Source organism: Delphinus delphis, chromosome 2 (assembly GCF_949987515.2).
Source record: "Delphinus delphis chromosome 2, mDelDel1.2, whole genome shotgun sequence".
Taxonomy (NCBI): domain Eukaryota; kingdom Metazoa; phylum Chordata; class Mammalia; order Artiodactyla; family Delphinidae; genus Delphinus; species Delphinus delphis.
In genome coordinates this window covers 119,059,679-119,286,992 of record NC_082684.1, presented here as the reverse complement: position 1 = coordinate 119,286,992, position 227,314 = coordinate 119,059,679, and the positions used below count along the sequence as shown (strand labels likewise).

Here is a 227,314-nt window from a genome sequence, read left to right as displayed (position 1 = left end):
TTGTGTTCCATTCTTTTCATTCTTTTTTCTTTATTCTGCTCCTCGGTAGTTATTTCTACCATTTTGTCTTCCAGCTCACTTATTCATTCTTCTACCTCAGTTATTCTGTTATTGATATTTTCTAGTGTGTTTTTCATTTCAGTTAGTTGTTCATCTCTGTTTGTTCTTTACTTTTTCTAAATCTTTGTTAAACATTTGTTGTATTTTCTCAGTCTGTGCCTCCATTCTGTTTCCAAGATTATGGATCATCTTTACTATCATTACTCTGAATTCTTTTCAGTTAGGTCGCTTATTTCCTCTTCATTTATTTGGTCGTGTAGGTTTTTACCTTACTCCTTCATCTGTGACATATTTTTTTGCCATCTTATTTTTTTTTGTTTGTTTTTTTTAATGAGTGGAATTGTGTTCATGTCTTTCTGGTTGTTTGGCCTGAGGCTTCCAACACTGTAGTTTGTTGGCTATTGGGTAGAGGTGGGTCTTAGTTCTGAGATGAGGAAGTCCTAGAGACCACACTCCAATGAATATTCCCTGGGGTCTGAGGTTCTGTTAGTCCAGTAGTTTGGACTCGGAACTCCCACTGCAGGAGCTTTGGCCTGACCCTGAGCTCATGAACCAAGATCCTGCAATCCGCATGAGGTGGCAAAAACAAACAAACAAACAAACAAAAAAGCAAAAAACAAAATTAGACTAGGAAACTAACTGATATGTTAGGAAGAATATAAAAATAAAAATATCAACCGGAAGGTACATCAGTACCACAATAGTAAAAAAGAGGGGGAGGTAGGAAAAAAAGGGGGGGGATGGCCTTGGTTGGTGGAGGGCGGGGCCTAAGCAAGGATGAGGTTTGGGCAGTGGGCAGGACCAATGCTCAGGACCCACAGGGCTGGAAAAGGCGCTAGGGGCTGTAGGGGGTGGGGCTTAGGCTCAAGGAACAGAAGGGACCCAGGCGTGTCCCGCACCCCTGGTCTCAGGGGCAGGAGACCTCACTTGGGAGTCCAGCAGGCTTTCTGGGCTCGAGTGGGCAGGGCAAATTCCCTCCTTTCCCCTGCTCCTCCTCTGGTCTGGGAGGGGCCCTCTTGCCTGCCTCTCCTGATCTCCCTGGCCTCCCTCCTATGCCCCCAAGGATCTATGCGGCCTGGAGGGGGCTTTGGAGGGCAGGGGACTGCCCTGGGGGCTCAGCAGGCTCCCCGTGCCTGAGTGGGTGGAGCAATCACCCTCCATCCTCTCCCACTCCTCCTGGAAGGCCCCTCCCACTTGCCTCTCCTGATCTCCCCAGCCTCCCTCCTATGCCCCCAGGACCCACACAGCCTGGATGCGGTTTTGGAGGGGGGGTACTGGCTTGGGAGCTCAGCAGCCTTCCTGGCCCAAGTGGGCCAGGTGATCGCCCTCTGCTCCTCTCCCACTCTTCCTGGAGAGTCACTCCTGCCTGCCTCTATTGATCTCCCTAGTCACAGGGGTGCCGATCCTGTCCGGCCTCCACTTCTTCCCCCTCAGTCCCCCTACGTCCTACTAGTTCACTTTGGGATTCCTTCCATCTCCTTGGGCCTCAGAGTCCCCACCAGTGGCCAGTAAGCACCCTAGTTTTGTGGCGATGCTAACTCCACATCTTCCCACACTGCCATCTTGACTCAGGTCCACCATACTGTTTTGATGACTCTAGCTTTGTCGTATAGTCTGAAGTCAGGAAACCTGATTTCTCCAGCTCCATTTTTCTTTCTCAACATTGCTTCGACTATTTGGGGTCTTTTGTGTTCCATACAAATTAAAAAATTTTTTGTTCTATGTGAAAAATGTCATTGGTGATTTGATTGCATTGCATTTGATTGCATTGAATCTGTAGATTGCCTTGGGTAGTATAGTCATTTTGACAATATTGATGCTTCCAACCCAAGAACGTGGTATATCTTTTTTTTTCTTGCGGTACGCAGACCTCTCACTGTTGTGGCCTCTCCCATTGTGGAGCACAGGCTCTGGATGCGCAGCCTCAGTGGCCATGGCTCATGGGCCTAGCCACTCTGCGGCATGTGGGATCTTCCTGAACCGGGGCACGAACCTGTGTCCCCTGCATCAGCAGGCGGACTCTCAACCACTGTGCCACCAGGGAAGCTCAAGAACGTGGTATATCTTTCCATCTGTTTGTATCCTCTTTAATTTCTTTCATTAGTGTCTTATAATTTTCAGAGTACAGGTCTTTTGCCTCCTTAGGTAGGTTTATTCCTAGGTATTTTATTCTTTTTGATGCTTTGTTAAATGGGGTGGTTTCTTTAATTTCTTTTTCTGATTTTTCATTGTTAGTGTAGAGGAATGCAAGAGATTTCTGTGTATTAATTTTGTATCCTGCAACTTTACCAAATTCATTGATGAGCTCTAGTAGTTTTCTGGTAGCATCTTTAGAATTTTCTACATATAGTATCATGTCATCTGCAAACAGTGACAGTTTCACTTCTTCTTTTCCAATTTGGATTCCTTCTATTTCCTTTTCTTCTCTGATTGCCATGGCTAGGACTTCCAAAACTATGTTGAATAAGATTCACAGAGTGGACATCCTCGTCTTGTTCCTGATCTTAGTGGAAATGCTTTCAGTTTTTCACCATTGAGTATGATGGTTGCTGTGGGTTTGTCATATATGGCTTTATTATGTTGAGGTATTTACCCTCTATGCCCATTTTCTGGAGAATTTTTAGCATAAATGGGTGTTTAATTTTGTCAAAAGCTCTTTATGCATTTATTGAGATGATCATCTGGTTTTTATTCCTTAATTTGTTAATGTGGTGTATCACATTGATTGATTTGCGTATATTGAAGAATCCTTGCATCCCTGGGATAAATCCCACTTGATCATGGTGTATGATCCTTTTAATATGCTGTTGGATTCTGTTTGCTAGTATTTTGTGGAGGATTTTTGCATCTGTGTTCATCAGTGATATTGGTCTATAATTTTCTTTGTTTATGATATCTTTTTCTGGTTTTGGTATCAGGGTGATGGTAGCTTTGTAGAGTGAATTTGAGAGTGTTTCTATCTCTGCAGTTTATTGGAAGAGTTTGAGAAGGATCGGTGTTAGCTCTTCTCTAAATGTTTGATAGAATTTGCCTGTGAAGCCACCTGATCCTGGACTTTGGTTTGTTGGAAGATTTTAAATTACGGTTTCAATTTCATTACTTGTGATAGGTCTGTTTATATTTTCTAATACTTCCTGGCTCAGTCTTGGAAAATTGTACCTTTCCAAGAATTTGTCCATTTCTTCGTGGTTGTCCATTTTATTGGCATATAGCTGTTGGTAGTAGTCTCTTATAATCCTTTGTGTTTCTGCAGTGTCAGTTTTGATTTCTCCTTTTTCATTTCTAATTTTATTGATTTTCTTCCTCTCCCTTTTTTTCTTGATGAGTCTGGCTAAGGGTTTATCAATTTTGTTTATCTTCTCAAAGAACCAGCTTTTAGTTTTATTGACCTTCGCTATTGTTTTCTTTGTTTCTATTTCATTTATTTCTGCTCTGATCTTTATGATTGCTTTCTTTCTACTGACTTTGGGTTTTCTTTGTTCTCCTTTGTCTAGTTGTTTTAAGTGTAGGGTTAGATTGTTTATTTGAGATTTTTCTTGTTTCTTGAGGTGAGATTGTATTGCTATAAACTTCCATCTTAGAACTGCTTTTGCTGCATCCCATAGGTTTTGGATCATCGTGTTTTCATCGTCAATTGTTTCTAAGTATTTTTTGATTTCTTCAGTGATCCATTGGTTGTTTAGTAACATATTGTTTAGCCTCAACGTGTTTGTGTTTTTTACTGTTTTTTTTCTTGTAGTTGATTTCTATTCACATAGTGTTAGGGTCAGAAAAGATCCTTGATATGATTCCAGTTTTCTTAAATTTACTGAGGCTTGCTTTGTGGCCCAGCATGTGATCAGTCCTGGAGAACATTCCATGTGCACTTGAGAAGAATGTGTATTCTGCTGCTTTTGGATGGAATGCTCTATAAATATCAGTTAAGTCCATCTGGTCTACTGTGTCATTTAAGGCCTGTGTTTCCTTAATGATCTTCTGTCTGGATTAATCTGTCTGTTGATGGAAGTGGGGTGTTAAATTTCCCCTCTATTATTGTGTTACTGTTGATTTCTCCTTTTATGGCTGTTAACATTTGCTTTATGTATTGAGGTGCTCCTATGTTGGGTGCATAGATATTTACAATTGTTATATCTTCTTCTTGGATTGATCCCTTGATCATTATGTAGTGTCCTTCTTTGTCTCTTGTAATAGTTTTTATTTTAAAGTCTATTTTGTCTGATATGAGTATTGCTACTCCAGCTTTCTTTTGATTTCCATTTGCATGGAATACTGTTTTCCATCCCCTCACTTTTCAGTCTTTATGTGTTCCTAGATCTGAAGTGGGTCTCTTGTAGACAGCATGTATATGGGTCTTGTTTTTGTATCCATTCAGCCAGTCTGTGTCTTTTGGTTGGAGCATTTAATCCATTTACATTTAAGGTAATTATTGATATGTGTTCATATTGCCATTTTGTTGATTGTTTTGGATTTGTTTTTGTAGGTCTTTTTCTTCCCTTCCTCTTTTGTTCTCTTGTAATTTGATGACTAATTTTAGTGTTTTGTTTGGATTGCTTTTTCTTTTTTCTGTGTGTATCTGTTGTAGGTTTTTGGTTTGTGGTAAACATGGGTTTTTTTTGGGGGTGTGTGGTGGGTCTTTGTTGCTGCAAGTGAGCTTTCTCGAGTAACGGTGAGCGGGGTCTACTCTTCGTTGTGGTGCACGGGCTTCTCATTGTGGTGGTTTCTTTTGTTACAGAATACAGGCTCTAGGCACACAGGCTTCAGTAGTTGCAGCATGAAAGCTCAGTAGTTGTGGCACGTGGGCCCAGAGCACTCAGACTTCAGTAGTTGTGGCATGTGGGCTCAGTAGTTACGGTGTGTGGGCTCTAGGGCACGCAGGCTTTCAGTTGTTGTGGCACACAGGCTCAGTAGTTGTGGCTCACAGGCTCTAGAGCACAGGCTCAGTAGTTGTGGTGCATGGGCTTAGTTGCTCTGCAGCATGTGGGATCTTCCTGGACCAGGGATTGAACTTGTGTCCCTTGCATTGGCAGGCGGATTGTTAACCACTGTGCCACAAGGGATGTCCCCCATGGGCTTTTGATATAGCACTCTATATATAAACAAGATTGTTTTAAGTTGTTGGTTTTTTAATTTCAAATGCATTTCCAATATCCTTCAATTGTACTGTCCTCACAGTTGCTGGTTTTGATATCATATTTGTGTGTGGATGATTTCCTACCTTTACTGTACGTTTGCCTTTACCAGTAAGCTTTTCCATCCATAATTTTCTTATTTCTAGTTGTGGCCTTTTCTTTTCCACCTAGAGAAGTTCACTTAGCACTTGTTGCAAAGCTGGTCTAGTAGTGCCAAATTCTCTTAGCTTTTGCTTGTCGGTAAAGCTTTTGATTTCTCCATTGAATCTGAATGAGAGCCTTGCTGTGTAGCATATTCTTGGTTGTAGATTCTTCCCTTTGATCACTTTAAATATATTCTGCCACCCCCTTCTTGCCTGTTGAGTTTCTGCTGAGAAATCAGCTGATAACCTTATGGGATTCCCTCATGTGTTATTTGTTGCTTTTCTCTTGTTCCTTTTAATATTTTTTCTTTGTCTTTAATTTTTGTCAAGTTGATTGCTATGTGCCTTGGCGTGTTCCTCCTTGGGTTTACTCTGCCTGGGATTCTCTGCACTTCCTGGACTCGGGTGACTTTCCTTTCCCATGTTAGGGAAGTTTTCAACTATTATCTCTTCAAGTATTTTCTCAGGTCCTTTCTCTTTTATATTTTGGGACTCCTATAATTCAAATGTTGGTGCATTTAATGTCCCAGAGGTCTCTGAGACTGTCCTCATTTCTATTCATTCTTTTTTATTTATCTGTTCTGTGGTAGTGATTTCCACCATTCTGTCTTCCAGCTTACTTATCCATTCTTCTGCCTCCAGTTACTCTGCTATTGACTCTTTGTAGTGTATTTTTAATTCCAGTTATTGTATCGTTCATCCTTGTTTGTTTGTTCTTTAGCTCTTGTAGGTCTTTGTTAATCATTTTTTGTATCTTGTCGATCTGTGCCTCCATTCTTTTTCAGAGATCTTGGATCATCTTTACTATCATAAATCTGAATTCTTCTTCAGGTAGGTTGCCTATCTCCACTTCACTTAATTTTTCTTCTGAGGTTTTATCTTGTTCCTTCATCTGGGATATATTCCTCTGCTGTCTCATTTTGTCTGACTTTCTGTGATTGTAGTTTCCATTCCACAGGCTACAGCATTGTAGTTCTTGCTTCTGTTGTCTCCCCCACTGGTATATGAGGCTGTCTAAGAAGTTTGTGCAGGCTTCCTGGTGGTTGGAACTGGTTTTTGCCCACTGGTGGGTGGAGCTGGCTCTTGTCACTCTGGTGGGCAGAGCCATGTCAAGGGTTGTGTTTACCAGGCAGCTGTGCACTTAGGAAGACTTTAAGCAGCCTGACTGCTAATGGGTGGGGCTCTGTTCCCACTCTGTTGGTTGTTTGGCCTGAGGCATCCCAGTACTGGAGCCTACAGGCTGTTGGGTGGGGCCAGGTCTTGGTGAGAAAATGGCAGCCTCCAGGAGGGCTCATGCCAATGAGTGCTCCCCAGAACTACAACTGCCAGTGTCTTTTTCCCCACAGTGAGCTACAGCTGTCCCCTGCATCCACAGGAGACCCTCCAATACTGCAGGTAGGTCTGGCCTCGGCTCTTATGAGGTCACTGCTTTTTTCCCTGGGTCTTGGTGTACATGAGACCTTGTGTGCGCCTTACAAGTGTGGAGTTTCTGTGATCAAACCCCACTGGGCTTCAAAGCCAGATTCTCTGGGGGCTCCTCCTCCCATTGCTAGACCCCCAGGCTGGGGAGCCTGCCATGTGGCTCAGAACTTTCACCCTTGTGGGAGAACTTCTGTGACATTATTTTCCAGTTTGTGGGTCACCCACCCAGCAGGTATGGGATTTGATTTTATCATGATTGTGCCCCTTCTCCTTTCTCGTTGTGGCTTCTTCTTCATCTTTGGATGTAGAATATCTTTTTTGGTAGGTTCCAGCATTTTTGTTTTGTTTTGTTTGTTTGTTTTGTCAATGGTTGTTCAGCAGTTGTGATTTTGGTGTTTCCATAAGATGCGTGGAGCTCATGTCCTTCTACTCCATGATTTTGTCTCCATCTCCCCTGAAATATTAAGATACTATTCATCATGATTACTGAGATTTTCGGCACCTCTTAGATTTTGCACACACGGCAAGTTCCTCATTCATCCCTCTAGTCTCAACCCTGCTGTTTAGACTTGGATTAGCATTTTTATAATATTACAGACTTTAGGCACTAGGCTAGGGGTTGATGCTGTCAGTGGAGGCACAGGGTATCCACTGAATCTTCTTTATCCATTGATCCATTGACAGACATTTAGATTGTTACTATATTTTGGCTGTTGTCAATAATGCTGCAAGAAACATGGGAGTACAGATTCCTTTTTGATATCTTTTTTTCATTTATTTTGTATATGTACCAGAAGTGAGATTCCTGGATCATATGGTAGTTTTAAAAAAAATTGGGGGAACCTCCATACAGTTTTCCATAGTGATTAAAGTAATTTACATTCTCACCAATGGTGCATAGGGGTTCCCTTTTCTCCACATCTTCATTAAGCTTGTTATCTCATCTTTTAGACGATATCCAGTCTAATAGGTATGAGGTGATATCTCATTGTGGTTTTGATTTACATTTCCCTGATGATTAGTGATGCTGAGAATCTTTTCATGCTACCTGTTGGCCACCTGTGTGTTTTCTTTGGAAAAAAATGTCTATTCAGATCCTCTGCCCGTTTTTAAATTGGATTGTTTATTTGTTTTTTGCTATTGAGTTGTATTAGTTCTTTAATATACATGTTTTTTTTTTTTTTATTTTTTGCGGTACACAGGCCTCTCACTGTTGTGGCCTCCCATTGCGGAGCACAGGCTCCGGATGCGCAGGCTCAGCAGCCATGGCTCACGGGCCCAGCCGCTCCGTGGCATGTGGGATCCTCCCGGACCAGGGCACGAACCCGTGTCCCCTGCATCGGCAGGCGGACTCTCAACCACTGCGCCACCAGGGAAGCCCCTTTAATATACTTCTGTTATTAAAACCTTATGAGATATATGGTTTGCAAATATTTTCTCCCATTCTGTAAGTTGTCTTTTCATGTTTTTATTGCTTCTTTTTCTGTGGAGAAACTCTTTAGTTTGATATAGTCCAAATTGTTGATTTTTGCTTTTCTTGCTTGTGCTTTTGGTGTCATATCCAAAAAATTGTTGCCAGGACCAATGTCAAAGAGCTTTTCCCCTGTGTTTTCTTCTGGGAGTTTTATAGTTTCAGGTCTTATGTTTAAGTCCTTAATCCATTTTGAGTTAATGTTTTGATTGGTGTAAGATAGGGGTCTGCTTTCATTCTTTTATGTATGAATACCCAATTTTCTTAGCATCATTGGTTGGAAAGAGACTATCAAATTTTCTCGGCACCATTTAGAGGAAAGAGACTATCTTTTCCCCACTGAGTATTCTTGACTCTGGGCTCTTGATTCTGTTCCACTGATCTGTGTGTCTAATTTTTTTTTTTTTTTTGCCAGACCAGGTGTCTTGTGGGATCTTAGTTCCCCAACCAGGGATTGAACCTGGGCCACCACAGTGAAAGCACCAAGTCCTAACCACTGGACCGCCAGGGAATTCCCTGTGTGTCTGTTTTTATACTCGTACAACACTGTTTTGATTACTATAACTTTGTAGTATAGTTTGAAATCAGTAAGTATGATGTCTTTATTCTTCTTTCTCAGGATTGCTTTGGCTATTTAGGGTCTTTTGTGGCTCAATACACATTTTAAGATTGTTTTTTCTATCTCTCGGAAAAATGCCTTTGGAATTTTGATATGGGTAGCAGTGAATCCATAGATGGCTTTGGATAGTATGGACATTTTAATAATATTAATTATTTCAATCCATGAATACTGGTTATCTTTATATTTGTGTTGTCTTCAATTTCTTACATCAAATTTGTACTTTTCAGGCAAAAGAACTTTTACCTCCTCAGTTAGATTTATTTCTAAGTATTTTATTGTTTTAGATGCTATTTTGAATGGGATTGTTCTATTTCTTTTTCAGATGTTTCGTTGTTAGTGTATAGAAACACAACTATTTTCTGTGTGTTGGTTTTATATCCTGCAACTTTACTGAATTTGTTGAATAGTTCTAGCAGTTTTAGGGTCATGTCTTTAGGATTCCCTATATATAAGATCATATCATCTGCAAGCAAATACAGTCTTACTTTTTACCTTCCTATTTGGATGTCTTTTTTTTTTCTTTTTCTTGCCTAATTGCTCTGGCTGGGATTTCCAATACTATGTTGAATTGGAGTGGTGAGAGTGTGTACTTTTGTCATGTTCCTGGTCTTAGGGAAGAAGCTCTCTGCCTTTCACCAGTTGAGCATGATGTTGACTATGGGGTTGTCATGTATGGCCTTTACTGTATTGAGGTATGTTCCTTCTATACCCACTTTGTTGAGCATTTTTATCATGAGAGGATGTTGTTTTGTCAAATGCTTTTTCTACATCTGTTGAAATGATCGTATGATTTTTATCTTTCATTCTATTAATGTGGTGTAGCACATTGATTGATTTGCGTATGTTGAACCACCTTATGTCCAGAGATGAATCTCACTTGATCATGGTAAATGATCCTTTTAATGTGCTGATGAATTTAGTTTCCTAGTATTTTATTGAAATTCTTTGCATCTCTATTCATCAGGGATACTGGCCTGTAGTTCTCTTTTCTTGTAGTATCCTTTTCTGACTTTGGTATCAGGGTAATGGTAGCCTTGTAAATGAGTTTGGGTATGTTCCCTCTTCTTCAGTTTTTTTTGGGGAATGGTTTGAGAAGGATTACCATTAATTCTTCTTTAAATGTTTGGTGGAATTCATCAGTGAAGCCATCTGGTCCTGGGTTTTTCTGTGTTGGGAGGTTTGTGATTACTGATTCAATCTGCTTACTCAATATTGGTCTGCTCAGATTTTCTGTATCTTCAGTCTTGGTAGGTTCTGTGTTTCTAGGAATTTCCATTTCTTCTAGGTTATCCATTTTGTTGGTGTATAATTACTCATAGTAGTTGCTCATGATCCTTTGTATTTCTGTGCTATCATTTGTAATATCTTTTATTTCATTTTCTGATTCAGTCTAGCAAAAGCTTTGTCAATCCTGTTTACTTAAAAAAAAAAAACCCAAAACCCAGCCCTTGGTTTCATTGATCTTTTCTAGTAATTTTCTGGTTTCTATTTATTTCTGCTCTGATCTTTTTATTTCCTTCTTTTTACTAAATTTAGGCTTTGTTTGTTCTTTTTCTATTCCCTTAATGTGTAATGTGAGGTTGTTTACTTGAGCTCTTTCTTGTTTCTTAATGTAGGCAGACATTTATCACTATAAACTTCCCTCTTAGGACTGCTTTTGCAACATCTCATAGGTTTTGATATGTTGTGCTTCCATGTTCATTTGTTTCAAGATATTTCTTAATTCCCTTTTCTATTTCTTCTTTAACCCATTGTTTATTCAGGAACATGTTGCTTAGTCTTATATATGTGGGATTTTTCCAGCTTTCCTCCTGTTATTGATTTCTGGTTTCATACCATTGCAGTTAGAAAAGATACTTAGTATGATTTCATTCTTCTTAAATATGGTAAGACTTTTTTGTGACCTGTCATGTGATCTATCCTGGGTAATGTTGCATGTGCACTTGAGAAGAATGTATATTCTGGAATGTTTGTATATTTCTGTTAGGTCCATTTGGTCTAAAGTATAGTTCAAGTCCAATGTTTCCTCATTGATTTTCTGTCTGGATGATGTATATATTGCTGAAAGTGGGGTATTGAAATCCTCTTCTATTATTGTATTGTTGCCTATTTCTCCCTTTGATCTGTTAGTATTAATATATTTAGGTGCTCTGATGTTGGGTGCATATACATTTATGATTGTTATATCTTCTTGATGAGTTGAACCCTTTATCATTACGTAATGACCATCTTTGTTTCTTGTTACTATTTTTGGCTTAAGGTCAATTTTGTTTGATATAGTATAGCTACCCATGCTCTTTTGGCTTCCACTTACATGGAATATTTTTTGCCATCCCTTCACTTTGAACCTATGCATGTCCTTAGAGCTGAGATCTCTTGTAGCGTACAGTTGGGTCTTTTTTTTTTTTTTTTAATCTATCCATCCAGTCTGTGTCTTTTGATTGGAGAATTTAATCCATTAACATTTACAGTAGTTATTGATAGGTAAGGACTTACTAATGCCATCTTATTGTTTTCTGACAGTTATTATATTTCCATTTTTTTCTTGTCTTCCTTTCTTGTTGCTTTCCTTTGTAAATTGATGATATTCCACAGTGTTATGTTTTAATTCCCTCTTCTCTATCTTTTATGTATATGTTGTAGAATTTTGCTTTGGGGTTCCCATGAAGTTTAAATAAAACATCTTATAAATATAACAGTGTATTTTATGCTAATAGCAATTTAGTTTGATTGCATATAAAAGCTGTATCCATTTATTCCCCCTTCCCCTCCCCTTTTAGGTTTTTGATGATACCATTTACATTTTTTATTGTGTATCCATTAACAAATTGTTGAAGCTAATGCTATGTTTAATACTTTTGCCTTTTAGCCTTTATCTAGAGTTAAGTAGTTAGCATATTATATTACAGTATTAAGGTATTCAAAATCTTACTCTATCCTTTACCAGTGTGTTGTATATTTTCATGTTTTCAAGCTACTAATTAGTGGCCTTTTTTCATCTTGAAGAACTCCTTTCAGCATTTTTTGTACTATACATTCAGTGATGATGAGTCCCCTCAGCTTTTGTTTATTAGGGAAAGATTTTATTTCACCTTTATTTCTATAGGACCGCTTTGCTTGGTAAAGTATTCTTAGTTGGCAGTTTCTTTCTCTTAGCACTTTGAATATATTATCTCATTTTCTCCTGGCCTAGTGTCTAGTGAGAAATCTGCTAATAGTCTTATGGGGGCTCCCTTGTATGAGAGAATTTTTTTCTCTTGATGCTTTTAGAATTCTCTCTTTATCTTTTAAAATTTTAAAATTCTCTGCTTTTAAAATTGGTTTTAGAAAATTTTATCACTATGTGTTTTGGAGAAGAATGTTTTGGATTGGTGACCTGTTAGTTTCATGAACTTGAATGTCCAATTTTCTTCTCATGTGTGTTCTACTCCTTTTCCTTCTCTCCTCCTTCTGGGACTCCAGTAATGTGTACATTATTTCTTTTGATTATGTCCCATAACTTCTGTAGGCTTTCTTTGTTCCTCTACAGTATTTTTTCTTTTTGCTTTTCTAATTGTACAATTTCAGTTGACTTGTCTTCTTGTCCACTGATTCTCCCCTCTATTTGTTCAAATATGCTGTTGAAGCTCTTTGTTGAAGGCTTCAGTTCAGTCATTGTATTTTTTAACTTCAAAATTTCTGTTTGGTTCTGTTTTATGTTTTCTGTCTCTTTATTGAGCTTCTCATTTTGTTCTTGTTTTATTTTTCTCATATTATCAAATTGTTTATCTGTGTTCTCTTCTAGCTCTCTGAGCATCTGTAAGCAATTATTTTTTTTGCAATTATTTTTAAGTATTTGTTGGGCAATTCATGAATCTCCATTTCTTTGGTCTGGATAGTGGAGGTTTACTGTATTCCTTTGGTAGCGACAAGTTTTCCTGATTCTTTGTGATCCCTGTAGGCTTGTGTAGGTGTCCGAGCATTTGAAGAGGTAGTCACCTCTTCCAGACTTTATGGACTGATTTTGGTAAGAGAAGCCTGTTACCTGTGGATAAGGGAACACCAGATTGTGTGGTGACCCCAGATCTAGCTGTACAGGGCACATGGCAGCACTGGATCCAATGCGGGTGTGATGTCTCTTTGTCTCAAGCCACTAGGATCTACAGTATTGACAACTATGTATTCCTGGGTGAGCACTGCAGGGAATCTGAAATGGCTGCAAGGGATGTTGGGCTTCTAAGCCATGCCTCCCCTGCTAGGGAGCAGGGCAGGCAGCAGTGGTGGCTGGAGCCAATGGTGTGCACATACTCTGCTTCAGGGGCTGCTGCAGATGCCTTTGTAGTGGGAGAGGTTATTTGCAGGCACACTTGAAGTGATGGGGGTCAGGGCAGGTAACAAGGGCCAGGGCCAGCTATGGGCTCACTGTCATCTGTGGAGGACCTGGGTGTCAGCATGTTCTCCTATGGCTTCACACTCTACCCCCGGGTATGTTTATTACAGTGGAGGACAGTGACTGACAGGGGTCAGGCTGTGGGGCATGCAGGTCCTCAGCTGGATGAACTAGCTACATGTGGGCATGGTGGTGCTGGCCAGCAACAGAAGACAGGGCCTCATCTGGACTCAGAAACAGCTGCTAGGGGCCCTGGTCCTTGGTGTTCTCTCCTGTGGCTGTATTCTTTCCCCCGGGCATGCACACTGCAGTGAAGGCCAGGGGTGGGGGTCAGGCTGGGGGCATGCATGTATACTGCTGGAGGGGCTAGTTACAGGTAGGTGTGGTGGTGCTGGCCAGAGACAGAAGGCAGGGCCTGATCCAGGCCTGCAGGCAGCTGCAGGGTCCCTGGATGTCAGTGTGCTACAGTCTCCCCATGGGTTGTGCACACTGTAGTGAGGGCTGGTGATGGGGGTTGGGCATTGGCATGCTGGAGCAAAGCTGGAGGGGCTGTCTATAGGTAGGCATCTTGTTGCTTCCCTGTGAGGGAAGGCAGGGCCTGATCCTTGCCCAAAAGCAGCATCAGGGGGCCTGGCTGTCAGTGTGTTTACCTGTGGCTGTACCGTTTCCTCTCCCTGCATATGTGCTACAGTGGAGGCCGGTGACCAGCATCAGGCTGGTGGCATACCGGTGGGCAGCTGGAGGGTCTAGTCCCTAGCACAGAGCCAGTGGTGGGCGTCAGCTGACGGCATTTGTGTCTTGCATTCATGTAGCTGTTGAAGCCAGTTTACTCTAAGTGTAGCTCCCAGGCTCTGGTGGGGGTGGGGAGGGACTCAGGTATCTGACTTCTTATCCATGTGCAGCCACAGAGACCTTGGATGGCTACTGGTGCAGGTCCAGGCTCTTGCAGGAGGCAGCGGGTTGGGGGGAGGGGGTTAGGAAGCAGGGAGGGATTGGACTGAAGCTCGACTGGCTGGCATTAGGGAATGTAAATACCTGTGGTGTGGCTGGCAAATCTGAGCAGCTGGCTGGTGACTTCATCAGTGGTGGAAGCTGCTGAGCTTGTCTGCAGGGCAGGTCTCCCACTCAGAGGCACTCTTAGTAGCTGGCCTTCTTGGTGCTGAATACTGTCTTGGAGGATGGGATGATACACGCAAAATGTAGTTGTCTTCCTTCTCTTTTTGTGCAGTTATTCTCAGGTTTTTTTTGTTTTTTTTTCCCCCACGATGTTGCTAAAATTTCATAAGTGGATTCTAGAGATTTCCTGGAGCTGTTTTTGTTTGTGGATAGCTGCCTAATCATTGATCTTTGCTCAGGGACAGGGAAGCCGGGATCTTTTACATAGGCATTTTTTCCAGAATCTTCTTCTATTTTATTATCTTGTTTGATTGCTCTGGCTAGGATTGCCAGTATGTTGACCAAGAGTGGTGAGAGTGGCACCCTTGTCTTGTTCCTAATGTTAGAGGAAGAGCTTTCAACCTTTCACTGTTGCATATGATTGTGGGTTGGTTGGGTGTGGGTTTGTCATATAAAGCCTTAATTATATTGAGGTTTGCTCCTTCTATACCCACTTTACTGAGCATTTTTATCATGAAAGGATGTTTTGTCAAATGCTTTTCCTGCATCTATTGAAATGATCATATGAATTTTACCTTTCATTCTATTAATGTGATACATCACATTAATTGATCTGCATGTTGAACCACCCTTGTATCCCGGGGATAAATCTAACTTGATCATGGTGTATTATCCTTTTAATGTGCCATTGAATTTGTTCTGCTAATATTTTGTTGAGAATTTTTGCATCTCTGTTCATTGGGGATACTGGTCTGTAATTTTTCTTGTATTGTCCTTATCTGGCTTTGGTTATCAGGGTAGTCCTGGCCTCATAAAAAGAGTTTGGGAGTGTTACCTCCAATTCAGTTTTTTGGAATAGTTTGAGGATTTTTTAACTGGTAGAATTCACCAGCAAAACCATCTGGTCCTGGGCTTTTTGTGTTGGGAGGTTTTTGATTACTGATTGAATCTTCTTGTTATAGGTCTAGTCAGATTTTCTGTTTCTTCCTGATTCAGTCTTGGTTGGTTGTATGTTTCTAGGAATTTATCCATTTCTTCTCTGTTGTTCAATTTGTTGGTATACAAGTGTTCCTTATAATGTCTTATGATGCTGTGTATTTCTGTTATCAGTTGTGATACTGCCTCTTTCATTTCTGATTGTATTCTCTTATTCTTAATTAGTCTAGCTAAAGTTTTGTCAATTTTGTTTTTAAAGAAAACAGCTCTTGGTTTTGAATCTTTTATATTTTTGCTCTGATCTCTATTTCCTTTATTTCCCCTCTGATCTGTTATTTCCTTCCTTCTGCTTACCTTGGCTTAGGTTGTTCTTCTTTTTCTAGTGCCTTGAGGTGTAAAGTTAGGTTGTTTATTTGGGATCTTTCTTTGTTTATAAATGCACTTATCACTATAAACTTCCCTTAATGAACTGCTTTTGCAACATCCCATTGGTTTTGGTATGTTTTGTTTCCACTTGCATTTGTTTCAAGATATTTCTTGATTTCCCTTTTGACTGATTTCGTTTTTGACCCATTAGTTGTTCAGGAGTGTGTAGTTTATATCTTGTTTATATCAGACATACCATTAAGTGAAGAAAGCAAAAGAAACAAAAACAAAGAAACCCACCAAAATGCTAATTTATGCAAAAGAAATAATACAGGGAGGATTAAACCAGAAGCTAGAGACTGGTTATCCATAGAGGGCTGGTGGGAAAACTCAGGGAGGGGGATGGGGTAGCAGGGGTGAGAAAAGAGTGACATTACTGTATCTTTTGTATAGCTCTCTTAGAACATAATAATGTTTCAGTTACCATTCACTTATCAAATAAATTAAAACCAACAAGTATGAGGGGGAGTACCTGAAATGAAATAAAAGCCAACAAGAGATCCTAACTATATTATATTGAATAACGTTAACACTGAAGGTGGTTGGGAACATAAAGTAACCATGGAAAACACTGTCCTCACTGGATAATGTAAAGCCAGAGGGAAAAAGAACTACACAAATGCTCTAATCTGGTCAATAAATGTGTTTCTCACGCAGGTGTGGACTGGCAATTTTTTTTTTTTTCCCATGCCATACGTCATGAAAGATCCTAGTTCCCTGACCACGATCAAACCCGTGTCCCCTGCAGTGGAAGCGCAGAGTTTTAACCACTAGACCACCAGGGAAGTCCTTGGACTGGCAATTCTGAAACTACCTTATATGTACGCTAGAATTGAACAAGTAAGTGAAAAGATTGCAGATAACGAGAGCCAGGTTCTTACCTTAGGAGAAAGAATTTACAAATAAGGAAAGGTTAAAATGAACCCTGTGATGTTGAATTGAAATTGGAAGTGTTACTGTAAGCTCATGTTTTTTCACATACACGTTTCAATAACTAGCTGCAGAATATGGATGTGTGTCTGTGAGTGAGCATACCTACATTATTTCCTAGCTTTGTTGGCAGAGAGGGCCAAAAAGCAGTGACTCTAGTAGCAGTGAGCACATGTAGTGCCAAAATCTTGGCTTCTCAATGCCATTCTCCGATAAATGGAACTAGGAATCCTTGGAGAGGTGGCTGTTCCAGTACCTGGACAGGGAATGAATATGAGAGTGTTTAACATCTTGCCAGAAAGTAAGGTAGGTAAGGAAATGCTTAAAAAGTGGGGAGGAGCTTTTCCAAAGAATACAGGTGTCTACCTAAAGGAGCTTTTAATGGCCAAAACTGGAATAATTTAAGGAATAAAATAATGATAGTACTAGATTATAACCCATAGAATAAAATAAATATCCATGATTCCATAATTAATATGATCAAATAAATTAGTGGGGAGAAGAGACAGCTCTTCCTTCATAAGTCCAATTAATAAATGTAGAAGAAAACAGGCAAATACTACAGAAATAGTTGTTCTAAACAAGATGCTAAAATTAGTAGGTGAAAGTTTGAAAAACCTATGTATAGTTTCAAAGTATCTCCCCAAGATACTTATCAACTACAAAGGGAAAGATAGTAACTTTACAGTGGAGAAACCCAATAGAAACCACTTAACCAAGTGGTCAAAGTCAACATCACCTGTACAAAATATGACATGAACTGCATGATGCCTTAAGGATACATTATTTCTGTGGCATTCTTGCCAAAATGCACACTCATTCCAATCATGAGAAAACACAAATCCACACATCAAGGGATACTATTCGGAGTAACTGATCAGTATTCTTCAAAAGTGTCTTGTCTTTTTGAAGACAAGAAAAGACTGAGGAACTATTACAGAGACATAACTAAATGCAATGTGGGATCCTGGACTGGATCCTAGAACAGAGATAGTGGATAAAGTGGTGAAATTCAAATAAGGTATTTAGTTAATAGCACTGTATCAATGTTAATTTCTTGGTTCTGATAGTGGTACTATGGTTATGTAAATGTTAACATTAGGGAAAGCTAAGTGAGGGACATATGGCACCTACTATTTTTCCAACTTTTCTGTAAGTTAAAAACTTAGTTCAAAATAAAGTTTAAAAAAAGGGTGGTGGAGGATAATATGGTGAAACCAGTTAGTATAACTAACTGATTTTTTTCTTCCGCAGCTGCGTTCAGCCGCTTTGGTATACATACACAGAGCAGGCAGACTGTGTAAGACAGTGACTGGAGTCTAGGGCATGTTCTCAAAGCGGGGTAAGCCGCCCTGTTAGTTTGGGTCCTCTAGGAAGCAGACACTGCAGTGGAGGTGGGAATTGACCCCAGCTATGTGCAGTCACGGGCTGGGGCCCACCTCTCACTCGCTGGGCTAAGTACGCTCTGCCTGGTGGCACGTGTCCACTCAGCACCCACGAACCCCTCCCCGTAGTGTTCCTGGTGCCTGTTTGGAACCTCCCAACTCTTGTGTCAGCTGAAAGGAAGACCGCTGCCTCCTCAGTTCTACAGCCAAGTGGTACTTTGACCCCCTTGTGAGAGACTGGACAGGCAGATGGGAGCAGGCAGGAGGAGCCATCCCACTGGCAGAAGACATCACTGAAAAGTCATTTTCTTGGCTGGTGTCATTCACAGAATCAACTGAAAAACAACAGAGCCTAGAGGGAGGCAGCACCCATGGGAGCCAACTAGGAAATCGCAATGAATTGATTTTAAGTAGCTGCCGGTGTGATTATTTTTAGCCACAGGCCTCAACCAGCTTTCAAAACCTGCTAGTAAGAGTCTCACAGTAGCCAGCAAGTAAAGCCAGCACAGAAATTTAGCTTTTGACAGCAAGAATCTGTTTAGCTGGGAGATGGCTTAGAAAGCGAATCAGAGGAAAAGAACTCTTTCTGCTGCAAGTTTAATTTTTCACATCTATCACTTTTGAAAATAAAAATTTTTTTAGTAAATCTGCCTTCTGCCACCCCAGCTCAGTATTATGTATGCATGTTGAGTAAAACAAATTATTTCACCACCTAAACTTGAGGGAGAAATAGACTTGGACAATAGTAAGTGCCGGCAATGCCCCACCCCCACACTTTGGTAGCATATCCTGCAGGAAGCCGCGATCAGAGACTGAATGGGTTTAATGTATCCACACCAGCATGCACAGAACGGCCAGGCTGGCTGATGCTGGGACTGGATCCCTGGCTGCTTCCTAAAGCGTCCAGGGCCGCCCCAGGAGGAGAGGCCTCGGGAGCCAATACAGGGGAGGCTGGCGGGGTGCCGCCAACAGTTTCCCTGACCACATCTCAAAGCAAGTGAAAGGGACCTGCAAGCAGAAAAGGGGAGGGGAGGGGAAGGAGGAGGGAAAGGGAGGGGAGGGAGCGAGGAAGGGGAAGGGAAAAAGAGGACGACTGGTGGCAAACATGACAGAGTCTGGAGTACACAGGAAAAGCCAGTCCATCTTTACTGTAGTGAGTGCAGGATACAAAGAGTTTACAACAACCTCTAACATTTTCTTAACCATTTGATAAAAAGTTCACTATAATATTTATTGTATAATGAAGAAAAAAAACACATTCAGGGAAAAATTGAGATTAACTTATTTTTCTTAAAAGGTTCATCTCAAGGATGGCAACAAAGTCCAGCTTGTGCCGCCAAACGGTTTTACATGATCAAACCGTGTACAGCTTCTTGTGTGAACTGTTGACTACAAACATTTACCAAATACATAAATCTCTTTTAAAAAAGCCATTTTAAATATAGCAAAGCAGTGTCTTCTTGCACAGCAAAGTGAAGTTTCTACAGAGAAATAAAAGTTTTACATTTGTAAAATCTTTTTCACATTCTAATCATCTAGCTTCTTATGATCCAATGCCAGGAGTTTTCTGGTTCCTTATTTACTATGTATTTCTTGTGCGCATGATGGTTAATACAGAAAATATGTTAATGCTTTATTAGTTGTCCTTACAGTAAAAGGAAATGATAAAACATATATTGTTCTTCTAGAACAAACCCCTGATTTAGTCTCTAACACAATGGACGTAATTAGGGCTCAAAAGGTTGATTTTTGATTGGGACCATCTGTAGATGTACAGTGGTGACTTTCACTCTCAATGTAGTACCAGGTAGACTGCTGAAGGAAGTACAGCTGCTGGAAACTGTACTTTAACCAGTGCAATTTAAGCTTTTTTTGTTTTTGTCTTTTAGTAATAAAATACTTCATCTGCAGGGATAAAATTTCTTATGATGGTGTCATACAAAACACATGAGTCTAAAAGGGTAGAAAAGTAGGTTCTAAAGTGACACAGTTAGTGTCTTCCCCACTCTGAGCTGGTTTCCAACAGGAGACATGTATGTTTATGTGTTCGTACATGGGGTCTGGGTGAGGGCGTCTCTGTCAAGTCCATATGCTCTAAGTCACACTGGGTATATGGGAAAAGGGTTAACAGTCAAATACTCAGTTCCTGAAAACAGAATACATTGTTACTTGGTCAGTGTAATTGAAATACAAACTCCGAGCCTTGCGTAATATTATTTTAGAAAACAGTAGTTGTACTGATTATAAACCTGCATAGAAAGAAAGACTATTGAGATACAGTCAGAAAAGCCATCTCATAAGGCACACAAGAAAATAGACAGTAAATGTGAATGTGTTAACTCCTATCCCATGTACAGCAGAAGTTCATGAACATGCATAAATAACAACCAAAGAAGCACTGAACACTTCCAAAGCTATAAATGGTTTACAAAGTGGTAAGGATTATCCTGGAAATTCAGTGTTGGGAAACTGTCTTCTTTCAATTAGGTGTGACCTCATGAAGAAATGTGCCTGTAAGTAGTTCAGTAAAATAAGTATATTTTAAAGAAAAACCAGTCCTTTCTGAATAAGAGCCAAATGTCTAAACTGACGAGAGGACAAAGCATATTGCCCTCCCTTTTTTGGCCTCTATCAAAATTTACTACTGAAAATGTCATTAAAAGCAGAATTCCATTTTGCAGCTGGGAATGCCACAAGTTTATCCTGTACCTACTACCTATGTGTCAGCCAGGAAGTCTGGCTGATGATTTGTCACAAAGAGCACAGGAGGAAAAAAACATCACAAGGAACGCAATTTAGGGGGAAAAACCAAAACATAAGTAAAAATTGTAGGTAGCTGCTTAATATTAAGTTTAAAATAGAAAATAGCAGTAATTTTAAACCCTTATTTTGAGTTTCTCAGGAAAGGGAGTATTTAAAAATCGATGATGAAAGACATACAGGACTTTGAATTTTGTTCATGGCACAAGCCCAGGGACCTGCCAAGCTTGCTGTTACCACTTAGCTGTCTTCCTGTGAGAGTAAGGCCTTGGTCAGCATCTCAGTTGAGGGCATCAGGATGGCAAGAATTGTGCCAAGAATCGGCACCATGAGAGGACTGCTCCCCACACTGCAGTGTCATTCGATGCACAGAGTGTCTGGCATGGTAGTATTCTGTAACCAGCTGCATCATGCTATTTTAGAGGGTCAAGGAAAAAAGACCCCTTTCCCCACGAATATTTTTTCCTAATCATTTACCACTTATAAAACCTTTGTGCTCATCAACTATTTTGCCATCTTCTCTAATATTAATTAAATTAGGTCAGCTTTTCTACTATATTTTTTTCCTCACAAAAGGCAAGTTTTAAATAATGCCTTATAAAATCTGTCACAACACATTTTACATTTATGCAGGATGAACTTAACACCAATTTTTTTTGCCACTTTGCTATTTATATACACATATAAAATATATAATGATGCTCAACCCATACAGCACAAAGATTACAATGTAACATCACACATTCACCACCAGTGAGGGGAGAAACCCCTTTATACAATCCTCTGAAAAGACTGGGCCAATAATTAAAATCCAAAGTACAGTATATTTAACAAAATAGTAAATATTAAACAGTGAATACTCTACTTAATAAGGATCTCGCCTTTTCCCCCTAAATTGGCGGCAATCCACAAAAATATACTTTTTAATCTGGTGACCATACAATACATAGGTACTTACATCAAAGGTGATAATATATTTAAGATTCTATATACACAAAGAGTTTGGCTCAACTTTTAATTTACATATAGAGTAATAAGTGTTCATGGCTTTTTTTTTCCAAGGTTCTGCTTGCAAGATATTTTTGTTTGTTTTTTTTTCCCCTCTTAAAATAAAACTAGAAAGTTAAAACAAGATAAAGCTATTCTCTAAAAAAAAAGTTACAACATACAGCTTTGGCTTATATAAATAATTCATAGCAGAATGTGTTCAAAAGTAGTGAATATAATTTTATATATAGTCATCAATTCATAAGGGTGTTTTCTTTCATATAAAATATACATGAGCTAAAATCAGTTTAATTTTTATGATATGAATGTAAAAAGAAACTTCTGACATATTCCAATTATAACTTAATATATTAATTTACTGTTAATGCTCTATATTTCTAGGCTAATATTTTCTGAATATTTCATGCGTGTTTTCTATTCTCTCTCTTTTTTATTAGCTAAAGATCACTTCTTTGACCCAATACATTTTTGCACGTGCAAAACAGTTATGTGTGGGGCTTTTTTGTTTTGTTTTTTGTTTTTAATATCAACAGCCCTTTCCCATGCACCTCTTTGCAACAGAGACCCATGCCAGGTGGGTAATTAATATAAATGTCATTTTATGTACAGTATTGCTTTCTTGGTTCCTGCTTTTCTACTGCTCTGTTCTACAAAGCATTTTTCTTAAGTAACTACAGTCACCGCACAGTTAAATAAAACAAGTAGGGGCCCTCTAGGTTTCTGCAAGCTAGTGTGGGAGAATTATATATATGGGTACACGTTTCTCTGCAAAAACTGGTTATCTTATGAAACAAGTAGTCCAAGGAAGTGCCAGACTAGACTCTGCCTACAGGGTGCTCTGTTTGCCATGGGACGCACACCTGCAGATCTACAAGAGTTTGCAGGTAAGTGCCTGATTCCGTGTATGCAACACACACCCACACATAAACACACTCACACCCACATACATATATATGTAAAGGAATATATATGTATGTATGTACATATAAATATATTTAACTCATGTCCTTATTTACCAACTTAGATATGTAGAGCAGTTCACTGCAGTAACAGAAAGTACAAACACCAGCCTGGAAGCCTTAGGTCACCCACGCGTCCATCCTCATTCGCTTTACGGAAGGGCTCTCTCTGTCCTCAGTGTTTGGGGGTCGGCCAAGCACAATCGGAGAATGGAAGTCGCTCCGCGGGTCCTCCCGGTCACTGCCATCATAGGAGCTGCTTGAGCTGCTCAGACTGTCTACAGGGGAGCGGCCCATTTCCTGCCGCGGCTGTGGCTGCGGCTGCGGCTGAGGGGGTTGTGACTGCGGCGGTGGCTGCGGCTGCTGCTGGAAGCCTGATGGGGTCATTCGATCCCGGGGAGGTGAAATTGGTTCTGACTTAATGTTGATGTTTTGGTTGGTATTAATGGATAAATTCGAACCCTGAGATAACTGCCCTCCAGCACTGAAGGAAAAAAAAAAAAAAGATATGGTAGATGGTTTGTGAGTACATCTGCATAAATGGAATATTACAGACACCACCCGACTGAAAAAAGTCCAGGGTCTGAAATACTGTCAGAATTCCCCAAGACCAGTTTTGGTGTTTCCTGCAGTGCTTGGCACAGAAAAAAATTATATATCCCTGGTAGACAAAAAACAAGTACAGTTGAGATATTTAGTGACTGGTTCTGTTACCCACAGTCTTAGTACTTCTGTAGCTGAAGGATCCAAAACAGTGTCAGTGACTAATGCTGTACATGGACCAAAATGGCAGAGGAACAATATGGCAACTTGAATTCTGCTTCCTCTCTTCCTTTCTGCTGCTTCTGTGACAGGCACAACATGTCACCTATTCTCACAGCAGCTCTCAGAAGTCAGTCATGTCACCCTATTTTCCAGATGAGGAAAGTGTCTCAGAAAGGCTAAGTGACTTGCTCAGAGTAGGACACAGTAGAGTGTATACAGGCTTTCCCCCCAGTCTGAGCACCAAGCCTTTTCCACTTGCCTTTGCATGGCTATTTTTAGTGTGTTCATTTAGGATGCTCTGCAAAGGCCCGAGGGCCAAACACCTGTGTAGGCAAAGAAATTTCCCTCAGATACTCTGTGCCTTTCTCCATGACATAATTCCCAAGACGACTGATAACAGTATGCATTGTGGAGCTATTTCAGGATGCAGGGAAGCTCTCTGGGGATTTTCAGGGCAGGAGGCTAAGAGGCTGGGTGTCCTGAGTGTCCTGAGCAGGGGCAAGGCAGCCAACCCTCGTGGAGGCCTCGTGGGCCTGCTATGCTGTCCCCTCATCTCCTCTAGCTGCTCTGTGGGCTGACTATTCTGGTTCTACTGAAGCACCATTCCTTCTGCTGGTGATGCCTGGTCCTACCTGGGCACCACTGTAAACCCTTTTCACTTATATCCCCACACACTGTCCATAAGGAACATTCTCTTTTGTGAACCCTTCTTGGTGAGGTATACAGTGTATGCAGTGGGCTGGGATCAACCACATGAATCCCATGTAGCTTGATTCATACATAAGATACCCAAGCCCTACCACTCCACCCCTACGATCCGGGGAGAAAGCAAAGGGGCGTAAGTAGCCCATTTTCTTATTCTCTTTGTCTGTTGATGTTAACCAAGGCAAAAAAGAGAAGGGTGGCAGGTAGGCCGGAATACCTTCAGGCTGCCTTTCTTCAAAGGCAGTGGAATGAGACAGGGGTTGGGAAATAGGGGTACAGATTTGGGGAAAATTTCTAGTTACTCACACGAGAGAGCTGAGGGCTGCTTGTCCTAAATGGTGCTGCTGCCAGGCTGACACCTGTCCCAGAGACAGCATTCCTGGGGAGTTGAAGCCCTGCAGGGCCGACAGGTCTGCACTAGTCAGTGAGTAATCTAAAAAAGAAGGAAATGTTGCTTGTGTGTGTAATAAAAGGACCATGCAAAATCTGTTTTTCAATTAGTTGCTTCAAAAGTTTTATGTTGAGAGAAGCCAGGTACTTCATAACATCAAACAACGCACTTATGGGTCTAAAACCCACAAAAACTTTTTCTTTGGGGAGGTTTATAGGACCTAGCTGTATTCAGTTGTCTGGGATTATTTCAATAAAAAACGTTTCAATTTTGTACTGAATAATTTATAGTTTATTATTTTACAAGAAGTTGAGATACTTCTTCCGGACTTGTAAATAGAAATAATAAAAATACCATCACTAAAGGATGTTCCTATACAATTGTTATTTTAAATAAATATGCCCACTGCTACCCTCCTGAACAAAGAGAAACACTCCAGCTCACCCTGACTCCATCTAAATCAGCACATCTCATATTCTTGAAGTAAAGGGGGAGCAGGAAAGACTCAGGACCCCTTCTCATGGGGTGCCAAGCTTAGTGACATAGACAGTATTTACATTATCACACAATTAAATGACTGCGTTTGTTCGAAGTACAGGAACTGTCAAAGATCCCTGACTGCATGCAAAATGAAAGTTCATCAAAAAACTGTTACAAGACATAATATACATGAATACTTCAGTCATCATCGTTGTGACCAAGACGTGGGATGTTAGTTATCATTCACACGTAGAGTTATTTCAGTTCATCATTAACACTTGTCTTTTCCAGTTAGTTCTAAAGAGAGGAGGCACAAACTCTTCTAACTTCTTTTTCATGTCTCAAGAGAGGTGTTTAAAGAAATTGGTCTTCCTGGTGAATTAGTATTTTAAAAAAAGAAACTGAGTTGAAACAGCATAGCTCTGCTTAGGATATTTTCTCATTTAGTGTTCTCTAAGATTGCCTCGTCCCTCCCCACAGAAGCTGGGGTGGGGGGTCCATCACACTGTGCCTTCCACAGTGCCTCCAAGTCCTTCCAACTACTTACTTGACATGTCTACTTGGATGTCTCTCCAGACACACCTCAAATCTGACATGACCCCAACTGGACTCATCATTTCCTCCAAACCTGCTTCTCTTTAGTAAATGGAACCAACTTTCACATGACTGTTCGTGCCAGAAACCTGTGGGTGTTATCCTTGGTACTTACTTCCACCACCAACCATCATGTCTGATTGACTCTAGCTACTGTCTCTCAAGCCTGCCCAAGTTTCACCATCTCTACTGCCACCACCCTAGTTCACGCCATCAGTATCCATTACTTGGATCACAGTTAGCCTCTTGTGTGGTGTCCTTGAATTCACTTTTGCCCCATGCACACTGTAGCCAGGTGATCTCAAAAAAAAAATATGGTCATGATACCTCTCTGCTTAAAACCTTTCTATGGCTTCCCAATGCTCTCAATGCTTCTCATGTCCAAAGTCCTCAACAAGGCCTATGCATCCCTACTTACCTCTGTAGTTTCAACTCTATAGCCGTCCCATCCCTCCAGCCACATTCCTGCTGCCTCCTAGCCTTTGTACACAGTACTCCCTCTTCCCGGAACACTCTCCCTACTCTGCCTGGCTGAGTCACACGTGCTCCTTCAGGTTGAAGCTTCAGTGAAGCCCTTAACACGACAGTAATAAATTATTCCTAGAGCTGTTTGTCCTGTGACTTTTCCTCTGATAGACCCTACATTCCACTGTTAACCACACACTCTTGTATTTCCAGTGCCTGCCATGGTGCTTGTTACACAGTATGTGTTCAATAAATATGTGCTGAATGGATTCATGAATAAGTGGAGAAGCTGGGAGTGTTATGGATGGGCATGAGGAAGCGTCTATATGATTCCTTCACACAGAACTATTGTACTCTTTGAAATGTTGCTCATTCATCCCTGTACTGACTGGCATGTGTTTGACACATGCCACACATACAACGTAGCTGATATACTAACAAAAGACAAAACATGGACGCATGTTTTAAAAAGGCAAATAGATAAATACGTTAAAGATAATGTGGTAACATTAAACAGAATAGGTGCTCTGAGAGAGAGCAAAGACTATGTAGTTAAAGGAGGAGTGAGATTGATGCTAAGTGATGGACAGTTTCGACAGAACCTGACTCCATTTTTATGTTTTGGTAATTCCTTCTGGACTTAAAAAAAAAAGATTCTTTAAATCCCATGGCATTTCTAAAAACAAATACAGGGGGGGTATCTAAGTTGAATATTGGAAAAACCTGTCATGAAATGCTCAGTAAACTGTAATCTAATGTTGACACCCTGCTCAAGCCCCATCTCCTCAGCCAACACTCCTCTGAACATTCTAGCTCACAGATTTCCTTCTTTCCTCACCTTCTCGAGATCAGAGCATGAACTGGTAACCTCAACAACTCAGGACTTCCCCGCCATAGTTACCAACTTAGGTATGTCCTGTCTCCTTTTCCAGAATAAACTTGGGAGAAAATGTATGTCCCTAGAATAGTGTTGCTCATATAGCTGGTGATCAGGACAATGAAACAGAATTTATATGAATGCATAATCCCTGGCTTTACTCTAGATTTAGCTGATGGATTTGGACTTTTTTTTCATATTGATCGTTGGAAAAGGTAGTAGACATTTTCTAAGAGGCTTTCTTTTTCAACAAAACCTTTTAAAGTTATTTCTGTTTTAAAAGAACTACTTGGAATTAAAGCAGCAATCAAATGTATTGATGGCTCTGCACCCCTCTGGGAGCTCCAGAGAGCAGGGTGAAAGCACCGTGCTACAGCATTTATCCTGAAGTCTAAAATTAGATGATTTTTATTAGTCTCCTTATTAGAATCACAAAAGAATAAATTCTCTGCACTGTAGTCTCTGAAAAACTGGCAAGGTATTTTTAACTATTTCCCTCTTTCCTTCTTTTGAAGCATCAGGTGTTTGGCTCAGCTGGCGAGAAAGTGAAGCCCCATGTGTCCTCTGCCGCTCCCTATGATGGCACATCTAGAGAAACCTGTGCACGTCGGGTTCTCCACACAGCCTGCGTGGCTGAAAGCACCCCTTCAGTCACTGCAGCATTCTTAAATTTACCTGATATACCCTCCAAATAGGGTATTTGGGAGTGAAATGTCTAAATAAGCATGAATGAGTGAAAAGCTCCCCTCAGAGGTGACGAGTGACAGACTCTGAGGAGAAACAAGAAAGCTCCTGGTCTTGCCCCTCAGGCACAAACAGCAGAAACCAAAAGGGGTGTCACACGGAGGAAAACATGACCTGCTGGCACAGCCACCCAACTCCACCTCCCCGAGCCCTGAGGTCCAAAGGGACTCAGTCTTTCCCAAGCTAGGTTGACACAGCATACAGAAAAACACCTCATTTTAAAAGCCTGGAATAGTGAGATGCTGTTTAACAAGAACTATATAGAAAATGCCGAGCCTTTTGCTCCGCTTGCTGCATACCATAATTTTGATAACAGCTAGTTGTTTCTTCGTCAGGGGTAAGTAAAAGTTCATGCTGGGAAATCTTTCTACGATCAATGTGTATTTTCTAATTTTTTTTCAAGACTAGCATGTGTTTCTTTAACATATCCAAATATGAATCTAAGAAACTGGAAATAACTTATTTCAATAAATATACTATTTAAAAATCATAAAAGCACATGTTGAGCACAAAACAAAGAAATAAAACCCACAAAAGGCAACAGAGTAGGCTTACCAGTGTTGTAGGCGGTCGGCATTGCTGAGTACACCAGGCCCTGTGGAGGCAGGCTAGGGGTTGTCACAGACACCACGGGGGTAGCTAGGGGCTGAGTGGCTTGAGAACTGCTTATCCTCTGGGTATTCTGTGAGAGAGAAGAAAAAAGTAAAAGTGTTATTCTGTGAGTATTTATATTCAAATTTAATATTTTAAAAATAACATTCAATTTAAAAGTGACTTTTCACAGTTTTATGATGTGAATGTCATTATTCCCTGAAGCAGTGATCATGTGAAAACCTTAAAAATACTAATAAGAATAACTAAATATTTAATTTTGAAGGATGTATTTTACATTAATTATTCAGTTTCCCCTAGAGTCTTTTTCATAGAGTTTATTGATGTCAGAGATATACCCTTAAAATAGAAAACTGCATTAGGACTGATAACACTTATGTGTTAGCATAAATGACGACTTGATGCCACTATAAAGATAGCCAAACTACCCTAAATAAAATATGTGTAGATTTTAAATACCAGAGGATAGCAAGGTCATTTGTATATATAGAGATTATAAGTCCATGAGCATATAGGGATCAAAACTACTTTTTGCAGCATTTACTAATTTAACAAGGTTTTAAGTCATGGCTTACTAAAGTGCAGCTTGTATTCATATTTCCTTCCCTCTGATCCTGCAGTTGACACACACACACACACACACACACACACACACACACACACACACACACATATATGTACATGTATATGTATGTATATATTTAGATATAGATTTTTTAAGACTTTTAAAAGAGCAGTTTTAGGTTCACGGCAAAATTGAAGGAAAGGTACAGAGATTTACCATATACTCCCTGCCCCCATACATGCAGAGCCTCTCCCATCATCCACATCATCCAACACTGACTGTTTTTTAACGGCAGATTCACACACAGTCTCCTGACTCTTATGAGAGGAGAAGCTTTGGGTAGAGAGCTCTTGAATAAAGTACTTTTTTATTTTTATTTTTTTGAATAAAGTACTTTTGACAGGGCTGCATGAAAAATGGTAAATGCTTGCCAACTGACAGCATCTACATAGTATCCTATCTACAATGGGAATGAAAAAAGAAAACAACTATTGAATAATCAAGTCAGTTTAAGATAGTCACCATTCTCTATGTGTAGAGGTATGACAGGGCAGTTTCTCATGACACTGCCTTAAGTGAACACTTTCTAAAACTGAGGATCAGAGGAACAGGACAGACTCCAAGTTCCATGTGGTTAGAACACAAGAAGGCTAAAGCATAACTCCAGGGTTATTTTTTTCTAACTGAAGAAATTACAGCCTGATAACTGACATTTGGGGTACTAAGCCATATGAATAAAAGTATAATTCAGTGCCCTTGAGGTTACAGAGAGTCAGGATGTGATTCAGTTTTCTCTATCACCATTTCAAAGGGTAATCAGATAAAGGCCTTTGGTTAGATCTAGATTTTTGAACTTTTGATCATTTGATAAGGATCCAGATCTCATTTTATTTCTTTTTAGTTTGTATTTTCTATCCAATCTTAAATTAGAGGATGTTGGAAAGACCATTCAGGTATACTGCCCTGGATCTTGTCCCAGATTCACTAATTCCTAAGCACTGGGAAAATCATTTAACCTCTCCAAACCTCTTCAGTTGTAAAGTGGGGAAGATAGCGATCATTGTGCTGCCTGCCTTGTAGTACTACTGTGAGAATATAGTAAGGTAATAGATGGGAAATGCTTTGAGACAACTGAAGTACTACAGGAAGGTAAGATAGTACCCTTAAATTATTGCTCTAAGAAACCCTCTGGCCCAAGATTTCTACATAACTCGTATAAAAAAAAAGGTAAATATATTTATTCCTTCTGATCCATAGCTATTCCCCTGGAGCTGTCATGAAGTAGAGTTGTTCTAGAATTGCAAGGCTTCTAAAGGAATCTCTGTAGCCTGGTTCTAAAGGAGTCTTTAGTGTAGGCTCCGGGCACTTGTCTTTATTTCACTTGGGGTCAGAGCCATTCATGATTATATTTTAGAGCTCAAGCCAATTTATACAACTTTCCGAATTCTAATAGATTGTGTTTCTGATTATATTTTAGTCTGACACATAAAGCTCTGCATTTTAAATTGATTAAGTTTTAGAGTCTGAATTAGCTTAAGTTTTAGAAATGCGAATGACTATACAATTTTTGGTTATATATTTGTTTCTTAATTACAAGTATTTATTTTTATGATTGCTAGATTTTATAGTCTTCAAATACTTAGAAATTTACCTTTGAGATTCTGTAATTGAGGGTATACTTTAAGGAATGTGGAAAGGAATACATTTTTGTCTCAGCATCAAGTTAAAAATTTTAATGAATTTTTGAGACAGATCTACTTTGGATTTAATTTGTTCTCACAGATTTGGTCACTGAAACTTCAAGAGTCAAATACTAGGTGAAAAATAAAGTACAACATGGTTTGGTCTAGCTTTATTCATGCCATAGCTTCACCTCCACGGAAATCTACTGATGTGACCTCAAGATGGGGGGGTGGGTGGGATGGGGTGTGTGTGTGTTTGTAAAACAGTAACACTCCAATATATCGGTTCTACCCATTAAAGCTCAATGGCACTGATTTCCACAACCACTAGAGGGCAACATATTGCTAGATAATTCATAAGTTCACAAGGAAGCACTTATGATAACTTCTTAAGGGTATAAATAGTGAGGTTTAATCTAAGATGAATTATTTTATCTTGAACTATAAACATCCATTTGCTAATCATTACTGTATCATTAAGTACAGTATTTCCCCAAAAGATAGTTAAAATCTGCACATGATATAATCCAACGCCACAACGAAAGCTGGCTAGTATATTTTAGTTAACCAATATGAAACCACATCCAAAACTGTGAGAGTGAACACAAAGTTAAAGAACAATCTCTCGTTTTAAGGACAGAGCACAGACAACCTTATTTGAAAAGAAAGCAACTGTGCAAAACATACCAACATGCATATATATATATATATAAAATAATGTAAACAAAATGAACAGATGCCTTTCCCCCATGCTTTCATGCAATCTAAACCTCTGTCCATGCTAAAAACTAAACATTTTCAAGTTTTTATTCCCCTTAAGGTCACCTAATTAGCAGCTGACTGTGAAATCAGAAGATCAGTTCTGTGAGGTTTGAGTTTTAGTTCCCAAAGAAATATATTAACTGAAAGTTACTTTTAGTCAAATTTAATTTCTAGAAAAAAAGCCAATAAAAATCATTTGTTTTGGAAAAAAGGTAATAGCTACTTTTAAGAACAGAATATCTTCTGATAGAAAAAAAAATAAGTTTGTGTATGTTAAATTAAAGACATTCATTTTAATAAACAGGGAACCCCCTTGTGGTTCAGATCGTCTCATGCAGGATGAAATAATTCTAACTCTGAAAAAAGGTGACCTCACCAAAAATGATGTAATCTTTTTGAAAGAAAGAGAAACACAAGACAGTGTGTTACAATCTGAGGAATTGTGAGGGTGAAGTCATTTTCTAAAAATATATTAATAATTTGGGGAACTATAAAAGGTATTCTGTATCTTTCCTTAAAAAAAATCTTTAATGTGTCTTCTCATCATGGACAGCTATTGTTTATAAAGGCTCTATCCCAAAGTTCCCTAAAAAGTGGTAACAAATAAAATGGGTCAAGATATACAATTATAAGTAGGAAAACCAGACTCTGCAGTACCCGTAGGTTGGTTTAGTTATTCAAAATGTTTGGACAGTATTTAATAGCAAGAAAAAAAATCTGTGTAACAAAGGGAATATTAGATAAAAACACTGAAGAGAATTAGTACTTTCTACATCTTTTTCAACTCCCTTCAATCGGAAACCCACACTCACCAACTCCAATTCCTCTTCCTCCGACTGCACTCAGCACATAAGAGGGATAAGAGAGTTACTAAGACTGTTGGTACTCGAATATTAAATATTTCTTTAGAAAAACATGGTATCTGAACACTAGCAGTTGTTTGGAAGTCTAAAGAGATGATTATATATGCAGTAAGTACAAACATAAATTATTTATTGTTTCTGTACCTGTAGTTGACTTCAAAAGACTGGAAAGATTCTTTTAAATCCTCTAGGGCCAGGATTTAGACATTCCTACCCCAACTTGGTCTGCTCTTATGCTGGCCTCGCCTACACATGGCCATGCTACTGTGACAATATATAAAAGTATTTCCTAATCATGAAACTAGTTTCTATTTGGAATCTGGAGAATATTAACTCTATACTTACATCTAAATCCTCCCATCCCTACCCTACCTGGTCACACATGTCCATTTATCTTATACTAGATTCTGTGCTCCTTGGTGGGCAGAAATTATCTTGTTTTCTTATTTCCCACAGTAACTAAGCACACTGTTATGAAACAACAAGAAATCAAACATTTAGTAAGTATAGTTTTAAATAATACAAATTTATATGTTTATCATTTGCAAATACAGTTTTCAAATGAATATAATAATTTCAATGGAGAAAAACCACATATATGAAGAAAATGAGACTGGAGGAGAAATGAACTGATAAATCACATACAGAAAAGATGAATGAAACATACTGCTCCTTTTTCCCCTACACATCTAGAAAGTCTTAATATGCTAGAAATAATCTACTATCTAGGGTTTTTATTATTTTACTTGAGTAAGTCAAGCTTCTTTGTCAATCTGCGAAAGGTGTCTTTATAAGCATCACTGATACATGAAGCCCCAATCTGAAAGCAGACAATGGTGTAAAATAGGAAGAAGCCTCATTATTTACTGTGAAAAACAACTACCTGGCCTATAAACTTCTATTTCAAATGTGCACAAAATGCTCTTCAACTGTTTTGTTACAGATGTCTTCACACATCTCCAACTGTAAGACACATCAAAATAATATGGGTGTGTGTACAGTTTTCACTATAACTTACAGGGATAAGGGTGTAAATAGTTTCTGTGGCAAATTTTAAGAATTCCACGGAGATGCTTCATGATCTCTTAAAAAAAGATTAAGATAACTGACAAGGTACTAAATGTCAAACTTGTAGTTTGTCCTTAAATCCTGCAGTTTATTAGTAATTCTTATAAATGTATTTCTACACCTTAAATGAAACTTCCTATAGTTTTTATTTCTGAAGGATAGTGGCAGGTATTCCACATCCAGTTCATGAAAGGTGAGCCAAATGACTATCCTAAATGTCATTTTTTCTCAACTCCTTTTCTTGGGGACATACTTCTCTGTTATATATAGGTATGTATTTTTTAAACATCTTTATTGGAGTATAATTGCTTTACAATGTTGTGTTAGTTTCTGCTGTATAACAAAGTAAGTCAGCTATATGTATATATATATCACCCCCATATCCCCTCCCTCTTGCATTTCCCTCCCACCTTCCCCATCCCACCCCTCTAGGTGGTCACAAAGCACTGAGCTGATCTCTCTGTGCGTGCGATGAAGCTGCTTCCCACTAACTATTTTACAGCTGGTAGTGTATATATGTCAGTGCTAATTTCTAACTTCGTCCCAGCTTACCCTTACCCCTCCCGGTGTCCTCAAGTCCATTCTCTACATCTGTGTATTTATTCCTGTCCTGCCCCTAGGTTTGTCAGAACCAAGTTTTTTTCTTTTTAGATTCCATGTGTGTTAGCATACGGTATTTGTTTTTCTCTTTCTGACTTACTTCAATCTGTATGACAGACTCTAGGTCCATCCACCTCAAGACAAATAACTCAATTTCGTTTCTTTTTATGGCTGAGTAATATTCGATTGTATATATGTGCCACATCTTCTATATCCATTCATCTGTCAATGGACACTTAGGTTGCTTCCATGTCCTGGCTATTGTAAATAGTGCTGCAATGAACATTGGGGTGCATGTGTCTTTTTGAATTATGCTCTTCTCAGGGTATATGCCCAGTAGTGGGATTGCTGGGTCATATGGTAGTTCTATTTTTCTTTTTTTAAGGAACCTCCATACTGTTCTCCACAGTGGCTGTATCAATTACAATTCCCACCAACAGCGCAAGAGGGTTCCCTTTTCTCCACACCCTCTCCAGCATTTGTTGTTTGTAGATTTTTCGATGATGGCCATTCTGACTGGTGTGAGGTGATACCTCATTGTGGTTTTGAATTGCATTTCTCTGATGATGAGTGATGCTGAGCATCCTTTCATGTGTTTGTTGACAATCTGTATATCTTCTTTGGATAAATGTCTATTTTAGGTCTTCTGCCCATTTTGGGATTGGGTTGTTTTTTTGATATTGAGCTGCATGAGTTGCTTGTACATTTTGGAGATTAATCCTTTGTTGCTTCATATGCAAATATTGCTCCCATTCTGAGCAATGGTCTTTTCATCTTGTTTATGGTTTCCTTTGCTGTGCAAAAGCTTTTAAGTTTCATTAGGTCCCATTTGTTTGTTTTTATTTCCATTTCTCTAGGAGGTGGGTCAAAAAGGATCTTGCTGTGATTTATGTCACAGAGTTTTCTGCCTATGTTTTCCTCTAAGAGTTTTATAGTGTCTGGCCTTACATTTAGGTCTTTAATCTATTTTGAATTTATTTTTGTATACAGTGTTAGGGAGTGTTCTAATTTTACTCTTTTACATGTAGCTGTCCAGTTTTCCCAGCACCACTTACTGAAGAGGCTGTCTTTTCTCCATTGTATATTCTTGCCTCCTTTATTAAAATAAGGTGACCATATGTGTGTGGGTTTAATCTCTGGGCTTTCTATGCTGTTCCATTGATCTGTATTTCTATTTTTGTGCCAGTACCATCTGTCTTGATTACTGTAGCTTTGTAGTATAGTCTGTAGTCCAGGAGCCTGATTCCTCCAGCTCCGTTTTTCTTTCTCAAGATTGCTTTGGCTATTCAGGGTCTTTTGTGTTTCCATACAAATTGTGAAATTTTTTGTTCTAGTTCTGTGAAAAATGCCATTGGTAGTTTAACAGGGATTGCACTGAATGTGTAGATTGCTTTGGGTACTATAGTCATTTTCACAACGTTGATTCTTCCAATCCAAGAACATGGTATATCTCTCCATCTGTTTGTACCGTCTTTAATTTTTCATCAGTGTCTTATAGTTTTCCGCATACAAGTCTTTTGTCTCCTTAGGTAGGTTTATTCCTAGGTGATTTATTCTTTTTGTTGAAGTGGTAAATGGGAGTGTTTCCTTAATTTCTCTTTCAGATTTTTCATCATGAGTGTATAGGAATGCAAGAGATTTCTGTGCATTAATTTTGTATCCTGCTACTTTACCAAATTCATTGATTAGCTCTAGTAGTTTTCTGGTAACATGTTAGGATTCTCTATGTATAGTATCACGTCATCTGCAAACACTGACAGTTTTACTTCTTCTTTTCTGATTTGGATTCCTTTTATTTCTTTTTCTCCTCAGACTACTGTGGCTAAAACTTCCAAAACTATGTTGAATAACAGTGGTGAGAGGGCTCAACCTTGCCTTGTTCCTGGTCTTAGAGGAAATGGTTTCAGTTTTTCACCATTGAGAATGATGTTGGCTGTGGGTTTGTCATATACGGCCTTTATTATATTTTCTAGAGAGTTTTTATCATAAATGGGTGTTGAATTTTGTCGAAAGCTTTTTCTGCATCTACTGAAATGATCATATGGTTTTTAGCCTTCAATTTGTTAACAGGGTGTATCACATTGATTGATTTACATATATTGAAGAATCCCTGCATTCCTGAGATAGACCCAACTTGATTATGGTGTATGATCCTTTTAATGTGCTGTTGGATTCTGTTTGCTAGTGTTTTGTTGAGGATTTTTGCATCTATGTTCATCAGTGATATTGGCCTGTAGTTTTCTTTTTTTGTGATATCTTTGTCTGCTTTTAGTATCAGGGTGATAGTGGCCTCATAGAATGAGTTTGGGAGTGTTCCTCCCTCTGCTATATTTTCCAAGAGTTTGAGAAGGATAGGTGTTTGCTCTTCTCTGAATGTTTGATAGATTCACCTGTGAACCCATCTGGTCCTGTGCTTTGGTTTGTTGGCAGACTTTTAATCACAGTTTCAATTTCAGTGCTTGTGATTGGTCTGTTTATATTTTCTATTTCTTCCTGGTTCAGCCTCGGAAGGTTGTGCTTTTGTAAGAATTTGTGCATTTCTTCAGGTTGTCCATTTTATTGGCATATAGTTGCTTGTAGTAATCTCTCATGATCCTTTGTATTTCTACAGTGTCAGTTGTTACTTCTTTTTCATTTCTAATTCTGTTGATTTAAGTCTTCTCCCTTTTTTTCTTGATAGGTCTGGCTAATGGTTTATTAATATTGTTTATCTTCTCAAATAACCAGCTTTTAGTTTTGCTGATCTTCGGTATTGTTTCCTTCATTTCTTTTTCATTTATTTCTGATCTGATCTTTATGATTTCTTTCCTTCCGCTAACTTTAGGGTTTTTTGTTCTTCTTTCTCTAATTGCTTTAGGTGTAAGGTTAGGTTGTTTGAGATTTTTCTTGTTTCTTGAGGTAGGATTGTATTGGTATAAACTTCCCTCTTAGAACTGCTTTTGCTTTTGCTGCATCCCATAGGTTTTGGGTTGTGTTTTCATCATCATTTGTTTCTAGGTACTTTTTGATTTCTCTTTGTTTTCTTCAGTGATCTCTTGGTTATTTAGTAGAGTACTGTTTAGCCTCCATGTGTTTGTATTTTTTAGTTTTTTTCCCGTAATTGATATCTAGTCTCATAGCATTGTGGTCAGTAAAGATACTTGTTATGATTTCAATTTTCTTAAATTTACCAAGGCTTGATTTGTGTCCCAAGATATGATCTAGCCTGGAGAATGTTCCATGAGCACTTGAGAAGACAGTGTATTCTGTTGTTTTTGGATGGAATGTCCTATAAATATCACTTAAGGCTATCTTGTCTAATGTGTCATTTAAAGCTTGTGTTTCCTTATTTATTTTCTGTTTGGATCATCTGTTCATTGGTGAAAGTGGGTGTAAAGTCCCCTACTATGATTGTGTTACTGTTGATTTCCCCTTTTATGGCTGTTAGCATTTGCCTTCTGTATTGAGGTGCTCCTATGTTGGATGCATAAATATTTACAATTGTTGTATCTTCTTCTTGGATTGATCCCTTGATCATTATGTAGTGTCCTTCTCTGTCTCTTGTAATAGTCTTTATTTTAAAGTCTATTTTGTCTGATATGAGAATTGCTACTCCAGCTTTCTTTTGATTTCCATTTGCATGGAATTTCATTTTCCATCCCCTCACTTTCAGTCTGTATGTGTCCCTTGGTCTGAAGTGGGTCTCTTGTGGACAGCATATATATGGGTCTTGTTTTTGTATCCATTCAGCCAGTCTGTGTCTTTTGGTGGGAGCATTTAATCCATTTACATTTAAGGTAATTATCGATATATATGTTCCTATTACCATTTTCTTAATGGCTTTGGGTTTGTTTTTGGAGGTTTTTTCCTTCATTCGTGTTTCCTGCCTTGAGAAGTTCCTTTGGCATTTGTTGTAAAGCTGGTTTGGTGGTGCTGAATTCTCTTAACTTTTACTTGTCTGTAAAGGTTTTAATTTCTCTGTCAAATCTGAATGAGATCTTTGCTGGGTAGAGTAATCTTGGTTGTAGATTTTTTCCTTTCATCACTTTAATTATATGCTGCCGCTCCTTTCTGGCTTGCAGAGTTTCTGTTGAAAGATCAGCTGTTTACCTTATGGGGATTCCTTTGTATGTTATTTGTTGCTTTTCCCTTGCTGCTTTTAATATTCTTCTTTGTATTTAAATTTTGATACTTTGATTAATATGTGTCTTGGCATCTTCTCCTTGGATTTATCCTGTATGGGACTCTCTGCGCTTCCTGGACTTGATTGACTATTGCCTTTCCCTTGTTAGGGAAGTTTTCAACTATAATCTCTTCAAATATTTTCTTAGACCCTTTCTTTTTCTCTTCTACTTCTGAGACCCCTATAATTCGAATGTTGGTGCATTTAGTATGGTCCCAGAGGTCTCTGAGACTGTCCTCAATTCTTTTCATTCTTTATTCTGCTCTGCGGTAGTTATTTCCACTATTTTATCTTTCAGGTCACTTATACGTTCTTCTGCCTCAGTTATTCTGCTATTGATTCCTTCTAGAGAATTTTTAATTTCATTTATTGTGTTGTTCATCGTTGTTTGTGGGCTCTTTAGTTCCTCTAGGTCCTTGTTAAACGTTTCTTGTATTTTCTTCATTCTATTGGAGACTGGCTCATCTTTACTATCATCATTCTGAATTCTTTTTCCAGTATACTGCCTATTTCCTCTTCATTTGCTTGGTCTGGTGGGTTTTTATCTTGTTCCTTCATATGCTGCATATTTCTCTGTCTTCTCTTTTTGTTTAACTTACTGTGTTTGGGGTCTCCTTTTTGCAGGCTGCAGGTTTGTACTTCCCGTTGTTTTTGGTGTCTGTCCTCAGTGGGTGAGGTTGCTTCAGTGGCTTGTGTAGGCTTCCTGGTGGAGGGGACTAGTGCCTGTGTTCTGGTGGGTAGGGCTGGATCTTGTCTTTCTGGTGGGCAGGGCTGCGTCCAGTGGTGTGTTTTGGGGTGTCTGTGAACTTAGTATGATTTTAGGCAGCCTCTCTGCTAATGGGTGGGGTTGTGTTTCTGTCTTGCTTGTTGTCTGGCATGAGGCATCCAGCACTGGAGCTTGTTGGCTGTTGGGTGGAGCTGGGTCTTAGTGTTGAGATGGAAATCTCTGGGAGAGCTCTCACTGATTGATATTACGTGGGGCCAGGAGGTCTCTGATGGTCCAATGTCCTGAACTCGGCTCTCCCACCTCAGAAGCTCAGGCCTGACACCAGGCCATTGCACCAAGACCCCATCAGCCACACGGCTGTTGACGAATATGACAAATATGAGCTCCCTGAACTGTTGAACCAGATTTAGGTGCTGTCCCTGAAGTGTTATTCTTGTGAGAATCTTCCATAATCAACTGCGCCTCTATGTATGTATTTTTAAGTTTGTATTCTGAAACAGTTTTAGGCTTAGAGAGCAGCTGCAAAGAGAGCACACCACCACACACCTCATCCAGTTTCCCCCAAAGTTAACACCCTGAAGAAACAGGATGCAGTTGTCAAAATTGCATGTAGTAGTAACCAAAGCTATAGACTTTCCTTGGCTTTCAGTCTTTTCATGAATGTCTTTTTTCTGGTCCTGGATCAGATCCTGCATCTCACATGTCTTTAGCTGTCATGTATCCTTAGTCTCCACTGGTCTCCACAGTTCCCTCAGTCTTTCCTTGTTTTTCATGACTGACCTTGACAACTTTGGAAGAGTAAAGGTCAGGTATCTTGGAGATCATCCTTCAGTTTGGGTCTGTCTGATATTTTCTCATAGTTAGACAGATAGCATGGACTTTTGGAAGAAGACCACAGGGATGAGGTGATCCTCTTAGCACATGTCATCCCATTACCAGTGATGTTAACCTTGATCTTCTGGTTAAGGTAGTGTCTTCCAGGATTCTCCACTATAAAATCACTATTTTTCTTTTTGTAATCAATGATTATTCGGGGAGAGACATTCTGAGATTTATTAAATACCCCATTTCTCCTTTAATTTTTGCTAATTTTAGCATTCATCCATTGACTTTGCCTTCAAGGTCTGCACTGTGGTGTTACAATGGTGATTTGCCATTTCTCTCATTCTTTCTACCTGTATTTAATTAGAATTCTTCTCTAAGGAAGAGTTGTCCCTTCTCCCTTTATTTATTCAATCAATTACTTAGTAACAGTCTCAGTATTTTTAATTCTTTTATTCCTCTTGTGTTATAACCCAATAATATTGTTATTTATTTTGTTGCTTAAATTGTTCTAGATCTGGCCACTGGGAGCTCCTCTGAAAGGTTGGGCTCCTCTGACTTTTGACATACATTTCCTTATACTCTGGCACCTCTGGTTCATTGTGTATTTTCCTGACCCTAGCTCTACAATCAATCACTTCTCCAAGGAGTCTTGATTCTTTTTATTGGAGAACAGTGTTTAGAACTAAGATCTGAGTGCGAGGTGTGCTCAGTTACCAGGTGTCATTGTTTTAAGACCCTCTCAGCAGTTACAACTAGGAAATATATGATGTATACGAATTCATGTGTACACAACATCTATTTCTGTATCTATCTGTATATAGGTTAAAAAAAAAAAAAGTTCATACTGAAACCTCCAAATACAACCCTGAAAAACAGGGTTCTTTACAGCCTTCCCCACCCACATTGCTTTATTGTAAGTTTTTTCTCGAGAAACCTGGCTTTCTTTATCTACAATGTATAGTAGTTGCTTGCTTAAGGGTGTGTATGTGTGTAACAAATTTACCATCTTGAGCACTGTGATTTCATGCAATTTTTTTTGGTCTCCATACTTATGGTATCCAGTCAGAACAGTTTCCAAAGTTATTTAGAGCAGCTCTTCAGTATCCCCTTCAGTATCATCATATCACTCATTTGTAATAACGTTATATTCATGTATCATGGTCTGTATTTCATCTTGGGTTCCCCTGGAATCCTGGTTGACTTTTTTTAATGGCATATAGTAAAAAAAATCACTCTTTGTATTGTACAGTTTTGTAGGTTTTAACAAAAGCATAGATTCATGTATTGAACAATACAGTATCACAGATAGTTCCATCCCCTCAAAAATTCCCTTATACTACCCCTTTTGTATTTGACTCCTCTCCCCACCCCTGGCAACCACTTATCTGTTTTGCATTTTCCATTATGAAATATAAATGTAATCATATATATACTATGTAGTCTTTGGGATCTGGCGTCTTTCAATTAGCAAAATTCATTTACAATTCATTTATATTGTTGTGAATAAATACTTCATCCCTTTTGTATTACTGAGCAATATTCTTTTGTATGGATGTACCAGAGTGTGTATACCCATTTATCTGCTGGAAGGACATCTGGGTTGTTCTCACTTTTGGGAGATTATGAAAAATATAAGTTTTTTATATAAGCATGGTTTTCAATTCACTTGAGTAAATACTCTAAGAGCAGGATCGTTGGGTTGTATGACAAGTATATATTTAACTTTATAAGAAGTTGTCAAACTGTTTTCCAAAGTAGCTGTACCATTTTGAATTCCAAGCAGGAATACATGAGAATTCTTGTTGCTCTGCATCCTCACCAGAACTTGGCATTTTTAGTTTTTTGGTTTTGTTTTTGTAATTTTAGTCATTCTAACAGGTGTGTAGTTGTATCATTCTGGATAAAAATCTTTTACTAGATAGGTGATTTTGCAAATATTCTCTCCTTATCTGTAGATTGTCTTTTTATTCTCTGAACAGGGCCTTTTCATGGAGTGAAACTTAAATTTTGTTAAATACCAATATATCAATTTTTTCTTTATGGATCATGCTTTTGATGTTGTAATTCTCCAATGTTTTCTTCTAGAAGTTTCAGCGTTTTGTGTTTTACATTTGGATCTATAATACATTTTAAGTTAATTTTTGTATAAGCTATGAATTATACATCGAGGTTCTGTTTTTGCATATGGATGCTAAATTGCTGCAGCCCCATTAGTTGTACTGACTATCCTTACTCCACTGAATTGCCCTACTACCTTTGTAAAAAACCAACTGAATATATTTCTGTGGCTCTATTTTCTGGGCTCTCTGTTTTGTTCTTTGACCTAATGTGCTCATCTTTTTGCCAGTATCACACATTATTATTGTAGCTTTATTGTAGGTCTTGAAACCAGTTAGTCTTAGTCTTCCTATTTTGTTCTCTTTCAAAATTGTTTTGGCCAATGTAGTTCCTTTGCCTTTCCATACATATTTTAGAATTGGCTTGTTGATATCTACAAAAAACCTTGCTGTGATTTAAACTGGGGTTGTGTTTTAATCTGTTGACCAATTTAGGAAGAAGTGACATCTTGACAATATTGAGTCTTCAAACCCATTAATATGATATCTGTCTCATCTGGCTCTTTGATTTCTTTCAACAATGTTTTGTAGTTTTAGCATGAAAATCATGCAAATATTTAGTGAAATTTGTAGGCATTTTTTTGAGTAATATTTAAATGGTATTTTAAAATTTCATATTCCAATTGTTCACTGGAAGTTTTTTTGTAGGTTCTTTTATGCTTTTCTACATAACTATTATCTTCTGTGAACAGAGTTTAACTTCTTTCTTCCCAGTGTGTATACATTTTATTTATTTTTATTGCCTTACTGTTTCATCTAGGACTTCCAGTACAGTGTTGGATATGAGTGGGAGAATAAACAACACTGTCTAGTTCCTAATATTATTTTACCAAAAGACTGTTTCCCCCTTATTAGGTATATTAGTTGTAGAATTTCTGAAAATACTCTTTATTAGGTTAAAAAACTTCCTTTCTTCTCCTAGTTTGATGAAAGTTATTTTTATTATGAATAAAAGTTGAATTCTGTTAACATGGTAAATTATACTGATGAATTTTCAAATTTATAATCAGCCTTGTATTCCTGAAATGAAACCCACTTGGTCTTAATATATTATCCTTTTTAGGATACTGATGAATTTATTTACTAATAAACTAATATTTGTTGAGGATTTTATGTCTAGAGTTCATGAGGGATACTGGCTTATACTTTTTTTGTAATGTCTTATTCTGATTTGTATTAGAGTAATGCTGGTCTAATAAAATGAATTGAAAGGTGTTCCCTCCTGGGACTTCCCTCATGGCACAGTGGATAAGAATCTGCCTGCCAATTCAGGGGACATGGGTTCGATCCCTGGTCTGGGAAGATCCCACATGCCATGAAGCAACTAAGCCTGTGCGCCACAACTACTGAGCCTGCGCTCTAGAGCCCGCGAGCCACAACTACTGAGCCTGCGGGCCTAGAGACCATGCTCCGCAACAAGAGAAGCCACTGCAAGTAGAAGCCCGTGCACCGCAACGAAGAGTAGCCCCCCCTTGCCAAAACTAGAGAAAGCCTATGTGCAGCAACCCAACGCAGCCAAAAAAATAAATAAAATTAAATCTTAAAAAAAAGAAAAGGTGTTCCCTCCTTTCCTCTATTCTGAAATAAATTATGTAGAATTGATATCATTTCTTCTTAAATATTTGGTAAAATTTGGCAGTAAAACTCTCTGCATCTGGAGTTTTTTTGGGGAAGGTTTTAAAACTAGGAATTCAATTTCTTTAATAGATATTTACTATTTAGGTTAACTATTTCTTCTTCAGTGAGTCTAATAATTCTTTGGTAATCTGTATTTTTAAAATAATTTACCCATATCATCTAAACTATCAAATCTATTAGAATAGAGTTGTTTGTAGTATTCCCCTTGCCCCCTTTTTAAGTTGTAGTGTTGTTTTGTTTTTAGATTAACTGTTATACAATAATTGTTTGTAGTATTATTCTGTAGCTTATCTTCTGTACAATAATTGTTTGCAGTATCTTTCAGTATCTTTGGGTTATGTAACCTCTTTCATTCTTAATATTGATAACTTGTGTTCTTCTCTTTTTCTTCGGTAACTTTGACTAGATATTTAGCAGTTTTATTCATCTTTTAAAAAAAAACAGCCTTTGGTTTGATTCCTTTTCTCTACTGTCTTTCTGTTTTAAGTTTCGTTAATTTCTGCTCCTCATTTTTTTCTTTTCTTCTGGTTCCTTTTGGGTTAAGTTTGCTCTTCTTTCCCTAGTTTCTTAAAGTAAAAGCTTACTGATTTGGGAACTTCGTCTTTTCTTATATAAACGTTTAGTGCTATGAATTTCCCCTCTCAATGCTACCCTAGGTGGTCCCTAAAATTCTGATATGCTATAGGTATTTCAAATTTTCCCTTGAGACTTCCTCTTACACCCATGAGTTATTTAAAACTATGTTATTTAATTTCTATATGTGGAGACTTTCCGGTTGTCTTCCTGTTATTAATTTTATTATGCTCAGAGGCTGTAATTTGTATGATTGAAATTTGCTATGGTTTGTTTTATGGCACAGGATATGGTCTAAATTGCTGAATGTACCAAGTGCCCTTAAGAAGAATATGTGTTCTGCTATGTGAAGTGAAGTGTTCTATAACTGTCTCTTACATCAGGTTGGTTAATATTGCTCAGGTCACCTAAACCCCTAACTGATATTTCTGCCTACTTGTTCTATCAATTACTGAGAGAAGAGTGTTGAAGGTTCCAACTACAATTGTGGATTTTTCTCTTCCACCTTTTAGTTGTATCAGTTTTTGCTTTATGTATTTTGAAGGTGTGCTGTTAGGTGCATACACATTAAAGATACTTATTTCTTGGAATATGGACTATGTAATATCCTTCTTTATCCTTGATAATATTCCTTATTGTGAAGTCTACATTGCCTGAAATTAATATGACTACACTAGCTTTCTTTTGGTTAATGTTTGCATGGTATATTTTTTTCCATCCTTTTACCTATGTCTTTATATTTAAAGTGGATTCTTATAGACAGTGTACTGTATGATCTTCCTTTTTTAACCAATCTGACATTTTGTCTTTTAACTGATGTTTATGACCATGTTTACTTGTATAGTTAGATTAAAATCTACAATCTTGCTAGCTATATTTCATTTGTTCCATCTGTTCTTTATTATTCTCTTTTTCTCCCATTTCTTGGGCTACTGGAGCATATTTTATGTTTCTATTTTATCTCCTCTATTGACTTATTTATACCTCTTTTTATTTCCTATAGCTGTACTAGGGTTTACAATATACATCTTCAGTTAATTGGAGTTCACCTTCAAATATACACCTCATCATGTGTAAAGACCTACAACAGTATATTTCTAATCCCTCTGCTGTCATTTTATTTTTACATATGCTATAAACACAAAAGTCATTGCCACTATTTTTGCTTTAGAAAGCCAATTATCTTTTGGGGCAAGTAAGAAGAGGAAAAACACCCAGATCTTGGTTTCTAATATCATTCTCCAATAAAAGGAACCAAGGTTTCTCAGAGAAATGCCTGATTCCAGGACTGGGGCAGGAAATACACAAGATGAGCCTGGAGCATTCTGTAGTAACCAGAAAATAAAATAGTAACCCCCACTTTCCTCCCTGCCAAAAAAACCCCACAAAGATGAGGTACCTAAAAGAGGCACAGGAACCATTTGAACAGTCCTCAACAGCTAAAGCTGGAACAGTTTGAGCAACAGAATAAACTAATATTGGTATTGATAGAATCATATATTAACAGAATTTAGTATTATAACCCAAAGTATAAAATAAATGTCCATGAGTCCATATTAATATTCACTATAAATAAATGATTAAATAAATGAGAGAGAACAGATAAGTCACCTGTGCAGAAGAACTACAAATAATGTATGTAGATAGTCTGCCCTCAAGGAGGTAGGAGAATAACCCCCACTGCTCCTTAGGTGTGGGCCTTGTACAGTAACTTCCTTCTACAGAGGACAGTATGGGAAGGGGGAAAAGAGTAGCCAGTGAAATACTACACCAGCAAGATGACCAAAGTGATCAACAGTCATGTTGATAGTATGTACCCTTAATATAATGTGATAAAAATGGCACTTTAGTTCCACAGCCTTCCTCCCCCAAACACATATAACACCAGTCTAATCATGAGAAATACATCAGAAAAACCACAATTCAGGAACATTCTACAACATATCTGACCAATACTCAGAACTGTCAAGGTCATTAAAATCTTAGAAAAACTATCACAGCCAAGAAGAGCCTAAAGAGACATGACTACTAAATGCAATGTTGTATTCCTGGATTGGATTCCAGAACAGAAAAAGACATGGGGTTAACAACTAAGGGTATCCTAATAAAGTGTAGACTTTAGTTAATAATAATGTATCAATATGGATTCATTAGTTGTAACAAATGTAGCATACTAATGTAAGATGTTAAGTCACAGGAAAAATTGGGTGTGCAGCATATGGGAACTTTCTGTACCACCTTTGCAATCTTTGTATAAATTTAAAACTGTTCTAAAATTAAAGTTTATCAAATGAAGGACAAAATGAATTTTATTTTATCTTCATTTATTCCATTTCCATTGTTCTTTATTTCTCTGTATAGACCCAAGAGTTTGCTGGTAGCATATTCCTTCTTCCAAAGGAAATCCTTTAACATTTCTTGTAGAGTATGTCTGCTGGCAATAAATTCCCACAATTTTTTTTTGAGAATGTTTTTATTTCTCTTTCATTTCTTGAAAGGTATTTTTGCTGGGTACAGAATTCTAGGTTGAAAGTTTTTTGGTTTTTGTTTTAATTTCAGCACTTTAGATTACTCCACTGTTTTGTAGCTTGCATAGTTTCTGAAAAGAAGTACGGTATAAATTCTTATCTTCATTCCTCTGTATATTTATGCGTCTCTTTTCCCTGGTTGCCTTTAAGATTTTCCTCTTTGTCTTCTGTTTTAGCAGTCTGAGTGTGTGTGTGTTTGGTGTTGGTTATTATTTCTTCAAACACATTTCTTCTGCTCTGTTCTCTCTCTCTTCTCTTTTTGGAATTCTAATTATAAACATGTTAAATCATCTGAAAAAGCCCCACAAATATTAGAGGCTTTGTTCTGTTTTTTTTTGTTTGTTTTGATTCTTCTCTTTATATTTCAGTTTGGGTAATTCCTACTGACCTGAAGACCTGTAACAGGTCTTTCCTCCTGCTAGGCCTTTAGTACAGAGTTTGAGTTAATTTAATTAAGAACTGGGCTGGGTTTGAGCTTCACTGTTGCTATGGTTACCCTCAGTGTATCCACCACAGGCCTCAAATCCGTCTGGTGGGAATGGAAGATTGGTTGGCTAGAGGTTTTTTGTTTATTTGTTTTTTCCCCAAAGACCGCTCATTCTCAGTTTTAAGCTTTCCCCTTTGTGCTGTGCATCAGGCTGCAGCCTTCTCAGAAATTCTGCCATGTTCATGACATTGTTCCTGCTCCTCCACCATGGGCTGAGAGAGTTTTCCTTTTCCATTTCCCCAGATACAATGGGAATTCACCAATGCCTAAGGATGACCATTTATGTCATTCATCTCCTCACAGATTAAGACTTCTGTTCCATAGGAGTGAAAGGGGAGAAGGATCCAGGCAAAACTTTTTGCCCCTAGTGCAGTGGCTGCTCTTCCCCTCTCTTCCCGTTGTACACCACAGAGGAGACTTTTTCAGGATATTCCCAATTTTTTCTGTGAGCACCCAGTGGGGTTCATGGAGAAAAAGCCTGCAAGAGGGCTTAAGACTCCCTACATAGCAGTCCCAGGGGTTTTACAGAGTCCTGCCAGTGAATACTTGGCCTCCAGCAATTCACCAATCACCCTAGCTTAACTCTTATTATCTGTGTCTTGCCCAGATAAAGTCAGTGCTCCAATGTCCTCTCCCTGCAGTATCTGTCTCTCCCTAGAGTCTAGGCCAGTTGTTTGCTCTGAAATCTCAGCACTACAATGTGTTCAAGGAAAACTATGAAATTGTTTGTCCAACATTTTTTCAGTGTAAGACTGGGAGCAAGTTTCCAATTTTCTGTATCTCCGAATGAAAAAGCACTTTGTTTTTTGACTTAAAGGGTTTTGGTTCTGGCTCTCTTTTGTGCTACCCTGGACCAGTACTAACCTTCCCTTGGTTTCCTTATCTTACCTGCCAAGATCACTGTTTGAGAATCAAATGATACAATGCATATAAAGATGTTTGGGAATCTATAAATCATTATACAATGTAGAATTATTATCTAAAGCCTGATAGCATTACTTTCACTTAGCAAACAATCAAATGGCCAGTTTAGCAGCTGCATAGTAGGAAGACCACCTGACACATCACATTGATTGTTAGTAGTCAAACAGTTGCTAAAATCAGAATGGTTTTAAAACTTGCATATATATTCTAACTTTTTTCTATAGAAAGCTAAGGGGGGTAGACATATTTTCCTCTTCTTATAAACAGAGGATTCAAAAGCAAATGAGGCTGGAACATTGTTAAGGGCTGGGGTGGGCAGACCTGTATTCTTATAAGAGTTAAATGGGAAGGTTATTTGAGAAGGAATAAACAAAAATTATGAGAACAACTCATCCAAGTTTTTATGCATTCTTTCCTATTCTACAATAGTTCTCTTTGGTATGTAGAATTTTCTAACAAATAATTTAGTATTTCTCTTATAGAAAAGTATGTGAAAAAATTACTCAAAGTATGCAGGGCACAGAGAAGAAGTACTTAAGTCAGGTTTAATTTATCAAATTGAGGATGAGATCTCTATGCAAAGATTCCAGTTTGGTAAATTAAAATTAACATAATAACTTCTCCATATTTAGCTTTAATTTTAAATAACCATTAGGTAGATTTATTTCCTGTTTTTTCATAATCTGATTCCTGTGTATTTAAAATAAACTTGTCTCTTCAAATGCTAATTTCAAATAGAAATACTTATTAGGAAAAGGTCTAGAGTCTATGGAAGTACAGTAAATTGCAAAGGAGAATATACACTATGTATAAAATACATGTTTTAAAGAATGAAACTGAAGAAAGGTTTAACATACCAGTGGAGGCATCATGCCCTTGCTTGAAGGGGGGATGACAACTCGAAGATCTGGTTTTCGACTGTTCATTCCAAGACTGCCACCACCTGGAGGAGGGGGAGACTTTGTAGGCATAACTTTGCCTAAACTATTTGCACCAGTAGTTCCAATCAAATTTGGAGAAGCTCTTGAGTTTACAAATCCATTCCCTGGAAAAAAGAAATACTGTTCATTAACATGAAACGAGTCATTAAAATACTGTGGTACAAATATGATGCAAGTTTTCCCCAGTCCCAGTTTCAAGTGAATTTTATAATAAAACTCATGAATATCTAACCATGTCATCTTTGAATATTTTAAAAATAAGCAGAGAGTGAAGCAAGTCTGAAATACATATGAAGTTTAAGACTAATGCCACTTGTTTCCAGTCTTACTGCTTGGACCTGCTGACAGAAACTTAAAACACAAAATATGTTTCTAATGGGGCATCTCCTATTGGGGACCAAGATAATGGGGATATATAAGATGCCTGAGACCAGCCTATTCATTCATTCTCACGACAACAAAGGCACTCCTACTAAGTTCTGGGCACAGAACTAGGTATCAGGGTATCTCCTTAACTGAAGCTTATTTAGCACTCAGCTCTACTGCCTTATTTTCACCAAGTACTTCTTCCTTATAGCTCTACCTGTACCTGTTCTGTTCTTTAACTACCATTAAGGTCTTCTTTAAGTATTTGTTATTTATCTGACTTCAATCAACTAATTCCTACTTTTTAACTTTCCCTAAAGAATTGTCTATCTTTCTTAGATAGGAAATAAGGAAAAGATACAGTGTGGTATAGGTTCTATTGTATATACACAGTACTTTTGGGCACCAGTTGAGATAGAAAATTAATGTAAGGGATCATCCCTATTTTCATGGATATTGCAGTCATTCTAGTCCTCCTCATGTGTAGCCATGTGGTTTGGGTAGGGCTGACTCCACTTCAATCCCCCTTGCCACAGATATTACAGTATATAGATGTTAATTTAAGGGCACCGAATAAAAGAAAACTTTGTTGGCTTAAGAATTCCACTCCTGGGAAGACATATGGGAACATATGTTTATGTATGACTGATTCACTTTGTTATAAAGCAGAAACTAACACACCATTGTAAAGCAATTATACCCCAATAAAGATGTTAAAAAAAAAAAAAAAAAGAATTCCACTCCTAGTGTTTATTACAAGCTGACCAAAAACAAAATATTCAGAATAGTGAACTAGAAGTTCCTGGAGGGCTGAAGAGGCCTCTTGAATTCTCTGGGTGGGACTCAGCATTCACACATCAATAGTAGTAACCATCTAAAATCAGACAACACAGAACTACCCTTACAATTTAGAAATAAACTTTTAAATGTCTATTAGGTGTAGAGCACTATGCAGTGACGAAGTTATAGGAAGGGATTAAAAAAAAACCCTACATGGTCTTCAAGCAGCTTTTCACCTAGTTAGCAATAACAGGCATACACCACAGAGACACGAAGATGTCAAAATTATACTTGAGATATGGGCAACACAATGAAATGTAACCACACAAAATTTACAAGGAAATAGAAAGCAAAGCACTGATACAGGCATGTGGGCTTTTAATTAGGGAAGGCTTTGTGGGATCAACTATTTAAGCAGTCTGAAAGGGCAAAAGATGACAGAAGGCAGGCATTATGAATAAATGTGAGAAAGATACACTAAAGCATGAATGAACAAAGTGTGACTAAGGAATGGTGGGGCAGATAAGCACAGAGTCCATGGCTTCAGCGACTGTTACAAGGAAAGGGCAGTTGTATTTATTCTGTTCTTTTCCTTCCAGTATAAAGCAAAAAAGACAACTTTAGAATCCTCCAAAAAGGACTTCCCTGGTGGCGAAGCGGTTAGGAATCTGCCTGCCAATGCAGGGGACATGGGTTCGAGCCCTGGTCCAGGAAGATCCTACATGCTGCGGAGCAACTAAGCCCATGCACCACAACTACTGAAGCCCGTGTGCCTAGAGCCCGTGCTCTGCAACAAGAGAAGCCACTGCAAGAAGCCCATGCACTGCAATGAAGAGTAGACCCCGCTCACCGCAACTAGAGAGAGCCCACGTGCAGCAACGAAGACCCAATGCAGCCAAAAATAAATAAATTTTTAAAAAAAGGAATCCTCCAAAAATAAACAGACACCAGATATTACAAATATATATATATACATGTCTGTGTTAAATACATGCAGGGACTAACCAAAACTAAGTTATCTGCTGTGTGCTTAACACCGGCCTAAAACCTCCCTAAAATCTCACCCTGAGAAGACTATTCTAAGAAGTGAAATGTAGTACAATGAGTACTGCAATGAGTTAATGACAAAAACCAATTATGTACTGCACGTATTTTTCAGTTTAAGAGCTTTTGTATTGGGTTATCAGATCATTTTAATTCTATGAAAGTTTCTTGAATGGAAGAGAAATATTTAAACCCACTAAAATCCACATAGTGTTTGGCAGTTTATAAAACATTCTCAGGAACAGAATATATAACGAATAGGGTCAATTGATGAATAGATATGTAAATTCTAAAATTAAAAAATATTAACTAGAAAGAGATTAAGTTCTTGAAGTTCTGCTGAAGGAAATGAATGCTTCAGTATATTTGCTTATATAAGAGTTTGAAAAGATATGTTATTTAGGTGAATTATTTATAGGAGAAACTAAAAATTAATGTTTTGCTAATGTGATATAATCAACTTTGTTGGATCCTAACCAGAACATTTTCAAGGGACAAAGAAAACAGAGAAGTGAGGTGCAGCATTTAGGAACTGGCCTGTATCTCTTCAGCACTTGTCATTTAAAATGTTGGGATTCCAGATGATCAGTGCTTCTTTCCCCCTCCAACTTACTCTCACCCAATTCCTCTTGCTTTCTCCAAAACTTTTACCAAGTGACCTACCATTTTTAATTCATTATGTGATTTAATTTTGTTGTGGGGACTGATACTTCAGTTAACCTTATGAGGTTATTTCCTGCATTCTGCTTCCATTATCTTGAAGGGGTATGTATTAAATCTGGGCTGAATCTCCTTTCCACACCCCAGAAAGCAATTTCCTGCACTCTGTTAAGCTTCAGAAAGCAGTGCTGTTAAAAAAACAAGCTCTGCACTAGGCCATCCCCTGTGGAGCAGAGCTCATCCATGAATTGGGCAGAGGTTAACTGCTAAGCAAGTCATCTGGATATAAAATACTCATCAAATAATTTTATACAAAAACCTGAAGGTTTAACAGAAACCAGTAGAAAGTAAGTACAAATTAAAAATGCTTCTCTTAAATAATGGCATGAATGTGTGTTCTTAATTTCTCTGATAATATATAGAAGATTCTTATTTACTTGATTTGCACTCAAATCTGAAGGATAAAGCAGTATTTCCTCTCAAATACATTATAAGATGATGCAAAGGTGTAATTTAGAAAAACGCATTATTAAGAAGCATTAATGTGCTTTTCCCATGTGGAATCTATGATGCTTTTCAGCTAGACGTGGTACCATAGTAACCCATGAGAATCAAATTACAAGAGTGAAACGGGACCTAAAAGCACGATATTTCTGAGTATAAAGTCAGAGTCTGCAGCAGACGATTACAGGATGATGTAAGAGTTTGGTAACTTGCCAGATTGAAACAAGATAATCTTATATGCACCATTTGTTATTTTGTGGAGTGTAGTGATATACTTCCTAATGTGTGCCTTCTTACCTCCTGTTCATTTTTTATGACAAAAATGAAGATATTGTTGGGATAGACTTTTGAGGTATATACTTTAAGGATATAACTCATCTTGTCATAGCCTACAAATTTAGGAATAAAGTACTGATTCTAAATGAATAAACCCAATTTAATGTGACTTTTGTTAAAATGTGTTTTCAAGCTTTATGATAACTTATGCCCTGACACAAATGTGACAAAAATGCTTTTGAGCAAACTGCATACTAATGTTTCCAGAAACTTGACAAAGCTGATCTTAATTATGGTCCTACAGCTCTAAGGCAAGTCATTCAATTATATCAATCTGGCTTCTATTTCAGAATATTGTGTCATCTGAAATACTGCACTGAAGTGGCTGGAAAGCACTCCCATGTTCTTAATACTACTCTTTTAGGGCTATTACTATGAATCTATTTGAGAAGTTGAACTGACATGCAAAGGATTTTGAAAATCTCAAAAGATTCTGAAAAATTCATCCAAAGCAAGGTTCAAGAATTAATTTTATCATATTTGACAAATTTTTCATAAAATCTGATGAACTTTCAGCTGATTATTCAATAAATAGGTAAATAAATAACAATATACTTTAAAAGTCTATAAAATTATGTCATTTGTACAAAGAAGTGAATGAGTTTTCTAAAATTTAAAAAGACCATGGGTTTTAAAATCACTGATGACATATTTACTTGACTCAGTGGAAATTCCTATATGATGAACAACATGGATTCTGTCCATTAGAAACTTATGATCTAAAACAATCATGAGATTCTGGTTCTTCTGTATTCCCTCTCAATCTTTCCTATGTACACAGCCCCAAAGAGGCTACATGTCTCCTTCTCTTTCAGAGACTTCATGTATCCCCATGGCTTCAACCACTGCCTCAATATGACTCTTAAATCTGTAGTTCTGCTTTGTGTCTCCTAATTTCCAATCCACATGCAACTACCTGGTGGGCACTGTTCCCCAAATATGCTGCTGTCATTTCAAACTCAACCTGTTTTAAACACCTGTACTACTGTCATCCTCCATCACTTCCATCCCCACTTTCACAGAGCTATGAAGCTTTGCTATTCTTTCTTTATAATGCCTTTCTCCTTACCCATCTCTTCTTTTTAACTGCCACTGCCTCTGCTATAATGCAAATCCTTATTACCTTCACTCAACCCATATCAACTCCAAGAGCTTGCTGAGCTCTTTCTAGTCCAGTGTATTTTTTTCTCTTTCTCAACATGTTTTTAAAAAAGTGAAACTGCTGGATTTGGGCAATTTTACTTTATGCTTGTTCTTTGAAAAGAGGCCCAAAGTTAAAAAGAGTTCCCGAAGTCATCTGAATTACAGTATTATCTGAGTATTAAATGTAAATTCTCAGTAGAGAAATTTACCTAGTAAACCATAAGCAATAAGCAGATTGCCTCCATGAAAGATATATACAATCTACAATACATACAAAACTAGCAGGTTTTATTTGGACGATAACATAGATAAAATATAAAAAATCACTTTACAAGGAATAAAACAAAAGAATGCTCAATTTACTATAATAATTTTATGACTATAGATGTACCATATCAATATAGCATCACAGAAAGTTCAGAAACTAGAAAACAGGAGGGAAAACACATACTTCCACTATTCTAACAAAACTATTACAATGATTTTGGATTTCTTCTTTTATCTTCCATGTGTATATTTTTTGCATAGTTTTAAATCACAACTAAAAATTGGAATTCAGTTGAAATTTTTAATTTACTTAATTTTTTTACTGTTGAATATGTTGATATTTTCCTATTATTCCCTACTATAAATAAAGTTGCAATGAACCTTTGCATAGTCTGATTGATTTCTTTAGGAGAGATTCCTAGAAATGGGATTACTAGGCTTAGAGGAAAACAGGTTTTTATGACTACTGAAACATCTTGTCAAAAACTTTCCAGAACGACTGTTACTAATTTCCAATGCCACAAACACATAACCAGATCATCAGTTTCACCCACCTTCATCAGCTTTCCATGTCACAATAAAAGTGGTAATAGTTGGCAATTACTAGGTGAGGTTGTTGTGTTTTTTTTGCATTTTTATTTGAATCTCATGATTACTATCAACGATGAACATGCTTTTCAATTTTTAAAATACTAGTTGGGTTTCTTTTTTGAATTGTACATTTAAGTACATTAAATGCCTATTCATTTATCAAATATTCCCCTAGATGTGGCCTGTATTTTATCTCACTTTTTCTCTTAAGAATGAGGAAAATCTATTATCTCACATAAGACTTGGGGAAAAGTGGTTGCAGGCTCAGTGCCTTCAACAGCTCAACACAGAGGACCCAGTCTTTCCAGCTTTCCACTTTGCCATCCTCAGCTTGTTGGCCTGTCCTTTTATACTGACTCGCTTCATGATCTCAAGATGAAGCTGCATATCTAGCTGCCAATGCAGACAATAATGTTCAAAGATTCAAAACGCTGCCAAATCTTTGTGAGTGTGAATGTATGGGTGTGTGAACTTTCTTCTCTCTAGATTTCAGAATTAAGAGTATAACTACAATGTACATTACATTCTCATAGCTTTAAAAGTGCCTCCACATTTGTGATTATAATTATTTTATATCAAAGTATTATATTTATTTTAAAAACTTTTAATATAATACATATACAGAAAGATGTACAAAACAAAAACTTAAAAGATTAAGGATTTATCATATGAACCATGTAACCATAGAACCCCAAAGAATATTGCTAGTTTCTATAATTGGGCCCCCAAAATACTCCTATTGTTCCACCTACAAAGTGGCATATATCATGACTTTTACAGTAACTTCGTGTTTTTTATAGTTTTACCATCTACCTACACAGACATCCTTAAAACTATAGCTTTGCTCATCTGCTTTTCAAACTTTATGTAGATAGAATCATTTAGTATTTGCATCTATCTTCTTTCATTTGTATTAGTTTGGTGAAATTCATCCACGTTGTTGATTACTGCCATAGTTCCTTCATTTTCATTGCAGTACAGTATTACTTCATGTAAAGGTACTATCACATATTCATCCACTCTACTACTGACAGAAATCTGAATTATTTCTAGATGCTGGCTGTAACAAATAATGCCATGCACATTCTTTTACATATCTCTTGGTGCTCATGGTGCATATATGCATTTCTCTAGTATATAACTGTGAGAGAAAATGCTGGGTCATGGAATACACATATTTACAACTTTAGTAGATAATGTCAAAATGACTGCACCAATTTGTACTGCCATCATCAGTGTATGAGAGTTTGGGCTTTTCCATACCCTTGTTAACACCTGGTATTATCTATTTTGCTTTAGCCGTTCTGGTGGGTACTTAATGCTGTCTGTGGTTTTAATTTTGCATTTCCTTGATTACTGAATCAAGCATCTTTTCACACATTTATTAGACACCTGGATAGCTTCTTTTGTGAAATGTCTGTGTTCTCATACACATAAAGACTTAAATTTCTCTTAAAGCACAGCTTTAACTGTATCCCACATGGGTTCTAAAGGGCTTCTTGAATCTATGGCTTGATGTGTTTTGTTAGGTTTGGAAAATTCTGTGATTATCTCTTCAAATACCACTTCTGGCCAATTTTCTCTCTTTTTGCCTCTGGGACTCCAATTTTAAGTATGTTAGACCTTCTCACTGTATCCTCTAGGTCTTACTCTTCTTTTGAATTATCCATCCTTTTATGTCTCAAAAATTCTGAATATTGTTCCTGTCTTTTAGTTCACCAATTCTCACTTTTGCTTTGTCTAATTTGTTATTAAACCCATCCTGTCAGTTCTTAATACTCTTACTTTTTTTAGTTCTAAAATGTCCATTTTTAAAGTTTCCAGTTCTCCGCCAAAATTCTTAATCTATTTTTTATCTTCCTGATACAGTAAATATTGTTATGTTAAAGTTAAAGTCTGTGCCTAATAACTCCAAGTTCTGGAGTTCCCAGGAGGCAGGTTCTACTGTCCATTTTTTTCCACAGGCTTTCATTTATGTTGTACTGCTCCTGACTGTGCCTAGTTAGTAATCTGCTTGTATGTCAAGTACAAATAATAAGGCCTGGGATGGTGTTTTACCCTTATATTATTTTTCTAAAGAGTATTTGCCTTCCCAGGCATCCTGGGGACCCTAACAATATATCACCATAATCTAACTTCAAGAAGTGGGATGATGCAAATAGGAGATGTAACTACTATGAGGGACTGATAACCTCTGATTCATGCTACTTCTAGGGTCCAGCCTTTTAGGGACTCAATCCAAAGTGAGAAGAATATACTAGGCCCTCCCAATTCTTTGTGGGCCCTGGGCTCACCTCTTTGAGTCTCTGTCTTTGTCATTCCCTGGATCTTGAGCCAATAATTCTTCATTACCTTATTAGCTCTGAAATGCTTTCAAGCAGATTTAAAAAAATACTCTGCCTAGCATTTCTAGTTGTCCTCAGAAAAAGAGTTGGTCCAAATGACCAAGTCTGCTCAAATGACCTGTCTTTCCCAAAATATGTTTTATATAACACTAATTCTGAAAGATGCTTTTTCATGAGGAAAATAAAAAGGAAGGGTTCTACTGTGAAATCGCTTTGAGTAACCATGTTTAAAGATTCACAAAACAGGTTAGCATTTTAAAGGCTCTGGTAAGTCCTACAGTAAAGAAACTGGTTTAGTTTTATTTAGCACAAGGCTTGCCAAACACATAGGTAAGTCCTTCTTTTCATATGGTTCCAGGAAACATACTTTGAAAAATGTAGATAAGAAATCATATCCACAGTTCTTAATATATTTTCTTCTAAATTTCTCTGGGAATTTAAAAATGTTTAATCTTTTCATTCATAAAGACTTTAGGCATAAAATTGAGTTTAAACTATTTTTCCAAACTACTAAACCAAAATGGCACCATTGTTGAAAATGGGCTAAAATACATTATTTGACTCTTCTTCACAAAAAAATAACGCTGGTCCGGGAGGATCCCATATGCCACGGAGCAACTAGGGCGTGTGCCACAACTACTGAGGCCGGCACGCCTGGAGCCCGTGCTCTGCAACAGGAGAGGCCACTGCCATGAGAGGCCTGCGCACCGCATCGAAGAGTGGCCCCCACTCGCCGCAACAGGAGAAAGCCCACGCACCGCAATGAAGCCCCAACGCAGCCAAAAATAAAAATAAATTAATTAATTTAAAAAAAAAACAAAAAACACTTCTAAAATACCTATGACAGGCCATTTATTTTGGGGCGGGGAGGGAAATTTACAGCAAGAAACACTTTAAACCCATGTATGCTATAAGTACTGCACAAAAATAATTACTTCCATTTGGTACCTGAATTAAGTGATACACGATGTCTAGTTAGTTGAATCTGAATTCTGAGGTGGCACATGTTAAAAAGCAGTTATAACAAAAATGTCACCTAGGATATAATCCAACCAAGCAGAATTACATCTAGCACAGGTTAAACAGGTATATAAGAGTATGAATCAGTGAAGAATCAAGACATTCGATCTTGATATAAGTCTGAGGTTATACTGTGTTATAAGATTGTTATAAGAAATAGATTTATCATAGAACTACCATACGACCCAGCAATCCCACTACTGGGCATATACCCTGAGAAAACCATAATTCAAAGAGTCATGTACCAAAATGTTCATTGCAGCTCTATTTACAATAGCCAGGACATGGAAGCAATCTAAGTGTCCATCAACAGATGAATGGATAAAGAAGATGTGGCACATATATACAATGGAATATTACTCAGCCATAAAAAGAAACGAAATTGAGTTATTTGTAGTGAGGTGGATGGACCTAGAGTCTGTCATACAGAGTGAAGTAAGTCAGAAAGAGAAAAACAAATACCGTATGCTAACACATATATATGGAATCTAAGGAAAAAAAAAAAAGGTCATGAAGAACCTAGGGGTAAGACGGGAATAAAGGCACAGACCTACCAGAGAATGGACTTGAGGATATGGGGAGGGGGAAGGGTAAGCTGTGACAAAGTGAGAGAGTGGCATGGACATATATACACTACCAAACGTAAAATAGATAGCTAGTGGAAAGCAGCCGCATAGCACAGGGAGATCAGCTAGATGGTTTGTGACCACCTAGAGGGGTGGGATAGGGAGGGAGACGCAAGAGGGAAGAGATATAGGAACATATGTATATGTGTAACTGATTCACTTTGTTATAAAGCAGAAACTAACACACCATTGTAAAGCAATTATACTCCAATAAAGATGTTAAAAAAAAAGAAATAGATTTATCTCTGTGTGGATGTAGTAATAGAAATAGACTTTTAAGTAACTCACTAAGCACTTAAATATTTTAATACTTACTTGAATCTTAAATTTTTATAAAAATTCATGTTCACTAATCATCATCATTAATGTGATTATTAACACTATTAGCACTAAACATATTAAAATAGTTGCCTATGACTGGGGAATGGAGGGTGTGGGGAGAGGAAGAGAATGGGAGTGGAATAGAGGTATAAAGGGAAAAGTGAATAACATTCTGAGAAATGCTTTGTGCAAACCATTGAATATGTGCCATGATCTGAGGAGTGTGACTAATGTGACCCTCCAAACCTGATGGCCTAGAAAGGGGGGAAGGAAGCTTACAAAAGAAGAAAGATAAATTTAAAAAAAAGAAATAAAAGCAACAGGATTAGATTATATGTAGAAGGTCAAATTAGGATGACAAAGTCTGAGTCTGAAATTACCAAAGGGAACACAGAAAATTGAACAAAGACAAAGTCTAGATTTATAGTTGCACGGCAGATAAGAAAGAATAGTATAAAAGCTTTAGGGAAGTGTGGAGAGTACAAAACCCAAAAAAGAACAAAAAGAGAACTGAAACACTTGTTTGATAGGAGGAAGAGCCATGTTTATCAAGCCAGAGGTATGAGAAAAAAAATAAAGGCAAAGGGAAAACACATTAGAAATCTTCAAATAGTTAAACCCCATTAAATAAAAATAACTTTGGAAATAACACCAAGAGCTAGTCAAAATTAACATTAAATAAAACAGAAATTATTGATTCCAGCCATAACCAGGTTGCAAAGTAGAAGGGAGAGCAAGATGCATAGTGCTGGAAGAATAAAAGCATATGGGAAGGGACTTTCCTGGTGGCGCAGTGGTTAAGAATCTGCCTGCCAATGCAGGGGACACAGGTTCGATCCTTGGTCCGGGAAGATCCCACAGGCTGCAGAGCAACTAAGCCCGCGCACCACAACTACTGAGCCTGCGCTCTAGAGCCCACGCGCCACAGCTACTGAAGCCCACGTGCCCTAGAGCCACACGCCACAACAACTGAGCCAACACGCCACAACTACTGAAGCCCATGCACTCTAGGGCCCGCGTGCTGCAACTACTGAGCCCGTGTGCTGCAACTACTGAAGCCCGCACCCCTAGAGCCCATGCTCCACAACAAGAGAAGCCACCGCAATAAGAAGCCTGCGCACCACAACGAAGAGTAGCCCCCACTCGCTGCAACTAGAGAAAGCCCACATGCAGCAACAAAGACCCAATGCAGCCAAAAAAAAAATATTTAAAAAAAAGCATATGGGAAAATGCAATACAAAAAGAGTATACGGGCACGTAAACAACTAAAATAGAGCTGAAAAGAAATAAACTATAAATATTAGGAAATACACATACAAGGATAGCAGTCCTAATGTATAACTGGTAAGACCTTAATGAATTTTTCCACATTTAATTATCTGTTAATAAAATATCCCACAACAGGTCTTATCTGTTTAATTCCATTAAAACAGCAATTAATACAATGCCAGATACAATTAGGTATTTATTCCTACTTTAGGTCACTACATGTTTTGTAACTTGTCTCACTCAATAATGTCCATTTATTTCTTTCTCATCATTTTAAATTATTCAATCATCTCCAAAATTTTCTTAAGGCAGAAGCTCCTCACATTTTTGGAATAAATGGGTTGAATATATGTAATAGGGAATTTTTCCTATAAGTGATCTGTTTTCAGATGTGTCTTTGAACACACAATATCTAGAAGCAGGGAGGGAATTACTGCCCTTGTTTTCAGATAAAAATGATGATAACTGTGATTATCACAGATAAAGAGACCAAGACGACTAAATGTGATGATAATCCAAAGGGACACAGTTATTCTTGTGACTCTTTGACATACATGCCATGTTTTTGTAATGTTAAGATCACAATCTATCTTTACCAGCACTTCAGGGCTAGGCAGACAGACACATTTATGACATGTTTAAACTGCTAGTCATCTTGGCAGGGGTCCCAAAGCAAAAGAGCCAATCTGGCAGCAACCACAACAAAATGTGAATGTTCTACATGTGACTACCAAAACAGATCCTTCAGAGACAAACTTCTCAATTCTCTTTGTGTCTCTAGAAGTAGGCCCACCATTTCTTCCTATTGCAATTTCTCTGAAAACATTTCACACAATTGTAAGATACAGCAGTCTGCTAACAGTCTAACTCTGGTAAGGATAGATGACACAGAAAGCTTCTCCATAAGAAACTGTCTTGATGTAAAAATTGTATTAAGGCAATTTAGTCTTTAGAAAAGAACAATGTCTGCTATGAAGGAGGCACTCAATAAATATTTGAATGAATGAGTAACTGAACGTAAGGCCAAGGTACGAGGAATAACACAGGGATATGAAAAAATGTTAAGTATTAGTGAAAGCACTAATTAAACAAAGCGCAAAGGGACATGTCTACTCTAGTCATATATCCCCATATTTTCCTCTTCATTTGGCAGAAGGTCTTGTTTGAGGTAAAATATTCCTTTTATCTCAGATAGGACAGATGCTTACAAAGTAAAACAGTAGGAATTCACTCACCCACTGGGCTGCTTCCAGCTCCATTTGGCACTGTGAGGTCTGAAGTGCTCAACATCCCACCTAACAACATTAGAGAGAGGAGAGAGGGAATGTGAATTGGCTCTCCTTATCTGAGTAAAGAGGAATTGAACAGAGGTAACTCTCACTCCATTCCTAAAAAACACAAAAATAAAAACTAGCCCAGTTTGAATTTGGCGTTAACGTGTAATATGACGTAGTCAAATATACAGTCACTCGCCTATCAAGCTCTGGACATGTCTGCCTTCTTGTGTATCAATACCAAATGGTGCATATTGATAAGAATGGGGGGAGTGCTAATGGAATGCTATAAAATCTAGGAATAATGGGAGAGGAGACACTGCATTACACACAGTGATGCAGTAAATGCACTGAAAATTTCTGCTGAATTAATGAACAAATCAGACAGGGGGAGATGGAGAAAATGCTCTAACTCCAATCAGGTGAGTCATCTCTCCACATTTTTAACACGAATGGCTCACCCTCAATTTTAAATCTTTGCCCATGATATCCTAAATAAATTTTCTGCCTGTCTAGTATGGCTTTCCCATGATAAGGAAAGCTTTCCCAGGATAAGGAAAGCTTTATTTGTTCCACAAAGCCTAGTACAAGGCTAGAGCCACAGATTTTCAAAATAATACTTTAAAACGGAGGCAATTATGTAGTAGTGACTCTTTGCTCATCAAAGCAATAAAATTAAGAGTAGCAGAATAAGAAACTGTTTATGTTAGCAATTAGATTTTTCTTTCTTTTGAAGAATCGGAAGAATAAATATCAGGACATACCTGCACTGCCAGTACTTGGTGGTCTCTGAGGGGCTCCAGGGGATACATTTCTATGTAATGTGGCTTGAGGTGGAGAGAGCATGTTTGAATCTGTTAATGTTGAGCTGGCTGCCAAAGATGGGGACACAAGTGAACTCGCTGGGTTAGTGTAGGACAAAGCACTAGGGCTGGTCACAGGGACTGTGACAGACATTGAGAAGTTTTGAGGTGGCAAACCGGGCTGTAAATAAAGAAAAAGGAAGAGAAAACTGTTAGTTTCATTTTCATCTATATTAAATTTGATAACTTACGAACTTTAATTTGATAAGGTAACACTAGTTACTAAAAGCAGAGGATGGGGATAGGTTCTTACTAAATCAATTTGCAGGTTTAAGCTATTTTCTTTACAATTATATTTGGACATGAGAATGTTTAACATGAACATTTTCAATTTCCATTTTTTATATATTAATACATATATACTAGTATAATGTATATATTATGTATTTCAAATATTCAGAGATGAAAATGAAAGGTCAGAACCTGATATTAGAGTTGTGTTGTCATTTACACATTATAAAATACATCATTGTTACCAAGAAAGCATAAATTAGCACTTAAATGCAAATCAGTTTAGTAACATTACATTTCTATTGGGAGATTCCAAATATAACAAAAGGGGAAAAGTATGTACATATATTATAAACTTCATACATCAAGTTTGCCCTGGTCTGATTTAATTCACTAACATTCTTAATGGACAAAACTAAAAAAAAAAAAAAATCACGTTTTATATATATAACACAATGCAATGAGTATAATAAAAATGTAAAAAAAAAACTAAACAAAATTAACTACTGGCAAGTTATCTTTAAACTGTATAAAGATTAAATTACAAATATTGTTATCTTATTTCCCTCCAAAATATTCCATAGTTCCTTAAAAATAATATTTTCTATTTTCCTCTTGCATTTCCTCCATAGACCACTTATACTTGTCAACCATGATAAATAACAATCCTCTTTATAATTTAAAGTGAGAGAAAATAGAAAACTTTCCTCTCCCTACATTTTAAAACAGTGATTTGCAAAGTAAGGTAACACTGCTAATTCAAAGTTGAAAGAATGTAAATAATTATGTACTTTATTCAATAGTTTATTTCAGGTAGAAAATAACTCATTAAAAAGTATAAAACAATGGATACATGATAAAATGTTTTCAAAGGTAAAGCAATTTTACTTAAACAATGCTTTTGCAGCTTAACATTAACTGCAAGGTCACCAACATCCATATGAGTTCAAAAGGGATTTTTTTTTCAGTTGTTTTGTTTCTTAAGAATGGTATTAGCACAAAAAATACCTCCTTAAATCTGTTTTCCATGGGCTTCTTCTTATAGCATAGGACTACTTTGAAGAAATAATCCATGATGCATACTTTAGGGCACAGTTTTAAAAGAATTAACTCTGGTAATGAAAGAAATATCAGCATTGGAACCAATTTGTTCCACAAAGCCTACAACACATATGTAGTATTCTGGATATGTATCCAGAATAACTGTCTTAAGCAGCTCTTGCCAGTGGTGCTTCAATGAGAACTCTCTGAAGAACTATCAAAAGAGTATGAACTCAAAGAAGTACTGTTTCACTACGGTTAAATGTGTGAGCATGGAAAAACTTTAAACCAACTATTTGTTTTGTAACCAGTTTAAGAACACTGCTTCCTTAAATTAAAATCGAGCCAAGGCTGTCTTCCTCAATACCTAGTGTTAAGAAAAGAATAGGAATTTGGAGGTACTGTCACCAAATAGTTTGGGGACATTAACAAAGAGCCAAATAGTAAGCTACTATTACAGCAACTGTATAAAATAATTAAAGATAATTTTGAAACGCCACATTTTATAATAAATCCAGCCATTTTACATTTTATAGTCTCAAGATCTACTTAAGTACATGTAATATTTTAAAAGTTATCAGAGGGAGAGGGAAGTCTCATATGCACCCTGTATTTAAAATGATGGAAATTTAAACCTGGAAGGGACCTTAAAAAACTATGTGAGCCAACTCACTCACTTTACAGATGATGAAATTGGAATCCAGGATGCCCTATCCAAAGACATGGGGACAGTAAGTAGCAGAGCTTGTATTAGGATGTTTTCTCTTCACTTCTATGTTTAAGACACTCAAGATCGAAGATGTACCATTGTAAGATTTATGCAATTTTATTTTGAAGTTCTATAAAACCAAAAGAAATTAATAAAATACTTTTCCCCCTTCTACTTACTGCTGTCATCACCCACTACGAAAATAAACAAGATGTGTTGTCTATCTCTTCATGCACAAGATAAGATCACAAACCATACTTTAGTACTCACTGCGATTTTATGATTCCGCATCATATTATCAAATTCCTCATTAATTTTTTTATATTTTTCTTCTGTATGTGGAGTTAGCACATAGGAAGTATCAGGGTCTGGGCTGTCGCACCCTCTGTGTTCCTTCTTGTTCAGAGCCTAAATAATGAAGTTAACAAAAAGGATCAACAAATAAAAAGTAGAGGTAAAATAAAAGTACTTACAGGGCCTCGTTTGAAAATAAAATCACTATCTTCATTTAGTTTGCTGAATCTGTCCTCCGAGAGTGGACTGTGCTCAAAGTAATCGTCAGCATCAGGGCTCTCACAACCATTAAGGCCTTTCTTTCTTAAAGTCTGAAATACAATTGGAAAATTCACACACAAATGATACTAACTTGCCATGAGTTTTTTCTGTAAAATCTATTATGAGAGCACAGACTGAATGAACTGGGTAATACAAGAGCCACTGAAATGGTTTTAAATGATCACAATGCACTCTAAGTCTTCAAATAAAGTAAACCTTAGATATAAGCAAAATTATGTTCCCATTATACATTAAGAGAAAAGAAATATTTATATATTTGGATTCTTCCTTTCCTAACTTCCTAGAGAATACTAAATTACTCACTGCTCTGACAGTTACAATCCAAATCTGATTACAGCCTGATCAACATATCTGATAGGATCAATGAGTGTGAGACCCCGAAATACAAATATATCAAGATGATATATATATATAAAGTTACCTTTATAAAATGAACATTTCAGCAACTTCATCTACTGACATTCCTTTCTGCCTGAGAGTTTATCCCATTCAACAGAAAGAATAGGCTCAATATCCCAATAATTTCATTCCTAATTTGTTCTTAAATACTGTGATTTTACTACATAACTCTGAAGTATAAAAACTCGAATACTTATTTACATATGACAGTAATGACCCTTTCCTACGTAGAATGTACGTATCGTTAGTGACTTCACATATCTTTAAATTTTGTAAAAAAAACTAATTCAGCATGATCTTTTCCACACTTTGCTAGCTCTTTCTACAGAGTGCCTTCGTGGATTGATTTAGTCCACTGAATTGACTTTCTGGAGAATTTTCTTGAGTGTTATCAAAGTATCCCCTGGACCATATTGACTCTTTTCCTTTCTTCTTACTTTGGGGTACAAATTGGTTGGTTTTCTGAGTTTTAATTTTTTTAATTAAAATCATCACAAAATGACTTGTTTAGTATTTATAAGAATACACTTAAAACCAAGGGCTTGATAATCTATAGAATATTAATTCACTTACAGACTAAGTTTTTAAAAATCCTGATGGGTCTTATTTTAAAGTAGAATTTTGGGGTTCAACAACTTAGATAGCTTTGAGACTTGCTGATTTTCCAGCCAACCACAGAGTTTTAGGAAGTTAAAATTCTCCAAGTAAGCCTACCTATTTAGGTTAAGAAATATTTGAACAATAGATTAGTACTAGATGAGTGCATTTGTTAATGATTATTTATATTAGATTTAAGGTATATTTTAAATTAATTCATAATAATAGATCTTGGTATCCTTTAAAACATGATTTACAATAATTATGAACGCTATTTTACTCTTTTTTTTCTTGAAAGAACATAAACACACAATACATTAAGATTTGAGAATTTTTTCTTAATTTCTCTTAAGTCTATTTTAAAATTTCACTTCACTCGATTTTTTTTTTTTGCATGCTTAAAGGATCATAAGAAATCAGTGGTATAGCTGTGTTAGCTTCTCAAATTGCTTGGCATGCACTAGGAATCCCATACACAATGCCTGAAACTCCCACCACAACACAATCACTAAACATGAGCATACAGCAAAAAATACACCTATTTCCCCAATATCAGCCCCATGGCTCTAAGTTCTATGGGTCTAAGTAATCACATGAACTTTTATGTGTACTTAGCCATAAAAGGTCCTGTTGTTTAGAACTAAAAGGTGGACACGTATCCTCCCCCATTCGTAGTAGCAAGTTCTGCTTGCCAAAGCTCTGCAACTTGCTATCAGCAATGAAGATGTTAACACTCAGAATACTGGAACACAGTGAACTCTTATAACCAACACAGCTCTAGAAACAGAACAAATATAGTAGTCGCCTACACACAGATTTTATCATGAAGCTGATTTATTCTAGCCTGAAATCTCTGGATATTTTCCCCTCATATTCATATATCTTAAGACTAAGTAATTCACAGCCTTGCTCTTCCACTAATAGCAATCACCAAGTATGGTCTCTGAACATTTTTAAATTACAGAAGAAAAAGAATATGGCCTTTGTTTAGTAATTACACAAAAGTTTTATCCTACAACAGTAGGGTTAACTCTACTTGTACCCAAGAGGAAGAATAGTGCTCTGGTATCTCCAGCTCTGCAAGTCTTCACTTTAGAGGGGGTTCCTGTCATTGTGAGAGAATTTAAGAGGCTGTATCAGCTCTGCAGATAACAAGCTAATGTACCTCTGTTGGATATCCAACTTGTGTCTTCTTATCACAAGAATATGAAGAGTTGTTTTGAGGACCCAACTACCATAAAAAGACTTTTTCTGTCTTCTTTATCTTACCACATAGCATAATAGTAAACGTTTCTCCTGTGTCACTGGTACTAACAAGTGGAATGCTGTATCTATTAACAAGGCCAGGCGAGGCATATAAGAAACAGGCTAGCTTCAGTTTTCTTACGTGCTTCAAGTTAGCCACAATAAAAACATTTGCTCAATGAAGAAAACAGTCTGAAAGGTCACCACTAAGGAGGAATCTGCTTTTAAGTGGGAAAATATTCAAGAGTATTAGCACTGTGCACTCCCTATAGCTATTACTGATGATTATAATGTTCCACTCTTAAGTAAACAGGACTTTAAAAGTACTTTATTCTTGTACATGTGATTGACAGTTTTTCAGTGCCATTATGGCAAACTTAAGGGGGAAACTCCATAGTGCCAAAATAATTTCATATTTCAGGGGCGTATACCATTTAAGTTGATGTATCCCAGTTGCTTTTCTTAAATAACTGTATTCTGAAACACAGATTATGAATTGCTAAAGGGACCAGTGGTGATGAACAATTAAATTATTAATCAGTTTAAGCTGACTTGATACAACCTGTTCTGTGTCCTTCAAATCAGTGTTCCAAACATGTTTAAAGATTCTAACTAGCAAGCTTACATGAAATCATAAAATTAGTATACCTACAATTTTCATTAGTCCATTTCTATAGAAAACAGAAATTTTATTTTTGGAGGGTCAGTTAAACATGTTTAAAAAGACAATCATTTCTACTTGTCACAACAAAGTTAAACTCTGTTAGGATTTTAATAGCCTTTCTTTTTGTGATTTTGGGAAATTTTACGTAGGTTTTAAATAATGAATGCCCTTAGCTAACATTTACCTTCAACATTAGTTACATAGAGACAAATTGTGAAAAAATTTTAAATGGATCAAAAAATAATTGCTAAGTGTCTTTAATCTAAAACAATGCATCTGTTAGGACACATCCTCCCAGGTTATCTGATTCTTTGTGGTTTGTGCCTGTCTTCAAGCTATTTTACAACTCTGTAGATAGAAGTTTATTTGTAGAAAGCTGATAGTAATGCAAATAATTAGGGTCTATAGACACGCAAATAGATTCTGTCTGAAGGAGGTTTCAACTGACCTCTTTCCTCACTGTGGAAGATGTCAATTTTGCACCTATGAAGAAAATTCATTTTGTCTTCTTGATGGGCTTATGCATTTCTCTAATCTTTGGATTTACCTTTAACCAGTTGCAACATTTTATTCTTGTTCCCTGAGTAATTAATGAGTTAAAAGTATTGACTCATGTTCATTTTATAGCTGCCTAAGAATCATGATTTTACCTTTTCTGAAAAAAAATTGTTTAACAGTTGTAAGAGTGAAACCACCCTTGACTCGTGATTCATAGCAGATCCAAACTCAGGGGGAAAGTCTGCTCTTGTTAGAACTTAGTATTGGATTGTATATCGGTTTTTAAAGAAAAAAGCAATGTGCTGTTTGTTATTTAAAATTTTTGAAAATATTTAATTGTCTGATTAATAATCTGTACTAATTTATTATGGTATCAAAAATTAAGGAAATATGATCAGAGAAGGATTATGACCTTTCAATTCTCTTCAAGAAGGACAATAATCCTTAATTTTTGTGACAATTCATAAATGAAATATTATTCATATCACAGTATTAAGAGTGTAACCATCTAAAACTGCAAACCCCACAATCTCTTGAAACAGGGTTCCTCTCCATCTGAAGCTAACGAGTTCCAAAGTAAAATTCAAGCTGTTGGGGAAGAGTAGGTAATGTTTTGCCTGTAAGCATTTCCAGGGAGAAGGGATCCCTACATGACATCTAAACTTTCTGAGCTGGATACGCCCAAATTAAACTTACAAGTAAGAGGATGTTTTCTTTTTGGTTTTGGTATTAATTAAATCAGTTTTACCCAAATGAAGAGTAACTTAAAGACTTCTACCTACTGATTAAAGACCCCATAGGTAGAAAGGCTCTTAAATTTAAGATTTCTATACCAACTTAAGGAAAAACATTAAAAAACTGAAATTTAGTGGGTATCCTGGCTAGAACTTCCATTTAGGTTACATCCATCTTTATTCTTTGACTAGGTTATTTTACAATTCTGTAGAGATGGATATCAGTTTAAAAGTATCAGAAAACTCACAGTAACTGCAAATAATTCCTGTTCACAGAAATTGTTTTCTGTGGAATGTCACTGATTATCACATTGTGGATACTGACCAATTTTTGCTTCCCCCTGTATTGGGTTGGCCAAAAAGTTTGTTCGGCTTTTTCCATAACATCTTACAGAAAAACCGGAAAGAACTTTTTGGCCAACCCAAAAAAATTCATTTCAGCATTCTTTACTGATGTGTGGTATTCTGAGTTCTTTGAACTGGCTGTGACATCTTACTGGTTCACTCATTAATTAATTAAAATATTTGACACATGTTCACTTTATAGTTGAATGAGAGTAATGATTTTATACCTTCTTCCAAATCTAATCTGAAACTTTGAAGACCTACAGTCCCAACTGACTACTGTACATTTTCATTTGGAAATTTGGCTAATATCTCTATTTCAGTTTAACCAAGATGGAACTCATTATCTTTTATTAAATAGATCCCCTTTTTGGACTTAGCTATTCTAGTCAACACAGCAAGCAATCTTGCTGTTCACTCTTTGTTCTCTCCCCACATTAACATGGAATTCCAGATTTTGTAGATTATTATTTCCATTTCCACTGACTATATATCCTCCTTCTCTTTTCTCTCTCTTCTCATTTGTCCCTTAAATTGTTACAGATTCAGTTCTCCTCAATCCTTTGTACTTGTCACCTTTGTTTTAGATCTTTGATGGCTCTCTGTGATCTAAAAGCAGTAGCCTCTAAACTTTCTAGATTATCCACCCCATCTGTAAAAATATTTCACGCACAGCCCCCAATATATGCATACAATGAAAAAATTATATGCATGAATGTCAATCTTTTCAAATATTAACATGCCATATCTTAGGATGAAATATAATTTCCATTATTTTCTCCCTGAACCCTAGTAGTTTTATACATCTTACATCCCTCCTGAAATAACAGATGTAGAGTACAAAATCAAAGTTCCTTAGCCTAACTGCAAGTCACCTAACAGTCTCTTACTTTTTTTTTTCCTTCCCCATTTTTATGCTTCCTGAAACCTGACCCAGACAAAGTGGTCAAAATTATTGTCCTAACAGGCACAAAAATCCCTTCACTGATGTCACCCCACTTGTTTGAAACCCTGTCTTCTCTCTTATTTGTATGACTATTTTATAGCTCACTATGGCCTAGTTTGAACTCCATCTTTCCATGAAATTTTCTTCCCCTGCTGCTTCCTAGGCTGAAATTTTAAGAGCACTTACTCTATAGAGCATTCGTGTAATACAGGCAACATTGTATTTACTTATCTTTCATATATTTTCTGTATTCTTGAACTAATTTATGAACTTTCAAATCAAAGACCAAAGTCTAGATTGCTTTACATTTTCCGAGTCTAGACAAACAAGGTGCTACACACACATGAAATAAGTATTTATTAATACTTGCACAATAAAAAAAAACATAGCAAAGGAGAGATCAGGATGGTCTCTGATGTTATTTCAGGTGTCTTCTAAAACATAAAATTATGGATTTGTTATAATATACTTAAATAATAAGGCAATCCAGAAACATTAGTTTGAACTAGGTTGATCCACAGAAATCCTTGATAGTTGACTGCTTCTGAACTACAAAAATACCATTTCATATGTATAATTTCATATATAAGTTTAACTTACAATAGCCTATACTCTGAAAGCTGCTGGGATATTCTCCAGTGGGTTTTTGGATAGGAAAGATTAGAATTGGTAGTGCAAGAAGACTTCTTATTTTGAATGTACAGTTAGCTATAATCAACTAAGAGCCAAAGATTCTGATTCTGGATCTTATTTTGAACACAGAAGGCTGAAGTATAAAGCTGGAAATCTAAAAACCAAAAGCTTGACTTTTCTTAATTAAGGGAAACTCCATGACATCTATCGAGGATCAACCCAGTTTAAAAAAAAAAAAAAATTATGTTAGCACTGAGATAAGTGTCCACAGCTCACCAAATCTCCTCTCCTACTGAAAGTATCAGTAAGACAGTATCATAATTGAAGCTTTTTTAAATTTGGGAATTATGTTCTGGTTACAAAAATGGGTAATTAGGTAAGAACCCAGAACATCAATTTTTACATGAAGACCATCAGTTGTGCCTTCAGGAGAGTCTCTTGCAAACTAGCCATGGTGGCAGAGATGAGGGACCATGTAGATCTTGAGATGGAGTTCCTGATTTCCAGCCTTGAGGAGGCAGGTATTGCTTCCTGCCTTGGGTGCAATCTGCCTATATTCTTTCAATAAGTCCCCCTTTGGTTTGAGCTACTTTAACTGAATTTCTATTCCTTATAATCAAAGAACCTTGATTAAAAAAAAAAAACTGTCACAATTCTTTGAGTCATGAGTTAAGTCTCCTTATCTGTCTAAATCATCTAAGTCCCCAAACAAGTCTGGCTAATGCCTCCACAACCTAGCATCCAGAAAAGATCCCTAACCTGGAGAAAACTGACTCAAACAACGATCTTTAAAGTCATGTGTTCTACTGTTCTACTTATAAAGTTTTAGCAACCTTATCTTTCAAGTTCAAGGAAACACTTTTAGAATTCTGGAATTCTGGGTATATTTAAAAACACTGCTTGGCAGGCCCTGAACATTTGCCTCTCATTTTCTAGTCTACATTACTAAATCTGTTGGTGAAACTGGAGATAGAAAGAGTAAGGGAAAAGTAGAAAGGAGATAGGGAAAAGAAACTTGAGAAGGCAAGAACAATGCTGTTTAGACTTTTTTTCTAAGTATAGCCAGGTTTTTTTTTTACACAATAAACTTAAAAAACAAACATATTTCAATATGGATTATAAATTAGGCAGAGGCAGCTAATTTTAAATAGATTTCTTTCAGCTTATATTCTGTCATCAGCAAAAAATAACATTTAAAATTTCAGACACATTTATTCTCCATGGAAATTATATATACACACACACGTGTGTGTGTATATATATATATATATCAATAAATATATATGCACTAATACATATACATACACTATACTCTGGTGTTTGTTTACAGAGTGAAGAAATCTAGTATTCAGGATATTTTTCATTGTAAATATGTTTAAATAAATATTTACATCACATGGAATCTGAAATAAAAACTGATAAAAATCCCAGAGGACTGGCATTTTCTGGAATCTTGAGATATGATACTGAATTTTGGATTCAGGAGTCTATACTGCCTGAGTGTTTACCAGGGCCCCTGTCAGACTGCATTTTTAACATCAATCAAGAACTGAAATATACTTTAACATATGCTCAATTTTATAATGACAATTGTCAAATTCCATTCCATACCAATAATAATCATAGCACTTAGAAGTGAAACTAGGGAATTAAAAGTACTCAAAAGGTATATACGCATAGTTTTAAAATGCACGATGACCTCATCAACTGAACCAATCTACAATATCACCACCCACCTATCTCATTTCTGTGAAGCAGCTAAGCAGCTCCATAAACACCGGCTGAATGGATAATCTGTCAGCTCTAGCTTATAAGGAATAAATGAGTGCTTGTAAAATAAAGGAATAATATGTCTTGAGTTCCAAGGAACTTAAACTGGACTTTAGAACTTTTTTTAATGAAAAGTTCTCCTTTTCCCCATTTTTAATAAATTTTCAATTTTGAAAGATACTTCTTATTCTTCCTAGACACTTTAAAAACACACAAAAACATTTAATTTTTAAAACTGGACATACATAAAGAAAGGTGCATCAAAATTTATATAAAATTCAACAATTATAAAGTGAACAATAGTAATTCTAATCAGATCAAAAAATAAACCAGACCCTATATATCTCCCTCAATCACATAACCCTCCCCTCTCTCCTCTATAGGTAATACCATCTTAAATCTGTGATGTTAACTATCTGTACTTTCTCTATAGGTTTACCATATACATATCCCTAAAACTATAATTTAGCTTTGCTTTTTAAATATCATGTGAATGTAATATATGCAATGTATTATTTTGTCTGGCCTCCTTCATTATACTTTATGTTTATTACATCCATAGGGTGGCATATAGTTACAGTTTATACATTTTTATTAAATGTTGTATTATATGGGAAAAAAACTTTATCCATTCTATTACAGATAGACATTGGAGTTGCTTCAATATTTTGGCTATCATGAAAATGTCAAAATGCACATTTCTGCATAGTCTACTGCGTATCTGCACACATTTCTCTAGGGTACATTCTTAGGAGCAGAATCGTAAGTTTGTAACTAGAAAATGCAAAACTCTTTTTTAAAGTAGTTGTATCAATGTATATTTCTACCTGCAATGAGGATTTAACTTGCATTCCCTTGATTACCAAGCAAATGAAGCACATTTCGTAACTACTGGCCATTCAGATTTTCTCTTTTGTGAAGTGCCAAGTGTTCTAGTACTTTGCCAATTTTTCTATTGAGTTGTCTTTTTCTTATTACTTTAGAGTCATTCTTTTATTTGTAATCAACATAAATTCTTTGTTAATTTTATGTATTGTAAAAATCCTTCCCTATTGTGTGGCATGTTTAACACTTGTCTTTGGATGAAAACAGGTTCTTAACCTTAATAAAACCAAATTTATACTTTTGTCCCTTTACAGTTATCCTTTACGGTAGTAATGTTTATGTCTCGTATAAGAAATCCTTCCCTACCTCAAAATCATGAAGATATTCTCCTATATATTCTAAAAGTGTTATAATTTTGCCTTTCACATTTAGGTGTATAATCTTCCTGGCGGTAGATTTTGTGTAAGATATGATGTAGGTTCACTTTCACAGTTTTCCCATGTATCTGTAACCAACTGTCCCAGCAACACTGCTTCAAGAGTTTGTGTTTTCCCCGTTTGATTTGTGATACCACAATTATCTATATATGTGCATGGTTTCTGAGCTATTACTTCATTGATATGTTTGGCATTCATGCCAATGCCACAGTATCTTCATTACTGTAGCTATAAAATTAGTCGCAATATATTGTAATGCAAAGCTTCTCATCTTACTGTTCTTCAGAGTGTCTTTTCCCCTTGAATTTCCCTATATATTTCAGAATTAGTTTTTGAATTATTAAAAAAATTAATTCCTTGGAATTTTCACAGGCATTACTTGACTCTATATGGATTATTCATGTAGCACTGACATATACAATATTGAGACTTCCAGTCCATGATATTAGGATACTCTGTTAAGTCAACCCTGCATTTCTGGGATAAATCCAACTTAGTCATAATGTGTATGACTTTTATATATTGCTGGATTTAATTTCTGTATTAGTTAGCATAAGTGATGTTAGATGCTTTAACAAACACATGTCTCTGTGGCCTAACACAATGAAAGTTTCTTATTCACACAAAGGCTAATGAGGATGTTTCTTATCTCAGAGAGCCTTAGGTGAAACTATTCAGAGCCCAGTCATTTTTCTTTTGGTTCCACATGAGATCTCAAGAGTTCCCATCTGGATTCTCTGCAGCTGGCTGACAAACAGAGAAGAGAGAGTATGATGATCACGTGGAAGGTATTTTACAGATCAGGCCTGGAAGTAGCATGAAACACTTCTATTAACATTCCATTGGCCAACTCAGTCACAAGACCACTCCAATGCAAGGCAGGCTGATAGTCTAGATGTGTGCCCAAGCAACGGAGAAAATGACTTAATGTGAAAATAAAAATGTCTCTGATAAAAAAAATTTGTGAACTCAAAAAAAAGTCAACTAATATTATGTTTAGGAGTTTTGCACTTACATTCAGTGAGACTGACTTCTGATTCTTCTTTTTAGAACTCTCCTTGTTGTTTTGCTATCAAGATTAGACTAGCTTCATATAAAGAGAGCTCCCTCTTTTTCTATTCTCCGGAAGAGTTTGTGAAATATTGGCGTTATTTCTTCTTTAAAATTCTGCTAGTACTTCTTAACAAAGTCATCTGGATTTGGAGTTTCTCTCTGGTAAACTTGACAATAAGACTACTCAGATTTTCTATATCTTTCCTGATTCCATTTTGTTAAACTATATTTTTCTCGAAATTTGTCCACTGAGTCTAAATTTTGAGGCACAATGGAATCTTGAGATTATATGTGCTCAAAAAATTATATTAAAATAGCTGTTGAATAGAAAACTAAATGTTACCTTTGTGATCATCTAGTTCACCTCCTACCTTTATAGAGGAGAAGATTAAATTTAGGAGAGATCCAAGTTCTCACCCCCCAACCCCACCACATCACACAGCTATTAAGTGGCAGTACTGGGACTAGAATAAAAGTCTTCTGATGTCCAGTCTAGTGGTCTTTCCACTACACTGTGTTAGTTCAGACTGCATTAATCAGTCAACAAACAAAAGGGAGACTGGATAGAGGACTGCGATCAGGAACCACTTAAACTACTGGAAAGAGAGCACACTTCTTGTGCATGTGGTTGTAGGCACTGCTTTCAGACTCCTTCCCCAGTTCTTCTATGACCTTATCCATATCTATCTCAGTTAGAAATGTGTGATGTTCAAGCTATGGTTTCTTTGAATTTTAAGGTCTTACCCAGTATATACCCAAGTTTGATGGCAAAGGTGTCAGCAAATGGTAATGATACTTCTCCCCAACACCACCCAAAACAAACAGTTTTGGGGCCCTTGTCTTCCGGGAGCTAGATACTAGGCAGCCCAACAGTCTCATTTTACCCACAGGGATAATGTAATTCTGTTGCAGAACTCCACATATAAATGAACACTTTGACAAAGTTGGCTCTTGGAGTACTGTGAAATCAGGAAAGTATATCTTCAAAGCCCTGGCTCTTGGTTCTTCACTATCTCTCTCTCTCTCTCTCTGTGTGTGTGTGTGTGTGTGTGTGTGTGTGTGTACTTAAACTGTAAAAATGATTTCATTTACCTTTATCCTTTTTTTCCCCTTTAATCCAACAAATATTACTGACAGCACTCTACTAGGTTCTGATATTCACTGATAAAACAGTCATGAGAATCAACAGACACGGGACCTTCAGGATGGGAGAGCAGTAAGATGTGGAGATACCTTCCTCCCCACAAATATATTAAAAATACATCTACATGTGGAACAACTCCTACAGAACACCTACTGCCAGAATGCTGGCAGAAGACCTCAGACTTCCCAAAGGGCAAAAAATTCCCCACGTACCTGGGAAGGGCAAAAGAAAAAAGAAAAAGCAGAGACAAAAGAATAGGGACAAGACCTGCACCTCTGGGAGGGAGCTGTGAAGGAGGAAATGTTTCCACACACTAGGAAGCCCCTTCACTGGTGAAGACAGGGGGTGGGCAGGGGGGAAGCTTAGGAGCCACAGAGGAGAGCACAGCAACAGGGGTACAGAGGGCAAAGTGGAGAGATTCCCGCACAAAGGATCTGTGCCGACCAGCACTCACCAGCCTGAGATGCGTGTCTGCTCACCTGCTGGGGCGGGTGGGGGCTGGGAGCTGAGGCTCGGGCTTCAGAGGTCAGACCCCAGGGAGTAGACTGGGGTTGGCTGTGTGAAGACTGCCTGAAGGGGGCTACTGAGCCACAACTAGCCAGGAGGGAGTCAGGGAAAATGTCTGGACCTGCTGAAGAGGCAAGAGACCATTGTTTCAGGATGTGTGAGGAGAGAAGATTCCTTCCCCATGTGCCCAGAAAAGGCAGAGCACCACGTAAGTGAGCTCCAGAGACTGACGCGAGCTGCGGCGATCAGCTTGGACCACAGAGACGGGCATGGAACGCTAACGCTGCTGCCACTGCCACCCCCACCCCCTGAGAGCCTGCACAGCCCGCCACTGCCAGGGTCCCGAGATCCAGGGACAACTTCCCTCGGAGAATACATGGCACGCCTCAGGCTGTTGCAATGGCACATCGGCTTCTACTGCTGTAGGATTGCCCCGCATTCCAATTACAACTACTGTACCCCTCCCTCTCCCCTGCCTGAAAGAGCAAGAGAAGCCTAATCAGCCGCTGTTTGAACCCCTCCTGTCTGGGCGGGGAACAGATGCCTGAGGGCAACCTACATGCAGACACAGGGCCAAAACCAAAGCTGAACCCCAGTAGCTGTGCAAACAAAGAAGAGAAAGGGAAATTTCTCCGAGCAGCCTCAGGAGCAGCGAATTAAATCCCCACAATCAACTTGATTAAGCCTACATCTGTGGAATACCTGAATAAACAACGAATGTTCCCAAATTTGAGGCGGTGGACTTGGGAGCAACTGTAGACTTGAGGTTTGCAGTCTGCGGCTGATTTGTTTCTGATTTTTATGTTTATCGTAGTTTAGTTTTTAGCGCTTGTTATCATTGGTGGATTTGTTTATTGGTTTAGTTGCTCTCTTTTTTTAATGTTTTAAAATTTATTTTTCAAAATTTTATTATTTTTTCTATATTTTTAAAAAATTTTACTTTCTTCTTCCTTTTTCTTCTTCCTTTTCTTCTGAGCCATGTAGCTAACAGGGTCCTAGTGCTCTGGCTGAGTGTCAGCCCTGAACCTCTAAGGTGGGAGAGCCAAATCCAGGACACTGGACCACCAGACACCTCCCAGCCCCACATAATATCAATCGCTGAGAGCTCTCCCAGAGATCTCCGTCTCAACACTAAGACCCAACTCCACCCAATGGCAAGCAAGATCCAGTACTGGGCGCCCCATGCCAAACAACTAGCAAAACAAGAACACAACCCTACCCATTAGCAGAGAAGCTGCCTAAAATCATACTGAGTTCACAGACACCCTGAAACACACCACCGGATGCAGCCCTGCCCACCAGAAAGACAAGGTCCAGCCCCACCCACCAGAACACAGACACCAGTCCCCTCCACCAGGAAGCCTTCACAAGCCACTGAACCAACCTCACCACTAGAGGCAGACACCAAAAACAATGGGAACTACGAACCTGCAGCCTGTGAAAAGGAGACCCCAAACACAGTAAGTTAAACAAAGAGAGAAGACAGAGAAATATGCTGCACATGAAGGAGCAAGGAAAAACCCACCAGACCAAACAAATGAAGAGCAAACAGGGAGTCTACGTGAAAAAGAATTCAGAATGATGACAGTAAAGATGATCCAATATCTTGGCAAAAGAATGAAGGAAATACAAGAAACATTTAACAAGGACCTAGAAGAACTAAAGAGCACACAAACAACGATGAACACCACAAAAAATGAAATTAAAAAATTCTCTAGAAGGAATCAACAGCAGAATATCTGAGGCAGAAGAACGGATAAGTGACCTGGAAGATAAAATAATGGAAGTAACTGCTGCACAGCAGAATAAAGAAAAAAGAATGAAAAGAATTGAGGACAGTCTGAGACCTCTGGGACCACATTAAATGCACCAACATTCGAATTATAGGAATCCCAGAAGAACAAGAGAAAAAGAAAGGGTCTGAGAAAATACTTGAAGAGATTATAGTTGAACACTTCCCTAACATGGGAAAGGAAATAGTAAATCAAGTCCAGGAAGGGCAGAGAATCCCATCAGAATAAATCTAAGGACAAACATGCCAAGACGTATATTAATCAAACTATCAAAAATTAAATACAAAGAAAATATATTAAAACCAGCAAGGGAAAAGCAACAAATAACATACAAGGGAATTTCCATAAGGTAAACAGCTGATCTTTAGCAGAAACTCTGCAGCCAGAAGGCAGTGGCATGATATACTTAAAGTGATGAAAGGGAAAAACCTAAAACCAAGATTACTCTACCTAGCAAGCATCTCTTTCAGATTCGAAGGAGAAATTAAAACCTTTACAGACAAGCAAAAAGTTAAGAGAATTCAGCACCACCAAACCACCTTTACAACAAATGTTAAAGGAATTTCTCCAGGCAGGAAATGCAATAGAAGGAAAAGCCCTACAATAACAAACCCAAAACAATTAAGAAAATGGTAATAGGAACATATATATCGATAATTACCTTAAATGTAAATGGACTAAATGCTCCAACCAAAAGACACAGACTGGCTGAATGGATACAAAAACAAGACCATATAAATGCTGTCTACAAGAGACCCACTTCAGACCTAGGGACACACAGAGACTGAAAGTGAGGGGATGGAAAAAGAAATTCCATGCAAATGGAAATCAAAAGAAAGCTGGAGTAGCAATTCTCATATCAGACAAAACAGACTTTAAAATAAAGACTATTACAAGAGACAAAGGACACTACATAATGATCAAGGGATCAATCCAAGAAGAAGATATAACAATTGTAAATATTTATGCACCCAACATAGGAGCACCTCAATACAGAAGGCAAGTGCTAACAGCCATAAAAGGGAAAATCGACACTAAAACAATAATACTAGGGGACTTTAACACCCGACTTTCACCAATGGACAGATCAACCAAACAGAGAATAAATAAGGAAACACAAGCTTTAAATAACACATTAGACAGGATGGACTTAACTGATATTTACAGGACATTCCATCCAAAAACAACAGAATACAATTTCTTCACAAGTGCTCATGGAACATTCTCCAGCATAGATCATATCGTGGGTCACAAATCAAGCCTCGGTAAATTTAAGAAAATAGAAATCGTATCATCTTTTCCGACCACAACGCTATGAGACTAGATATCAATTACAGGAAAAAAATGTAAAAAATAAAAACACATGGAGGCTAAACAATATGCTACTAAATAACGAAGAGATCACTTAAGAAATCAAAGAGGAAATCAAAAAATACCTACAAACAAATGACGATGAAAACAAGATGAACCTATGGGATGCAGCGAAAGCGGTTCTAAGAGGGAAGCTTACAGCAATACAATGCTACCTCAAGAAACAAGAAAAATCTCAAATAAACAACCTAACCTTACACCTAAAGCAATTAGAGAAAGAAGAACAAAAAACCCCCCAAAGTTAGAGAAGGAAAGAAATCCTAAAGATCAGTTCAGAAATAAATGAAAAAGAAATGAAGGAAACGATAGCAAAGATCAATAAAACTAAAAGCTGGTTATTTGGGAAGATAAACAAAATTGATAAACCATTAGCCAGACTCATCAAGAAAAAAAGGGAGAAGACTCAAATAAATAGAAATAGAAATGAAAATGGAGAACTAACAACTGACACTGTAGAAATACAAAGGATCATGAGAGATTACTACAAGCAACTATACACCAATAAAATGGAGAACCTGGAAGAAATGGACAAATTCTTAGAAAAGCACAACCTTCCAAGACTGAAACAGGAAGAAATAGAAAATATGAACAGACCGATCACAAGCACTAAAATTGAAACAGTGATTAAAAATCTTCCAACAAAGAAAAGGCCAGGACCAGATGGCTTCACACGTGAATTCTATCAAACATTTAGAGAAGAGCTAACACCTATCCTTCTCAAACTCTTCCAATATAGGACAGAGGGAGGAATGCTCCCGAACTCATTCTACGAGGCACCATCACCCTGATACCAAAAACAAAGATGTCACAAAATAAGAAAACTACAGGCCAATATCACTGATGAACATAGATGCAATAATCTGCAACAAAATACTAGCAAACAGAATCCAACAGCACATTAAAAGGACCATACACCAGGATCAAGTTGGGTTTATCCCAGGAATGCAAGAATTCTTCGATATACGCAAATCAGTGTGATACACCACATTAACAAACTGAAGGAAAAAACCACATGATAATCTCAACAGATGCAGGAAAAGCTTTCCACAAAATTCAACATCCATTTATGAAAAAAACTCTCCAGAAAGTAGGCAAAGAAGGAACCTACCTCAACATAATAAAGGCCATATATGACAAACCCACAGAAAACATTGTTCTCAATGGTGAAAAACTGAAACCATTTCTTCTAAGATCAGGAAGAAGACAAGGTTGCCCACTCTCACCGCTATTATTCAACATAGTTTTGGAAGTTTTTGCCACAGCAATCAGAGAAGAAAAAGAAATAAAAGGAATCCAACTCAGAAAAGAAGTAGAACTGTCACTGTTTGCAGATGACACGATACTATACATAGAGAATCCTAAAGACGCTACCAGAAAACTACTAGAGCTAATCAGTGAATTTGGTAAAGTAGCAGGATACAAAATTAATGCACAGAAATCTCTTGCATTCCTATACATGAATGATGAAAAATCTGAAAGAGAAACTAAGGAAACACTCCCATTTACCACTGCAACAAAAAAGAATAAAATACCTCGGAATAAACCTACCTAAGGAGACAAAAGTCCTGTATGCAGAAAACTATAAGACACCGATGAAAGATATTAATGATGATACAAACAGATGGAGAGAGATACCATGACTTGGATTGGAAGAATCAACAGTGTGAAAATGACTATACTACTCAAAGCAATCTAGAGATCAGTGCAATCCCTATCAAACCACCAATGGCATTTTTCACAGAACTAGAACAAAAAATTTCACAATATGTATGGAAACACAAAAGACCCTGAATAGCCAAAGCAATCTTCAGAAAGAAAAATGGAGCTGGAGGAATCAGGCTCCCACTTCAGACTATACTACAAAGCTACAGCAATCAAGACAATATGGTACTGGCACAAAAACAGAAATATAGATCAATGGAACAGGATAGAAAGCCCAGAGATAAACCCATGCACATATGGTCATCTTATCTTTGATAAAGGAGGCAAGAATATGCAATGGAGAAAAGACAGCCTCTTCAATAAGTGGTGCTGGGAAAACTGGACAGCTACATGTAAAAGAATGAAATTAGAACACTTCCTAATACCATAAACAAAAACAAACTCAAAATGGATTAAAGACCTAATGTAAGGCCAGACACTATAAAACTCTTAGAGGAAAACATAGGCAGAACACTCTATGACATAAATCACAGCAAGGTCCTTTTTGACCCACCTCCTAGAGAAATGGAAATAAAAACAAACAAATGGGACCTAATGAAACTTAAAAGCTTTTGTACAGCAAAGGAAACCATAAAGAAGAAATGACAACCTCAGAATGGGAGCAAATATTGCAAATGAAGCAACTGACAAAGGATTAATCTCCAAAATATACAAGCAGCTCATGCAGCTCAATATCAAAAAAACCCCAACCCAATCCAAAAATGGGCAGAAGACCTAAATAGACATTTCTCCAAAGAAGATATACAGATTGCCAAACACATGAAAAGGATGGTCAACATCACTAATCATTAGAGAAATGAAAATCAGAAACCACAGTGAGGTGTCACCTCACACCAGTCAGAATGGCCATCATCAAAAAATCTATGAACAATAAAGCCTGGAGAGGGTGTGGAGAAAAGGGAACCCTCTCCCACTGATGGTGTGAATGTAAGTTGATACAGCCACTATGGACAACAATATGGAGGTTCCTTAGAAAACTAAAAATAGAACTACTATATGAACCAGCAATACCACTACTGAGCATATACCCTGAGAAAACCATAATTCAAAAAGAGACATGTACCACAATGTTCACTGTAGCACTATTTACAACAGCCAGGACATGGAACCAAGCTAAGTGTCCAATGACAAATGAATGCATAAAGAAGATGTGGCACATCTATACAATGGAATATTACTCAGCCATAAAATGAAACGAAATTGAGTTATTTGTAGTGAAATGAATGGACCCAGCGTCTCTTATACAGAGTGAAGTCAGAAAGAGAAAAACAAATACCATATGCTAACACATAAATATGGAATCTAAAAAAAAATTGTTCTGATGAATCTAGGGGCAGGGGAGGAATAAAGATGCAGACGTAGTGAATGGACCTGAGGACACGTGGAGGGGTAAGGGTAAGCTGGGATGAAGTGAGAGAGTAGCACTGACATATATACACTACCAAATGTAAAACAGATAGCTATGGGAAGCAGCTGCATGGCACAGGGATGTCAGCTCCGTGCTTTGTGACCACCTAGAGGGGTGGGATAGGGAGATTAGGCGGGAGGCACAAGAGGGAGGGGATATGGGGATATATGCATACATATAGCTGATTCATTTTGTTATAGAGCAAAAACTAACACAGCATTGTAAAACAATTATATTCCAATAAAGAGGTTAAAAAAGAACAAAAACAAACATGGGTCACTGTCCACGTGAAGCTTGTAGAGGTCATATGATCTTCGCATGAAGACTGCTTTCTTACCACCGCAGTCTGGCTTGACTTGGTTTTGACCCTTTCTTCAAAACTCTGAGGTGGTTTAGTTGCAAAGCTGATACACTGGTGTTTTGCCCTCATTTTTGAAGATATTTTTTATGGATATAGAATTCTAACTTGGATTCCAACTCCTTTTTCCCCAGCACATTTAGGATATCATTTCACTGACTACAGGTTTCATTTGCTGTTGTTTAGAATCAGTCAGCACTCCTTTGAAGATAATGTGTTTAAATTTTTCTCTATCATTTGTTTTTTGCAGTTTCATTGTAATATGTCTATGTAGAGATTAAAAGGGTTTTTAACTCTGCCTGGGATTTGTTGGGCTTCTTAAATCTGAGAACTATAGACTCTCATTAATCCTGGAAAATTCTGTCATTATCTTTTCAAATATTGCCTCTGCCCCATTCTCTTTCCTCCAGGAATGCCAGTTAAATTTAGGCTAGAATTTCTAAACAATCCTCCTTTTCTCTCAACCTCTTGGTATTTTCCACCTTTTCATCTCTTTGTGTTGCATTATAGATAATTTCTTCTTTCAGTTCACAAATTTCCTGTTCAGCTATGTCAAATATACTTGCAATGTCTACTAAGATTCTAATTTTGGCCATTATATTTTTTTCATTTCCAGAAGTATTTCATTCTTTTCAAGTCTGCTATATCACTTGTTTTATAATTTCTTGTTTCATACAGACATTTGCAAGCTTTTAAAAAATTAAAACATAGTAAGTGAAATTGCTTATAATCTATGTATAATAATAGCAGTATCTGAAATACTTAGGTATCAGTTTCTGCTATTTCTTGCTGCATCTTGCTTATTGTGCCTTGTTTTCTTTTATGTTTGGTCATCTCTGTATGACAGATGCTCAATGGCCTTGAAAGGTTACTTGAAGATTTTTGATACCTACAATAAGGTGCGTTTATTCAAAAAGGATATATATTTGCTTCATCGAGGTAACTGGGGTACTACTTTTCTCAGACTTCTTGTGTTATATTCCTTTGGTTTGTGATTCTGCACAATGCTGGTAACTTATTTTACAACCTCTCAGAGATAGGTTCTCCTTCTTTCTTTTCTTTTTCTCCTCTTTGCCCTATCTGGTCAGCACAAAAGAATTCTCCTGGCAGTCCTTTGCAAGTAGGGAAAAGGCAGTGAGCTTCCCTCTTCCTGAGGTCCCAGCTTGATGTCCAAGCAATCAATTAGAAGCAATCAATTAGACTCAGAAACCTAGAAGTAATAAGTGTCCTCTTGCCTCTGAATCCACCGAAACCTGAAGCTTAGTTTTTTAACTGTTTTATCCAAATGGGCAAATGATTCAGGGTAGCCAGAGCTTTAAACACTTCTTTACCTTTTAGGTTCTAACATTTTCTTAGAGTTTGGCCTGGCATATTCCTTAACAGTTCTTTGATGCTAAAACAAAGTTTTTGTACAACTCATCAAGCATTTTTAGTTGTCTTCAGTTGAAGAATTGGTCCAGATAACCTGGCCCAACGTTACTGAAATTTAAAAAGTCAACATTTTTAGGAAAAGATGAGCCAAGTATTTTTTAATGACACCCGTAAAGTTGTTTTTTGATTTTTTTTTGTTTTTTTAAAGTTAAATGTTGAAAAGAATTCTACATTTTCCAGAGTTCCACCGTCAACTTCCCCCAAAAGAAACAAAGAGCTACCAGCAAATTCCACTCATGGTGAGATACCCAAGAGAAATGAAAATATGTCCATACAAAAACTTGTACACAAGTTTCACAGTAACATTTTCACAACACTCAAGAAGTGAAACAACCCAATGTTCCTAACTGATGAATGGATAAGCAAAATGTGGTATATCTATACAATGAAATATTATTTAACCATGGAATGAAGTACTAATGCATGCCACAATATGAATGAACCTTGAAAACATTATGCTAAATCAAAGAAACCAGTTACAAAAGACCACATATTAAATAATTCCATTTATATGAAATATCCAGAACAGGCAAATCCATAGATACAAGAAGTAGATTACTGGCTGCCACCATGGGGGAGGAGGGGGAAGGGGAACTGGGAAATGAATGGATACCAAGTTTCTTTTTGGATTGATGAAAATATTCTGGAATTAGCATTCATGGTTGTACAAACTTGTGAATGTTCTAAAAATCACTAACTGTATAATTTAAAATGGTGAATTTTATGGTCTGTGAATATCTCAATAAAAAGAAGAAAAAATGTTAATGTTAATCTCAAGTATGTCTATAATACCCACTGTGGTAGCAACACAAAGTTGCCTCATTGAGCATTCAATTTCACATAATGAAAGATACCTGAGGCAATGATTTATAAAAATACCAAGTAGTGTGAAAGTACTTCATGCAGCTTACTAAAAACTTTGGAAATGTTTATTACTATCATTATGAATAATCATCACATTGGAATTTGTACTTATTGAGTCCTACATCCAGGTATATTAAGATTATCAACTGGGCATATACTCTGAGAAAACTGTAATTCAAAAAGAGTCATGTACCACAATGTTCACTGCAGCACTATTTACAACAGCCAGGACATGGAAGCAACCTAACTGTCCACCGACAGATGAATGGATAAAGAAGATGTGGCACATCTATACAATGGAATATAAGCCATAAAAAGAAATGAAATTGAGTTATTTGTAGTGAGGTGGATGGACCTAGAGTCTGTCATACAGAGTTAAGTCAGAAAGAGAAAAACAGATACTGTATGCTAACACAGATATATGGAATGTAAAAAAAAAACGGTTCTGATGAATCTAGGGGCAGGAGAGGAATAAAGACACAGACATAGAGAATGGACTTGAGGACACGGAGAGGGGGAAGGGTAAGCTGGGACAAAGTGAGAGAGTAACATTGATATATATACACTACCAAATGTAAAATAGATAGCTAGCGGGAAGCAGCTGCATAGCACAGGGAGATCAGCTCGGTGCTTTGGGACCACTTAGAGGGGTGGGATAAGGAGGGTGGAAGGGAGACGCAAGAGGGACGGGATATACGTATGCATACAGCTGATTCACCTTGTTATACAGCAGAAACTAACATAACATTGTAAAGCAATTATACTCCAATAAAGATGTTAAAAAAAAATGAACCGAACTATATGAAACAAAAGCCGATAAAATCTATGAAAACCTTTATATTGCAAAGGAAACTAGAAAGATAATACAACTTCCCATCTCTGAATAATTTTCTTTTACATAGCAGCTGTTTATTCAGATGAACATAAGCTGATGAACACTATCTCGGAAGGGAGGGAGGGAGGGAGGGAGAAGGAAGGGAGGGAGGGAGGGAGGGAGGAAGGAAGGAAGGAAGGAAGGAAGGGAGGGAGGGAGGGAGGGAAGAAAAAACCCTTCTATGATTAAACAGTAATCTGCTCTACTATAAAACATGTTTTGGAATGCAAATTAGCTCATATGAAACTGATAAACAGAGAATGATGTCAGTATAATAAAGAAGTCACTTTGGTTCATTGGTGATTTTTCCTAGGAAAGGGGAGCCAGGAGAGAGGGAACAGCATCACAACCTTCAGGAGGAAAGGAGAATGTCCTCCTGACAGCAGGAACATTTATCTGTATTATAAGAAAATTTTAAACGAGGGCTTCAGAGGAGTACTCCCAGCCTTGTTGCAGGTTCCCATGCCCACTTTAATGTTAACCCCCCCTTCCCCCCATGGCTCATTGCTACATTGCCATCTGTACTGTCCTAAAACTCACTATCTCCATCCTAATTAAAGTGCTGCCAGCATTTCCATTCAAGTAATTAATTTGGTGAATTTATCATACCAACTCTTGTCATCACTAGCTTCACTAAGGTGCCTCACTGAGCAGTTCAAACTATCTTCTCAATTACTAATTAGTTTTAGTTTATGTTGGTGCTCAGAACACAAAGTTGCATAGGTTTTGCAGTCTGTAAAAATTTTCAGGAATGCATAAACTGCACTACACCGGAAGCACTTGTACTTTTTTCTTTTAAAGTCTGTTTACCTGTCTGAAAGCTGGAAGTTATATATACTGGGAGGAGATGTGGAAGATGGAGAGATACTGAAACAAAGGCATCGTTTCCAGTGTTACAGAGCAAAGGAAATCACATCCTGTTCATTCTTGAGCTTTATTTCCACTTAAAGATACTTTATGTTTTTGTCCTTATTAGCTTTGGGTAACGTTTGATGGATTTTTAAGAGTATCATAAATGAATTAACACTGAAGTGAGCAACACTGCTTTTAGTTCAGTTTTATAGGTCACTATTAAGCCATGTGTTGGATCTGTGGGAATCCACCAGGAAGAATACTAATGCTGTTTCTCAAAGTCTTTGCGTTAAAGGATCTACAGTCTTTCAAAGAGATCCAGCGTTCCCCAACCCAGTCCACAGCCTGTTAGGAACCAGGCTGCACAGCAGGAGGTAAGCAGCAGACTAGGGAGTGAAGCTTCATCTGCTGCTCCTTATTGCTTGCATTACCGCCTGAACCATCCCCCACGCCCGCCCCCGTGGAAAAACTGTCTTCCACAGAACTGGTCCCTGGTGCCAAAAAGGTTGGGGACCACTGAGATAGACCCAAGACTTTCAAGAGAACATTATTTAAGTCTTGGTTTTGTCATTATGTACTGGTATGATCTTGGACAAGTTCTTTACTTTGTTTGGACCCCAGCTTCCTTATCAATTAAATAAAGTACAGAACTGGGCTTCCCTGGTGGCGCAGTGGTTGAGAGTCCGCCTGCCAATGCAGGGGACACGGGTTCGTGCCCCGGTCTGGGGAGATCCCACATGCCGCGGAGCGGCTAGGCCCGTGAGCCATGGCCGCTGAGCCTGCGCATCCAGAGCCTGTGCCCCGCAACGGGAGAGGCCACAACAGTGAGAGGCCCGCGTACCGCAAAAAAATAAATAAAGTACAGAACTAGATCAAGGTTTCCAAACCTCTTCATAACACAAACTCCTTTTCACAATAATTTTGGTCATTCTGTCATTTTTGCATAATAATAATGAAGTGATTTTAAGTACAAATACTTTAAATTGCTGTATTAAAGGAGATCACATTGTACAGATTATTTATAAAATAATATTTGACCATATTCACATTATGGTCAAATTCTAAACATTTCCTTTTCTACAAACGGTGTACTCAAAATTTTTATAGCTCAATTAAGAAAAAGTGTCATGTGTGAATACATTACACACTTTAGAACACAGCCTAAATCCCCAGTTTAATCCCTCTTCCCCATTCAAACCAACTGGAATAGCATTCATCATCATACAAATCTCAACATTACTAAAAAGATACCATAATTAAGAGGTGAGGTAACAGTCTATTTTTAAAACTATAAACTTCTTTTAAAATGTTAATCATCTGTTGCCAGATGAGTATTCTTACAACAACTATTTGACTGCCTAAACTTTTAAACACTTCTAACAGCTGCCCAATGCCCATAGGACAAATATCAAATGTTACAGCCTGGTATTCAAGGCATTCCATCAACTATACCCAATCTGTTTCTTCCTTACCTTTATTATTCCCCTATGCAAACTCTCTATTCCACAGAAATTTTGTGTATGATATGAATATTGGTTTATATTTTTCTATATGCATACTGCACATATATGCATACTGCATGTATACTGCATGTCTGCCTTAGCTACTTTTATATAAGAGAACTGAAATACAACTTAGACTATAGATATATCTCACTTTTCAGGCATACCCATAACATTGTTAAATACAGTGAGTACTCTACAGCTTTTGCTCTAAATGAGCTTCCAGCTCTAATACTAATATAATATTTATATGCTGAATGGTTAATATTTGGTGGTAAACATCAAAATCTTCAGATTCTAAGTGCCTTGAATCCATACTGAAGTGTATCCAACAAAGGGACTTCTGAAGTAAGATAATAAAATAGCCACACATAATCCTGTTAGAAAAACAGAAGAAATATGGCCAGTTACCACCATATTCCCAGTGTCCAGTACAATGTATGATAAATATCAGTTCAATAAATTAAAAAATGAAGAAATAATGCATTACATTCAATACTTTTACCCTTTTCTCTTCACTTCTCTTCAGCCCCTGTCAAAAAAATTACAATGCAATTCTAACAGAATTTACAGCTTGGGAAGTGCAAGAGAGTCAGTAAAACCGCAGGCAGGTATTCTATTAGGCTCTTTCAGTAGGCACCCAAACCTTCAGGAGAAAGTCAAAGGTATTATACGTCTCTTCGGAATCTGGTTTACTTCTCAGGTTTTAGCTATTTCCACTCTTCACACTACACTACAGCTATTCATAGCTGATTTTAATTCCATAAAATAAGTATGCTATACCTCATTTCCTACTTTCCACATAAGCTTGTCCCCCCTGACCTATAACACCTTTCTTCTAACCCCTTTTCTCTCTCCAACCCTATCCTTTAAAGGACTCAGGTGATGGTGTCACCTCTAGAGGAAGTTTTCTCTGACCATTCTCCCAATCCTCTGTACCCTCCTTTTCTCACTGGTCAAAAATTTGGTCAATGTATCAAAGAACTTCCTGAGAAAAAAAGAACAATTTATCTCATCCTAAGTACTAAAACATTCAATCCATGACACATAGGGACATAAAAAGGATACAAAAGTATTCATCAATAATCACAAGAAATGCATTACAGAAATGTGAGCCATATTATGAAGTGATATATATATATATATATATATCACCCTTTTCACCCATGAACTCCTGTTTATATATCAGCAACATCAATCTCTGATGGAGAAAAACCTGACCTCAAGAAAATAAAAATCACACGTAGAGATGCATAGTTCCTTATAAAAAGCACATAAATGAAAACCAATAATTGTATGATAAATAATAATATTCAAATACATAGCAAAATGAAAAGAGTAAAACTGAAATTGTAAGAGCTACGGTGATTGCTGTGTGAGGTGATGGTGCAGGACATGTGGGAAGAGGAGGAGGGCCATGAGGATTTCGTGCCTCACCCTGTGAATCACCATCCTGCTGCTTCAGGCTCTGTTAGGAATAAAAGAGCAGGGCAGGGGGCTGGAGGTGGAGGAAAGCTTTGTCTTGTCTTCAGATGTTTCATTATTTTTTCCCTTTCCCTGCCGCTCCACTGCAGCCCTGTAAAACATTAGGCAAGCCTCTTAAACACTCCCTGTCTGTTCCATTCCTCATCTGTAACATGGGGAGAAAAAAACTGGTTGGCTCAAGAAGGCTCTGTGAGGACATAATAATCCTGTCAGAAAACCTAAACATAATCATGCCTCCAAATTCTGTAACTAGATGATCTCAGGAGACAAAAGTCATTTCTTTCTTTTTTGCTCAGCTGAGGAACTGGAGTCCATCTCCCCACCCATCCCCACCAGACCCCCTAAATACACTCAAAGAAGCACGTATAACCCATGAAGAATTGAATCAAAAGGTCACCCATTAAAAATGTGTTCCCTAGTTTGCAATTCACACCAAATCAGCATACTACTTTGAATTGCTCTTTAGAAGGTCTTATAAGTTGCAATTTGTGCTTGCTCACTGCTTGAAATTATTTCAGAGGATAGTCTTAGGGATAAAAATATTTTAAAAGCTGGATAACCACTGCCAAGACATTGCATGCTAACTTGAAGCTTTTAGTCTCACTGCACTTGGGACAAGTTACTTCAAGTTAATACAAGATTGCTTAGGCCTCATCTCAAAAGTTTCTGATTCAGTAGGTCTGAGGTGGGGCCCAAGAACTTAGATTTCTAACAAGTGCTCTGGTGATCCTGATGCTGCTGCTCAAGGCACCACACTTTGAGAACTATTGATTTTAAATAATGTACTCCTGGCATGATCACTTTTACTACCAGCTGCTTTTATTTAGTAATTGATAGATGCATCTTATATTGATTCCCTATCTTCCTTTGAGATATTATTTCCAAATTCCTTTGTAATCTGAAAGCAGGGAAGAACTATTAAGACTCAAAAAAGCAGATTTTCTCTTCCTTTAGAACACAAATTATCATCATCTTACTTCATTTATCACTGTGCCTCAATTTCCTCAACTACAAAATGGGGATAATTAGAGGGATTCAATAATATAATAAGATAATAAGATAATATAAATAAAAGCCCTGGGAAGAGTACCAGGTCATAATAAGTACTTGATAAATGTTGTATATTATTCTTGTTGCAATTACTTCACTAATTTTCTGTTCATTATTGAGGAAAACTTATTCATGTTTACTGTATGTTATACATTACTGGTATATGTATAAAATCTTATCTATTTATGGTGAAATGTCCCAGAGCTCCAATGGATTTGGTAAACTGGGGAACAAAGGGAGGGGGTAATGTTAAAGACCTAGGTTCTAATCCCAGTTTTCCCACTAAATTGCTACATGACTCTGGGCAAGTCAAACCCTAGTCTCAATTTCTGCTTCTGAAAAAGCTTACCTTGGATATGAAGATCAAATGAGATAATGCAAGTGAAAAAATAATAATAATTTAAGTACTGTAGTACTCCTGTGGTGAAGAAAATACCTCTATTTGGGAACAGTTCACAAGATATTAATAAGAGATATAACTGGCCATGGCCCCTGTATTTACATCCTTAAATGACAGCACAATGATCTGAATCACCACACAAGCTATTTACTGAATGTCCAATACCACCAAGTCACTATTTTAAATATATAATGCTATTTTAAATATATTATGAGCAGATATATTTAATATTTCAAATATTATTGCAAAGTGAAAGAAAAGTAGATACAAAAGTAATCTCAGGCATTTATTGTGTAGCGGCTGCTAACGTCCTCACTTCATGCCTTTAGCATAATTTTTATTTTGATGCAGAACGCTTGTATTGGTTCTAGGCTTCTATTCAGTATAAATTCAAAGTGAATGAATAATGGCAACTAATTAGATTGGTGATTTTCATTTCTAGTTTCTAATACTCTAGGACATATCTAATGTTCTTATAAAATTGCATAATACAGTTCACAAGTTTTTAAATCAATTTACTGAAAAGAAGATTTGGGGGTTATAACATTTTCTTTGTACATTTCAATTAAATTACTACCTTTTGTAGGAGCAAACAAAAATCAGCCACCTTTCTTTGTGTCAATGCTTACCAACATAAAAAGATACAATGTATATCTTTGATGTTTCCTAATGAACTATAGGGAATAAAGTAGTAAACCTCATTTTTTGAAAGGAATATATTCCTGAAAAGCAGTACACAAACATTTTCAAATAAAATGTCATTTTAACTGCAGCAGTGATACTCCCCTTTCAAAGAAATCCAGTTATGAAGTCTCTTACAAAGTTTACCCCAATGACAATCTCCTAATTTACCAATGTGTAAATTTCCATTTTCATGTATTTAGCTTTCTCAACACAGGAGATATATACATCCAAGACATTGCAGACCTTGATTTAAAATACCTAAATGCAATTTAAAATATGTAAATGCTGTTGATTAAAAACAACAAAGCTACACAGAAAAAATTCTTATCAACTACAATTAAAATGTTAAAACTGATTAAAATTTTAAGAGACTAGTTTTAAAATATAAATAATATGAAACAAGGAAAAGCAAAGATAGAAAACACCACTCTGTAGACGTGTTTCTAATACCTGTGGTTAAAAATACCTGTAGATCAATGTGAGCATCATGTATTCCTCTGTTTATCGTCACAATATTCAAATACCAACTACTTTTACTTTTACTATATTATATTTATTCTATAGTGCTCCCAGAAAACATATTAGATCTAATTCCACAGGCAAAAACATGTGCATCCTTATGCCATGGACTATGCAGATGTGGTTAACAATACAGGGCACCCATCCCTCTTCTCTCCACAGTACATCCCAAAAGGGCCTGTGTGTAGGATCCAGCAGAATAGAAATATTGGTACATCTACAGAAGACTCCATTTTAATATATGTAAGATTATGTCAAAGAATATTTTAGTTCTGGGGGAAAGCAAAATCCTGCCAATTTTAAAGACTAACATATATGCAACAGGAAATGGGTGAATTCAGGTTAGAGGCCTTATGAAAGTTGTTCACAAAATTTTCAGTTAGTTTCACTGTTGGTCATATTGCATAAGGAAACACTCTAAAGTAGATCACTTATAGTTGTTCATGCCTCCATTTATTGTTGATGTACTCAGCGAATGAGTACATCATGAGATGGCTCAAGAGTCCGGAACCAATTTGTTAGAGGTTTAATATAAAATCTTCCATTGGTAAAAGTGTATCTCAATGTTTTACAAAACTGTAGGTAGGAGAAAAAAAGAAGTCTCGTGGCTTGAATTAGAAATCTCTAAATAATATCACTTTGCAGAGTCCCTGGCATGCAGAAGTTCCTCAAATATTTTTGTCAAATGAACAAATGCACGTCAACAAGTTTGCTTCCAATTACTACAACAGTTTGAAAGGAAACTATATGTAAAAGGAAAAAATACTTAAAATGATATTCTAAAAATATCCTTAAATAAGATATTTGTAAAGCACTTAGAAAGTGGCCCATAGGAAGCTTTATACAAGCATTTGTCATTACTCTTATCCTGTTAATTTAGTTTGGTTCACAACAATCTTGGTAGCTGCATTAGCATAAAGTCATCACCACAGCTGATAAAAAGAACTCAGGTATGTATGCACTACTAGTGAGGATGTAGTTGCATCACCTTTACATGTGGAATAAAGACCATCTTACAAGGGTAACCACTACTGTCTTATAATGAAGATTAACTCAGTAAGACATTAACATACAAGAAAGGTGAATTAAGCCTTATAATTTTATCCTACCACAACAAATTAAATCCCTTATAATCCAATATTTTCTGTCTTGTATTTACATAATGTGTCTTATATTTATATAATTCAGAACTTCAAAAAGAGCTACTGGTAAGGTTCATGTTCATTTATATCTAAGAAATTCAATTAAAAAAATAAAACATCAAAATGGCAATTGATGGCAATTTGCTTCATACTAAAGCAAACTATAATATAGGAGAGTGCTAAAAAATGTTTGGGATTTACTCTCTTACACTTTGACTGCTGACCACAACAGAGATGAAGACTGAGGTAGTCTGAAAATTCTGTGAGGATTAAATCACACTATATTCTTCATATTCTCTAAGGAAGTAAACTTTAGGCTGTGCGAAGTACCCTCAACTTCCGGGGGCCAAGAACAACAACTGCTGCAATGAAAGAGCAGAGTAGTTAGGGTTAAGGAGGTGATTGCCTTCTATAATGAAACTAGCTTCAATATCTATTTGTTGACACTATTAAAGTCAACTCTATTTTTTTGTTTGACTTAAGGCAGTGGAGCTTTTGATAAGACACAGAGGTTTTTAAAATGTCATTTTAAACTAAACACCAGGGATACCTTCTATTTCAAGGAAAGCCCGTTACAAAGTCTCTTTATGAAGCTCACCCAAACCAAGATCCCCTAATTTACAAAATTACGATTCAAAATGCATTATGATACATAACCGGGAGTCTACTAAGCAGTTTATATGGCACATAAGTGATAAGATATACCATAAAAGCTAAATGATATAAAATAACTTACAATTGATTAAAACACAACTGTGCTAAGGAGTTTGGCTAAAGATGTAACCATGTAATTTAACTGAAGTGATCAACAAAAGCAAGGTCAAAAGCTTCATAAACACTGGAGTGAGCCACTCAAATAAAATGGTGGGAAAATCAAGCAACAGAGGAATTGTAGCTCTAATTATACTACACTTTTACTTTTCATTTCAAACAATTAATTGCTAAAAATTAAGTATTTTTCTAATAAAAGTAGCAGAATTTTTTTTTGCAGTAACAATCAATCAATTACTGTCCAAAAAGGAATGGTTAAGGTAGAAAAATATAGGGGAAATTTAAAATGCATTTTCAGAACTATAACATAATCTGTGGAGGCAAATAAATCAGATTCCTATACAATAAAGTATATTTCTCTATCTTAATTTCAATTTCTCAAATAAAATCTAAATTTGGACTTCTTCTTTTATGGCTAGTTCTGAATCATTTCCCATGATTTCAGTACTTTAAGCAAGGAAATCTCTAATTTATTGAAACAGTTTTCTAATATTACAAAACTAAGTAAACATTATGTCTTTTCAAGCAGCGAAAAAAAAAATCCATTTCGAACAAAAATAAAACCTCGAAATATAAACAAAAAAGATAAAAGTAAATAAGAATGCTAATTTAAAATATTAGAAATATACATAGAAAGTTATCTTTTATAAGATTTTTGCAACAGAAAATAGTTGAAGGGGAAAGTATATTGGTTCTCCTTTTTGAAGGTTTTGTCTTAAAACACTTTCTGAATAGACTGAAATCATTCTATAAAACTCCTTTTCTTATTTTCACTTAATTAGGTTGGTAGAACTATGAGAGATACCAAAGGGCAACAGATTAAAAAAAATAATGAGGCAATCCTCCCCCCACAACCAAAGTACTATTAACAAAATAGAAATAATATTTACATCATTCCCTTCCATTTTATTAGTGTTTAAAGTTGTGGGTAGTCACTGAGGTAACGAAATAATTAAGACATGTTAAAACTATAACTTCATACTGTCTAAAGTGATAGTTTCTTATAATATTAATTTAAAAAGTCATACAAAATAAATAATCATAGATGAAATGTTAGATTATACTGATGTATATAGTACAACAGCCTAGTTTATTTTTTCTCAATGATTAGGATATGCTTATAACATAAATGGGTCATCATATAGCAATAATTAGACCCTTCTAAGAAACAATTCAGAGAAAAGCTATATCTGTAACCGATTTATATTTTGAATATAAAAAGCAACCTGACAGTTAAAGTTATTAAATCAAGATTTAATTATTATCTACAATTCAGGCATTACTAGATATATGTTACCTCAACAATATCCGAGTTGGTTCTGCTTTCATGAGGTTCATTATATTCTGTATACTTGAGAAGAACTTTGTCCATATCAGTGCTGGCATACTGAAACAGTTTGTTAGAGCTGTTGAAAATGATGAGTGCTATTTCACAGTCACAGAGCACACTAAGTTCATAGGCTTTCTTCATTAATCCAAACTTTCTCTTTGTAAAAGTGACCTAGACAATCCAAAAAAAAAAAGTATATTTTTATTACAAGTTATTAGTAGTACTTGAATACAGGCTACCTGAAGATGAGGTCTCTTTTAACACTGAGTCTGATTTCAAAGCTGAAAAAGGTTCCTAGCTTCATACTCCACGTAAGTCTTCTTCCCCAATTTGCCAAAGGCCTACAATCCTACATATATCCTGTACCTCCAAGGGCTCTAATAGAGCAGTCTCCTGAGGAGGCTTCCTTTATCCTTGGTTGCCACTCTGCTGCAGTGGGCAAAGAACCAGAGAAGGAAACAGTTGATCAGTGGCCCCTTATCATCCAGGTTAAAATGGCATTAGAAAACCAAGTCCCACCTCAAGTAATCCATTCATTACTCAGACTTTAATCCCTAAACAACAAAGTACATCCACTAATCTAATTTATACTTCTCCTCCTTCCCAAGCTCTTCTACTGCACCCACTGAAATTCAGTCTAGATCAGCAAATTCCCCAATGTCCTCAAATTCTTCTTTGAATATTTCTTTCTCTAACTGAAACATGTCACCTGAAGCCCTCTCAAATAGAGACTAATTAGTTTGTTTTTAAATACTACATCTCCTGTACTCAAGGGTCTGGAAGATATGTCCTTTTTGCTCCCCATTCTCTCCTCAATTTTCCTTCTTCTCTAAAAACCCCAGATATCCTGAAGCTCAAGCCATGAAATTTATACCACCCCAAAACTCTTTGTGGTGACCCCTGGTCACTCTCCCTCTCCCTCATGCACTGATAAGTATCACATAACTACTTCTCATTCTAATCCTGCTCTTATCTCTGGTGACTTCAGCATCTGTGTAAAAAATTAGTGCAAATACCTTAGCCTCTCAGTTCCTTTATCTCCCAACCTCCAAAATGATCAACCACCACCACATGTCAAGCACTTCTACTGCCATACCTTAACTCTGCCATAAACAATAATCACATCACCTCCAAAATCTCAATTTCACGCATTCCACTTTGCCTTCTATGCAACTCTCCTATTTTGTATTATCTCTTCAGAAATTCTTTAACCTTCATCAAGTCCTCCAATCCATTTACCTCACCACTTTGTTACTATCTACATATTCTCATGCCCTTTCTTCTCTCTTTAGATTCCATGGGCCATCACTATTTTTCACTTCTACTCTTCTCTCATTAACATACTTGCTTAGCACAGCCCCAACCAAGTATTGACCCCCCATACATTTACCCAATTATCCTTTTATCTTTATGCAAGTAGCTGACAATTACTGGGAATATTAAGTGTGCGTGCACACTCACACCCACATCCCCCTTGTGTTTCTGAACTGATGACCATAAATCTCAACTAACACTTAACATTGCTTGACATTGTAACTTGGCTTATTTGTCCCATTATCCCATTCTCCAGGTCAGATACTTCCTACCTTCTCTCCCTCAAATCAACTCTCCACTGATAACCTTGCCTCAAACCATTGAGAAAACAGAAATCAGCAGCAACTATCTCACTTCCCATCACCAAATCTATCAATTCAATTGTTTCATCTGTACTTTTCCACACTCTCCCTTCTCTGCTGTCATTATTGACATCTTTGTTCCTATTCCTTTCCATATGCTACACTCTCTTCCCTCATCATGGTTTCCCTCCTATCAAAGACCACAAGCTTAGAAACATGCTCTAGCATCTCCTTTGACTCCACGCTGCCCCTTCAGTTACCACCCCTTCTCTTCACCCCTCTTTCTGCTCTACTTCAGAGTAAAAATGTTTGAAAGAAACGTCTATAGTTGGTGGCTCTAACTTCTCATCACCTATTCTCTCCTCAACCTTACTGCAATCAGACATCCAGTCCCCAGATTCCACTAAGACTTGTCAATATCATTACAGTGACCTTCAATTTATGTGATTGAAGTCAATAGTCATTTTTTTTCTTACCTTACTATACATCTCGTTTGACAAAGCTGACCATATTCTCACTCTTCAAACATTTTCTTTTCCAGTTGTTTACGGCACAACACTGCCCTGGTGTTCCTCCTACTTCAGTGACTGCTTCCTCTCAGCTTTTAGAGTTATATCCTCTTCCTCTGCTCAGCCTCTACCCACTGAAGTGCCTGTGAGCTTTAGACTTGGGCTCCCTTCTCCTCTTTACCCCCACAGTCCTTGCTAGGTAATTGCAGCCAGCCTCATGATTTTAAAAGCAACAAATATGCTCTTTCCACAGTCTTCTTCATTTCAGCAAATGGAATCGTCATCCATTCAAACAAAACCAAATAATATCTAAGAGTTATCCTTGATCCCTCTTATCACAATAATCTACCCTACCAATCCTTCAGCAAATTGTTTTAGCTCCACCTCTAAAACATATCCCAAATCTATCCACTTCTATCTACACCACTATATCGCCCTAGGTTAAGTTACATAATCTCTCATGTGTATTATTTATATAATCACCTTATTATTTTTTTTACATCTTTATTGGATTATAATTGCTTTACAATGATGTGTTAGTTTCTGCTTTATAACAAAATGAATCAGTTATACATATACATATGTTCCCATATCTCCTCCCTCTTGCGTCTCCCTCCCTCCCACCCTCCCTATCCCACCTACCCAGGTGGTCACAAAGCACCGAGCTGATCTCCCTGTACTATGCTGCTGCTTCTTATTAGATTTCCTGCTTTACCTATTGTACCCCACAGTATATTTGCCACACACCTGACAGAGTGATATATTTGAAACATAAATCAAAATGTGTAAGTAGGAGTTTAGAGTTTTTCACTGCACTGAAAGTAATAACCAAACTCATTAAGGAAACAGAATAAATGATCTGGCCTCAAACTATGTGACCTTATTTCTCATCACTCTCTCTTACACCCATCATGCTGCACTGGCGTGTGCGTGTGTATACATGTGCATGTGTTTTCCTTAACCAGAAGCTACTTTCCACCTTAGGAACTTTGCTATCTTCCCTCTCTGTGGAACACTTTCACACCATATCTTTCTAATGGTTCCTTCCCTCTCCTTTTAAAACTAAATCTCTCATCTTTATTTAATCTTTTAAACAAGTCCTTATAATATAAATACACAAATATATGACTTTATATGAATGCATCTATGGAATATAATGTGTTTTGCTTGCCTCCCTATTTTCCCTTGCACCAACATAAACCTCTTAACACACATTTTCAACTTAGTATAGATCTTGTCAGCATTTTACAAAACTGGAACTCTTGTCACTTTTATTTTGTTTTACTCATTTAACTACACCTTGTGGATATGTCTCTAAGTCAAATGGTATAGTTCTAAGGTACTCTTTTGAATAATTTCATAATTTTTTCATATAAATGTTACTACTCTTTTGCTAGGTGCAAAATAAAAATCTCGTTTCTGTAATATGAATTTTCCTAACTAGCAGTGATTAAACATCTCTTTTTTATATTTGTTGCCATTTGAGATTTGCTTCTTCTAAGCTGCCCATATTTTGATCATTTTCTTATTTTATAAATTGTTTATTACTTGTCTGAGAGCTCCTTGTACAGGTATATTAACCATGTTTTATACTTTTCCAAATTTCTCAATTATATATTACCTTTGTTTACATATCTGTCATTTAAAAGTTTTAAATTTTTATAAACTGATTGTATTACTGTTCTTCAAAATCTTGGCAGTTATTATACCACTGTAAGAATATAGTGAATATGAGAATACCACTATTAAAACACACTATTTTAAAACAATGAAATCAAAATCATTTATATTTTGAGATGCACCCAGATGTACTTGCTGCATTAAAAATTTGAATTCAGCAAAGGTGCAGTTAGAAAACGTTTTACCTTACTCCTAGTAACTGGAGAAAATGACAATCAGCAAAGGAAAGCATTTATTGCAAGAATAATTCCTACTCTAGTCAAAGACTTTCAAAATAAGTGAGATATGAACAAGACATGAGACAGGTAATACTGCTTCAGAATATCTAATAAGCATGCCTGAAGAAAATTCTCTAAAACAAAAACTTAAGTTCACTAACAGTAAAATTAGGACAAACCCTGTTGTCCTTTCCAAAAATACTTATACAAAATATTTCTCTGAAGTTATCTATTAGAAGGAGTTGAAGGATGGAGTTAGTGGAGGAGACCTAGCTTATAACAACCTCCTCTCCTCCATTCCTCCAGCTTACTCCAACTAGAGTAAGATCAAAAAGAGTTTTTTCAGTAACTAGAAAGATTTGCACAAAATACACTTACGTTTCAACAGTGAAGCCAAAGACATAACAGTGAAAACCACAATCTTAGTATTTTACTTTCAAGCTTCATAAATTAAATCTTTTTATTTTATCTATAAGTGCTTAAGTCTATTTTTACTCTGGTTTATTGCTAACAATTTATAACAATAGTAATATAAAATTAACTTTGTATTCTTATAAATTTGTCATCCTTTTATATTTTGAAATAATTTCAAACATACAGAGAAGTTTCAAAAAGTAGTACAAGGGAGGAGATATGGGGATACATGTATATGTAGAGCTGATTCACTTTGTTATAAAGCAGTAACTAACACCATTGTAAAGCAAACTCTAATAAAGGTGTTTAAAAAAAAAGTAGTACAAAACTTTCAAATATCCTTCTACCAAATTACCTGTTAACATTTTACCACATTTTCATTCTCTAAACACACATAAGTTTTTCTCTGAACCCTCTGGACTAAGCTGGTTATAAGGTCCCTTTGCCCCTAAATACTGTCTTAAAAACAAGGACAAATATAATTATCAAAATAAAAAACCAACATGGAGATACAGCACTATTATCTAATATATAAACCTTATTCAAATTTCTCCATTTTCCCACTAATTTCCTTCATAGGGGAAAAAAAAATGGTTTGCTTTTTTTTCTCCTTCTAGCACAGAATCCAATCCAGGATCATATAGTGCATTTAACTGCATCCTGTTTAATTTGAAACACTTTCTCAGTCTTTGTTTTTCAGGACCTTGGCACTTTTGCAGAATACAGGTCATTTACATTGTGGTATGTATCTCAATTTGGCTTTGTCTTGTTTCTTTCTGATTATATTCAGATTGTACATTTTGGACAGGAATAGTTTAGAAGCAATGTGTCCTCAATACATCCCATGAAAATCCACATATCTATTTACCCCCTAAATAGTATTGTTAGCTTGATTAAGGTAGTGTCTGCCAGTTTTTCCCCCCCAGCAAAGCTACTATTTTCCCCCTATAATTAGTAAGTATATTGTGAAGATCTCTATGAAAATATTGTTTTCTCATCAAACTTTAACAAACTGATTTTTGCATCCACTGATGAATACTGCCTGAAAAATTATTACCATGATGGTTGTCAAATGGGAATTTTCTAATTCCATTACATTTTCTATCTACATTTACTAACTGGCATTTTACTGTGAGAGTTTTCCTTTCCCTTCATTCATTCATTCATTTATGTCAGCAACAACTCATGGATTCTTATTTTATTCTATGGGTTATAATTCATTCGTATCTTTACTCATTCTGATGTTCAAATTGTCTTTTATTTCAGCAGTGAGAGATCCTCTATGTCGGCTTCCTGTGTCCATTTGACATGCTCCCAGTATTCTTTGAACTTCCTGGCACAGTCAAATGTTCCAGGCTCTTCCTGTTCTTTCCCTGCCCCAGTCCTAGAATCAGCCATTTCACCAGGAAGCTCTGATTCCTTTGGTAGAGAACTGTATTTAGAAACTAAGATATGGAGGCTAAGTTACTCGGGTGTCACTGTTTCTGGGCCCTCTCAACAGACAGAACTAGTAGATATGTATACGTACACACATACACAAACACACTTCAATATCTGTTTCTATTTTTATCAAAATATATTAAAATCCATGGTACTTCCAATTCCAATTCTACGTCATAGGGTTTACCACAGGCTTCTCCCTTTCCATAGCTCTAACTCCCTTCTCTGACAGTAAGAAACCCAGCTCCCATTATCCACAATACACTTACTTATTTGCTCATTCTTAGATTACACTTTAAGTAGTTTTCAAATTGCTAAGCCACACTATGAAAAACAAACCTACCATCTAGAAACAAAAGACAGTTCTCTTATCGATACTCTGAAGGACTGGGTCAAGAGATAAATGCATACATAATTTTGGTAAGATATCGTCAAATACCGTCCCCTCAAATTGCTATACCAATCTGTATTCCCATCTGCAATGCACAGGACTGCCTACTTCTTCACAGCCTTACTATACGTTCATTAATAACAGTATTTAGGGCTATGAATTTTCTTCTGATTCCTACATTAAATATATTTCATAAATATGGATGTGCACTATTTTCTTATTTTTAGAAATTATGTCATTTTAGTTATATATTTCCCTTTTTACCCAGAAGTTGTTAAACTGGCATCAAACTTTTCAAAAAAGAAATTCTTATGTAGAATTAGCTTTCAAAAAAACCATTAAACAAAATTAATTTCTGGTTTTACTACATGGTAATCGGCGTATGTTTGTAATATTCTCCTTTATTGAATTTACTGGTGTTTCTTTGGTTAGGTAATATATGATCAATTTTGGTGAATGCTCTTTGTACCCTTATATACTCTATTTTCTAAGTGTAGTGTTCAACATATCACTTAAAGTCAATTTTATTGATTATGCTGTTTAGATCTGGTTTAGATCATCAGTTATTTTTTGTCCATTTGATCTATTTCATACTAAGACTACTATGTTTAAGTATCTTATTACTAGTTTGCTTCCATTTATGTTTCTTTGTATCTCTTTCAGTTTCTGCTTGATAAAGGTAGTATTTAGTATACCATTATTCCTAATTCTTACATCTTCAAGGTGAATTACAGCTTTCAGCACTAAAAAGTATCTTTCTTTGCCCCATTTAATGCTTTTCTGTCTACAATCCTACATCATCTAATATCAGGATTATAACCTGTTTTCTCATTGTTTTCATTTGTCTGGTATACCTTTACTTTTAGTCTTTCTGATTATTCCATTTTAGGTGTGTCTCTTTTTGCCTATATTTGGAGCTTGTGAACTAAACTGGAAATGTTTTTTCTTTTAATAAACAGTCCCATTCACATTTATTGATATGACTGATAATGCTTAGAGATTTCACTGTCATTTTAATACTTTAATAAATATTTAATGCTTATACATATTATGTATATTTCCTTTTTTTTCCCTCTCTCTAAATGAGGTATTTTCTTTGCTCCTTTATTTTAAAAAAATTTAACAAAGATTAGCATTTTTGTTCTAGTGGTTACCTTTGTAGTTACAGCTTTTAAAAATGCCCTTGGTCTCCTGTTTTCATGTTTAATCTTTCACTGTTTGATGTGTCAAATCTTAATGATATTCTTTAACTCCCACCTATTGCCTAAACAATAACCAGTGTGCTTATTCTACTTTCCTCTTTCCCTCTCCTTTCTTACCATGTCTCAGTTGCCTTATTTCTATTTTATCACAATAAAGTAACATATAATAAATAATATATAACACATTATTCTTCCACCCCTGCCCCCACTGTTGCTTTAGGCTAAAATCTATAGTTAAGTATATTAAATGTTGATCATGTATTTTTTTGTTTATTTCCTCAGACATCTCTCAGTTGTATGAAGCTTATCCTCTACTAGATTGTACACTAACAGCTCATAAGTACAGAATTCCCTGAGCTCTAGTATGTTTAAAACTTGCTTTTATAATCTTTGTATTTGAATACAGCTTGACTGCAAATGAAATCTTTGCTTCAGACTTTTTTCCCTGCATTTTTTGAAAATGCTGCTCTCCTGTTGCCTTGTGCTTTATTATCTCGATTTTGCAAAATTCGATGCCAGTCTAATTCTCTGCACTTATAAATTTGTTTTTGTTTTATACCTAGAAGCCCTAATTTTTTTTTATCTTAAAATCCAATAGTTTCAGTAGGATATGTATCAGAGTTGATCTCTGCAGGTCCACCTAATCCTTGGCATCTTACTTTCTCTCTTATTTATGAAAACTTTAATTATAGTTTAAATATTAGTTCTATGGTTTTGTTTTTCTTCTTCAGGGACTGCAATTATACATAAGTTCGAGCTTCTTTATCTATCTACCTTTTCAACCACTTCTCTCAAACCCTTTGAAATTACTTATCTCATTTTCATTCATTTAGTTGTTTCCCTGCCTTCCTTCAACCACTATTAAGGTTTCATTTGAATCTATTATTCCTTGGTCACTTTGTAATTTAGTCTTTGTTTTGATATGACTTTATCTTTTTTTTTCTGGAGTTCAATCACTTTCTGTTTCATCCATGCTTTAAAAAAAAAATCCACTTCCATTCTTAGTATTTCAAAATTCTGAATCATGATTTTTTTGTCTGTAACATTCCTAAATACTTGTTTAAGGAAATTTATTGCAGGTTGGAAAGTCATATAGCAATTTTTTCCCATTTTTTCATTGTTGGGGGAACAATCTTATCACCCAAATAGTAGTAAATATCATTTTGTTTTCTTCTTTATAATAGTATATATAGGAGAATACTGCTTGCATCACTGTATTTCTATGGAAAGAACAAACAGTGGGGAGTGGTTTAAAATATTCTTAGTTCAAGATCACCTCTCCTTCTAAAGGAGTTAAGTATGGTCCCTTTAATGGAAGGCTTTGCGGGGGGGTACTGGCAGTGGGGAGAAGACCTTTGTGCCCTTTGATAAATAAATATATATATATATATATATTTATATATATTTGCATATTCTTTTGTCTTGAAGGATATATACATATACCCATTTGTATATATCCACATATTCATTTCCATTCAACTAGCATTCTCCAAAGAGTACCTCTGCCTTCCTTTTTACCCTCTTCTCCCTCAAATAGTTACCTTTTCAAGACTATATATAATACTTCCTTGAACACTACATACATTTAAGTTCTTTCTTTACCTGTGGTCTCTTCTGACCTACAAATAGTATTTTTCAGAATTTTTGGACTTAGGGTAGAATTCCTCTTTTTGGTAGTGATTTCAAATCAATCTTAAGATAGCTACAAGGTTTCCTCTTCTCCTTTCCCACATACTTTTTCCTGATGTATGCTTGCTCACCTCAAAGACTTACAGTAGAAGTTCAAGAAACAGCACACTGTGACTTGGTAATAATTTTCTACTTGGAGGTAATGTAAAATTTAGATATGCTTTGCCTTCTAGTTGTGCCAAGATTGTAGGTTTTATTTGTTCTTGTTTTTCTGTATCTATTTTTGAAGAAATTATGTTGGAAGAGTCAGGATTAATGCAGCCACCATTCCTTTAATTACTAAGAATTCCTCCTATAAATTTGAATCTTTGTTTTGCAACAGGCTTAAAAATTTTTTTACTTTAAACATATTAAACATTTAATTTCATTTTATTTTAAATATTATGAAATTTTAAAAATATCAGTATTAATAAAGCTATTTCAGTATCAGGCAAAATAAACATAAATTTTATCTTTATTAAAAAAATTTTTTTAATGTTTATTTATTTGGCTGCATCGGGTCTTAGTTGTGGCACGCCGGCTCTCTAGTTGTAGCATGCACGCTCTAGAGCGTGCAGGCTTAGTTGCCCTGCAGCAGGTGGGATCTTAGTTCCCCGACCAGGGATCAAACCCGCGTGCCCTGCATTAGAAGACGGATTCTTAACCACTGGACCACCAGGGAAGTCCCATAAATTTTATTCTTAAATTGTTGTTTTACTCCAGTACTGTAATAACTATAAAGAAAAAGAATAGGACTAAAGGGCTAGACTACAAAATTCAGTGCCTCTATAAACTGAGACACATTTGGTTTTAACCTAACCAGCTTTCCTGATTTGGGGTAAAATCTGGGACTAATATAATTCTCTGAATTCAAGAAGGTTGAACTGTACCATCTCTAAAAGACCTTCTATGTTTTAAATCCCAAGTACCTGTAAAGATTTTCACATCATATATATTTAGACATACTTTATTTCATTGTTGAATTTAAAAGTCCAGGAGAGACTTTGAGTTTCTGCTCCAGCACTTAACACTCATGGAAGTCACCACTCTGTCCTAACAACAAGTAAAAAGCTGAACAAACTGAAAAATCAACAACTCTTCTTAGATCCCTCAGAGAGTTGAGGTCCCAGGGCAACTTCTACCTCCCAAACTGGAGACAGACAGGCAGATACTACAAATCATAAATTACCAGAGCCATGAGCAGAAACCTCCAGAGGAATCAGTACAGGGGTAGGAAAATCTTAACTGTAATTGATGAGTTGCTGGAGGATCACTGTGGACAAGTATAAAACTTAAGAACTCTAGGGGGACCCAGTCTTGGGAGAGCATACCTACACTTTTGTGAGTTTTACCTCCAGGACCTCTATTTATCAGGTTCTCACAGTAAATTGAAATAATCAACTAAGATGGTATAAACCAGTCCAAATATATATACAAAGGATGACAAAGAATAAGATCCACGTAAAATGGAGAGTCAATATATATTATCAGACTAGATAAAAAACAAAATCCAGCCATATACTATTTACAAAAGATATACCTAAAGCATAAAGACATAGGTTGAATGTAAATGTAGAGAACTAGACCTATCAAGAAAATACTAGCCAAAAGAAAGATGTAGCTATATTAATGTGAGACAGTAGATTTAAGTAGATTTAAGACAGACATGCCTTCCTGAGGACAGAAAAAGTCAATATGTATTAAAAAATTCACCAAGAAGATATAACAATTCTAAATATGTATGAGCCTAATGAAATATTCCCCAAATATATAAAACAATATGTATTAAGCTAATAAAATACAGAGAGAAATTGACAAATCCATCATTGTGGTAAGTGCAATTACTGTGGTAAGAGCCAAAACCAAATACATAAAAAAAACCACAAAGAATACAGATAATGTGAACACAAAATAAGACTGAATAGACATATGTAGAATCCTGCATCCAACAATTAAAAGAATACACATTTATCTCAAGTCCACTTGGAACATTTACCAAAACTTGATCATGATTTAGGAAATTAAGCAAGTCTTAACACATTTTAAAGTGTTCACAATCTATTGGTAAAGGCAATATAAACTACTATAAAACACTGTAATAAGTTCTATAATTAAAGTGTTTATAAAGTGTTTTGGTAAAGACTGAAAGATAGTATCTGAAACAGATTAAGTACATACATAATTAATATCTAAAATATATAAATAACTTTTAAGAAAAAAATCAACAATCTAGCAAAAAATGGGCAAATCACAAAAACAGTAACATTTCACCTTCATTGGACCAAAAAATATATTTAAAAAAATGAAAAAATAAAGTGAGAGAGAAAGGAAGGAGAAAGGCAAAGTGTATAGGAAAAAGAATTTTTCATAAATTACTGTAGTGTATCTGGTACAACCACTTTGGAGAGCAACTTGAAAACCACACAGTAAAGCTATGACAGACATACTCAACCCAGCAACTCCTCTAGATATTTATCACAGAGACATGTCCACAGATGTAGCTTTAGCATCATTTCTAACATAACATACGCAGCAAAATTTCTAAAAAACTGGAAACAACCTAAATGTTCTTTGATAGAAGTACTGATAAATGAATTGAGGCATATTCTTTCCTACGAACTAGTTGTACTAAATGAATTACACAGACAACTCTCCAAAACACTACATTTAGTGAAAAAGCATGTGCAGATAATAATGCTATTATGTAAAATTTTTAAACCATGTTGAAACAATATTCAGTAATATGTGCTTAAGTAATAAAGAAAATACAAATTAAATCCATGATGGGGGTTACTTTGGGGAAGCAAAGAGGAATGAGACTAGGAAAAATTATAGAGGACAGTAAATTTTAAATTTTTTTCTTTTACAAGGAAAGATATCTGCAGCAAATATGTCGGAATTGACATACACTACTTCTGGATAATGAAAGTAACAGTGTTTGAGGTACTGTTTGTTCTCTGTATTCTGCCTTAAAATAATTTAAGTCTATTTCATTTTTTATTTAAAGTATAAGAGGATGTCTGCCTCTAAGTAAAATGGAGTGACTGATGGAAGACCAAAGAACCCACTGAGATCAACTACAAAAAGAGTGAAATACACCAAATACCTGTTCTAAGACATGAGAAAGCTGCTGAAGCAAAAAGGACTGAAGATGCCAAAACTTTAGAGGGATGAAAGACTTCACTTCCACTTAGAAGCTTCTGATGAAACTGTGTGTTTTTCCTTCTTGGTCTAGTTCTTTTTAAAATGTAAACTTTGTACTAAAGCATAACATAAAGGAAAGCTCACAAATCCTGAGTGTGTGGCTCAGTGAATTTTCAAAGAAAAGAATATGGCCTTAAATCTAGTATACACCGGTGCACCACCCAGAAACACTCTTTTGTCCTGTCTCCAAGTCATTATCACCTTGTCCCAAGGAAGATCATTAACCTAACATCTAGCATCATAGATTAATTATGCCTGTTGTTGAGTTTTTTATGAAGAGCATGTGTTCTTTTCTGCTTTCTTGGTATGGTTTTTGCAATAAATTGCACTGGGTCAACTGAAAATCCATCTGAAAAATATCAAATTTTGACCCCTACACCTCAAACCACACACAAAAACAAATTCCAAATGAATAGCAGATCTAAAATCCAAAAGCCTATTTACAAGAGAATAAATATATACACTGTGTTCTAGTCACACAATGGAATATTATACATCAATGAATATGTATAAAATACATCTCCATGCAACAACAATGATGAATTTCACAAACATAATGTTGCACAAAAGAACACGTGATGTTCCAATGACTTTAAGTGTGTTATTTAACTTACTAGCTCAAAAACTCTAGTAATTCAAAACTCTATTTGGTATTACCTCCTTCAGTAACTGCTCCCTGAACTACCCCACCATCAGAGGTTGGTGGTTTCTTCCATAAACACTCCTATTACCTAAGCTTACTTCTATTTGCAATACACTTAAATGTATTTAATGAGTTCCCAGTGCCTAGCAGTATCTCAGATAAAGTAGGTATTCAAATGTGGATGAAATAAATGACATCTCTTCTGCATGGGAACGATTTTTTCTCTTTAATGCAAGAATAATGAAACTTTTAACTCAGAATCCACAAATTCCAAAATCAGTAAAATTAAGATACCCTTTTAGTTTATGACAAATTGTTCCTAATCTAAACTTAAAAATAAACTACCCAACTACCTCTTTTTTATCTTTTCTGCACTTTTTTTTGCCAAAATCATCTGAGGAGAAATTCAGATACCCTTGTCCCATTTGGCAGCTTGGCAAGCTGACTTAGCAGGTAAATTCAACACAGGAATAGGCTATTTCTAGTTGCTGAGATATAGTGGCAGGCCCATTTTTTTAACCAGGTCATTTCCTTAACTTAAAAAGTTCCCATTACACAGTCACTTACATATTCCTAGTTGTCCTTTCCCTCTAAACATGTGGAGTCCTTTCCACTAGTAGTTCTAGTCTATCTATGCTCAATTTAAACATGACTCTGTATGGGATACCGAGAGCTGAAGGGATCTTAGGTGCTCCTCTGCTTGTACGTTATTCCCCAATAAATCCTATTTTACATTTATGCTGCACATGGTCATGAAACAGGTCCCCATGCCCCCTCTACATGTCACACTCCTCAGACTTGTGAAGGGAAATTTACTTGCAATCTTGCTAGAATCATCCCTTTGGAATGATGGTATGATTATTTTATCAGTCTTCACTATTTTATCAACCTTCGTAACGAATCATACTGTGTGAGCCTTAACACTTTAGCTAAGGAATCTTCATGAGCTGAAACAAGGGGACCTCTTCAGTTTGGTCTATCAGCAACCCTAATCACTTCCACTAACTTCTTTACCAGCTGCTCAGTTGAGTTTTGTCTCCAATTATATCTGTATTACTGGATGAACTACTACTACTCAGACTTTACAGTACACATCTTCAGTACTGTTCTATTCCTGGTAAGCTTCCAAAAACCAGCTGTTCTTGAAACTTCTGATATGCAACCTTTCTGGAGATAGTATCCCTCCCTTCTGCATATGCTTTCAGTAGTAGTTCCTTTACAATAGTCTATGATATTATTTTTCCTTCCTTCCTTTAAATGAAGGGATTGGCAAACTTTTTCTTAAAGGGCCAGGGAGTAAAGATTTTAGGTCTATGGGCCATACAGTCTCTGGGGCAACTACTCAACTCTGTGGTTTTAGTGTGAAAGCAGCCAAATACAATATGTAAACAAATGTGCGTGGCAATGTCCTAATAATGCTTTATTTATATATAAAAATAAAAAATAGGCAGCCAGCCCATGGAACATAGTTTGCCACCCCCTGCTTTAAACTCTTACAACTTCTGGACTTCATATACCAGTATCATTATAACTATCCTGAATTTATAAGGGTTTACTGACATTGTAGTGAAAATTAAGTTCAATAATATTTTATCAATTAAAGCTGAGATATATACATAAATGACTTAGAAATATTTATAATAATAAGAGTTGTAAAAAAATTCTCATTATTTGTTGGTGAATCAGAAAATCTAACTGACCAGAACACATTCACTGATAACCACAGTTAACTTAGGTAGTACCTAATTATGACAACAGAGGTGGTAATTTAAAATAATCATCAATATATGGAAAACTAACAAACATAATCAAGTGTACAGCAGACTAAATATATTATGATAAACCTACACAATGGATGGTAGTAGTGGAATTGCAGTGATTTTACTTTTCCTATTCTGCTTATTTATGTTTTCTATAGTTAACAAAACTGATTTCTATAATAAGAAAAAAAGTTTCTTTAAAGCACATGATGAAAAGTCAAAAGCTTTTGATTGCTAAATGTTTTAATGTAGTCTGAAAATAAAAATATTTAGACTTCAAATCAATTTTTTAAGAAAAATCAACCATTCTATCCTACACTCCTTTTTAAAAAAATTTACACCAACTAAATAGATAATTAAAATTTTCATTTACCTGTCGGTTCCTTTCATCCATTATGCGTGTGATTTGTATTTTCTTCCGCCCCATTTTCAGTCACCTTTCCTTCCTTATATTCCAAATATTTAATTCAAAAATTAATTTTCTTCAATACCCTAATGCATGGTACACAGCTTCTATTATTTCAGCTTCTAGTTCAAGGGCTACGGCTACAGCTGAAATTTTCTATAAGATATAAAAGAAAACACAAATTAGAAAATTTAAGTTCTATAAGTTTGCAACTCATGAAAATGTTATTATACAAATTTCAAACCTGCCTTTATAGTGCACACAGACTGCATTATTAACTGAAATTTTTCATTACATAAAATTAGTAAACAAGTTGAAGTCTTGTTAATTTTACCCTTAAAATATCTCCTGAAACTTTTCATGCCTCTAGTTCTGGCTAAAAGAGTGCAATTATATATAACCTTTGAGTTTTTCCTCAATGAATATAATAACAGCAAAACAAGAGCAACACTTACTGAGATCTTTCTATGTGCCAGGCACTTTTCTAAGTACCTAATATGCCTTAACTCATTCAATCGTAACTTCAATCTTCTGAGTTATAATTATCATCTCCATTTCATAAATAAGGATATTAAGGCAGAGAGCTGTTAAGTAATGTGTCCAAGGTCACACAGCTAGGAAGAGGCAGAGCTTGTAATATGAACTCAGGGAGTCTCTAGAATTTCTACTCTAAAACATTATGGAATATCCTTAAAAGCTTTTGATAGCCTCCATGTCAAAGGATGAACTAATAATCTGGGTAGCCCCAATCTGCCTTTACAAATTCTTCTTGCAAACTGTCCTAGCCACTAGCAAAATTACTATTTGTCAATCCACAAAGACATTATATACTTTCATAATAATATGCACCTAAATGAAACACTATTCCTTTGGCCATTTAATTATCTCCTCCTTATCAGCCAAGATTCACTTTGAATGTCACCACCCTGATGAAGCCAAGACCAATTCCCCTTGGTAGAATAAATCATAGCACCTTATTTTGTGGGTACATCTGTATAAATTCCAAGATTATTTCCCTTTGAGACTGTGAATCTTTCAAAAACAATGATTTTTTATTCCATTTATCTCTACAGTAGAATGACTGCAATGATATAACTTGTCATGCTCTGAATGACAGTTGTGTCAAAAACCCAGTGCTTTCAAAATTTACATAATAAAATATTTACAGAGGGATGGGGGATGGGAGACAAATGTTATAACACAATAACAATTTCTCAAGGGAATTTTTTGAAGTATTTTTAATATTGTACATGTAACTCTATAAAACTTCAACTGTACTATGCAAATCCAGTGTTTAAATAAATCTGGCTTTTGCTCAAAAGCAGTGAGTTTCCAATTCTTATCACAACCATCATTATCATCAGCACAGCATTTCTTACATATCTTCCCTTATCATTCTGTTATTTCTTTATTTATACAAATATTAATTGCTCAACTATTAACAACTGATAACCTATTCAGTGATCACCTACTTGCAAAACAGGTACTTCCAAACACTGAACTAGGTACATATGATAAAATGGTCAAGGAAAAAAGGCATAATTTCTGATCTCACAGTCCAGAGTCTAGTAGGGGAAAACAGACATTAGTCAAACCATCATATAAATGAGTTTGTACAAAAGTTCTTTTATCTGACCTAAATTCATGGTCAGGGCAGGCTTCACTGAGAACTGCTTCATACTCAAACCTGAGTATGCACATATACTTACTAGGCAGACAGAATAGCATGTGCAAAAACCCTATGACAAGAATGAGCAGGAAGCATGAGAGGAACTGAAAGATGGCTAGTCACTGGTAGGAATCAATTAAACAAGCAGCTGTGCTGTGGAGTGTTTCTGTTTTCTCAACAGACTGCAATATAAACAATAGAAGTTGGCTTACTCCAAATCATGTTCTATAATAGATCACAGCACATCCAATTCCCATTATGAAAACTTGCACAGTAGCAGGCAACGTAAATATTCACACATTTCACCACAGAGATAATATGTTAACTCCTATAAGGTATATGCACTTGTATAATCTGAAAAATTCTGAACATATCTGAGCATTTTGCTTTAGACAATGGTGGAGTAGGTTGCTTCAAACCTGTCTTTCCCTGAGAACCACTAGAAAAGCAAAGCAAAAAGTAATCTGTTTGGGCTTCCCTGGTGGCGCAGTGGTTAAGAGTCCACCTGCCGATGCAAGGGACGCAGGTTCGTGCCCCGGTCCAGGAAGATCCCACATGCCGCGGAGCAGCTGGGCCCGTGAGCCATGACCGCTGAGCCTGCGCGTCTGGAGCCTGTGCTCCACAACGGGAGAGGCCACAGCAGTGAGAGGCCCACGTACCGCCAAAAAAAAAAAAAAAGTAATCTGTTTAAAACAACTGAAGAACTTTCAAGACAGTGAGAATTTGCAGGGCTGGGACCTAGAAGTAACAGGTGGGGCCAGACTTTAGACTCGTTTTCCCCTAGAATCATTCATAGATTCTTAAAACACTAGTTGAGAGGCTGAGAAGCTAAGCAGAGCTTTCCACACTTCTTTGGGTGGGGACACGAAAATTCAATTCAGAGCCTGGCTAGGAGGAATAGCTCCAGCAAACACACTGGGAAGCTGGAGGGAATCTAAAGGACTATACCCTAGGTAAAAGGTAAACCAGAAATAGACCAGGCCACAAAAGGAAAGAAGTACAGCTTCAAATCTTCTCAATCTGACTATACTGAGGGAATCTGGGCTACCTAGTATCATTAGCCTAGCTGCATGCCAGTAAAATCTTCCCAAAAGGTTTTAGTAAAAGTAAATCTTATCAGCAAGAAGACTCCAAAATTCAAATTATCCTATCATTTTTCATATGAAATGTCTAAAATAAAACAACCCATCAAGATCTGACTGAAAACTAAGACTTTAAAATGGCACCAGAAATAGACCCATAATAGATTCAGATAATGGTGTTAGCAGAAAAGTTTTTTATTTTTTTTAATGATCCATACTTTTGACCAGATTTAATAACTTTAGTTATTTATTGGCTGTGCTGGGTCTTTGTTGCTGCACGTGGGCTTTCTCTAGTTGTGGCAAGCGGGGCCTACTCTTTGTGGTGCGCAAGCTTCTCATTGTGGTGGCTTCTCTTGTTGTAGAGCACAGGCTCTAGGCACGCGGGCTCAGTAGTTGTGGCTCACAGGCTCTAGAGCTCAGGCTCCGTAGTTGTGGTGCACGGAACTTAGCTGCTCCGCAGCACATGGGATCTTTCCAGACCAGGGCTCGAACCTGTGTCCCCTGCATTGGCAGGCAGATTCTTAACCACTGCGAAACCAGGAAATCCCAGAAAACAGTTTTAAAATAATTTACTGCGTTAAAAGGATTTTTTAAAATGAAGAATTTTAGCAAACAACACTAAAAACATGGAAAACAGAGAATTGAAAAATACAATTTTAAAAACAGAAATTAAGAAATTGATGGATGAGTTTAACAATAGGTTAGATACAGCTGACGAAAGAACCAATGACCCAGAAGATAGGAAAGAAGAAAATACACTGAAGCCCAAAAAGACACAAGAATGGGAAATACAGAAAAGAGTGTGAAAATATTATGAAACATGAAGAAAAGATCCAAAATTCATGTAACTGGAGTCCCAGAAAGGAAGGCGAGAACATATGAGAAAGAAAAGATATTTAAAGACCTAATAGTTTAAAACTTTAAAAAACTGATCAATGACATCAAGCCACAGATCCAAGAATATCTACAAACTCCCAAGCAAAACAAATACAAAGAAAACCACACTTAGGCAAATCAAAATAAAGGAGGAGGTTGGAGGGACAGAAAGAAAGAGACAGAAACAGCCACAAACAGACCTTAAAAGTAGCCAGAAAAATTAAAAAATATATTAACTTTAAGAGTAACAGTAAGATATAGCTGGCTTCTTTGAATAAATAATGGAAGCCAAAAGACAACAAAATGATATCCTCAGAGTGCTCGGAACAGGGTAAATGCCAAGATAGAACTCTGTATCTGGCAAAAAAAAAAAAAATAACAACCTTCAGAAATGAAGGCAAAATAGAGACATTTTTAGCCAAACAGAATCAGAAAATTTGTCACCAGGGAACATTGAAGAGACTTCCTCAAGTAGAAGGAAAAGAGGGATTGCAGATACAGCTTGGATATGCACCAAAAAATTGAAATATAATGAACGGGCTAAATATGTAACTCTAAATGAATACTGACTAAATAAAATAATGACAGTATTTTGTGGAATTTAAAATATTACAATGCACAACAATACATAATTGGGAAGGGTAGTAAATGAAGTTAAAGTGTTCTAAAACACTTTCATTGATTAGGAAATGGAAAAAGTTCTCATTTACTTTAGACTTCAAAACATGAAAGATGCATGTGGTAATCTCTGAGATAACCACTAGAAAGACAGTTAGAGTATATATAGTCGTTCCTTGGTATCTGTAGAGGATTGGTTCCAGGACTCTGAGAGGATACCAAAATCTGAGGATGCGCAAGTTCCTTATATAAAATGGCATAGCATTTGCATATAACCCACACAAATCCTCTCATATACTTGTAATCATCCTTAGATTACTTATAATACATAATAAAATATAAATGCTATATAAATAGTTGTTGGCATGTAGTAAATTCAAGCTTTGCTTTTGGGAATTTTCTGTAATTTTTTTTCCTGGATATTTTCAATCTACAGTTGGATGAATCCATGGGTACAAAACCCGCAGACATGAAGAGCCACCTGTACAGCTAACAAGCTAACAGAGGGGGAAAATGGACTAATAAATAATCCAAATAAGATTTTAAAAAAATAAAACCTAATTATAAGATGATTATAGAGGATATATCTGACATGGGGATACAGAAAGAATAAGCATGGAGAAATAAAAAGCATGGAGAAAGATATCTTTTATAAAACACAAACCAAAAGAAAGCTTGTGTGGCTATACTTTACCACAGAAAACGTTGATGCATGAGATAGATAGATATATAGATATGGATAAGAATATAGTGGGATATTTCATTACAATAAAGTTCAATTCACCAGGAAGGCACAGCAATTCTAAATTTGAATGCACCTGGTAACACCTAAGTCAGGTATCTTTTCCTGAAAAGCAGATATTCTGTGCAAAACCCTAACTAGGAACTTGTTTTCCAATATTTTAAATAGGAAAAATTACGTTACATATCAACTGATAACCCCCAATCACTTCTCTTTTAAAATTTAACTAAACATAGAAAATGTCCATTTATCATAGTAAATTATCATGGTTAGGATGTAAAATGCACACTATATGACTTCATATGCAATAATTTTCTCCCTGGCTTTGTTTTCCTTCTCCACAATTTAACATTTTCTCATCATGTTTGGGGCATTCTACAAATTTAAGCAAAATCAAGGACCAAATATGAAAGGCAATTAGAAATTTATTCAAAACAAACACTCATGGCAGATAATAGCTCAAAAGCTTACAATATTGTAATATCTTTCTTATTGCCAGAAACATCAGAGATGCATATTCCCTTTGTTGACACTAAGCAGATGTTTCAAAATGTCTACACGTGCTTCTAATATTCAACAAATTACATTTGGAAGGTAATTTGTGACTTTCCCCCATAGACCAGTTTGCTAAAATATTGTACTGAATTTTACAGATTAAAAAATACTTTTTCTAAATAAACTTAAACTAAGAAACTACAGTATGGTATATAAAGCCAACATGAAAAGAACTATGTGAAGTCCACAATTCTAGCAAGTTGATTTTTTTTTTTTTTTTGCGGTACGTGGGCCTCTCACTGTTGTGGCCTCTCCTGTTGTGGAGCACAGGCTCCGGACGCGCAGGCTCAGCGGCCATGGCTCACGGGCCCAGCCGCTCCGCAGCATGTGGGATCCTCCCGGACCGGGGCACGAACCCGTGTCCCCTGCATCGGCAGGCGGACTCTCAACCACTGCGCCACCAGGGAAGCCCCTAGCAAGTTGATTTTAACACAGCTTTCTCAGTAAAGGAGAAAGGAACAAGCACACCAAAACAAGGAACAAGCAGACTAGAAGAAACAGGAACAGATTTGAACTTTACAATTAACAACCTAACTGACATACAGAACATTATACCTAACAAATGCAGAAAATACATTCTTTGTAAGTACGTAAAAAACATTTACCAAAAACGACCATACACTGGACCAAAACTAAGGGTTAACAAATTTCAAAGAACAGACATGTTTCTCTGAGCTCAAATTGAGCTATGAATTAATAACAACAATATAACTAGAAAATCCTTATATATGTGAAAATTAAGCAATAAACTTCTAAATAGCCCATGGGTCAAAGAAGAAATCACAGTGAAAATTAGAAAAAAAATTTTAATGGAATGCTATTAAAACACTTCCTATTAAAATACATAGGATGCAGCTGAAACTATTCTTAAGAGGAAAAATTTTAGCTTTAAAATACATATACACTTGAAAGGCCAAAAACCAATATTCTAAGCAACCATCTGAAAGAGTAACAAAAAGAACAAACTAAACCCCAAAACAGTACAAATGATGAAATAAAGGTAAGAGCAAAAAGTAATGAAATAGAAAACAAACATACAACAGAGATTAACAAAGCCAAAAGTTAGTTTTTTGAAAAATAAAAATTGATAACTCCTGAAAAGAGTAATGGAGGAAAAAAGGAAGCAATCCAAAACATATCTGGCCCCAAAGGTCTTAGATAAAGGAATCTGGACTGTCCTATACATATATTTATCAAACAAAGATTAATATCAATACAATAACCAACAAAAACCTGACAGTACCGTAAATTATTACTGGCATGAAATTAAAATGGCATGTAGGACTCTAACCACCACCTCCTGTATTTCCAGCTTACAGTCTCTAATAACCTAATTCCAACAATCTTTTGATCCCACTACGTTCCACAATTTATTAAGCCTACCATGTTTTCACTGTCCCTCACCCACTCTATGTTTCTTACATGCCTCCTTATCCAGCTTAATTTTCATATATCCTTAGTCCCTTGGCTCCCACTCTCCCTCCTTCTGCCACATTTCCTGGGAGAAACCTCACCCCTGAGGAGGGTCTGCTCCTATGTAGCTGAATATGGCTGAAAAATAAACAACCATGCTAACTAGGCTAATTAATCTGACAAAATTCATGAAGGTCATGAACCTCAAATCTTAAATATTCCCTTCATACTGCCCAGTAATCTTCCATTTCCCAATTTCCTAGTTGATTATTTAATGCCATATTCTATCTCCTCACATCTGCAATACCCATCCTTAATCCTCACTTTCAGCTGATAACTTTGCTACCTATTCTACTGACAGGAAAAAAAAAGCAATCAGAAGAGAAGCTCCTCAAATTCCTGCCATCACAACTATCAACCCACCAGCATCTGTCTCATATACTCTGCCTTCCTTCCTTTTAAGATCTTGACTCCAACAATTCTTCTTTTCCTTCCTTCAATGTCAATTTTTTCTTCCATACTGAAGAGTTCCCAGTGGCACCAAAAAAAAAAAAAAAAGATGCTATTATTTCACTTACCTAAAACAAAACACAGAAAACAAACAAAAAATCTTGATCCTGAGAGAAATTTAAAATATACTAAATAACAAATTCACATTTGCAGATTCTCAGAGTTTCAATTTTGTAAAGATGTCAATTCTCCCCAAATTAATCTAGAGATTCAATACAATCCTAATCAAAATACCAGCAGGTTTTCTTTTACTATATGCAGAAACTGACAGTATTACTCTAAAATCCATTTGGAAATACAAAGGTATAAGAATATTGAAGGCTACCTTGAAGGGTAAAGCTTAAAGATTCACATACCATCATTTACCAGACTTATTATAAAGCCATAGTAATTAAGATGGGGTGCCCCAAGAGAAAACTCAAAGCTAACAGAAGGAAAGAAATAATAAACAGCAGAACAGAGAGAGAAAATAGAAAAACAGAGTAAAAAAATCAATAAAACCAGAGTTGGTTTTGAAAAAGGTTAAAAAAATTGACAAACCTTTAGCTAGATGGATTAAGAAAGAGAGAAGACTGAAATAACTTACATCAGAATTGAAAGTGGGGACATTACTTACCAGAAATAAACATGATAGTAGCAGAGTACTGTAACAATAGTATGCCAACAAATGTAATAACCTAGATAAAATGGACAAATTCCTAGAAACACAAAACCTACCAATACTGGGAGGGAGGGAGGGAGGAGAAGCTGAATAGATCTACAATTAGTAAGAAGATTGAATAAGTAATCAAAAATCTCCTGAAAAAGAAAAATACTCAACCTGATGGCTTCATTGGTGGGTTCTACCAAAGATTTAAAGAAGAACTAACACCAATCCTTCTCAAACTCTTCCCAAAACCTGAAGAGGAAGAAACGCTTCCTAAGGTCAGCTTTGTCCAGATAACAAACCAAAGACAGTACAAGAAAAGTACAGATCAATATCCCTATGAACAATGATGCAAAAATCCTGAACAAAATACCAGCAAACTAAATTCAGCGGCATAGCAAAAGGACTGTACACCATGACCAAGTGGGATTTATTGCTGGAGTGCAAGAACAGTTCAACATACTAAAATTAATCAATGTGATATCCCACCTTAAGAGAATGAAGGAGAAAAACCACATAACCATCTCAATTGATGCAGAAAAAGGATTTGACAAAACATACTACCCTTTTATGATAAAAACATCCAACTAGGAAAAGAAACTACCTCAACTTAATAAAAATATATAATAGAAAAACCCCAAAGCTTACACCATACTCACTTCTAAAACAAACAAAACATCCAAACTGGAAAGGAAGAAGTATAATTATCTGTCTGAAGATGACATGATCATATATGTAGAATCCCCTAAAGATTCCACAAAAAAACATTGTTAGAATAAATAAATTCATCAAAATACTAGGATACAAATCAACACACAAAAATCAGCTGCATTTCTATTCACTAATACTCTGAAATGGTAAAATAATTCCATTTACAATAGCATCAAAAAGAATAAAATACTCAGGAGTAAACTTTAGTCAAGGAAGTGAAAGACTTGCACATTGAAAACTAAAAAAGATGGATAAAGAAATTAAAGCAGACACAATAAATAGACATCTCACTTTATAGACTGAAAGACAATTTTGTTAACCTGACAATACAAATTCAATGCAATCCCTATCAAAATTCCAATTATTTTTTTTTTTGCAGAAATAGGAAAAGCCATCCAAAAATTCATATGGATTATATCAAGAAACAACAGCCAAAACAATACTGAAAAGGAAGAAATTGGAAAACTCACACTCCCTAATCTCAAATTTTTTTACAAAGCTACAGTAATCAAAACAGTACAGTACTGGCATAAAGACAGACATAACAGACCAATGGAACAGAACAGAGAGCCCAGAAATAAATCCATGTATACATGGTCAAATGTCAAAAAGTGTCAATGGACACTATCAACAGAGTAAAACAGCAACCCACAGAGGGTGAAAATAATTATAAATTACATATCTGATAAGAGATTAATAGCCAGAATATATAAAGCGCCCTTAAAACTCCACAACAAAAAATAAACAAGCCAATTTTAAAAACAGGCAAAGGACTTGAATAGACACTTCTCTAAAGATATACAAATGGCCAATAAGCACATGAAAAGATGCTCAACATGACTGATCATTTGGCAAATGCATATCAAAACCACGAGATACCACTTCACACCCATTTGGATAGCTATTTTATGAAACAAATAAAAAAGAAAAATAAGAAACAGAAAATTAGTGTTAAGGTACATGTGGAAAAACTGGAACCCCTATGCATTGGTTTTGGGGAATATAAAATGGTACACCTGCTGTGGAAAAAAGTATGGTGGTTACTTAAAAAATTAAATATAGAATTACTCCGTGAACCAGCAATTCTACTTCTAAGTATACACACAAAAGAACTGAAAGCAAGGACTCGAACAACATATTTGTACACCAATGTTCATAGAAGCATTATTCACAATAGTCAAAAGATAGAAACAACCCAAACATCCACTGGCAAATGAACAAAGAAGCAAAATGTGGTATATATATATATATATATATATATATATATATATATATATATATATATATATATACAATGGAATATTTTTCAGCCTTAAAAAAGGAAATCCTATCACAAACCACAACAAGAATGAACTTTGAAAATATCATGCTAAGTGAAATAAGCCAGTTGCAGAAACACAAATATTATGTAATTCCACTTATATGAGATTCCTAGAGTAGTCAAATTCAGAGACAGAAAGTAAAATGCGAATTGCCAGAGATGGGGAGGGATAGGGAGTAGAAGAACGAATGGGGAGTTAGTGTTTAATGGGTACAGAGTTTCAGTATGGAATGATGAAAAAGTTCTGGAGATGGCCTGTGGTAATCACTGCTCAGCAATGTGAATTTATTTTAATGCCACTGGACTGAATACTTAAAAATGGTTAAAATGGTAAGTACTATGCTATGTATATTTTACCACAATTTAAAAGAATACAAATACTCCCCTGAAAAGTATGTACACACCTTTAAAATGATTACAGTATTCAGATTTTATTAATTCAACATAACCACTAACTCTTTAGGTCAAATGAGTACTGATTTTTCTGTACAGTGAGTTTTGCCAGAAATGGCAACATTTAAAACCCACCTTTAGAACTAAAACCTATCTTTAGCAAACACAGATGGGTATTTTTCCCACAGAGAAAGTAATATATATCCTAGAGGGGGAAAAAGGAATCTCTAATTAAATGTATTCAAGTAATGTTATTACAGTAAAAAAAATTAATTTAAACTGAACTTTCAGTTAACTGAAAAAAAAATTTTAGTATGTCATTTTATTAAAAGCAGGAACTAGATTTTCAAAAAGATTTCCTATAATAACTATAAATGGAATATAACCTTTAAAAACTGTGAATCACTATGTTGCACACCTAAAAATTATATAATATTGTAAAACAACTATACCTCAATAACAAATTTTTTAAAGAAATTCTGAAAAATTCCCAGTTTGGGATCTACTGTCTTAATTTAAAAGATATCACAGAATCTGGCACTCAGACTCAGACCACACTAACACTGATTGCAGATGTTCAGTCTTTTAAAATCAGTTATATTTACTGTTTTAAAGAACACTGTTGCTTAAGTAAATAAATATTTTAAGAGCATGGACTTTAAACAGAAGGTGAATCTTTACTTTTTAAACTTGGCCTTTATTAACACCAATCTTTGAGTTTATCAGAACACCCCATTTTGGTGATGCTGGTAAATCAATTATTTATTAATTTTTTTCAAAAGTTACTAAAATAAACTTTGTAATAAAAGTAACTATGTATAATCAACAACTGAACCTTTTTAATAGATAAACAGGTTTCTATCAAGAGAAAATCTTTAATGATTCATTACCTCTTTAAAAGACGGGAGGGGGTGGGGGGGGACACGACTTCCCCGGTGGTCCAGTGGTAAAGAATCCACCTTCCATTGCAGGGGACTCAGGTTCAATCCCCGGTTGGGGAACTAAGATCCCACACACCACAGGGCAACTAAGCCCACGCACCACAACTACTGAGCCCACACACCACAACTACTGAGCCCGTGTGCCGCAACTACAGAGCCCATATGCTCTGGAGCCCACATGCCACAACTAGAGAGAGAAAACCCGCATACCACAACTAGACAGAGAAAACCCGGACACCACAAGTAAAGAGAAGTCCATGTACCACAACTAGAGAGAGGCCCACGTGCCACAACAAAGATCCCACGTGCCGCAACTAAGACCCAACACGGCCAAAAATTAAATAAATAAGTAAATAATAAAATACTTAAAAATAAATAAATAAAAGAGGAGAACTTAAGAATTCAATTTTGGATATAATAAACTTGAGATAGTCAGGGATCATATGCTGGAAATGTCAAAAAGGAAGCTAGATATAACACTCAGACCTTAGAGCAAAAAAATACACTTTGGGGAATCTTGTGAAAAACAATGTGCTCACCTATGGATAAAATGTAAAATGAAGAGGCAGAGTCAAAGCCCCAAGGAACATTTATTATTATTGTTGCAAATGAATAGCCCCAAATTATCCTTAAGACATAAGGCTTTAAACAACTTGGCCAACATTAAAAAATTTTTTCAAACAGAAATCTTTCAGCCTCCCTTGAAAAAACCATTCTACTTTCAAGAATTTATTCTAAGGAAGTAATAAGACAATGACAAAGATATATATACATTTATGGATGTTCATCCCAATGCACCCAAAACAGTGAAAACGAACAGGGAAAAGACTATAAGCATATAGGCATGACCTGTCTATATAATGAAATACCATAGCCATTAAAAACGAACATTTTATAACAATGTTCACAATATAATGTTGTGGGCAGAAAATATATAATTCTAGTATTATTTTTAAAATTTTGTAGGTATGGTGTGCACAGATACAAGATGGCACTGTATATTCACGCTACCGAAATTAATAAACTGTGGCCAGTTTTTAAAAATTAGTTTATTTTTTCCAAAATAAACATCATTGTGATAAGGAAAAAAGTTATTACACACAACAAAAAACTAATGGCCACTTTTAAAATTAGTCAGAAAATTAAAATCCTGAAAGATAGAAAGCATGAACTTTAAACCTTACTGAAACGTTCCTTCTACTTTAGCATTTTGTGCAATTTCCAATTACTTTTTCTTCATAACTTGCTTCTAATTTCAAAGCACTATATGACTGAGAAGGTCTATAACAAGTGAAGTGAGAAAATATGGGTCCTAGCTCCAGACAATGTCACTAAAGTAGCGGCACAACCTTTGGTACACGACAGTTTCTAAGGAAAAGTGACTTTTTATAACGGGAAAATTGAAATTATTCATGCTGTAAGTACTACACAAGGCTAGAATAAAATACTGTATATATACAAATATTTGAGGAAAAGTGATTATTACTACTAACAAATGTATTTTTAAGCATGATATAATGTATTACATTAATATTTATGATTAGAAAATGAGTACTTTATTTACTGTGTCCACTATTTCACATATTTATTCCCTTAAAATGTATTTATACCTTTTTTGCATATACAATAGAAATCAAGAGAAGAAAATTAAATGAAAAACATTATCTTGTAGCTAATTTTCAATAACTGAATATCAAATTGGTATCTAAGATTATACCTTATAAAAAAGCAAATTAAGGGACTTCTCTGGTGCTCTGCTGGACCAGATTAACCAGATTAACACTCCGTGCTCCTGAGATTGGTTCAAGATGGCGGAGTAGAAGGACGTACTTTCACTCCCTCTTGCGAGAGCACCGGAATCACAACTAACTGCTGAACAATCATCAACAGGAAGACACTGGAACTCACCAAAAAAGACCCCGCATTCAAAGACAAAGGAGAAGCCATAGTGAGACGGTAGGAGGGGAGCAATCACAATACAATCAAATCCCGTAACTGCTGGGTGGGTGACTCACAAACTGGAGAACACTTATACCACAGGAGTCCACCCACTGGAGTGAGGGTTCTAAGCCCCACGTCAGGCTTCCCAATCTGGGGGCCTGGCAATAGGAGGAGGAATTCCTAGAGAATCAGATTTTGAAGGCTAGCAGGATTTGATTGCAGGACTTCGAAAGGACTGGGGGAAACAGAGACTCCACTATCGGAGGGCACACACAAAGTAGCGTGTGCACTGGGACCCAGAGAAAGAAGCAGTGACCCCACAGGAGACGGAACCAGACCTACCTGCTAGTGTTGGAGGGTCTCCTGCAGAGGCAGGGTGTGGCTGTTTCTCACCGTGAGGACAAGGGCACTGGCAGCAGAAGTTCTGGGAAATACTCCTTGGCGTGAGCCCTCCCAGAGTTCGCCATTAGCCCCACCAAAGAGCCCAGGTAGGCTCCAGTGTTGGGTCGCCTCAGGCCAAACAACCAACAGGAAGGGAACCCAGCCACACCCATCAGCAGACAAGTGGATTAAAGTTTTACTGAGCTCTGCCCACAAGAACAACAGCCAGCTCTACCCACCACAAGTCCATCAGGAAACTTGCACAAGCCTCTCAGCCTCATCCACCAGAGAGGGCAGACAGCAAAAACAAGAAGAACTACAATCCTGCAGCCTGTGGAACAAAAACCACACTCACAGAAAGATAGACAAGATGAAAAGGCAGAGAGCTAGGTACCAGATGAAGGAACAAGAAAAAGCCACAGAAAAACAACTAAATTAAGTGGAGACTGGCAACCTTCCAGAAAAAGAATGTAGAATAATGACAGTGAAGATGATCCAGGGCCTCGGAAAAAGAACGGAGGCAAAGATCGAAACAACGCAAGAAATGTTTAACAAAGACGTAGAAGAATTAAAGAACAAACAGAGATGAACAATACAGTAACAGAAATGAAAACTATACTAGAAGGACTCAACAGCTGAATAACTGAGGCAAAAGAATGGATAAGTGACCTGGAAGGCACAATGGTGGAGTTCACTGCTGTGGAACAGAATAAAGAAAAACGAATGAAAAGAAATGAAGACAGCCTAAGAGAACTCTGGGACAACATTAAATACAACAACATTCTCATTATAGGAGTCCCAGAAGGACAAGAGAGAGAGAAAGGACCAGAGATAATATTTGAAGAGATAATAGTGGAAAACTTCCCTAAAATGGGAAAGGAAATAGCCACCCAAGTCCAGGAAGCGCAGAGAATCCCATACAGGATAAACCAAAGAAGAAACAAGCTGAGACACACAGTAATCAAATTGGCAGATATTAAGTACAAAGAAAACTTACTGAAAGCAGCAAGAGAAAAAAGACAAATAACATACAAGGGAACTCCCACAAGGTTAACAGCTGATTTCTCAGCAGAAACTCTACAAGCCAGAAGGGAGTGGCATGACATATTTAAAGTGATGAAAGGGAAGAAACTACAACCAAGATTACCCAGCAAGGATCTCATTTACATTCGATGGAGAAATTAAAAGCTTTACAGACAAGCAAAAGTTAAGAGAATTCAGCACCACCAAACCACCTCTACAACACATGCTAAATTAGGAACTTCTCTAAGTGGGAAACACAAAAGAAGAAAGGAACCTACAAAAACAAACCCAAAACAATTAAGAAAAAGGTCATAGAACATACATATCAATAATTACCTTAAACGTGAATGGATTAAATGCTCCAACCAAAAGACACAGGCTTGCTGAATGGATACAAAAACAAGACTCATATATATGCTGTCTACAACAGACCCACTTCAGACCTAGGGACACATACAGACTGAAAGCCAGGAGATGGAAAAAGATATTCTATGCAAATGGAAATCAAAAGAAAGCTGGAGTAGCAATACTAATATCAGATAAAATAGACTTTAAAATAAAGAAAATTACAAGAGACGAGGAAGAACACTACATAATGATCAAGGGATCAATCCAAGAATAAGATACAACAATTATAAACATATATGCACCCAACACAAGAGCACCTCAATACATAGGACAACTGCTAACAGCTATAAAAGAGGCAATCGACAGTAACACAATAATAGTGTGGGACTTTAACACCTCACTTACACAAATGAACAGATCATCAAAAATAAAAATAAATAAGGAAAAAGAAGCTTTAAATGACAAAATAGACCAGACAAATTTAATTGATATTTATAGGACATTCCATCCCAAAACAGCAGATTAAACTTTCCTCGCAAATGCACACGGAACATTCTCCAGGATAGATCACATCTTGGGTCACAAATGAAGCCTCTGTAAACTTAAGGTAACTGAAATCATATCAAGCATCTTTTCTCACCACAATGCTATGAGATTAGAAATCAATTACAGGAAAAAAAAACATAAAAAACACAAACACATGGAGGCTAAACAATACGTTACTAAATAACCAAGAGATCACTGAAGAAATCAAAGAGGAAATAAAAAAATACACAGAGACAAATGACAATGAAAATATGATGATCCAAAACGTATGGGATGCAGCAAAAGCAGTTCTAAGAGGGAAGTTTATAGCAATAGAAGCGTATCTCAAAAAATAAGAAAAATCTCAAATAAACAATCTAACCTTACACCTAAAGGGACTAGAGAAAGAAGAACCAATAAAACCCAAAGTTAGGAGAAGGAAAGAAATCATAAAGATCAGAGCACAAACAAATGAAATAGAAACAAAGAAAGCAACAGCAAAGATGAATAAAACTAAAAGCTGGTTCTTTGAGAAGATAAACAAAACTGATAAACATTAGCCAGACTCATCAAGAAAAAGAGGGAGAGGACCCAAATCAATAACATTAGAAATGAAAAAGAAGAAGTTACAACACACACCGCAGAAATACAAAGCATCCTAAGACACTACGACAAGCAACTCTACGCCAATACAATGGAAAACCTGGAAGAAATGGACAAATTCTTAGAAAGGTATGTATAACCTTCCAAGACTGAACCAGGAAGCAACAGAAAATATGAACACACCAATCACAAGTAATGAAATTGAACCTGTGATTTAAAATCTTCCAACAAACAAAAGTCCAGGACCAGATGGCTTCACAGGTGAATTCTATCAAACATTTAGAGAAAAGCTGAAACCCATCCTTCTCAGTATTCCAAAAATTGCAGAGGAAGGAACACTCCCAAACTCATTCTATGAGGTCACCATCACCCTGATACCAAAACCAGACAAAGATACTACAAAAAAGGAAAATTACAAACCAATATCACTGATAAACATAGACGCAAAAATCCTCAACAAAATACTAGCAAACAGAATCCAACAACATATTAAAAGGATCATACACCCTGATCAAGTGGGATTTATCCCAGGGATGCAAAGATTCTTCAATATACGCAAATGAATCAATGTGATACACAATATGAACAAATTGAACAATAAAAACCATATGATCATCTCAATAGATGCAAAACAAGCTACGGACAAAATTCAACACCCATTTATGATAAAAACTCTCCAGAAATGGGCACAGAGGGAACCTACTTCAACATAATAAAGGCCATATACGACAAACCCACAGCAAACATCATTCTAAATGGTGAAAAACTGAAAGCATTTCCTCTAAGATCAGGAACAAGACAAGGATGTCCACTCTCACCACTTTTATTCAACATACTTTTGGAAGTCCTAGGCATAGCAAACAGAGAAGAAAAAGAAATAAAAGGAATACAAATTGTAAAAGAAGAAGTAAAACTGTCACTGTTTCCAGATAACCTGATACTATACAGAGAGAATCCTAAAGATGTCACCAAAAAGCTACTAGAGCTAATCAATGAATTTGGTAAAGTTGCAAGATACCAAATTAATGCATAGAAATCTCTGGCATTCCTATGCACTGATGATGAAAACCTGAAAGAGAAATTAAGGAAAAACTCCCACTTACCACTGCAACAAAAAGAATAAAATACCTAGGAATTAACCTACCTAGGGAGACAAAAGACCTGTATGCAGAAAACTATAAGACATTGATGAAAGAAATTAAAGATGATACTAACAGATGGAGAGATATACAATGTTCTTAGACTGGAACAATCAGTATTGTGAAAATGACTATACTACCCAAAGCAATCTATAGATTCAATGTAACCCCTATCAAATTACCAATAGCATTGTTTACAGAACTAGAAGAAAACCTCTTAAAATTTGTATGGAGACACAAAAGATCCCAAATAGCCGAAGCAGTCTTGATGGAAAAAAATGGAGCTGGAGGAATCAGACTCCCTGACTTCAGACTATACAAAAAAGCTACAGTAATCAAGAAAATATGGTACTGGCACAAAAACAGAAATACGGATCTATGGAACAGAAAGCCCAGAAATAAACCCATGCACGTATGGTCAACTGATCTATGACAAACGAGGCAAAGATATACAATGGAGAAATGACAGTCTCTTCAATAAGGGAAAACTGGACAGCTACATGTAAAAATGAAATTAGAACACTCCCTAACACCATACACTAAAATAAACTAAAAATGGATTAGAGACCTATGTAAAACCAGACACTATAAAACTCTTAGAGGACATAAATCACAGCATGATCTTTTTTGATCCACCTCCTAGAGTAATGGTAATAAAAATAAACAAATGGGACCTAATGAAACTTCAAAGCTTTTGCACAGCAAAGGAAACCATAAACAAGACGAAAAGACAACCATCAGAATGGGAGAAAATATTTGCAGATGAATCATCGGACAAAGGATTAATCTCCAAAATATATAAACAGCTCATGCAGCTCAATATTAAAAAAACAAACAACCCAATCCAAAAATGGGGGAAAGACCTAAATAGATATTTCTCCAAAGAAGACATACAGATGGCCAAGAGGCACATGAAAAGCTGCACAGCATCACTAACTATTAGAGAAATGCCAAATCAAAACTACAATGAGGTATCACCTCACACCGGTTAGAATGGGCATCATCAGAAAATCTACAAACAACAAATGCTGGAGAGGGTGTGGAGAAAAGGGAACCCTCTTGCACTGCTGGTGGGAATGTAAATTGATGCAGCCACTATGGAGAACAGTATGGAGGTTACTTAAAGAACTAAAAATAGAATTACGATATGACCCAGCAATCCCACTACTGGGCATATACCCAGAGAAAATGATAATTCAAAAGGACACATGCATCAGCTCAGTGCTTTGTGACCACCTAGAGGGGTGGGATAGGGACAGTTGGAGGGAGGGAGATGCAAGAGGGAAGAGATATGGGGATATATGTATATGTATGACTGATTCATTTTGTTATAAAGCGGAAACTAACAAACCATTGCAAAGCAAATATACTCCAATAAAGATGTTAAAAAAAAAAAAAGACACATGCACCCCAATGTTCATTGCAACACTATTTACAATAGCCAGGTCATGGAAGCAACCTAAATGCCCATCGACACACAAATGGATAAAGAAGATGTGGGAACGCTGGCAGAAGACCTCAGACCTCCCAAAAGGCAAAAAACTCCCCACGTACCCGGGTAGGGCAAAAGAAAAAACTGAGACGAAAATATAGGGATGGGACCTGCACCTATGGGAGGGAGCTGAGAAGGAGGAAAGATTTCCACACAATAGGAAGCCCTTTGGCAGGCAGAGACTGCAGGTGGCAGAGCGGGGGAAGCTTCAGAGCCACGGAGGAGAGCGCAGCAACAGGGGTGCGGAGGGCAAAGCGGAGAGATTCCCGCACAGAGGATCGGTGCCGACGGGCACTCACCAGACCGAGAGGCTTGTCTGCTCACCCGCCGGGGTGGGTGAGGGCTGAGGGCTGAGGCTCAGGCTTCAGTCGGAGCGCAGGGAGAGGACTGGCAGCGTGAACACACAGCCTTAAGTGGTTAGTGCACCACGGCTAGCCAGGAGGGAGTCCGGGAAAAAGTATGGACCTGCCGAAGAGGCAAGAGACTTTTTCTTCTCTGTTTCCTGGTGCGTAAGGAGAGGGGATTAAAAGCAATGCTTAAAGGAGCTCCAGTGACTGGCGCGTCCAGAGACGAGCACGAGCCATGGCTAACAGCGCGGACCCCAGAGACGGGCATAAGACGCTAAGGCAGCGGTTGCCGCCAACAACAAGCCTGTGTGCGAGCACAGGTCACTATCCACACCTCCCCTCCCGAGAGCCTGTGCAGCCCGCCGCTGCCAGAGTCCCGTGACCCATGGACAACTTCCCCAGCAGAACGCACGGTGCGCCTCAGGCTGGTGAAGCGTCACGCCGGCCTCTGACGCTGCAGGCTCGCCCCGCTTCCGCACCCCTCCCTCACTCCGGCCTGAGTGACCCAGAGTCCCAGAAGCAGCTGCTCATTTAACCCCGTCCTGTCTGAGCGAAGAACAGACGCCCAAAGGCGACCTACATGGAGGGGCGGGGCCAAATCCAAAGCTGAACCCAGGGAGCTGTGGGAACAAAGAAGAGAAAGGGAAATTTCTCCCAGCAGCCTCAGAGGCAGCGGATTAAATCTCCACAATCAACTCGATGGACCCTCCATCTGCGTAATACCTGAATAGACAACAAATTATCCCAAATTGAGGAGGTGGACTTCAAGAGTAAGATCTATGATTTTTTCCCCTTTTCCTCTTTTTGTGAGTGTGTATGTGTATGCTTCTGTGTGAGGTTTTGTCTGCATAGCTTTGCTTTCACCATTTGTCCTAGGGTTCTGTCCATCCTTTTTTAATTTTTTTTTTTTTTTTTTTGCGGTATGCGGGCCTCTCACTGTTATGGCATCTCCCGTTGCGGAGCACAGGCTCCGGACGCGCAGGCTCAACGGCAATGGCTCACGGGCCCAGCCGCTCCGCGGCACATGGGATCCTCCCAGACCGGGGCACGAACCCGTGTCCCCTGCATCGGCAGGCGGACTCTCAACCACTGCGCCATCAGGGAAGCCCAGTCCATCCTTTTTTATTTTAATTTTTTTTCTTATTAATTATTTTTCATTTTAATAACTATATTTTTTACATTATTTTATTCCCTTCCTTCTTTCCTTTTTTTCTTTCTACTTTTTCCTCCCTTTTGTTCTCAGCCATGTGGATGAAAGGCTCTTGGTGCTCCAGCCAGTAGTCAGTGCTGTGCCTCTGAGGTGAGAGAGCCAAATTCAGGACACTAGTCCACAAGAGACCTCCCAGCTCCATGTAATATCAAACGGTGAAAATCTACCAGGGATCTCCATCTCAACGCCAAGACCCAGCTTCACTCAATGACCAGCAAGATACAGGGCTGGACACCCTGTGCCAAATGACTAGCAAAACAGGTACACATCCCCATCCGTTAGCAGAGAGGCTGCCTATAATCATAATAAGGCCACAGACACCCCGAAACACACCACCAGATGTGAACCTGCCCACCAGAAAGACAAGATATAGCCTCATCCACCAGAACACAGGCACTAGTCCACCAGGAAGCCTACACAACCCACTGAAACAACCTTAGCCACTGGGGACAGACACCAGAAACAAGGGGAACTACGAACCTGCAGCATGAAAAAAGAGACTCCAAACACAGTAAGATACACAAAATGAGAAGACAGAAAAGCACACAGCAGATGAAGGAGCAAGGTAAAAACCCACAGGACCTAACAAATGAAGAGGAAATAGGCAGTCTACCTGAAAAAGAATTCAGAATAATGATAGGAAAGATGACCCAAAATCTTGGAAATAGAATTCAGAAAATGCAAGAAACATTTAACAAGGACCTAGAAGAACTAAAGATGAAACAAGCAACGATGAACAACACAATAAATAAAATTAAAAATACTCTAGATGGGATCAATAGCAGAATAACTGAGGCAGACGAACGGGTAGGTGACATGGAAGATAAAATAATGGAAATAACTACTGCAGAGCAGAATAAAGAAAAAAGAACGAAAAGAACTGAGGACAGTCTCAGAGACCTCTAGGACAACAATAAATGCACCAACATTTGAATTATAGGGGTCCCAGAAGAAGAAGAGAAAAAGAAAGGGACTGAGAAAATATTTGAAGAGATTATAGTTGAAAACTTCCCTAATATGGGAAAGGAAATAAGACTTAAGTCCAGGAAGCAGAGAGAGTCCCATACAGGATAAATCCAAGGAGAAACACGCCAAGACACATACTAATCAAACTGTCAAAAATTAAATACACGGAAAACACATTGAAAGCAGCAAGGGAAAAAACAACAAATAACAAACAAGGGAATCCCCATAGGTTAACAGCTGATCTTTCAGCAGAAACTCTGCAAGCCAGAAGGGAGTGGCAGGACATATTTAAAGTGATGAAGGAGAAAAACCTGCAACCAAGATTACTCTACCCAGCAAGGATCTCATTCAGATTTGATGGAGAAATTAAAACTTTTACAGACAAGAAAAGGCTGAGAGAGTTCAGCACCATCAAACCAGCTTTACAACAAATGCTAAAGGAACTTCTCTAGGCAAGAAACACAAGAGAAGGAAAAGACCTACACTAACAAACCCAAAACAATTAAGAAAATGGGAATAGGAACACACATATCGATAATTACCTTAAATTACCTTAAATGTAAATGGATTAAATGCTCCCACCAAAACACACAGATTGGCTGAATGGATACAAAAAAAGACCGATATATATGCTGTCTACAAGAGACCCACTTCAGACCTAGAGACACATACAGACTGAAAGTAAGGGGATGGAAAAAGATATTACATGCAAATGGAAACCAAACGAAAGCTGGAGTAGCAATTCTCATATCAGACAAAACAGACTTTAAAATAAAGACTATTAGAAGAGACAAGGAAGGACACTACATAATGATCAAGGGATCAATCAAAGAAGAAGATATAACAATTGCAAATACTTATGCACCCAACATAGGAGCACCTCAATGCATAAGGCAAATACTAACAGCCATAAATGGGGAAATTGACAGTAACACATTCATAGTAGGGGACTTTAACACCCCACTTTCACCAATGGACAGATCATCCAAAATGAAAATAAAGAAGGAAACACAAGCTTTAAATGATACATTAAACAACATGGACTTAATTGATATCTATAGGATATTCCATCCAAAAACAACAGAATACACATTTTTCTCAAGTGCTCATGGAACATTCTCCAGGATAGATCATATCTTGGGTCACAAACGAAGCCTCCATAAATTTAAGAAAACTGAAATTGTATCAAGTACCTTTTCCGACCACAACACTATGAGACTAGATATCAATTACAGGAAAAGATCTGTAAAAAATACAAACACATGGAGGCTAAACAATACACTACTTAATAACGAAGTGATCACTGAAGAAATCAAAGAGGAAATCAAAAAATACCTAGAAACAAATGACAATGGAGACACAACGACCCAAAATCTATGGGATGCAGCAAAAGCAGTTCTAAGAGGGAAGTTTATAGCAATACAATCCTACCTTAAGAAACAGGAAACATCTTGAATAAACAACCTAACCTTGCACCTTAAGCAATTAGAGAAAGAAGAACAAAAGAACCCCAAAGTTAGCAGAAGGAAAGAAATCATAAAAATCAAATCAGAAATAAAGAAATGAAGGAAACGATAGCAAAGATCAATAAAACTAAAAGCTGGTTCTTTGAAAAGATAAACAAAATTGATAAACCATTAGCCAGACTCATCAAGAAAAATAAGGGAGAAGACTCAATAGTATTACAAATGAAAAAGGGGAAGTAACAACTGACACTGCAGAAATACAAAAGATCATGAGAGATTACTACAAGCAACTACATGCCAATAATTGGACAACCTGGAAGAAATGGACAAATTCTTACAAAAGCACAACCTGCCAAGACTGAATCAGGAAGAAATAGAAAATATGAACAGACACATCACAAGCACTGAAATTGAAACTGTGATTAAAAATCTTCCAACACACAAAAGCCCAGGACCAGATGGCTTCACAGGTGAATTCTATCAAACATTTAGAGAAGAGCTAACACCTGTCCTTCTCAAACTCTTCCAAAATATAGCAGAGGGAGGAACACTCCCAAACTCATTCTACAAGGCCACCATCACCTTGATACCAAAACCAGACAAGGATGTCACAAAGAAAGAAAACCCCAGGCCAGTATCACTGATGAACATGGATGCAAAAATCCTCAACAAAATACTAGCAAACAGAATCCAACAGCACATTAAAAGGATCATACACCATGATCAAGTGCGGTTTATTCCAGGAATGCAAGGATTCTTCAATATACGCAAATCAATCAACGTGATACACCATATTAACAAATTGAAGAAGAAAAACCATATGATCATCTCAATAGATGCAGAGAAAGCTTTCGACAAAATTCAACACCCATTTATGATAAAAAAAAAAAACCGTGCAGAAAGTAGGCACAGAAGGAACTTTCCTCAACATAATAAAGGCCATATATGTAACAAACCCACAGCTAACATCGTCCTCAATGGTGAAAAACTGGAAGCATTTCCACTAAGATCAGGAACAATACAAGGTTGCCCACGCTCACCACTATTATTCAACATACTTTTGGAATTTTTAGCCACAGCAATCAGAGAAGAAAAAGAAATTAAAGGAATCCATATTGGAAAAGAAGTAAAGCTGTCACTGTTTGCAGATGACATGATACTATACACAGAGAATTCCAAAGATACTACCAGAAAACTACCAGAGCTAATCAATGAATTTGGTAAAGTAGCAGGATACAAAATTAATGCACAGAAATCTCTGGCATTCCTATACACTAATGATGAAAAATCTTAAAGTGAAATTAAGAAAACACTCCCATTTACCACTGCAACAAAGAGAATAAAATAATTAGGAATAAACCTACCTAAGGAGACAAAAGACCTGTATGCAGAAAATTATAAGACACTGATGAAAGAAATTAAAGATGATACAAATAGGTGGAGAGATATACCATGTTCTTGGATTGGAAGAATCAACATGAAAATGACTCTACTACCCAAAGCAATCTACAGATTCAATGCAATCCGTATGAAACTACCACTGGCATTTTTCACAGAACTAAAACAAAAAATTTCACAATTTGTATGGAAACACAAAAGACCCCAAATAGCCAAAGTAATCTTGAGAACGAAAAACGGAGCTGGAGGAATCAGGTTCCCTGACTTCAGACTATACTACAAAGCTACAGTATCAAGACAGTATGGTACTGGCACAAAAACAGAAACATAGATCAATGGAACAGGATAGAAGGCCCAGAGATAAACCCACGCACATATGGTCACCTTATCTTTGATAAAAGAGGCAGGAATATACAGTGGAGACAGGACAGCCTCTTCAAAGAGTGGTGCTGAGAAAACTGTACAGCTACATGTAAAAGTATGAGATTAGATCACTCCCTAATGCCATACAGAACAATAAACTCAAAATGGATTAAAGACCTAAATGTAAGGCCAGAAACTATCATACTCTTAGAGGAAAACATAGGCAGAACACTCTATGACATAAATCACAGCAAGATCATTTTTGACCCACCTCCCAGAGAAATGCAAATAAAACAAAAATTAACAAATGGGACCTAATGAAACTTCAAACAAACAGCAAAAGAAACCATAAACAAGACCAAAAGACAACCCTCAGAATGGGAGAAAATATTTGCAAATGAAGCAACTGACAAAGGATTAATCTCCAAAATTTACAAGCAGCTCATGCAGATCAATAATAAAACAACAAACAACCCAATCCAAAAATGGGCAGAAGAGCTAAATAGACATTTCTCCAAAGAAGATATACAGACTGCCAACAAACACATGAAAGAATGCTCAACATCATTTATCATTAGAGAAATGCAAATCAAAACTACAATGAGATATCATCTCACACCAGTCAGAATGGCCATCATCAAAAAATCTAGAAACAATAAATGCTGGAGAGGGTGTGGAGAAAAGGGAACACTCTTGCACTGCTGGTGGAAATGTGAATTGGCTTAGCCACTATGGAGAACAGTATGGAGATTCCTTAAAAAACTAAAAATAGAACTACCATATGACCCAGCAATCCCACTACTGGGCATATACCCTGAGAAAACCATAATTCAAAAAGAGTCATGTACCAAAATGTTCATTGCAGCTCTATTTACAATAGCCAGGACATGGAAGCAACCTAAGTGTCGATCATCGAATGAATGGATAAAGATGTGACACATATATACAATGGAATATTACCCAGCCATAAAAAGAAACGAAATTGCGTTATTTGTAGTGAGGTAGATGGACCCAGAGTCTGTCATACAGAGTGAAGTAAGGCAGAAAGAGAAAACAAATACCGTATGCTAACACATATATATGGAATCTAAGAAAAAAAAATGTCATGAAGAACCTAGGGGTAAGATGGAAATAAAGACACAGACCTACTAGAGAACGGACTTGAGGATATGGGGAGTGGGAAGGGTAAGCTGTGACAAAGTGAGAGAGTGGCATGGACTCTCTTTGGTAGTGGCATACACTACCAAACATAAAGTAGAGAGCTAGTGGGAAGCAGCCACAGAGCACTCAGCTCGGTGCTGTGTGACAACCTATAGGGGTGGGATAGAGAGGGTGGCAGGGAGGGATACGCAAGCGGGAAGAGATATGGGAACATATGTATAACTGATTCACTTTGTTATAAAGCAGAAAGTAACACACCATTGTAAAGCAATTATACTCCAATAAAGATGTTAAAAAAAAACAAAAAAGAGCTATAGGGGTTCATGGGTCGGTTGTGCATACACATACATCCACTCTTTTTGTATATTCTTTTCCCATATAGGCCATTACATATATAAAATATATATCTACTTTATATATAAAATAAATAATTAATAAGAACCTGTTGTATAGCACAGGGAACACTACCCAATACTCTGTGATGACCTATATGAGAAAAGAATCTAAAAAAAAAAAACGGAGTGGATGTGTGTATATGTGTAACTGATTCACTTTGCTGTACATCTGAAACTAACACAATATTGTATATCAAATATATGCCAATAAAATTTTTTTAAATGATCAAAAAAAAAAAAATATATATATATATATAGATCCCCTCTCCCCCCTACGCCCGCCTGACCCACTATAATGTGATCTTCAGGAGGGCAGAGGCCATGTCTGATTTTAGTCATCACTGTATTCCCAGAACAGAGTCTGACACACCCTAGGGACCTGGCACCTATTTATTAAATATTAATTAAATAAGCTACTTGATCAATCAGGTGTTGAGCTGAAAAACAAAAAAAGAAGAAATCAGCTGACACTGCAGAAATACAAAGGATCATGAGAGATTACTACAAGCAACTATATGCCAATAAAAAAGAATTCAGCTGACATTTTAATGTTTCCTTAAAGGCTAAGTGGGCTAGTATGACAGTTTAAAATCTCTGGAAACCCCAAACAAAGGGGTGTTAGTATTCTTTTCTATCTGCCCACAAGAAAGATTGGGGGACAGTACAAAACATGTGAGAGAGGCCCCCCTGGTGACACCCAAATACAAATTCCTGTCTACTTACCAGATATCATAGTTGTCTACTAGATACATGACTCTGGACTAAAGTCAAGTAAATTTCTCTTACCCTTCGTTTTCAAATTTGTAAAATGGGAATAATATATTTCACATAGGGTTTTGTGAGGATTCATCGAGATAAAGTACCTGTTTAGCACTTGGCAAATATCAGGTGCTTAAAAATTTTAGTCATTATTCAATATTCCAACTCCAAGTACCCATTTGTTGATCATAAAATTAATGAGGGCAGCTTAGGCTTGGCTGCCACCTAGGGAACATCTAAACAGCGAAGCCCCAAAACAGAAGTACATAAACAAACAAAAGATCAATTTTAAATTCTGCTAACTTACTATTTAGAGAAATACGTCAGATATTGTAAACCTATAAAAAAACTTACAATGAGAGGAAAAGGTAGTTATCTGGAAGAAAATGGTGATTCTCTTTTATGAAAGGAAGAATTATCTTTTAATTTACCTGGATTGAAAGTTCATGATTTACATACACTGTATTTTCATCATGAGCATTTACTCTCTTTAACACATTTTAATTTTATACCACAGACATCACAATGAGTGAACTGGATTTACTGACAGGATTCTTTATTGTCTGAGGGGCTTCTGACTACAGAGAAACACTTGTTACTCTCTATGTTTTTTTTAATGTTCATTTTCCTTAATTATATATGTAATTGAAAAATAAACATCATTAGGTATTTAGAAGAAAATTCATATTCTTTTAGTTTCAATGATGAAAATAAAAGATGAAAGCAAAAATAAACTAGGATATTTAGAAGCAATCCAGAGCATTTTTTTCTCCTCATGGGCATAAACACAGTCTAGGTCAACCACACACTGCCTAGGGACTATACTAGTAGGGAAGGACAACTAAATCAAGAAATTCAGAACGAAACAGTAGAACATGAAAACTGCACAGAAAAGACAGAAGAGGGATCTAGGTTAACCAATCCTGGAACCACCCTAACTCTGAACTTCTTGTTATATGAGATGATAAAATCCTTACTGTTTTGATTAGCCTCTCTGTTACTTGGAACAGAAAGCATCCTACCTGATGCATAAATGCTGACAGTTTAAGAGCTGATTATAATCTCTCCCAAAAAGACAAGTAAATTATAGATCACTTAAAAATATTTCAGGGCTTCCCTGGTGGCGCAGTGGTTGAGAGTCCACCTGCCGATGCAGGGGACACGGGTTCGTGCCCTGGTCCAGGAAGATCCCACATGCCGCAGAGCGGCTAGGCCCATAAGCCATGGCCGCTGAGCCAACATGTCCGGAGCCTGTGCTCCGCAACGAGAGAGGCCACGACAGTGAGAGGCCCACATAACGCAAAAAAAAAAAAAAAAAAAAAAAAAAAAAAAAAAAAAATTTCAGTTAGGTTATTTTCACATCAAATCATAAATATTCTTTCGATCCATCGCTTCATTTTGTAATTTTTATTCTAGACATAAAAAAGATGTGCAAATGCTCATAAGGCCAAAACCTTCTAAGTCAAAATACCAGATAATACAGAAAGCTAAAAATAGAAAACAAAAATACCTTGTAAGTAAATATAGACCATACAATAAAACACATATATAGCTTAAAAAAATGAAAGATTTTCCTATGCAGTCTAAAGAAAGCTCACTGTTTCTAGTATCTACAAGCACCCAGTATAGCAGTCTTTACAAGAAATGATGTGAGTTGAGCACACAATTAAAGACTGCTAAACAACAATAGTATTGGGTGACAGAAGGTAGCATTCAAAGATGAGCAATCAGGGACTTCCCTGGTGGCGCAGTGGTTAAGAATCCGCCTGACAATGCAGGGGACACAGGTTCGAGCCCTGGTCCGGGAGGATCCCACATGCCACGGAGCAACTAAGCCCGTGCACCACAACTACTGAACCTGCGCTCTAGAGCCCACGAGCCACAACTACTGAGGTCCAGGCACCTAGAGCCGTGCTCTGCAACAAGAGAAGCCACCACAATGAGAAGGCCGCACACTGCAAGGAAGAGTAGCTTCCACTGGCCGCAACTAGAGAAAGCCTGTGTGCAGCAATGAAGACCCAATGCAACCAAAAATAAATTAAAAAAATAAATTTATTAAAAAACAAGCTGAGCAACCAACTCTTATAATATACATAGATCATAATCATATGCAAATTTAAAGGCAGATTAATAAATGACTGTAACAAAGATAGAGATAGTGGAACAGTAAGCTTGTTGATTTAGCTACTCATTGCTTTCTAAAATTCCAAAGTACCTTAAAAGACTGCTTCAAAATTCTCTCACATCCAGCCAACCAATCAAAATCCAGTATCTGTTTCAGAACGGTTCTGCCAGCATAGTGAGATAGGTTTGTTCTTCACTGTAATAAGAAACCCCATGGCTACAGCTCTCATTAGAGTATCCATGAACCAAAAGAAACATGAATATAGCATTATTTTACTGGCATTCAGTACCCAAAAGACATTCTACATCATCAACTGACAGCATAAAAGGGAGGCAGCTGACAGGTGATTTTTTTTTTTTTTTTTTTAGAATGTGCCTCAGACTAAGCTTTTCTGAAAAGGGCTTACTGAAAAAGAATATTTATTCCAAACCGAGATCCTGAAGAAGCAGTGAAACAGTTAATACTTATTTTAATTGCCTTTCACTGATTTTTAGTAGGCAGTAACAAGTACTGGTAAAATAAAAGTCTTGAACTCTGGTGTTAAGAGAAGCCACTATTTAAGATGCATTTATACTGTGTCACCTCATTACCTCAATGTTCATTTGTCCTCTCAAAACTAAGGGAAAAACAAAAAGAATGAAATTAAATGACTGAATTAAGATCAAGATGTAGGCCTTTACAAGTGCTAACAATTATCTACTGACAATGAAAAGCTAGTCAAGATATCAGTATTGTAATTTTGTCTGATTTCTTCAGAGATATTATAAAATGGACATGAATTTGCTAGATAGTATTTTCCCATTCTATCTCTTCTAAAATAATTTTAATGAAGTAAAAGGCTTTACTTCACTTTCAAGTAAAAGTTATTATTTTTAAGTATTTTAATTATCTCAGCTGTTTATCCTCTAAGTTCAACACATAATTTTAAACATTGAAGATCTATAATTTATTTGTAAGAACAAGACTGTAGTTTGATACATAACCATTAAATTCAATCATGTTCCCCAAGGGAAAAATTCTCATTTTTAAGTCAACACAGTCCTTATTTTTAAATAGTAAAATAGCAAATATACTAGCCTTGGAGTCAAAAGAGCCAATTTTAAACCCTGGCCCTGCCATTAACTAATGATCTTGAGCAAGTCACTTAATCTCTCTGGGCCACAGTTTGTTCATTTTTAAAATGGAACAGATACCAAATACTTCACAGAGCATGTGAATGTTAACGTAAATGAGGAAGTACATTAAAGCATCTATAGCACAATCAATGTATAGTATACACAGGTCTTCCATAAAAGTTCAATAAATGCTTTCTCATTCAGTCATTCTCAGTTTTGTTTATTCGTTTGGTTCAAAAATCACAGAGTAGCTTATGGTAGTGGTTAAGAGGACAGGTTCTGCAGTGAGCCCGCCTGGATTCAAACCTCAGCTCCACCACTTACTACATGTGTAACCTCGAGGAAGTTATTCAACTTCTCTAAGCTTCAACAGCCACATCTTTAAAATATTATAATAATAATAATGTTCATACACGTGTAAGAATTAAGAGATAACATATATAAAGTACCTACCTTAGTATGCAGCACAAACAAGTTTACAAATGTTAAGAAAATCATAACAAATGCATTCAAACTGTTGTGAAATATGCATAAAAGACAAATACCAGGAACTAAGGTTATCAACCTACTACAAAGGCCTCAGCCACCACCTGAACACCAGAACCACATGGCTGTCCTAAGGGCCCTCTATTCCCAACCACATTCTCAACTACTCAACCTGGATGTCCTACAGGTATCTTGAAATCCAACGTTTTTTAAAACCAAACACATCAAGTCTATTTCTTTTCTGTATACACATCATTCCTGCTGTGCTCCAATCCAATGGTTACACTGCTACCTGTTATGTTTTTTAAACATCTTATCTAGCCAAATCATTCCCACTTATAAAATCTCCACTGACTCCACACTGCCTACAAGATTAAAGCCATCTGGTTCCAACTCATGTCTCCAGTCACAGCACAGTACTCCATTTCCAGGAACAGTGACTAACCACTCTAGCCTAGACCGTGCAATAGCTCACTACCTGGTCTCAGCAGGCATTCTTATTTCTCTCCAATCCAACTTCCCCATTTTCATTAGATCGATTTTAAAATGCAGTAATGTCACTTGCCACTGTTCTTAAAGTCTAAGCCTGTAACATGGCCTAGAAAGCCCTACCTAATCTTCGCCCTGTCTCTACCCACCACCCTCTTCCCCTCCCACTCTTTCTCTTGCCCAGTAAACTTCTGAGCACAGGCCTTTCCATGCTTAGAAAGCTAACTCCTTTCCGCTACAGGGCCTTTATACATACTACCAGCTTGCTATCTCTTGCTAGGTCTCATCCCAAACAACTCCTCTTACTAAGAGTCCTACACATCCTTTATGTCTCAGTATTACCATTATTTCCTCCAAGAAATGTTCCAAACGATGTTGGAACACACTTTCAAAGCACACTGTACTTCTCTTTTTTTTTTTATTAGTTCTAAAAGTACAACATGAAAACGAAACAGCTCTTTACTAAGCGCAAAAAGATGAAACGAACATGTAAATGACTTCCAACGCTAAGCAATTTTTGAAAATTAAATAGTAACAGGGACTGCTCAGTTATCCTATTCAAAGTCCCATTCCCACAGAATTCTGGGAACATAGAGCTTGAATCATTTATTTAAACAACATTCACTTGTATTTTTGGTTTTAAAAACAAAATTTTTTTAACATCTTTATTGGAGTATAATTGCTTTACAATGGTGTGTTACTTTCTGCTTTATAACAAAGTCAATCACTTATACATATACATATGATCCCATATCTCTTCCCTCTTGCGTCTCCTTCCCTCCCACCCTCCCCATCCCACCCCTCTAGGTGGTCACAAGGCACCTAGCTGATCTCCCTGTGCTATGCAGCTACTTCCCACTAGCTATCTATTTTACACTTGGTAGTGTATATATGTCCATGCCACTCTCTCACTTTGTCACATCTTACCCTTCCCACTCCCCATATCCTCAAGCCCATTCTCTAGTAGGACTGTGTCTTTATTGCCGTCTTACACCTAGGTTCTTCATGACTTTTTTTTTTTGTCTTAGATTCCATATATATGTGTTAGCATATGGTATTTGTTTTTCTCTTTCTGACTTACTTCACTCTGTATGACAGACTCTAGGTCCATCCACCTCACTACAAATAACGCAATTTCGTTTCTTTTTATGGCTGAGTAATATTCCATTGTATATATGTGACACATCTTCTTTATCCATTCATCTGTTGATGGACACTTAGGTTGCTTCCATGTCCCGGCTGTTGTAAATACAGCTGCAATGAACATTTTGGTACATGACTCTTTTTGAATTACGGGTTTCTCAAGGTATATGCCCAGTAGTGGGACTACTGGGTTGTATGGCACTTGTATTTGTAGATTTTTAAGGAACCTCCATACTGTTCTCTATACTGGCTGTATCAATTTACATTCCCACCAACAGTGCAAGACTGGTCCCTTTTCTCCACACCCTCTCCAGCATTTATTGTTTCTAGATTTTTTGATGATGGCCATTCTGACTGGTGTGAGATGATATCTGATTGTAGTTTTGATTTGCATTTCTCTAATGATTGTTGAGCATTCCTTCATGTGCTTGTTGGCAATCTGTATATGTTCTTCGGAGAAATGTCTATTTAGCTCTTCTGCCCATTTTTGGATTGGGTTTTTTTTTTTGTTATTGAGCTGCATGAGATGCTTGTAAATTCTGGAGATTAATCCTTTGTCAGTTGCTTCATTTGCAAATATTTTCTCCCATTCTGAGGGCTGTCTTTTGGTCTTGTTTATGGTTTCCTTTGCTATGCAAAAGCTTTGTAGTTTCACTAGGTCCCATTTGTTTATTTTTGTTTTTATTTTCATTTCTCTAGGAGGTGGGTCAAAAAGGATCTTGCTGTGATATATGTCATAGAGTGTTCTGCCTATGTTTTCCTCTAAGAGTTTGATAGTGTCTGGCCTTACATTTAGGTCTTTAATCCATTTTGAGCTTACTTTTGTGTATGCTGTTAGGGAGTGTTCTAATCTCATACTTTTACATGTACCTGTCCAGTTTTCCCAGCACCACTTATTGAAGAGGCTGTCTTTTCTCCACTGTATACTCTTGCCTCCTTTATCAAAGCTAAAGTGACCATATGTGCGTGGGTTTAACTCTGGGCTTTCTATCCTGTTCCATTGATCTATATTTCTGCTTTTGTACCAGTACCATACTGTCTTGATTACTGTAGCTTTGTAGTATAGTCTGAAGTCAGGGAACCTGAATCCTCCAGCTCCGTTTTTCGTTCTCAAGACTGCTTTGGCTATTTGGGGTCTTTTGTGTTTCCATACAAATTGTGAAACTTTCTGTTCTACTTCTGTGAAAAATGCCAGTGGTAGTTTGATAGGATTGGACTGAATCTGTAAATTACTCTGGGTAGTAATTTTCACAATGTTGATTCTTCCAATCCAAGAACATGGTATATCTCTCCACCTATTTGTATCATCTTTAATTTCTTTCATCAGTGTCTTATAATTTTCTGTATACAGGTCTTTTGTCTCCTTAGGTCAGTTTATTCCTAGATATTTTATTCTTTTTATTGAAATGGTAAATGGGAGTGTTTTCTTAGTTTCACTTTCAGCTTTTTCAACATTAGTATATAAGAATGGCAGAGATTTCTGTGCATTAATTTTGTATCCTGCTACTTTATCAAATTCATTGATTAGCTCTAGTAGTTTTCTGGTAGTATCTTTAGGATTCTCTATGTATAGTACCATGGCATCTGCAAACAGTGACAGCTTACTTCTTTCCGATTTGGATTCCTTTTATTTCTTTTTCTTCTCTGATTGCTGTGGCTAAAACTTCCAAAACTATGTTGAATAACAGTAGTGAGAGTGGGCAACCTTGTCTTGTTCCTGATCTTAGTGGAAATGCTTTCAGTTTTTCACCATTGAGGACGATATTGGCTGTGGGTTTGTCATATATGGCCTTTATTACGTTGAGGAAAGTTTCCTCTATGCCTACTTTCTGCAGGGTTTTTATCATAAATGCATGTTGAATTTGTCGAAAGCTTTCTCTGCATCTACTGAGATGATCATATGGTTTTCCTCCTTCAGTTTGTTAATATGGTGTATCACGTTGATTGATTTGCGTATATTGAAGAATCCTTGCATTCCTGGAATAAACCCCACTTGATCACACTGTATGATTCTTTTAATGTGCCATTGGATTCTGTTTGCTAGTATTTTGTTGAGGATTTTTGCACCTATGTTCATCAGTGATACTGGCCTGGGGTTTTCTTTCTTTTTGACATCTTTGTCTGGTTTTGGTATCAGAGTGATGGTGGCCTCGTAGAATAAGTTTGGGAGTGTTCCTCCCTCTGCTATATTTTTGAAGAGTTTGAGAAAGATAGGTGTTAGCTCTTCTCTAAATGTTTGATAGAATTCGTCTGTGAAGCCATCTGGTCCTCGGTTTTTGTGTGTTGGGAAGTTTTTTTTTTTTTTTTTTTGCGGTACCCAGTCCTCTCACTGTTGTGGCCTCACCCGTTGCGGAGCACAGACTCTAGACGCGCAGGCTCAGGGGCCATGGCTCATGGGCCCAGCCGCTCCGTGGCATGTGGGATCTTCCCAGACCGGGGCACGAACCCGTGTCCCCTGCATCGACAGGCGGACTCTCAACCACTGCGCCACCAGGGAAGCCCCTGTTGGAAGACTTTTAATCACAGTTTCAATTTCAGTGCTTGTGATTGGTCTGTTCATATTTTCTATTTCTTCCTGGTTAAGTCTCGGCACGTTGTGCGTTTCTAAGAATTTGTCCATTTCTTCCAGGTTGTCTATTTTACTGGCATGTAGTTGCTTGTAGTATTCTCTCATGATCCTTTTATTTCTGCAGTGTCAGTTGTTACTTCGACTTTTCCATTTCTAATTCTATTGATTTCAGTCTTCTCCCTTTTTTTCTTGATGAGTCTGCCTAATGGCTTATCAATTTTGTTTATCTTTTCAAAGAACCAGCTTTTAGTTTTATTGATCTTTGCTAACGTTTCCTTCATTTCTTTTTCATTTATTTCTGATATGATCTTTATGATTTCTTTCCTTCTGCTAACTTGGGGTTTTTTTGTTCCCTTTTCTCTAATTGCTTTAGGTGTAAGGTTTGGTGGTTTATTTGAGATATTTCCTGTTTCTTAAGGTAGGATTGTATTGCTATAGACTTCCCTCTTAGAACTGCCCTTGCTGCATCCCATGGGTTGTGGGTCGTCGTGTCTCCATTGTCATTTGTTTCTAGGTATTTTTTTATTTCCTCTTTGATTTCTTCAGTGATCACTTCGTTATCAAGTAGTGTATTGTTTAGCCTCCATGTGTTTGTATTTTTTACAGATCTTTTCCTGTAATTGATATCTAGTCTCATAGTGTTGTGGTCGGAAAAGATACTTGATACGATTTCAATTTTCTTAAATTTACCAAGGCTAGATTTGTGACCCAAGATATGATCTCTCCTGCAGAACGTTCTATGAGCACTTGAGAAAAATGTGTATTCTGTTTTTGGATAGAATGTCCTATAAATATCAATTAAGTCCATCTTGTTTAATGTATCATTTAAAGCTTGTGTTTCCTTATTTATTTTCATTTTGGATGATCTGTCCATTGGTGAAAGTGGGGTGTTAAAGTACCCTACTATGATTGTGTTACTGTTGATTTCCCCTTTTATGGCTGTTAGTATTTGCCTTATGCATTGAGGTGCTCCTATGTTGGGTGCATAAATATTTAAAACTGTTATATCTTCTTCTTGGATCAATCCCTTGATCATCATGTAGTGTCTTTCTTTGTCTCTTGTAACAGATTTTATTTTAAAGTCTATTATGTCTGATATGAGAATTGCTACTCTAGCTTTCGTTTGGTTTCCATTTGCATGGATTATCTTTTCCCATCCCCTCACTTTCAGTCTGTATGTGTCCCTAGGTCTGAAGTGGGTCTCTTGTGGACAGCATATATATGGGTCTTGTTTTTTTATCCATTCAGCCAGTCTGTGTCTTTTGGTGGGAACATTTAATCCATTTGCATTTAAGGTAATTATCGATATGTATGTTCCTATTACCATTTTCTTAATTGTTTTGGGTTTGTTAGTGTAGGTCTTTTCCTTCTCTTGTATTTCTTGCCTAGAGAAGTTCCTTTAGCATTTCTTGTAAAGCAGGCTTGGTTGTGCTGAACTCTCTCAGCTTTTGTTTGTCTGTAAAGGTTTTAATTTCTCCATCAAATCTGAATGAGATCCTTGCTGGGTAGAGTAATCTTGGTTGCAGGTTTTTCTCCTTCATCACTTTAAGTATGTCCTGCCACTCCCTTCTGGCTTGCAGAGTTTCTGCTGAAAGATCAGCTGTTAACCTTATGGGGATTCCCTTGTGTGTTATTTGTTGTATTTCCCTTGCTGCTTTTTTTCTTTTTTTTTGCGGTACGCGGGCTTCTCACTGTTGTGGCCTCTCCTGTCGCGGAGCACAGGCTCCAGATGCGCAGGCTCAGCGGCCACGGCTCACGGGCCCAGCCACTCCGCGGCATGTGGGATCTTCCCAGACCGGGGCACAAACCCGTATCCCCTGCATCGGCAGGCGGACTCTCAACCACTGCACCACCAGGGAATCCCTCCCTTGCTGCTTTTAGTATGTTTGCTTTGTATTTAATTTTTGATAGTTTGATTAATATGTGTCTAGGCGTGTTTCTCCTTGGATTTATCCTGTATGGGACTCTCTCTGCTTCCTGGACTTGATTAACTATTTCCTTTCCCATATAAGGGAAGTTTTCAACTATAATCTCTTCAAATATTTTCTCAGTCCCTTTCTTTTTCTCTTCTTCTTCTGGGACCCCTATAATTCGAATCTTGGTGCATTTAATGTTGTCCCAGAGGTCTCTGAGATTGTCCTCAGTTCTTTTCATTCTTTTTTCTTTATTCTGCTCTGCAGTAGTTATTTCCACTATTTTATCTTCCACGTCACTTACCTGTTCTTCTGCCTCAGTTATTCTACTTATCCCTTCTAGAGTATTTTTAATATTATTTATTGTGTTGTTCATCGTTGCTTGTTTCATATTTAGTTCTTCTAGGTCCTTGTGAAATGTTTCTTGCATTTTCTGAATTCTATTTCCAAGATTTTGGATCATCTTTCCTATCATTATTCTGAATTCTTTTTCAGGTAGACTGCCTATTTCCTCTTCATTTGTTAGGTCTGGTGGGTTTTTACCTTGCTCCTTCATCTGCTGTGTGTTTTTCTGTCTTCTCATTTTGTGTATCTTACTGTGTTTGGTGTCTCCGTTTTGCAGGCTGCATGTTCATAGTTCCAATTGTTTTTGGTGTCTATCCCCAGTGGCTAAGGTTGTTTCAGTGGGTTGTGTAGGCTTCCTGGTGGATGGGACTAGTGCCTGTGTTCTCGTGGATGAGGCTGATCTTGTCTTTCTGGTGGGCCGGTCTACGTCTGGTGGTGTGTTTTGGGGTGTCTGTGGCCTTATGATTTTAGGCAGCCTCTCTGCTAATGGATGGGGCTGTGTTCCTGTCTTGCTAGTTGCGTGGCACAGGGTGTCCAGCCCTGTATCTTGCTGGACGTTGAGTGAAGCTGGGTCTTGGCATTGAGATGGAGATCTCTGGGAGATTTTTGCCGTTTGATATTACGTGGAGCTGGGAGGTCTCTTGTGGACCAATGTCCTGAAGTTGGCTCTCCCACCTCAGTGGCACACCCATGATGCCTGGCTGGAACACCAAGAGCCTGTCCTCCACACGGCTCAGAATAAAAGGGAGAGAAAAGAAAGGAAGGAAGAAGAAAGAAAGAAAGAAAAGAAAGAAAGAAAGAGGATCAACTAAAATAAAGTATGATAAAATAAGTTATGAAAATAAAAAATAATTATTAAGAAAAGAATTTTTAAAGGTAAAAAAAAAAACAGACGGACTGAACCCTAGGACAAATGGTGAAAGCAAAGCTATACAGACAAAATCTCACACAGAAGCATACACATACACACTCACAAAAAGAGGAAAAAGGGGAAGAAATAATATATCTTGCTCCCAAAATCCACCTCCTCAATTTGGGATGATTCGTTGTCTATTCAGGTATTCCACAGATGCAGGGTACCTCAAGTTGATTGTGGAGCTTTAATCCACTGCTCTGAGGCTGCTGGGAGAAATTTCCCTTTGTCTTCTTTGTTCCCACAGCTCCTGTGGCTCAGCTTTGGATGTGGACCCGCCTCTGCGTGTAGGTCATCTGAGGGCGTCTGTTCTTCGCTCAGACAGGACAGGGTTAAAGAAGCAGCTGATTCTGGGGCTCAGGCTCACTCAGCCCGGCTGGAGGGAGGGTTATGGATGCAGGGCGAGCCAGCGGCTGCAGAGGCCAGCAGGACATTGCACCAGCCTGAGGCGCGCCATGCGTTCTCCTGGGGAAGTTGTCCCTGGATCACGGGACCCTGGCAGTGGTGGGCTGCACAGGCTCCTGGGAGGGGAGGTGTGGATAGGGAAGGGAAGTGTGGATAGTGACCTGTGCTCGTACACAGTCTTGTTGGTGGCGGCAGCAGCAGCCTTAGAAACTCGTGCCCCTCTCTGGGGTCCGCCATGATAGCTGCGGCTTCCGCCTGTCTCTGGAGCTGCTTTAAGCAGTGCTCTTCGAGCACCAGGAAACAAAGAGGCAAGGAAAAGTCTCTTATCTCTTCGGCAGGTCCATACTTTTTCCCGGACTCCCTCCTGGCTAGCCATGGTGCACTTCACGCTGTTTTCACACTGCCAACCCCAGTCCTCTCCCTGCATCTACCGAAGCCTGAGCCTCAGCTCCCAGCCCCCGCCTGTCCCGGCGGGCGAGCAGACAAGCCTCTTGGGCTGGTGAGTGCCGGTCGGCACCGATCCTCTGTGCGGGAATCTCTCTGCTTTTCCCTCTGCATCCCTGTTGCTGCGCTCTCCTCTGTGGCTCTCTGTACTTCTGTTTTATGGCATTTACCACAAATAAATTACTTGTACAAATGAATGTTTAATTTCTTTTTCCCCCTGCCAGACTGTAAGCTCAGGGAGGGAGAGGATTAAGTCTGCTGCATTTGCCCTTAAAACCTCGGAAGCTACCGAAGTGCCTAGCCCAAAAACAGATGGTTAACAAACAATTGCTAAGTTAACAAATGGAAGCAATAAATCAAAGTGTAAGAAAGATTTCAGGCCCCAGGCTGTGAAAACTCTCTAAAAGCCAACCTTTTGAAGGCAGTCAGCTGTTCTTCACTGAACTACTTACAGGTCACTAACATTTATCCAATGTCTACATGTACCAACAGCTGTGTCAGAAATTAATGTACAGTACCTCATTTAGTAGTCACAATCATCCTGTGAGGTAGTTAGCATTTGCTCCATTTCTAGGGTGAAGCAACTGAGGCCAAAACGGTTAGCTCTCATCCAAAGTCAGCACAAGGAGGCAGAGTTAAAATTTTGGCTCTAATGCCATGTGTAGTATAACAGTATAGCATCACCAGTAGGACAATTTAAGCAGTGGCTGAAGAAAGGCTATCAATTAAAAATGTCATGGGGACATTTTTGTACATATATGATCCATCACTAAATAAGCTAAACTGCAAAATCTTCAAGGAGCAACGCAACTCCAATTTCATGAGTCTAGCATTAAGATAATGTCTTCTAAACTATGTGTGGCTATACAAGAGAAACCACAACATTACACTATGTCCTCCCCCAATTCCACCATCAGAGGGCAATTTATCTGGTGCTAAAATGGGCTGTCAAAAAACAAAGGCTGTGGGCAGTTATCAGCTAAATGAAAGAGTTCTGACCTCCTACAAGGTCTCCATCTTCCAATCCCTCCTATTCCACACAGTGATGAAAATATCCTTCCCTGTCTGCCAAGGATATAAGTTTCAAGCATTTGCAAAGGAACTTGAGCCTCTACCTACTTCCCACTACTGCTCCTGCTTCAATGTAACCTAAATAAATAAATAAATAAGATTCCTCCCAATCTCTGTTCTTGGAGGAGTAGAGGAATCACAATTTCTGGATTACCAACAGGGCTAGCCCTGGGTGGGAAAAAGGTAGGTGGGTATTGTTTAGACTAAGGTTCTCTCAGGTCCTACAGCTGTTTACTATTTATCCACCAAACAGTAATAACTATATATTTCAATAAATGAATCAATAAAACTCTGATTTAATGCAGTGGCTCTCAAATTAAATGGATACTAAATTCAACTGAGCAGCTATAACATATATTTTGCATGCATGAACTTACCCTGGCCCCACAATAAAACTATCAAATCATAATTGAGACTGATGTCCAAGCAAGAGTAATTTTTCAAAGCTCCACATATTATTATGATGCACATCCCTAGCTCAGAGCAACTGTTTTATTATGTTACAGCACTAAACTTCTTATTCATTCAAACACTGGTTGGTTATGTGTGACAGTTAAGTGACAAAATCATATAAATGAATAAAGATCTAATTGTATTATAGCTACACATTGCACTTCATACACACATTTACATTCATTTCCATAGAGAAATACCTTCTCTATTTCCTTGAATAACATGGCTGTCTTAGTCTTTTTCTTTTTCCACATTCGATAATGAAGGACAAGAAAAATTTTATATCTCTGTCTTCTATGTGAGAAAGAAAATAGCTTAAACACACCAAGAAGCAGGGAGAACATACACTCTGGTGTACCTGGGACAGCCAGCTTTATGTTTATTGTATGGGTATAATTATTAAGCGAGACTCCTCACTCTCAAGGATATCCTGGTTTGATGATAACTTATATCAGAAGTAGGCCACTGTTTTCATTTCTAGGTGATTTTTAATTGTTATAATTGATGTGTGCCATTAAGATCACCTTTTTAGAAGTGTACAATTCAGAGTTCATTGTTGGGTTTTTTTTTGCAACCATCCCTAATATAATTCCAGAACATTTTTATCATCCTAAAAAGAAGCCCAATGCCCATTAGCTATCAATCCCCATTCCTTCCTCTCCCCAACTCCTGAAAATTACTTATCTACTTTCTGACTCTACAGATTTGCCTATTTGAGGCATCTCATAAAATGAAATCAGACAATATGCAGCCCTTTGTGTCTGGCTTCTTTCACTTAGCATAATGTTTTCAAGGCTCATCTATGTTAAGTATTATCAGTACCTCATTCCTTTTTTGGCTGAATAATGTTGTATTTTATGGATATACCACATTTTATTTATTCATTCAATAGTTGATGGATATTTGGTTGCTTCCATTAGTTAACTATTAACTGCTATGAACAGTGGTATGCAGATTTTTGTGTGGATATGTTTTCAATTCTCTTGGGTATATGCCTACGAGGAGAATTGCTGGGTCACGTGGTAACTTTATGTTTAACTTTTTGAGGAACCACCAGGCTGTGCTCCAAGGGGTCTGAACCATTTTGCCATCCTACCAGTAATGTACAACGGTTCCAATTTCAGACACCCTCATCAACACTTGTTATTGTCTTTTTTATTACAACTACCCTAGTAGATGTGAAGTGGTATCTCAATGTAGTTTTCATTTGCATTTCTCTAATGACTAATGATATAAAGCATCTTTTCATGAGCCTATTGGCCATTTGTATATCTTCTTTGGAGAAACGTATATTTCAAATCCTTTCGTAAATTGGGTTATTTGGCTTGTCATTGTTACCTTGTAAGAGTTCTTTATATACTCTGGATACTAGACCCTTATCAGAAATATGATTTGCAAATATATTCTCCCATTCAGCAGGCTGTTTTTTCACTATCTTGACAGTGTCCCCAGAAGGATAAAGTTTTTAATTTTGACGAAGTTCAGTATGTCTTATTTCTTCTTTGGTTGCTTGCGTTTTTGGTGTCATATCTAAGAAACCACTGCCTCATTCAAGGTCTTGAAAACTTAAGTTTACATGGTTTTAGCTCTTACATTTAAGTCTTTGATCCACTTTGAGCCAATTTTTGTATATGGTGTAAAGCTAGGAAACAACTTTGTTCATTTACATGTGTATATCTAGGTGTCCCACTAAAACTAAAATCTGTAACAAAAAAATCTCCAAATACTTGGGAAATAAACCATACAAGTCAGAATAATTCATGAATGAAGGGAAATTAGAAAACGTTTTTAACTGGTCAAAAATGAAGTAGAACATAGCAAAATATGTGGGATGCAGCTAAAGCAGTGCTTAGAAGGAAATGTACAACTTCACAGGCTTACATTAGAAAGTAAAAATGTCTCAAATTAACAATCATAGCTGCCAATCTAAGAAACTAGAAAAATAAGAGCAAAATAAACCCAAAGCAAAGAAAGAAAGAAGATATAAGAGTAGAAGTAAATGAAATTGAAAAGGGAAAAAAATAGAGAAAATCAATGAAATGAAAAACGGTTTCTCTGAAAAGACCAATAAATTGATAAATCTCTTATAAGACTGACAAACTAAGGGAGAAGATACAATATCAGAAATGAAGGAGAAAATATCACTACAGACCCCTAAGACATTAAAGGGAAAATAAGGGACTACTAGAAACAATGCTTCACACATAAATTCTACACCTTTGGAGCAAATTGATTCATTCTTCAAAAACAAAAACTCAAAACAGATCAAAGAGATTATTTGAGTAACTCTGTATCTATTAAAGAAATTGATTTTGTAACTAAAAAAACTTATGAAATAAAAATCTCCAGACCCCCCTCCAAAAAAACCAATTCACCATAAATTGTATGGGTTATTTCTAGACTCTCAATTCTACTCCATTAATCTGTATGTATATCCCTACACTAGTAGCAAAATGTCTTGATTACCATAGCTTTGTAGTTAAGTTCTGAGATCAGGAAATGGGAATCCTCCAACTTTATTATTTTTAAAGACTGGTTTTTGGCTATTCAAGGTATCTTGAATTTTCACGTGAACTTTAAGATCAGCTTGTCAATTTCTGCAAAAACATCCAGCTAACATTTTGATATGGATTGCCCTGAATTTGTTTGGGGAGTACTGAAATCTTAATAGTAGTAAGTCTTCTAATTCATAAACACTGTATGTCTTCCATTTACTTAGGTTGCCTTTAGATTCTTTCAACAATGTTTTCTAGTTTTCAGAGTACAGGTATTGCACTTCTTTTGTTAAATTTATTCCTAAGTACTTTATTCTTTTGATGCTATTATAAATAGAACTGCTTTCTTAATTTCACTTATGGATATCACTGCTTTCACTCTATGATTCTTGACTTCAAAAATGTAGAATGACATTTTAAAAAGAGTAATCAGAAGTTTATTATATTTATTTTTTAAGTTTTTTTATCGAAGTATAGTTGATTTACAATATTGTATTAGTTTCAGGTGTACAGAAAAGTGGTTCAGTTATATATCTACACATACATATATATATATACACACATGATTTTCATATTATTTTCCATTATAGGTTATTTTAAGACACTGAATATCGTTCCCTGTACTATAAAGTAAATCCTTACTGTTTACCTATTTTATATACAGTAGCGTGCATCTGTTAATCCCAGACTCCTAATTTATCCCTCCCCACCCCTTTCCCCTTTGGTAACCATAAGTTTGTTTTCTATGTCTGTGAGTCTGTTTCTGTTTTGTAAATAAATTCATTTGCACTATTTTTTAGATTCCATATATAAATATTTGTCTTTCTCTGTCTGACATACCTCACTTAGTATGATATTCTCTAGGTCCATCCATGTTGCTGCAAATGGCAATACTTCATTCTTTTTTATGGGTGAGAAATATTCCATTTTGTGTGTGTGTGTGTATACACACACACACAGACACACACACCCATCTTCTTTATCCATTTGACACTTAGGTTGCTTCCATGTCTTGGCTATTGTGAATAGTGCTACTATGAACACTGGGGTGCACGTATCTTTTCGAATTACGAGTTTTTATCTTTTCCAGATATACACCCAGGAATGGGATTGCTAGATCCTATGGTAGCTCTATTTTTGGTTTTTTAAGGAACACCCATACTGTTCTCCATAGTGGCTGTACCAATTTACATTCCCATCAACAGTGTAGCAAGGTTCCCTTTTCTCTATACCCTCTCCAGCATTTATTATTTGTAGACTTTTTGATGATAGCCATTATAACCAGTGTGAGGTGATACCTTACTGTGGTTTTGATTTGCATTTCTCTAATAATTAGCAAAGTTGAGCATCTTTTCATGTGCCTGTTGGACATCTGTATATCTCCTTTGGTGAAATGTCTACTTAGGTCTTCTGCCTATTTTTGATTTGAGTTGGTTTTCTTTTTGGATACTGTATTTTATAAGCTGTTTGCATATTTTGGAAATTAAGCCCGTCGGTCACATCACTTAAAAATATTTTCTCCCCTTCTGTAGGTTGTTTTTTTGTTTTGATGATGATTTCCTTTGCTGCACAAAAGCTTTTAAGTTTGATTAGGTCTCATTTGTTTATTTCTGTTATTATTTCTTTTACTTTGGGAGACTGATCTAAGAAAATATTGCTACGATTTATGTCAGAGAATGTTTTGCCTATGTTCTCTTCTAGGAGTCTTATGGTGACATGTCTTATATTTACGTCTCTAACCCATTTTGAGTTTATTTTTGTGCATGGTGTAAGGGTGTGTTCTAACTTCATTGACTTACATGCGGCTGTCCAGCTTTCCCAAAACCACTGATTGAAGAGACTGTTTTTTCTCCATTGTATATTCTTGCCTTCTCTGTCAAAGATTGACTATAGGTGTGTGGGTTTATTTCTAGGCTCTCTGTTCCATTGATCTATATGTCTATTTTTGTGCCAATACCATGCTATTTTGATTACCATAGCTACGTAGTACTTTCTGAAGTCTGTGAGGGTTATGTCTCCAGCTTTGTTCTTTTGCCTCAGGATTGCTTTGGCAATTCTTTGTCTTTTATAGTTCCATACAAATTTGGGGATTATTTGTTCTAGTTCTGTGAAAAAATGTCATGGGTATTTTTGATGGGGATTGTATTAAATCTGTAGATTACTTTGGGTAGTATGGCCATTTTAATAATATTCATTCTTCCAATCCAAGAACATGGGATATCTTTCCATCTCTGTGAATTGTCTTCAATTTTCTTTATCAATGTTTTACAGTTTTTAGCACATAGGTCTTTCACCTCCTTGGTTAGATATGTGCCTAGGTATTTTTGACGTGATTTTAAATGGGATTTTTTTTTAACTTTCTTTCTGATATTGCATTGTTAGTGTAAAGAAATGCAACAGATTTCTGTATATTAATCTTGTATCCTGTTACCTTGCTGATTTCATATATTAGTTTTTATGTGGAGTCTTTAGGGTTTGCTATGTAGAGTATCATGTTATCTGCATATAATGACAATTTTACCTCTTCCCTTCCAATTTGCATACCTTTTATTGCCTTTTCTTGTCTGATTGCTGTGGCTAGGACTTCCCATACTACGCTGAAAAGAAGTGGTGAGGGTGGGCATCCTTGTCTTGCTCCAGAATTTAGGAAGAAGGCTTTCAGCTTTTCACCATTGAGTATTATGTTGGCTGTGGGTTTGTCATAAACGGCTTTTATTATGTTGAGATATGTTCCCTCTATACTCACTTTGATGGGAGTTTTTATCGTGAATGGATGTTGAGTTTTATCAAATAATTTTTCTGCATCTATTGAGATAATCATGTGGTTTTTGTCTTTTGTTAATGTGGTGTATCACATTGATTGATTTGTGTATGCTGAACCATCCTTGTGACCCTGGGACGAATCCAACTTCATTGTGGTATATGATCTTTTTTATGTATTGTTGGATTCAAGTTGCTAATATCTTGTTGAGAATTTTTGCATCTACATTCACCAAAGACACTAGCCTGTAATTTTCTTTTTTGGTAGTTTCTTTGGTTTTGATATCAGGGTGATGGTGGCTTCATAGGATGACTCTGGGAGTGTTCTCTCATATTCAATCTTTTGGAAGAAAGATTGGTATAAGTCCTTCTTTGTATGTTTGGTAGAATTTCCCAATGAAGCCATCTGGTCCTGGACTTCTGCTTGCAGGGAGTTTTTTTAAATTACATATTATATTTCACTTCCAGTATTCACTCCATTCAAATGATCTATTTCTTCTTGATTCAGTTTTGGTAGGTTGTATGTTTCTAGAAAATTGTTCATTTCTTCCAGGTTGTCCAATTTGTTGGCATATAATTGTTCACAGTATTCTCTTACGGTTTTTTGTATTTCTGCAGTATTGGTTGTTATTTCTCTTCTTTCATTTCTTATTTTGTTTCTTTGGGTTCTCTCTCTTTTCTTGGTGACCCTAGCTAGATGCTTGTCAATTTTGTTTACCCTTTCAAAACACCAGCTCATGGTTTTATTGATCTTTTCTACTGCTTTTTGATCTCTATTTTATTTATTTCCCCTCTCATATTTCCTTCCTTCTACTGACTCTGGGTTTTGTTTCTTCTTTTTCTAATTCTTTTATGTGGTAGGTTGGGTTGTTTGAGATTTTTCTTGTTTCTTGGGGAAGGTCTATATTACTATGAACTTCCCTCCTTGAACTACTTTTGCTGCATCCCATGGATTTTGTAATGTTCTGTTTTCATTGTCATTTGTCTCAAGGTATTTTCTGATTTCCTCTTTGATTTCACTGTTGACCCATTGGTTTTTTAGTAGCATGTTGTTAATTTTTTTTAATTGCAGTTAAACACGAATTGCCTTGGGTCCTCTAATTTTTATCTACTACAAGGGGAAAAAAATTGATCTAAATAAGCAAGAAACCCTAATAGCCATCCACTTTGCTAAAAGATCTTAAAAAATCAGAATCAAGCAATGCCAAATAATTTTAATCCCAATTTCAGTACTGGGCAATGCAACTACCTTATGCACACACATGTGTGCACACACATACACACAGTCACAAATGATGTCTTGCATTCCCTTATTAACTATATAAACAAAATAACCGCTATTCTCTTAGTCGCATGAACTTGAGGGAGACTATCTTACTGTAATTTTCAATGTGATTAGAGATTCTTTGCTCTTACAGATTTATCTTTCAGTTACTTTTAATACAAGAACATTTTTCTTCACTGTAAAATAGGATATTTTTATTACTGTTTACAAACAATTAAATCCAGGCAGAAATTCAAATTCTAAATTAATTTAAGACTATCATTTAACTATTGTTTTATGGAAAATGACCAAAGCATTCCATTTCAGCCAGAATTACACATGCTATATCTAATTACACATTTTAAAAATACAATATGTTGTATGAACTTAATGATGGCTACTACTCAGTATTTAAAGATATGATTCAATAAGGAAAACAAACTTTACTTTGAACTTATAGCTATTACTTGAAAACAGTTTTTCTGTATTATATAACTTTCATAAAGGCAGAACATACCCTACAAACAATTACACTTAATTTTATAAAGCTCTGACTTATATTTGGTTATAAATTTTAGGTAAAATTCAAAAACATTAACATATGATCAATAAAAGTATGAAACATAGATATCACTGAGAAAATAATCCCATACTAACTACAAAAGGGACTGCCTAACAAATTCATGGGTATCATGATAGATATTCTGGCCTGAAAAACAATTTAAATGATATAAGTCTATCAAAAGAAAGGCAAGAAATCATTATGACTCAAGGCACTTTGAACAATGGTGGAGGTTGCACCTGCACATGGGCATAGGGCCAAGAGAAGGCAAGTGGGGACTGAATCCAGTTTGTTCTCCACTCTCTAAACCCTGAACCCTAACAGAGGGCAGCATCCACCTAAAATTGGGAGAAGAGCCTTTTTCTAAGTTTGCAAGGGCTAGCTGTGACTTGGCTGTAACACATCCAAACAACTAGTTCTTAGAAAAATTAGGACAACTGAAATACTAAATATTGGTACCCTTCCTAAAATCATTAACTCCAAAATATCACTTCTCACTGTGAGTTTATTTTGAATGTTTTAGGTAAAATCGTTAATATAGCAAAACATAAATAGGTTCAGGGGAGGGGAGAAATCATCTAAACTTCTAAAATAGTATCCTTCTAGTTCATTTGGATTTCTCTGATTAATAACTGGTTATATATTCAGATTAGAGACATTTTAAAGCTGAATGCTAAAAAATTAGAGGAGAGCTTAGGGGTATATTGTTAAGAACCTATTCCTAATAGAGAAATATACAACTTATTTTACACAACATATATAGTGTGAAAAATTATGTATTAAATAAATTTGACGGAAACTAGAAGTAATTTTTTTTAAGGTCACTATCGCTCCTTTCATTTAATTGTACAGGGAGTTTGAAGATTTTTTTTTAATTGTGTTTCCTTAAAGACACACATTTTTAAATGATACAAATTATTAATCATGATAAATAATCCAAACTACTGACTAAAAAGACATTATAACTGAAATTTTTATTAGAATGACCAGCCTATAAAATGTGTATTTTATTTCTAGATATACCAATGAATTGCCATGTGACTTTTAGTGACTCACATCTTCACTACCTCAAATCAGTTGTACAAAGTGGAGCAAGAATATAGCTGAAACTCTTGCAGGAAATTATGAGGATATAACCACAGGGCACCTTGGGCTCCTTAGAGATAAGCACCATATTATTAAAATTATTATTAAAAAGGATATTTTGTAAACTGCCCTTATTAAGACTAAATCCCATCCATTCATGACCTTTCATTCCCAGATTAATTACACATACATAAGAGCAATGTCGTCTTCACATGGGACACACAGAAAAAATAAAGGACACATCAAGGCAAGGTGTGAAAATGAGAGTGAGATTCTAGTCCTCCACCACCAACTCACTTTCAATATTAGCACTCTGTCATTTTTAAAATGTAGATTCTTATACCTATCCCAGATCATAATGATTTCTGGAAAAAAACCTTTGCCAATAATTGCATCCTGTAAAAAGATAAATTATTCTTACTAGAAACCATCTCCATTCTCTATATTATTACGAATACTAAATGCATTTAAATCTTTTAACCTTGTATCACCTGAATCAAACCTGTATATAAATGCTGTTCTAGGTCTAACTTTATCTTTATTTATAAAGATAAACATGATTTGGCATATACCATTATATTCAGAATCAGAAGATTTCTAAATGAATGTGAAAAGAAGTATAGCAATATGGGTAGGCATGCAATACAATTAGGAACTGGCATATTTGGTGTTAACATAAAATATACACAAGCATGAAATGTATACATTTTACGTGTTTTTATGTGCTTTGATTTTACTCTGCATAAGTGGAATCACAAATAATGAATTTTTTTGTTTCTAGCTTCTATTGAGAAACATATTTGTGTTACCTGTGTAGTATGTAGCTGTAGTTCATCCATTTTTATTGCTATAAAATAAACAGATATAAATATATATATAAACATATATATGTTATATATATATATAAACATATCACAATTTTATTCAATCAACTGTTGATGAATATTGAATTGAGTCTGAAGCTACTAAAACACTGCTGCCACCAATATTATCAACATATCTCTTGGTACACATGTTCATTCACTACTCTCAGGGGTATACTCATGGAAGGAAATTATTGGGTCACAGGGTAAGCAAGTAACAAACTGTTTCCTAAAGCGGTTGTAGTAACATATATTCCTACCAGCAGTGTTTACTGAGTTGCTATAACTTAACATCCTCTCCAAAACTTGTACTGTCAATCTACTTTTTAAATTCAGACACTCTAGTGTTTTATGGAGCCTCTTTGCAGTTTTAATTTGTATTTCCCAGATTACTAATGAAGTTAAGCACCTTTTTCACATATTTCTTGAATACTTGTATTTCTTTTAGAAAGTGCCTTTAAGGGACTTCCCTGGTGGTCCACTGGTTAAGACTCCGCATTTCCACTGCAGCGGATGTGAGTTCAATCCCTCATCGGGGAAGTTTCACATGCTGTGTCATGCAGCCAAAAAAAACCAGAAGGTGCCTTTTTATGTCTCTTACCCCTTTTTCTATTGGATTTTTTGTCTTTGTCACACTGATGTGCAGAAGTGCTTTGAATATTCTGATATTTACATTTTGTCTGTTACATGTGTTGCAAATATCATCTTCCACCCTGCTTTCCCTCTCTATTCTAATGGTGACTTTGCAAGGACAAAGTTTCTTAATTTTAAGGTAATCAAACTTATAAACTGTGTTATTTATATCAGCACATTTTATTTCTTTTTAAGAATATTTTCCTGTCCAGAGATCATGAACATGTTCTCCTTACATTTAGCTTCTAAAGTTTTATAGTTCTGCCTTTCACGCTGAGATGTACAAATCAATCTTTAATTGGTTTTTGCATATGGTATAGAGTATGAGTCATATTTTTGCTTTATCACCAATTGTTCCAATATCATTTATTGAATAATTCTTTTCCTACCACTCTGAAGTGCCAGTTTTGTCATAAAGTAAGTGCACACGTACAAACTGACCCTCTTTCAGACTCTTTATTTCTTTTGTTTATCCTTGTGACATTATTTCATGAAAGTAATTATTGTAGATTTATAGGCTTTGAGTAGAGAAAGTCTTCTGATTTGATCTTCTTTTTCGTGACTAAGCTATTCTTGGGAAGACCACAAAATTTCCTTTAGAACACAAAACAGAAACAAACTAATAAAATTTTTTTATAATATCCATTGGGATTACAATGAATTGAGAATAATGCTCAAAATGGATTATAACCCTCAGAAAAACATAACCTAATGGATGACCAAATTAACCCCACAATAAAAGCTACTCTGGACCAATGCTGACAAAGCTTTTAAAAAAAAAAAGCCTCAAAAGGATTCAGCTGATACCAAGTAACTTAAACGTGTACAAAAACAAAGTTCAACACTGTATAAAAAGTGCAAAAAAATCGCTATACCCAACAATGTCCAGCATTCAAACAATGAAAAGCAGGAAATGTGGCCCATAATAATAATAGGCAATCAATATAGAGAACCAGGAATGATAAAGTTAATGGAATTAACAGATGAAGACATTAAAACAATGATTATAAGTTTTATATGTTAGAAAAGGTAAAGAAAAATAAGAATATGATGAGGAGAAAAATGAAAAATAAAACTTCCAGAGATAAAAAATAATTATTAGAAACAAAAAACATACTGGATGATATTAAGAACAGATTATATATTGAAAAAACAACCAGTGAACCTTGAGACATGACATTAACCATCCAAATAAAACAGAGGAAAAAAAGAATGAAAAAAAAGGGGGAGTTAAGTGCTGAGACAGACAATCTCAAAAGTATAACTGAAATTCCCTCCCCTCCAAAATATCACCTGGGATAAGTGGGATATCTGAAAAAATAGTGGTCAATATGTTTCTAAATTTGGTTTAAAAAAAAAAACTCAAAAAACCTAAACAGGATTTTCACAGAGAAAACCATATGAAGGCACATTTATAATCAAGTGACATCATAGTCACTAAAAAAGTTGTAAGACTGAAGAGCAGTCAAACAAAATAGAAAATTTACATATGAGGCAACAAAGTAAAAATAACAGCAGACTTTCTGTCAGAAACTATAAAAGCTATTTCAGAAATGACTGCGCAACATATTACCAGAGATAGAGAGGGACAAGATAGAAGACCCAATTCATCAAGAATACATTTTTAAAAAAAGATATGTATGCACCTATTAAAAGAGCTTCAAAATACATGAACCAGTAAGTGAAAGGAGAAACAGACAAATCCACACTTAAAGTTGACTTTTCTCTCAGCAATTACTGTAAACAAATAGAAAATCAGAAGGGATAAATCTTGACGAACACCATCAATCAATTTGACCTAATATTTTTAGAAAGCTCCACTTAACAGCATACAATTCTTCTTAAGTGCACACAAAACATTCATTTATACAGACAACATTCTGCACTCTATAATAAACCCACAAAGCAAAATATGTTTGTGGACCACAAAAGAATTAAATTAAAAACCTATTAGAGAAAAATATCTGGAAAGTTTAGGAAATATTTGGAAATTATATAGGTCCAAAAAAAATCACAAAGGAGCTTAAAAATTAACTCCATGTAAACAAACACACGTAAATATTTATGCACCCAACATAGGTGCACCTCAATACATAAGGCAAATACTGACAACCATAAAAGGGGAAATCGACAGTAACACATTCATAGTAGGGGACTTTAACACCCCACTTTCACCAATGGACAGATCATCCAAAATGAAAATAAATAAGGAAACACAAGCTTTAAATGATACATTAAATGAGATGGAGTTAATTGATATTTATAGGACATTCCATCCAAAAACAACAGAATACACATTTTTCTCAAGTGCTCATGGAACATTCTCCAGGATAGATCATATCTTGGGTCACAAATCAAGCCTTGGTAAATTTAAGAAAATTGAAATTGTATCAAGTATCTTTTCTGACCACAATGCCATGAGACTAGATATCAATTACAGGAAAAGATCTGTAAAAAATACAAACACATGGAGGCTAAACAATACACTACTTAATAATGAAGTGATCACTGAAGAAATCAAAGAGGAAATCAAAAAATACCTAGAGACAAATGACAATGGAGACACAACGACCCAAAACCTGTGGGATGCAGCAAAAGCAGTTCTAAGGGGGAAGTTTATAGCAATACAAGCCCACCTTAAGAAGCAGGAAACATCTCGAATAAACAACCTAACCTTGCACCTCAAGCAATTAGAGAAAGAAGAACAAAAAAACCCCAAAGCTAGAAGAAGGAAAGAAATCATAAAAATCAGATCAGAAATAAATGAAAAAGAAATGAAGGAAACAATAGCAAAGATCAATAAAACTAAAAGCTGGTTCTTTGAGAAGATAAACAAAATAGATAAACCACTAGCCAGACTCATCAAGAAAAAAAGGGAGAAGACTCAGATCAATAGAATTAGAAATGAAAAAGGAGAGGTAACAACTGACACTGCAGAAATAAAAGAGATCATGAGAGATTACTACAAGCAACTCTATGCCAATAAAATGGACAATCTGGAAGAAATGGACAAATTCTTAGAAATGCACAACCTGCCAAGACTGAATCAGGAAGAAATAGAAAATATGAACAGACCAATCACAAGCACTGAAATTGAAACTGTGATTAAAAATCTTCCAACAAACAAAAGCCCAGGACCAGATGGCTTCACAGGCGAATTCTATCAAACATTTAGAGAAGAGCTAACACCTATCCTTCTCAAACTCTTCCAAAATATAGCAGAGGGAGGAACACTCCCAAACTCCTTCTACGAGGCCACCATCACCTTGATACCAAAACCAGACAAGGATGTCACAAAGAAAGAAAACTACAGGCCAATATCACTGATGAACATAGATGCAAAAATCCTCAACAAAATACTAGCAAACAGAATCCAACAGCACATTAAAAGGATCATACACCATGATCAAGTGGGGTTTATTCCAGGAATGCAAGGATTCTTCAATATACGCAAATCTATCAATGTGATAAACCATATTAACAAACTGAAGGAGAAAAACCATATGATCATCTCAATAGATGCAGAGAAAGCTTTTGACAAAATTCAACACCCATTTATGATAAAAACCCTGCAGAAAGTAGGCATAGAGGGAACTTTCCTCAACATAATAAAGGCCATATATGACAAGCCCACAGCAAACATCATCCTCAATGGTGAAAAACTGAAAGCATTTCCACTAAGATCAGGAACAAGACAAGGTTGCCCACTCTCACCACTCTTATTCAACATAGTTTTGGAAGTTTTAGCCACAGCAATCAGAGAAGAAAAGGAAATAAAAGGAATCCAAATCGGAAAAGAAGAAGTAAAGCTGTCACTGTTCGCAGATGACATGATCCTATACATAGAGAACCCTAAAGATGCTACCAGAAAACTACTAGAGCTAATCAATGAATTTGGTAAAGTGGCAGGATACAAAATTAATGCACAGAAATCTCTGGCATTCCTATATACTAATGATGAAAAATCTGAAAGTGAAATCAAGAAAACACTCCCATTTACCATTGCAACAAAAAGAATAAAATATCTAGGAATAAACCTACCTAAGGAGACAAAAGATCTGTATGCAGAAAATTATAAGACACTGATGAAAGAAATTAAAGATGATACAAATAGATGGAGAGATATACCATGTTCTTGGATTGGAAGAATCAACATTGTGAAAATGACTCTACTACCGAAAGCAATCTATAGATTCAATGCAATCCCTATCAAACTACCACTGGCATTTTTCACAGAACTAGAACAAAAAATTTTGCAATTTGTATGGAAACACAAAAGACCCCGAAGAGCCAAAGCAATCTTGAGAACGAAAGAAGGAACTGGAGGAATCAGGCTCCCAGACTTCAGACTATACTACAAAGCTACAGTTATCAAGACGGTATGGTACTGGCACAAAAACAGAAAGATAGATCAATGGAACAGGATAGAAAGCCCAGAGATAAACCCACGCACATATGGTCACCTTATCTTTGACAAAGTAGGCAGAAATGTACAGTGGAGAAAGGACAGCCTATTCAATAAGTGGTGCTGGGAAAACTGGACAGCTACATTTAAAAGTATGAAATTAGATCACTCCCTAACACCATACACAAAAATAAGCTCAAAATGGATTAAAGACCTAAATGTAAGGCCAGAAACTATCAAACTCTTAGAGGAAAACATAGGCAGAACACTCTATGACATAAATCACAGCAAGGTCCTTTTTGACCCACCTCCTAGAGAAATGGAAATAAAAACAAGAGTAAACAAATGGGACCTAATGAAACTGAAAAGCTTTTGCGCAGCAAAGGAAACCATAAAGAAGACCAAAAGACAACCCTCAGAATGGGAGAAAATATTTGCAAATGAAGCAACTGACAAAGGATTGATCTCCAAAATTTACAAGCAGCTCATGCAGCTTAATAACAAAAAAACAAACAACCCAATCCAAAAATGGGCAGAAGACCTACATAGACATTTCTCCAAAGAAGATATACAGAGTGCCAACAAACACATGAAAGAATGCTCAACATCACTAATCATGAGAGAAATGCAAATCAAAACTACAATGAGATATCATCTCACACCAGTCAGAATGGCCATCATCAAAAAATCTAGAAACAATAAATGCTGGAGAGGGTGTGGAGAAAAGGGAACCCTCTTACACTGTTGGTGGGAATGTAAATTGATACAGCCACTGTGGAGAACAGTATGGAGGTTCCTTAAAAAGCTACAAATAGAACTACCATATGACCCAGCAATCCCACTACTGGGCATATACCCTGAGAAAACCATAATTCAAAAAGAGTCATGTACCAAAATGTTCATTGCAGCTCTATTTACAATAGCCCAGAGATGGAAACAACCTAAGTGTCCATCATCGGATGAATGGATAAAGAAGATGTGGCACATATATACAATGGAATATTACTCAGCCATAAAAAGAGACGAAATTGAGCTATTTGTAATGAGGTGGATAGACCTAGAGTCTGTCATACAGAGTGAAGTAAGTCAGAAAGAGAGAGACAAATACCATATGCTAACACATATATATGGAATCTAAGAAAAAAAAATGTCATGAAAAACCTAGGGATGAAACAGGAATAAAGACACAGACTTACTAGAGAATGGACTTGAGGCTATGGGGAGGGGGAAGGGTAAACGGTGACAAAGCGATAAAGAGGCATGGACATATATACACTACCAAACGTAAGGTAGATAGCTAGTGGGAAGCAGCCGCATAGCACAGGGAGATCAGCTCGGTGCTTTGTGACCGCCTGGAGGGGTGGGATAGGGAGGGTGGGAGGGAGGGAGACGCAAGCGGGAAGAGATATGGGAACATATGTATATATATAACTGATTCATTTTGTTGTGAAGCTGAAACTAACATACCATTGTAAAGCAATTATACTCCAATAAAGATGTTAAAAAAAAAAAAAAAGAAACTTTGCAGAATGCAGAGAAACGTTTTAAATATTAAATGCTCCTTTAGAAAAAGTAGGAAGGTCTCAAATACTAGAATGAAAGAGAAGGTATCACTACAGATCCTTCAAACATTAAAACAATAAAGAAATATAACATAAAACTTCATGCCAATACATTAGACAACTTACATGAAATAGACAAATTCCTTAGAAGACACAAAAAACTAAAGCTTATTCAAAAAGAATTATTACAGATCTGCATAGCCCAATATCAATCCAATAAATTGAGTTCATAGTTTAAAACCTTCCCACAAAGAAACTCCAAGGCCAGTGGTCTTCATTGGTGAATTCTACCAAACACTTAAAGAAGAAATAACACCAACTGTATGAAAACTTTTCCAGAAGAGGAAATTTCTCCAACTCACCCTGTTATCCTGATACAAAAACCAAAGACATTATTAAAAAACTACATACCAATGTCTACTATGAACACAGATGAAAAAAATCTCTCATTAACACAAATCTGAACTTACACAACAATTTAACTCAAAATTACCTTTATTTCAAGATATCAGAAAACATTTACATATTTGCAATTTTTGTCTATTATCTGTATCTGTAACAACTTTCTTCAAGGCTTCAACATCGGAATTTTATGCTTTTGTATCACTGACCTAAAAAGATTGAAAGTGAGATAATTCTTGGGATAGCTCACCAAAATAAATGGCTTCTTAATATAAAAAATTTAACCCAGCAATATATAAAAAGTATTAACACATCATGACCAAGTGGGGATTATCTCAGAAATGTATGATTTATTCATTCAATATTCAAAAATCAATCAACTACATTAACAGACAAAAGGAAAAAAACCATGTGATCATCTCAAGATGCAGAAAAAGCATCTGATAAAAATTCATTTGATAAAAATACTCACTGATAATAAGAAAAAAAATACTCTCAGCTAACGACGAATATAAGGGAATTTCTTCAATCTGATAAAGGACATCTATAAAAAACCTACAGCCTACATTAAGTATGATGGTAATCATACTTAATGGTAAAAGCCTGGATGGTTTTGACCTAAGATCAACAGTAAGGCAACAGAGATTTCCCTGGTGGCGCAGTGGTTAAGAATCCACCTGCCAATGCAGGGGACACGGGTTCAAGCCCTGCTCTGGGAAGATCCCACATGCCACGGAGCAACTAAGCCTGTGCACCACAACTACTGAGCCTGCACTCTAGAGCCCATGAGCCACAACTACTGAAGCCCGCATGCCTAGAGCCCATGCTCTGCAACAAAGAGAAGCCACCGCAATGAGAAGCCTGTGCACCACAACAAAGCCCATGTGCAGCAACGAAGACTCAACACAACAACGAAGACCCAACACAGCCATAAATAAATAGATAAATAAATAAATAAGAGTAAGGCAACAATGTGAGCCCACCACTTCTATTCAACATTGCACCGGGACTACTAGGCAGTGCAATAAAGCAAGCAAAAGAAATAAAAGGTACAAAAATTGAAAAGGTAGAGGTAAAATAGTCTTTACTCACAGACAAGATGATGGTCTACGCAGAACATTTGAAGGAATACACAAAACTGCCACCAGAACTAGTGAGTTTAGCAGAATCATAAATTACAAAGGTTTATGTAAAAATCTATATTTCTATACACTAACAACAAACAATCGGGAACTGATTTTAAGACGCCATTTACAACAACATAAAAATAGAAAACAGAGATCAATTCAACAAAATACGTGTAATACCTTTACACTGAAAACTATAAAATACTGCCGAGAAACTAAAGACAGCTTAAATGGAGAAATATACCAAATTCACACAACAGAAGACTCAACTTCCTTAAGAGATTAACTATCTCCTTATTAGCCTCTATGATAAAAGCATTCATAATCAAAATCCCACTAAGTCTTTTCTGTAGAAAATGACAAGCTAATTCTAAAATACACAGAAATGGAAAGGACTTAGAATAGAAAAACAGCTTTGAAACAGAAGAGCAAACTTGGAGGATTTACACCACCTGATTTTTTTTTTTTTTTTTTTTTTTTGCGGTACTCGGGCTTCTCACTGTTGTGGCCTCTCCTGTTGCGGAGCAGAGGCTCCGGACGCACAGGCTCAGCAGCCATGGCTCACGGGCCCAGTCGCTCTGTGGCATGTGGGATCTTCCTGGACCGGGGCACGAACCCATGTCCCCTGCATCGGCAGTTGGACTCTCAACCACTGCGCCACCAGGGAAGCCCCACTACCTGATTTTAATATAAAGCTATGGTAATCAAGACAGTACAGTATTGTCATAAGGATAGATACATAAATCAATAGAACATAACAGAATCCTGAAATAGACCCCCATATAATGTAAACTGATCTGCAGCAAAGGTGCCAAGGTAGTAATTCAGTAGGGGAAAATATAACCTTTTCAAAAATGCTTCTTGAACAATTTGATTTTCATATGCAAAGAAATAAATCTCATCCCTTACCTAATACCATATATAAAAATTAACTCAAAGGGGACCAAACGCTTAAAATATAAGAGCCCAAAGCAGTTCTAAGACATGAAGGAAAAGAAAAAAGGCAGAAAAAATTTTGCCCAATGTCTGTGCCAACTCCTCCAATTTCTACTCAGAATTAGGGCAGAATTATAGGGAAACAAATCTGAAGTTCTTCAGTCAGTATTTGAAACTACTCAAAAGGAAAGAGTGTTTCCCATCTAAGAACTCAGAGTAACTCCAAAACAAGTAGCTCTTAACTCAATCACAGCCCTCAGAACCATGCAAAACCTGCCATAAAGAATAAGACACTGTTTATATCTTCAGAACTTAGTGAAAAAAGTATCATAGAGGATACCCTAAAGCTTAAACATAACCCAAATATAACAACTGAAGTTATGCTCAGAGCCATCACGGAGGTTCAGAGAAGGTACAGAATTATAGGGAAATTATAGGTGAAATTCTCTGGAATGAGAATGTCTAAATTCCTATAGTGCTTTAATTCAAATCACTCAGTGTTGAGCAGTTACTGAACTATATATATATATATATATATATATATATATATATATATATGGAATGTAAAAAAGATAAGAAAAGAAAAAAAAACATTAAAAGATATACAGAAGACTAACCAAGGATTATATTTTAAAATGTGAACTAAACTTCATTATTCCCATCCTTCCTGTACATATACAATTTTTCGACTGAAGGATACTTTTCAATTGGAAAAACAATACCTTTTCCCCTAGTTCCCCAAACTGAAGGATATCATAAAATGGGCTGTTCTGCAGTCAAGGTTTAAGAAGAAAAATATATGGGCATAAGAAACTGACATTGGAATAAAGTATTTTAACAAAAACTCATTTTGTAAGCTCATAAAAATTCTTTCTACTGTTTAACTATTCAAGAAAAAATTTAAACATTAAACAGCAAAGTACTCTTAAAACAAGAATAACAAGAGCAAATATTGCAAGTAGCTTTCCCAGGTTTTTACTGACATAACCATCAGGCTTGATCAACTGTATCTAACATTCAGAATGTTCACATATTATATATAACACACCAAAAACTATCCCCTAGCATTTTCTGAAATTACATTTTAAAATATCGTAGTATTAATTCTTTTCCATTTTGAATAGAAGGTAGAATTCAAGTGAAGTTTCACTTATGAAAGCTTTTTGAGGAGAACTACACATCTTACTAGCATACTGGAACCATTAACCTAGGCCAATGTAAGTTTTTAAATCAAAACTGCCTACTCCAGAGCTTTGCAAATGTGGACCTACGACTTAAGGCAAAAAATTCAAAGTCACAAAAAAAGTCTACATTTTAAAAACATTTCTTAAATTTGCTTAATTTTTTTCTTCAACCCTTCCACCTTTCAAGAAATATGGCTAGATTTGTCCACTTTGTCTTTCATTTGAAAATCTCTCCTCATAATACGTAACTCATGTCCTCAAACCCTCTCTTCCTCCAATTACTGTCACAGTAAATATGGACTTTAGATTTTTTTTCCTTATTTTCAAATACATGTAATGGACATGGAAAATGGAAGTGGAAAAGATGTAAAAGTATGGGATTATCTCAGCGGTGCCACTATATGAGAAACTGTCACTATACCACATTATGTATACTTTGTGTGTGTGTGTGTATATACACATACATATATATGTATATTCAACAGGATTTTATGAATTTCCTTAATTAATCTACCTTAATCCCCAAAATAAACTCCAAAGTGACTGCTATTCAAGGTCACAAGACAGTCTTATTAAAAAAAAAATTCCCATTTTATTTACTTCATAACATAGAAAAAAGGATGTCTTACTAGAAATGATGTATCAGCAGAAAGTGCACTTAGATGTGATCCTTGCAGAGAATTCTTCTTTGTTATTTTTTCACAAAATCCAATTCCTTAATAAAGAAAAAAATATTAGATGGGTTAGTAATTATTCTTAACTCTAAAACAAAATTAAATACAATTTCATTACTACAAATTTCAACAATCCACAGATAGTTCCACTAATACTTACTGAATAATAGAAAAATAAATTTTTTAAAATTTGTATAATAAAAACACAATGTTAGCCAATTGGGCATTGCTAATGTCACTAATCCATTTTTTTCAGGAAGTATTACTTAAATGTTCAGTAATATTCTATCCACGCCAAGATTCACAAATTGGTGTCCTAGGTCCCACTTTCCTATCCTCTATATCACATGATATACTTTATATTTAACTGGTATACACAGCCTACTGAATTTACGTTTTGATAAAATAGTTACATTCTGAAAATGTTCATTGTATTACGTTCTCATTTAGAAAAAAAAACTGTCAATGGGTCAGTGACTTGCGTTGCCATAAAATGTGTATATATTCAAATGCTATGTGTATACTTATAGCTTCCACTCTTTTAAAGGGAACAATGAAATGAAAATCAACATAAAAATGCCAAAAACAAATATAAAACAGATTAATGTCAATAATTCACATTAATAAAGGAACACTAATAAATGCTAACCAATGCAGTAGTGCATAAAGAATAATCCAGTCCTGCTACACTTTTGCTTGGAAATAGTAGCAAGACACTTAGGTAGAAAGAGAAAGATGGTAAAAGCCTCTCCTCACCCTGATTGGCCAGGATCAATTTATGATGCTAATCTAATAATTTAGAATTGCATGATTGGGTAATTATGACAATCCCCAAGTAAATCTGCTTCATCAAATGAAAACGGTAATTTCTCCACACAAACACCAGTCTTTTGAATCTTGTTCAGCAATACTAATTATTGTGATACTACAATTTTGTTTCTATTTGAAATGTACAACCCCTCTAGAAGCAGGAGGGGGGGAGCCATAGTCTGCCAAATATTCTTTTTATATTAACAAATTAAGCATTCAAAGTTGAACTTTAAAACACATACACACACACACATAAATAAGCCTTTTTTTTTTTGCCAAGGTTAAAAGGAGTTTGCTTTAAAAAGCCAATTTCAGCTTTTAGTCTAATTGTACCGAAATACAGAACAATCTCCTCAAATACCAATACATTACCAATTTCTAAAATCCAATAATTCAAAATGAACCTATTTTTCATGTGTTCTCATTCTAAACAAAACTAATTATTTTTAAATATATTTTGACATCAGCTTTGTGTCAGTGCCACAGTAGGAATTAAAGTTTGGCAATTTGACCCATGGGAAATAACAAATTAAATAAAAATTTGATAATTACACACGTGGTACACATTCTTAATTCAAAAAATATGAATTCCTCAATTCTATAAATTAACCGTTATTGACAAATTTGTTTTGTACACAGCTCTCAAATAGTTTCTAAAAAGCAATATTCTAAAAACCAAGTTTTTATAGTTCATTTATAACAATCTATAAAGAAATACACTCTCACCTTCAAAAAATAAAACCAAAACTAAAATGTTAGTGCTACAGCCAGTTATCATTAAATTTCACATATTGAACATCAAAAATCCCATTACTCTGTCCAGGTAAGAGCTAGACAACCTGTACCTCTAACAGCTATCTTTCCCAAACCTGGTCCCAACCAATTTCCTAGCTCCCTCTACTTCTAATTAACCTACACTGTTGTTAACCTAACTGTTGTTAACCTGACATGATACTGACATTCCTAGTTTCAAGCCATTGCCCAAACTGTCAAACTCTGTAATTTTGTTCAAGATTTTACCTCTGCCTGGAAACAATCTTCCTTATCTGGATCAAATGTCCAGTTCAACTGACACCTTCTATGAGGCCATCCTCAGATATCCTTTACCACCACCATCACCATCACTTACATGGGGCAAAATAACTAGTTAGTTTTGTAGGTATGAGTCTCTTCTATTATACTACATGCTTTTTAAGAGAAGAAACCTTTTTGCACTTTTTTCATTTCTATATCCCCAATATCTAGTCAATACCTGGCACACAATTCAACATTATCCATTCAGACATTTACTGGGCATCCAATATACTCCCGACACTTCTCTAGGTGCTAGGAATAAATCCCTATATCTATTCCTGACTTTATGGAGTTTACATTCTAGTGGGGGAGACCTACAGCACACAGTGAATAAGGGATATATAGTGTATACAGCAGGCTAGTGGAAAGTCCTTAATGAAAAAAAAATAAAGCAGAGAAGGAAGTACTGTCATAGGGAGGGGATTAAAATATGAGAAAAGGTGTCCAAGAAAGGCCTAACATAACAATAATAGTAATAATAACTGCAACAGGAGCAATAACATTTAAGTATTTATCATATGCTAATCAGTAGCCTAATTGCTTTACACATATTAAGTGATGTAAAGCCAACAATAACCTCACTATTATCCTCAAGAGGAAACTGAAAGACTAAGAAGCAGCTAGCCAAGGTCACACAGCTAAACCAGTAAAGTGGTAAAGCCAGGATTAGAACCCAGGCATGCTTTTAACCACAGTTCAGTTAATGCTTTTGTTGAATAAATTTAATAAGTGAAATAAACGAATGCATACTATAGCAACAGACTCAAAAGAGAGCAAAGCGTATCAGTCTCAGAGGACTGATACACTTGAGCGGCTTCAGATATACAATGCACATCAATATCTATATATGAAGACATCCTGACGAATAACAAGTCGGTGCCTGCTGTGAACAAAAATTATAAACAGTGATAATTCTCTATAACTTTAAAAATACATTTTAAGCTCCTATATGACAACTACCAGAACTAAAAAGTACACAAACACTATCACAAAAAGCACATGGAGAGGTCATTTAAAAAAAAAGAAAAGAAAACTTTTAAAAAAGGTCCTCTGAAACAAATGAGACCTTTGAAGGCATTACCATTTCAGTGACAAATGTTGAATATCATATTTTATACTGTGGCACAAGTTACTGTCATCTTTCAGTTTTCCATATTAACAAAAAAGGGTTAAATGAAATGACCAAGGTTCAAAACTCCTTTCTTCAAATGTCCCAAATACGCTTTACAAAGCAAACAGATGAAACCCAGCACAACTACTGACAAATGAAGACCTGAATGGCCTAAAATAAGTAATTTGCTCCCTAACTCCTATCTCTTGCCATATTTGCTGGTTATTTAAGTGCCTAATCAGTGAATGCCAATAAACTAGAAAGCAAAGTGAAACCAAAGTGCTGCTGACATGATACTGACATTCCTAGTTTCAAACCTTGAGGGCCTAAAAAGTGTCTCCTCAAATCCTGATTAAAATTATCGATACAATTATGAAGAAAATTACTGCTTTATGTTTGGAACGTATCAAAGTTTCTGCCTTGAGTATAACGTAATGTCAAAGAAAATAGGTTTCTATATGAAAACAAACAGCTTTAAAAATCAATCCAGATTAAGATAAAAATGAAGCAGGCAAAAAAAAACCCAAAAACATAAAGTACAGTCTATAAACACAATACAAAGTATTTATTTGCTCAAAGATGAATTTCATTTTGTAATCAAAACTGAGGTTTAAAAATGGTGTTTTTAATTCATGTTCTCATATGTGGTCATCAACTTACTCGTGCCTTAAAAAGATTTTTGCTACTACCCATGATGTGGTAACTAGTACCAGTCATGCTCTCCCAGTGAACTCAACAAGAAAACTGATCATATATATATATAAAACTATAATTTTAAAACACTGGACAACAAGGAGCTCAGCACTGCAACACCTGAGAAAACGGAAAGTGTCCCCTACAACAGGGGTCCCCAACCCCGGGGGCCACGGACCCCAACTGGCCTGCAGCCTGTTAGGAACCAGGCTGCACAGCAGGTGAGCGGCGGGCGAGGGAGTGAGCGAAGCTTCATCTGCCACTCCCCATCGCTTGCATTACCACCTGAACCATCCCCCCCATCCCATCAAAAAATTGTCTTCCACAAAACCGGTCTCTGGTGCCAGAAAGGTTGGGGACCGCAACCCTACAATGAAGAGTCAGGAGAGCAGTGCAGAAATGAGAAGCCAAGCAGAATATAGTGGACTAAGCGAGTAAAAGAGGCAGAAACTGAAATTTAGGGAGGCTAAGGAAGCCGGAAACTGTGTGGGAAAGTAATAGAATACAGTTCAAGAAGACAAACTGCACCTGAAATCTGCACAGAGGATTCTACAGCAGCTCTGTCCAAAACATACATAACGTGAGCCCAAAATGTAATTTAAAATTTTCTAATAATCACATTTTAAAAGTAAAATGGGTTTTCCTTGGTGGCATAGTGGTTAAGAATCCACCTGCCAATGCAGGGGACACGGGTTCGATCCCTGGTCCAGGAAAATCCCACATGCCTCGGAGCAACTAAGCTCGTGCGCCACAACTACTGAGCCTGCGCTCTAGAGCCCGCGCTCTGCAACAAGAGAAGCCACGACAATGAGAAGCCCGTGCACTGTAACAAAGAGTAGACCCCACCTGCCTCAACGAGAGAAAGCCCATGCACAGCAATGAAGACCCAACACAGCCAAAAATAAAAAATAAGTAAATTTTAAAAAAAAGTAAAATGAAGCAGGTGAAACTAATTTTAACATAATTCCTTTAACTAGAATGCTCAAAATGTTATCATTTCAGAATACAATTGATTTAAAAAACAGATATTTTACATCGTTTTTCCATAAGTTCCTGAAATTCAGTATGTTTTATACTTAGAGAATATTTAAATTTGAACTAGCCACAATTCAAGCTCTCAAAAGCCACATATAGCTAATTGCTATCATACTTGACAACACAGTTTTTTGCTGAAAATAAAGCTGCAGCATTAGTAAAGTGAAACTCTACAAGGCCAGGCAAAGAATAATGACTAGGAAGCAGTAGGCTCAAAAGTTACCAGAAGTTACATAAGATTTGGAGATGTTCAAATTCCAACTAGAGGAAAGAAAAATCTCATTGAAACCTGGCGCAACGAGTAGACGCTGATGCAGAATCACCTCCTTAGTAGTAGTGCTAAACTACTACTACTTTTTCATAAGAAATGGAATACACTGCCAAAACAAAATTTAAGCCTGTTGAGAAGAAACCAACAAAATCCAGACAACAGCATGATGAACATCCAAGAGTCAATCAAAACTTACTCAACATAAGAAACTGGAAAAATGTGTAACCTATACCAGGGGGAAAAAATCTGACAAAAGAAACAGATCCAGAAACAAGATGATGATATCTTTAAAGACATAAGCTTTAAAATTTTATAAATATATTAAAGGATTTAATGAAAAACAGAAAAAAAGACAATTATTTTGAGAAGAATCAAACGAATTTCTAAAGATGAAAAATATAGTATCTCAAATAAAAAACAACTAGATAGACTTGGCAACAGATTCTACAGCGTAGGAAAAAAAGATCCCTAAATTGAAGATGTGAAAATAGAAAGCAAAAAAAGAAACAAAGAACAGAGCATCAAGGACCTGTGAGAATATCAAGGGCAGTCTAAAAATGGTGTAATTGTAATCCCAGAAGGAGAGATAGAAAAAATATCTGAAGAAACAAAGGCCAAAGAATTTCCAAATCTGAGGAAAACTGAACCCATATATTCAAGAAACTCAATGAACAAAAAACAGGTTAAGCACACAAAAACTGTACCAAGGCACATAATTAACAATCAAACTGCTGAAATCCAGTAATATAAAGAAAATCTTAAAAGCAACCAAAATGAGGGGAAGACACATTACATATAGAGGAACAAAGAATTACCACAGACTCCTTGCAGAAAGTAATGTGAACAAGTTTAAGCAAAGGAATAACGCCTTTAAAGTGCTAAGAAGAAAAAAAAAAAACCTGTAAACTGAAATCTACATAAAGCAAAAATATCCTCCATAGATGGAGAAATAAAAACATTTTCAGACAAACAAAAGCTGAGAATCTGTCAACAGAATGAACCCTAATGTAAACCATGGACTTAGTTAATAATAATGCATCAATATCAACTCTAACAAATGTACCACACCAATGCAACATGTTAATAATAGGGAAGGGGGAGAGACGAGAGCGAGAGAGCGAGAGAGCGAGAGAGCGAGAGAGCGAGAGAGCGAGAGCGAGAGAGCGAGAGAGAGAGAGAGAGTATATAGGAACTCTGTACTTCCTGTTCAGTTTTTCTGTAAACCTAAAACTGCTCTGAGAAACAAAAGATAGAAACCTATTTCTACACAAAGGAAGACCAATAGAAATGGTAAGTATGAGAGTTTACCTTTTATTTTCTTACTTTTACTTTTTAAAGAGATAATGGTTTTTAAAGCAAACGTAGTAATAATGTATAAAAGTAAAAACATGCAGCATAAAATGGATGACAAAAATAGCACAAAGAATGAGGGGGAGAAAATTTTATTTCCAAATTGGAAGCAACCAAAATGTCCATGAAAGGGGAATGGAGAAACTGTAGTATAAACATATAAAGGAACACTAGGCAACAGTAAACTGGATCAAAATACTGATAGACACAAACATGGATGAACTGCAAAAACATTTTGGTGAGGGAAAAAATCCAGACATTAAAGAGTCACACATACTGTATGATTCCATTTAGGAATAAATTTGCAAAACTTTGAGCAACCACCAAATACGTACAAATACATACACATTACGAAAGCAGATACTCAACACAGAGAAGCTATACATACGTAGTTAAAAGATTTTTCTGACTTTACACAGTTAAGATCAAGAACAATCATTATCTTCTGAGTTTTAGTTTCCTCATCTGTAAAACAGTGTAGTAATAGTTTGTATACTTCATAAATTTAGTTGTTAAATTAATTAAATAGTTGTTATTAAATAAGCATATATGCTACGCTATTACTTCGCATAGTGCCAGTATGAGCTCAATAAGTGCTAGCTTCATAAAGAAATAACCCAGGAAAGGGGGCAAATGGAACAAATGGAGACTGCCACTGGAAGTCAATTGGTTAGCAATGTTCCTATTAAAGAGTCATCATTGTTGAAGAAATCAGAAAGGCAAATACTACATACAGCAAAAGCCAAATGAGAAGTTTGGGAATATATTGGGAATCATTTAATATGACTCTAGAATTAAAAACGATACTAATAAGGCCTTAAAAGAATAGATTTATAAACATATAAAAAGACTAAGCCACAAGAAACAGTATCTTCAAGTCAGTTAATTTCACAGAAGCAAGCATTTAAGAAAGAAAGTGATTTCAAGCACACATGAAACTAGGGACTGTTCCAATTACAGGAGGTAAAAAGATGACACAAATGTGAGTAGGTGTGAACAAAAAGAGCAAAGCAGGGTGTAGTATGGATAGATGGGCAGAACATAATTATGCACTACCTTGAAAACAGGAAAACATTTGAATTTAATATGACAAAAAATACACAAATAAGAGAAAGGCAAGACTAATCCTGTCAAGTGGAATAATGCACAATTCCAGTCTCAGCGTTAGGTAAGGTTAAAAAGCTGCGTTCTTTTACAATGCCCACTAAAACACAACCTATTACATTCTTAGCCAGCAAACAGAGAGGGTAGCATTGGTGTTACAATGTGATGGTATACTAATGCCAGATATGCCTATTTTCCCCCATGCCCTTCCACCTCCATCTATATCTCCCAAAGTACCCATTAGGTCCAAAACATCTCCTCACACAGCCTCAGTTCTTTTTTAAAAAATAAAAAAGCAAACAGCTTTACTGAGATATAATTCACATGCCATACAATTCACCCATTTAAAGTATACACCTGAATTTTTTTATATTCACAGGAATGTGCAACCATCACCACTAATCCCAGAACATTTTCATCACCCTTAAAAGAAACCTGTGCCCATTAGCAGTCACTCCCCATTCCCTATTCCCACCCCACACCCCAGCCCTAAGCAGTGAGGCATCTTTTTGTCTCTATAGAATTGCCTATTCTGGACATTTCATATAAATTGAACCACATAATCTTCCATGACTACCTTATTTCACTTAACAATGTGTTCGAGACCCATCCATGTTGTAGCATGCATTCATACTTCATCCCTTTTTATTGCCAAATAATATTCTACTCTATGGAAATACCACATTTTATTTACTTATTTATTTTTGCGGTACGCAGGCCTCTCACTGTTGTGGCCTCTCCCGTTGCGGAGCACAGGCTCCGGACGCGCAGGCTCAGCGGCCATGGCTCACGGGCCCAGCCGCTCTGCGGCATGTGGGATCTTCCCGGACCGGGTCACGAACCCATGTCCCCTGCATCGGCAGGCGGACTCCCAACCACTGCACCACCAGGGAAGCCCCCACATTTTATTTATTCATTCATCCATCAGCTGATGGACATTTCTTTCCACTTTTTGCCTATTATTAGTAATGGTGCTCTAAGCACTGGTATACAAGCTTCTATGTGGGTATATGTGTTTATTTTTAGCTTCTACTCTTATAATAAAATAACTTAGAGTGCCTTCATATTTTCTTTTCTATCATCCTACTTCATTATGGTATCTAACATCTTCCCCATAACGATACGTATACCAGTGGTTATGCCACAAATAATAAGGCATTTTAGGTAAATTACTAGTTCCTATTTTATTTTCCCAAATAATTTATCACCCCCCAATCTATAATCAGCAACCATACTGGAAGCATACACATTGATATTTAATATTTATTACATGTTCTGATAATGCTATCATTCATCAAGTAGAGGATGTAACTTCTTAAATGCTGAAGTTCCATTTGTTCTACGCGCCTCAACCCAAACTAAGGGCTAACACTCCTAGTATTCCTTGTCAGGCATATAGTTACTGGAATCTATCATTTTTACAGTCCTCAACCACCTACACCCCAATAACAAAAAGTATATTTTGTCCACAAAAAAACAAAGTTCAAAAACGAGCACACTTTAAAATGTGACACTAGGCACTTAACATAAAAAATGGCCAAATATACATCACTTTGGTTAAAGTCTGGTAAGCTGGCAAAGTGTGTCAAACAGATGTTCGTATTAATAAGGATGTTGGCCAGATTCTAGAAAAAGTTTGAACACCATATTTGCGATATTCTGCAACTTCCTAAAGTCTTGAACTGGAAGAGGCCTCAGAGGTCTTTTTAGAAACACAAACTCTAAAACTTAACAGAAATGAAATGGAATCCAGGAGTAATACCCAGACTACCAGTCTAATCCGCATCAAAATAGGATTCTACCCATTTCACACAAACAAATACTAACAACAAAAATATCTGCACTAATGGAAAAGAAGAAATCCAAACCCTAAAGTTATACTGAAAGATGGATACTATAACTTGGGATTTTTATTGCAAATAATTTGATACTTCTAAAGTGCTGCTTTGAACCATAAAATAGAGAGAGGGGGCTTCAGATTATCCTCATAGTACTACCTTTCCTTGCATTCTGGTATGCCTTCTTAAGTGGAAGAGAATTGGGAAGAGTTAAAGCTACTGCCCTAAGAACTATATACATCATCTACTACTTGTTACACTGACAACAAATCCTAGGATAGTTGTGGCAATTATAAATCACTGTAACATTTTACTTCCCTGCTAAGTAGATGCATGGGAGTCCATGTGTCAAAATTTCATCTACTGTATCTCACAGCAGAAAACATGTTGAGAACTACTGATCTAGACCAGCAGTGTTAAAGACTTTAAATTCAGTCCAAAACCTTAGTTCAGCACAAATCCTCATGTAAAATCTAGGGTCATGTGAAAGACAGAAACTTAATAGATTACTATATGTTTACTGAGAATCTACATGAAAAGAATGCAAGAACTAAGACACAAGCATAAAAACCTTCAATGCACTATGTATACACCTACTCCCTTTATTATAAGGTCAACCATGGTAAGTACAGTAAGACAGATAAGAAGTACTATGAGGATTTCAAAAGAAAACTCTTCTAAATGGAAGGAATCAGTTCTTTATGGAAAGCACAGCATTTGGCCTGACCTGGGAAAGGAGATCAAGAAGTGAGATACAGAGGAGAATGAGAAGAGAATCATCTATCTTTATTCATGTCTTCTACTTGAAAGGCATATAATCCCACCAATTTCCTTCAAACAATCAAATTAAGAATGAGGCTAGCACTGTCCTTTTAAACAAGTGTTGTTGAGCATTATTCTTTACAGAATCAAGCTTTATTAATAAGGAAGGACATAATGTCATCTTTGTTATCTTGTTATATGGGCATATTAAAGACAGCCCTGGTCACTTCCAAGCTTAAAAGACTTTTCAACAGCTCTTCCTTAGCTGAAGAACAAAGTCCAAACTGCTCAACATCCAACGTGCTCTACAATCTGGTCTCAAGCTCTCTTTCCCACTTTACCATCTTCTACTTCTGAAACACCCTCCAATCTAGCCAAACTGTGTCCAATACATACCTCTCACTTTTCTGTTTTAGTTCTTTTGCTCAAAATGATTTCTCTATGTGAAATATCTTTTCTATACCTCTGACAATAAAACCTGACATCCAGCTCAAATATCAATTCTTCCATGAAGCATTCCCTGGTCACTTCTGAACTCTACCTTCCCTGAACTCCCTAATCCATGCCTTGTGTCTAAGATTTACACATCACTTGGTAATTAATGTAGTATAGTAATTAATGGGGTTTTACCCTTTCTACACCATTATCTACTAGAAGCAAACAGCTATATCTTAAATGTGTTTATATTTCTGCAACAACAATACAGAAACAATAGTTAAAGTAGTGAAAATAGAAAAGGAATAGAGTCTAAAGGAAGGAGTAAGGGAGCAGAGCAATGGACATTGCTTTGGGGCTACCATATTTGCCAGCTGAAAGAAAAGGGGTAGGGCAGTAAAAAGAAATTGTATAGAGAGCCTGTCAAGTCATTACTTAAGACTTGGGGAAGCTACGAAAAAAGAAATGAAAGCTCATATATGAGGTTCCAAAGACAGACAGCTGGGCATAGGTACTGACTGCCTTTAAACACCATTAAAAAGCCACGTGGAGAATTCCAAAAACACATCATTAATAGCAAAGGTTTTAATTTATATTATGAAAGATTTCTGATGTTTAAAGTCAATAGGCCTTTTAATTTCGGTTTATATTTTTAAAAAGAAATGTATGACTAATGGAACAAGTCAATTTCTACCCCAACAACGTAAAACACTGACAAAAAAACTTGTTAATTCTAGGGAAAGAAATGCTTAAAGGTAATAAATATTTTAAGCAACTAAATTCTAGAAACCAAGCATAAAGAACTTCCACACATAACTCCAACTTTGTTAAATTTCTCATGTTAAAAAGACATAGATATAAAGCATATAAGACAGAGAACCAGTTAGCTTCAACTACAATCAACAGATACAGTGCCATCTTATTAAACACAATAAAAGTGTACAGCCAAGAAATAACACGACACCTACAATTTATTGTAATCAAAGGACAACAGTTCAATCATAAAATAAAACTGAGAAAGCCGAAAGAGTAGAAAAAGAAAGAGAAGAGATACAAGTAGTTTAACTTTCAAAGAAGTTCACATCTATCAGATCAATTTCCAAGTTTAGAAGTTACCTTTCTAAAAAAAAAAAAAGAAAAAAATCTACTATCCTACTAACAGAACCAGCAAGGAAACAAATAGAATGGATAAATAAACTGTGAAGTAGTCATACAATGGCATGTGAGGGCATGGAAAATAAATGGACTTTAGCTACATGTACTAATAGTATCCTGCTTAAGAATATAGGCCAAGAGAATAATAACCACAAATTCTTAACAACTCTTAATCCTGAGGTTAGAGATAGAAATAAGACTGTGAATGTTCACACAGGGGACTTCAAGAATACTGGTAGTTTTACTTTTTCAGTGAGGCAGCAGATCCACAAGTGAATGTTTTATTATTCCTTATATACCATTAGATTTCTTATATATTATTTACATCTCCACCTCTAAGTATAAAAAATTTTATTAAAAATGATTTAAATTCCAAAAAAGAAGTTATCTTTTCTGAAAACTATACATATTAGATTGTCATTAGAATAAAGAAGTACCAAAGAAGTGCTAGGTTGAATATAGACCTGTAACTCATTCATGTTATAAATAAAACCAAAGCATTTCCAATATACATTACAGAAATAAATATTTGAATTAATAACCTTACTTTACAGAAAAAATCACTTAAGCCTCTTGCAATAACCTAGAACCTACATTTACATGCTAGCAGAATGAAGCAAGAGTATTTAAATTGGTTTATATCTCCTACAGGGTACTTTCTAACATCTCTAGCTCACCAGTGTAAGTTGACTACCTATGTCTTTTCTTACTAAAACCTTTGTAGCACTGATAGCATAAGTCAATAGATTCCTGCTCCCCCTCCCCCAAAAGTAGACACTTCAGTGAGGACAATGGTGGTAGCATTATCTAACTAACTAAAAATATTCCCCTAAACCATATGAAAAAACAAGGTGGAAAAGGAAATCCTACACAAAACCAAGCTTTCAGCATAGCCTAAAGACAAAAAAAAAAAATGCTCTCTATGAATGGAAGCAGAAAACTCACCAAATCCCAGTACTTGATTGATCTCCCAAGCTGTCACTCCACCCCCACTCACCACAAGACTTGGTGCCAGCAAACAGGCCTAAGGGTCATTTGCAAGGACCACCAAAAATATTAAACCCACCCTAAATCTGGGAAAATACTGGGAAAATGGGCAGATCAGAATACAGAGTACAGGGAAGGAAGTTCAAACTTCTGGTGATTTAAAGAACAGGTGCCATTTAAAGCGCTAGCCGCCATGTAAGGGGGCACAACCTTGAAACACATGGCCTCTGGGAGAAGACAGGCAAAAGGAAGGAAAGAGTGTCCTTTGGCAATTGGATGGTAAAGGGAAAAAGAAAAAGGGGAAAATTTAAGGTCCTGCAAGACCAAAAAGAATCATAAAATTGGAAGTCTCACAACCCTTCTCTCCAACCATTAAAACAAACAAATAAGAACTACTGAAGTAACAGGACTATTTTATACTGACAGAAAAGGGCACCATTAAACTAGGAATACTCTAAAACCCCCCAATATCACAAAAATGAACAAAAGAAAAGTGAAATCCAGAAAATCAGGAAACAGATTTTGACATATCATGTGAGGAAAACCTCCTACCAAAAACAACCTCAAAGCAGCAAAAACTCTGTCAGTCAGTATTCCAAATAGAATTAAATATATTCTGTTTAATATATTATTCCTAATATATTAATAATTGGATTAAACATATTCAAACAAGCATTTGAGGATATGAAAACCACTTTGAATCAGACAGAAACTGAAAAACTAAAAACAAAAATGAGAAACTTAAAAAGCTGACTGAATTCAAAAAAGAAATAGAAAAAAAAAATTATTCCAGAAATGAACTAAATTGCAAGGCACCCAAGGGAGAACTGACTCAAATGAAAATGATCTACCACAGTCCATAACATAACAGCATGTGTTATGAGCCACATCCATCCACATCTGGTGGTGTTTCATTTGATTTCAGATAACTCTCAATCCACCACTTCAAAATAACTCACAAGCCACAACCTTTCCAAAACTCACCTACATAAGCAAACTTCATGTCTTTTTCATAGCAAAGAGCCATATTTACTCTTTATGTAATACTTAACCATTTAACATGTTTAACAGCATGACTGCTGTTTTAAATAGGTTTATTAGGTTCCTATCTTTTCTCTTTAATGTGTCACTGACAAAGTTTCTGAGTATTGTTTTCCTAGCTCCATTGATGCCACGAACCCCGTGGTCTTTATTATACAACTTTGCATCACACAGTGATTTTCAGGAACACACATGCCACGTTATAGTAGAAGTGACTGTATATGTATAATCATATACACACATATTTCTTATCTCTGCTGAAAAGGCCTAGAAACAATGACACCCCAGGAGCAATGAGCACACCTAGCACCCAGATCTTGGTTTCTAAATGCCATCCTCCAACGAAAGGAGCCAGGGCTCTTCAGAAAAGAGGATGATTCCAGGATTGGGAAAGGTAAAATACAAGATGAGTCTGGAGCAATTAAACAGTCTCCTGCTTTGTTTAGAAAAAAATGTTTATTGTTGCGGGGTTTTCTTTTTTTTTTTTTTGCTTTTTTGTTTGCTTTTTTGTTTAACTTAAGACAATCTTATTGAGACCACAGTATCTGAAATTTCTCACTTCTAGTTTCCAAGATAAAATGCTGAAAACCTTGAGATAATCTAAAACAGGGTGCTCTGCCTTAGGGCAGGCATACCCTTAGGCTTTTTTTAATAGATAAATCCTCTCTGTTCCCGGACCACTACATACCTTCACTTCCAGTCCTCTTCAAACACCCATTCCATGGGCAACTCCTTAGGCCTTGTCATTAACAGGAACTGTTTCACTTCTGAGAGTAAGTTATACATCCCACTCTCTGACTATACCCTCTTTATCCATCTAGGCACTCTATCACAAGTAAATTCATCATCTTTCTCCAAAGCCTAAATCTCCACTTGTGCTTCCTATTTCAGTAAACCACCCATTCATTCCCTCAGTTGCCCAAGCCATAAACCTAATCATTACCCTTAACTCTTTCTCTTTCATCTTCCACAAGCTCTCCATCACTGAGTCCTTTCATTCTACCTCCTATATATCTCCTCAAATCCAACTATTTCTTCAATCCTCATCCCACTATCACAGTCCAGGCCACCTTAACCCCTTTTAACTAATTTGTTGTAACATCCTCCTAATTATTCTCCCTGCCTACCAGTTTTTTGGGTTTTTTTAATTTATTTATTTATTTAGTTAGTTAGTTATGGCTGAGTTGGGTCTCTGATGCTGCACGCAGGCTTTCTCTAGTTGCAGTGAGTGGGGGCTACTCTTCGTTGTGGTGCGCTAGTTTCTCATTGCGGTGGCTCCCCTTGCTGCGGAGCATGGGCTCTAGGCGTACGGGCTTCAGTAGTTGTGGCTCATGGGCTCTAGAGAGCAGGTTCAGTAGTGGTGGCGCATGGGCTTAGTTGCTCCGCAGCATATGGCATCTTCCCAGACCAGGGCTTGAACCCATGTCCCCTGCATTGGCAGGCGGATTCTTAACCACTGTGCCACCAGGGAAGCCCTGCCTACCAGTTGTTAACTCTCTCTGAAGAAGTCTACACAGTGCAATCAGTATCACCTTTTAAATTAATTTCCTCCCAGGCTTAAGGTGCTTAGATTTTCCCTAAAATAAAGTACAAACTCCTTAACACAGCTTAAGGGCTCTCATAATCTGGTCCCTATTTACCTCTCCAGTCTAATCTCTCTGGCACTGCCTGATCCATCCATAGTGTACTCTTTGAGTTTCTCCAAGCAACCCAAGGTTCTTAAGTGTATCTCTTGCCCTTAACAGGTCTAGTAAACTCTACCTACTCTCTTCACAAGGCTAAGTCCTATTCACTCTTTAGACTTCATCCTAAATTGAAAATGTCACTTCCAGTGGAATAAATTTTCCTGGCTTCCCTGAAACTGGGTTAATTGCCCCTTCTATGTGCTCCTGTAGCACTCTGCACTATACACATCAAGCACATAGCAAAGTGAATTATAAACCTATATGTATCCATACTCCCACATGACTGTGAAAGCCATGCCTTTTCACTCTTATTCCTCATCACCTAGCCCCATAGACTGAATAAGATAATGAAAATCCAACTGTGAAATTGCCAAAGTAACACAATGTTTACAAAGAGTTAGAACCCAATGACTCCTGGCTCAGTAGCACAATATTCTTTCCACTACACTTTGTAGCACTTAATTTCACTTTCATAAACAAGTCAACGTTAATTATATATAAAGCATGTAACCTAGACTTAAAAAGGATCTAGATATCATCTCACTATAATTAAAGTGAATCCCAGAAAGGGCTAAAGAACAAAACACTATAAAACAGCAATGTCAAAATTAGTCATTTTGATGTTCTTTAATTATATACTTTAATCTCAAGAATTAGGTTTTTAAAATTTTTAAGTTGAAAAACTTTTAGATGTTTCATTACTTCAAGGTTAACAAAGTTAGTAAAAACAGAACAAATGAATCACCAATTCACTTAAAAGCTTCCACAAAATTACCTGAAACGCTACAACAAAACACAAGAATAGTTAACTATGGTGTAAAAGTAATAAACATAATATTGAGTCATTATTATATTTATACATTATAAACCACCTGTGGGTACCAATCATGCTCAAGGCACTATGAAACATATTCACTGAACATACAAAGAGATATAAAACAGGACTCCTATTCCCAAGAACCTTAAAATAAGTTTTGGAAATCAAGACCCAACCATTACAGAAGTAAACAGAAAAATTCCATGACAAATTAGTCACTTAAACTGTTAACAGTTTCAAAAGAAAAGATTCTGTGCTAAGGAGTTCCAGGAACGTAAAGAAAAATTACAATCTACTGCTTGAGCAATCAGCATAAACTCAAAATTTCTCAGCTTGGTCAGCTAAGGCTCTAAAAACAATGATATTCCAGTATCAACGAGCATACCTACTGCCCAGTTCTTGACTTCTAAATACTCTTAACCCAATGAAAGAAACCAGGACCCCCCTGAAGAAATGGCTGATCCTAGGACAGCTGCAGGGAAAGAAGATGAGTCTGGAATATCTTCTGTCCCCAAAGTAAGGAAGTGCTCCAAAAATGATAGAAACATGTCAAAACAATCAATGAGTTAAGTTGAAGGAGCTCCCACTGACCAAACCTGAGTTAATTTGGAACATCAAAATGAATACTGACAGGGGACTTCCCTGGTGGCACAGTGGTTAAGAATCTGCCTGCCAATGCAGGGAACACAGGTTCGACCCCTGGTCTGGGAAGATCCCATATGCCACGGAGCAACTAAGCCCATGCACCACAACTACTGAGCCTGCGCTCTAGAGCCCGCGAGCCACAACTACGGAAGCCTGTGTGCCTAGAGCCCGTGCTCCGCAACAAGAGAACACTGCAATGAGAAGCACGTGCACCACAATGAAGAGCAGCCCCTGTTCCGTCGCAACTACAGGAAGCCCGTGTGCAGCAACGAAGACCCAACACAGCCAAAAATAAATAAATATTTTTAAAAAATGAATACTTACAGGTGATAGAGTATAACCTACTTCATAAAAAAAGAATCTATAAACTTATATTGATATTAAATAAGCAATGAAAAGGAAAAGCTCTAATTTACAACTGAATAGAAGGCCAACTAACAAATATAGAAGGAATAATATAAAAACACCACTTTGAAACTGCTGTGTAATAACTGATTCAGGCAAGAATCATCAACAAATGCTAAAACCATTATGTGAACATTCTGGGGGAAGACAGAGTATTTACACAGTCTCAAAGGGTCTCCCCAAAGATTATTCAACAATAACAAAGGGGGCAATGAAAACTTTTACATGGAGTTTTCAAACCTTAACTAAGTGATCCAAGTAAACAACAATACTATGGGTCAACCATTATATTATATTGCCTTTTTCTATGAAGGATATATCACCACTTACGTGGTATTCCTGCATCTTACAAAACAAAGGACCTGTACTCTTCAAAACTATTCATGCCAGAGGAAAAAAAATGTTGAAGGATTGTCTCAGATTAAAGGAGAGAGGACAACTAAAATACAATAAATAACACTGAATTAGAAAAAAACACTATTAAAGGATATTATTGGCACAACTGAAGAGATTTCAACATGAACTGCATAGTAAATTATTGTATCAATATTAAATTTCTTGAATCCATCATACTGTGGTTATGTAAGAATATCTCTTGTTCTTAGACAATATTGCTGAAGCACCTGGGGTAAAGGATCATGATGTGTGAGACCTACTCTCAAATGGTTAACAATAAAAATAATTATAATAGGAAAAGGAAGAAAAAGGAGAAAAGAAAAAAAAGAAGAGGAAAAAGATCTACAGAGTGGACTCCTGCTATTACAGCACAACACATGATATGCTGAATGACATTAATATGTTTAATATGTGGTTTCCTTGTTAGCAAAGTACATTAATGCAGCATTTCTAATCTATCCCTTGTATGCATCTGTGATGTTCTGCCTCAGATGATATGCTTCTGACTTTAACTGAATAAACTTGAATCTTTGGCATACTCCAGAAAATGTAATCAAGGAGCTTCAAATTATAGATAAAATAAAATAATAATATCTGTTTCCAGAGTTTGGGGTCACTCTGCAAATACAGAGAATCATAAGGCAAACATGCTAAATATATTAACAATCGGTGAATCTAGGTGACAGGTATATGAGTTCACTGTACTAGTCTTGTAACTTCTCTCTAAGGTTTTCCCAAAGCAAAACATTAAAACAACAACAACCTTCTGCCAATACCAAAACTTTACTTTGGGAAAACCGAGCCATTTCTGAAAAACAAAATCTCAACTCACAGATTCTTTTCTCCCTTTCCCTTCATAATTCATGTGAAAATAAGCTTAACACCATTAAGAAAAAGGTTTTCAGCATCAAAATAAACATTTTGCTAAAATAGTCCCCAACTTACAAACAGGTTATGTTCCAAAAGCTCATCTGTAATTTAGGTATTTAGAATGTGGAATGCTCTTCACCATTACAAATAGCTGTTAGGTTCCTAATGCTGGCCACGAAAGCTCTCACAAAATGGAATCTCAGGAAATGCTATTATACTTAGGCTCGATAACTCTGGGATTCCTGCCTTGACCCACAATACATATATTAATATGTACAGGAAATGCACAAACTAGTATTTTATAATCTGGAAAGTACTTTTATAATTTTTAAAGTCTCATTTGGGAAAACTGGCTTGTGTTGGTCATTTCAGTTGATTAGGACAACTTCCACTCAATTCAACATTTACGGAGATTTAATATGTGGCATGACAGACTGGTTGGTACTGAGCATACAGAAAGAGCAACACAGTCTTTGACACAGGAATTCCGCCTAGCAGAAGAGAATGACATCAATTATAATACTTTAAATAGGCTATAATGGATTTTACAAATAGTGTGTGCATCAAGAGCAAGGGAGGAAAACTTTGTCTAAAAACATTAAAATTGGTTATCAAGATAACATCTGAGCTACAACTTAAAGGATAAATATGAGCAAGTGAGCATTCCAATCCCTGGCAAAAACATGAATGAAGATATAGATATATTACATTCAGATAATGGAGAAAAACCATAATTAAGTAATAACTAAACAAGATATGTACAAATTATACTAAGTGTCTTAAAGAAAATAAACAAGATGTGTGACAGAGTAACTAACGGACTGCAACATTAAACAGGATGGTCTGAGTGAGAAAGTGAGATCTGGGCCAAGTTCCAAAGAGTTTGGCCAGGCCAGCCTTATGAAAAGCATCTCAAGCAGGTAGTACAAAAAGTGCAAAAAACCCTAAAAAGGAAGTAAAACGTTTAAAGAACACTGAGAGGCACAAGTGGCTGGCATCCAGTGAATGAAGGGAAGAACAATGAGAAGGAGAAAGATCATTCAGGCCCATTCAGGTCGCAGAAAAGAATACAGGCCATTCGAGAGGAATGGGAAGTCACTGGAAGATTTTAAGGAAAAATGACATGACTGAGGCTCTTAAAATGGTTCCTAGGGCTGCTGTGTGAATAAAGAACTTGTGAGGAACAGGAAAAGAAACAAGAAGCCCAGTCAGGAGGCTACTGCAGTAATTCATGCAAGAGATAATGATGCCTTGAAATAAAGAGGTGAAGGCAGTGAAGGCTAAGAGCAGTGGATTGGCTCAAGACAGATTTTGAAGGTACAATATAACGTGTGGATGGGTTGGATCTGAGATTAAAGAAAAGAATCCAAAATGATATCTTAGGTTTCTGGCTTGAGTCCTGCCATTTACTGAGATGGGGAGGGCCAGTAGAGACACCAGGGTTTGAGGGTAGGAGAGAGGAAGAAGGTTGGGGGAGAGAAATAAATAGCTATATCTTAGTCACGTGGCTAACATTATGTTTGAAATCCCAACTAGATTTCCAAGTGAATATCAAGCTCAGGAAAATTCTGGGCTAGAAAAATAAAAGTGGGAGACATCAGCATGAAAATAATAGCCTTTTCAGAGAGGAGCAAATAGCTGGCCTTAACTGGGTCATAGAAACTGAAGAGTTGTGGCTGACAATGAGCCTAGAAAGATAGGATAGAATCATACTATGAAGTGAACCGTGACTAATAATGGCAACAGCAGTAGTGGTAATGATAGTAACAGCAGGAGAAAAAATTACTGCATTTTAGGTACCAAGGACTGTGCTAAAAGCTTGACAATACATGTCTCATTCAATCGTCTCAACAACTCTACAAAGTAAATAACATTATAATCACTGTTTTATACACTGAGCCTCAAGAAGACTGAGAACTTGCCAAAGGAAAAGTGCTAGAGTGGGTATTAAAACTTGGGCAGTCAGATTTTAGAGGTCAACCTCTTATCTTTTAAATTACTGCCTCTTTACTGATTTTACATGCCTTCAAAGTTTCTGAATTTCTAAAATTCAGATCTGAATTTAGATCTGAATTTTAGAAATGTAATCCTAATCTCTATGTAAAAGATGGATTGCTAGGGCTGGGGATAAAAAGTGAGACAAGCAAATACAATATTAGTCAATGCAAGAGCACCTTGTTTTAATAAGCCAACAGCTACAAGTTATCTTACCAGGTTAAATGGAGAGTATCCTTTTGTTCCAAGGGTCACAAATCATACCTCAAACTAATCCAAGTCAAGCTCCACATGCATGCTGCTGGCAACAAAAATAACCTGGTGAAAAGGTCCAGCTCATGCAATATAAATTTACCACCCACTACCAAAACGTTTCTCAAAACATATAACAATGTAACTTTATTGATGGCTGAATTTAAGTCCATAAATTAAAGTTTACATTTTTGTATAAGGAAGAAAATAAAATTAGTATTGATTCAAGACAACCATAAAAAGATATGCCTTGGCTGATAGTTATTAGAAGTCTGATCAGCTAGTGTCTGTTTTTCACCCATGTTAACAATTCCTCTGGCTTTCAGCATCAACAGGTATTAAACTGATGAAGAAGTAAATTATCTGCTGTCATACACCAATATTCAAAAATCTGGTATTCCACTTCATAAACCAGCTAATTTTCTTAACTCATATGCTTATGATTTCATCTTCAGTGATTACTAAGATGATTCAATATTAAATAAAATACTAAGTTCAGTAAATATCAATTTAGTAAATACAAAACTATTAAAATCAGTAAATAACATATATCTATATAAATAATATAGTACTTATTAAATATGTGCCAACACATATCCCGTGCCATGCATGAGACTTATTAACAAATGAGCTTATACTTTCAATTATAATAGACTGGACACAGGATCCATTTAACATAGTATACACAGATAAACCATACACAGATAAAGCACACCTAAATAAAATAATTTAGTTCCACCAAGCAAGTAAAATGAAGAATAAAAAATTAAAATTACCAACTAAAGAAAACCTATTTTTTAGATATACTTATTCCAGGTATGTTATAAAAATATTTTTGTAATTTCAAATTTTAAATATCATATCTTAAAGATAACTCCCACAGATAATTCCTTAACGACATGTTTCAGTGAAAAGTAGGAAAAATACTTATATTTCACTTTTTTTTTTTTTTATGTAGAGAGATCATGGAAGTTAGAATCCAACAATGATTGCAGATCAGTCAACTAAACATTTTATGTTTAATCTGACAATGAATTTAAGATGCTGGGATATTTTATCCCAAACAAATATATGAGCATTCTCCTGTATTTATACATTACATGAAATCCTTTTGGTAACAAACACTAAAGGTACAGGTATTGGGCAGAGTACCTATACAATCTACATAGGAAGGAAGGGATGTATGCAGGAAGAGATGAAAGGAGACGAGGCAATATGCATTTTTGTACATCAGGTCTCAGGGAACGTCCTAGGAACTCACACCATTATTTCATTTAATTCTAACAATTCTATGGGGCAGGTGGTGTAGTTCCTTCCCATTTCACAGAAGACGTCTCATAACTTTGTCAATGGTAGAGCTGGGATCAGAACCAAGATCTGATGACAAAGTCAAGCGGCCTTCCTTTATGAGGACTTGCAAGTCAGCACAATGTATTAGAGTATTCTATGCAGGAAGTTAACTAGAAGACAGATTTGATTTTCCATATTTACACTTCCCTTATTACTTCAAACATTGAGAGGGCACTCGCTTCTCAATTTACTAAGAACATTCAGAAATTTTCTTTCTAATCTAGAAAAAGGCAATGCTGATCGTTTTCAGTCCACAAAGCAGTATTTTCATTGCCCCATCGCTGATAAAAGAAAACTTCAGCTAGACTTTGTAACATTCATATGTACCAAGAGTATATCTTCCAAAACAAACAAAAAATAGGTGCATAGTCTGATTACAAGACAGAATATATAAAATTAGAAATGCCCAAAGAAAATCTAGGACCATCATCATTGTGTGTTACTCTAAATTCCTCCTGCCAGACTTTATAAAAGCAGCAAAGGGAGGGGAAAAAAGTGGCTTCCCAAAACCACACTGATAAGCATGCTACTTCCCAGTAACAAATTTACTTATGGCTTCCCCCTCCTAAATCGGAAAACAAATCTACTAAAAAGATTTTATTAAAATATTTCAAACTTCAAAATCACGTTCTAATAAACATTTCCACAATTACTTAACCACTCTCAGAATATACTTAAATATTTCTCTTGGTAACCAAAAAATTAATGAGTGACGACACTGCTACTGCTTGAATATTAATAAAATTAATATTAACCTGCACTGCTTTCTTAATGTAAAATACAAAGCAATAATGCAACTGCCTTGAAAAATAAAACATCACCATTCAAAACAACTCATCTTTAAAAGATTATTTCCAGTTGCATTTACAAAATAACCTTGTCAAACATACCCATTAAGGAAACATAAAAACTCTAATAATAAAGAAGATTATTCTCAATCCCTAATTCAATATGGTGACTTTACAATTATTATTTCTGAGCCCCAAAGAGCTATTTTCCTTCTACTGAGCACTCCCCACCACTCATTCACTCATTGCCCTAAACAATTTTATTGGACTTTTTGCTAGGAAGCAATTTAAGGAGTTAACATGATTTTATCACCTTTGCTCCAGTGTGAATAAAACCAGTTTCATATATAACAACAGTGTGAATTAAATGAAAAACCTGTGTTTAGAGAGGTCACTACCATCTCACAATTGTTGACGGCTTTAGTAAATAAGTTTCAACTGGAAGCACTCTTCCAACAGAATTATTAAAGCCCGTGTCTGCAAAGTATTTAAATCACTAGTTTTAGTTCTTCAGAGTATTTTCATTTTAACACCATTATCACAACTTTTTACTACGATGCTCACTGAGAATTAGAAGTGATTCCACAATCAGTTAGTGCATCATCATATAGAACTAATCATAATGTTTTATATCAAACATAGTGAACACATGTTATATAAAGTCTAACTAAAATTGTCTTCCACTTTAGTGAAAACACTTCTGACTTTTTTCTTAAAAGTTGCCATTCACAGGAAAAGAAATGAGTAAAGACTGAGCCTTCCAAAACTAAACCAAAAAAACAAAAAACACCCCAAACCAAGAGACATATACAAAAGCCATAATAACACAATATAGTTATTTTATGCTCGTTTCCTAAATTCACACTATTAAAATAAATGCCGTTTTTGTGTTTGCAGAAAAAATCTTTAAGCTATTTTGTTTAACTTTTCCACAGACTGTACAAGGACTGCCAAGGTAACAGATTTTAAAACTGACAACTGGAGTACTTGGCAGATGCCAAAACAACACAGCTGGATTCTTAAAGGAAAAGTGCTCTTCTGTAATGTACACCTAATTACAGCTTTAGAGAACCTTCTCTCCATACAGTAATAGATACAAGACACAATGAAAACATACTGTGCTAAAACTTGAAAATTTTCAGACAGTATTTGTTTTAAAATACACACACTGTCAACACACCACAGCAGGCCTTTCTAAAAGCACACTTACTGGAATCACAATCTCATTGTAAAATAAAATGCAGGTTAACACGGTGCTGCTAGTCTTCAATCTACACATGGTTCCCTACTGGATCATGACAGAAGGCTCGCTTCTTATCTCAGTAATCAATCATCAGGTCTGAGAACATTTTTATAGTTACACTTTAAATGGGAAAAAAACAAAATACAAACAAAAAAATCCCTTGCTTTTCTAATTCAGAAATGCTCACCTTTTCCAAACTTGTTTGCACTATCTCACCTACTAATAAATCCTCACTGATCAAAGACAGATGGAATCGAACTAAAAGGCAAAGTTTCTTATCACACAAAACCTTCCCTGCGAGCCGGGATCTACTTAGATGGACGTCCTGGGTGAGGGCAGTGAGCGGTTCCCTCTGTAGCCCCTTCCCTCCCCGCGACGTCTCCCCGCACTGTCGGGCGTCCGCACCCGCAGGTGCCCCCAGCCCGGGCCACCTCCTGGCCCCAAGTACCGACCCGGCCACTGACATCCACACACACATCCACATCCACACACACACGGCCACTGACATACACAGACACATACACACACAGAGTTCCACTCCGTTAGACCAACCTTCTCCCAAACAGAAGTGGGGGAACTTCTTCGAGTCCAACAACAGCGCAAAACGCCCCCCGCACCCCCCGGTAAACCGCTTCGGGGAGACCCCGGCCTCACACTGAAAGATTAGGAAAACGGCCCTCGGGCGTTCCCCTACAGAGAGGCTCCGGGCCCCCAGGGAACTCCTTCAACTTTCAAGGAGACGACGTCCACCACCGCCCCCCAGCCCCAAACACGGCGCGCGCCCTGGGAGGCTCCTCGCGCCGAGCCTGCGCGGCCGAGCCTCCCTCCACCGGCCCGCGACACCCCTTCAGACCTCGGGCCCGCCCTCAGGGCACCCCGCCCCCACCTCCGCAGGCGCCTTGCCCCTCGCCTCCGACCCCGACGCGACCACCGCTCGCCGCCTCCCCTCACCCCACCCGCCCCGCCGCCGCGCGCCTCGACCCCTGCTCTCAACCAGCCGGACACCACACCGTCCCGCTGTCCCCGGAGCCCCGCAGGCGCCCCTCCTGGGCCGCGTCGCCCCCCTCCCCGGCGCCCCCAGCCCCCTCGCCGAGACGCCGCCCCTCAGGCCCCGCGGACTGAGCCCTGCCGCCCGCGGCCCTCACCGTCTCTCCGGCGCAGCTGGCGGGCGCACACAAGCCGCAACGGGGGCCCGCCACCAGCGCTCCGCGCCGCCCGGAGCCGCCTCCTTCAGCCCGGGACTCGTCGGGACATCAGCGCACGGATCCCCACACCGGGGCTATTTTTAGGAGACAGACCCGGGCCAGACCGGAACTCGTTCCTGTCGGCGCGCGTGCGCACTATTTCGACGGTACTCTGTGTCCCTCCGCCAAGCTCGCCTTTTCCTTCACCTCTCTTCGCACCCTCTCTGGCTTCTCCCTTAAGGTTTCTTCATAGAGCTGATTTATCTTCTTGGTGGGTCCTAGAGCACTTGGAGTGGGAAAGACAAGGGTGCGGGCAAAGAGAGTCACACTGTTTGGAAGCGAGCACTACCCCACAAGGACGTGAGGGGCGGACTATGTTTTCTTGTGGATGAGGAGACGGATCACCCGGCACAGGAAGGAGATGACGGCGGTTTGGCGCCGGGGCTACAGGCTGGAGCTCGCTTCCCTCTGAAGGACCGTGTTCTCCTGGAAGGGATACTGGTCACTTGATGAGAACCCGGGCGCCTCCTAGGGCGGGGCAGCCCGGCGGCGTCGCGCCCTGTAGCCCTGCCTCCCCCACTGCTGCCTCCCTGACCAGCCGCGGGGGCCGGGCTCAGAGCGGCTCCAGAGACGCGGCGCGTGGCAAATCGCCTCGCTTGGCCGCCGGCTCCAGCCAACCCGGGGCGCCAGGGGGCGGGGCCCCAGGGGCGGGGCCGGGGCTCGGGGCGCGAGTCCGTCAGTCGTCCGGAGTTCGGTGCCAGGCGGCGTCCTTCGGACGGGCCCAGACACCCCCTGCCGGGCTCCTGGAGCCGCTGCCAGACCCCCGCCCTCGGGGCAAGCTTGGCGCCCCAGATCTCCGCTCGCCACGCCCGCGCCCACACCCACATTGCGGTTGGGACCGCACCAGTGCCCTCGCCTGCGCGGCCACCAGGTCACCCTCACTGAGCAAGCACAATTGGGACTCAGGCCCCTGGCGCGCCGAGGCGGCTCGGACCCCGGCCCCCAGACAGTAGGACTTAAAGGGGCCTGGAAGGCTGGAAGGCGGGCGATCCCTTTCTGGCTTTCGACCCAAGCCAAGCTCGCCACGTCCGGGGAGAGACTCAAACTACTAATCTTAACTACTAGTAATAGCTAGTTACTGATAGGCACAGCTAGTATGCTTTGAGCCCTAAACTGTGTGCTGAATAGTTTGCAATATGATAGCTCATCATCCTTACAACATCCCCATAAAGTAGCTTCAGTTTCTATTCCCATTTTACATAGGAGGAAAGGGAAGCTTGAGCGCTAAAGTGACCTTTTGAGGTTACAGCTTAAGAGGAGGGCACTGAGCACTTGAACTCCTGACCACTCTGCATACTGCCTTTTCTGAGAGCGGTTCAAAGGAAATGTTTTGGGGGGCTATTGGTTTTTGCCGAGGGAGGTCGTTAGGAGGTGAGACATTTGTAGTCTTTGCATCATGAAGGCTGCTTGCCTCTGGAGTTTCTACGGCCACGCTGCCTATCTATGCACCCAGAGGTCCCTATGCAGTGGATACAAAGCCAAATAATTATTTTCATTTGAAGATGAGAAATTCAGTCGCACAGCACTTTGAAACAAAGTGATTGGGGTGGGTGAGCAGATGCGCAGAGGCTGTGGGCAGAGGAACTGGGAAGTTACAAAGGAAGCTGGAGACTAACAGGCTTCCTCCCTCAAGGACAAGGCAATGTACTGGGGAGAACCCAACACGAAAGTGACACATGAACACCAGACACTGGAAAATTAACCTGGAATTGTGCTCAGAGCCCCACAATGTCAGCGTTCAGAGGAGCCTGCAGCAGGGAGGTTTTTTTAAAAACACGTTAGAATTTGGTGTAACTCAGCAAGTCATGTGGAAATGCACACTTTTTAATCTGCCAGAAGCTTCAAAGCCAGCTGGATTTGGCTTCTCTGCTCCAAGAAAATAGAAGAGTTGAACAGTTTTCCTTCAGAAAGGAAAAGGTGAGGTGGGAGGACCATGAGCAATGGCTCCCTTATTCCCACCTGCCCTGGAAGGAGAAGAGGAACAATGAGAATAGACTTTTCTGAAAGAGGTTTTCATACGCTCATTGCTTCACCCCATCTCCCTTCCTTGGCAGAAGCTGACCCTCTTGGGGCAGAGAAGACTCAGCTCAGACTACCCATCCCCTACCCATTCAAATGCTGTTGGTCACTCCAGAAAGCCAGGCAGAGAACTTGGCTCTGAGTCCAGCCAAAGCAGAAATGAAGAGTGTTTGCATCACCTAAGAGAGCACCTCTTTCCCCACTACCCCCTGCAAGTCAAAGCCCTTGTCTAAGAATTACAGGGAGTTGGAAGGAAGGAAGGAAGGAAGGAAGGAAAGAAGGAAGGAAGGAGGGAGGGAAGGAAGGGAGGGAGGAAGGGAGGAAAGAAGAGAGGGGAAAAAAGTAAGTTTAAGAATTTTAGAGCACAGCTATTGTAAAATCCATTAGCAAGGTATAATCACTGTTGTTTGTAATTAAAGTAACCAATTTTAGGAAATCATCATAGCCCCTATGGTCTCAAAAACATGTACCTGAAGTCCAGCAACTTGCTGCACTCAGCTGGGTCTAGACCATGCACCACTGGCTTGGAAGGAACTTCTGAAGGGCAGCATCTGTTAGTCTTCCAACTCTTTCTGTCCTCCTTAAAGCACTTAGGTGTCCAAGTGTGTCTCAACTGAAGGGGCTCCGTATTGTACTAGGCACTGTGATATAGAGGTAAGGAAGAGCAGCCCTTCCTTCAAAGGGGCTGGCAGGCCATGGTGGGGGACATACACCTTAAAACACAAGCCAGCCTGGTAAGCACCAAGAGATGGGTTTCCAAGGGTACTAGAAGAGCACAGAAGATGAATATCTAAGAAGGGAAGAGAATTAGGGTAGGCTTCTTAGATGAGGCAACCCCACAGTGAATCTAAAAAACCTCCAAAGAAGGATGAAAAGGGGTCCTCTCATTATGTCTTGATCTGAAGAATAAAGCCCAAGCTCCCTGGGAGGCAGAGATCCCTGACCACTGGCCAGCCTTACTCTCACCCCTTCCTGCCAGATACCTCACTGTCCGCATTCAGGAATCTTAATCACACACCAGGCTACTTCCTATGTCTGCAGGGTAAACCCCTTTCTATCCAGCAAGTCTCCACTAGGCATCTTCTCTAAGAACCCTTCTCTAATACAGTGCTTAGTTGAAGTGTATTTCTGTATATATGTCTGTCTCCTTCCTTCTGGTGAATGAGCCCCTTGCAGACAAGAAATGTGATATATTCCTTACTTGATTTGCTATATCTAGCACAGTGCCTAGCGTGTGGTAGACAATAAAATGTTTGTTAAATATTTCTGAGCAGCCTTTAGGCAGAGGGACTGCTGTGTGCAAGGATCCCATGAGTGTGGCTCAAGATAAAAACCACAGCTAGAGTAGTGTGCCTGGAGCCTGGAGTCTGATCAAGCGCTGGGGAGTGGTCAGGTGTGAAAGGGTGCAGAGCCTTAGCCCATCAAGCCAGGCCATTTGGATCTCTTTCTGAAAGCAAAGGGAAGCACTGACAGATTTCAAGCAGGTGAATAGCAAGATCTATTTGGCATTTTAGAAGGATCACTGAGGGCAGTAGTTGGAGGTGGGTGGGAGGGAGCAAGACTGGAGGCAGGACAATCAGTTAGAATGCACTGATGGTATAGCCGCTACTGGCAGAGCCCCCACCCTTCCCATCCCTGGACATCTCCGCAGACTTTCCCCACACATGCTGATGGCTTCCTGTGTCTCTGTTGAGGCTCTGGCCCCAAGAGAGGGCTCCCTTGGGTCAGGAGATAAAGACTCCAGCTTCGTCACACCTTAGGAAGACAATTCTAAGGCATGTACCCCAAAGTCTCTCAGGGGCCCCAGTGGATTGGGCCCCAGTTGTCCTCAGTGGTGATCCACTCATTAGCACAGTTTTGATGTCTGTCCTCACTTCCCAAGTCTTCCCCACTCCCCCAGAGTGCTTCCCAGAATCACCTCCCAAAGAAACCACCTGCACCAAAATCCTTGTTTTGGGGTCTGCTTTTCAGATGACCCATTTAAGACAAATTGCAACTGAGATAAGAAAGAAGGAGGACCTGAATGAAGACAGTTGCCTGATGGTAAAGAGAGGGCAGAAGCAAAACATGGAGCTAGAAGGAGAACTGACCTGCTTGCTGACCATTGAATATGGGGTCAGGGAAGGTAGAGGAGTCTCAGCTGCCTCCAGGTTTCTGGCTTAGGCTCCTGAGTAGATTATAGCAGCATCATTTAAGTGGGGAACATTGGAGGAATGTGAGGTTGAGGAAGCTGGATGAGGGGAGCACGATGAATTCCATTCTGCTCATGTTGAATTTGACATGCCTGTGGGACAAAGTATCCTTAGCCTCGTGGGGTTGGAAAAAGAAACAACTAGTTGAGACTGGACAATATAGGGAAGGCTTCCTGGGGGAAGAGAATTTTAAGCAGAATTTTGAAGCTGTGGTATATGGGCTGGAGAAAAAACATAACTATGTATCAGAATGACAATGAGATGGATGGACAGTAAAAAACAAAAAAAAGAAAGAAAGAAAGAAAAAAGGATTCATATGGGGGGCGGGGGGGAAGCAAGTTTATTTGAACGAGGGAAACTAAAAAGAGCCTCATAGGGGTTTCAGTTTGTGAGCTGCTTGAAGATAGGTGTCATGCCATGTTCAGTCTTGTGTCCCCACACTTACACAGAATTGATATTTATTAAATATGGTGTGAACCAGGCAAAGTAATATTTTTCATGATGTCTCAATCTTGTACAACTATAAATAATTAAAAATTGAAGGTTTTAAATGTGTTTCAAATTAGCAAATTCTCCAAATTTAACTTTGTGTAAGGATTTGTGTCTTGTTGAGAAATACCATATTTAAGAGAAATATCTTGCTCGTAAAGTTACCTGATTGTAAATTTTACTTGTAAATCTGACATAGGATCTAATGACTTGTAAATATTTCAGAAAATCAAAATTCCACATTTTAAATTAAAGCTAAAGGCATAATCTACTTTGTACTGTACACAATAAGTGCTTTAGAGTTAAAATCACGAACATATATGTGAAAGAAAGAGACCTTTTGTGCATTCCTTTTCTATTGCAAGTTCCATGACAAACACCCAGATCTAAATGGCATTTTCCAATAAAAGAAACCAGGGCTCCTTGGAGAAATGGCTGATTTCAGGATTGGAGAAGGAAAAACAAACAAACAAAAAATAAAAGAAAACGAAAAAACCTAGATAAACCTATGGTGCCAGAAAGCAAGGAAGTTCTCAAAAAAATGATGGGCAGGTCAAAGGGACATTGGAGCCAATCTGAAAGAGCTGCCAATGGCCAAAGCTGGAACAATTGAAGCAACAAAGTAAATAATGCTAGCGTTGGATTATAACCTATAGAATAAAATGAGCCCAAACTGATACAAATAAATAATTGGCTGAATAAATTAACAGGAGAGAAAGTACAGATTTTACTTACAGGAGAATTCCCATTTAAAAAAATGTACAAGGAATGAGAACAACATAAAAACCACCATTAGGCAAACACCACAGTTAATAACTTCTTGCTGGCGAGGAGGTTCAGTGGATGCAAAAATTGGTGGGAAAAAAATTATGAGAACAGGACATTTACATAGTCTCAAAGTAGCTACCTGCAAGATGTTTATTAATTACAAAGAGAAAAATAGTAACTTTATGATAGAGAAACCCAGAAGACACCACCTGAGCCAAGTGAACAAGGCTAGTATCACCAGCAACAATGTTTATCGACGTTATGCACCCTATGTGTATGATGCAATGAGAAAGGCACGTCCCTTCTCTGGTATTCCTGCCCAAAATGTATGACCTGAAACTAATTATGAGAGAACCTCAGACAAACACAAATCGCGGTTCATTCTACAAAATAACTGACAAGTATTCATTGAAAGTGTCCAGATCATGAAAGACAAGGAAAGACAGAGGAACTGTCACAGATTGGAGGAGACCAAGGAAACATGACAACTAAATGCAAGATGGGACCCTGGATTGGATCCTGGTACAGAAAAGAGACGTTAGTGAGAAAAGTGGTGAAATTAGAATAAGGTCTGTAGTTTAGTTAATAGTGTTATGTCACTGTTAATTTCCTGGTTTTGATAATTGTAATATCCTTATGTAAGATAACATTCAAGAAGCTGGGTGAATTCTCTGCACTATGTTCTTCACTTTTGGTAAGTCTGAAAGTATTTCAAGATAAAAAAACTTCTAAGTGACAAAATATTTTAGTATTCTATAATTTACTCAACTCCCCAGTAACAACCATCATGTGGAGTTTAAATAACTCATATAAAGCATTTTTACAATGGTAAGTTCAACTTCAAATTAGGCAATATTAAAACTATTGGGAAAATATTTATAAGTATGAATGTTTTGAGGTGGCCAATGTTCTGAATTGAGAAAAAACCCCACAGAATATAGCAATGTTTCCATTTATTACAGCAATAGGATCCATGACTGCCATGTCTATGGCTATTCCTAAACACCAGAAAGTGAAACACACATATAAATTCTAACATTGCCTATTACATCTTTTTCAAGCAATAAAAATGTTGTTTTCACTTCTCTTATGTCATGGGCTTTTATTCTTGAATGCCTTATGATGAAAAGGATGAATTCAGGTTCTCGAAGAAGAGGATAAAAGACGTTTCCTTTGCTCAATTTATAATCTTACATGTCAAAGTCTACATGAAGATTAAACAAACTTCAAAAATATAAGAAATCGAATCTTTGACAGCTGGATGTTTTTTACAATCGAACTTCAAATAAGTCTTTCAATTTCTATGATATGTTATCATTTTGTTATATATATTTTTCCTCTGCACAGAGTTTATTCTGACTTTGTGATCCTCTCCACAACCAACAATACATTCGCATGTCAATTATAGTAAGTCCCAACCTTCAGTTTATTTTCTTTTCACTTTTTGTATTCCATCCAAAGAGAGACTGCATTTCACAGCAATATGCCTCCCAATATCCCACCCACATCTACCCCTTGTATATGAGATCATGATCTCTCCCCTGTCCTCTTTGCCTGTATATTGTTGTCACAGGTATTTCTTCTAAATCCTGGAATTGCCCTAGTTCCCCCTCAATAATTTATTTCCAGATGCATCCCAGGCATTACCAAGCTGTACCTGTCTATTAGGATCTCCATTTAGACCTATTTTGGGCCTATGTGTCCCTAAGATCTCATAGAGAGAGAAGGGTCAGTTCTCTTGGTGATGGCCACATTATACACATCATTCCCAAATTGCTACTTATGATCTAGCAAAGATTTTTATCTGTTAGGATTTTAGAATGTTGAAATTTGAAATAAATCTGGGAGTCACTGAAAAAAATAAGACTGCAAATTTTGGAGTCCAGTGGTCTTTTGTTTAAATCACACCTCTACCATTTCCCAGGTGTGTAAATTTGGGCAAGGTGCTCAACTTCTCCAAACCTCTATCTTCCTACCTATAAAATGATAGGAATCCTTCCTCAAGGTTGTTTTGAGGACTGAGTAACCCACATAAAGTGCTTACATAATCTGCATGCATAAATAGTAGCTACATGTTTGGCCGTTCACTGATTGATTTCACAAACTTCTACTGAGCCCTTACTGTGTACCATGCACTGTCCTAAGCATGGGGAATACAGAGAAGATCAATGTTCTTAAGAAGTTTGTAGTCATGCAGGTACACAGACAATAAAAAATATATGTAAACAAGAAGATGTCAGATGGCAATAAGGGCTATAATGAAATAACACAAGATCATGAGAGAGCCATTGAGAGGAGATCTTAGCTAGGGGTTCAGGTAAGGCTTCTCTGAGGCAGTGACATTTAAACTGGGTGACAAAGGAGCTGGACAGGTGAAGACCTGGGGAAGAGTATCTCAGGCAGAGGGAAGGACAATGTCCCCAAGGTGCAACTGAGCTTATTTTCTTCAAAGAATAGAAAGAAGGCAAGTATGGCTGAAGCAAGGCTGGGGGGCCTGGGATGGTTTTTAAGCCATTGGAGGGCTGTTGCTGTGGCATTGTTATCTAAGTGGAAATACAATGAAAAAACAACAGAGTAAATCACCAGCATGTTAGTACATTGCTCCCGTCACATTCAAAAGGGACAAGTGAGGCAACTGTCTGTCAGTCTATTAGTCAGCAGTTTTTTAGCTGTAAGTAACAGGAACCCAAGTCAAACCAGCTTAAACCAAAAATAGGGAGAATTTACTGGCTCGTTCGACTGAAAATTCACTGCCATTTCTAATTCCTGCGTTGCTGGACTGGAAACTAAAATTCTCTCTCTCTCTCCCTCTCTTTCCCTCCCTGTCTCCCTCTCTCTCATTTACCCTGTTCTGTGCCCCAAATTCATATGTTGAAACCTAATCCCCAATGTGATGGTATTAGGAGGTGGGGCCTTTGGGAGGTGATTACGTCATGAGAGTGGAGGCCTCAGGATGGGATTAGTGCCCTTATAAAATAGACCCAGAGAGCTCCCTTTCCCCTTCTGCCATGTGAGAACAAAGCAAGAAGGCCATCTATGAACCAGGAAGCAGGCTCTCACCAGACACCTAATCTGCCAGCACCTCGACCCTGGACTTTCCAGCCTCCAGAACTATGAGAAATAAATTTCTGTTATTTATACACCACCCAGTCTATGGCATTCTGTTATAGCAGGCCAAACAGATTAAGACAGTTTCCACTGAGAAAGAGCTTTCTTTAAATTTCTATTAATCAAAGTCCCAGATTTAAGCCTGGCCTGGCTAACACATCTCTCTCTGAACCAATCACTGTGGCCAGGGTGATGGAATGCTCTGATGGGTCACATCTGGGTCATTACCCACCACTAGAATCCTGGACGGGGAATCGAATTCACCAAAAACCCAGGAACACATGGGCTGAGAGTGGGTGGAGTAGTTCCCCACAAATTGAGCTATTATCCGAAGGGGACCCGTGTGCCAGAGAGAAAAAAAAAAATAGACATTGTTACCAAACCAAACTTGGGTCCACTTGCCTGGACACAGTAAAGATAACCTACTGCCCCCAGGTTGTGGTGAAGGAAAGTGCAGCGTTTATTGCAGGTGCCAAGCAAGGAGTCCAGGCAGCTAGTGCTCGAAAGGCCCAAACTCCCTGAGGCTTTCAGGGAATAGTTTCTAAAGACAGGGTAAGGGAGGGGCGTTGTGGGGTGTGTGATCAGCTTGTGGATATTTTTCTGATTGGTTGGTAGTGAGGTAATCAGGAGTCAACATCATCAACCTTCTGGTTTCAACCAGTCTGGGGTCTGCGTGCTTGTGGGCAGCATACAGTTAACTTCTTCTACCTGGTGGGCGTTTCAGTATCTGCAAAACAGCTCAAAGGACATGACTCAGAATATTCTCTATAGCCCTTGAAGATGAACTAAAGTTCCTTGACTTTGTTTAATGGCTAAACAATCATTATTTTGTTTTGCTTGACTGTTTTCCTTTCTTTCTGCATTTTCTCACTTCTCTGATTAAATTTATTCTTTGATTATAAAGTTTTTCTACTGACAAAAGGCAGGCAGAGGACTTGGGAGGGGGTCTGTTCTGGAAAGGCCCCATAGGGTCCTGCTCAGTTACAGACATCACAACAATTGAGTGGCAAGAGTTGATTGTATGTTTGTATTTAGACAGTGAGTGGAGAAATTTTGTTCCTACCCTCAAGGCTAACCCTGGACTCCTAATGGAAAAGAGACACAGAAGGAAAATTATCAGTAAGAAACCTAACAGACTATATTGTAAAACCTGAAATTCCATGTTCTGCCTTGACATTTTGAGCCTCACAGGGCTGCAGAGTCCTAACCATGAGTTCCCTGTTCTCACCAGACATGCATGACCCCTAACCAGCTGGTGACCCTATCAGCCAGACCAGCCAGGCCAGCCAGACCCCACCCAGTTCTAAACCTCATAGGTTTCATGTCCCTGCCAGCCCACACAATTATTCAAACAAGCAAATTACATTCTCCTGCAGGAGCTAGTAGGTATCTCACCCTCCTGTTACTAGAGAGCATTTCTCACCCAGCTCCTGAGTGCAAGCCCAGTGTGGCCCTGCACAGCATTCAGTCTCCTCCTCCCTCAGGCTCTGAGCACATGTGACTCATATTCTGCTGCCAGTCTCATCTGTCCACTGCTGGATGTCATGAGTTTGGCCATCTCGTATTTTTTAGGGCAGGAAATCCCTCCTGCTCCAATGGGATGAATAGGGGGTGATCAGATCACAGACCTCAATAGCTTTTCTAAGAGTAGCCTGAGCCATTTGCACTGGTCAGTAAATTTTGGCCCTCTGGACTCTGATAAACCCTGAGAGCTCCTGCTGGTGGGTCCTGGGGGCCTCTGCATATACAGGGAGACTTCTCCACACCCCTGGTTCCCAGCCTCTCTTCCCAGATGATCTTCTTTAATATGAGATCTGGCCATCAGGCATGGCATCTTGCTCATTAGAGCCTTTTCCAGAGTCTAGCTGAGGACCTGATACATAGTAGGCTTCCAATAACTGGTCCCTGAGTGAAAGAATGGATCTTTGTCTTCAATCAGGCAATGGCAAAGTGTGGAACATTCTGATCTGACGCAACCCCTTGAAAACTTGGTTTAAGTTAGAGTCAAAGTGACCAACCCAGAAAATCTGAGAATGGAAAATCTATTTTATCCTGGGCTTTACAGAGAAAGGAAATACTGGAGGTCAGAAGCCATGGTTTTCAATGTTCACATTAGCAAAGTATCGAAATGACCTTTGTTTTTTGAAATGAGGTTTCATTTTTATGCTAATGTTTTCAGTGAGGTCCCTGTTTTTGTCAGAAATTTCAACCTTTGCCGGGTAATTGCACAACCCCTGGGTTTGCTTGGCCTGCATAGTCTTGGCACGACTGACATTTTTTTGGTACATGCTGTAGGCAAGATTTTTATGAGGCTTGATTCTTGTCTTGACTTTATTTGATCAGGTATATCTGTAATTCTACACATACATTAAAGCAGACAGCACCTCTTAGCACCACAGAAGAATGATAACAAAATATTTATCATATATATATATATATCTACAGGAATGCAAAAAGTCTTTCCAGAAATCATGCTTCAACACGTTGTGTGATTTAAGCACACAGTTTCAAGGGGCTGGGTTCTCTCCTTGAGAATCACTTGCAATTTCCAAGAGTTTAGATAAATTAGATTCAGCATGCCAAAACAAAACAAAACAAAACTGAAGAGCTTTATCAAAATTCTTCACCAGAATTCTCTTTCCTGGTCTTTGGATCTATAAAAGTTGCATTTTTGAGCAACTTCTCTTCAGAATACCTCTTCTAGAACTGAACACAGTGGCAGAGCTGAGGTTAAAGAAAGACTCCTTTTTTTCACCTTTTGGATTAAAAAAGATGAAAAGGTTTGTTAACACATTGAGTTGGCAAGGGTATATAGAAACAGGCCCTCTTGTACCATGTTACTGGGAGTAAAAATTGGTACAATCTCTTTGGAAGGCCATTTAGTTAATATCTATCACAATTTTAAATACACGTACATTTGGCTCAGCAATTCCATATCTAAGAATTTACCCCCATAGAGATGCTTACATATATTCATGGCAGAATTGTTTAGAGCAGCAAAATGATTTTAAAAAGGAATAAATATTTATCAAAGTGAGATTGGGTAAATAATTTATGGTACAGTCATACAAGCAAATACTATTCTGCTACCATATATATACATAGCTGAATATATATATATATGTAGATATATATGTACATATATATATATGTGTAGATATATATATATACACACACACGTACATGCAGTATGTGTGTGTGTGTGTGTGTGTGTCCCAAAACCAGTGGTTTTCAATAGGAAGAACAACTGATAATATCTGGAGACAACTGGACAGGGCATCTAGTGGGTAGAGGCCAGGGATGCTGCTAAACATCCTACAGTACACAGAACAGCTCCTCCTCGCCAACAACATATAACTATCTAGAAATATAAACATATAACATATAAAACCTCAATAGTGCTGAAGATGAGAAACCCTTCTCCTAGACAATCTGGAAGTTTCCATAAGTAACAATAGTAGCTGTCTCTGAGAAGGGAAACTGGAAGACTGAATGTAACACTTTGTCCTGAAGGAAATTGTATAGATGTGTATATTCTACACTTAATGTACTCCATATGAAGCAGTTTGAAAATGTTCATTCCCAGGCTCTCTCAGGCAGGGTATCAGAAAGTAACAGGCTCTGTGGGAACCATTTCTCTGCCTTCTCTTGCCTCAGATCTCGTCTTTGCTCTGAGCAAATGACAAACACCATGAGTGAGCTTGAAGATGAGAAAAAGTACTTTGTATTCACAAGTTCCTGGGCCATTTCTGTTCACCCAGGGATAGAAATATCACTGAAGTGTTGACTCTAAAAGTAAAGTGTAACTTTCTTTTTGCTTGTCTCTGCTCATGTTGATTCTAGAACTTGGTGTAGAAAGGCAAAGGCTCTTTTCCTTCCCCATATGTATCAATAAAATAAGTAAACTCAGGGATATACCTCTCTAATAGCCTGAATGTGCAGTTTTTATATTTCAAATAATAAATTACCCCTTAAAATATTTTAAACACAGTTTTGAGTTTAGCAAATAAAAATTTACCCACAAAAGTTTGCCAAAGTAGGATGTTCATTGAAGCATTGTTTATAAATCTGAATCTGAAAATAAGAAAAGTATCCAGGAGAAAGATATTATATAAACTATATCTAAGTCATTCTACAGAATATTCTGCTACTGTTAAAAAAATGAGATAGAGCCACCCATGTTGATATGGTATGATCTCTAAGATACATCACTTGAAAAAAGCAAGTTATAGAACAATGTATACGATAGGCTTCTTTCTGTATAAATTACGAAAAAAGAATATACTTAAAATTCCATCTTGGCATATGCATGTTTTGCTTTCTGGAAAGAATAATATGAAACTCTTAACAGTAGCTTCTTTGGTGAAAGGGACTGAGGGCAGGGGGGTAGGGAGAGTTACAGGCAGTTCTCTTGGTATTTCATACCCTCACATGCTTTCTAAATGTTCTAACCATGTACATGTGCATGCATTATTTAAAAATTTTTTTCAACAGAGGTTATCAGGATGGCAAAAGCATGGACCTTCTAAAATTTTTTTCAGTATTCCTTTTTGTTTATAAAAATGCACATGACATATATTATGAAAGAAAATTTTAGAAAAATCAGAATGTAAAAGAGGCCAGGGATGGTCAAATTAAATAGACAATTTAAAACTGTTCTTTAAAATTACATAGAGCCAAATCAATGTACAGTAAAAGGGCATATATATGAGCCTTCAGATATGAGTGATGCCATTGAACAAATTTGAATACAACATCTTGTTGTTGTTGTTGCTGTTATGTTTACTATTATCCCTTGATCTATTAGTATTTTTGAGTGCCTACTCTAAGCAAAAAGCATTGTGGTTAAGTCTACAAAAGAGATAAAGATGGGTCAGATGTGAACACAGACCCCTTGAGTCACCTGCCAGCTAAAGTGACAAATTTACACTACATTATGTCTGCAAGCTAGCTAACCAGGGTTAGGGACTCAGGCAGCTCCCTAGTAAGGATCAGGCCCATGAACTAGGCCAGTCTGGTTTGAGGACCAGTTGCCACATCTCCCTCAGATAGACCAGGACCTGAAATCGCCACCATTACCCTGAGTCCTAGAGTTGACAACAGAGGCTGATTTAAAATAAAATGCTCATGATTAAAATGCACTCAAGCAGGCCCACATTTCCCAAGCTATGTAATCCAGTGTCTAAATATATCATTTGTTTAATTCCTTCTGATAGCAGATAATGTAAATCTTAGCCAACTGGCAGCAAAATGAGTTATTTCTCATTTTGAATTGCATCCAGTTCAGGAATCCCTCTCCTTCTCCCTGAGATTCACCTATATTGGGGTGGGGAAGGGGGGCACTGGTTCATGGCCATTCTCTGTAACCAGTTGGCATCCCCCAAAGATTCGCATTACACTCTGGTTGGTGTTTTCTGAGGTGGGGATGCAGTGACCCTCTCCCAGCTGTGAGGCTCCTCCAGGTGACCTATTGGTCATAAAATGCATGTAAAACCTTATAGGACAGAGATCTATGAATCAGATTATCTAGATTTTCATCCTTGTTTTGTGGTTCTCAATTCTGGCTGCACAATGGAATCAACTGGGAAGCTTTAAAAAATGTCTGGGCCCCACTTTTCCTCACGGATCTTCTGACTTAATTGGCCTGGGGTGCAGCCTGGATATTGAAGATTTTAGAAGTCTTTAGGTGATTTGAATGTGCAGCCCTGGTTGAGAACCACTGCCCTAGCTCTTCCAGGCAATCCACTCAGGTCATTGAGGTTTCAGTTGGAAATGGGCCCCCATGTGGTCCTCTGATCCATTAGTCCCCACCCTTTCTTCTTGCTCTAATATGACCTGTTATTGTACTCGTTAGAGCAGGCACAGTTTTAGTAACAAATATACCCAAATGTGTACTGGCTCAACATAAGAGAAATTTTCTTGCTCAGGTAACAATCCAGGTAGCAGGGTAAGGTGTCTATGTGTGTGGCTGGGGGATGTCCTGCTTTCTACAGGTCTCAGACACATGAGCTGACTATGATTCTGCCATCTGCAACAATAGCTAAGGTTCGCCTAGGGGTCACCAAAACAGTCAGCTGAATGGGGACAAGAACATGGAAACGCACAGGAGGAAAGTTTTAATGGGTAGGCTAAGAAATGGCCCTCAGATCTTCTCTTCTCATTCCATTGGCAGGAATTAGTCATATGGTAACATATAACTGCAGAGGAATCTGGGAAATGTAGTCTGACTATGTTCCCAAGAAGAAGAGGAAAATGGATTTTGATGAACCACTGTAGTCTCTACTGCATCACTATAGCTGCTTCCTGCAAACAAATAGCTTCAATTCTCCAGCCCTTCTCTGCATTCTTTACAAGTAGCTGACAACACCCTAACTTATGATTAAGTCATCACCTGCCTTTTTGTTTTTACACTTATGTTCACACAACCTGTACATGAATGTTTATAACAGCTTTATTTATTTATTTATCTTTTTGGCCGCACCACATGGCTTGCAGGATCCTAGTTTCCTGACCAGGGGTTGAACCTGTGCCCTCAACAGTGAAAGCGTGGAGCCCTAACTACTGGACTGCCAGGGAATTCCCATCACCTGACTTTTTGCTCACTGCACCTAAGCAGTTGAATATGGCTAGACACAACTTGATATTTAGTTCATGATTTTTAAACCTCAAATGGGCACCCAACACTTGTGGCAATCGGACTACATTTCCTTGGTAAGCTTGCTCTCCTACTGCCCAGGTGACTGCTTTATACCTCAACCTCATCTCAGTCTTAATATGTTGAAAACTGGACTTGATTGACCCCTCAACACAAGCTGACCCAGGCTTCCCCATCTTGGGAAACATCACCATCCAGCAAGTGACTCAACCCAAACAAGTGACCATCATTCTGACTCCTCCCTTTTTCTCCCCCTCCTCCAACCCATCATCAAATCTCATCAGCTTTGCCTCTAAAACATATCCTAATTCTACACTCTTCCATCTCTCCAGGCATCTGGAAAGTTGTCTACCAGCTCTTGCCTCTCTTACAGCCTATTCTTCCTAGGCAGGAATGGGACATTCCTCAAACCTGAGCGCTATCGTGTCACTCCCCTGCCTAATCCCCTGATGTGGCTTTCATTGCACCTTGTAAAAACTCAGCCTGGTTACCGTTGCTTACATGGTACCCACTGCATATCTCCTCTTTCTCCAACCCCATCCAACATCACTATTACCCCTGTTCTCCAGCCCTCAAGACTCTTTCCTTCTGCAAAATCTTCACACTTGCTGTTCTCTTTGACTAGAATGCTTTTCTCCTATCTGTTTAGGGCTGACTCCTAAACACCCTTTAGGTCTCAGTTTAAACCCCAGTGGACAGGACTAACCTCACTACACTTCTAAGCAGGTCCCCATTATCCTCTATCATTTCACTCTGTTTCCCTCACAGCGCTTATTACTATTTATAATTAATTGTGTGTGTTTACTTGTTTATTGTTCCAACCTATAAGATTCTTAGCTACATGAGGGTAGGGCTATGTCTGCTTTGTTACTGGCTATTGCAGATGCCTGATGCATTCTGTCTACACTGGTTGAATGCAATATAGATCAATGAATGCAATGCAATAGATCAATGCTTCTCAACATTTATTGATTTATAATTGATTTATTATTACTATTATTTTAGGTCAAGGAAACTTTAAGAACCTGATGAAAGCTTTGGGCCTTTCCCCCTGAAGAAATGCACACATAACATTGTGTTAAGTTTCGGTTAATTCCTGGGCCTTCAGAAGCCTACCCACTCAGAAATTTGATTAATAATTCTAGAACTAAATGGCACTTTTAGCTCTAAAATTCTTATAGTAGCACATTTATTATATCAACTATTCTGTTACCAATAAAACTACCAACAAAGGAAACAGTAAAGCCTTAATACGAAGACATCCAGGAAAGGTAAGTTTTTATGGGATAGTGAGAAGCAGCAGGAAAAGCCTAGAATCCTAGGGTAGCTAAGAACCAAGACCACGCCCCTGCCCCGGGCAGCCTGATAGATGGCACAGTTGAGAAGGTGCAGGGAGGGAGAGAGAGCCCACCTGCTAGGTCATGAATGTGAGTGTTCTGCAAGGCCCTCCAGAGATGTTGGGGCACCCATATTTCATCTTCTTGGTAGCTGTGACTGACAGGGGGTGGTGGATAGTACAACAAGTTCATCAAGGGACTCCTCCAAAGTGGAGTTGTGAGAGCTCTGATGGTATGTCTTCCCTTGTCTGAATTCCTTCAGCATGTCCGCATTCCTGTGTGCTCGAAGTTCCTGTTCGCGTTTTTGCCCGTCTCCTGGACAGCAGGGTCCATGTCATCCCCACAGCAACTACTGCAGGGTTTGTACACAGAGCTCCCTAGAAATGCTTGTCTAGGGATAGATAATAAAATCTTTATATAATATAATGATAATATAATGGATAATATAATTCCATAATGAATGGATGCTGTGCTGCTGCCAGGGCATTCACAAACCCCAGGGGAGCCTCTAGAGGGGTTGGGGGTAGGGCTGGCATGCAAGAAGCCCCTCCAGGGAGGTGGGAATCCACATTATAGCGGAAACTTTAGGACCAGGACAGCCCATGATGTCTGATGTCAGGTGACGTGTGACAGCCAAGTCCTCAGCCCAACAGGTGCTGGGACACCTGTCAGCATAGCTGCTACAAATTCCTCGGTAGGTCACAAAAAGAGCCCAGGGTCAGCTATCTGAAGGGTATGAAGGGGTTTGGGTAACCAGAGGGGCCTCACCTGCAGGTCACAGCTGTCCCTGGCCTCAGGCAGGCAGGCCAGTAGCCACTAGCAGGTGCCTCCATAACTGCTATAACCCAGAAGCTGATACCTTGATTCAGCTGCTGGACATTCTGTGAAGCATGTGTTGTGGGCCACTGTGGTCGATGATGCTAGTACTTAAAATTCTGAGACCAGCGTAGATGGGCTGTGGTCCCAGTAATTATTTATACAGAAGGCAGTTTCTGTGCAAGGCAGAAACTATCCTGAATGTAAACAGTGCCCCTTGATCTCACCAAATCTCCTACCAATGGACATTTTCTTGTTTCAAGAGTTCCTTTTCTTTGCTCATTAAAGACATTTGGAGAAAGCTCATCATCAGGACTGTGTATTATTTCAACTTTCAATGAATAGTTTAAATATTAAATTGGGACTCCATATATTTTAATAAATGCATTTATAGTCAAAGTGGGGATGGCATCTGCTAACTTCAGGAGAGTAAAACCCTCTGAGGTTTGAAGGAAAAGGGAAGGAAAGAATAATTGAGGGGAGGGACTCTTAGCTCTTTCTGTTTATTTTTAAAAGAAACACCCACAAAGATCTGAAGCGTATATAGCCAAATACCAACATCTGTTAAACCTAGGTGGTGGAGGCTCCGTGGACGTATGTAATATTATTTTCTGTACATTTTTGTACCTTTGAAATGTTTATAATCAGAATGAACATTTTTTAAAGATGGGATGTAGAAAGGAAATAAACTTTATAAAACTTAGGTGTGTATTGGGATTTCTTAAAGTTCTGCATATGATTATTTTGCTTACAGATGAGAAAAGGGAGATAAATGTCATGTTTGGATATGGAAGGCATAATAATAATTAGAGCAAAACCTACATATGGGCTTAGTATGTGCCAGGCACAGTTCTAAACACGTTACTCATTAACTCATTTAGTCAGACACCAGCACAAACCTCCATCCGGGGTTGTGATCACTTGACGAAATAATGGTTTTATTGCTGGGGTTTCCAACTTGGACTCACTAAGTGAAATTAAGCAGGGAAGCATCAAGCCAGAAAATATCAGACTTCTGTTTCTCAGTGCATGGGTCTCAGGAGTAAGTTAGCCAGGGAGAAATAAACTTCTACCTCTGATGTAGCATCCTGGTGGGAGACGGACCTGTGGAAAACTGGCCCCACTACTGGAAGAGACAAGGGACCAGACACCGTAAAGGAACAGACCTGTTGGGATGGCTGCCTCCCAGTCATGCTCCATTCCCTTAAAGGTAAACAATATCTTTTTTTTTAATTGAAGTATAGTTGATTTACAATATTGTGTTACTTCAGGTATACAGCAAAGGGATTCTTTTATATATATATATATATATATATATATATATATATATATATATATATATATATATTTCAGAGTATTTTGCATTATAGGTTATTACAAGGTATTGTTCCCTGTGTTATACAGTAAATCCTTCTTGCTTAACTATTTTATATATAGTAGTGTGTATCTGTTAATCCCATAATCTTCCCAAACTCCTAATTAATCGCTACCCACCTTCCTCCTTTGGTAACCATAAGTTTGTTTTCTATACCTGTAAGTCTATTTCTGTTTTGCAAATAGGTTCATTTGTATTATTTTTTAGATTCCACATATAAGCGATATCATATATTTGTCTTTCTCTGTTGACTGACCTCACTTAATACGATATTGTCTAGGTCTATCCATGTTGCTGCAAATGGCAATATTTCATTCTTTTTATGGCTGAGTAATATTCCAGTGTGTGTGTGTGTATATATATATATATATATATATATATATATATACACATATGTATATACCCATTGATTATTTTGCTTGTTTGTGACACTTAAGTAAACGGAATCACTTGGAGTGCATTCTTATGTCATTTGTTTTACTGAACATTTATTTAGTGAGATTTATTCTACAATTGCCTGTACCAGTAGTTCATTCATTTTCATTGCTGCAGAATTTTTCATTGTATGAATATGCTGTAATTTATCAACTCGTGATACTACTGATGGACCTGTGTGGAGTTTCTATTTGAGGCTCTATGACTTGCTGTGCTGAACACTCTTGTGTATGTCTTTTGGTGTAGATATATATGCATTTCTGTTGAGTAGACACCTAAATGTTCAGCTTTTGAAGACACTTCAAATGGTTTTCCAGAGAGTACCAATTTGTACTCTCTCCAGCAGTGTGTGAGAGTTCAAGTTGCACTATAATATCATCAAAGCTAAAATTTGTCTGTTTTTTAAAAATGAATACCTAATCTAAGTGTTCATACTTAGCATTTTTCTAAGAAAGAGCTATCTGGTGGGGCAAGGGCTTCCTCCTACATTGCTTTTCCCTTTTCAAGAAGTTTCTTGTTTATTCACATGGACTTTCTATTCTAGGTGAATTTTAGAACTATTTTATTGAGTTCTGTAAAAATGTTAGTAATTGCTAGATTAAGGTTATGCACATTGTAAAATTTTGATAGATACTGCTAAATTGCTCACAAAAAGTCTGGGTCAGTATATAGTCCTACCAACAGTGGAAAAGAGTAACCATTTCCCCTCACCTTCACCAACCCTGGATATTAACAAATTCTAAAATTTTACCCCCAAAGCGTATCTTTTTTTTTTTTTTTTTTTTTTTTTTTTTTTTGCGTTATGTGGGCCTCTCACTGTCGTGGCCTCTCTCGTTGCAGAGCACAGGCTCCGGACGTGCTGGCTCAGCGGCCATGGCTTATGGGCCTAGCCGCTCCGCGGCATGTGGGATCTTCCCGGACCGGGGCACGAACCCGTGTCCCCTGCATCGGCAGGCGGACTCTCAACCACTGCGCCACCAGGGAAGCCCCAAAAGCGTATCTTATTGCATTTAAATTTGTGTATTTTTGAGACAGATTGAGTACTTTTTACCTGTTTATTGGCCATTTGTATTTCTTCTTCTATGCATTGTGTGTTCATATTCTAAGCTAGTATGTCTACTAGCTACTAGATAATATGTCTATTATCTTTTTTTTATTTCTCTCTGTAAGAGTTTTTTCTATTTTTTAAATCTGCATTGTCCAATATGAGTCACCACTGGCCATATTTGTCTATTTAAATTGAAAGTAATTTAATTAAGTAAAACTAAGGCTTCAGTTCCTCAAACTGGTCACATCTCAAGTGTGCAACAGCTACCTGTGGCCAGTGGCTGTCCTTTTGGGTAACACAGAGCATGAACAGTTCCCTCATTGCAGAAAGTTCTATTGGACAGTGTTAGTTTAGATAGTAATCCTTTCTCTGTATTTGTGTTGAAATATTTTCCCTCAGGCCACCCTTATATTTTTTATTTTTGAACACTTTCTTTTGTGGTACAGAAATAATACATTTTTATGTGGCCAAATTATTTATAATTTTTATATGGATCTTATTTAAGAAAACCTTCGGAAGTTATAAACATTTTCTACATATTTTCTTCTAATTATTTATTTGTGTTGTTCTTTAATTTATCTAAAATTAATTTTATAGTGCAAAATAGGAGCTCAATTCAATTTTTCACAATAGATTGCCAATCTTTCTCGTACCATGTGTTGTGCTTGAAAGGAGGAAATCCAGAAATATTGGTGAACAGTACTAATAACTACCACATACCTTTAGTCGAGGAATGAAAATTTCCTTCTGTTTTAGTTTGCTAAGCAGTTTTGGCAGAAATAAACATTAAATTTTGTCAACTGCTTTCTCTGTGCTTCTCAAGAGGATCTTTTTTTACTCCCTAATTAGGACAAATCCTACCCTTAGTTGGGGGTAATGTATCATTATTAATTCATTAATGGATTTGATGTGCTAATATTTTATTTAGAATTTTTGTATGTATTCAGAAACAGGTTTGGTGTTTTTCTTGTTGATACATAGTATTCCATTGTATGGATGTATTATACTTTGTTTAGCCAGCTTCCTATTAATGGATATTTGTATTTTCCAATATTGTTCTAATTACCAGCAATGCTACGATGCTGCTGCAACCCTGTACCTATGTCATTTTGCACCTGGGCAACTATATCTATAAGATAAATTCCCAAACATGAGATTGTCAGCTCAAAAAGTAGGTTTGTTAGATATTGCCAAATTGGCCTCACTAAAGATTTTTACCAATTTACACCCCGACTGGAAATGTATGAGTGGCTGTTTTCCCAACAGTGTCCTTGAACTGTAAACTCCATCTCCTCCACTCAGCAAGGTTGTCTGCCTCTGCCTGTGTCTTTCCACTGCACCAGTGGTCCAGAAATTGTCTCCAGGCAGAGAATGGGGCAATTGTATGGCTCACCTCATTTATTTCCCTTCTCTGAGGGATCACAGTCCTCCCATGCTGCCTGTTGTCCAATGTCTGAAAGCAGTTGTTTAAAATATTTTGTTGTTTTCTAGCTGTTTGTGGTGGGAGATTAAATCTGTTCTTGCTACTCCATCATGGACCAGAAGCAAAAGTCCTGCTTTTACTTTTACTTTTCAACCTTTCTGTGTATAGCATAGAGCTGGATTTGGTTTTGTAATTCAATCTGAAAATCTCTTATATGGGCAACTTAAGCTACTCTACATTGATTGACGTGCCAAACATGTTTGATCTCAGTTCTGTCACTATTTTATGTTATGCTTACTTTTTATATTCAAGTCATTCCTATTCATCTTTTGTTTTCTTTATTTTTAGGTAGGGCTTTTCTTCAATTTAGGCAGGCTTACACTTTTTGTTATTATCTTCACCAATTCTGAAATTCATCTCTCACCTCTTTTTTTCCATTTTCTACTATAAAGAAAATGGTAATGCATTATTTTGTTTATTGCATATAGATATAGATCTTAGGATAACTGCTATTATTATATTTATTTTACAGATGATGAAATAAAACTCAAAGAGTTTCAGTGCCCAGGATTGCAAACCAGGAAGGTGCAGAAACAGAATTTGAATCCAAGATCAACTCACTCTGAAGTCCACACTCATTTTATTCTACTCTGCACAATACTAACTATATTATACCCCACATCACACTATACTATAGCATACTATACTATGCAGCCTCCTTACTTTCTAGGGGGTGAATTTGCAATTCTGGAAAATATACATACTATAAAGTTTCATAAGTGTTATTAAATAACTATTATTGAGTTTAAAGACAGGTATATTTGTTAAGTTGCTGGTAATGACTATTCTTATTTTTAATTTCCAAATGATAACCCAAAATAATTTTGCATGGGAAAGAGCTTTTTTGCCCCTCAGATTTTAAACTTTCCTACAGGGAATAGATTGAAAGGAGGTAGGTAGTTCCCTAACTCAAGATCTAAGGCAGGGACAAATTTCCTATTTAGTAATTCAGGAACTCATATACATTTCCTCCCGTTCAAGGGACAGAGAGGCCAAAGCCCTTTCAGCTCTTGTCTGAAGATGAGCACACACAGATGAGTATGGACATGGGGAGGTCATGAGGCAGTAGGATACCAAGACAAAAATACAGGGCTCCATTCTCGAGTCTGTGGCTCATGAGCTGGGGAGACTTGGGCAAATAAATCACTTATGCTCTTGGGATTTCAGTTTTCTCATTTTTAAAAAGAGTGTGTTGGACTAGATATCTTATATAAGGTCTCCTTTAGGGCAAAAATAATTTAATTTTATACTTTAAAAAATGGGGACTGTGTGAGTTATACTGTTATAGTTAAAAAAAAACCCACAGCTTACAAAAACACTATATACACTAGCTATCTAAAGGAAACGCAACACATTAAAAAAAATCACATCTATAGATCTGGGTGGTAGAATTTTCTTCTGAATGTTTTTCTGCCTTTTGCAACTTCTGTACAATGAATATGAATTATTTTTGTAATCTGAAATAAATATATTTTGGTTTTTGGCACATTGAAAACTGCAAGAGAACCAAAAATAGAATAAAACAACCCCAATTTTAATGTAACCAGGATACCAGACAGAAGGCCGAACATCCCACATATTATGAAACTTTTTAAGGTGTCAGGGGGTCAGGAACTCATCTGACAGATGGACTCACCAGTAACTCAGTCCCTCTCAGCAGCATCCGGGGACAGTGTTTCCATAATGACTCACAAGGACTGTGCCAGCCAGCCCCAGATCACGGCCTTTTCCATTTCCAGCTCCAGAGTTGTGACGGCCTGACACTGTGGTTCTCATGGAATTCTGAAACAAGCCTGGCTTCATCATAATGACTGCCTATTCAAGGCAGAAATGGGAAGGAGGATATGACTAATGATGTTTGGAGGCAGTATGGGAACAAAACCAAAAATTACAGTGACTCTCTGGTTGGGACACACTGGATAGGAACAGAACTGTGTATTCACAAATCCGGGAGTTTGTGGCCTGCCCAAAGGACCAGAAGCAAAAATAAACAGCAGACCTGCCCAATTTGTCAGTTATGAGGGATGAAGACTTGAGACTGAGGATGGGAGTTGGCAAGAAGTCATTTGACAGGTGGGATCCTCAGCATTCGGGGCAAAATTCCCTGGTCTGGGAACCATTGAGAGAAGACTCATTTTGGCATGAAGGACACTCTCAGTTGTCTTGTGAGCAACATATTCCCCTGCTCTGCCCCAAAACTATCCCCATGGCATCTCACCATCATCACGGTAGATTCAAATAAAATCATTGCCATTTCATAAGGTCAGCCCATTGTGTATAATCCACAACTTCCAGGCCCTCTGTTTTCCATTTATTAAAACAAGGTTCTTACTCTGGAACTGTAGACCCTAAGGGGTCTATGGATAGAATTCAGGGGTCCTTCAACTTAGACGAGAGAACAATATTCATTTTCACTAGCCTCAGACTGAAATTTAGTATTTCCTTCCAAATGCATGTTGGCAACAAACCACAGCTTATTAACAATGCCTTGATGTTGTCCCTAAGAGAAAGTATGGAAATATTCAAATCACATTACAACTGTTGCACATGTCTCAGAATATTTTTTATGCTCGTTACTACTTGAAAATTGCAGAACTTATCAGACCCGCCTCTAGATCTTGTTATTTAATGCATTAATTAAGAAGTACGGGCTTCCCTGGTGGTGCAGTGGTTGAGGGTCTGCCTGCCGGTGCAGGGGACACAGGTTCGTGTCCCGGTCCGGGGGGATCCCACATGCCGTGGAGCGGCTGGGCCTGCGTGCCATGGCCGCTGGGCCTGTACGTCCAGAGCTTGTACTCCACGACGGGAGAGGCCACGGCAGTGAGAGGTCTGTGTACCGCAAAAAAAAAAAAAAAAAAAAAAGAAGTACATCTATTACTATAGAACAAAATCAGTTAGAAAAATATGTTAATCACTATAAACACTATAACTATTTTCTTTGTAGCCCTGTGTTTTACTTTGTGTATTTGGAAACATTCTGAGAAGCTGCCATAGGTTTTGCAAGATGACCAGAGGGTCCATGGTGTAAAAACAGTTCAGTATTCCTCCAATAAACAATATGAACTTTCTTTTACACCCACATTCAATATGAATGTCAATTCAAGACATTGGACATAGGCAACAAAGGATAGTGATCCTTGAGAGATAGGAAATGAATGAGATGAAACCTACAATCCCCCAGCATACTTCCAGAAGTGAATTTCCAGGCATCAATGCAGATAGGGGGCACCCAGGTGGGACCCTGCAGTCTCCCCTTGTTGAGGAGCTGGAAGCCTGAGAGGCCAAGGTGGCTGTAGTTTGCAGAGCAGAGCATCAGAGAAGATAGAGTTACAGGGAGAGAAGACTCTGGAGATGTGCAGAGGATCCCTTCAAATACTCATCTGAGGACAGATCAGCATGTGTGTGAAAGAAAACAACCCACAGCTGAGGAAAGAAGCCCCTGAAAGGATTTGAGGGAACAACTCCTGGAGCTCATACTGAGCAGGGGCATCATAATGTAGTGGGTGTTGGTTTTGACTCAGCAGTGGGGAAAAATTAGCCCTAAACTAAACACCACTCTGGTTCCTCCTATTAAAGCTTAAAAGTAAGATCTGGAAGAGTCAAACTAGTCCCAAGTAACTTAGCTGAATTTCAGAACAAAACTCAAGAATATTAATAGGAATAGAAATTCAAAAATGCCCAGCACACAACAAGGTAAAATTTACAATACTTGTATCCAGTAAAAATAAAAAGTACCTGGCATGCAAAAGAGCAGGAAAATATGAACCATAATGAGGAAAAAGTCAATAGAAACTGACCCAAAAATGACATGGATGTTATAAGTAGCCAGTAAAGACAGTTATTATAATGGTTTTCATGTATTCAAGAAGATATATAAAGATTATACATGTAAAATCAACATATATAAGTATACATATAGATTAATCTATGTATCTACTTAACATGTTTAAATATATATCAGAATTGAAGAGATGAAAACTACCATGTCTGAGAAGAAAAATACACTAGATGGTATTAATACTGAAGGAGATGGAATGGATTAGATGCTGCAGAAAAAAAGTTCAGTGACCATGAAGACAAAGCAATAGAAACTAGCCAAAATGAAAAAAAAAAAAAAGACTAATAAACAGTAACAGAGAATCTGTGAGCTCTGGAACAGGTTTAAGTGGCCTAATATACGTGTAAATGGACCCTCCATAGGAGGAGAGGGCAGAAAAAATATTTGAAGAAATAATGCCCCCCCAAACAAATTATTGAAAACCTTAAATGCACACTCTAAATTCGAAAGCTCAATGAACCCTAAGTACAAGAAACATGAAGAAAACAAAGGTACATTATAATTAAATTGCTTAAAACCAGTGATAAAGAGAAAATCTTAAAACAGAGAAAAAAGAAACTTTATCTACGGAGGAATAAAGATGAAGATGGTAGCACATTTCTTATCTGAAACAATGCAAATGAGAAAATGGTGGAGAAATATCTTCAAAGTACACCACACACACACACACACACACACACACACACACACACACACACACACACATACACATCTAAGGGCCCAGATGGTTCTACTAGTTATTATACAAAACATTTGGGGAAGAAATAATGCCAAATTTTAAAACAGTCCCAGAACATTGAAGAGGAGGAATATTTCCAGCTCACTCTATGAGGCCAGCATTATACCCTGACATCAAAATCACACAAAGACATTACAAGAGAAGAAACTACAGACTCTAATGCCTCATGCACATAGATATGAAAATCTTAACAAAATTTTAGCAAATCAAAGTAATTTCTCTGAATAGTCTAAACATCTTCAAATAGTTAGCTCCATATTCTTTATTAATAAAAAATGAATATCTTCATTTTAGTCCCTGTTTATTGAACCTTCTCTAATTCCAGCCTACAGTGAGGGACTACATATGTATATATATATATAGTCTCTAAACCTCATGAAAACTCTTGAAGGTAGATATTGTTAACCACATCTTGCATAGATGAGGAAAATGAAACTCAGAGAAGTTACATCCTCAAGATCATATAACTCTTAAGTGGATTTGAATCCCAGTCTTCTATGATACTTCTCTGCCTACTAAAGAATATAAAACCTTTTCCTTAAGGAATATTCTATCTGTAACTTCAGCCTGAAATGTCCCCCAAAAGTGACACACAAAATGTAAGAGAATTTCTTCTCAGTAGGCCTGTATCCCAAGAAAGTTTAAAGAAAGTTCTTCATGAAAAAGGAAAGTGACACCAGATGGACATGTGCATCTACGCAAACTAAGGAAGAGTGTGGAAGTGGTAACTATGTGGGCAAATAAAAAAGTCTTTGCACTGCAGACAAGCCATGCATCTGTTTGTCCCCTGTAGTAGGTTTGATGGGTTCATGGCTACCTATGGTAGATTGCTAGGCACCACCAGAAGGGTTGTCAGGAGCCAACCTTGGGTTCTGAGGGTTTACCTCAAAGTCTGAGAAGGTGCAGTGCTTCAGTTGTAGATGTAAGTAGAAAGCTACAAACCATTCACACTGGAAGATCTGCTGTGTGCACCTGACTTCCCCAAGGATGCTTCGATCTACAGTGCCAATGGGAAGTAATGAGAGTGTTTGTAACCATCACACTGTCATGTGGAACAATAGGAGTGGGCTGTAGGGACAGTGTGAGATAGGTTCCACTGCACCTGACCCTGTGGTAGGTGACTCATATGCCTCCTTCTATTTACTCTTCACACACTGTGTTCTTCCCATTTTGCAGATGAAGAAACTCAAAGATAAAATGACTACTGAAGAAAGCAAGATGCCAATCAGTCTATACAGTACACTACTTTTCATGTCAAAGAAGAGGAAATAAGAAAATATATAGGTGTGTATTCACACATATACATACATGCTCACACATATACATACGTGCTTATTTTTGCAAATAGAAACATAGAAGCTAATGAAAGTGGTACTGGGATGGTGGGAGGGTGGGGAGACAAGAGTGTGGTAAAGAGAATGTGGATGGCAACATTTCTTTCTCTTCTTTAATAGCTTTGAATTTTGAGCTATATAAACGTTTCATATGTTCAAAATATAACATTTAATTGAAAAGAAATGGAAAAAAGCAAACATTAAAACTGAACATAAACTAATGAACACTATCAAATTGATAACATATTTATACATAGAAAATAATTATTTCAAGTAAATTAAACTCTCTGACAGCATCCTTGGAGATGAGTTTATAATTTATGTCAGTAACACTGGTGTTGTAAAAAGAAGGAAAGCAACAAAACAGTGTCATAATAATGAGCAGAATGGAAACGCTCCTGAACAGAAGTCCTATTTCTGTTCTATCTGTTCCTTCAGGGACAAAGAGCTTCCTCTACAACTTTCAATTTCCTGTGTAAGTAAAAGAGCTGGAACTTAACAATAAAAAGAAATATGAGCTGCCATTTTGACAACTATTCCCTAAATAGGGTAAATATCATAACGTAGTGCCAATGAATATATTGAAAGGATAGTTCAATTAGTTTAAAGAGCTAATTGGCACAGTTTGGAGGAAGCTATAATAATGAGGTGCTGCTGTGGTTAGCACATAAGAAGTTGAGCTGTTTAAATTTTTGCATTGAAAGTAAAGAATTCTCAGAGAAATCAGTAAAAGATGAGGGCCAAATTTCCATTTCTGGGTATTTGTAGTATGTGGGTCAAAATTTGTTGTAAAAACATCTGAGGGCATGCTTGTGCTAGACTGGTGGATAAAAGTATTAAAAGCAATTGAGAAAAGAAAATGAAAACCTTTATGTGGGAAAAAAATTTTTATATGCCAGGTACTTGCTACAATCTTTGTAATATTTGGTGAATGAAGTCAATGAGGGTTGTGCTGTGTATTAAATAATGACTGTCAAGTACTCAGTCTTCGCCATAGACAGTGCTCAGTTAAATGATACAGAGTTTACTTAGAGTTAACTCAAAATGACTACCAGTGTTTGAATTTTGGTTTTGGTATTTGCTATTGTCAGATATGAATATCTTAATTTCTAGAATTTTGAATCAAGCTAATTATTATAGAAAAAATAAATGTTTCTTATTTTTAAACTATTTAAAAATATTTGACTATTTAGAGTGAAATAAAAATAATGTACTGTGAGACTTATACCATATATAGAAGTAAAATATATGACAACCACAGCACAAAGTAATGAGGGTAGAAATGGAACTATACTATTTTAAGATTCCTACACTATGGAAGTTGTGTAATATTATTTGAAATAAAATTAAGATAATTTTTATACATGATGTATATATTTATTATAATTTATCAATTTAATGTATTATGGTTATTAATTTGCATATAAATTATCTTAATCTTATGTCAAATAATATTTTATATATATACATATATATAGTTGATCGTTTTATAATATGGGTTTGAACTCAGTAGGTCCACTTACACAAAAATTTTTTTCAATAAATGTATACTATAGTAGTACATAATCAGAAGTTGGTTGACTCCATGGATGTGGAACAGTTGGTAGGAAGAGCTGACTGTAAAGCTATATGCAAATTTTCAACTGCACAGAAGGTTGGTGCTCTAACGTCCCTGTTGTTCAAGGGTCAACTATATATACGTATATACTGTAAACTGCAACCACTGAAAATAATAAAACCAAGTGCTATAGTTGATAAGCTGATAGTGGAGATATTACGGGATCATAAAAATACTCAATCCAAAAGAAAGGAGGAAAAGAGGAGAAAAAATGGGGCAAACATCAAATGGAACAAATAGTAAAAATATAACAGGATAGATTTAAATCAATTATATTGATAATTACATTAAACATGAATGATGTAAACCCTCCAATTAAAAGCCAGAGATCTTCAAATTAGATAAGAAGGCAAGATCCAAATACATACAGCCTACCAGAAAGCCTTTTTAAATATAAAGTCAAATATATGCTAGCAGATGAAAGGATGGGAAACAATACACCATGTGGGCAGAAAAGAGTTCATATAAAAGGCCTAAGACTGCTGTCCTTGGACAGATTTTCTTGAAAAGTTGGCCTTTGGCTGGTGTCTGTGACCTTGGATTTTGACGGGTTACTATTATTTCCAGAATTAATAATAGTAGCTCAATGTGCCTAAATTGTTTGTACAAACAATGTGGTTTATGGTGAACAACTGTTTCTCTTCTGGGAGTCTAAAGAACTAATACAAATTCTACACAAATTCTTCCATAAAATAAAGGTGGAGGGAACTTCTTGACTTACTTTATGAGGTCCACGTTACCCTAACTACAGACCAATATCCCTCATGAACATAGACATAAAAATCCTTAACAAAAAATTTTAGTTGATTGAAACTAACAATATATAAAATAAATAATAGATCAGAGCCAAGTGCTGTTTATCCCAGAAATGCAAGTTTCATTTAACACTTTAAAATCAACCAAGGTACCATATGATCTAGCAATCCTGCTCCTGGGCATATATCCAGAAAAGATGATTCTAATCAAAAAGATACATACACCCCAA

General features: G+C 37.2%; 1 protein-coding gene across 5 annotated transcripts; it reads right to left on the bottom strand.

Moving 5' to 3' along the window:
- Window positions 1-19,130: 19,130 nt before the first annotated feature.
- On the bottom strand, window positions 19,131-197,553 carry MEF2A (myocyte enhancer factor 2A). Of its 5 annotated transcripts, none has more exons than XM_060005511.1 (12): window positions 196,977-197,553; window positions 171,675-171,760; window positions 111,269-111,457; window positions 96,118-96,321; window positions 64,695-64,826; window positions 64,492-64,629; window positions 62,142-62,361; window positions 61,339-61,398; window positions 48,748-48,935; window positions 28,313-28,439; window positions 24,513-24,639; window positions 19,131-23,220 (listed from the first exon to the last, which is right to left on the bottom strand). In XM_060005511.1, exons 3-12 carry the CDS (start codon window positions 111,320-111,322, stop codon window positions 22,857-22,859), a joined length of 1,614 nt encoding a protein of 537 aa, XP_059861494.1. In that variant the 5' UTR covers window positions 111,323-111,457; window positions 171,675-171,760; window positions 196,977-197,553; the 3' UTR covers window positions 19,131-22,856. The 5 variants fall into 5 exon arrangements, with proteins under 5 accessions (XP_059861494.1, XP_059861491.1, XP_059861490.1 ...); XM_060005508.1 differs by lacking the exon at window positions 64,492-64,629 and adding an exon at window positions 32,191-32,214; XM_060005507.1 differs by lacking the exon at window positions 64,695-64,826 and adding an exon at window positions 32,191-32,214.
- Between the last annotated feature and the right edge of the window lie 29,761 nt (window positions 197,554-227,314).

Bases quoted from the DNA above. Each gene is read 5' to 3' on its own strand.
- MEF2A (XM_060005511.1), bottom strand. From the start codon at position 111,322: ATGGGGCGGAAGAAAATACAAATCACACGCATAATGGATGAAAGGAAC. The intron at 62,362-64,491 runs GTGAGTACTAAA...CTTTATTTACAG, and splicing joins TGCGGAATCATAAAATCGCA to CCCGGTTTGCCACCTCAAAA. The intron at 61,399-62,141 runs GTATGTCCTGAT...TAATGTTGTTAG, and splicing joins ACCAAGTACTGGCAGTGCAG to GTGGGATGTTGAGCACTTCA.